The sequence below is a fragment of the Vidua macroura genome, chromosome 2, assembly GCF_024509145.1.
Source record: "Vidua macroura isolate BioBank_ID:100142 chromosome 2, ASM2450914v1, whole genome shotgun sequence".
Taxonomy (NCBI): domain Eukaryota; kingdom Metazoa; phylum Chordata; class Aves; order Passeriformes; family Viduidae; genus Vidua; species Vidua macroura.
In genome coordinates this window covers 99,692,137-99,932,204 of record NC_071572.1, presented here as the reverse complement: position 1 = coordinate 99,932,204, position 240,068 = coordinate 99,692,137, and the positions used below count along the sequence as shown (strand labels likewise).

The following is a 240,068-nucleotide window of genomic DNA, read 5'->3' as shown; positions in this document are numbered from 1 at the left end:
GGAGAGAAAGAAAGAACGAAGGAACGAGTAAGAAAGAACGACGGAGAGAAAGAACGAAGGAACGAAAAAAAAAGAACGAGGGGAGAGAAAGAAAGAACGAAGGAACGAGTAAGAAAGAACGACGAAAAGAAAGAAAGAACGAAGGAACGAAAAAAAAAGAATGACGGAGAGAAAGAAAGAACAAAGGAACGAAAAAAAAAGAACGACGGAGAGAAAGAAAGAACGAAGGAACGAGTAAGAAAGAACGACGAAGAGAAAGAACGAAGGAACGAAAAAAAAAGGAACGACGAAAAGAAAGAAAGAACGAAGGAACGAAAAAAAAAGAACGACAGAGAGAAAGAAAGAAGGAACGAAAAAAAAAAGAACGACGAAAAGAAAGAAAGAACGAAGGAACGAAAAAAAAAGAACGACGGAGAGAAAGAAAGAACGAAGGAACGAGTAAAAAAGAACGACGAAAAGAAAGAAAGAACGAAGGAACGAAAAAAAGAACGAGGGAGAGAAAGAAAGAACGAAGGAACGAGTAAAAAAGAACGACGAAAAGAAAGAAAGAACGAAGGAACGAAAAAAAAAGAACGACGAAAAGAAAGAAAGAACGAAGGAACGAAAAAAAAAGAACGACAGAGAGAAAGAAAGAACGAAGGAACGAAAAAAAAAGAACGACGAAAAGAAAGAAAGAACGAAGGAACGAAAAAAAAAGAACGAGGGAGAGAAAGAAAGAACGAAGGAACGAGTAAGAAAGAACGACGAAAAGAAAGAAAGAACGAAGGAACGAAAAAAAAAGAATGACGGAGAGAAAGAAAGAACGAAGGAACGAAAAAAAAAGAACGACGGAGAGAAAGAAAGAACGAAGGAACGAGTAAGAAAGAACGACGGAGAGAAAGAACGAAGGAACGAAAAAAAAAAGAACGACGAAAAGAAAGAAAGAACGAAGGAACGAAAAAAAAAGAACGACAGAGAGAAAGAAAGAAGGAACGAAAAAAAAAGAACGACGAAAAGAAAGAAAGAACGAAGGAACGAAAAAAAAAGAACGACGGAGAGAAAGAAAGAACGAAGGAACGAGTAAAAAAGAACGACGAAAAGAAAGAAAGAACGAAGGAACGAAAAAAAAGAACGAGGGAGAGAAAGAAAGAACGAAGGAACGAGTAAAAAAGAACGACGAAAAGAAAGAAAGAACGAGGAACGAAAAAAAAAGAACGACGAAAAGAAAGAAAGAACGAAGGAACGAAAAAAAAAGAACGACAGAGAGAAAGAAAGAACGAAGGAACGAAAAAAAAAGAACGACGGAGAGAAAGAAAGAACGAAGGAACGAAAAAAAAAGAACGAGGGAGAGAAAGAAAGAACGAAGGAACGAAAAAAAAAGAACGACGGAGAGAAAGAAAGAACGAAGGAACGAGTAAAAAAGAACGAGGGAGAGAAAGAAAGAACGAAGGAACGAAAAAAAAAGAACGACGGAGAGAAAGAAAGAACGAAGGAACGAGTAAAAAAGAACGACGAAAAGAAAGAACGAAGGAACGAAAAAAAAAGAACGACGGAGATAAAGAAAGAACGAAGGAACGAGTAAGAAAGAACGACGGAGAGAAAGAAAGAACGAAGGAACGAAAAAAAAAGAACGACGGAGAGAAAGAAAGAACGAAGGAACGAGTAAGAAAGAACGACGGAGAGAAAGAACGAAGGAACGAAAAAAAAAGAACGAGGGAGAGAAAGAAAGAACGAAGGAACGAGTAAGAAAGAACGACGAAAAGAAAGAAAGAACGAAGGAACGAAAAAAAAAGAACGACGGAGAGAAAGAAAGAACGAAGGAACGAGTAAGAAAGAACGACGGAAAGAAAGAAAGAACGAAGGAACGAAAAAAAAAAGAACGACAGAGAGAAAGAAAGAACGAAGGAACGAAAAAAAAAGAACGACGGAGAGAAAGAAAGAACGAAGGAACGAGTAAAAAAGAGCGAGGGAGAGAAAGAAAGAACGAAGGAACGAAAAAAAAAGAACGAGGGGGGGAGAGAAAGAAAGAACGAAGGAACGAGTAAAAAAGAACGACGAAAAGAAAGAAAGAACGAAGGAACGAAAAGAAAAGAACGACGAAGAGAAAGAAAGAACGAAGGAACGAGTAAAAAAGAACGACGAAAAGAAAGAAAGAACGAAGGAACGAAAAAAAAAGAACGAGGGAGAGAAAGAAAGAACGAAGGAACGAAAAAAAAAGAACGACGGAGAGAAAGAAAGAACGAAGGAACGAGTAAAAAAGAACGAGGGAGAGAAAGAAAGAACGAAGGAACGAAAAAAAAAAGAACGACGGAGAGAAAGAAAGAATGAAGGAACGAGTAAAAAAGAACGAGGGAGAGAAAGAAAGAACGAAGGAACGAAAAAAAAGAACGACGGAGAGAAAGAAAGAATGAAGGAACGAGTAAAAAAGAACGACGAAAAGAAAGAAAGAACGAAGGAACGAAAAAAAAAGAACGACGGAGAGAAAGAAAGAACGAAGGAACGAGTAAAAAAGAACAAGGGAGAGAAGAAGGAACGAAGGAACGAAAAAAAAAGAACGAGGGAGAGAAGAAAGAACGAAGGAACGAAAAAAAAACGACGGAGAGAAAGAAAGAACGAAGGAACGAGTAAAAAAGAAACAACGAAAAGAAAGAAAGAATGAAGGAACGAAAAAAAAAGAACGACGGAGAGAAAGAAAGAACGAAGGAACGAGTAAAAAAGAACGAGGGAGAGAAAGAAAGAACGAAGGAACGAAAAAAAAGAACGACGAAAAGAAAGAAAGAACGAAGGAACGAGTAAAAACGACGAAAAGAAGAAAGAACGAAGGAACGAAAAAAAAGAACGACGGAGAGAAAGAAAGAACGAAGGAACGAAAAAAAAAACGACGGAGAGAAAGAAAGAATGAAGGAACGAAAAAAAAGAACGACGGAGAGAAAGAAAGAACGAAGGAACGAAAAAAAAGAACGACGGAGAGAAAGAAAGAACGAAGGAACGAGTAAAAAAGAACGAGGGAGAGAAAGAAAGAACGAAGGAACGAAAAAGAAAGAACGACGAAAAGAAAGAAAGAACGAAGGAACGAGTAAAAAAGAACGACGAAAGAAAGAAAGAACGAAGGAACGAAAAAAAAAGAACGACGGAGAGAAAGAAAGAAAGAACGAAGGAACGAGTAAAAAAGAACAAGGGAGAGAAAGAAAGAACGAAGGAACGAAAGAAAAAGAACGACGGAGAGAAAGAAAGAACGAAGGAACGAGTAAAAAAGAACGACGGAGAGAAAGAAAGAACGAAGGAACGAGGTAAAAAAGAACAAGGGAGAGAAAGAAAGAACGAAGGAACGAAAAAAAAAGAACGACGGAGAGAAAGAAAGAACGAAGGAACGAAAAAAAAAACGACGGAGAGAAAGAAAGAACGAAGGAACGAGTAAAAAAGAACGACGAAAAGAAAGAAAGAATGAAGGAACGAAAAAAAAAGAACGACGGAGAGAAAGAAAGAACGAAGGAACGAAAAAAAAAACGACGGAGAGAAAGAAAGAACGAAGGAACGAGTAAAAAAGAACAACGAAAAGAAAGAAAGAATGAAGGAACGAAAAAAAAAGAACGACGGAGAGAAAGAAAGAACGAAGGAACGAAAAAAAAAGAACGACGGAGAGAAAGAAAGAACGAAGGAACGAAAAAAAAAGAACGACGAAAAGAAAGAAAGAACGAAGGAACGAGTAAAAAAGAACGACGAAAAGAAAGAAAGAACGAAGGAACGAGTAAAAAAGAACAAGGGAGGAGAGAAAGAAAGAACGAAGGAACGAAAAAAAAAGAACGACGGAGAGAAAGAAAGAACGAAGGAACGAAAAAAAAAGAACGACGGAGAGAAAGAAAGAACGAAGGAACGAAAGAAAAAGAACGACGGAGAGAAAGAAAGAACGAAGGAACGAGTAAAAAAGAACGAGGGAGAGAAAGAAAGAACGAAGGAACAAAAAAAAAGAACGACGAAAAGAAAGAAAGAACGAAGGAACGAAAAAAAAAGAACGACGGAGAGAAAGAAAGAACGAAGGAACGAGTAAAAAAGAACGACGAAAAGAAAGAAAGAACGAAGGAACGAAAAAAAAAGAACGACGAAAAGAAAGAAAGAACGAAGGAACGAGTAAAAAAGAACGACGAAAAGAAAGAAAGAACGAAGGAACGAGTAAAAAAGAACAAGGGAGAGAAAGAAAGAACGAAGGAACGAAAAAAAAAGAACGACGGAGAGAAAGAAAGAACGAAGGAACGAGTAAAAAAGAACGAGGGAGAGAAAGAAAGAACGAAGGAACGAAAAAAAAGAACGACGGAGAGAAAGAAAGAACGAAGGAACGAAAGAAAAAGAACGACGGAGAGAAAGAAAGAACGAAGGAACGAGTAAAAAAGAACGAGGGAGAGAAAGAAAGAACGAAGGAACGAAAAAAAAAGAACGACGAAAAGAAAGAAAGAACGAAAAAAAAAAGAACGACGGAGAGAAAGAAAGAACGAAGGAACGAGTAAAAAAGAACGACGAAAAGAAAGAAAGAATGAAGGAACGAAAAAAAAAGAATGACGGAGAGAAAGAAAGAACGAAGGAACGAGTAAAAAAGAACGAGGGAGAGAAAGAAAGAACGAAGGAACGAAAAAAAAAGAACGACGAAGAGAAAGAAAGAACGAAGGAACGAGTAAAAAAGAACAAGGGAGAGAAAGAAAGAACGAAGGAACGAAAAAAAAAGAACGACGGAGAGAAAGAAAGAACGAAGGAACGAAAGAAAAAGAACGAGGGAGAGAAAGAAAGAACGAAGGAACGAGTAAAAAAGAACGAGGGAGAGAAAGAAAGAACGAAGGAACGAGTAAAAAAGAACGAGGGAGAGAAAGAAAGAACGAAGGAACGAGTAAAAAAGAACGACGGAGAGAAAGAAAGAACGAAGGAACGAGTAAAAAAGAACGACGAAAAGAAAGAAAGAACGAAGGAACGAGTAAAAAAGAACGAGGGAGAGAAAGAAAGAACGAAGGAACGAAAAAAAAAGAACGACGGAGAGAAAGAAAGAACGAAGGAACAAGTAAAAAAGAACGACGAAAAGAAAGAAAGAACGAAGGAACGAAAAAAAAAGAACGACGGAGAGAAAGAAAGAAAGAAGGAACGAGTAAAAAAGAACGACGGAGAGAAAGAAAGAACGAAGGAACGAATAAAAAAGAACGACGAAAAGAAAGAAAGAACGAAGGAACAAAAAAAAAGAACGAGGGAGAGAAAGAAAGAACGAAGGAACGAAAAAAAAAGAACGACGGAGAGAAAGAAAGAACGAAGGAACGAAAAAAAAAGAACGACGGAGAGAAAGAAAGAACGAAGGAACGAGTAAAAAAGAACGACGAAAAGAAAGAAAGAACGAAGGAACGAGTAAAAAAGAACGAGGGAGAGAAAGAAAGAACGAAGGAACGAAAAAAAAAGAACGACGGAGAGAAAGAAAGAACGAAGGAACAAGTAAAAAAGAACGACGAAAAGAAAGAAAGAACGAAGGAACAAAAAAAAGAACGACGGAGAGAAAGAAAGAACGAAGGAACGAGTAAGAAAGAACGACGGAGAGAAAGAAAGAACGAAGGAACGAAAAAAAAAGAACGACAGAGAGAAAGAAAGAACGAAGGAACGAGTAAGAAAGAACGACGGAGAGAAAGAACGAAGGAACGAAAAAAAAAGAACGACGGAGAGAAAGAAAGAACGAAGGAACGAAAAAAAAAGAACGACGAAAAGAAAGAAAGAACGAAGGAACGAGTAAGAAAGAACGACGAAAAGAAAGAAAGAACGAAGGAACGAGTAAAAAAGAACGACGGAAAGAAAGAAAGAACGAAGGAACGAGTAAAAAAGAACGACGGAGAGAAAGAAAGAACGAAGGAACAAAAAAAAAAGAACGACGGAAAGAAAGAACGAAGGAACGAGTAAAAAAGAACGAGGGAGAGAAAGAAAGAACGAAGGAACGAAAAAAAAAGAACGACGGAGAGAAAGAAAGAACGAAGGAACGAAAAAAAAAGAACGACGGAGAGAAAGAAAGAACGAAGGAACGAGTAAAAAAGAACGAGGGAGAGAAAGAAAGAACGAAGGAACAAAAAAAAAAGAACGACGGAAAGAAAGAACGAAGGAACGAGTAAAAAAGAACGAGGGAGAGAAAGAAAGAACGAAGGAACAAAAAAAAAAGAACGACGGAAAGAAAGAACGAAGGAACGAGTAAAAAAGAACGAGGGAGAGAAAGAAAGAACGAAGGAACGAAAAAAAAAGAACGACGGAGAGAAAGAAAGAACGAAGGAACGAAAAAAAAAGAACGACGAAAAGAAAGAAAGAACGAAGGAACGAGTAAAAAAGAACGACGAAAAGAAAGAAAGAACGAAGGAACGAAAAAAAAAGAACGACGGAGAGAAAGAAAGAAAGAACGAAGGAACGAGTAAAAAAGAACAAGGGAGAGAAAGAAAGAACGAAGGAACGAAAGAAAAAGAACGACGGAGAGAAAGAAAGAACGAAGGAACGAGTAAAAAAGAACGACGGAGAGAAAGAAAGAACGAAGGAACGAGTAAAAAAGAACAAGGGAGAGAAAGAAAGAACGAAGGAACGAAAAAAAAAGAACGACGGAGAGAAAGAAAGAACGAAGGAACGAAAAAAAAAACGACGGAGAGAAAGAAAGAACGAAGGAACGAGTAAAAAAGAACGACGAAAAGAAAGAAAGAATGAAGGAACGAAAAAAAAAGAACGACAGAGAGAAAGAAAGAACGAAGGAACGAAAAAAAAAGAACGACGGAGAGAAAGAAAGAACGAAGGAACGAAAAAAAAAACGACGGAGAGAAAGAAAGAACGAAGGAACGAGTAAAAAAGAACGACGAAAAGAAAGAAAGAATGAAGGAACGAAAAAAAAAGAACGACGGAGAGAAAGAAAGAACGAAGGAACGAAAAAAAAAGAACGACGAAAAGAAAGAAAGAACGAAGGAACGAGTAAAAAAGAACGACGAAAAGAAAGAAAGAACGAAGGAACGAGTAAAAAAGAACAAGGGAGAGAAAGAAAGAACGAAGGAACGAAAAAAAAAGAACGACGGAGAGAAAGAAAGAACGAAGGAACGAAAAAAAAAGAACGACGAAAAGAAAGAAAGAACGAAGGAACGAGTAAAAAAGAACGACGAAAAGAAAGAAAGAACGAAGGAACGAGTAAAAAAGAACAAGGGAGAGAAAGAAAGAACGAAGGAACGAAAAAAAAAGAACGACGGAGAGAAAGAAAGAAAGAACGAAGGAACGAAAAAAAAAGAACGACGGAGAGAAAGAAAGAACGAAGGAACGAAAAAAAAAGAACGACGAAAAGAAAGAAAGAACGAAGGAACGAGTAAAAAAGAACGACGAAAAGAAAGAAAGAACGAAGGAACGAGTAAAAAAGAACAAGGGAGAGAAAGAAAGAACGAAGGAACGAAAAAAAAAGAACGACGGAGAGAAAGAAAGAACGAAGGAACGAAAAAAAAAGAACGACGGAGAGAAAGAAAGAACGAAGGAACGAAAGAAAAAGAACGACGGAGAGAAAGAAAGAACGAAGGAACGAGTAAAAAAGAACGAGGGAGAGAAAGAAAGAACGAAGGAACAAAAAAAAAGAACGACGAAAAGAAAGAAAGAACGAAGGAACGAAAAAAAAAGAACGACGGAGAGAAAGAAAGAACGAAGGAACGAGTAAAAAAGAACAAGGGAGAGAAAGAAAGAACGAAGGAACGAAAAAAAAAGAACAACGGAGAGAAAGAAAGAACGAAGGAACGAAAGAAAAAGAACGACGGAGAGAAAGAAAGAACGAAGGAACGAGTAAAAAAGAACGAGGGAGAGAAAGAAAGAACGAAGGAACGAAAAAAAAGAACGACGAAAAGAAAGAAAGAAGGAACGAAAAAAAAAGAACGACGGAGAGAAAGAAAGAACGAAGGAACGAGTAAAAAAGAACGACGAAAAGAAAGAAAGAACGAAGGAACGAAAAAAAAAGAACGACGAAAAGAAAGAAAGAACGAAGGAACGAGTAAAAAAGAACGACGAAAAGAAAGAAAGAACGAAGGAACGAGTAAAAAAGAACAAGGGAGAGAAAGAAAGAACGAAGGAACGAAAAAAAAAGAACGACGGAGAGAAAGAAAGAACGAAGGAACGAGTAAAAAAGAACGAGGGAGAGAAAGAAAGAACGAAGGAACGAAAAAAAAAGAACGACGGAGAGAAAGAAAGAACGAAGGAACGAAAGAAAAAGAACGACGGAGAGAAAGAAAGAACGAAGGAACGAGTAAAAAAGAACGAGGGAGAGAAAGAAAGAACGAAGGAACGAAAAAAAAAGAACGACGAAAAGAAAGAAAGAAGGAACGAAAAAAAAAGAACGACGGAGAGAAAGAAAGAACGAAGGAACGAGTAAAAAAGAACGACGAAAAGAAAGAAAGAATGAAGGAACGAAAAAAAAAGAACGACGGAGAGAAAGAAAGAACGAAGGAACGAGTAAAAAAGAACGAGGGAGAGAAAGAAAGAACGAAGGAACGAAAAAAAAAGAACGACGAAGAGAAAGAAAGAACGAAGGAACGAGTAAAAAAGAACAAGGGAGAGAAAGAAAGAACGAAGGAACGAAAAAAGAAGAACGACGGAGAGAAAGAAAGAACGAAGGAACGAAAGAAAAAGAACGACGGAGAGAAAGAAAGAACGAAGGAACGAGTAAAAAAGAACGAGGGAGAGAAAGAAAGAACGAAGGAACGAGTAAAAAAGAACGAGGGAGAGAAAGAAAGAACGAAGGAACGAGTAAAAAAGAACGACGGAGAGAAAGAAAGAACGAAGGAACGAGTAAAAAAGAACGACGAAAAGAAAGAAAGAACGAAGGAACGAGTAAAAAAGAACGAGGGAGAGAAAGAAAGAACGAAGGAACGAAAAAAAAAGAACGACGGAGAGAAAGAAAGAACGAAGGAACAAGTAAAAAAGAACGACGAAAAGAAAGAAAGAACGAAGGAACGAAAAAAAAAGAACGACGGAGAGAAAGAAAGAAAGAACGAAGGAACGAGTAAAAAAGAACGACGGAGAGAAAGAAAGAACGAAGGAACGAATAAAAAAGAACGACGAAAAGAAAGAAAGAACGAAGGAACAAAAAAAAAGAACGAGGGAGAGAAAGAAAGAACGAAGGAACGAAAAAAAAAGAACGACGGAGAGAAAGAAAGAACGAAGGAACGAAAAAAAAAGAACGACGGAGAGAAAGAAAGAACGAAGGAACGAGTAAAAAAGAACGACGAAAAGAAAGAAAGAACGAAGGAACGAGTAAAAAAGAACGAGGGAGAGAAAGAAAGAACGAAGGAACGAAAAAAAAAGAACGACGGAGAGAAAGAAAGAACGAAGGAACAAGTAAAAAAGAACGACGAAAAGAAAGAAAGAACGAAGGAACAAAAAAAAGAACGACGGAGAGAAAGAAAGAACGAAGGAACGAGTAAGAAAGAACGACGGAGAGAAAGAAAGAACGAAGGAACGAAAAAAAAAGAACGACGGAGAGAAAGAAAGAACGAAGGAACGAAAAAAAAAGAACGACGAAAAGAAAGAAAGAACGAAGGAACGAGTAAGAAAGAACGACGAAAAGAAAGAAAGAACGAAGGAACGAGTAAAAAAGAACGACGGAAAGAAAGAAAGAACGAAGGAACGAGTAAAAAAGAACGAGGGAGAGAAAGAAAGAACGAAGGAACAAAAAAAAAAGAACGACGGAAAGAAAGAACGAAGGAACGAGTAAAAAAGAACGAGGGAGAGAAAGAAAGAACGAAGGAACGAAAAAAAAAGAACGACGGAGAGAAAGAAAGAACGAAGGAACGAGTAAAAAAGAACGACGAAAAGAAAGAAAGAACGAAGGAACGAGTAAAAAAGAACGAGGGAGAGAAAGAAAGAACGAAGGAACGAAAAAAAAAGAACGACGGAGAGAAAGAAAGAACGAAGGAACAAGTAAAAAAGAACGACGAAAAGAAAGAAAGAACGAAGGAACGAAAAAAAAAGAACGACGGAGAGAAAGAAAGAAAGAACGAAGGAACGAGTAAAAAAGAACGACGGAGAGAAAGAAAGAACGAAGGAACGAATAAAAAAGAACGACGAAAAGAAAGAAAGAACGAAGGAACAAAAAAAAAGAACGAGGGAGAGAAAGAAAGAACGAAGGAACGAAAAAAAAAGAACGACGGAGAGAAAGAAAGAACGAAGGAACGAAAAAAAAAGAACGACGGAGAGAAAGAAAGAACGAAGGAACGAGTAAAAAAGAACGACGAAAAGAAAGAAAGAACGAAGGAACGAGTAAAAAAGAACGAGGGAGAGAAAGAAAGAACGAAGGAACGAAAAAAAAAGAACGACGGAGAGAAAGAAAGAACGAAGGAACAAGTAAAAAAGAACGACGAAAAGAAAGAAAGAACGAAGGAACAAAAAAAAGAACGACGGAGAGAAAGAAAGAACGAAGGAACGAGTAAGAAAGAACGACGGAGAGAAAGAAAGAACGAAGGAACGAAAAAAAAAGAACGACGGAGAGAAAGAAAGAACGAAGGAACGAAAAAAAAAGAACGACGAAAAGAAAGAAAGAACGAAGGAACGAGTAAGAAAGAACGACGAAAAGAAAGAAAGAACGAAGGAACGAGTAAAAAAGAACGACGGAAAGAAAGAAAGAACGAAGGAACGAGTAAAAAAGAACGAGGGAGAGAAAGAAAGAACGAAGGAACAAAAAAAAAAGAACGACGGAAAGAAAGAACGAAGGAACGAGTAAAAAAGAACGAGGGAGAGAAAGAAAGAACGAAGGAACGAAAAAAAAAGAACGACGGAGAGAAAGAAAGAACGAAGGAACGAAAAAAAAAGAACGACGGAGAGAAAGAAAGAACGAAGGAACGAGTAAAAAAGAACGAGGGAGAGAAAGAAAGAACGAAGGAACAAAAAAAAAAGAACGACGGAAAGAAAGAACGAAGGAACGAGTAAAAAAGAACGAGGGAGAGAAAGAAAGAACGAAGGAACGAAAAAAAAAGAACGACGGAGAGAAAGAAAGAACGAAGGAACGAGAAAGAAAGAAAGAAAGAAAGAAAGAAAGAAAGAAAGAAAGAAAGAAAGAAAGAAAGAAAGAAAGAAAGAAAGAAAGAAAGAAGAAGAAAGAAAGAAAGAAAGAAAGAAAGAAAGCCCACTGAACAAACCTTTCTGAACATTTTTAGGGGGAAAAGCCTTCAGATGTAGATAGTCCAAAAAAGCCCACAAGACACATATACAGCCATGTGCCAGTTTGTTTGCAGTCATAAGAATCCAGATGAAGTCAACTCAAAGTACATAAATCCATAAACTAACTTCAGAACACACTTCACTTCCTCAAGCACCTGCTGCTGCTCTAAGGGAGAAGAGCTAGGGAACACAGAGCAGCATCCTGGGAAAGATAAGAGGGGAATGTGCAGGATGCATTTTACCCCTCCTGTTTGCCTTTGTCATGTTAGTATTTAGTCACGAAATTTTATGGGATTTTTGTTCACCTTAGGACGCTCGCCTCCCTCACCACACACACTCAAGGAAGGTGCTCAGGTTATGAACAGCAAGTCAAATGCTGGTCTCTTCTTGTCGCAGAGCTCAGCCCCTGACTCACAATGCAGTGCTTAAGCCCTGCTTTGGCCACCAAGATATTTGTATGGATCCATCATTATCACATTCATTTGTTCACTCAAAGCCCCTTTGTGTCAAGGAAGCATTTTCCCATTTCAAAGGTGGAAGGAAAAGCCACAAGGGACATCTGCAAATCTCGAGTCCTCCCAGAGACCCAAAGTCAGATCTTTGAGCAGTTGGTATTAAATAGCAATTTTCGTGCACAATCTGAAAAAAAATCTCCCCTTGAACAAAGTTTTGGCTCTTAGCATGCTGGTTCTGAGCCACAGTTCAGCTATCTAGAAAATAAAGAGCAGGGAAAACTTGACTGAAAAACATTCACATGTTGCATCTATGGCAGAGGCAGGGCTAGGATACAGCTCTCCAAGGAAGCACTGGGGCTGTTGCTGCATCCTCCCTGTTTTGCCAAATGCACACCAGCCAACATTTCCCACAAAATGCAGTTTATAATCCCAACCTTATGGGTTTTCCAGAAAGTATTGCAGAGATTTTGTCTTCAAGGTTTTATATGAGAAATCCTAGAAAGTATGTGTAAATCATTCCCTGCTGACTTTCAGTGAATGCAAATATAGAGTTCCTTGGTAGAATTAAACTCCTAATGCACAGATAAAATGAAAATGGGGAAATACTTCTCCTAATATTTGGAGAATATGGGAATAACTTGGAATAATTCTACCTGGGTCACTCACAGAGCATTAGTCTCTACCACTGTTACATACACAGGTGGTTTTTGCATACCATCTGTATTTTTTTTTTCCTGTGGCAGAGAAATATAAACATCTTCTGTCTTTCAGTGGTTGCTGCTCAGTTCTCACCGTGAGATGATGTTCCCTGTTTAGAGATGGAACAGATCCTAATGTCCATCCTGAAGACACTTCAAAGGCCTCTCAGCACACAGACATTTGGCACCTCTGTATCCAGCATCTACCAGTGCTTGAGTTTAAAGAAACATGGCAAGTGATCACACTTCTGCAACAACCCAAAATTTTACTCTTGCCTTTGCAACTGCAGGAGAGTGGAGGTTTTGCCTGGACCTCGGTGTATTTTTAAGTTGTGCAGATATCCTGGGATTTGTGTGCTGTAGTAGATGGCTTCTTTGTTCATCCATTTGTGTGAATAATACATTAATGAAGGATACTTGAGGCTCCTTGTGCCATAATGAATGTCCATTATAGCTTGCTGATTGATTCTTGAACTTCAGCCTGACAACCCAACAAAACAGGATAAACACTGCAAAAACAAAATCAAAGCTGATCAGTTGGCTCTCCTCCACTGCCATCCTCCCCAAAAGAGTGCTGACATGTATTATTGCTGCAAGTCTCTCTCCAAGCCCAAATCCAAAGTTATTATGTAGACTTTGGAATGCTTTCAGTGATGCCCTATTATTCACAGAATCAACTACTGAATAGCATCCTCAAATGCCATTGTATGAAATTTGCATCCAAAAGCATCTAATTATTCAGTCCAACAGCCCACTCAAGCACATAGCAACTCCTCTCTTCAGTGTTTGCAACAAGAGAGACACAGGAGAGTTACTTTGAACTGTCAGCCTTGGATTTCCACAGCTGCTTTAAAGTCCTAATGTGAAATCAGGGAACTGTATAATGCATGGCCATGAGTTGTCTCCGTTTGGAATTTCCTCTCCAAGGATGCTTCTCAGACAACAATGAAAAAGGCAGAGCAGCTGCTGTTGCAAAAACTCATCTCCAGGCTGGATGAAGTAGGTGCTGATGTCCCTCACCCTCCCACAAAGGAATGAACACAAAGAAGCTGGGAGTTCTCAGTTCCTTCGATGAGCTACCTGCATCATGGGTCTTCCTCAAAAAAAAAAAAAAAAAAAGAAGAAGACCCACTTCCCAGTCATGTGATTTTTCTAACTACTCTACACTGATTGTGTTATTTGGCATGGCTGGTATCCAAAACTGCATGCTGCAAATCAAGTCATGCTACATGGCCAGTAAACCAAAATGGCATTCTGATTAATGGCTCAGTGAGCCCACACAGCGTGCTAAACTAAACTTAGGCTTATAATCCTTTCCAATTGCAATTGTGTTTTATGTCTCTGTTGTGAAGGTATGGTCATGCAAATCTTGATCTTCATGCAAACTTTGAAGGTCGAGCAGAGGATGCTGATAAGCCATCCTCACCACAGAAATGAGTCATTAACTACATTCGCCTTACAATGTTAAATTTTCTGCCTATGAAAATCAGACCAGGGTATGACTGCATGATGTAGCACTTATTCCCTATATTGCCCACAGCCAGGCTGCTGCTTTTCAGTCTAATATTCTTGCCACAGGATGTTCTTGGTGTTCTTTGCTTAGAGGGAGCTCAGTACCTTAGGAGGACTGGAATTGCCCTGTACATGGGAGCCTTGAGCAGCCAGCAAATGCCACAGGAGCTGTAAATGTGGGAGAGCATCCCAGCTCCTCCTTCTTCCTCACCCCACCAGGCACCTGTGCCAGAATCAGTGCTTCCAAGCAGCTGTCAGCAGCATCTTCTTCCTGTGGAAGTGTCCAGCTTACAGTCAGTCAAAGCAACAGCCCCTGCTCAGGCCCACAGCATCACCTGAGCCAAACCCTAGTTCAAGCAGTGCATCCTGTATCATATTTTGTGGCTTAACAGTCCTGTTCTACCCCTCTAGAACTGAGAGACATCAGGTTTTGGGTTAAATATCCTAATGGGTGTAGATGTTGAAAAAGGTCTGCTCTTGATAATACAGTAGATCTCCTGAAGGCAGCTTCTGTCTCCTGCTGTCACAAGTTTCCATCTCTTGAAATCCCTTTATAGTTGCAACATATAGTTGCAAAGTGCAGCCTTTGGAGCCAGCTTTTCCATGGGATAAATGGAGCTGTGAGTGGATCCTTTTTCAGTTATTGTTATCTGAAAGTTTTAGCAAAAATGAGAAAGGGGCAATATAGGTTCAAGTCTTTACAGGCTGAAGAGGATGTAGAAAACATGTCTCTTATTTCCTGAGCAAGAACTCAAATAATCTTTACTAATATAATCTTTTCTCACACTGTCTCTTCTAAAGAGCAGAAGAGAAGGTCCCGGTTTATGCACATCAAAGAGCAGGTATAAATGCCACAGTAGCAGGTAGAGAATTAATTCAGGAATAGCTTCAGTTCTTTCTCATTTCCCCACTCAGACTGATGAAGGATGCTAATCCCACTTTGAGGCACCCAGCTCTCCCTCCCTCAGTGGTTAGGTGCCACTCAGCCTTGTGAATTCCCCTTCTGGAGACATCAGATCTGTTCTGGGCACTGCAGCACTTGAATCTCACACCATGAAAGTCCGCTTTTCACACCTTTCTTCAGACAGCCACAGGAAGAGAGTTTTATTTTTGATGCTATAGATGCTCTAAAGTCTTCCAGCTTGAAGCATGCTGGCAAGGTCTACCAACCTTCATGCTAGAGAGACACCAGAATAGAATATAAAAATTCATGAAGTGGCTGAGAAATATAAAAGACTGCTTTAAAAGAAAATAAAGAAGCTAGTCTAGAAGAATACCCTGAGCTCTTCTGGGTAAGTAGGTTCTTGCTGTATTTTTTTTGAATAATGCCTATTTTAAACATTATTTCCAGCTATCAGGAAAATAATATTGTAAATGCTAAGACTTTGCCAAAGTCCTAGCGAAAGCGGAAAGCGTGGGGCAGGTGGCCAAAGGATGTAGAAGAGGGAGGAATCAACAATACATTTTGTATCAAGAATGACCTCTAATAAACACAGCAATTAAGCAAGAGAACTTCTAATATGCTTATATGAGCTGCCTTTCTCCCTTGTGCAGTGTCACAGCAATAGCTGCACATTTCCTGATGATTCCTTCCTTGTGCCTTCTTTCTTAATAATGCTGTCTCTGTGTCATGGTTTCAGCTTTCATTAATTTCCTTCCTTTCTCCAAGGGAAGTTACATTCCCACTGCCTCTTTTCAAAGCATGCATTAGGGTATTGTGCCCATAATTTCATTTTGCAGTAGTTCTTTTGGACTGTGATCCACAGTCCCCTTGGAATGGAAGAGCTCTTTGAACCATGTTATTTAGCTCTTGCTTGGCTGGACTTAAATGAAAAAAAACTGAAGGAGCACACAGTCTCTCAGTCCTAACCTCCTATCTCATGTAGTGCTTCATTGCATTATTCATAAATAACGACCTCCTGCAGTGTGGTCAGGAGCAGAGCTGTACAGATAATGCTGGGATGTGCCACGGTGGAACAATGAGGCCTCAGCACCAAAACCTTTAGAAAAACCTTTACGAGGTGAACTGTAACTTTGCTGATGGACAGCAAAACTGATGGTGGGGAGAATAGTAGGAGTGCAAGAAAACAAGAGGAAAGGTAATGAATTAAAATTAATTCTTTAAATATATAGAATTAATATATTAATTTAATCCTCCATGTTTGACTATTTCCTTCCAAGAAACCAGAGACGTGGGACTTCTCATTTCTTTTACTGATTGGGGATCTTCTATCACTTGAGCAAAAATTACATTGACTTTATATACAGAACCTGAGAAACCCTGTGTGCCATGTAACTCTAGCAGAGCAGAGTAGAAATCCTCCAGTAATACTAAAAGCATTAAAAATGGAGTTTTTACTGAATAAAACATGACCATGAATAATGTAGACTGCACAGTATTTCTTGTGTTATTAATTTGATGGTAAGTTTAATTAACTTAATGCTGCCCTAAATTTTAATTTTCCTTCTGCTGCAGAATCTCAAGCTGGAAATGCCAAAGGGCTTTACAGAACTTTTAGAGAAAACACTGAGTATTGGTGAGAGTGAAAAGAGGACAGCTGGAGTTGCTGGGGATGTAAGGCTTGGGCAACTGTGCAGGAAAGTGGAGCACAAACTTTGGTACCTGGGTCTTCCAAAATCACCAGTAATTAAATAAAATGCAAGGCTAATGTTGGGAAAGCAGGGGGACGCACACCACAGAATTTATTTCTTATACCAGCTGCAGCAAGCTGAGGTAGACGAAGAGGATGTGGAGTGCCTCTTGAGCCTATGCTTAAGAAGGGCTGCCAACTGAGATGCGTGTTTTTGGAGTCACATGACGATTAATGTTCCAAGGAAAATTTACATTTCTGAGCCCAGTTCGGTGCCCAACTCATCATGGACCCCATAGAAATGAGAGGTGTCAGCAGGCAGCATGGAGGGCCTTTTTTATAAGAAGAATCCCCAAAAGGAAGCATGTTCTAGCAGGAGGGACTATCATTAATGAAGTGGTCTCTTTCCAGTTGCTTGGATGTGAGTGTCCTACTGATGTAGCACTGAGCTCTTGGCAATGCTGTGATCTGACAGGTTTTATCCCCCAGAGGATTTACTCACAGGGCTGAAGTCATCCTCCTGTAGCTCGCACTGGTGTCTTTGGGTACGTACATCCAGGCACTAAAGGTCTGCTGTGGGGAAGGTTTTTCCACTTGTTCTCTAGGCACTGAGATACATCCCAGAAAGAAGCATTCAGAAAATTACTTTTTATCTATATGTTTGTTTGGTAGGGCTCCAGCTATGTCAGGCTAGAGTCAGTCTACCCTTATACGAAGGGCAAGAGCCTGCCTTAAATCCAAGGAGGTCCAAGGTGGTCCAAGAGCTGGCATTCAGAAGAGAAGGGACTGAGGTAAATGTAGAGTTACTCTGTGTACTCTATTCTAGCCACTAAATTTTATATGGCTCAGTAAATCTGAGTACACAAAATATATTTATGTGTCCTTCAAATCTTTCTCAGATTTTCTGTTGCAAGGAGAAACACAGCCTGCTGTATTGCAGACCTGCTTTCTAGAAAGCTTCCCCCATTTCTTCAAAGTTTTCATTGGTAAATGTCGTGGTTTGACATGGAAGTGAATTTTTTCCAGGAAGTTGGGTCAAACCAATCAGTGGTCAGGTTTGGATATTGGCACCTGGAGTGACCACTGAAAGTATGGACACGCCTCTGAGAACACAGGGGGTAAAAGCAAGAACTCGCAGGAGAACTCTCTCTTTTGGTTCCGGTCGTCAGAGAGTGCAGACCTCCCCTGCCCGGCCTCAGGCTGGGTGGGGGAGGGGAAGCCACGCGGCCTTGTCCAGGTAGGCCAAGGGGGGCTGAGGGTCTGGAACCGAGCCAGCTCCTGTGGATGGAAGGGTGGAGAGAAGCGGAGATGCCTTTGTTCCCCCCCCTACAGAGGGAAAGAGACAGAGAGCCTGGCGGCACCTGGAAATTTGCCGGCAGAGGAGAAGGAGAAGGGGGGAGGAATGCCCAGCGTGGGAGGCGGAACGCCGGACAGAGATATCAGCCCTCCAGGGAGTCTGAACTTTTAACCCTTTCCAGGAAATGAGGGCTTTTTTAAAAGTATTACTCCTCCTTGATTTGTAGTGGAAGAGAGATAGTCCGGGACCTGAGATGTTAGAAGAAGAAATATTTAGGTGGGAAGAGATGATGAAGTAGCTTTGGCTGGACTTTTCTTGTTAGCCATGGACTGAACCAAACTCTCCTGCAATAGAGACTGCATTTTAGGGGGATGCAGTGGTGACCCAAGGAGACCTGTTTCAGCTTCTAACAGCACAGGAATGGCGAGAAACGAAGAAAGCTGAAGAGGGAATGGTGATACCCTCTGTCTTCGGGAAGAAGATGAGTCCTGTTTTTGGACCCCTCGGCCCCAGGGGAAAATGGGGGGGACTGTAGTCCCAAGATGAGAAGCTGAACTGTTGTATCTTTGGGTCCGTGGCAAAGCATCCTTAAAGGAGCCCTATGAGCAGTCTGTCCATGCATGGTGGTGAGAGCACTGTGACATGGAATGGAGAGTGTCACACTGGCAGATTTTTTTCTTCCGGGCGGTGGCCATGTGTGACAGGGAAACACAGGGTGGCAGCTGTGTTTCCTGGGGGGTCTGTGGTACAAGAGAGACTTCTCTCTCCCTTGATAGTTTGAGTATAGATTACCTGAAGGGTGGTGATTTGATCAAGAATCCCGGGTGATGTTTCATGGCTGGGTGTTTTTGGAATTGGGAGGAGGAGGGGTGGTTTAAAAGGTCTTCATCCTGGATTTAGTTTATGTGTTTTCTGTATTAGTAGTAGTTTAATAAAGTTTTTTTTCCTTTGTTATTAAGCTTGGGCCTGCTCTGCTCTGTTCCTGATAACATCTCACAGCATTTATTTAGAAAAGGTGCATTTTCATGGGGACGCTGGCATTGCGCCAGTGTCCAACCATGACAGTAAATTAAGTAGCTGTGCTGCTGGCTGGCTGCCACACAGCTCTTTACATTCACAGTTACAAAACAGGATCCTCCTAAAAAGGAGCTGTCACTGACAGCCAAGAAATTGCTTTTGTCTAGAAAACAGTACATTTGGCTTTTTGAACAACCAACCCTTTTGCCCCGGTTTTCCAGGCCAGTGGAGCACAATTCCAGCATTCTCATGCACATCTGCCTTGCTAGGTTTTGATTCCCAGCCTTCATCCTTCCAGTATCACATCAAAAATTCTTGGTCCCCATCTTCAGCCAGTTGGAGTTCGGTCTCTCTCTTCCAGGTCCTCCCAGAACTGGAGTTTTACTGTGAGGGAGAAAAGCCACCACAGTTTTCTCCCTGTTCCTCTCTGTCATGGTACATATCCCTCTGAAACAGACATGGCCTGGTTACTACTTCCATGAGCAAGGGGATAATCAACATGCTTGCTCTCAGCCAGAAAATAGTGAAAAACCTCTCATATTAATTCCTCATATCGCATATGACTTATAGCTTGTACAGTAATAAGAAGTACAAGGTTAAGAGCTTAAAAACATTTCATTTTGCTATTTCCACTTTGCCTTTTCAGGGACAGAAGAACCTTTCAGCTCTCGGTGGATTAATGATTTGTTTGTGATATCATCAAGAACTTAAGAGATCTGCCACGGCAGTGTGAGCTGTTCCCATATGGACAAGGCATGACCTTACCCCATACTCAGAGATCCTTCAGGAGTGGGGGTGAAAGAGGGACCTGGGGAAGATTAAAATCCAAAGGGGATCTCACAAAGAACTTAAAGAAAGGTTTGAATACTAGTCTATTTAATCTGTTTTGGAATGTGAAGTGTGAGCTAGACAAACAAGCACAGCCAAGTACAGAGCAAGAAGGAGACATGATTTTGGAATAAATCAGCAAAATTTAGTTTTCTCCTGTTTTAAATGTATTTTTATAAACCCATGTGACAGATTTTTCTAGGTTAGGTCCATTAACTAGTTACTTTTATTTGCTTTAACTATAACCTGACTTGACTTTTAGGGAATTTCATTTTCCACCAGCAGAGGGATTGACAATTTGAGGGTGTTCCTGCAAAGCTCCTGAGGTCTCTCCCAGACATCCAAGGGCACCACATTACATCTCCACCTGGACAGATGATCTGCAGGGTTTATCCCTGCTCCAGGTATTTGGTGTTCCCTACTCCCAGTAAGTACCAGAGATGTCTCCAGTAAATGGAGTTCACAGTAAAACCAAAAAAAAAAGCAGAGGGCCTGCCTGTTAAAGATACTTAGCTGCCTGAATAAGCTGCAAGGCACGAGTGGTTGCTGAAATCTAAGAGAAGCACTAAGTCTAACGCTGACAGTCTCTCATATCATCAATACAGACAGGCTCCTCTTAAGCAGAGTTTGAGAACAGGGGCCTTTTGGAAAACCCCAAAATAGGGCTGCTGGTCCCCTTGATCAAGCTCAAATTTACCTGCTCCTGCTGCTGAAATTAGCTTTTTGTCTCTTGCTCGTCCCAGTACACAGAGCTATATGCTTACAGCTGCTCTGTGCATACAGCCCTCACATCTTGAAAGCAGACTTACAAAATCTGTAATGAATATGTTTTAACTCAACAACTTAAATTGACCCTTGTCATTTAGGGTCACTCTAGTATTAACTCCAATGTCAGCAGGTTCCTTCCAGAGGAGACCTACCCATAGCAATGCTTTGCTTTATGCATTTCAAGCCATTCTGTTTGCAGGGTTATAATAGCACTGGCTTACCCTAAAACTAATGACTGCTACTTCTTTTAAAATTTATAATTTTCATTTAGTTCCTTTTCCATGAAGCTGGTGGGTATTCCTTCTCCTCACCACTTCCACGGGAAGGTGAATAGCTCCCTCAAGTGCCCCATTCAGTCCCTCATCTGGAAAACTAGAGCTGACACTTCCTTGGGAATCCTTCTCTCTGTTCTGCAATTCAAACTGTTTCTTATACTGCATCAGACAGAATATGAATGAAAAACATAGCCCAGGAGAGCAATTACCATCCAAGCTGTGGCTTTCCTTCTCTCCTGTTTATATGCAATAAAAATGGGGGAAATGCTCATCCAAAAGCCTGGAATTTTGAAGAAGGAGAGCTGGCCCCAAAGTAGGCAAAAAACCTCAAAGCAAACCACTAAGGTAACATTTTTAAAAATTTTTTCACTGCAAGTAATTTTTCTGTATCTCATTTTGCAAGCTTTCATCTTGTGAAAGTGACATTGCAGACATCAGTGGTGTGCAAATCTCACACTTTAGGCTAAACATTCTTGGTTCAGTAGGAAATAAAAATAGATATGATAAATAAAAAATACTAAAAAAAAAAAAAAAAAAAAAAAAGGCTGTTTGTCTCATTGGGAAAGTATTCTTCATTTCAAGATGAATTTACCAGGATGCCAATTACTTTTTTACACAAAGATTCCTTTCACCGAACAACATTATCACTCCCAGATTTACTCCATTTGCTCAGCATGTGCATGTGAACGTCCCTATGGATCAGACTTGGTATAATACCAAGAAAAGGCAGTTGCTGATGAAAATCTGACTCTGGAATGTGATCAGAAGCTCAGTCTTGAATGCAGTCAGGATTTCAGTTTGGACAAGACAAAAAGTGCAACAGAGGCAAGTGTCAAAATTTCCTTCTGGCCTTAGTCAGTTGGAACACTCATATTTGCAAACATACTAAAAATTCATCTGAGCAGCATTGTGTTTTGAGTCACTCAGCATCATGTCATCTCAGCTCCTGCCTTGGGGTCAGTCTCTCTCTTCACAGCTGTCATGGTTTCACCTCAACGAAGCACCACACAGCTGCTCACTCACTCCCCCCATGTCAGGATGGGGAGAGAACTGGAAGAGTAAAACTGAGGAAACTCAGGGGTTGAGATCAAGGCAGTTTAATTGCTAAAGCAAGAGCCATGCATGCAAGCAAACCAAAACAAATTCACCCCATTCACCACTTCCCAAGGGCTGGCAGGTGTTCAGCCATCTTTAGGAAAGCAGGGCTCCATCATGTGCAGTGGTGGCTTTGGAAGACAAGCACCATGATTCCGAATGTCCTCCCTTCCATCTTCTTTCCCCAGCTTTATTTGCTGAGTATGACAGGATACCCCTGTGCTCAGCTGGGATCAACTGTCCAGACTGTGTCCCCTCCCAGCTCCTCGTGCACCCCCAGCCCTGCTGCCAGGCACGCCACTGGAACAAGGGAAAGCTGAGCCCAGCAGCTGCTCTGTCCAGAGGGCTACATGGACAGAGAGAACTGGGGGCAGAGGCAGAGCTCTCAGAAAGAGCCAGCTGCCCTCAGACATGGTCACAGGTTGCCACGCTGAAGAGCAAGGTGAGCTGGGAAAGCAGGAAAAAACTTCAGTAAAACATCTGGATAATACAACCTGGGTATGATGCAGTTAAAACCAAGGGTCATGCAGTTGTAGTTCCAGCCCTCTTCACCTCAATTTTTTCTGCATTATTTTCTTTTTACATCACAGTGGTTCTCTCTCCCTCTAAATTCTCTGTGATTAAGGAGTGTAGACTGGGTTTTTAAGAGCAGCAGTCTCAGGGGACTTGGAGGAATTTAATTTCTGCTGTCAAAGATGCTGAAAATTTGAGGGAGAAAATAAGCTTTCCTGCCTGCTAGACACAAAGAAGCAGAAGCATTTTTGAAGAAAGGGGGATATGTGTCAGGGGAGAAGCAAGATCTAATGTATATCTGCTCTGCTAAACCAAGTCAAGTTGAGGACCTCTCATTGCCTACCCTGATTACTTTTTAGATTGCTGCCTTTCTGTTTTGGACTGCTCTGACCAGCTTTCTCCAAGATGTATCTGCCCTGGAAGAAAGTAGCCCTAAGAAGAGTCAGTGCAAAACTATCCCTGACTTTAATAATGAGCATAGACATAAATATGGAGGCCAAGCTCCTCTTCAGCAATGCCCACTCTGGAAAACAAAGATAGTCTAGAATGAAATAAATGCAGTTTCATGAGGAGGTTGCTCAGAACCTCTCAGCCCTGAGCTACAGGCTTCATCTGGAGGATGGAGAGAAATCCCACAGCTAAGAACATTCCACACATCCCATAAAAAAGGAGGTAAGGGATGGTTGTCTTATCAGCACCAGCAAGGAAACAGCTCCTTACTGCAGTTAAACACAGAAAAACAGGGTTAAGGGAAATTTGGCAAGGTCTAACCCACCTCCCCTCTACTTGTTTCTACAGGTCTCTGCAAGAAAGACCCAGCAGTGTCCCACTCAAGCTGTCCACACCAGGAAAAGCTCTTCCCAGTAACTACTCACAACCTGAGAGGTTACACTGTAAGCTTGGTGCTCCTCATCCCATCTACCACAAACTTTGAGGACAGATTATTCCTTAACCCTCTTTTTAACAACCTTCATAAACGTTTTTTGCTCTCAGACACTTCTTCTCTACCATAAACAATTCCAGTGTTCTCTCTCTCCTCCCAGGTCAGGTTTGCCAGAACTTAGATCACTCATGTTAGCCTCCCCTTCACTCTTTCCCACTGAGCTACATCTTTTCAGGTAAGTTGGAAATGTTACTTCACTGAAGATACTGAGTAGAGCAATACTTCTCTTTATTCATCCCTTTAAAATGTATTCCTTTTCTACAATAATACACCACCTCAGCTGTCTAGCTCTCCTCCTCTTCTGAAGCTGCCATCTGTTCCCTGGTGTTTGTTACCACTGTTCAGTTTACCTCTCTAATTTCACCCTTTAAATTAATTTTGAATTTTGCTCTCATCTTCAAGTGCACATATGGCCCCTCCCAGCTTTATGCCATGTGAACATCTCTTCAAAAATGCAGCTAAAGTTAGACCCAGGACAGACCAGAGCATAACCTTGCTCCCTCTTCAGCAGGATGCCTTCTGTAAAGAGGATGCATCACAACTACTTGGAGCAGTTACCCACCAGCAAGGGAGGCCAGGTGGGATTTTGGGTGAGACAGTACTTTAGAACCGAAGGTGACTGACCTGGCTTTAGCTTTACCTTTAAAAAAGGACAAGGAAGTGGCTGATAAACAAACAGAGGGTGGCTGAGAGATGCCTTGACTTGTGAAGATGAATGTTAAAAATTGAAGAAAAGCCATCTGCAATGAAATGTGAAGAGAGCAGGAACAGCTAAAAGAAAGTGGCTGGGAAGAAGGCACTGTGTTCCTATTATTGTCTCCCATCACTCCATAGCATATGTATCTTCTGTTCCTCCTTTATTCTAGTTGAATTGGAAATAAATGAGCAGGAACTGTGTACTCCCAGCTGTGTGCTATTGTTAAGCAATACAGGGCCCTGATTCCAACTAGGACACCCAAGCAAGTTCATCACAAAGATACGAAAGAAATAAATATGTGATGGTGAGGTCAAGCATACAAGAAAGAAGAGAGAAAACACTCCTGACACCACACCATCTAGCACAAAACTCAAGTACACCCTGAGATGGACAGGTCATGTTCAAGTGTGGGTCAATTGCTATAAAAATAAGCAATTCAGATCTCAATGGCCCATTCTGTGCCAAGTCTTAGGTCAGGGGAGTTAAGTAATCATTTTCCCTTGAAACACAGCCTGTGACTTCAAAATGAATAGATAGCACCAGTGTCTAGCAGCTTAACCACTTACAAAAAGCTAGGTGGGAACCAGACATCTTTGTTTTGAACTGAGGATCACAGCAACAACTGTGTAACCTAACAATTAAAAAAAAAAAAAAAAAAAAAAAAAAAAAAAAAAAAAAAGGCAAACTAGGAATCTTTACTTTAAGTCACAGCTGTACATATTTAGGAGAAAGTCTTTTTTACCTTAAATGGGTTTTCACAACTAACCTATTCCAAGTGAGCTTTGAATAAACAGTCTTTCTGATGGGTAGGGAAACACATTTCAAGCAGGATCTTTCCACAGCTACACAAGCATCCACAGCCACTCAGGCCCCCTCCCCAGTGCGAGGGGAGGAAGAGCAGGGTGAAGAAAGGCAAAAGATTTCATGAGTCAACATAGAGACAGTTTAATAAGGCAGTCACTGCAAAGGCAGTCACTCACCACCTCCCACAAGCAGACTGATGCCCAGTCATGGAACAACAGTCAGCTTGGAAGACAAAACCTTGACAGACACGTGTGGGGGGAAAACAATCAATCAACAAAGCAACGCAAAGGACGCATAGGGGTAAGCTGCCAGAAAGCAGCAGGGAAGGACAAGTAAAGGAGAGTAGTGTGCTTTAAACACAGAACATGCAGCAGAGCTTCTCTAAATGCAAGGAACTAAGACCAGAAAACAACAATATGGGAGGGAGTTGGGGGTAGAGAGGTTTTTCCTGGTTTTCTTTTTTAAACTAGAATAGTATCAAGATGTCACAGCGTCTGACAGAGAGCTGTGCTGTAGTGGCATTAGTTTCCTTACAAGAACACCAAGAACAGGAGCTGCTTTAAATCCATTTTCTTTGAAAAGGGTTTGCTCCAAGTGATTTTGTTTCAAGGACCTAGTCTGATTAGAGGTCATGGCTGCAATTCTCTTGGAGGAAAAGAAATGTCAGGTGTCAGAGGTAATCATGTGTGGTCTGCAGACACTGCTCATGGGGTTGCTCCAATCTGCCACAGACCTGTCATGACAATGATAGGTTGAGGTCATGCCAGGGAACCAGAAGGGCAAAGGGTACATCAGTCTTGTAACAGTAATGAGGGCACCATTCAGTATCCCACAGTTGCATATTTCCCTAGATTTAGCTCCTTTTAATTTTTTTCTTATTTTTCTTGCTTCTATTGCAAGGACTCCACTGCAGCTCACTTACCTTTGGGATCATGGTAAATTAAAGGGAATATAAGGAAAACATTAAAAGCACACATGCTGTTTTCCTGAACAAGTTATATGATTAGTTCAGAGAAAAGGGGTAAGCAGCTAGTAAATACTGAAAATTGCTGCTGAAGTTTGCCAGCCAGGAAACAGCTTTAGGCCTTCCATGATCAGCCAACTTTGCAAGGACCATGAATGCTGCCCACCTGCCCAGCCATAGTGGGTAGACCCAACCAAACCAAGCAATCAGGTCACACCCCACATCTGGTGTGACTCCTTTTAGTGGAAAGATTTGATGTTGCCTAGTTCATGAAAGGTCGGTCAAAAGTGTAGAAAAAGAAGAGGAGAGCTCTCTTACTGCTAACTCATGGCGCTGAGGACCCCCAAATCTGGCTTTCTCTTTCACTTATGATGTTATTTTCCAATGACCTCCATTCTCACTACAGCCTGAACTTCCCAAGAGCTGAGCACACTCAAAGCTACCAACACCTCTGCCAACCCACACCTGCTGCAAGCAGCACTTAACTGGGTAACAAAGTTAGTAGGAGCAGAGATACAGCATGCAAACAGATAAACTGCTGACAAATTCATATGTATTGATCTCAGCACGTATATACATACACATGCATAGACATATGCCTGTATGTGCACACAGACACACACAGTTATGAAAGTATTGGCATGTTCTCACTCAGAATCTGGGTGAAGTATAAAAAAACAGTACAAATACAAACAGTAGTTTCACGTTATTTGCAGTGAAGTCTTTTACTCAGGCTGTACCCACTCAGATCCCTTCTCACTTCCCTCGAATGCTGCAAAAACTGGCCATCATTGCAAAGAAAAGGATAGACTGGTGAAGATTTCAATCAGCAGCAGCAGAAGCTACAGCAGGACAGAAACTGCAGGCAAACAGGAACCCACAGTGGTTTTGAACTTGGTTGCAGATAGAGACCAAACAAGATCAGTTAAGTCCAGAGCATGATACAAGTCCAGAAGCAAGTGACAGCAAGGGGAAGAAAAAAAAAAAAAAACACAACCACAAAAAAACCAAACAAAACCAAACAAACAAACAAACAAAAAAAAAAAAAAAAAAAAAAAAAAAAAAGAAATCCCCCCCCCCAAAAAAACCCACGAAAAAACCCAAACAAACAAACAAAACCACCAAACAAACAAAAAATACAATGCTGTGAATTTCCCTTAAGGAAACTGAATTATCAGAAATGTTGGAAAGTTGAGCACACAGTGCCTTAGGCTCTCTTCCTGCACTCTGAATTTCTATTTTCCTAGAGCCAAGGAGCCAATTACTGCCTATGAAACCAAAGACACCATCCTGAAATAACCTGCCCTGCAGACACATAAGACCACAACTCTTTATCAGGTCAAAATTATCCCTATTGTGTTGCATCCCGGAGTTTGGGTTTAGATTAGGGTTTTTAATTTATGTTAAAATAAGTCAAGTTCTGTAATCCCGCGTTTCCCCCGCGTTGTTCCCCCCCGCGGTTTCTGGCCCCATGTTGCCTGCTGCCGGCTCTTACCCCTGTGCCGCTCCTGTAACCACCCTGCCGTCCGGCCCCGGGAAACCCCGTGCTGGCCACACGATCCCGCTCAGCCCGCGGCTCGGCGCCCGCCCCTGCGGGGCTCTCTGGTTGGTCGCTGTTGCTGGCGTCACCGCCACGGCAGCCGCCCCTATTGGCCGGCAGGCCGTGGATCCTCTCACCCCGCCCCTCCATAAAGCCCTATCCCGCCGGCAGTCAGGCGCCATTTTCTCCCATGCGAGTGCCGGGAGCGGTCGCGTCTTTCCATCGAACCGCGCCACGTGACCAATAAACCGTTCCTGCCAAGCACGGAGTAAATGGACAAATTCCTTCCTCTTTGCCGGGTCCCTAGCGCACAGTAACAGCGGCTGGCCAGCCCACGCACCCGAGACGCGGAGCCGTGTCCGGGAACCCGCGGCAGCAAACCCCGGCAGCACGTGGAAGCTACGCCACAGCCGGGCTCCCAAGAGCCGCGTGCAGCTGGGGAGAGCAAAAACCCACGCCGCACTATTGCTGTGTATCTATTACTTGCACACTTGCTCTGTCTCTTAGACAGCTGTAAAGTTTCTTCGATTTTAACACATGAAATTTGGAGTCAGGTAGAAACAAATAAACCAAAAAACCGTTTGTCAGAAATTAATTCTCAGTAAGTTATGTCCTTTAGATTTTATTCTTGTGAGTAAAATTTTCTACTGGCCTCATATCAGCCACCACAACTGAGCAACTTTACTCCTCTGTGCTCTGTTCCTTATGGTAAAAAACACAATTGCCTCAGGATTTCCTGCTCATGAAAGTAAGTTGCTCAGTTGTAAATGGAAGAGGGGAAAAAAGTCACAAACCAAGCAATAGAACTATGTGCATGAGCCCTTCGCTATGTACTTGCACTTTAACACATGAAGTAAATTTTTCACTACATTTTAAGAATTGCTTAATTATGACATACCATATCTTACAAAACTAATTATTCCAATTGTCTTTTTAAAATGTAATTTGGTTTGCAGGGTGTTTCAGCTATTCACCTGAAGTGAAAATAAGTGTGCCTGATGTGCTAAAGCTCACCTGCAGAAGAGAAACTTCAGGGTGCAGCCACTGCCAATTTTGAGTGATTTTTGCCTCATTTGTGTCTACCTCCAACAACACTCCAAACTAGGAGAGTGTATTTGTGAGGCATCATTGTCACTTATCCAGATTGAACACCTTTCTGAGGCATCCACTACTATGTCAGCATTTCATCTGACCCTTGAAGACAAGCCCTGTGATGCAGAACAGCAGTAACTGAATTGCAGTGATATTTACAGTTCATATTAAGTTTTGCAGTCAGTATGCCCCAAAGCTGCCAATGTCTATCCAGGCAGGCTGGAACAGCCAGGCTTCAAAGTAAATCTAGTGATGAACTCATCCTTTCTCAGGTGTTCAGTACTGCCAGGCAGCTTGCTGGGAAGATGAGAACAGTTGATGTCTCCTCCTCCTCCCCCTTGGCCCCAGCCTCTGTTCACTAGGGAGATCAAGCTGCACCTTTTCTTTTTCCTGCCTGCCCTCACAAGATGAAAACTGTATGGCACATCTTTCTCCAAACACCAGCCAGTACAGACATTTTCTTGCGCTGCAGCTTCCCTCAGCTGAGGTACAGCAGTTGAAGGCACCACCTGCAGCGACAGCCTCTGTTAGGCAAAGAGGTTCATCGGGCAGACTGAAATCAGGATTTAGAAGCAAGCCTTGGTAGACTGAGGCACAGGTTCCTCACTACAAAATAGCAGCAATTCACTACCTTCTGCCTGCAGCCCCACACAGCTCAAAGGTGAGCTGCTCCTTCATGCGCATCTTACACTGACTTTCTCCTTTGTTTGTATCAGCTTAACGTTTGAATTTAAGTATTTGTTTTTCAATAGCATAATCTTAGCTTGCAATTAAGCCTTCATTAAATCCAGGGCTACACTTTCATCTGCACATGGTAAGAAAGCCAGCTAGCTACTTGAAGTTTAGCAGTTTCACTTCCATGAAATCAGATTTCATGCTTGCTACAGATTTTCTCCTTGCTAAAGGGAGGTTTTTTCAACACAGCTTTATTCCTGACTCTTCCAGAGCTTCATTTTTTATACTTTTCTTCCCAGCTGTTCAACACTGGAATCTAGCATAAGAATTGTTTTAACCAAATTTGACTACATTTCCCAACCATCTCCATACTACCACTACTTAAAATCCTATTGTCCTATTTTTCCATGAAGGTAAATTATTTCACCAAAGTATCACAGTAGAAAGTGGATTAATACATTAAATAGAAATTGGTGGAGTAGACAACACATTAAAAAAAATTATACTTAAAGTTTTATAGGAGGCAATTTAACACTTACTATTTCAGAAGTAAGTTTGACCCTTAACTTACACCAGAGCTGTCTTCAAGCACATTGGCCATAAAAGTGCCCCGAGTTCAACACTTGGGGTTGCTGTGGAACATGAGACCAGCTAATTTCTGAGTTTCAAAACTGGCAGTGGTTACATTACTCTTAGAAAAAGACATTTGCTTTCATGGTATTTCAAAAAAACAGTTACAAAAGTCTGCACTGGTAACTGTATCAAAAAACAGCAAATAATCTAATATAAAATACCGTCATTAAATTTCCTGTTCCTCTGAAGCTCTAATTTTTAAGATGTTTACACATTTTTCATGTTTTGATTATGTTGTTAGGAATTTTGCTTCTGGCTGTACAGACTAATTTTAACAAGCCTCCATTCCTACACACCTTTTGTTTATTAACATTGCAATACAGTATGGGTAAGGAGGTTGTCTATAAGGCTTTAAACAGATTCTGATACATCAGCTTTGGGCCTTTAAATTATCAACTACACACCAAATGAACTAACATTCCTTGGTTGCAACATGCTTTGATTTAGACAAAACAGTCTGAAGAATGTTTAAAACTTACACATAATGAAAGGCCCCATAGCACTCCTATACCTTAATTAAAGCAATCTCCATACACTTACTTCAAGATACTACAAATCAGTCAATCTCTAAATCTGTTTATTCACCATGTGAAATAAAAAAGAATGTTTCCAGACCCATCATTGGAAAGAGCCATGCCTGACACCTATTGCTGTCCTAGTCACAGTCCTTCTGTATTATTGATGACACATTTCCCATGTCTGCCATCCTGTCTGTAACATCATCTGCAGCCTCTTACCACCAATTCCAAAGGGAAAATTGCACTTTTTCCAATTAGGAAGTATTTGGACTACAAATATCCCACACCTATTCCACATCCATTGTTAAAGGAATGCTATGGGCTTTAGAAACACCCTAATTGCAAAATACTGCTTTGACAAGTCTGCTACTTGTAAATACATTACTGACAATGTCAGTATTTTACATTCCTCTCAAATATAGACATGACTTGGCCTTTCCTCCCTCTCCCCTACTCAACTACACTTAACAATTCAAACAGGGTATAAGCAAATTCTGGAATAACAGCAGGATCTAGTTTTGCCTCCATTCCACTACAGATTTATGTGAAAAGATAATTTCCATTTAACCTTAGCAGTTCACAAAGATTTCAAAGTAAATAGAAAAAAAAGGCTAGAAGAAAAAAAGGCTAGAAGAAAACACACATGCTAAAAATTATTTTCTCTAAATTATCCATTGCAGCTTATGAAATGCATTATTTGCACCTTCATGCAATGCTTAACAGATGTATTCAAACTACAGTTTGAATTGCAGTCATCTCTGCAATTCAATTCAAGGCAACTGAATAAAAGGAATTCCAAGCACATCCACAAGCCAAATTTTGCATGCTGGATCAACAACACACAATATTCAGTGAGAGAACAGCTAGGATCACAAATAATCCAGTTTAAATTTGGAGAGACTTTAACTGCTGCTGATTTTCTTTACTACTGCCAAAAGATTACTGAAATACACCATGCTAGTATAAAGTTTTTTCATTTAATACCCCACTTCTTCATAACAACACGATTGATTTTCCCACATTTCATGTAATCCTTTTAAGTCCTTAGCTCATAACTGTATGATTTCCCATTCTGAATTCCCACCACAGAGGTAGCTTCATTATTTCCAGATAAAACGACACTGTCATTAGCCAAGAAAATAACATTTCAAACAAAGAAGCCTACAAAATACAAACAAAAAATAAGTGCTCATTTGGAAACTAAACAGTAAATGGATTGTCATCCAAGTTCCAAGTTCAGTGTAATGTGAAAGTAAAGTGACAAAAATTAATGGTTATTCATTAGTAGAAGCAGTATTTCCCTAAGAAGCAACAATTTCCTGCATATTTATTTGTGCAGAGATGAGTTTATATTTTAGCAAGATATTACATGCATGATATCTGTCCAAGTTTTTCAACATGAATTCATGTGGTTGTAATCACACAGTGCACTTCAGAGAGGAAAACAATTAACAAATGTGGCACTACAACTTTATTCCCAAAAAGGTTTCAGTTTTCTGTCTTAAATGAGGGCTTAATCCCTGGCTATATGCAATTAATCAAAATGGCAACATATAAAAGAAAGACAGTTAAAGTTTTGGGAGAAATTTTATTAATGTACAATTTTATTAGCGATGTACAATAGACATTTTAATTCTCTATTTATCCTGTCTCCTTGAAGCTTGGTAAATGCTTGTTTGTATATAAAACTACACAATGCTTTTTCATGAGGACCAGAAACTGTGAAAATATAAGTGCTACAGTATATTTTGTAGTGATTTAACACGTTGTCCAGAAGAGTTACCAGCCACTTCAATGAAGGACTTCTAAAAATATTTCTGATCAGTTCAAATGCATCTGTTCATAAATAATGATTGGTTTGCTCATGTCCATTATACTGCTAAGTACAAATGTCTCCAACATAAAATACCGTTTCAATACATTTTTCCACATGAACAACTAGATAATTCAGTCATATTTACTTTTAAACAAGGCTAATACAAATTTACAAGTAAAGTAACTTCAAAATTTATTCAGAATAATTATTTTTTCAACCAGAAGCTTTACTTTGGACAACGCAGAAGTATATTGCAAGTGACATTCTGCAGCAGAAGCTGGAGGCTTGAGAATAACAACTAAGAAAGACTAAATATCAGCAATACACACTTTTACAAGAATTCTGACCATTCTGACTGTTAACATTAAAGATCAGATGCTTCAGTTTGTGCGCCTGTCAATCAAAACCTCCACACAAAAAAAAAAAATTAAAAATTTCCCACAGAACACAGTATTTCAGAGAACAAGTTAGACACTGGCATGACACTTCCCAAATCAAATTGGCAACTGAAATTTAACATCCACATGAGCTTGTTTTGCTAAGCTTACTATTTCAGACAGCTTCACCACCTGAAAAACAGAGAACAAAAACTTAATTTCAAAGCAATCAGAACTTGACTGAACTGGATCAATCTTTTTAAACAAAATAATACCAGGGAATCATCAGTAAGGTATCAGAGGGGATTACTATTTAGCTCAGTACTTCTTAATCACTTTTAAATGAAAGATAATCAAGTCTTCTAGAAAACATCTCATGGAGTTAAACAAGTCTGCTTCTCATTTATAACAAAGTATATTGATAAAATGCTAAGTTTTAAATTTTATGTGCCACCTTGTTATTTTGAGGGGTGTTGAGATGGCAACTCACAAGACATTCTATATATCTAGAAGCTATTTCTCCTCTGAGTTTTTTTTGCAAGCACTTCTGGATCTTATTTTGATACCTTAAGGAGCCTCATCTTCTCCTGCATAATGACTCTAAATTTCTCTGAATTATTTCCTGCTTAGAATGAAATGTTATAACAGAGTAAGTGGTTCTTTGGGAAAAAAAAAATCCGTAAATTTCCCCATGACACAAAATCCACCAGGTATCTTCTAACTTTTTTGCTATACATTTCTAGTACAATTTTCTTTTCCACAAACAAAACAAAGCAACACACACAAATCAGTGCCTCTGAACAGTGCATTTGAATATCTAGTTATCTTACGAGGCCACATCATGATCAACTATAGTTTCAATCATGCACACTGAAATACAGTGGTTGATAAAAAAACAGCATTACATCGTATTTTTCAGCCACCTCAATTAAGGTATTTTCTCTCAATTAATAAAGCTAATGTCTTAACCATTCCCCCACCAAGGGGAGTGGCTGACCTGATAATTGATCTGGTTTTGGTTTGTGGGGTTTAATAGCTTCTGACTGCATCATTGTTTCCCAGACAAATTATGCACTTACTAACTCGTAAAATATTTGATTCAGGCACTGGTAGTAACTGGCACTGGGATTTATCCTAAGCTACCTGTAGCTGATTGAATGGAGTTTCAACTTTTCAATACTCTGCAACAGATGCTATGTTCTGAAAAGAATATTCATAACCAGCTATCTTACCATTTTTGCAGCTTCATCCAAGTCATCACACGCAAGGATTTTGAGCCCACTAGCTGTTATTAAAGCTTTAGCATCATCAACTCGTGTACCTTCAGAAACAGATAAAATGCCACTCTTATTGAACAGGAGAACGCTACTAGTCTCATATTTCTAGGAAGCCTGTTCCTAAAGTTAGTGAATAAATCTAGACAACGACATTAGCAGTTAAAAAGCAGGAAGTCTCTTTTATTAACTTTCCAATCCTCACCATCTAAATTCAAGCTTTGCCTTATTTCTCCATTGACTTCAACTCACAGGCAGCTTGCTATACAGTATATAAGCTCAATGACACCTGTCAATTAGAGAGAAATATATTAAAATATATGTGAAGCACACTCACCTTGCAACCGTACCACAATAGGAACTTTGAGCTCCAAATCCTTTACTGCCGTAACAATGCCTTGTGCTATAACATCACATCTCATAATGCCACCAAAAATATTCACCAGAATAGCCAGTACCTACAGAATCAATGACAATATTCACATTGAAAATGGCCAGAGACACATCAGATGAAAGTAGCATACAGCCTTCACTCTAAGGGTAATTCAAGCTCTTTAATTGTATCAAGGGACTCTGCAAAAGACAGACCACTTCTGTTCTACAGAACATCAGCAACCAAAGTACAGTTCTGCAGAGCCACATACAAGAGAGCAGTTACTTCAGAAAACTGCATTTGTCAACTATTTATCTTTCCATTGCTAACAGTACTCCATCAGAGGTACCCCCACACCAGTAACTCCACATACTGAAAACAGGAAATTTTAAAAATTCATACACAAGACCCTGCTTACAGAGTTTACCGAAAAGCCAGCATGCTTAGAGATAAGCTATTTGAAATACATTTTATTCAGGAGGATTAAGCCAACAGTTAAGGGAACAGAAAGGAAGTGGCAGTGGTAGAAAGGAAGGGTAAAAAGAACCATGGTCAAAGATGAAAGATGAAACAAAGCAGGAATCAAAATGGGTAGATAGCCTTAGACAACAGAACAAACTTGACAAGACAAAACATTCCTGTGCGACTGGTTCATGAACAGTAACTTGGTTCCCATGATGTTGCACTTAGACTAGCTCGTCTGTGCAGCATTGTTCTTCCTCCTCCTCCTAATGGACAACTTAGACTGGCACCTCAGAAGGCTGTTCCAAACAAGCCCTGAACTGAACCCTGAGCGCAGTCTGTGACACCAGTGGGCTGCACTGCTCTTTGATTTTCAGCAACAGGAATCTCAGCTATAGTAATTGTTTTTTAATAAAATAGTGAGCAACTGAAAGAAAGCAGAAAGGAAAAGCTGTCTTAAGAAGTCTGTTTGGACACCCTCTGTCCACACATCAGCAGAGAATTTGCATTGCAAAAACTTTTCTCAAATCAGCAACCCTCAGATTCTTCCTTGTTTCTTCTCTTCTCTCTGTAATTCGGGCGCTCTGTGACTCTGTCCCTCATTGCTCCCTCAATTTGCTGGAAAAATGTGAAGAAAGAACAAGGCTTATGAGGATGTGCTGATGGAGCTGGGGTGTTTAGCCTGGAGAAAAAGAAGGCTCAGGGGGGACCTTACCACTCTCTACAATTGCCTGAAAGGATGTAGCAAGGTGGGGTTCTCCCTCCTCCCAAGTAACAAGCATTAAGATAAGAGGAAATGGCTTCAAGTTGCACCAGGGGAGTTTTAGATTGGATATTGGGAAAAATTTCTTCACCACAAGGGTTGTTAATCATTGGCACAGGCTGGCAAGGAAGTGGCTGAGTCACAAACCCTGAAGGTCTTTAAGACTTGTAGATGGGGTGCTTAGAGACATGGTTGAAGTGCAGGACTGGGCAATGTTAGATTTATGGTTGGACTCAATTTAAATGTCTTTTCCAATCTAAATGATTAAATGATTCTGTAACACTCCTGGAGCATGTTACAGACCCTGCATTTAATAATAAGTCTTTCCAACAAGAAAGAGACTAAGCTCCTCTGGAATATCACTCACTATTTGTTTCTGGACCTTTCCAAAGATGAGGAAGTGGTACATAAAATTGTCGTGCAAAAGTAGCAGCATATCATTAGCAGGTCTCGCAAGTCATTCCCACCTTTTAAAGCTACCCCTTTTAAAATAGTTTTCTTTATTTTTAAAAAGCCCCAAACTGCCAAGTTCCCCTTGGGATAAGCATCTCTATGTAGACCATCAATCCAGCCTTCACATTATTTTTGTAGAAAAGCTCTTCCTCCAGTTTCAACCAATGTATTATTTTAATAATATTGAAGCACTTCTGATAAATTTTTAATAGGATAAACATTAAAGCCCTTCCAAGCCCCTTACACAGTTATTTTATCTTACATTACATATAACCAGTACCTTAGAAACTTGTTTGTGCACAGCACAGCAAATATTCATCTCTACGCAAAACACAGACCCAGCTGTAAAACTCATCCAAAAGAAAAACAAAACTGGAAAGCCAACTGAATACCACTTCCTGTTTAAATAGCAGACAGTGGGAGTTTCTGACCCCAAGATTTCTGGAAATATTAAAATACAGCTGTAACTTCAACCAGCAGACACAAAACTGTCTACTCAGTACACAGCCAAAACCCCTATTATTTAAAAAGGTAAAAAAAAAATCCATATATTATTAGGCCTCCTTCATCTGCACCAAGATGAAGCTAAGGTTTCCATCTCCTTTCTTTCTAGTTCTGTGCTTATAAAAACATGTTTTCTGGAGAACATGCACTAAGCATTGTCTTCCAAATCACAGCCTGTCTTACCACTGTGTAGGACCTTGATATGCCAACTCTTCCCTCACCTTTTTATCAGAGGTAATAAGCTTAAAGGCTTCTGTCACTTGCTGCGCTGTAGCACCACCACCAACATCAAGGAAGTTTGCTGGAGTTCCGCCGTGAAGTTTAATTATATCCATTGTGGCCATAGCTAAACCAGCACCATTGACTATATGAGAATAAAGATAACATTTAGGAATTCCGTTTATAAATCCATTAGGTCATTTAAAATTCATTAAATAGTACATACCTAAGCAGCCTATGTTTCCATCCAACCCTATATAGTTGAGATCTGCTTTTGCTGCATCCTTGTCTCTTTGGTCTTCCTGTGTCCAATCCTGCATATCAAAGATCTTCTTCTGACGATAGGCTGAATTGCTATCAAAGTTTATCTTTGCATCCATACACATCACTGAAAGGGAAAAAAAACCCACCATTACTTACCATCATTTAATATTATAGTAACAATTCAAATGTTACATGAATGTGTTAAAGTATGTTAAGTCAAAAATGGCAGCTAGGTCATGCAGGCCAAACACAAAGTTTTGCTAAAAAGACACATATACCACTGTCAATAAATACAAGATTCTCTCCAGTTTCCCCATATAATCAGTTATGCACAAAAAGGGAAGATAACTATTTCTTGAGACACTCTAAACCCAAAAAGCTTACAACAAGCTGTTTGATAAATCTGAACAAATTATGTTTTCTCTGATCACACTGCAGCCTGGAAAAGAATGGGGGGGAATGCACCACAAGTAATTAACATAAAACTAATCCTTAAAGAAGGTCTCTGATTTGAGTTTTTTTTAATCCGTCTTAGTTTTTGCTTTTAGAATAAACATATATAATGTGTGCATGACAGTAAGCACACAGAAACATGATGAAAAAGTGCCTGAGTTGGAAAATAAAATGTTAGGAAAAAATACACAGAAGTAAATTTACTTAAGATTTAGCAAGCAGAAAATCTACAGTATTCTTTACATCAGAACTAACATCGTATCATTGTATCATCCTATCAACTTCATTTCTATCCCTCAGTGAAAATAATATAAAAATAACAAGGCACAAGAAACAGACAGAAAAGACTGCTCTATATTGATCACTTAAGTATTATTAAAAAAAAAAACACACCAAACCCCCCCCCCAGTGACAGTAATAATGAACACTTTGATGAAAGAGGTACATTCATATTTAAATTTCAAACTGTTGTATCTGAGTTCAAGCACAAATATTCTCTACAGGCTTATTTTTTTGTAGAGTGGAATTGGCTGTGATTGAACATTAAATAACTATTCTGCAATTGGATATGCTAAAAACCTCATAAACATCAAGATATTACTTAAACCCCTACAGTCTTTCCATAGATCACACTCCATCAGCTATTCTAATGCCTGAGTCATAAAGGCAGGAGATTTCTTGTAGTTGCTACTATTCTGGTTACCATCACAGTACCAATTTTGGATACATGCGGTGGCTCAAGTTGCAATTTATGAATTTTGAAAGACCTGATTTCCAGGACTGCCTTATCCTGGGTAGCTGTGCTCTTTATTAAAAAATCAAAAATTACAAAAGGAAATTACTTACACTTAAGATCACACTTAGCAATTAAGAGCAGATTCCTACTATATTTAGATTCTCAAATTTATCTGCTTTATTAAATTTTTTTCAACATACCATGTTAATACTAACTCCTCTTGCTGTATACAGCTGAAGTTTTAGCAATGTGAAGCAACCTAGATTTACAAAAATGTCAAGGTGTTACAAGAAGAGTACGAATAAGAAGCATTACCAACTCCTGATGCATCTTCCACCATAGGATTTATTTCTATCATGGTAGCATCATATTTTAGAAAGAGATTATATAATTTGATCATATTTTCAGCTGCTTCATCCACCAGATTAGGAGGAAATCCCATTTTCTGGGCAAGCTGAAAGTAAAAGAATGGTTATTGTTAATTCATGTTAGGATGTCTCAGTTTAGCTACTATTTCAATGTCATTTGGATTTGTAGATGCAGAACCTGCCCTGTCTACTGGGGAAAAAAGAACAAACTCACTCTTTGGTTTGAACAGATTGTTTTCAATATAGAACACTGTACTTACCCTAAAAAAGAGCTAATAAAAATTTATCATGCTATTCCTTTGCACAGCTGTATAAAAGCTAGATAAAGTACTGCCATGCAGTTGGATTTACACTGATTCACCTGAAAATACTTAAATATCTAGTTCAAATTTGTTTCAAATAAGGATTTAAGACAACTGAGCAGGTTGAATACACACACCCTTTATTAAAATTAGAAGCAACTTTCCCATCCTCACTAATGTGTACTTTCCCACATTAACAATTACCCTAACAGCTTGTTCCTTTTTTATGCCTTCTACTATATCGATGGGTTCCTTAATTATCGCCTCAGGATTCTCTGCAGCAACATCTTCAATATTAACACCACCATGAGAACTGCCTATCAGCACAGGACCCTAGAACAAAAAGGGAAAAAAAAAAGCATAAGTAATTTGATACCACACAATTGAAACTTAACTCTTCCCATAAGATACCTCACAGCAATAAAACCTTTTTCATTGAAAAAATTAGTGTAGCTATTCAATACCTCCCTATAAAACCTTTTAACAATACTTTCCAAATGTTAAAGTGTATGTCAGGTCCACTTTCTTTTAACAAGGAAAAATTTCCTCTGTAAAGCAGCAGCAAAACAATGAACACCAACATATTATGTTTAAATTTTGATAGAAAGGTTCAACTTCATAATCACATACATTTTATCTTTTAGGTGTCATCAGAGAAAGCGTAACTACGTTCTCACCTCCACCTTCTTCACTCACTCCTACACAGAGATCAAATATCAGGCACTCATTCGTTCATTCTGCCATGCTCCAACCCCAAGGACATATGGAGGTGTACAGAACTTAGTGATAAATTACTGCAAACCATACCTGTTCAGTAGGATCACAATGTCCAGTAACTAAAGCCTTCACTGAAAGTAAGTCATAGCAAAACAAAACAGCACTCAATTATTCATTAACAAAAGAAATTAAGAAACCAGAATTGACAGCATTTGCAGCTGAGTTTATTTTTAAAAAAGCCAAATCTCAACAAAAACATGAAGGACTCACTACCATGGAACCTAAAAATCTCTCCTCCAGTTCACAGTAAAGACATACTTGGATCCCTTCAACCAACCTTCCCTTATCATCACCCATGCATGGATTATGGCCATGGGTGTACTAAGGCAGCATTTCCTATCAGCAGAACTGAAAGATTAAACAGCCTTAAAACTGCTGACAATTAATTATAGAAAATGTGACCCTGGTTCACAGAACGTGCTTAATAACTACACCACTCCCCTCCCATTACCATCCTTCCAAATGGAAATACACAGCTTGCAAATTATCCTGCATCTAATAGCAATGTTCAACTCAATGAACATTTTTGGATATTCTTATCTTGAACTGTCAGTAAGCTACAAACTGATCATAAAATAACTCATCGTTCCATAGAATTGACCAATGTGAACAGTTTTGCTTAAAACACAAACCCCTGTTGGCGAATAATATCCAAGTCATAAAGTTCCCGTTTCAGCTGACTATTTTAATCATTTTTCCCCTCCTTAAAGGAAGATGTTGGCAACAACATCAGGAATAAACAGTGTGTGCTATTCAACCTTCACACTTCCTTCTTTTGAAAGGCATTTCCTCATCCTAAGCATCCTATACAAGTTATAGTAATTACAAGCACATCTAAAAACATGACTTATAAAGTCACAGTAAAAACAAAGCACATCCCTATCAAAAGGCAACAACCCACACAGTATGATCAATATATGCTAGTAAGATTTATACAAGAGCAAGAACAAGCCATGAAAATAAGTTTCCTTTCTTCATCTAATTTGCTACAATCAGTTACAGTAAATTTTATTTCCATAAGCATCGCTGCTTATTGCTTACACAATTTTAAGTCTGAAATGTGTTCATTTACAGCATTTTTCCGCCACCTTGTGGTGCATACAGAAACATTTGAATCTCCCTTTCTCTATTCCAGCACACATCACAATGGAGGCGCCCTAGTCACATAATTCAACACAACTGATACTTTCCTATCAAAAATAACACTACGGAGGAAGAAAATGGAACAAATATTTAATTCCTAATACGGCAATCAAAAAGAAAAAAAAATAAAGAGTAAGACTAGTTTTCTCATTCCTCCACAGAAAATTATTTCATCCATACTTAAATATCCCCTAATCACCAAAACCAGTGCCTCTGCAAACTCTTAAGCATCTGAACAGACAAAACTCAGTATTTCTCAACTTCAGCAAACAAAGTTCTAAGATCTGTTCTAAATCCTGGCTTCATTCAAGTTACTTGCCAATTCATGTTCTGTGCTCCAAACAGAACACTTGTCTGTCAGAAGACACTGACACATTTCAGCAACCACATTTGAATTGTAGCCTAAAAAACTACATACCCACACATACAGTCCATATATGCAGAAAAGACTGGCTTTCATTTTCCTGAAAGATATGAAGACAGACCTCTAGGCCCAAATCTTCTTACCAATTTCCTGGAAAGCATTAGTTTAAGAAACACTCTCACAATCAAGGGACACACCAGTGCACCTCTGGGAACCTTCACACACTGGAGAAAAAGGATGTTGGATTTACGCAGGACCATTTGCTCTTCCACAACACTGTCACTTATCTTGTTTCTGACAGTCAAAAATGGGGTGTAAATGCACATGCACACATATAGCTGTGTTTTTAAACTAAATTGTATAATCTGTTATGCAAATGCAAATTAAAACCAAAATGAAAATTACCCCATTATTCTACCCATCTCCCCTTTGGCCATGTGACTCTGAACTTCAGCTGGGGCTACCAATACTCATTTATTATTCTGTAAATTCAAACTGTAGCATTACATATTGACCACATTTAAAAACAAAGTAAATCATATAATCAGATACACTGGAAAACAAAATTTAGCTTGTATACATCTGATTTTCAAAAACAAGTGAACAGTAAACAGTTTTGCTGATTTTTTTAAATTCAGTTGTAACGAGTTAATTAGCTTACTTCTATTTCTAATATTACTCACTTGAAAAGACCTTTCCATTGTTATTGCAAAATAGTATTCTCTCCTGGGATATCTGCGTTCACAGATAAATACTTGATTGCATATCCTGCCCTTCTCTCCTGTTTGCTTGGTAAACAGCTTCTTTCCAATCATTTGGGAGGAGACAGCTTTTGCTTCTTCTGGACTAGAATAAAAGAAGCACAGAATGTGACAAAGAAACTGCTGTAAAAACAGAAGTAGCATTTAAAAAGTCTTATCTAATTTTTGTTATTTTAAGGTTAATAATTAAAACCCTGGTTTTAAAGAAAGCAGTAGGTTCAATCCATAATGTGAAACGTTGACATTTTTCCACTTGGTTGGATAATTTAGAAAGAACTTACGAAAAAACTATTTTCACTCCTCCTTTGAGGCCACCTTCAAATGTTCCTTTTCCTCTACCACCAGCTAAGACCTGTGCTTTTACCACAATATCCTTTGAACCTAGAACAAAAGAAAACCCAAAAAAATTGTCATCAATGACTATAAAACAAATTGCTTCAGTTAAAATAACAAAGGTTGCTTTAATTCTATCCCACTTTCTCCACGCCCACCATTCAAAACACACCCATGTGAATCAAAGACTATATTGCAATTCATACAAATAGTTCCAAAAATCTCAAATAATCCACAATTTTCAGCTTTAGGCTGTTCTGTGAACTTTGGTGAGTTAGTATCCAGAAATGCTGGTGTTCTGATCATCTTTAATATGTGTTGGAGTCACATATGATTAATCACCCAGTAAGAAATTCTTGGCACCTCACAGATTATTAACAAGATGAAACTGAGTATCTGACACACCGTATGCAAGGTTTTCCTCAAACAACTACAAATACCCTGTACCTGTAAGCCATTACCCTCCCAGCAATGATACGTAACTATACCATTTACCCAAGTCAGCTTGCCAGGTCTGCTCTGGCTTCCATCCAGCACAGCACTAAGGCATAAGCTTGAGTACTTTGCAAAAGTCAGAGGCCTAAACAAACCCACTATTCTTCCAAGGGTAGGCAAAGTAAGCCCTTTAGTTGGCTTTAACTGTTTAAAAATAGTTTACAAAATATTCTTCTAGGTAGGGGAAACTGGGTATTTGAGTTTAAAAAGTAAAGCGTGAGAATATAACAAAAGTCAACTGGGATACTCTGAACTGTCACTGAGACAAAAAACAAAGAAAAATAGTTCATCAAGTCATTTAAGGTGATAAAAGAAAAAAACTGAAGTTCTGAGTTATTACTCAAGTTTGCTTACACAGAGTACAGACAGCAGCTAGACTGCAAGATGTTAAGAACTCCCCCATTGACATTTGTTCAGCACATCCCATTTTTTCTCATGCCACCATCAGCTGAGCCAATCTTTCCAAGCCAAAAAGAACTTGCTGTTCCTTTGGCTGTCAAAAGAGAACCATGGAAATGCTTAAGAAAAATTTTGCAGTACTCAAGCAAAACTAGCCACTACTTAAACTGAGGAAGGTTATGACAGGCACAAAAGTTGTGTTGGTTCCTATTCTCTCCCAGGTCCTGTTTGGACTGGTGAAACGGAACTCAAACTGTATCACAAGCTAGGGTGGCTATAAGCAGAAGACTCAAGTCACCCCTCCCAATTAGCTATCTGTTGATATTACTTCTTGAATGTCTACCTAACAAGAGATCTCTCCATTCACACATTATTTTAAAGCTCTCATGCAAAATAGGCATGAAGGTTATAAACACACAAGTATGTATTTACTTACAAAGTAAGTATATTACAAGTATATTATACAAGTATGATTTACTACAAATCAAGTATGATTTACTACAAGTTTGTGATTCTAATATTTAATTCAGTTCCTGAAGATAACTATTTTTTACAGGCAACCAAGTTAACATACTCTATAGAAGTCACACATGACAACTTTTATGCAATTACTTTAAGTACAAAGCCTTTTTTCCATTTCCTACACTAAGTCCATAAATAAAAAGCTGCAACTACAGAGAAGTTTTCAGAAAAGCCATGAAGTTCACCCACAGGCACCTTCTTTGTAAATTATCCCTCCTAGCAACAAACACCAGAATCTGAACAAGTCAAATGAGATCCCAACTAAAGTTCTGGTAAGATCTCAGCTGGAACATATCTAGCTCTGGGCATAAAAGTAAATTGGTAACTAAGATGATCACTGAAATTAAGCGATTCCCTTACAAGAAATGAGCTTAGCACATCCTTAAATCTATCAAAGGAGAAGAAAGCAAGAACATGATTATGGTCTTCAGCCTTACCTGTGACAGACAGAGCAAGAACACATGACTACATGTACATCATTCATTCTGGTTTCTGCTCTAAACCAGCCAAAAATAAAGGCCACCTACCAAGGAAGTCAGCGTTTAAAAAGTGCAAGAAAAAAAGACCCTTCTTTACACAAAATATAAGGAAGCTTGCCAAGAGATATGAAGGAATAATGGAAGAGTCAAAAGGAACTGGGCAGAGGTATTGTCTCTGATATTCTTCAGACAAAAATATGAATGCTGAGGGGAAATGAGGAGTAATGGACTGCAGAAAATAGGGAGGCTAAGAATTGCCCTAAATAGGGCAATATTCTTTTGTTCTTAGGCAGAGTAGTGGGCTACATGCACCACTACCCTGATCCTGGAAGATATTTCTTAAAAATGTTGTTACCATGATGCATTATAATATTTTGTCAACATATAGACATCCAAAAGAGTGTGAGAAAAACAACTTCTATTTTTTCACAATCAGTTTTGGCCGTAACATCACTGTGCTAATCCTTATGCAACAACTGAGTCATTAAATGAGCAGATTACTAATGCTCTGTAAATTCTAGCACTGCAAACTAGCTGCTTGATTGCATAAACAAGTTCAAGGTTCATTTGAGCAGTTATGTTTACAAGCAATTAAACAAACTTAAGATAGTACATCCCAAGAAAACCATAACCCATCATGCAGAAAAGTCCACTGTTTAATAAACATTTTATCCCACAGCTCCTATTGAAAATTACTTTAAAACAAGAGGAAGTGTTTGGTCACACACCTCATCTGCAGTGCTCCAGCAGCAGCACTGTCACACAGTCTGACACAACAAAGAACTGCTGATACACAGTAACCCAAGGAAAAAAATCTGGAAACCAGCAGCTACCATAGTTTTCTACTCAGTATCAACAGTTGTGCCCTTGTTTTTTGCTTAGGTGGCTTTGAAATACTGCTAGGCTTGTGTTTCAATGAAAAATAGCAGTTTCTGCCCTGGAGCAGATAACCCAGCAAACACATGCCAGCAAACACACCACCAGAGAATTCCCATCCTGCCTCCAGCCCTCAGCTTTTCACTCCAGCCTCACTTCTTGTGCCAGTAGAAGCACTTGTGCTATCATGCCTTGAAGCATATCAGTGATTCCCTGAGGGCAAAAGCTCATCCAGCAGACAGACAGTGCTTCTGCAGGCTTGTGCACCATGTGACAGGAACACACACAGGAACTTCAGTGAGCAGGACTTCAGCTTTCAGCAGCAGTAACAAATTGTAAAGCCTCAACACAGGGCACTGGAACACCAGTACAACTCATGCGGGCAAGCAAGCTAAAGGCCAATGCACAAATCTCTAAAGAAGCATTTGGTAAGCATCACATTTCCATGTTAATGGCAGTCAGCTCTAAAGCACATATAAGTACAATAGCCTGAAAAAACTAGGAAATTAGAAAATTAAGAGCAGATACCAATGAGAAGAGGCATCTGAAATCAGTACACTGACTTAGCATTAATCTGTTCAAGACAAGGAAAATCTATACATTTACTAACACTACAGTTATCACCTTCAACAATCATTTATAAACTAGACAGAGAAAGAGTTACACAGTCAGCATACAAAACCATCTTCACTTCTATCAATACTGATGTCTATATTTTAGAAGGAGTAATTTCTGTTTCTGTAATTTAAGCTTTCAAACTGGGAGAAAGATCAATGCATGCAGGCAAGCAGAAAGACATCCATGTAAAATACAATCTCCAAATAAGCTTATTAAGAGGCAAGAAGGGTCATTGTTCCACTGTATCTCTGAAGTTTCCCGTGCAAGTGGAAAGTCCAATGATTACAGCAGACAGGCCTGATTAAAATGTTCTGCTTTACAAGTTTTCATTTTGACTTTTGTCAAATCACATTAATTGCCACTTCTCTGCTCAATACTATCTGCAGCAGAGGTACTGCTTTCCACGTATTACCTTCAGAACAACCATGCAAGCCTAATCTATTCTGACAAGACAGACAACAATAAAGGGCAGTGACAGGTTAGCAACTCAAGTGTCAATCAACTGCAAACTTATCCGGGGAAAGACAGAGACCTGTAACTTTTGCTTCAGTTTGTGTTTCAAAGTTCTTGCACCAGAAAAAGTAACCCTCCATTTATAACACAAGCTAATTTTTTCTTGCTGCACAGATACAAAAAAATTAAGTTTAAACAATACAGGTGTATTTACTGGCATTAGGAAAATATAGATTTGTAACTAACAACAGGAGTGTCAATATAAATAATATTCTGACCCTAATTCTGTCAACAAAGCAGAGAATCACTTCAGAGCACACTGCATTTCATTAGTAAGTACAGCTATTGGGAATTTTAACTTCAAAATCACATTTTTTTCAGCATTTGAAACTTTTGAGTGCTAGAAGACTCATTGCAGGCAAATCAAAAGTATAACTATTGAAATAATTATGTGCCAGGAATCATCATACTTTCACTGAAAGGACCATACCAGTCAGGAGACTGAACAAGATGTTTTGCTATTACAAAATATCTTCTACAGAAATACTTCCTGACATTAATCAACTGCATCAAGTTCATTATAAGCTCACAAGACAGGTTTGGTTTCGTCAACAGCTTAAGTCAAGCAATTAAAATACAGAGGTCAGAATTTGAATGTGCTGGTTATACAAGTCTATTTTAATTAACGAATTAACATCAACAATATGTTTTGATATTTTAACTTCAAAGGAGTGAAGTGCTACAGAAGAAAGCAAAGGCTGAAGCACAATGTAAGATTCAGATGCCAAAAAAATAACATTTGCCAGAATGTAAGTAAATGTTTGGTTTCTAAACTACTACTGCTGTTTATCTAGAGATTTTGACCAAGTAAATAGGAACATAATTGCATTACTTTCTTAACACCTGGGGGATTTCTGCTTAAGTTTGCCACCTTAGATCATCATCTATATCCTAGAGCAATTGAATAAACACTGTGGAGTTTCAGACAACCTGAGAGACAGCAGGAACACAGACAGATAATTGACCAACAAGGAAAACTGATAATAGCAAACAAAAAAAATACCATAAATGAAAGTATGACAAACATGAGTTTTCACTCTGACACAGACTAGAAAACCCCAAAAACTTAACTCAGACAGCCAAGGTGGGTGTGGCACACACTAAGGAGAAAACCATCCCAGCTTTTTTTGCCATCGTGCCTGGAATACGTTTTTTGAAGAGCTAATAAAGGAAAAGCTAGGAAAAGCACTTTACCTAGAAAATAATTGCACATACTGTACTAAGCTTTGAGTTCTGACTAAATCAAGCCTGGGATCAAACTTATATTTTTAAATCTACCTAGGTTCACATATTACTTTTTGAAACTTTTTTAACAGATACAAGTTGTATGTTTAAGCAACAGACAGAAAAGTAACACTGAAAAGTACTTAAAAGATGTTAGTAACATTGAAAAAACTCTAGAAGGTCTGAAAAAAATCATATATTAATCACACAACTGTCAGCAGGAATACAGCCAAACCAATTACTGGAGCTATTCTGTAGAAAGCATACCAAAACAGAACATTCTTTATGAACCACACAGACATGGAGCTGCACTGGATCTCTTAAACCGCAACAGCAAAAGTAGCAGACTCAATTCCAGGACCTTTCAGTCTCCTTTCAAGAACTCTGATGTAGAAAGGTGAAATGTTTTACACTCATCCTCTCCACACCTCCTATTTTATACAGCTTTATATTTCACTAAAATTTGACAGTCTGCCATGCACATAAAACTGTGGGATTCATTACCTGAAAACCCAACAAAACCACCAGCACACAAAAGTGGCTTGAAGATATTAATGTCTTAAAAAGTCTTACTTCTCAAATCATCATGACTCAAAATATATGCTATTAAAAAACCCCAGGCAAGCACACAATATGTCACTGCCTTTCACTCAACTGTTACCAGAGGAAGGGATTAGGAAGCATCAAAACTTGAGATACAACAATACATTGCACCTATGGAAGTGTCTCTTAACAAACAGCAATGTTTACTTCAAATAGTGCGTTCTGCTGAGCTACCTGCTATCACACTGATCAAGCATCTGTTCACTAAACAGTCTCTAGGTTCATTAGTCATGTTCTTGATAACACACACATATCAGCTCCTTAATCAAAACTGGTCACAGCGCTAGCTGGAATGCACACATGGCGAAAGCAAACCGTAACTTCAAGGTAATCAAGCCATGCTGCAGTCTCTTACCAAAGCTTTGGAACAGAACTTAATCAGCTCATTTGTTTTTCAAAATTTAAGCGAGATGATTAGGTAACACTGATTTAGCTACAGCCACAGCTAACCTATGATAATCTCTGTTAATGAGAAGTTTGCATTTGCTATACGTTGGGATAAAAATTTACCCATTTCTAAGTTAAGTATTTGCAAAAGGGAAGAAATCCAATGCCAAACTCAACCTTTAGTCAGAAATCTGCTCTGTGTAAATTTACCAGGAACATGTGGATTGGCACTAGGGAAACAGAGCAAAGAGTATTACCAACTGTCTTTGTAATGGTCTAGACACACATTTGATTAAACAGCTTAGCATATAAAAAGAAAAAAATAGGTTCCTATCTCCTGGCAACTACTTCAACACAACAAAAATCAACAATGCATGAGCGGGCCAAAAAAGTGAATTTTTTCATTCTGATAGATATTGCTTTGGTTTGTGTTTTGTTGATTTTTTTTTTAAAGTACTAAATTAAAGCTAGCAGCTAAATGCCTACAAAAACAAAGAAATCCAAAACATTGGAGCAAAGAATAGTATTTCACCACTCAGAATGAGTTCTGGACTTGCTTGAGCAATGCCTCAAAACCTCAAGCTCCTTCAGTGCATGTTCTTTCGGGAAGTTTTCCCTTCCTCATCTCAAGTACTAAAGAAAGCACAGCATTGACTACATACCAACTCCAACGAAGTATTTGGCTGACAACCAGAAGCCCAGAATTCCTTTACTAAAGGATGCCAACTCACACACTTCACAACTTCATTCTTTTAATCCCCAAGAAATTGCCCAGAGTCCCACAGCCCAGATAAGAGGCATACCTATGATGTCACAGGGATGACACAGAGCTATAAACCAGCAGCCAGACATACCCACACTGCTGGAGGAGCCCTCTCTGAGCAAGAACAAAACAAAGGAACCCTGACCTACGATTTTCTGGCCTGTTGATTAAAGAGCCACAGATAAAGGTTCTCTCATTTTCCTCCAGCAATACCTGCGCAGACATTAAAGTAGAGAAAAGGGGTATGCCTGATTTGGGAAGTTTTGATCATGCTATAAACTCACCCTTAACAGAAGGTAAAGTTCTGAAGTTTAAACCATTCTCAGAAGTATTTTAGCAACTTCCTTTCATATTAATGAAATTATTCTAATTTTGTATCACTTACTCTCTAATGGAAACAAGATAAAGAAGGTATCAGACAACACCTGAATTTCTAGGACATTCTTTTCTACATTACAAAGCAGCATAACTGGCTCCAGAAGAAAAATTACCATTTTTTTCAGATCTTATTTCTCACACTAAATGTCTATATGAAACTGAAACGAATCCAACAAAACCTATAACCTCAGGAATCACTATGAATGTATCCCTTTGGAGGTAGATAGAGATTTGAGCATTTGCATAGGAGAAAGGAATATGTCTACCTATGTCCTTCACTAAAACTTTGTGACAAGCCTAATGTTTTTCCAGGGAGGAAAAAAAAAATCCCAGACTTAAAACTAAGAAAACCCCCCAAACAAACCAATCAACCAACCAAAAAATCCCCACCTTCTAATGCCTGACAGAATAGAAGCTGACTTCCATATCAAATCCAAATTGAGTAACATTTTACTAGGACAGATCGTAAGTAACGTGGCAAATTATTGGCAAAATCAAGTCCAAAATTAAAGCTTAATTCCAAATTAAGTATTTAAGCACCTGGCAAATGAGATTGGATACTTCTTCATCAGCAAGCCAGAAATTTAGCATACAACTACAAGCCATCAAAGTCCTCCCCTCCTGTATGAAGTAGGTGCATTCTGCCAGAAAAGCACACTCACAAAGGAATAGGATTTTACTCTTCTCTTGTAGCTTAAAGAGAAGTATGGTTTGTATCTTCTGTTCTAAATGAGATCTTGTCACCACCACTGAAACTCTTCATACAAGACTTCCTCTAACCTTGCTGAAAGTAGAAAGAAATCCAGGATTTTCACAAAGTAGAGTCTATTACTCTCCAAGAAGTTTAACTCGTTATATTAGTCTAAGCTAATAGAATTTATACCTGACCTATTCCCTCTTAACGAGAAAGCTGCTTCACAGGGAAGGCTCTTTTAAAAAAAAGGTCATTCAGAACTCCAACAACATCTCACCAAGAAAGACAGAAAAAGTAGGTACACCTTGTATCAATCCCATGCCTATTAGTATATGTTCTCTTTAATATTATACCTATTTCTTTTGCTATTTTGTAAGCTTCATCTGGCGTATTGGCAACCACTCCATGTGGAACAGAAATGCCAGCCTCCTTCAACAGTCCCATGCTCAGGTATTCATGGAGTGATAGCCTCCTCTGTTGCTGTTGTTGCACTTGAAACCCATGATTGTTGAGTATTCCTGGACTTCCAGCAAGCACCTGAAGGAAAAGAATAAAAAGAAAAAAAAAGAAAACAAAAAGAAGAATGTGACTGTTGTGAAAGACCACCCTCTTTGTTTAGGTTAAAAAACCAGTCTACATATTAAACAAGTATACTTTAGTGTTCCAGTGCAAACACCCGAATATTTAATCCTACTCTTCCACATTAGTCATTCATATCAGGGCTGGTATTTGATTTTGTGAGGTTTTATTGGGCAGGGGGAAAGAGGTGGTGAAACTACTAGCACTGACAAGTTGACAAGCACTGTAACATAAAAATCAACAACAAATGCAAAAAACCATTTGCTGCATTTTTTGTATTTCACTATATGCAAATAAGACCTTAATTTTATACACAAAGCAAGAAACCTACTGAATTCAGCTAATCTATGAACATGGATGATCACCAAAAGATTCAAGGTAAAAAGATTACAAACAAAACTTACTTCCATACAAAACTTACATACAAAACTTACATACAAAACAAACTTTTGCTTTTATTTTTATTTTTTTAGTATGTACCACTGGCAAAAGCACTGTCAAAATCAGCCTGAACTAGGACGTTTCTAACAAGCTAGATTTTTAAGGCTTCATTTCACTTCAAATAAAGGAAACAAGCAGACGACACAGGAGCTTTACTGCAGCATTTCGAGCTAGCCAATCGCCAGGGCCTATGTAGCCTCCAAAGGATTCCTTCTCCAAGCAGGACGTCCTCTCCTTGGCACGACCCCAAGGGAGAGGCGCTGAGGAGGCTGCGTGAAACTCGAGAGGGGCACTCACGGCGACCTTCCCCAGTCCGGGGCAGAAGGAGAAAGTGGCAGCGAGCGTCACACACCGTGTCACACACCGCAGCCTCCCGAACTCCTTCGCGTCACCGCTTCCCAGGGGTGCTACAGCCAAAAACAAGCCCACACCCCCGAATGGCATCCACAGGAACCAAGAGCAGAGGCTGGCGAGGAGCGAGCTGGAAGAAGAGTTTAACTGGCACAGCCCGACCCCTCCCAGGAGCAAGGTGACGGCGGAGATGGAAACACGGGGATATCCAAGCAAGATAGGGGACGGGGGCGCTGAAAAGGAAGTGAAAAGGAACCACGCAAGGAAGACATGCCACAAGCAAGAACTGCGGGGCCGCACACCAAAGGTGAGCACCGGGCTGCCATCCACAGGGCAGGGCAGGGCAGGGCAGGACGGCGGCGGGAGTGCGCCGAGACGGACGCTGCTCTCGCCGCCGCTCTGCAGGGAGCGACCGCGACCCCAGCCGGCCCGGCCCCGCTTTAGCCCCGGCCCAGCCCACCCCCGCTCCCGAGCGGCCGCTACCTTCCCCGCGGTGGACCCCAGCGAGGCACGGAGGCCGCTGCCCCTCAGCCCGGCCGCCACCCGGCTGCAGATCATGGAGGCCGCCATGGCCGAGCCCCTTCGCCCTCGGGTGCCCCCGGCAGCGCGCACGCGCCGCTCGCGGGCCGGGGCGGGGCCAGGAAGCGCCTCGCGCGGCTCCGCCCCCGCAGTGACGCCCGCCCGGCGCCGGGGCGGAGCGGCTCTGAGCGGCGCGGCCCGGCCGCTGGGGCTTTCCACCGTTTGCGTTTTAGTAAAGGTTCGTTTTGCTTCGCAAGGATGCTAAAGGGGTTGTAATCCACCCACAACCTTCCGACCACGTCGGCCTCGGTTGGCACCACCTTTGTTAAATGTGAGGGAAGAGGCGCAGCTCCCTTAGGCCGCGCCCAGGCTCCTTCCCGGTTCAGCTTCCCGATGGAAGGACTTCCAGTCCTCTTGAGGATTGCTTTTTTTGGTTTCGTATTTCAGGGTGTTTCCGTGCAGCAACGTAAACACAACCATTCTTGCTTAAGACAAGGGGCAATGGTTTTAAAGTGAAAGACGGCAGGTTTAGATTAGATGTAAGGAAAAAATTCTCTGTTGTATGAGTGGGAGGCATTGGAACAGGATTTTCAGAGAAGCTGTGCATGCCCCATCCCTGAAAATGTTCCAGGCCAGGCTGGATGGGGCTTTAGCAACCTGGTCTAGTGGAAGGTGTCCCTGCCCATGGCAAGTGGGTTGGAATTAGATAATGTTTAAGGTCCTTTCCAACTCAAACCATTCCGTGGTTCTATGACTGAACTGAGGACTAGTATTTCTAGATATTTTGCAGCCCCTTCCCCATGCCACCACCCCCATTTCTGCCTCGCACAGCTCCACACTGAGCCTCCCCCTCTGCAATTCAGTGTCTGGACTTTTACTTCGGTGGTCTTGACTCAGGTCACTAAAGAACTGAAGCAGGGTACAGGTGTCCCTGCAGAAACTAGTGACCAGACCTTGTGATTCACCAGGAGGTGTGCTCTCTACAAGGAGGCAAAGCTTTTTCCTTTAAAACAAAATGGTAATTAGGAAATTAGCATTGGCCTGGGAAACTGGAACACGAATGTCCTCTACCAATAATAAGGAAAAATGCAGTTACTTCCATACATTGTGAACACCAAAGCAAAATCTGATGCGAAAGAAAGCTATGTCAGAGCTGTGATTCTTCTTGAGTTTTGTAACTTGAATTACCCAATAAATAACTGGATGAGTTTCCTCTTTTTGTTATGAAACTGAAAATGCATTATCGTAACTTCTCCTTGGGCGAGTATTGCAAAAGATGGAGTCACTCTGGTTTAGTTATTTTGCTCCTGGTCCTCCACTGACCTGGTGTTATTGTCACCTGTTAGCACTGCGGTGAGCTCTGCAGAGTGCTTAGCTCTGCACCTCTGTGTGCAGACACACAGCGTAGGAGTATGTGTCACTGAACCTGTAAGCAGCTGCAAAATGTTGGTAGACCATCCAAGATTTCCCACCACAGCTGATAAAATATTTCTTCCAGATAAGGGGAAGGGAAGAAAAAGCACTTGAACTCTGTGTTCTTTCTGCCCTCTGTACACACAGTGGCTCTTCACTAGTCACAGAACCTGCTGCAGTTCCGTACTGCACAGGACAGTACATGGATGCCATTTCCACATACAAACAAATCTCCTAACTCCAGGAGACTCCCCAAAATGACCTCTGCCCTGGAAAGAATTTGCAACAATGTTTACAAGGTGATGTAATGGATCTTGGCAAAACTTTAACCTTAAAAGCCCAAAGCTACTGTTCAGACCTAAGTACTGGCTGCAGGTCAGGAAACCAGACTTATATCCTGACTCAGTTGCTTGCTACTGAAAGGAAATTGGACAACTGTCTCTGGGCTTATAATTAATTCTTGCCTTAGCAAATGGCTGTAAGACATTCAGATTACAACTACTACTGTATCTTCTTCTCACTAGGAGTGACTTATCCTTCCAGTTTCAAAATGAAGACAGTTTTCACCTTATACATCAAAAGGAGAAACATCACATGGCTGACAATACTGAAGGACTTCTAGAAAGACTGAGGCGGCTGCCACCACTATCTAGAGTCTGATACACAGCTGTATGAGGAATTTTAATTATCTGAATGTTTTATATTGTCTGGTTTCCTCTTGGCTGTGAAAACTCGTCCAACTGGGGTGGACTGTAAACATGCCTGGATTTCTGTCTGATCACCAGTGCCACCGCCTGGCTCTGACTGTCATCACAAGGTGGTTGTAAGCCCAACTTAAAATCTTAAAAACAATAGTTCTTGGAAATGACACATTCACCTCTTCTTTATTTGGTTAGACACACAAGAAAAGATAGCACTCTTGGCTGCAACCAGACAAATTCCTAGTGAGTCCAACATAAACTCAGGTTTGGATGGGCTCAGCCTCATTCAGTATCTGACCTGCAACTGAAGAAACTGCACAAGGAATGCACTGTAGGATTCCAGCAGATATCCAGAGGTTTTGCTAAATCTCCAGAAATAGATTCCATCCTATTCAAAGTTTAAAATTATGAGATTTCTTGCTGAAGTCAGAGTAAGATTTTTAACACAGGATCAAGGCCCTCTCTGAAAAGCTGTATTTAAAACCCTAAAGAAGCAGGGGAAAGGTACATTACAAATGAGATAGAAGGAGTAAAGAAGTTTTAACGGACAAGCAGGGCAAATAAAACATCCTGTTTGAGGCCAGATACAGCATCCAGGAAGGCTCAGGCATTATAAATAGACATGAATTTGCTTTATTATAAATTTATCACATCCACGCAGTGACAATGGTACAATCTGATTTATTTCCCAGACCTTGTAAGCTCTGGTTGATACTTTGTAGTTGAAAAACATCAGGAGAGAGGGTCTTGCCAAGAACATCAGAGTCAGAAAGTGAAAGCCCCTGCCAAGGCCAAGAGGGTAGGAAATTTCCAAGATGAAATTTATCAGGGGCTTAAAAAGCATCCCAGTACCTGTGGAGAAAAACACCCTGAGCTTTCCAGAACACTTTTAGTTGAAGACAGAAAGGAAGAGCCCACTTGGTATGGTAGATGAGTAAACAGGTTTAGCTGATGAATCAGCCATGGTCAGAGCAAAAAAACTGACTTTGAAGCAGAGTGAGAATAGTCCTTCAGTGGTGTCTACGCTCCCTTACACGTGGTGAATTCTCTCTGCATTGCTTGTCTGCAGGAGTACTATCATGGTTCTCTCTGGACAAACTGCAGGTTGCTAAGGAGACCCTCAGGCATAGCTAACAACATAAAACTGTTCACTGCACCCATTTGCAATATTAACAGGTTATTCCATATCTTCTCCCAGTCATACAGAAAAGTCAATCCAGGGTCCTTCCCTGAAGGTGCTCCAGTGTGTCTCCTGCAAGGATTCTGACATCTGTCCCAGCAAACAGGCATTTGGTGTGTGCACTCTCAGGTCTAGATAGATGCAGTTTTCTACAGAATACAGTATGAACATTAATCATTAATGTACCATCTCTTCCCAGCCAGTGAAGGCTGGTAGGTGAAAGGTTCAATGAAAGCAAAGGGATTTGCTTTGCAAAAAATTATCTTTCACATAGCTAAGTTGTGGAGCACCTTGCCACAGATGCTGCAAATGATGAAAATTTACTTGGGCTCAAGAGGAGTCTTGGTAGGTTAAGAAAGAGAAACAAGAAGAGGGTTAGTAAATACACAGAAGCCACCTCTGCCTTGAGAAGTCACCGAGCCACAGATGGCTGTAGAATAGTAGTCAAAAACCCTGTCATGATTTCTTGCCTACTGTATTCCAGACATCCATTCTGGACCTCCAGGTACTATCCTAGGTGGATAAGGAATAGACACTTTACAGTCTTCTGATTCAGAGTCCCCTGGGATTGAGTACACACAGAAGTTTTATCGAAGCTGAAGCACAATCCACCTTCACCCACCTATGGGTTGCCCAAGGTTACTTGAAGTGTTAATGACAAAGCTACAAATAAAACAGAATTGTCTCAGCACATTCACTCATTCCAATGACTCAGTCCTGTCTGTACACAGCAAATAAATAATTAACAAGCATTGAAAACAGCACACCTGTAGTACAGTTCTAATTTGTCCTATTGCTCTTGCACACACCATTATTCTATCCATATGTATATATGATCAGAGGTTATTTACATTTTAACATAAAAACTATGTATTACACTTTGTGTAATTTCCACTAATAATGCTTATGAAGCTATAATATTACAGCAAACAGTGATTTATGGTAAAAGACAGCCATTTCATGGAAACATGTGGTGTCATAAAAATAATTCTGCTAAAATAAAAGTGAGGAAACAGTTAACAATGTTACATTTTCAGTATCAGGTTTCAGAATAACAACCAGCTGCTTGAATGCAAGAGAAGAAATATCTCTCAAGTTCAAGTTTAAGCCAGGTTGCTGGCAGGACTTTGGCATCATGCACTGCTGTCACATTCCACCCAGCTTCTGAATGCCAGCTTTGCAATGTAAAATATTTAAATACAATCCTTCCATCTTCCAATTCATACTTCTGCTAAGAAAATTTATAGAAAATTCCATATCCAGGGAGCCATGTGTATGAAATTCTCAGAAAGATGGATGTTTTCTGCTTGTGTAGCTGCTTTTCAATAAGCTGTTGTACACTGTGTGCTCTTCTAACCTGCTTTCCCTATGTGTGCTCTTCTTAGGGAACAGCTGTGTAGTCATTTTAATCTGACATAAATTTGGCCTGTCTCTAACATGGTTAGTCCCACCATTCTTGTTCCCAGCTACTCTGATTCACTGCCTCCCTCACTTATGTACCTGAGCTGTAAATTGTATCAGGGATCACATCCTACTAAAAACATAATCTCTCTCCCAGTTTGCTGAGTCAGGTTTGGCTTTGTGCTGTGTTTAATCTGATCGAACTCTGTCCTGTCCCCTCCCTGTGCCACCCACAGCATGCTAGAAAACACATTAATTAAAAAAAAAAAAAAAATTATCCAGATCAGCTCAGACATACAGTTCATTCAATAACACTTCCATCAATAAAAGCGTTAGCAGAAGGAACGAGGAAATGGGCCTGAAAAATATCTACCTTTTTTCAGTAGCTGCTGGATACATGCTGGTTTAACTACACTGTTTTGGTTCACAGAAGTACTTTCTCAGGTGAAATATTAATAAACTAGTTTACAAGGATATATAGATCATAATCTTGCAAGTTTTTCAACATACTGCTGTGGCAGAGGATTTTGCTACTTTCTCATTCTTGGTTTATTTCCATATTTTTCTTCAGTGGATGTCTGTTCACCATCAGATTCAGAAAACCAGCCTAGATTTACTTCATGTTCTGCAATACCTGGCTGCATAGGTATGCCCTAAATAAATCCTAGAATGAAACCAATTAGAATAGATTCAGTCAACAAAATGCTTCTTTTCATACAGTATTCTTTATATTAATGATCACAAATGTAAAGTGAGAAAAAAATGAAACAAATCTAAACATCTGTATACAATGAGATTTCAAAACCTTGACAAAAAATTAGCCATTTTAAAGTTTTGTAAAAGGGTAATACTTCACATCTTTGTTGTGATCAAGAGGATGGTAGAGAGGAAGGGAAAATCCTAGTGTACTGACAAAGAAAAATATATTGTTTATAAAAACATACTTTTTACACTCTACATAATAATCTTCATATAATATTTTCATTGAATGGTATACAACTAATATAATAAACAAGCATAATGACCATATGGACCTTTTTTTTTTTTTTTTGCATTTAAAAATAAATCAGTAGAATGACAATGGGTCACCCTCAAAACTCATTACTAAATGCTATTTGGTAAAAGGTACAGGAAAATGGTGTACATAGAAAGTAGAATGTTTTCATAGTTCAGGTAAAAAACTTTGTGGTGTTTTAATGTATTGGACCAAAATGAGCTTCATGGGTGAGGAGGAATCTTTGATACGGCTTTTGTAAGATCATTGTCTTAAAATGTAAATACAGAAGTGATATAACTGATATGTCTGGTGTTTCATCTGTAGAATAGGATACTCCTAATAGATAATTCATGGATTAGGATACTTAGGATACTCAGCTGTACTAGGGATACAGATACGAATGAATGAGCTTGGTTTACAAAAAGTCTAGTTAGCTTGGCAATTTGCCCAGGATTATTTATTATTGTTATTATTGCTGTTATTTACCAATGTCAGTAATTCAGGGTGTGGGCTGACATCACAGTTAAGCAGCACAGCCAAATACTGCCAAAGGGCAGCCTTGCTTCTAGCACGCCCAGTCATTTGCTCCTGACATGCCCTTCATGCCAATGCTGGGACACATCTCATGCTGTATTGAGCCACTTCGGGCAGTTAAACTCCAGAAAACTGGTCCCTAAAAATGTGATTAAGCTTCAGCCAGTTTGGCCCTGTGACTTTCATATGTAAATAAAAACATCTGTACTTAGGTATTTTAAAACCTTACCAAAAAAATCCCCAAAACCAAGCAAACAAAAACCCAAAACCAATTTGAAAGGTCTGCAAATAAAAACCTTCTTTCTTTGTTGTGATCAATAGGCTGAAGAAAGGGAAAATCTGACGAACTTTAGAGTTTTTTATAAAGAAAATGAAAGCTTGTATCTCGTATTCTACATATCTCTGTAATTTATAAAAATGTGAGAATGAAGGTAAATATTTGCCAACAGAAACTTTTATTTCTACTTTATCAGTCAGGAACTGTTATTCCGCCTGTGGAGCTCTGCTCAGCTAAGTTTGTTGCTTCCTTTTTAAATAATTCCAACGTGACACTTCAGAATCAGAATCTTCACAGACCAGAAACAGTGGGCTAACCAAAGAAGGGCCACTTTTCAAATTCTGGACAAATCTGCAGTCAGAGACCGACTGCCTCCCTGACCTTCAAAAACCGAGTCGTATCTTGCTTGTTTTCAGCTGCCCCTCATTTGCAGACAGGCCTTTTCTGTTCGCGGTGACCTCACAAGTCCGTGCGCGTTCAGAGGCAATGATCCCCATGCAAACAGCAGGACAGGGCACCTCTCCCTCTCGAGCCGGCCTTGGAACCTCGCCACCAGCGACGTCACCACCACGCGCATCTCGCGAGCTACGGACACACCCCCCGGCCAAGGGCCCCCCAAAACGCGGGATCCCAAACCCCGATTGGCGGATCCGCCCCAGCCTGCCCCCGGCGGGACCGAGCCTCGCCGAGCCCCCGGGGCTTGCCATGGGCGAGGAGGCGGCTCAGCCCCGGCGGCCCGGGGTCGGCGTGGGGGTGGTGGTCACCAGCGCCGCGCACCCCGACTGCGTCCTGCTGGGCAAGCGGAAAGGCGCGCTGGGCGCCGGCACCTACCAGCTCCCCGGAGGGCACCTGGAGTTCGGGTAGGAGCCCCGCGCCCTCCCTTCTCGCCCTACCCTTCTCCTTTGCACCGCCGTGCCCTGAGGCGGCCCTGCCTTCCCTTGCCTTGCCCGCCCGCAGGGAGAGCCTGGCGGAGTGCGCGGCGCGGGAGACGCTGGAGGAGGCGGCGCTGCGGCTGCACCATGTGCGGTTCGCGTCAGCCGTGAACGCGGTGTGCGCGTCCCAGCGCTACCACTATGTCACCGTGCTCATGAAGGGCGAGGCCGAGCCGGGCGCCGAGCCGCGCAACCGGGAGCCCGACAAGAACGAGGGTAAGTAATCCTCTAGTTCCAAGCGCCGTGCCGCGGGCAGGGACACCTCCCACTAGATCAGGTGGCTCCGAGCTCCATCCCGCCTGGCCTTCAACACTCCCAGGGATGGGGCATTCTCTGGGAAACAAAAAAAGCTGCTCAGGCAAAATGACTCTATATGCAACAGAGAACCTGACTTTGTATTGGTAGTTTCTATATGATCCATCTAGACTTACAGAGGAGGGACCCCCGAGCAGCATTAAATCCTATTCCTGGCCCTGCACGGGGCAACCCCAGCAATCCCACCTTGTGCCTGAAAAGGTTGTCCAAACACTTCTTGAGCTCTATCAGGCTGCACTATGGAGGCTATTCCAGTGCCCCAGCACCTTTTCCTAACATCCAGTCTAAACCTTTCCTGCCACAGCTTCATTTTGTTTCCTTGGGTCGTGTCTTAACTCTGTACTCAGATTTTTTTTTTTTTTTTTTTCTCCTACAGGCTGGGAATGGGTCAAATGGGATGAATTTCCTCCAGCAGATCAACTGTTCTGGGCCTTACGCTGTTTAAGAGAGCAAGGTTACAATCCCTTTACAGAAGAGCTGGATCATCTAAAGGGGTACACGGGAAGTCACCAATTAGAGTAAAAACAAATTGTATGTTATGTAACAAACTAAAGGACAGACCCGCTTTTTTGGTGTAGAAGAAAAAAAGATATGAAGTGCTAACCCTGCCCATGTGAAAATATTATCTTTCCCAAAGAACATAGCAACTGTTTCAGTGTTTTTCCCATGTTTCACACGACAGTTGTCTCTCATTCCAGACCCATTTCTAGGTTTAGTAGTTAACAATTAACGTTTGCTTTTACAGAAAATTCAGTGTTTTATCTAGTTAATCTTTATATTGATGAACAGCCATTTGGAAATCAGCACTAGCCAGGGAAGCTTACTCACTTAAAAGCAGTTGCAGCAAAACTTACTCATTTAAACCTGCCTTCCTGTAATTACTGGACCAATTTTAAAACTTAGCCTTGTCTCTTAGCTTCAGTTATGAAGCTACTGTCATGAACAAAAATTGCATTTAATAGACAATGCCTTTTTTCCCTGCAGACAGCAGTATATACTTGAAAATCAAAGGAGTATTAAAAATTTGAAAAGATTACCATGACTTATTGCAGAGAATGAAAATTCCCTGACCCTTCTTGCCAGTTGCTTTCATAACAGTTCTGTTTAGAGCCTCAGTTACATTGAATTTATCTGCAGCAATGTCTCAGATCTCTGCAATTGATCTGAATTTGTAACTGAACTCTCGGAATGGAGAGGTGCCTACTCTACTAGGCTGACACAAATCTCATTTATAGGTGCAGCTCCATGGCAAAAATCATACTTTGTGGCTAAAAAGAGCTGTCAGTATTAAACAGCACAGATGAGTGTAATTCTGTATGACTGGCTACTGAGATTTGGTAAAATAGTGAATTTTCAGTTTGACTGATTAAATGACTGAGTTGTTAGTGAATGAAATTACAGTACATACAATACCAAGGAGTTCATATATTTTTTTTTTTTTAGAATCTGTAACTAATTTTGATTAATTGTCACCATCCAGCTGTGGTCACTAAGATATCAGCAGTTAATTGTAGGATATAATTTTTAAATAAATCACTAATTGGCTCATTTTTCTCTTGTCAGGGTTCTTTTATAGCACATCTCCTGTCTATTTCCTTTAGATATACTCATTGTACAAAAATGTTGTAAGATAGCTTTAATTTCTCTGGAATAAAAAAGAGGCACAATACTGAGATTAAAATTACCTGAAATTATGAATTGACTTCTCAGTTTTTAAAAGAAATCAGCTTGAAGCTGATTCCTTACTTGGTACATAATTTTTTTTTAAATGGAGATGGCTCTTCTTGCTGAGAAACAGACAGAGTGATGAGGCATAAAGATGCTACTGCCCCTGGCAATCCTCCTGCTTAGAGTTTGAAGTATTAATTATGTGCAACTTCCCTTAGGACAGACACCCATTCTCTGAAGTGAAGAAAGAAGTAACATTACACAGCAGTTTTGAAATGGGAAATTTCACAAAAAATTCCTTTGCTACTGTACCTTTGTAAAAAGCTTATTTTTCTATTCAAAAGTGGAGATTTGCTTCCTGCAAGCAACCTTATGTACACCGAAAATTATTCCATTCTGTCAACAAAGAAGCTGTAGGAAGAGTTGACAGATGTCCTGCCCATCTGTCCCAAAGACTAATGAAGAAAAAAAAATCGAATTATTTAGTACAATTTTAAAGTTTAGAAAACATCTAGGTCCTGATGAGAGAACAGAGACCACTGTAAAATGGTCTGTCATTCAATAAATACTTTCTTGGCATATTTTGTTAATGGTTATGAACATTCTATTTTTTGTAAATACACAAGTAGACACTGAAATGAGGACACAAACAGTATCTCCATATGTCAGCATTTCTGTATCTTTTCAAAATGGATCGATTAAAAGACTACAGTGCATTACTGCAACCAGCTGTCAGCAATCCCCAACTCAAATAACTTTGTAGCCATCACACATTTATATTCCCCACCCCTGCAGAAAATGTGGTTCTCAGTCAATTTTAGCTGCCAAGACTCAGTCCTTTCAACTAAGTCTTTACTTTGATTTTTGGTACTTTTGCTAAATAGGAAAATAGTACACATCTAAGCCACTGAATAACAGAACACTCAGTTACCATATCATGGTTTACTAAACTGTTTGTAACTGACAGAATTCACCTAAGATGGCATTATAATTAGCACTGAGAAGCATACTCCTGAACTGTGCATAGTTTGGAGCACTGATGCAAGGAAACTGATTAGGATGCATCTAATACCCAGTGTTTGATTTTATGCTAAGTGAACAGTGGGCAGAGCTGTTCCCTTACCTATTTCTTAGATGTAATACATTGGTCCCATTTAATCCTGTAACAGAGGAACTAACAAGGCAGAAAAATAAGTGGTCATTGCTTCAGTTCTCTCATATCTGAAAAGAATCACCCACCTCCACAATATTTCAGTTGGTGAATTATATAGATCACACATGCTTTAAGACAAAAACTAATGTGAGCTAGAAAAGGGGTAGGCAAGGTTAACTAGAATGACTGATACAGGGCACATGTATTTGGATTAATGTGAATTAAACAGGAAAGACATTGGAGATAAGCACCCAAGAGGAAAACATAATATTGAATAAAGGTTACAAAATGTATGTATATGAATAACTTTAAGTTGTGAAAGAGGTGACAGTTTAATAACTCTGAAAATACTTGTAAAAGGAATAGCTGAGACAAAACCAAATTCCCCATTTCTCTGAAAACAAAACCCACTGCCCTATATTATGTGATTGAATATGACTGAAGTCCTTTCTACATCCTTATGGGATTTGTACAGATTGGTCACAGGTGGCAGCATTACCAGCAGCAATGTTTGAAAGATTACTTGAGCAAAGGAGGAATTACCTGATTCATCAGGTACTTCCTGTGAGGAATCTACAAAATGGAAAAGGGAAGAGAATTGTGATCTATGCTGCAGTAAGCTGTGCTGCAGGACAGAAACCTGTAACTGCCAGGAGCAACAGTTCACATGAGTTTTGAAATTCTATCAGAGGGTTACATAAGAGAAAAGCAGCTGTCATGACTCCTTAAGCAAAACAGAACAAGGAAAGGAAAGCCAAGGGAATTGCCTTTGGAAAGACAAAATAATAACATTGCAGCTGATTCAGGAAATGTAATTGCAAAAGTAAACAAATCAGCAGGTTCAAAGAACTCAAAAAATTAAAGATGACAAGAACAAAAAAAAAAAATTCTTGAGCACTTTGATCTGAAAGGAGCTAAACCTGCAGCATGCCCCAAAGTGTGTCACCTCCAGGGTCCCAGGACACTTAACCAAGTATTTGGGGCAGCCTTGTGGGTGGGCACTCGCTGCTTCAGGGTCGGCCCAGCTTTGTGTGTACCTGGAAGGGCTCACCTGAATAGGAAGGACAGGCTTTCCACTTCTGACTCCTCAGCTGCTTCTAATGCTGACTGGGCACTTTGCATAGGGGAAAATGGAGTACAAACTTCTGAAACTCAGTCAGAATTCAACCACATACTGGGATAAAATGTGCTGAGTATTGAAGTTACATGGCAACTCGTCTAAGATTCCAGTTTGGAAAATTGACGTTAGATCAAAGCAGAGTTTATTTATGACAAATCTTCATTATATATTACAATAATTACAAACTCTTTTATTACACCTTATTGCCATATTTTTGTTCTTGATACACAGATGATCAAGGACAGATTTAGGCAGTAACAAAAAAAGGATACATTACAAACTTTGTGTTTAATTTCTGTGGCATAGAAAAGGCTATCATCAAAAGAGTAAAGTTACTAACAAACATACAAGGGGATTCCCCTTACACATTTTTTCCCAGGAACTTATGTCATCTAATGTATAGTAAATACATATATATAAATATATATTTACACATCTCTTGCAAACATACATTTACACAATCACTGAAAATCTGACATCTCTCCCCCAGCAGACAGCTTCCAGACATTTCTCCCAGCTCCCAGAACATCTAACAGGAAAAAAACAAGTCTACAGTCCATGGTTTTAAATTAGTCACCCTATATCTGAGCCAGCTGTTATCTTCTCCCTACACAGGGCTGCTGGTGTAACAAAAGGATATTGCAGTTTGTGACAAACAGCATCTAACCTACCTTCACCACAGGAAAGGTCTACTAGGGATACTGTGCCCCTAGTCTGAGTCACTGCTGCTGCTTGAGGAGTCTGTTGACATAACTTCTACATCATCTTCATTCTCTTTATTGTGTCCTGGAGGCTCCAGCATGAAGTCATTACTATGATTAGGAGGTAGCATGTTCATTGACATATCACTTGACTGCCAAGGATACTGAGGAGCAAGCACATCTAGAAAAAAAAGAGGCATAATCAAGAAAACTTTCAGTTTTGTATATTGACAAATTCAACAAGACAGCTCAACCAGAACTTCAATTTAAAATCAAAACAAATCTTGAAATCCTTTTCTAAATTTTGGACAAATTAAACCCTCCAGTAACAGCTGGAAAAATCTCATGATGGAGCAATTCTATAATCCTAAAAGTCTGCTCTGCCAGAGAGGCCCGTTTATGTAGGTGGCTCTTGATAACTCATATACTCAATACAGAGCTTTTCAACTTCAAAGCACAGTTTGAACTGATTTAGCACTCACAACTACTGGGAGTAATGAAAATTATCACGGTCTGTCAGTATGCAAAAATAGATTAAAATATTAGATTAAAAAAAAATCAGGCAGACCATAAAAATTCAGAGAAAAAGGCTTTATCCAAATATGCCTGAAAAGCCTTTATCTGAACGAGCTAGAATGGAAGCTAGTGTTTTACATTTTGTGGCCATGCTTCAATGCTAGAACCAGTCTGCTATTAAACCAGGCTGAATGTGTGTGCTAAGCAGCCTCAAGGTTTGGAGGTTACCAAGCAGTCCAGAAACTGGTCTGCACATTCACTAAGGACTCTCTGCAGGAGTCTCCAAAAGGACTACATCTCATAATTAGCATTCTCAGGACATGCCTCCACACACCAACAGATTCAGCATCCCTACACAAAATGCTCAGGCAGCTTCAGCTTTCTTGTAAATCACTGTTTCCCTCTTACCTTGACAGTCTAGCTATGTGAGTGTTTCACCTGACAGAGGAGCCCAAGATTCAATTAAGAATTTTACTGGAGGAGTTTAAATCCCACATTTTCCAGCTTCTCAAAGAAAATTCCTAAAATTCCTGAAAATTCCTTTCAGTTCTTATAGAGACAGCACTCAAAAGTAAATGGATCAAGTCTGCATCCTCTAAGGCAGAGGAGCCAGCCAGAACGGGCTCTACCAAAACTTACACAAATAAATGCTGAAATTCCATTAGGGAGTCACAACCTTAACATCTCCTCTGACCATATTTCAAAAGAACAAAAAAGGTACGTGGGCCAATCCCCAGCATTTCCCTGGTGAGTTGCTATGGACAGATGTCAGGGTCCTACTCCCATTCAGCTCACTGACCCATTTTATCCAAGCCCAGAAGTTTACAAAGTGAGATGATGCAGAATTTCAAGTCACTTCCTAAGAGGTGACAACAGGGTTAGACAGATGATCAGAAACACAAAATCCAAATTTACTATTTCTGCAGTGGAGTCACAAGAGGGGTTTTTTAACAAATTCAGCATGATTTTTGAAAGCAAGCTTTCCATAATACCTGATAGTGGCTTAACAGATATGTAAGAAACGTTACAGATCTCCTATGAAGCCAAACTACGACTTTTTCCACCATTTAGTCTAACTATGGTAGATCAATGCTGCACATGCACAGAGCAACTGAACTCTTGATCCAATTACTGTAATTTACTGCTAAATTCAATTTTTGCATGAAGGAATGAATCTCACTGAAGTCAATGGAAGTGCCCATTTCACAAAGCAATTAAGGGATTAAAGCTTGATTCCTACACTCAGTGTACTATCTCAGCAGCTGTCCCCTGCCATGTCTTTTAAATCCAAAACTTCTAAGCATAGACTCAAAGAAAGGTAGGGAATAACAATAAACCACCTTTCTTCCAAATACAGCTTTCTCAATTCCATGCTTTGCCATCACCACTAAGCAAAAGCTGCTCACAAAGTGCTTCTTTCTAATATGTCTAGAAATCACTTAATTATTTATTTAAAATACAAGAAGGTAACTGAGTTTTGTTTATATTGACTTAGCTGTAGTGTCTGCAGTTTAGCAAGAAATGAAAAAAAAAAATGCAATTTCTAATTCCCTTTCTTTACTAGGTCTTCACTGCTAGGGAACAACATTAACCACAATTTTCATTGCTTTGCCTCTGATTTGCCTTTGCTAAGGGAAATGTATAGCTGCTGTGAATCTATAAGCAGTAAAGAAAAACAAAACAAAACTGAGTTTCACTTACCTGGCAGTCTGCCTGCTGCAAGCGCATCCCCTGGTAAGTGTCCATTGACTCCATTGGTGGATGGGTTGTTCATCTGACCCAAGAGACCACTTCTCATTTCCAGATCTGTAGGATATGGCCTACGTGGGTCCCCTTTAAGAAAAAAAAAGAAAAAGAATGCTTTGAAATATTTACCAATTGTCTTGCAGACATTAGCTTTAGCTTCAGAGCCTAGTTTAATGACCAAAAAACCTCATACTCCGGTTGCTTGGATGAGCAGTGAGCATCACACCTGTTTTATTAAAATCCAAGTCTGTCTTTCACTTAAGACTTTCTTTGCTCATTCAAACTTGGCAGAAAAAGCACATTAAAAAAACCCCAAACAACCCAAAGCAACTCAAACAAAAAAACCCCATCATGTTTAAAAGATACTTTTGCTCACCCTGCTATTTCACAGCTAAACAGCAAGGACAGAAATTGGATCAAACACGTTTTCATTTTGAACAAAGAGGGTAGTATCCAAAATTGAAACATGTCATAGTAGAAGTTCTGCTTCTGGCTCCACTGTTTACTAACATTCTCTGAAAGAATATTGTAAGGTGCAAGAGGGAACACAACCAAATACATAGAAAAGCCTTTAGCATTAGCCTTTGACTTATAATCAGGGTAAACATTCAGGGGAAAAAAGCAAACAAAGGAGAACAGAGGAGGCCAATCTGTTAATGAAAGCAGACAGTTTCATAACCTTTTGGAGATGTAAGTGAAGTCCACAGGATTTTCGATATCCATTTTAGATAAAACTAAATATTTAGAATTAAATATTAGATGTAACAGATGAAAACAATGTCATTCTAATAAATGCTGGTGGTTATTGCTGTATAAAAACATTGTAAGACCAGATATTAACCATGATTTATTATTTTTTAAAAATCTACTGTCATAAACACAATAGTTACCTGGTACCCATGTCAGAGGGGCACAAACAGCATTGCTAGCACTGATCCTATGGGCATATTTAATTATTTCTTCAGAGGAAATGGCACCTGGAAGAACGGAAAAAAATGTTGCTGCATTCTTAAGAGATTGTGCATTTAATTATTTCAGAATATTGGCCACCAGTATTTAAAAGACTGGGAATGCGATTTTGCCAAACATTAAAAGCCTGGTTCAAATGCAATGACTGTTTAGAATATTCTCCAACTATGCAAAGATGAGCTTCGCAGTGAACTGAATTTACACACACAAGTACAAAACACCTTCAATATCAATGGTTCTCCAACCTCGTGAAAAACACAAACAATCTCTTAAACAAGTGTTCTTGACAAGCACAAAAAAAAAATTCTGAAACTTCAGCTCCTGCTTTAATATAGAATTTTCTGTAGCAAAGAAAGTTTTTTTGTTCATTCCCACAAGTAGCTACAGACTGTACCCAGAAGAGTCCCTCCAAATATGTGCCTGTATTAGATTAATAGGAACTTTATTAAATTCCTTGATTTTCTAGATGAAAGGGACATAACAAAATTATAAAAGACACTGTAGAAACAAAACAACACAACACAACCTAAAGAAGATGCCTTCTCCCTCTCCCCTGCCCTCCCCCCCACCCCCAAAAAAAAAGTTAGTTCAGTTCGGTAAGTGCCACAGAATGGCAGGAATTGCTACAATTAAAATCTAGTATCACCAGTTAGTCAGTCTTTCAAAATACAGTGCATATACACACAAACATTCTCTTCCTTTCCTTAGCAAACTTCCTGAGGCAATTTAGTAAGGCACTTAGGTAATCAGATATATTATTATCAGTCCAAGAAGACTGCTAAGACACTTTCATATTAAAATATGTTTTAAAATATGTTTGCCACAAAAAAAAAAAAAAATCAATGCTGTCTTTATTCTGAGAAAATGGTTACACTTTCACAATGAAATGGAAATTTGTTTACACAAAAAGCATCTGAAATCTGTGATAGTAAACTTAAAAGAAATAAAAAAATGCCCAATTTGAGCTCACTAACAACTTTCTTTAGAATTGAATTTATGTAATATGTACAATGATGGATACTCACCTTTTCGTGCTTTTTCAATTGATTTCAGTTTTTCCTTTGCTTGATAAACAGCTGTTGCCTAGTTGTAAAAAATAAAAACCCACAAAGCAAACCAAACCTTCAATACATCTTTAATTTATAAACGTCTACATAAAGTCAGCTTTTGTGAATAAATCCTTCCATTTAATAGCATTTTAAAAGAGAAACTTCCACGAACATTTTCAAAATACACAGAAATAAAGTAGACTTAGAAGCAAATTAACATTATAAAAAAAAAAAACTTAATACCATGATAACTAAACAGTGTTTGACTACTGAGAAAAAACCCAAACCACTAAGCTCTTATGAAGTTTTAAGTATGTAAATCTTCTCAAACTAACATAACACCATTTTGCCCAGAACCACCTTTTCTACGAGATGCTCAAAAGCAAACACATCATTATGAACTTACCAGTATGTGCTCTGCTTCTTTAAGCTGTTTCTGCAGCTGCTGAATATCATTATCCCGCTTTTCTACTACTTTTTCTAAAAGCTGCATTTCATGATGGATTTTTCCCTGATCAACTGCCAACTTCATTAGCTCTTGAAACTCTCCGTCTCTCTGAATCAGCAGTTCCAGGATCTATTGAACAACAGTTTTGTAGAACTTTTAATTTGGCTAGAGTAACAACACACCCTCAGTCATGCTACAAAGAAGAGCAAATGGCATCCATAGGAGTATTTTTGTTTGAATGAAAAATGAAACAAAATTTCTTCCTGTTTGCAGAAACAGCCTATGAAGCACATAAAAAAATGAATAAACAACAGGAGAACCAATAATGCCTTTGTAGCAGGGCCAAATCCCCATCATGACCATTAACACGAATATAGGCAAGGACAAAGGGAGAAAGTAAGGACAAACAAAAGAATGGAAAAAAATTAGAAGTAAAGCATTATGCTTATCCAAAGAAACACAATTTAGAAAGGCAGCTTACCTGGCTCTCTTCTCCTGGTTGTGGAAGCTTTTGGTTTCTTGAAATTGCCAACATTTCAATTAGTTCCCTGAAAGGAGAACTCCGTTTGCACAGTTTTCTAAGGCATTCGCACATCAAGTCATCCCAAAATTACCAGAGTACTGGTATCATTACGAAAGTATTCATGGACCTGAGTATTTTATATTTTATAGTACAGTGTGGGCAGGGACTTTTCAACCAAGAAAGCACATTCTTTTCTTTGTTATTTGAGTTCATGAAGCCCTCATGAACTCAAGAAATGTGCTAAGTTCCTGTTAAACCATAAAAGACATAAACAGAAGCTGAGAGAAGAAACAGCATAACGGAGTGCACTCAGATCCTTCTTCTACTAGCTTTGTTTGTTGCAAGAGGGTCTTCACTGTTTTACTTCTCTACTTTTCTCCATTTTCTTTGCTTGGTCCAGTGTAAGCAGCTTAGTGGGGTGTGTGAGTAATATAGCAGTGGGGCCAGAAATGTCAAAAAAAAATCCCCAGTACAGGTCTGATCTTGGTCTATGTCTCTTGGTCACTCCTGAACACTACTATGATTTTAAACAATTAGAGAATAAAGAAAATTGTCACTGTTACTAAAACTTTATTCTACCTGACCAACACTGAGCAGTAGCAAATAAAATCCATTTTAAGTAGGTCAGCTACCACCATCAAAGATGATGTCATGGAATGCTGTAATTCTACCCTGTGTCAGCCAGATAATGCACAGATGTAGATTCCAAACTATAGAAAGGCTACAGATTAGACATGTGGCTTAATTTTTGCCCCTACCACCAAACCAGTATTGTGACTGAGAAAGGCCTAGCCCCAGGGTGCTGCAACACTTTGCTGATCAACAGGAAGATTCACTAAATTCTGCTGAGCATTGCTCTGGCTTCATTGTGGTAGAATGCTAGTTCCAGGATCAAAAAAAAAAAAAAAAAATTTAGATAAAGAACAAGTTTGTTTTCTTTTTTCCATAAACACATGCTCTTCAGCAATTCTTATGTCACAATAAAATCTGTGACACAGGATAAAACTTAACCAGACACAAGGAGAGCAACTCACCAATAGCTTATCCTACTCTTGGTAATCACTGAGTGAGCAAGCCCCATGGATAGTACAGGTTATTCCCTCTGAAAATGCTTTCCTAAACTCCTGCTCTCCCTGAGGTGTGGAAAATAATTAGGAACTATCTGAACTTCACTGCCAGCTGCGCCACCACGACATGGTCGACAGCTTGGATGGGGATTACCAGCCCGGACTAAAGACCCTGGAGTAAGTATCTGAGCGTTTCTATCACTCTGAAGACAAGCTCTGCAGCCTACGTGGAGTGAATGTGGCACTGACGAGAACAGCTGATGTCATGCAACACCATCTACGTATTTCTGACTTAAGCATATTTTTAGTGATTAATAAAATGCCTAAAATCGGCGTGTGAGCGCACACTTCACAGGAAACAGAGGTGTCAACCAAGTGAGAAAGGCAAGTGGGAGAAAAAGGAAGCTACTCCTTCTCTCTGCAAACGACCGATGCTTTCCCAGTGGGATGAGCGCCGGGAAGCGTTGCGCAGGGCCGGGCCGAACGCCGGCGCGGCACCAGCCTGAGGACGGCGAGAGAGCAGGAAAACGCGTACCCGAGCCGGGTCGGACCAGCGCTCCAGTCGCGCCGGGCCCCTCCCATCCCAACCTCAGGGGCTGCCGCTCCGCCCGCCGCCCCCGGCGCCCCCGCCGCCGGCTCCGCGCACGGACCGCGCCGGGAGCCCTCACCCCGCCCCCGGTGCCCCGCCGCCACCCGGGGCCGACGGGGGGCCGAGCGCGGTACCTGGCCAAGAGCTCGAGATCCTCCAGCGCCGCCAGGAGCCGGTCCCGGGTGCTGCTCCGCTCCCCGCCTCCCCCGCCCGCCGCCGCCCCGGCGCCGGCCCCGGCCCCGGCTCCTGCCACCGCCGCCGCCATCGCGATCCGGGCGCGGACCCGAGCGGGACCCGCCCCCGGGAGGCGCGGGCAGGCGCGCGGCAGCGCCCCCGGCGGCGGAGCGGCGAGCAGCAGCCGCGAGGCGGCGCGCGCATGCGCGGGGCGGAGGCGCCCGGGGCGGGGAGGCAGCGGGGACTGGCGGGGCTCGTCCCCGCGGACCGGCGGTGTGAGGGGAAAGGAGGTCACGTCTGCCTCGTGGGGGCCAGATGCGCCTCTGTCTTAAGGCCAGGTCGCTGCGCGAGGATCTGCGCTTGTTGCTCTTTGAATCATAGGCTCATTTAGGTTGGAAAAGACCTCTGAGATCATGGAGTCTGAACAGCATCGTGTCAACTAGACCACGGCACTAAGGGCTGTGGCAAGCACATTTCTCTCTCTCTCTGGATTTTTCACTGAGATGCACAGAGAGAAATGAAAGAGAAAACAATTTCTGTTTCTGCTCCTTGTTTTCCTCTTGTGGAATGTGTTTGGAGAATTGTTTACCTAGAGCGAATGCTTGGTTGGATCATGGTGGATTGTTTGGCCCTGACAGCCAGTCAGATCCACCTGTGTCTGGACTCTCACGAGAGGGTCACGAGTTGTGAGTTAGATATGATAGTTAGAGAAAGTAGCATGTAGTTTTTAGTATCCTCTTTTATATAGTCTATTAATGTATTATAGCATAATTATAATAAAGAAATCATTCAGCCTTCTGAACTGGAGTTAGACATCATCACTTTTCCCATTGGGTTCACCGACAGACATCGACAACAAAGGGCCACATCCCGTCTTTCCTTAAGCACCTTCAGGGATGGTGACTCCACCACCTCCCTGGGCAGTCCAGGCATTCCAGTGCTTAATCACCCTTTCTGTGTAGAAAATCTTCCTAACGTTCAACTTAAACCTTGCCTGGTGCATCTGAAGACTGTGACCTCTCGTTCTCCTGTTGCTAGTTGTTGGGGAGGAGAGGTCTGCCCCCTGCCCCCACCTGGCTACAACCATTCCAACTAGAATGTGTTTGTGGAGTCCCCGGGCCCCCACAAAGAGCCTCCAGATGACACTGATATGTGCTAAAGATACAGAAAACAGGCTGCAGGTGAAGTGTGTGCAACTGTATTACATCTTCAGGGGGTTTAACTCAATTTTTGAGAGTCTTGGTGTCCAAAAATCCCTCAGGTGCCTTTGATCAGATGGAGGATGAAATCACAGAATCACAGAAAGGGTCAGGTTGGGACCACAGAGGGTCTCTGGTCCAACCTCCCTGCTCAAGCAGGGTTGTCTTAGAGCACACGGCACAGGATTGCATCCAGAGGGTTCTTGCTATCTCCAGTGAGGGAGACTCCACAACCACTCTAGGCAATCTGTTCCAGTGCATGGTCGCCCACACAGTAAAGTTCTTCCTCATGTTCAGGTGGAGCTTCCTGGGCATCAGTTTCTGCCCATTGCCTCTTGTCCTATTGCTTGACACCACTGAGAACCACCAGGCTCCATCCTGACACGTCTCCTTTAGACATTCATATATCTGGTGTTTTACTGACAACTGAAGAAGGTTAAGTGCATGATACTGAAAGCGTATCAAAAACCTGAGCTTTAAGTCAGACCAAGACCAGGGTTTTACCTGGGCTGGCTGTCCCCTACATGACTAGAGGCATCACTGTCCTCCTGACACTGCCCGTGCACACCTGCGTGTCCATGAAGGCAGCTTGGTGTCCATCGTGGACCTCTACACACAATGGTCAGGGCAGGTAATAGGCTCAAATCCTGCCCCCAGCCCTGCCAGCAGATGAGTTAGAATTAAAAAGTACTGCTGTGCTGTGGGGGTTTTTTAATGCTGCTCTATATGGGCTGGTGAAACCGGCCGCTCCTTCTGGGTGGAGTCACAGTGTAGCCAGTGGAATTTTTTTGTATTCATGAAAGATTCAGTAATGTGGAAAGACCCTGCGAGGCCAGGGTGGAGGGAAGATAAGGGAGTACAGAGTAAGAGCTAATTTGGGGCTAGGGTTTATTAACTAGGGCAAGCACTGCCATAGAACAACAGGGAGCCCCAGACCCCGTGTCCTTCTGCTGTCAGCAGGCAGCTGCCAGTAAACATCGATTTTCTTCTCCCCTGATTAGAGAAAGGCCTACAGGAACAATAATATCTCTGACTGCTCTGGTACTTACTCTGATTATCTGTTACCTTCTGCAATAAGTGTGTTCCCAAGAAATTTACATTTATTTAAAGAAGAAAAAAAAGGCAAGAAACTCATTAGTCAGTAATTCTTTGGATTGTGATTTAAATAAGCAATTCAACATTATGAGATTTTTGATAAAGCAATGAGATTTGGCAACTCTGAGAAAAAGACTTTGCCAACAGGAGTTATTTAAAATTCCTTTGCAATGCCCAACAACCCTCAACATTCTGATTGTAAATAGTTTGGGAATTCTGTTTAAACTGCATAGCAAATAAAATCTCATCAAATAGTTCTGCCTTTTAAATAACTTTTGCTTGCTTTTTTTTCCCTCCTCTATTTCCTTGCTTTTGTTCAGGGAAAGATGTAATCAGTGATGGTGTCTGGTTGTGCATCCAGTTCACTGATTTGTTAGTGTCTGTATGGGTGCATAAATAGAAAGAAATAGTGACATCAAAAACAAAGCAGTCCTTCCACTAAATCATACTCATTTTGACATCTGAATTATTTAGACTTGAAGTACTTGTGCTATATTTCAGGGCAATAATGCTGGTTTCACTTGAGCTAAAAGCTTGCAGCATTAATAGGACGCCCAGAGTTGACAGATGTGAATATTGGTTATAGGTGATCTCTGTAGCCTGATCTTTCATTCTCCTTGTGCCCGGGAGCTTGGTCCCTTCCTTCCTCTTCACAGCAGTACTACTCCCACCCAACCAGCCCAATACCACCCATCTTTCCCTGGAGCAGCCACCCTTCTCTCCCCACTTCTCAAATTTCTGTCCCTCTTCCAAGCAACATGGGCAGCTGTCTGCTTTCTACAGCCCAGTGCTTTCCTTCTCCTTGCCCTGGTGATGCAGCCATGGCTGGGGAATGCAGAGGAATAGGCAGAGACTTAATTGTGCTCGTGCCTCTGTGTGAGAGGACAGGGTGAGACCAGAGGCATCAGGGAATGCCTGCCTGTGCCAAGACACAGAAAGTCATTCAGACCATGTCAGAGGGGTCATCTCCTTCAGAACAAAGGGAAAGGCTGGGTGAAATGGGCTCATGCCCCAAACTTGTCCCATGGGCTCGATTACTTGATTACTTAAAGACTGAGTGAATACTTTGCTGAATAAACTTCTGAAACATTTGCCTATAAAAACAACAGAGCCTCTGTTCCCCCAGTGTTGGTTCCTCTGTTACCTCAGTTCTTCAGTGCTTTTTGCCTACTTTCCCCTGGGTAAACTTTTTTCATAGTTGTGTTGGTTTTGAGCCAGACCTGCTTCTTTAAAGATCATGCCCATCCTGAATAACTAAACATTGTTCCCGAATTTTTTCAGTAGTCTGAGAACATTTTAGTTTGTGTAGCCATACATGGATATTTCCACAGTGAGTTTATTAGACATTTCAGAGCTCTTTCATTTCAAATTGTCTATTCAATGACATACTGAATATATTGTTAAGAACATGCTATCATAAGCAAAAATAGCTTATTTTATCTTGTTCAGTTGAGTCTTTTCTCTTCCAGAATGGGCCTTGAAGTGATGATCTGCAGAGCAAACTGATTCCTCTAGACAGGTCTAGGAGCAGCTGATCTGATCTAATAGTTCACCAAGGGCAAGAAGCTGAGATGTTGCTAACTTCTCATGTCCCAACTGCAGATTTTCACCCACCCTTAGCTCCTCCTTGGTGTTTGCCATATGGTCCATGAGCCACTTCAACTCAATAACCAGACTGAAGAATATTTAATTTGGGAGAGGGTGTTCATTTCCTTCTGTTTTAGATAGTGAACTCTAACCTCATCATATGGAACCATGCCTTCAGAGTGTGGCTTTAGTTACAACTAATTTCATGGGACTGTGGGCTAGTGCTGAAAAGTGAGATCTTCCCCTTCTTTTATTCATAATTCAGTACAATTCAGACCTAGGATTCCTCTAGTGCAAAGCATTTTCTTCCAACATAATACTTTGATTCCTTAACTTCAGGTATTCCTACTTTTTTTTTTTTTTTCCATGAACTAGAGGATCACTTTAGAACGTGGAAGCTGAGCTGTAGAGAATCTCGCCTAAGAAGCCCAAAGCAGGTGTGTGCTTCAGTTAAAATCTGTGTTTTTTCTGGGCTACAGTGCTTTTCAGCTGTCTTCTAATTTATACATTCCAGACACTAGACATCAGGTGTTCAGTTGGCAACAGCTGGGTTTACCACACCTTAAAATAATAAGGAATAATACTGACTACAGAAGATACATAACTCCTGAAGGCTCTCAGGACCATGTGTAATAAAGCATTGTAATCACTACAAATAAAAAGGCAGGAGGATAAGCAAGGAGAGCAAAACGGGAAAAGGACAGAACAATTACTCCTTTCCACTTCCTCTAAATAATGTAAAAATAAAATCCTTTCTTTCAAGTATCAACTAAAATAGAAATCAAACATCTTGAGCACTGTTTGGAAGGATTTCACAGCTGTACTTTGGTCTGGGAAGATGAGAATAATCGTCCCTCATTTATTAAGATGTCTTTACACCATTAATATTTTGAAATGTGTCTGATAAATCATCCATTTCTTATTGCTATTTAAAAAGAAATCTATGTTTCCCTGCTCACTGATGTTGGATAGTGATTTTAGACCAATTAGATAAGACAGGATATGAAAATGTGGCTTTGATTTTTAGTAATTTTTCTAAAATTACTGGTGTAATTTTAGAATAGGTTATAGATAAGATAAAAATAGATAATACTATGAGCTAAAACTTATTTTTGGGGGGAAGGAGTGCGAAACACTAGTACATATGGCCAAAACCAGAGTTTGGTATGCCATTCCAGACTGTTTCAGCACAGAATTAGCTCTGCTTTGAGCTATATTAAACTTGAGTTACACTGATTTCTTCTGGTGTAAATTTGGGCACAGAGCCCTCAAGACAGGAAGTCACCCAGGCAGAAAGCAGTCCTTGCTTTCAGTCTGCTGGAGGGCTTGTAGGGACCAGTGTTGCCTGTGAAGTAGGAGGTGTTGAGTGGGAAAGAGAACCAGAATTGGTCCTGGATAGTGAGGGGAGGGAAAATAAAGAAAGAAAGAAAAAATAATGTCCTTTGAAAAGGAAAAGTTTGTTTGACAGCTTGGCCACTAGAGATATTTACAATCCTGCCAAGTCTTCCCGGGAATAAAGGAAAATTTTGAGGCAATTAAATATGAGATTTTTTTCCTCACCAAGCTAAAAGTTAATGCTGACTACTTCATTAAATAAAACATCCAATTAGAAATAATGAGACTCCTGGGATATCCCCCCAACACGTAGTAATTTTGAGCCTTCATTAAGTTAAACTTGTTTATTTGAAAAAAAAAAAATCTCATTTTCCTGGTGGCTCCTGCTGTAAACTGTTTACCAAAAACTACTGGGACACCCACACAAGCTTCTGTAGAAGCCAGGCTGAAATTTAGAGTTGTTTACTTCCCTTCACAAAAAATCCAAGGGCAATGATGACAGCTGCAGTCCCTGCTCTCCCACATGCTGAATTCCAGCTAGGCTGATAGGAGTTGTAACTTACTTAGAATGAATCTCTTCCCACATCTCCTTCATCCTTTTATTGTGCCTGCTAAAGATAAAGCTGCCATCTCTTCCTATTTAGACTAGGTCACCTGTCTTTTAACTGGGTGAGTTCATCTTCTAATCTCCAAGATGCTACTCGGATTTTCACCTGCTTAATGCAACTTCCAGACAGGGTTTCAAATACCTGCAGCTGACATCAGCATCAGGTTCTGTCCTGAGATTCAGAAAGAGCAGAACACCCACCAGAAACAGAGGTACCTGGCTTAAATTAGTTGTGAGGACTGAGTTGTAGGGTAAAGATAAAATGGAAGATTTATTTAGAAACCTACATGAGCAAAAAGTCAAAAAAGTGGTTTCTCTCCTAGCAGTTGGAGATGGGCAGAGGTAAAACTCCTTATGAAAGAAAAGTCTTTGGACAACCGAGGAAAGTTTTTACTGGCAGCTGAGAAAACAAACAGTATGGTGCACTATTCCAAAAGCAATTACAGAATTACTTATGCTCAGCAGCCAAATAAGATCCCACGGGACATTCTGAAATCTAACAAACTACTAACAGTGCTTGTTCCATGTGAATTGAGGGGAGAGTTCATAGCTATTAAGCCTGGGAAAGAATACAATCAGTAGTGGTCTGTCCTTTGTGAAACAGGCCTTGCATGGATCTCTGCTTCAGGGCTCTGCCACTTATTTGGATATTAGCATATCATGCAGAAAGAAACTCTGATGTCATTTAAGTGCTGGCAGAGTTACTGTGTCTGTAGAAGAGTTGTTCAAGGGTTAGTGGTAGGCCAAGTGAAGAGTTGTTTCTGTAGCTTTGATCATCCACAAACATAGGTACTGAAAGCCCATTGAAAAGACATTCCTCAGTACTGACTCATGTGGATGCTTTCAGGTAGACAACAGAGCTCTTTAGAGAGTGCCTTATCTGCTTCCAAAAAGGATGAAGCCACTCAACAGCATTGTCATTGAAGAATCAGGGACTATGTCTCAAAGGCCAGGGTTCCTGGGGCTCTGAGCCACCTGATCCAGTTGGTGTCCCTGCCCATGGCAGGGGGTTGGTCTCTAAGGTCCTCACCAACCCAAACCATTCTGATTTCTAAGATGATTTCTATGTTAAATTCACACCAAACTCCCCTCCAGTGGAAAAATCCTAACTACAGTTCATGTTCACTCATATCACATCTCCTTTTTAGCTCAAACTGCAACATAGTACTGACACAAGATCGTCAAAAGCCATACAGTCTTACCATGCCACCTTATGCTAGATAGGTGGCAGTCAATGAAAGTAATCTGACAAGAGTTCATGACTAAGATAAATGTATCCCTGATATCCAAGGTATTTTGAAATTAATCTGGGTTTTTTTACCTGTTTAATATAAACTTCTTGTGCTAGAACTTGTTTCTTGTGCCTTGTAAAAGTACAGAACCTTGCTCAGCTCCACACTGCCTGTCAAAATTTCATGTTATGCAAATGACAATGCCAGCATTGGCACTGCTTCGTTAAAAGCTGCTTTGTAGGCATGAACTTGAGCACATAAGGCATATATGCTAAAAGCACATAAGAATACAGAACATTAAAAGCAACCAGTACAATCTGTCACATCTTTACAGACCTCAAAAAGTGTCATGACAGGAGAATAATTTATATGCTTTCATTTCTCTTAACCTCACCAAATTCCTTTCATAACGTCTGCCTTGCCCTGCCCCCATCCCAGGAAGAGCTGCGTAGTCACTACAGTAGGAGGGAATGTGGCCAGGCTGGGATTGCATGCATTTCTTGTCCCCAGGTGCTTCATAAATGACACTTAGGTTATCTGGTAATAAAAATGGCAATGAACAGAATGCCATAGGAGTGAGTTATAAGCATTTGCAGGTAGTGTGGCAAGGAGTTCACCTCAGGGAACCATCTTAGTCAGTCACTCTCTTCTTCCCCCACTGTATCCCTTGTGCTTTTAATTCTCACTTGTCTCTGATTTTATTCTGGTTACTCAGGGCCTGAGTCATACACCTTGAAATAACAGTCACCCTCATTCCCAAATTCAAGGCTCAAAGACACATGAACAATTATGGTACTTCAAGAAATTAAGGTCCAATTTTGCTAAGGGTTGACCTTGTGAAGTGCTGAGGGTTCTTTCCCTCAGTTCAATATCATGGCTCTCCCTGTGTTTAACTTTGGGCTTTGGGCTCGTTGCTTGCAATTAAGAACGTATTTAAGCTGTTTGGTACATTATGGCCTGAGTATACAATACCTGGCAGATTCCTCTGTCTTGCAGGACAGAGTACCTGAGAACACATTTGTGCTAGGACTGCTCAAATACATTTCTTCTAGATGCTCATAACTCTGCCAAGTCCTTCTGCCTTCCAAGATGTGACATTTTGTTCTTTAAAACACAGTGTAGTTCTACTGTTCTTTGCGTATCTTCACAAGAATGGAAGTGCATTCAGCATGGATGCAGGCGGGACATTTACAGAATTGTAGGCAGTTTTATGCACTATTTGGGTTGCGCCTGATACAACCATTCCACTGGCACCGTACGGTGTCCTTCTGCAGTCACCCAACAGCTCCAGCTCCCTACCCGGGCAGTGTAGGTGACAAGTTAGTGCTGGAGATGGCACTGTGCTGTGCTTTTCCTCTCAGCACTAGCTGCACCTTTCTGTTACATGCCAGCAAAATCAAGCAATCTCACAGGGTAAACACCAGAACAGAGGAGTGCCTCTGCAGTAGTCCCAAGTCCAAACATATATCTGGTATGTCAGGGTGAGCCTTGGGTGTGCACCAGTCTATCCTTTTGCCTCACCCACTTCTTTGCACCTTTGATTCATGGGAAATACACTCAGGCCAAAAGACAACCATGACACATTCCTCCAGACCCCCAAGCAAAGAACATAATGTTAGTATTCCAGACAGGCGTTCTGCATGTAGTTACATGTCTTGTGTTGGTTTAGGGACCATAAGCCTTCTTTCTCTCTTAACTCACAGTACCTGTCTTTATATATTGCATAAATATATATAATACAAGTTTGAAAATTTATTTTTCAGGAAACATATTTCATAAACAGGCTTGCTTTTGTCTCTGTGAAAAGGCTATCCTATCTCTATGGAATTTCTACTTCTCTCAGGCTATCAGATGCATGCAAAATTGTCCCTTGCTTATGAGAGACCCACACAAAGCTCCTGGCTTGTGAATTCACATGTGCCATTGGTTCTGTCGTCTTCCTAGACAAACAGTTGCCTCTCTCTTCTCTCACCAAGACAGACAATCCAGGTACTAAGGTGTAGTCTCAAAACAAAAGGCCATGCCAGACTGCAGAGATAAAATCCTAAATCCATAATCCTCCCTTCTCACCAAGCTCCTCTTCTTCATCTGAACAGAGGTGCCGAGAAAAAAAATTACAAATTAAATAGTGCCTAATGCTACAGAACTTTATGAACAAGAGGAGGACTCAACACAGATTTTTAAGATGGTTTATGCAAGGAAATTATATTGAAATTCTATTCAGACACAAGCAGTTAGAAAAGGTTTCAGGGTTTGATAAATTCTGCCATTAAAACTTAGAAATCTTAAACCTTAAATTTCTTGCAGAGACTGTAGTTTTCCCCTTTTTTTACTATGATTGTAGTGTCTCTTTGTTGCAGTCCTTATTACAACTGTTTGCTGTTAATCTCATATGCCTGATTACCTCAAGGTTTGTTTTTATGGAAAAAAAAAAAAAAAGCTGTGGTTTGTTTCAATGTCTGAACACCAGCAGTAGGTTAGCTGGAGGAGCCATGCAGTGTCCCTAGTTTCAGACTGACCTCCAGCAATCCTACTTCCTGCTGGAACAACATCATGTGTTCACTTCCAAACACCTGATTTTCCAGAAATAACCGTATGTAGGAAGGGAATCTAACTTTCAATCACACCCCATTTCCTCTATCTTTTGGAGAGATGACAAGTTTCCATTAAGAGAAGGAGAATTGAAACAAGTCCTTTCCAATTTGAAATTTCACACATGTAGAAGAATATGCTAACCAAAGTTTTCTGAAAATAAAATGGAAAGTGATGCGGAAGCTGAAGTAACTGCACGTGCTGTATTCAAAGCCAGACTGTGAATGGATTTCTTGAAATATCAAATTTTAACTGCAGAAAAGCTGTCAGAATGCATCACATATGAACATAGAAAGACATTACAGTCTGTAGACAGATGAATATGTGTGATGAGAAAAACAACCCAACTGGCATGTAGAGAAATGCTTGAAGCTTCCTTTGTTATGACTACAGTAAAAATACACATCCATTTTCCTAGAATAACAAAGCATTCATTCTCTCTCCTGCTTGGAGCTGTTGGCCATTTGCAGCATATTATTAGCAACTGTACAAAAGTCTTGTGCTTTAAAAAATCAAAGAATTTAGTAAGTAAGGAGAATTAATACCTTGCCTATAGCCTTGCCCCTAGAATTATATGGTTTGCATTAAGGAGTCAGTCAGATTAAAAAACTGTAATCTATGCTGAAAGCAAGGACTGGTACCCAAGACCTCCATTTCTCAGGGGAGCACCTCTATAATTAAGGTACAGAGTTGGGCATCCTATTATTGCTTGTGCTTTTCCTGGCTTTGCGATTCTTCATTGGGTTTTTTGGTTTTTTGGTTTTTTTGGTTTGTTTTTTGTTTGGTTTTTTTTTGGTTTTTTTTTTTTGTTTTTTTGGTTGGTTAGTTGGGTTTGTTTGTTTGTTTGTTTGTTTTGTTTCTTTTTTTTTTGTGTTTTTTTTTTTTTGTTTTGTTTTTGTTTTTGTTTTTTTTTTGGGGTCTAGAAATCTCTGCTCTAGGTGGGGATGGTCATGCACCTCTTAGCCTCTGGCTAAGAGGTACATGACCAAAGCCTCTTAGGCTCTGTCTTAAGAAGGTCTTCTTTTGGTAAGGGAACTGCAGGTTTGAACAGTGTCCCTCTGAGGAAAACCCTCCTTTTTTCTTTGACTGGGTTATTGGGTCTGACTGAGATAGAGTTCATTTTTTCCTTAGCAGCCCTCACAGTGCTGTGCTTTGCACTGGTAGCTGGCCAGGTATTAGCCACAGTAGCCATACCACACCAGGGTTTTGTCTGAGTTGTGCTCTTCCTCTAAAATTCCTTCCCCCATCAAGGGTCTGGGAGTGGGAAACAACCTGGGAGGGGACACAACCAGGCCAGCTGACCCAAATGTACCAAAGGGATATTCCACACCATATGGCAGCAACTCAGATAAAAAAGTTAAGGGAGAGAGGAAGAAGTGGATCCATTTGTTATTCTAGAATGTTTACCTTCCAGAAAAACCACTGTGTGCTGAGGCAAAAACTTTCACCTGTTTGGTTTTCCTTTTCTTTAGCAAATTCCCTTATCTCAACCTATGAGATGTTTTCCATCCTTTTCTCTCATCTGTCTCACTAGGAAGGGGAGTGATAGAGCAGTTTCCTGGACACCTGCCACCCAGCCAAGATCTAAACACTACTTCATTATATTTCCTATCTATTCCTTTACCTTCATATCTTGATGTCTCATGTGATTTCCTTTCTTTTTCCTTTTTTTCATGAAAGCAAATGAAATCTTAAGGTTTCAGTGAAAATCATGTAATGAAGTTTCCACTCATTTCAATGCACTTCCATTCTTTCAATTCCTTTTAATTAGTTTTGCTTCCCTTTTTCCCATTCCTTTTCATTAGTTTAACTTCATTTCAGAATTTTTGGATTTTTCAATTTCATTTTATGTCATTATACTTCCTTCCCTGTCCTTCCATTACAATTCCTTCCTTGATTTCTCATTTAATTTCCTTTCATGAAATGAAAAATTTCATTTCATGCAAGGAAATAAAATCTTGAAATCAGAGAAGAAAGTGAAACAAACTAACTAGAAAGGGTATATGATGAAATCAAAAGTAAGTATAAAAAAGAAGAAACTGAGTGAATATAATGGATGGGTTAGAAATGAAATGAGGGGCAGTGAAAAGGACAGAACCTAGCCAAAATTATACACATTGAACTCTTGAAATCAGAGAACAAAGTGAAATGAAGAGACTGGAGAAGAAATTGATGTAATGCTAAAAAAAAAAAAAATTCTGAGTGGAAGTGAAAACTTTCAAAGGGAAGAAGATGACATTAACTGCAATGAAATGGTCCCAAACTTGATTGAAAACACGAAGTTGTATTTCCCTTCATGAATGAATGAAGAATTTAATTTCATGAAGGGACATGAAATTATGAAATCAGAGAATGAAGTGAAATGGAAATACAGGGAAGGAAATATAACAACATTAAGTGAAATTGGAAAACCAGAAAATCCTGAAATGAAGTGAAACCAATGAAAAGCACTGGAAAGGCAGGGAGTGCATCAAAATGAGTGAAAACTTTATAACATGGTTTTCAATGAAATCTTGAGATATCATTTCATGAAAGGAAATGAAAAATCAAGGAATGAATGGAAATTAAAAGACAGGAAAGGTAATATAACGACTTGAAATTAAATTGGAAAACATGAAAATTCTAAATGGAAATGAAATCTTGATATTTCTTTGACAATCATTTCTTGAAGTTTCAGCTCAATGTGATTGTCTTCCTTTCTCTACAAGCCCTTTGGTTGTTTTGACTTCAGAATTTTCCATGTTTGACATTCCATTTAATGTCATTTGTATTGGTTTTGCACGGCACAGTTTGGTATTGAGGGGCCACATTGGTGGCTTTTGTGAGAAGCTGCTAGAAGCTCTAACCATGTCCTGCAGAGGCAATCCCTGCTGGCTCCAAAGATGGACTGGTGTTCAAGTCTGGGCCAGTTAGAAATGGGGGTAACACCTCTGTGATAACATATTTAAGAAGAAATCTAAACAAAGGTTTAAAGCACAGTTTTAGTTGTGACTAGAGAAGAGTGGAGTAAGAATACATGAGAGGACAACTATGCAGACAGTGAACTAACGTCAGTGAAGGAGGGGCAGGAGGTGCTCCAGGTGCCATTCAAGATTCCCCTGCAGCCCCTGGTGCAGCCCATGGTGAGGCAGCTGTGTCCCTGTAGCCCTTGGATGATCCATGTGAGGATGCAGAGATCCACCTGCAGCCTGAGGAGGAGCCCACACTGGAGGCTGTGGTCCAGTGGGAGAACTGGTGGAGAGAGACACCCAGCTCCCATGCTGCAGCAGCCTGCCCTTGGAGGACTGCACCCCCTGGAAGAGTGACCCACGCCACAGCAGTCTGAGGGGGACTGGTGCCTGTGGGAAGGACGCACATTGCAGCAGGTCACAGGGAGCTGCTGCTCATGAGATGGAGTCATGCCAGAGAAGTTCACGGAGAACTGTCTCCTCTGGGAGAGACCCCACAATGCAGCAGGGACACAACTCCTCTCCCTGAGAAGTGACAGAAAAACCACAGGTGATGAACTGACCAAACCCCCATTCCCTATCTTCCTGCACAGTTGGAGGGACTGGGGCAGCTAAGGTGTTTTTTTAAGAGCTTATTTCACCTCTCATTATCCTGCTCTGATTTTATTATTAACAAATTTACCTTATGTCTCTAAGTCAAGCCTGTTTTGCCCTTGACGGTGTTCGATGAATGACTTCTCATTGTCCTTATTTCAACTCATGAACCCTTGGTTAAATTTTCTCCCCTCTATCCAGCTGCAGAGGGCAGTAAGTGAGCAGCATCCAACCAGTGTCAGCCCACAAAAACTGGATATTTAAGCTATTGCCTATTTTCCCTTGGAGACTACTTTTCAGCAGGACACATTTTCCCAGGGCAGAGCTAGTTACCTAAAACTAGAAACAAATGAAAGGCAGGAGAGATCAAAAAATGTTCCAATCTTACAGAGAATTCTAAATATGAGAAGAAGAATCTCAGCTCCTAACTGCCTTGTCTTTCCCTCTAGCTGGTTTCAAAAGTTGCTGCTCTCCCACATTCAAAGGGGTTTTTTGGTAGACAAAGGACACATCACTACCTGACTTCCTCAGTTCCTGGAAGGGGAGAGAGATGCCTAAATCACTCTCATGAACTAAAGTCTTTGAGATGAAATATTCCATCTTTAGTCCCTTGTGAATCTTTCCCTTTTGTTCTTAGTGCCTAAGTTTGAAAACTCACCTACCATGCATGTTAAAAAACTAACAGGCTGTTAAAAACGCAAAGTAGCTTTCTTCCTTTCTTTACACCATCAGCGAAATGTTTGTACCCCATCCCTTTAATGAGATGGACTTGTACCGTGGTCTGATTCAGAAAACAGATTCCCAAGGGAAAAACTTTCAGGACCGGTTAGATTTTAGTTAAGTCAGCTCCCTGAGCATAGTTTGTCTTCTGGTTCCACTGGCATCAATGCTATGGAAAACATAATACCAAAACATGCAGGAAAAGAAGAAATGTGTGAGTAAGGAGGGAGGGGAATCAGGCAGCAGTAGCCCAAATTTAGAGCAGATTCTGCTGTGCTGGAATCATACTCCAAAGTACAGTTTGGCCTGTTATCTGCCCAGTGGGTTGCCATCATCCATACCTCCTGTAAAATAAATCTGTTTGAAATGCACACTGAGTCCCAAAATAAATTAGATATCACTCACTGTAGGGTTTTGGAATTTAAAAAAAAAAAAAAAAAAGGAAAAAGGACTTGGCAATGAGCAAGGCCCAAAGGTGGGGGGGTTCATGTGATGCTGAATGCAATTAAACAGTTTTCTGTTGCTGCTGGAAGGGGGCTGCTATTCTTTTTTTGTCCTGTATTTCCTCCCACACAGGCACATGCCATTAACACTTGCCTTGCACCAATGCCAGCGTTCATCCAGCACTTAGTTTTAAGAGTGGGTCAGTTTATCTCACTATTTGCATCAGAAAACAAAGCCAGCAAAAAAGTGAGTGATCTCCTGAGCTTAGGAGCTGAGTCAGCTTTCTTGGTCACCTGGCACGTTCGGCTGAGTTCCACACCCAGCAATTCCATGGAAGGTGCAGAGGTGCAGGAGGCTCTGATGGGAGCAGAAGGGTGAGGGGAAAGATGGGAATAGGATCACAGCCTGTTGGCAACATCAAGCTGTTAGGTTGGTCCAGTTTCCTGCCAAATTGCAGCCCAGCTCTTCTTGGGCTCTGCTATCCAAAACATATTATCAAATACATGCAACTCCTATGTCAGAGCCTTGCCAGACTTTTACTGCTATGCACTCTGGGCCAGCTGAGTTTGCAGATCCTTGTGGATTCAAGAACCAGCCTTCTCCTTAGCTCTTGCTGGCACCTTAGGCAAGTTGTGGAACAGTGCTGCAATGTGCTTCCCCTCCAGGAAATTCTTCTTACTAAGGGAGCAATCTAATTATGTGCTTGAAACTTCTGGAGAACTATCACCAGCCCCTGGAGAGGAGCAGCAGGAATCCAAATGCTAGGCAACAATAGTAGGAAATGCTGCGATGAAGCCTGCATTCAGCAGGGAAGAGTGTCACTTAAATGACAAAATACCTACTTGAGAACTTCCTTTCTTTGAGCAGCAGTCTAGTGATTCCTCTGCTAAGAGGACTTGACATTTTGTTCACTGTCAGGTCACAGGTTTTACAGGCAGCTGTCATAAGAGGGCCAGCCTCTTTGTGCTGGGATTTATAAACCAAGAGATTCACAGATCTGTTTTATAGGTCACAGCTCTGGCCTTTTCCTGTTCCCCAAACCAAAGTGATTTCAGCTGGCCAATAGTCAAGCAGAGGGGAGAAGTCTTTTGCCCCTCAGGAGCAGCAGCAGGATACAAGTTTGAGTAATTAAAATCTACAAAGTCATACACATTCTTTTGAGAGGAAAACAACTAACTCTCTCCCTGAACCCCAGACACCCAATTAACAGTATCCACTCAGAGCAGCTGAGACCCACTGGGAGTTTGTGGAAGCTGTGGTGGAGACATAGGAACCTTTCCTCTCCTCCCACACATGAGCTTTCCAACATCCTTCACAGCGAAGTCGATTTGCTTCAGTGAAAATTCCTCTGTGCATACACCGAGTTCCTACCAGCAGCATCTGTTCTTGAGCTATCGTGGAGTACGTAACGGAGCCATAGGAACTTGAGACTCCAGATTATTCCTCACAGAATCATTCAATTTATGCTGCCAAGATCTTGAAAGAGGATGTGTGCACTTTCTGATGGAATTTGGAAACTGCAGGTATTTCAGTAACATGGCCAGGGATTTCTGAAGAGGACATGTCTTGAATTTCTTGGCAAGGGTGAAAGAAGCAGGTCTGAGTCACCAGTGGTGCAGCAGAGCTTCCATATTTTCATTTGTGAGGGTGGTTTTATTTTCTTCTTCCCACACTTATGCTGCAGTGTGCATGGTCTTTTACACCCTGTTTCAGGATCTAGATGTGCAAAGGAAGATGATTTGTTGTGGCTGCATTCAATGCCTGGTGTGAAGCCTGCTTTCTGAGAACACACTTGCCTTAGGCTTGCATGAGTCTTCAGATATGCTTAGCATTAAAATGTGGTTATCTTGGTTTCTAGCCCAGCTGAACTTTGACAATTAAGAAAGACGTGCAGCAAAATCAGACTTCTGTGTTTATTTCTTTTTAGCTTCTATGGAAATTATGATGATGCAGTCTTGCTCTGAGCATATGTGTGCTCTTGTGTGTCTGTCTGTCCTCTCTCTGCAAACATCTTCAGGCCACTCTGAGCCCCGCTTTATTCAGAGACGGCAGTTTCAAACACACTGGGTCCATAGATCTATCAGGAAAACAGCTGAAGATAGCAGAGGGAAAGCCTGCTGCCTTATATGGAAGAAAAGTATACCATCAACCCAAGCCATCTTAGGTAAAAGGAATAGACACAGGAGAGCAATATTATATATCCCAACCTCATACAGAGTTTTAATCAGAGGTCACACCATTATCTAGATGGTGGAAGATCCACCATAGATGAAAATGAGTTGGAAACCAAGTTTCAATTGCTGCATGGCATATGGAAATACTTGATTACTTAGGTGAGTAAAAAATAAATACTAATTTTGTCTTCCACTCTTTCCTGCTCTGTTGCTTTGCTTCTTTTGCTGCAGGCCTGTAATCTAGAACCAGATCCTGTGTGACCAGGAAGTGGAGTTTGATAATTATGCATACAAGGTTTATTTTAAGAGAGTGTTCATGAAGCTTATAAATTTGACAAGGAATATTTTACTTCCCATCATCTTGTAGATCTCATCTTTTATCCTACCTTGGTTAGGTCTGAGCAAGTCTCTGCATGTTTGGTATGTCCTTCGCCGAAACTATAAAATATATTATCAACATATTATTTCCTATAGGTGAATCCAAAGGCTCTGTTGGAGAAAAACACAATAAAACTCTGCTAGCTTTGAAATTTTGGTAGGATTCTAGCTACTTTCAACTATTCTTACATCTCCTATCTTGTGGTGAGGGCCTTACCTTCCCCAAATGAAATAATTTACAATACCAATTTTCTGAATCAGGACATAGTGAAGAACTAACAGAAGTATGATATAGATTTCAATTGCTAAAAGAAATAAGCTGAATGTTGTAAACTGTGTTCACAGTGGGTTTTGTGTCTCGACCACAGTGTGTCAAACCCTGAAGTATGCAAGTAACTCTGGGCATATAAATAGCCACCAGATCTTCAGAGTTCTGTGGCTCTACAGAATAAATGCAGAGACTGCTGTTGTAATAACTCCTAATCATATTGTAGTTTTACATCAATGGTACAACATATTAGATCTATGCCTTCATCAGTATGAGTTATTCTGTTGATTTCAGCACATTTATTCATGTTAGTAGCCAAATGCACTGCTCTCCCTGTATTGGTGAAGGAGATAGTAAATGTCCCTTGGAACTAGAATTTGAGCATCCAGACTGTTAAGCTGGAAGAGGGATCCCAGCAAGAGCTCCTGTGAGAAGGCTCTCCTGACACTTGTGCTAGGATGTGCAGCCCATCCCCAGACAGCCCCTGGATGCTGTGTGGCAATCAGTCACGGACCATTTGCAGTGTGCAGTTTGGATGCAGCCACCCTGTTTGGGGAGATAAGAGAGTTTAACAGAATGGGTAGGCACAGTGGCCCTCAGTGGGATCATAAGCATATTTAATTTGTTAGCATAGCCTTAGCATCCTTTAATTGATAAAATGGATACAGCTAATGTAAATTAGTGAGTATAGAAAGAAGCTCTTTTAAAGCCTGGCTATTTGCTACCCTTGCTTATCCATTTTGTTCTTTGAAAGATGATTTTAACATCAGCCCCTTCTTCACCTTTGAGGCCCAGCTGTCAGCATTTCCCATTTCTGCAGCTCACCCTTAAATTAAGGTAGACTCCTTATGCTCCCCTAAGCAGCAGTGGTGTCAGCAAGTACTACAGAAGCAATGCAGAGCCAGAAAGAGTGTTCTGAACTCATCTTTGGCAGATTCAAAAGCCTGTCATCCTTCAGTGCAAGAACAAGCCTCTGTAAGTGAGGATTATCTCAGAATGCATTTTACATTAAAATTCAAACACTGTCATAGGAGGAATATGCTTTTCTTCTTTTCTTTATTCTTTTTTCTGAAAGGAAAACATTCTAGTGTGTATTTTGATTGCCGTTCATTCTGCTTCTGATAAAAATCTCTGGAGAAAGACTCAAAATAACAAAATACTGTTTAAATGGGGCAAAACTTGATTAATTAAGAAATCAAAATATGCTTTTTATTAGTCAAGGATGTATTAATCAACAGTTTGAAACATGTTAAAACCTGCTGTTTAGTCCTCAATTATTTTTCACTACCTTTCCTGTACCTTTCACCTATTGTCAAAGCCTAGAGGTCCAGTCCTGACTGAGGACTAGGGTCCTCATTGAGCTCACACATGGAACATTATACTTAATGGGTTTATCTTCCTTCCAAAATGTTTGCTCAACTATGGTTATTACTTAAATGATGCAAAACTGTGACTATATATTTAGGATTATCCTGGACAGATGGTCTTGAATCAGTTCACTGTGTTTTGTTGTTTTAATAAATTACATTTTTTAATTAACTAAAATGTCACACAGAAGTTTCCCTATCAATTTTCCATAGGTTTCCTTAGCCTTTTTAATTGTAACAGCAGCCATTTCACATTCAGACATTCAGAATATATATATTAACAGCACTTTTCATTAATAATTTTGAAGCCACATGCAAATCAAGTGCTAAAAGACAATTATTCTCCTGGTGCACTTATCTGATTATGAAAAAAAGCTGACTTTGTCAGCATTCCTTGCTTTGCTGTAAAATATTATTACTGTTTTATAGTGGAAGGCAGTAAGAAACACAGTTTAATTTTTGAAATCTGATATCAGGCAACTTGTACCATCCATGTGTGTCTAAAATTCTGGGACCAGATACATCAGTTCCCAAAATGTATCCTGGCCACATTTTAAATACATATGAGGATAAGGTTCAGACGCACGATTTTCTCCCCCTTTCTGCATCCTGTTTGTCACTGGAAGAAAATTCACATGTATGGAGAAAGAAGGCTCTACAGTGTGCTCCAGTTGGTCTTCATCTGAACAGGCACAGGATCACAACAGCAGTGAGGACAGGGTTGGGGAAGGACAGAGGAGATACACACTCTGAAACCCTGCACACTGCCTCTTATGAGTGACAGTAAGTGAAAAACTTACTGTAAGTGATCCAGAGTGAAAAACTTCCATTAGCACAGGGGTGTAGATAAAGGAATTTGCTGGCAAGTATGGGACTAGAGAATTTTTCTATTTTTATTCAGGGTTATGGTCTTACTCCAGCAGCATTCTTTCCCTCATTACTCTTTGCTGCTACAGAACCACTCTGGATACTATGGTATTACATATTTATATTTTAGTTGCAAAATAATACTCTATGCAATTTCAACTTTCATTTCTAGAAAGCACCCTGTGATATTCCATGTCAGAAACCAACAAATTTCCTTCCTATGATCAGTTCATCTGTAACCTCTCTCTACAGCCACATTTTCACTGTACCTGATACTCACCTATAGATGATGGTTTTTTCAGACTATTTTCATTATTAATCTTCCTTTCTGAGGATTCTCTGCAGCAGACTGGCATTTTTCTGGGATGTTTCAAGGGAAGCTAATTTACATAAGGAAATTGCTTCAAGGTGATCTATCTTCAACAGTCAAAAAATCTGCATACTCTCTATTTGCTTTGTAGACATATTTTCTACTTTAACACATCACCTCTGGTTCACAAGCATCTCACCTCCATGACCAATCTTTGCCTTTTTCCTTGTGAGTGGGAAATAAATTTGTGATTGCCAAATGTGGCATCCAAGAAAATTGGGAGGGAAAAGCCTGTGCAAACTTAACAGCTGGAAGCTAAAGGAGACTGCCATGGGCCAAGGCTGGCTTACAGCTCTGAAGGAAAAAGTGCTAAGGGACAAAACCAGGTTCCTTCTTTGCCTGGAGATACTGCAAAAGGGCTGCTCAGAATGTCCTTCCTTCCTGAATAAGGTCAGTCTTTTATTAAGTAGAAAACCTGTTTATTATCTGCCATGTCCCAGGCTGGACATGTAAATTACTTCATTTACCACAGAGGCACTCAGCATCAAGTCAAGGGGCACCATGCAAAACTTGAAGTGGACTGAACAAAAGCAGTTCCAGCAAGGAATTTACTGACACATACCACTGAGAAATCCTACTTTGTTGACTGACACTCAGATCCAGAGCTACATATGTGCCTGGTCACAAGACAAGCAAAACATTGCATTTCTGCAAAAGTCCATTTCTCTCTTCTCATCCAGTCTTGATCTCAGGCAGAGATTTAGAAAACAGGATTGCATCAAAGTGGGGAGTAGCATGTGCTTGAAATGCTGCCACATTTCCACCCAGCCTATGGCACAGCTCTCATTACACAGTAGATGTGGCTTTTCTTCTTTCTCTTTCCTCTCTCTTCTCTCTATTCAATGATTTTTTTGATCATTTGGACAGATTAGGCCAACAAACTGCCAGTTCAAGTGTTCTACACAGCCATGTCAAACGTATGCACTGAATCCACTAATGCCATAGTTCAGTTAAAGATCTCCAAACTTCCTGCCCCCCACATCTCTCTCACAGGAAGGCTTTCTCCATAAACATCAGTAAGCTTGTCATTATACACTGTCCCTCAAATATTTCATTGCATCCCTCAAAACTATCCTTTTTGGAGAAGAGCTGACAACAGTGAGGAGCTGCCATGCAGGTCTGTTGGGATGCCTGAGTTGTTGTCCTGTCTTGTCTGTTTCAGTCTGTTGTCTTTGATTTTAAACTTAAATGCTTGGTTCCGAGAGGTGGAGACCTTGTGTCCTGTATCTGTACAACACAGAGCACTACGGTGTCCTGTGTCCATTGTTTCAGGTTTCTAAAAATGGATGCACTGATTGATCCTAATTGCTCTTCTCCATTTCTAATGGTTTATCATATTTTGTGTAATCCTACTCTTCCTGCCTGAGTACAAAATTATACTCAGAGCAGCAAAATCTTCAAGGATGAAGAACAAAAAACTATTTCATTCACTTCTCATTAATTTTTGGGAATAGAGTGTGTTTCCTCAAGGGCTCCTAGAGAGGACTTTGGTGCCCTAGGTCTCTGAGAGTGCTATACCCACATTGTAACAGGCCACTCAAACTTACCACTCCCAAGGATTTCTGCTGCTTCACCCCAAAATGGGCAGCCTCTGTCTGTAGCACATACTGGCAGTAGAAGTCCCAGCCAGGTCTGCCTTTCCTGTACCTGTTCCCAAACACAAGATAGACAGCTTGAGATGATACTGACAGCATAGGCTTGCTCCAGTGCTGGTGCTTCCTGAGGCAGACAGGAACCTGTCAGATGAAGTCAGTTACAACCACAGTGTTAAAAAAAGTTCCTGTACTGCTGTTTGGTAGCAGCTCTGTGGTGGAGAGAAAGCTGTCTGAAGCTGTGCAGTTCTGGATGTGTTTTAGTAAGAATGCAAGTATATACCCAAACTGAAAGTGTCAGATTAGAAAAATATGCAAACTGTTATGTAACAATAATGCAAAAGAATCTTGGAAAGATACTAATGTCTCTGTGTTTCCAGAGAGAAAAATGGGACGTACATGGGGTATGGGTGGACAGGCCATATGTGCAGGGTCACAGTTTTGTGGAGAAATGAGAAATTGCTCCCTGTACACTATCTCTTCAACATCTGTTCATTCTGTTGTTGCATGAAAGCATTCCCAAAGTGCTGGACAGACTGAACACAACTTGCCATTGCTCATTAAAAAATTGCTGTCCAGGCCATGAGGATGTGCTGCTCTAGCAGAGCATATCCTCAGTCACCCTGCTCCAAAGTGACACATGGCTCCCCGGAGGAGATGGACAGCCAGGAGGCAAGTATACGTTTGTGGTGGCTGTAGAAGTGTCAAAGGTTAAAGTTCCCACATGAGAGCCTGCCTGGCAACTCTTTCCAGCCCAGTGGCTGAAGAGTCCTTTGAGGACAGCAGGTTCCTGTCTCCAGTCTCCTTAAGGCAATGTGGGGGAATTTATGCAAAGGGACTCCAGAGGAACTGATTCCTGAACACCCAGCTTAACTTGAATCCTCATTTGTCTTGCCTCACTCTGTGAATCTTTTTTCCTTTTAAAGTCACCTTTCATACTGTATACAAAACACCCCTCTGTACACCACCTCCTGTTTCAGGGTTCCCTCAAGGCACCATGTGGTCAATATTTTACTACTCAGTGGCTCAGTGTCCCTCTTCACCTGCTCCCTACTGAAAATATACTGTAAACACTCCCACCTTGAGACATGCACACCAGTTTACCCCAATTTTTCTGCCAGGATCTCCATTCTTTTCACATGCCAAACGCTCTCTGCCCATATAATTTTTCCCTGCTGCCAACCCTCCTACCCAGTGCAAGGATTTTGTCTTCCTCTCCTTTGTCCCACTCTTAGGCTAGTTGACCCCAATTTCCATATGCTAAGGACTTTATGCCCTTTCTATCTGTGCTAAGGACTTGATGCTGTTTTTGCTTTACAATTCAGGCTCCCCCCACTCCCTTCCCTCCCTAGTTCCATGGCTGGGTTCACACTCATTCCCTCACTACTACTATGAGATTTTGTTTCTGAGAGAGAAATTATTCAAAGTGTGGATGTGTCCCAGCTGTGTGGACAGAACAAAGAAGGAGGATGGATGGGCACTGTTATCTAGGAAGGTATTAATGGATTTTTGGTTCACTATACATCTAGAAAAATGCCTGGGACTGTAATTAGGATAAACATAAGGAAAAGGTCTTCTGTCCTCTTAATTTTTTGTTCCTCCTTCATTATTAAAGATTTACTAAAAGCAAGAGAGTTCTGCCCACTTGTGCCAGGAACACACCTTGAAACTTGAGAAACAAGTGGAAACTGTGTTCAGCAGCTGTTGCTTTAGAGAAGACACGCGTACCTCACTGACTTGAGTGTAGTGCTCACAACTCAGCCTGTGACTTGTACAGAACAGAGGAGACAACACAGTCTAGCAAATATGATAATGTGACTTATTCAAAGATGTTTTCACGCTGAAAGACATCTCTTTAGGTCTCCTAAATGAAAACAAGCTCCCATACATACTGAGAAAAGAAAGATATACCAAAACATGCCTACACAATTTTTTTCTAAACTACTTATCACCTTCTTCTTAATTTGGGTTTAAAACTAGCATGAAAATTGTCTTAATCTCCACACTCCCAGTCTCATTAAACTGTCTATTCCTCTTGCTCTTTTTTCTCTGAATATTTATTTTTGGCTTGTCTGTCATTCCTGGTTCATATTTAGTTGTGTTTGTTCTTGTTTTTCAAAATGAGACCTGTTTCTATTGTCTTTACTCAGGCAGTTATTTACTGAAAGCAAATGGCAATCTTACTGGGGGAAAGGCAATGGAAATGACCCATGGCTTTCATATTAGGATTGTTATGGCTTCTATGACAAGCTGCATGATGGTAGTGATATTCACCAATATACAAGTAGTCTCAGATTTCACCACAAATGACTGGTTAAATATTATGTTTCCATTAATAATCTATGTAAAGAATCTATTGCTCATAAAATATACTACTTTTAACCTATTTTTAAATGCTTTTTATTCAGAAGAGTCAGTATTATTTAGGAACATGATTTTTGTGCTATGCATCATTGAAGACTGAAGGAAAACTAACTGATTTGCTGGCAAGATACATATGTTTTTATAGATTTTACATATTTTTGTGTAAAAACTTGGACTGATGATGTCTTCTTTCAATCATTTGAGTGGTGCAATTTCTGCAATAAACTATTCTTCATTGTTGCTTCCAGAAATGGCCAGATGTTTCTTGGTATATACATTTTATTAATCCTAAAAGGGGATTGTAAACTCCTTTTTAGCAGAGTGAAGATGGATGATTTACCTCTAAGGCAGTCAAGACTCATAATTGCGCATCTTCAGTTAATGGGAATACTGCTCTTGACTTCAGTAACTACAGAACAAAGTCATACTCAGGAACACAGATTTTTTTGAGGTGTCTAAGTCTCGCCAGAGGAGATAGTTGACAATTCTTCGATTGAGACTACAGTTTTCTCTTTGAGTTTTGATTTTTCCTTACAAATTACTATTAAATTTATATTTCCCATACAATTTACCTCCCCAGGGCAGAGCCACCCTGCACAAATAGGAAGTCACCTCACCACACCTTGTTCTTCCCTGTGCTGGTGCCATCAGTGCTGTGTTATGGCAGGTAGAGGAGATTTTCTTGTAAAACTAAGAAATATCTCTTTCATTTCTTTCAGTTCTCATCCTTGTAATCATATCATTACAAATCAGCCTCAAAAATATAAAGGAAACTTCATTTGTTAGCTCTATAGTTTTAAATAATCCTGAAGAGAAAAGTGTAGGACAGAGTTTGCATGTTATTTTTTTTTCTCTATAATAAGGCAAACATTGAGGCTTTCTGGGGAGATAACATATTTTCTCAAATCCATTCAGGATTTGAGAAGGTGGTCCCTTATGAAATTTTCCTGAAGGAAATTTTAAAACAGTTTTAAATTATTGACAGATATCTCTCTTTGGCTCAGGGACAATACTTAACAAGCAGTATGCTGCAGCCTACTCCAAATCTTGCTGTCATTATAACCCATGGTTTTATATTTTTTTCCCTTCCCTTCCCTTCCCTTCCCTTCCCTTCCCTTCCCTTCCCTTCCCTTCCCTTCCCTTCCCTTCCCTTCCCTTCCCTTCCCTTCCCTTCCCTTCCCTTCCCTTCCCTTCCCTTCCCTTCCCTTCCCTTCCCTTCCCTTCCCTTCCCTTCCCTTCCCTTCCCTTCCCTTCCCTTCCCTTCCCTTCCCTTCCCTTCCCTTCCCTTCCCTTCCCTTCCCTTCCCTTCCCTTCCCTTCCCTTCCCTCCCCTCCCCTCCCCTCCCCTCCCCTCCCCTCCCCTCCCCAGTTTGGGCTGCATGATGTGAATGAGTTAGTAGTCTGGGGATGTATGCTTACTGCTTTGCTTTACTAGAATTAGAGTATCATAAAGGAAACCTCCCTCATGCTGAGCACTCCTGGTGAAATCTTTCCTTGGTCATATTAAGCCAAGTGACCTTATTGAACTTGGAGTTGATTTAAAAAGATATATAAAATGGGGTGGGGTATTTTACAAGTTTGTAAACTGAGTAGAAAGGTAATGTCCAAACATCTTAAAAACTTATTTCAAATGCAGAAGTAAAGACACCTCTGATTACTGCCGTGGGACAAGTGGTGGACCCCATCCTCTGTTAACAGTATTCTCCTGCAGCTTCTCATAATTCATGTTGCTGGTCCTGTCTTGCCAGAAGAAACAAAAACAAAACCCCCAAACTGCTGTACAGAGATCCCAGCATCAGGGCCATTTTTGCACACACACACACATGCCCCCAGCATCTTCATTGCCAGACTGAGGATGTCAGTTGTAATAAGAATGAGGTTTTGTATTACATCCAAAGTGAAGTGACTGCGGCTCTTGCCTGCCAGGAGGCCTTCCACTGCTCCTTCCCCTTCCTCCCCCGCTAGCCACCTCTGGCTGCTTCCCTGGAGACAGCTCCAGGGATGGTGTAGCTGAGCAATGAGAGGTTCAGAGCTGATCCTGTGAGAGCTCATCCACCAATACTAATAATAAATTAGTAATAAAAAATACTAATTAAAAAAACAACATTTTGCTCTTGGATCCAGTTTATCTCTGACCACACCAGGGCCTAACTCATAGGAAGCAACCGGGCTATCACTATAGCAGACAGATGAAGTAATCCAAAATTTGGTGTAACATGAAACTTCTCCTAAAGATACCAGGTGATGTTTTAAGCAGGCATATATGGGTGCAGCCTTTGACTCTTGCTATTTGGGAAGGTTTGTCTGAGATGTGGCAGAGCAGCCAGCAGAGAAATTAACCCTCCCACACAAGCCATGGTTTACTGTTCTCTGAGCAGCATCAAGAGCCAACCACATCAAAACCTGTTTAAACAGGACAGAGTCGTTCATGCTTTGCAATGTGCAACTTATATGCAGCTTTGCAGAAGTTTATCCCAAAAACCACCAGTTGCAAGGTAGAATTAGTCTTACATCATCAGGCTGGAAAAGTCAGTTCTTCCCCTCTTTGCAGAATGCCGACAAACACAGAAGAGATTTGGAAATCATCAAGGCCAACAAAAGCTGGAGGGAACAAAAAAACCCAACCCAAACCACAAATCAACAACAAAACCCCAAAACCAATTAAAAAAAAGGCCTTGGCTAATAGAAATTTTGACAAAATTGATAAACAAGAATTTTGTTCCAACCCACACCACTGACATCCCACCCCTCTGCTTACTTCAAATGAATAGCAAGGATGCTATCAGAATGGTTTGTACTACAGGAGTGCCTAAGGTGAGTTAGCTGCTGTCAAAAAGCACTGTGTGCATGCTCATACTTCCACAGGGTCTATGGAAAGACAACTACAGGTCCAGAAAAGCCAGGGGAATGTAGTGATACACAGCAAATGCAGAGAAAGGGATGAAAGCAAGAGTGCAAAGCAATGATAGGATCAGGTCAGGTCAATGACTAGTCAGGTGAGCAGCCTATCACTTCACCTCAGCAGGGCTGTCATTTCACCTGCACATCCGTGCACAGGAGGCTGTATCCTGAGTCCTGGGACTGAGGAGGAACAGTAGCAGTAGGGTCTCACTGTGTGTGAGTCCACCGAGCAGACTTGAGGCTTCGTGTGTAGCTTCATGTTCTCTCCTGTAAAGCCACTGTTTGCCCAAGGGAGAGCAATGCTACATTGCATTAAATGCAAGCATGTGAGGTCCTGGTGATCTGGCTGGGAAGTATGAGACAAGGGCAACTTTACAAATCTGTGGTGACCCACCTGCCACAGATGTGGCTCTTCTGTTGGGCTGTGAACACATAGTTTTAGCAGTGCTGTGGGCTTTGATGGAAAGGGCAGCTCCTTACTTGTATGGGTGAGCCAAGGTCAAAGAAAGGTTTGCACCAGTAGTGAAGTGTAGAACCTGCCACAAGAACTAACAGCCAATACGGACAGGGCCACGTGCCAGCCAGGGAAGGCCTGGCAGGCCAAGTGAGGAAGTTTGCGTTTGATGCAGCAGAAAAGAAGACAAAAAGACAGGTACAAAAAAATCCCCAAGGCCTAAATAGAAATTTGAGACTATGACATTGTCTTCTAGGATATACTGTAATGGACCAAGCTGGATTTGTCTTGAATTTCCTAAAGCTGTTGTCCTAGGGTAAATTAGTGATGTGCATCCAACAGTTCTGGAAGTCTTGGGTGCTAATGGACAAAGCAGAAAGGAGCAATAGGATCAGCTCAATAAAGCCTAAAAGACAAAAGATATTTGCAGCATGTATTTAATGTATTAAAAAGGGGGGAAATAGCATTTGCTGGGCTGGTAAGGAGAAGGAAGCAGCTGCTAGAATACTAGAGGACAAGGGCTTGCACACAATTTTAATTTCTGTGAACGGAAATGAGAGAAGGAAAAGAGCTTAAGGGAAAAGAGAGTGAAGCCCTCAAAGTTATTCTATGACCTTAGCTTCCCTGAGAATTTTTTCTTTCTGTATCTGATTTAGATTATAATGTCCCTAGGGCAGCAGTGGTCTTTGAATCTTCTTCAGTACTGGCCAAATCATGATGCTTAATGAACAAATAAAGTGTTGATAAATGCATATAAAGGTTTCTTATCTGCAGTCTGGCATTTAATAGATGACACCAGTTAAGCCTGACAGGATCAGCTTCAAGGGAAGAGCATGAGAGCCCTTCCACTTGCCTTCAAACAAGGGAGGTTCTGGTTCATGTTGCAAACAATTCTTTGAAATTAAGAGGTTGCAATTGGGTACGGTACACAAGGGACATTTCTGCATATTGCATATGGCAATTTCACACCAGACAAACTGCAGACGCAGTCAGGCAAGCTGCTGCATCTTGGTGGACCCCAGGGCTCCACGTGGGTGCAGAAGCTGGCCATGCAAAGCAGCTTGCTGGATTAAGGCATAATTCATTGCTGTGGTACAGCTTACTCACTCTAAAGGGCTTTATTCACAGCAGGGATGATTGAGGTGCCGGGAGGCACAAGCCTAGTTGAAATAGATTTGTCAGGCTTATTTCATGCTTTGTTGTGGTGGCTGCATTTAGATAGATTGTGAAAATTATGTTATTTCTAAGGTTCAGATTAGAGTATTGCCTAGAGATTAATAAAAATTGGAGATTCAGTTGTAAATGTCAGGTCCAAAATTCTGTGAAAACACCAACAGTCTGCAATCCCAATCATCTGCAAGCTAAAGAATGGCAAAGATTTATGCAGTATTTGGTTTGCCAACTTCAGCAGTCTCTGGCATATTTAGAAGAATATAGAGGCTGAGAAACAGACTTGCTCATGTGGCTTTTGGTATGTTCTCTTTCTTATCATATTCTGTTTAAAATAGTAAGTGCCATCTTTTCCTTTCTGCTTTAGCCTTCAGGAATTTAGGTTGTTCTTTTTGTTTTGAGTTGTTAAAGAAAAGGTAGACTTGTGGGTGGTAGCAGATTTACTTTGTGACAAAGCTAAAAAAATGCTGCCATGGCCATATTCCCCCATCTAACAAAAACAAACAATCTGGAAAAGAATTCCCATATCAACACATTAAGAAATGAAAAAAAACCCCTAATTTTGCAGGTAAAAATGGCATTCCCATTTTGTCACAGGAATTATACAAATAAAACTAGTAGTCTTACCTGTGTTCTAATGTATCTAGGATTAAGTACAAGTCCTGGTGAATTGATTCAGGGATTGCACAAAAGGGACACTGTGACAGCATGTTTGTTGTGGGCCATTTGGGTAAGTATCTGGCAGATGAGACTTCTCTCAGATGAAGCTGAGGGGGCTGTGCAGAGAAGATGGGGAGGTGGAAGGGAGAATAAGGCAGAGAGGAAGAGCCAGCCATGGTGTGAAAAGCCTTGAAACAGTGCAAATGGATTTGAACTTCTGGCTAAGAAAGAAAACTGAATAAATGTCTGTCACAGGACCAACTTCTGCTTGTCTCCTCCCTCCCCCAAGAAATGAGAATGATATGCGTACTTAGACAGAGATAGATAAATGGATATATATAGAGAGAGACATAAAATTGGGAAGAGTGGTTGAGGGAAAAGTAAGACACACCACATCACAATGTTATGCAGTTAACAAGAAACAAGAAGTAGCAGAAACAATTAAAAAATACCATGACATGATATGGAACTTTCCACTTTCAGTTGCATTTAAAAGCTTTATAAAAGAAACTTTAAATTAAACAACTACATTATCTTCACCTCAAAACAGTGTCCTTTGTTGGCAGACAATATCAATATTTAACACCACCCCCTACGCCCCAATTTTACATGTTTGAACCTACAGATGTCTAGTACAGGCATTAGAAATTAATAACCCTGGTGTGAGAGATAGCAAGTAGGCTGATTTTGAATTGTAGATGGGTAAGCAGAGGTACCGCTTGAAGCATTGTGACATTTTACGAGGGACATCAGAAAGAGAAAGCAGCTTCCAGTCCTGATAGATGTAATAGCCATTTTCCACTCAGGGTAAACAAGGAATCAATGACTTGCCCCCTTTTTAGTGTCAGCTGAAACAATGGAAAGCATGTGCCCAAGGACACAGCCAGATGTAAACACTGTCATCTGTTCCTGGGAGAGGTCCCGATATCCCAAACGTGAATGAGGCAGGGGAAGGAAATAAAGACTTGTATGTGAAAGAAAAGGGGCAGAAACATGAGAGAGAATGAGAAAGTCATCTGGATATAAACCTACATATCTGAGAAAAAACAACACTGTAGTTTTGAGAGCTGTGATGGGCTGATTTACTACTAGATGTATGCAGAAGTGGGGAGACCTTCATTTCCACTACTTCCCCTTTCCTCCTCATTTCTTAGTCTCGCAGGCCCACTGTTCATGCTGGTGCTGGTCCTTACATCTCTCTGAACTGACATAACTGACCAACCCAGCAGAAAACTAATGCAGAAACACGTAGGTATGCATGGGTCATACAGCTAGCACAGGCACTGGGTGGAACTGCTGGTGAAAGGAGGGATGTATGAAGAGTGACATGAGGTGAATGATGAAGGACAAAAGGAGGAAGAGTTGAGGCAAGATTTCCATTTGGAGGAATGGAGCCATCCTACAGCTCAGCTGCCTGTGAAACCACAGCCTGAAAGCACATAGAAGTGCAGTCAGGAAGTAAATTGGGAGGTTATCCTCATGCTTTATCCTTACTTTGTTCTCTAATAGAAATAATCCTAATATCCAAAATTCTCACTAACAAAAAGGTCAGAATTGGCAACACATAAAGGTGCTTCTCTAATCCAGCTGCAGTCAGCCGCCATGGTTTGTAAACATGATTCAAGAGGCAGACAGAGTATATTTGATCTGGAAAGATAAGAGTGTATGCTGCCTGGGGAAAGAGTTAGATGTACTTTGACACAGATAATAAGATGCCATGCCTTAGCCTTGACTGTCTTTTGCATACCCATCTCCCTGTGAGAAATATCTGAAGATGTCATTAAGGAGAACAAAGCAAAGCAAAACTCTGAACTACAGCTTTTGCATGCTAAATATTGTCCTGAATACACAGTGCGCCTGCACAGATTCCTTTTGAAATGGGAGCAGAGGTGTCACCTGGTGCTTTTCTCAATCTGGGAGTGAGAAAATAAAGTCCCACTTGTAAGAAAAAAAAATTTTAAATCCATAGTAGTAGCCTGGGAAACTGTTGCTTATGATAGGTTTATTAAAGTACTTTATCGTTTTCATGAAGAATGCTCAAATACTTTTAATGAAAGTTCCTACTAAAGTAAAACCTCCAGGGTCATACCAAATATGGTCAGAAATTGCCCAGGGAAATCTCTGTATTTTGTCTTCCTTAGAGTCCATGACATTTTCTACTTCAGTGAAGTATCTCCAAATAATTCAGTCAACCTCTGTTGAATTTTAAGGTAGTTAGATTGAATGTTTGAAATATCTGGGCAATTTAGAGACTTGGGTGCAAGGTGTGCCATCAGGTGTTTTATCTTGAGAGCATATAAAATTACTGTATTTGCTTTGTGAATTTTATATCTTCATTAGAAAAAAAAATCCATAAATAATCTGTAGATCTTTAAATACTTTAGGGTGACAGGATGAAGCAGGTTAAGTTAGCTTTTCTGTTAATTATTTTAGGTGAACAATTTTAAAGGATGCTGATTATGAGGTTCAAAGCATAAGGACAATTCAGTCCTGGTGCCACCTAATGCTCTAGGGAGAAAGACCAGATTTTGACTAAGTCAGCAGCAGAGCACTCGCTGAATTGAAGGACTGCATTTTGCTTGCCTGGTGTCTCACAGAGAGTGACAGAAGCACTACACTGCCAAGCTCTAGCCAGGAAATCAACTCTACCCAGATGAGTCACCAAAATTAACTTCTTGGAGCAGACTACAATCGTATCCCCAGTGCAAATTCGAATATATGCATCGCAGAGTTTTACTGGAGAGCACCCTACTGGGGTGGTGTGCTGAGTTCACTGAGTTCTTACCCCACTGCACCGGAGAGGAAGGGGGAAAGTCACAGCTCCACTTTCTCCAGTGCTCCTCGCATCCTTCTCCAAGGGTTTAACCATCTCGTGGATTTCACCTCCACGCTGCCTATATAGCATTTTGGGGATTTTCTTCACGAACATAAGGCCCAAACATTTTCTTTTCGCAAAACACCCCAAATTAAAATGGAAGCAGGGAAATGCTGGCACTGCACGGGCTGAGCCGAACCGCTTGTGCCAGCCGTGCCCCCCGGGAAGCGCAGCGCCAGCAGCGCCTCAGCCCGGGGCTCCTCCATGCGCAGGAGCCAAGCCCCGTGCTGGGGCAGACGGGCCCCCGCGGGTTTCTGCGCCGAGATCAGTGCGACACCGCCCGGGGCACGGCCAGGCACCGACTGAGCGGCTGCCCCTCGGCTACCGAGCCCAGAGCTGCGACCCGCCAGCCCGCAGCCCCTCGCCCGCCCGCACCGGGCCAGGCAGTGGGCGGAGGGCGAGGCCCTGCTGCCACCACCTCCCTCTTTCCGCCCGCCCTGTCAGGCACCGCCTCCGCCTCCTCCTCTCCTCCTCCTCCTCTCCTCCTCTTCATCCTCAGCCGCCTGACAAGGGGACGGGGGCGGCAGCCGCGGCGAGGCAGCAGCGGGGGGGTGGCAAGGTAGGGGACAGCCCGCGAAGCTCCGCCGGTGCGGGCTGCTTTTCGTCCTCGTTCTCCTGCGTGCGGGGCGCTGAGGACCGGCCATGGTGAAGGTGTCGTTCAACTCTGCGTTGGCGCAGAAGGAGGCGGCAAAGAAGGAGGAGGAGAACAGCCAGGTGCTGATCCTGCCGCCGGACGCCAAGGTGAGGGCGGCGGTGGGACCGACCCTCCGGGGCCCCCGGCGCCGGGCGCTCCTCTCCGCTCCGCCGCGCTCGGCAGGGCTGCCCGGGGAGGGCAGCGCGGCGGGGACGCTGCCGTGCTTTGTACGCCCCTTGCCCGCGGCGATGGCCCCCGGGCGGGTCGGGGGGAGGCTGCGCGGCGGTGCGCCCCGCCGCCCCATCGGCTCACGCTTCTAAAATGGCTGACAGGGCGAGCTTCTCGGCTCCGCTTCTCCCGACTCCGGGGATCTCTGTGGTGGCTCCGTTTTTCTGTTTGTTTCGTTGGAGGTTTTTGTTGGGGTTTTGTTCTGGAGGCTTTTTTTTTGTTAGCCCGTACAGCGCGTAGACCGCGGCCACCTCGGCTTTCGGGGCCGGCTGCGCGCCCGCTCCCGCAGCCCCCTGGCTGTGTTGGGCCGGCGGTGGGAGCTGGGTTGTGAGGAGAGGGCGGGTCGTGCCCGCTGTTCCCCCCGCTGCCATCCCCTCCGGCCGCCCGGCGGGGCCCGGCCGGCTGCTGGCGAGCTCCCGGAGCCCGGATGCTCCAGGGCAAGGGAGCGCTTGGAGGGTGAAGTTGGGGGTTCGGCCGCGCTTATGCCGCAGCGTGTTCGCAGAGCCTGGTGGTTGTGTGGTGCGGAGAACTTCGCCTCGGAACTTAAATAAAGGAACAAAGAACTGCCTCCCCCCGCCCCAAAACAGCACCCAAACTCCGGGCGCTGCTGTCGCCTCCCCTCTGCTAAAAGCAACGAAGAAAAAAACACCAGCGGCTTTTAAAGTTTCTGAAGTGCAAAACTGCCTAGAGTATAAAGGGTTTTAGTTGCAATTTTTATGCTCCCGTAATCAAAACCAGTTTTTAATTCGGAGTAGGGTAATTTGCTCTAAGCTCTTTCAAAAGGGAATGAAAACTTGAAAAATGGCCAGCTGCACATAAACAGTGTCTTGCTGTTTTCATTTGCTTTTACAGTCTCTTGTGCATCAGGCCTCTGAGTTAACAGATTGGCTCTTCAAAAGCGATAGCGTTTATTAATTTCCTAAATCTTTGTGGTGAATTTCTGCCTAGGAAGACAGTGTCTGTTCAGTTTGTAGCATGAAGTTCTGCCCTGGTGCAGCTTTTGCTGTGATTTTGATGGGGCCAGGTTCTTCACCTGCAGAATCCACTGTCATTTCACGGCCGATGGGAACCAGAAGGGTGCTTCTAGTGACATCTCCCTGATACAGCAAGTGGTTAAATTTCACACTTCCACTGAGCATACTGCACTTTCAGATAAAACTCTGACCAGAGTATTTAAGTCTCTAGAACAGTGTGCCACAACAGATGAGACAGTACTGTTGCTCTGATTGCCTGCAATTATACGAAATCCATTAGGTGCTCGTGTTCCTGGAGGAGTGCTATTCTCCAGGAAGTAGTGGCTTCCCTGAGCCCAGATTAAGCTGTAGAATTCCTTCCTGACCCCAGGTTTGGTGGTCAGTTTGACACCAAGCACATAAGCAAGACACAAGCTACATGTTCCAGAAAATGGGTTTTTCTTATTACCTTGGAATCCAGACCTGCCCTGGATGATGTTTGTTTCCAGATAGCCTACCAAATTTGGCTTGTTTTTCTGCTGCTAAACAAACAAAATACATCTGGCTAATTGTACACTGGGGAACAAATCCTCCCGACCCCATCCAGATACTGACGGAAGCATGTCATTTGACTATGATTTCCTTAATGTGGAGCTGTAAATTCTAGCAGCTGAGGATTACATACAAAATCTGCCTTAACTTTGGTTTCCTTGCCTAGAAATGAGACTTGTAAATATTTATTAACCAGGTCAAAAGGCGGTCTGATCTCACAGTAGCTACTTAAAAGTTCTTGCACTGCTGTCAGGGGATGAACACGCCTGAACGAAGCTTGAAACACTCCTAAAATAGCTTGCTAGGAGGGGATGCTCAGTACAGATGAAAATTCCAAAAACAAATGAGCGCTCTTGAGGGATGAGTCTTTGACATTCTCCTTGACACATTTCTATCTTTTGCCTGCAGAACTGCAAACCTGCACCTAACAGTGTGCAAAATTCTCGAGTAAGCTTTTTTTGAGCTTTTGTATTTTAAAGCATCAATAAAAGCAGATCTGGTACAGTAGCATTGTCTGTAGTTTTTGTAGAGCAGGCTGTGCAATCCATGCAGGATTAACAGTAGTGAAACAAACAGTGCCATGTAGCTCTAGAGATACTGTGATTCTTCAAGTCCGCGAGCTTATTCTCAGATCTTTGGGTGGGGGGGCTGGGTGGAAAGGAACTGAGGGCCGTTGTAAAACTTGATACCTTTGAGGTAAGTGCAAGATCCACTCTTTGAACTTTGCCTTCTCGAATACAAGTGCATTAGAAACAGATCTTCCCCCACCCTTCCATAGCTTCAATTGCCTATGCAGCTCTTTGGAGGAAAGGGAAGAAAATAAACCACATCTGACAAATGCATTATTCATATCACGTTGCTGCTGGAAAGCCCTTCACTTCAAGTGAGGTTTGGAGGCAGTGTGGGAATGTATATTGGAAAAAAGAATTCTGGTAGACTGAAAAAGGTCACATCTCCAAAACAGCATATATGGGACATTTGTTTTCCCTTCTCCTACATTGTTTCTGTAGGAAAATAATTAGATCTGGATCACAAGTGTAAACATGAAAAATATTGCAACATTTTATGAGGCTTTCTTTTATGAACAAAGTCCTGGAAGGCATTCTGGACTTAAGTGAAGGGAAGACCCTAAGAAGCGGCTCAACAGAATTGCACTATCACAATTTTATTACCAAGAACTTAAAAATATTTGAGCTACAGATATTAGTAAACTAGTTGACATTAATGAATAAAGCCGAATACTCTGAAATGTCAAGAAAATAAAAATTCATGGAATGAGCTTTTGGGCTAATTCTTTGACAGTCTCATTCTGCTGCTTTTCCCAGCACAGTGCCTTGAAGATTGCCACTCTGCCATTGCAGGATTACTCTCAAATACATAATCTTCCAAGGATTTAGCAAAGAGAATTTGCAGCTAAAATATGCCGATGATACAGCATAGAAATACTCTAATCTTGCAAAACATTGCCCAGTAACCTCTGATGCAGATACTAATCGGAAATTAATCAGGGAAGGTAAGACAGGAAGAGGCAAGAAGAGTAGGGGATGTGTCACGGAAACAATGTCTTAAAAAAAAGGTTTTGCAGAAGGCAGTGGTCTTAGGCTTTGGAATATGTTACTTAAAAAGGAGTTGAAAAATCTAGAGTGCTAATCCCGTCTCTGCATAAATCATTGCTCGGTATTATGACATGTAGTGAAAGTGTCTCCATAATTACTGTAGGCAACCATTACAACTCTGTAATGTTGTAATGTTTTTGTTGTTGGGATGGTACTTCTATGCTGTAATTCTTGGCCAAAATACAGAATACTCCTGGTGAAGGGTCTTGGTCCACATTTCATTTTCCATTTTGCTCATTGTCTTTACAATAGGGTGTTTTATGACCCAGTTTCCCAACAAACAAACAATGTGTGGTCTTTTAACATTTCTCCCTACAATAGATCTTTGGAGAGCCAAAGATGGTTCTGAGCATAGCTGAAGTCTTCAGACATTTTATAAAGGCCATTCAGTATATTAAGCCTTCCCAAAAATCTTCATGCCCTCAGTGACTCAGGATGTTGCTCCCTTCTGCGAGGTTCAGTGGCAACCCTTTAAAAAACTATTTTTTTCTTTTTGGGTTGCTCAACATGGTGCATCTTTACCACATCCAGCTTTGTGCACAGAGGCTGTGGATTCACACATATGTATGGTGGCTGACCATTGGATAACTGCATGTGCAGAGAGTTCAATGTAGAAGTGTAAATGTTAAGAATTTTAAAAGCAGCAGCTTTCTGGATTTATTCCTTATAAGAACATTATTACTCTGACCTTTAAAATTAGCCTTCTTTAGCTTAATCTTGCCTAAAGCATACTAAAATTGACATTTTTTTAACACAGAGTGAAGGGATCCACCTAGAAAATACTGTTCAGCAACAACTAGTGAGCACTATTTTGCGGTGTAGAAAAACCCTCAGATTTTGTGTAATTGGTGTTAAATATTTCTGAAATAAAGGCATTCACTTTACAGTTTTTTACATATCTATATACATATATATGTATACAAAAGCTACTGTATCCACTAAAAAAATAGTAATTCGTTTATTATTTTGCTGTCAGGAAAGCAGGTTTTCACACTTTATGGAATGTCCCTGTAGCTGTGTGATTTAGGATTGTTTTGTTTGGTTTTCAGTTCTTTTTTTCTTTCAGGAGTTCCCATATTCCCTTTATAGGCTTTCTCCAGCCAAATTTCTATAGGCCTTACACCAGATGCCATTGGGGAAAGAGCAGTCTTTATATTTTCCTCTATTTTCTGTGATGCAACTAGGTCATTCAACCAACCAGCTTCTGCTATCTGTCAGAGCATTGTGGAGATTAAGACATGATTATTTAAAGAGGACCAGAAGTAAAAAATCCTAACAGAGTAAATTCTCTCCCCCTTCTCCCAGATGTTGCTAAAATTTTAATGAAAATGCACCAAACCATAGATGAAAACCCTCCAGTTTCAGGCACAAAAAGTAGCCAGGGCTTGTTCTGTTATTTTATTGAATATTTATTGAATATTTATTGACTGAATGGGTACCCAAAAACATAAATTAGGGTAAAATGGGTTTTATTGAACAAAATTTGTGTTGTTAATGAGGGACTTCTCCTAAGAAAAGTCCCTCATTAACAACACAAATTTTCTCCTAATAAAGAAGCCTTCTGGCTGATACCTTCCCCTCATTTTTTTTACATTATGAATTTGTGCTACTGGTTAAGTAGTGCAGCTTCCTGAACATAAGGTAACTGTGGCCTTGAGACTTTTGGCTCCTAAAGCTATTCCTTAAAGGCTGCCAGCAATTGGGACAATACTAAAAAACCAAGATCTCTAAAAGTTTGTGGTGCTCCTTTGACAATCTCTTGCTATTTTTAAGTGAGTTCAGGGATTTGGAATTACAAAATCCAAAATGTGATCTGGAGGAGCTTGTGTCATCCCAACAATGGGCACGAACCTGTGGGACAGAGGAGTTCTGTCAGTGCTCCATATCTCACTTCCTTTTCTGTCTCTCATAACCTCCTGACCTGAATAACAAATACAAAGTTTTAGTTGAGAAACACAACCATTTCCCAGAAGAATTACATTTAATGTTTCAAACAGGATGTGTTCTGCCAGACCTTTGTGATAACTGCTTCATCAGTTGTTTGTATCATTCGTGTTTTTGGCTGACTGAGCAAGAGTTGATGGCTGTACCATAGAGCTCGTGTGAACTCAGTGCAGGGATGACTAGAGAGACAACGTGAATACTTTCTACAGTTCTAAATAGTTTCTCTTCAGTTTCCCAAACTTTTACTTGGCTGAAACCCCTTGCCTGAAAAATGTGTTTGGAGAACTTTTTTTCCCCTTAATATCATCATATGGAAAGGTCTCTAATTAGGTGATGCTTTATTTAGTGCAGCATCTAGAAAAACTATCCTGCACTGTAATGTATCTTTACAGTAAATGCCAGAAGTACTTCTCTTACATTCACTCCAGTCTTTCTGTGTTGCAATACTCTTTTTGATAAGCCTCAAGAAACTAGTTTAGATATTAACGTTGCATAGCAGTATGAAGAATACCACTTAAACAGAGGCTGTTGAAATGAAAGTTCTGTTCAGTGGAAAAGATCAAGTTAAATTAGTTAATTTCTGAAGATGTGGATGAAAATGAAAAGCTGAGCTCTCCTGTGAAAATCATTTGAAAGAAAATTTTCTTGGAATCAGCAGTATTTTCAAGGGAAATGATTTCGACTCATTCCCTTATAATGAATATTTAATCCAACATGTGAACATCAAGGAAAGTTTAATTTCAAAATGTAATGTGTATATATGTTTTTCTTCTGTTAAGTATTTTAATGAAATGTTTGAAGTTGCAAATGTAACCTAACAGTTGTGTTTTTATAGATTATTTTCTATTTTCAGATTTATTTTCTTTGTTATTTGTGTAGGTTTTTTCCTTTTTTTTTTTTCTTATCAGCATTTTAGTAAATGTTGATGCTAATAGCCTTTGGGATGGGGGGCATGTAAGAATGGTTAGCATACTTACCTCCAGTAATGTTTTCAGGTAACTGTTCTGCAGTTGTGGTTTTGGAATATTTGTCAGCTTTATATATATTTTCTAGCCAGTAGCTACAGGCATCAGATAGCTCTTCATAAAAAGAAAATAGTCCTCTCTGTGACCCTCAGAAAATACCTTCAAATACAAATAATGCATTTTTAAGTCCTAGTAATTTTAAATATTCTTTATTCTGCACTTCCAAAAACATTATGACATTTAAAAAATGTAACTACAGCTGGGATAAGTAATTATGTGTTTTGTTACTTATTGCACAGATTCCTTTTTCTTCTCCTTATTTTTTTTCTTCCCTTCCTTCTCTTGTACTGTGATTGACAAAGGTTAGCATTATCTGCTTTTAGTCTCCTGATCTGTATGAATAATACAGCATTCATTTTCTTACTATTTATGTACTGCTTTTTATCCTCAGTGGAAATTACTTTGAATCTACAGATGAAAAGCATGCTAATTTATAAAATTCGGATATCTGTCCTAATTTTACAGATGTGGTAAACCAAAGGAATGAGATAATTAATAAGATTGAGCACTGCAATGAAGTCAGAAATGGTTTTGTGGCAGACATCATGTGATCTAGGTAGGGTTTGGGCCACAACGGGCATACAGAAAAGCACTAGGTCCTTCCTGAGTGATCCATGTGTCATCTACAAGCAAGGGTCCTCTGTGCAACAGCTGTACAAAATTCATCATGACAAAATGCCAAAGTCATATTTGTCCAACAGTTATTATAGAGATCTTGAAAGAAAAAAAAATTAGTATCTTGTTTGTCCTTTCCATGTAGTGTCAGTGTGTGTGTGTGTACACAAATATTTTTCTAAAGTTGATATATTATTAAGTATGCAATACATATAATTTCATATATATATACACACACAAAAATAAAACCCACAGGCATTTTAAGAGTAGAGTTCCTTGAATGCAAGTCTTTGGTTAATTTGCGGTTGTCTTTGTCCTAGTCTTCAGCAAACTCCTGCTTTGATGGCAGCTTTCTGCTCTTTTGTGGGTAGAATGAGATGGTGAATGACTGTGAAAAAAGAGCAGGCTGGGGAGATCATAACTGGGAGGGGTCAGTGATCTCTGGGGTGGATCTCATATAGTTGCTGAATCACTAAGGCCTGCTTATTTATTTATTTATTTATTTTAAAAGATAAAGCCTACACAAAAATAGAAAACCCTTGCCCTTACACATTTGAAAATGCAGCAGCTTTTGCAAGGTTGTGAGGCCAAACACAACTCGGAGGCTGCTGCACAATGCAGTGAGTTGTCTTGCCTAAGATTGGCAGTTTTGGGAAGCTCTTGGTGAGGTGTTTGAACGCTGTCCAGGTCTGTGATCCTGCAGGGTGTGATGCTGCGGGGTGCTGGGCACTAGAGTGTGTGCTCCACTTCAGACTTGGAATAGTCTACCTGCAGTGAAGCCCTTCAGATTGTTACAACAGTTTTGTCTAGAAAGAGGGCATAATTAAACATCAGCCTTCCAAGGTCAGCTCTCCTGTGCTGATACTCATAACTGCTACAATTAAATGCTATTCTGTATTTGCATATAGAATAGTTTCCACTCGGAGAACTGTGCTTGCTGTTCAGGTACTATTGCATTCTAATTCACTAATACATGTATTAGCAGAGTATGTGCTTGAGGACAGGGCTGCCATTTACAAGAGCCTCAACAGACTACAGTAATGGGCTGAATAAAATCTCATGAGTTTCAGAAATAGCAAACGTCAAGTCCTGTACCTGGAGGAGACTCATCCCAGCCATCAGGATACACAGGCTGGGAAGTTGCTCTGCTTGAAAAAGACCCAGGGCTTTTGATGGACAGTCAGCTGGACACTAGTCACTGACATCACTGAAGGCTGAGAGATGTCTGATCCAAAAAAAGACAGCAACAAACTGGTGTGAGTCCAGCAGGGGCCACCGCAATAGCCAGAGGCTGGAGGTTACACCCTGTGAGGAGCGGCCGAGGGAGTGGGGCTTGTTCAACCCAGAGATGAAACTGCCGCAGGGAGGACTTCACAGCAGCCTCCCAGTGCCTGGGGAGGTGACTGAAAAGACAGTGGTCATAAATTTAAAAAAGAGAGCTTCTGACTGATAGAAGCAAAATATTTTTCAGTCTTGAGGAGAACTGAATGCTGCTGAGGAAATTGCCCCGAGAAGCTTTGAAGTGTCAGTCTTAGCGGTTTTCAAACCTTGACTGGTCAAGAGCCCTGAGCAACCTAGACAGGCTTCAGAGTTTGCCCTCCTTTGAAGCAGGACTACAGACCTCACAAGTGGGTTTTGTGATGCTGGATTCTACTTCTGAGAGAAACTGAGACACAGCCTTTGTAACTTGCTTGAGATGACATACCATCTGTGGCTGAACTGGGAATAGAGTTATTAAATTCCGAGGCTCAGTGGTGCATATGTGCATGCTAATGAGATCTCTTGGGTGAAAGAGTCAACGCCACTTGGGAAAATAGCCTTGAGAGAAATCTAGGTTAAATTCACATAGCGTTCCATCATATTGATGTCTGAGAATCAGGCAGTCATAGGAAAAAATAAATTTCAGATATAAGTGAGCAGGGTAAGGTAGAAACAGGGATTGAAACAATCAAGGTCAAAGAGATAATTTAGTATTGATCCATTTAAAGTGGAATAGGAACCTTCTAAGTTCCTGTTTTCAAACACTGATCTCATTCAGGATAAAGATGAAAGAAATACTTCATTAAAGTTATAGATTGATTTTGTGTAGTTTTTGTGAGTATAGTAGAATGTAAGTCAGTTGTAGGTCAAAAAGTGCAGGTGGCTAAAGGTTTTATTTTGGCAATGTTTAAAAACTAAGCATTTTTCAAAATTGGACAGTTTAATGAAATGCCATGTTTGGTATGCTGTAACTTTAAAGAGTGTGGTGATTTTGTTTCCTGAGAGCAAAGTGCATTCTGAAGAATGTCCCATATGACTTCTTAGGCTTGAGGGATTTTGTTTAAAAAATTAATCCCTCTTTCCAGATACCTGTGCAGGCTTTCAACCTGCATGTTTTGGTCTATCACTTGCAAACTTGCACCAGAACACGTCTCTTTCCTTTAATTATATGAGAAAACTAAGTTTGGAATGCAGAACAAATTTCCGTCATTCCAGTTTATGAAAATATGTAGACAAATTCAGCAATATTAATATATTTTCTAAATCTGATTTCCACCCTGAGCATCCAGACATTTAGAGGCAAGACATTTTCCAAATGTTGTAGGCTTTGTTGAAGTTTTCATGGCAGGGAGTGGGGAGAAGGGAGAAGAATGATAAAACTCCAAAGTGAAGTAAAGGATGTGTGGAGCGTTATTACTTGTCTAGCACAGACCCACACAGACCCAACACTCCTGGAAGTCTGATTTTTTTTTTTTTTTTTTCTTAAATGAAGCAAGTGGTTAGAGTTATTTGTTAGTCTTCATCCTCTATAGTATTAGTGTTACTTAAAAACTGCAGATGTGTATCACAGAATGTCTGTGATACATTGCAGGTCATCTGGGCCAACTTCCCTGCTCTAGCAGGACCACCTGCAGCTGGTTGCTTGGGACCACCTCCAGTCAGCTTCTGAGTATCTCCAAGGATAAAAGGCTCCACAGTCTCCTTGGGCAAGCTATGCCAGTGTTTGGGGTCATGAAGTAAAAGAAGTGTTTGTCATGTTCAGTAGGAGTATAAGATGATATTAAGGTCCTGTAGTGTTAATATATCTGTACAGAAGAAGACTCAGGAGGGCAGTACTTGCCCTGACAGTTTGCAATGAAAATGCAGGCCAAGAGCCACAGGAGTGCCGTGCTGGTTGATGTGGCAGACCAAAGTGCTGTGGCCGTAGCCCAGCTCCTCTTCACCAGAGGGTGGCGATGACTGGTTTATCTTAGGGCAACGGTGAAGGGAGGAAATGGAGATAAGATGTGCCCAGTTACTCTGCCTGTGGCAGATACTGGAGAGCTCTGCTTTGGGTGGGGAAAGATACAGGGGGCATAGACATAGGATAAGTGCCCAGAGAAGGAAGCTGGTAGGACTTGAAACTGGACAGAGAAGAGGAACAATCTGGGAAACACCGCTTGAAGAAAACAGTCAAATACAGTGTGTGGTTAGTTGTACATTTGCTGTAGACAGCCTGAGATGAGGATAGTCAAAAGTGCAGGTGAATCACCTGAAAAGAAGTCTTTGCGTGGTCTAAAAATACAACTTCCAGGCCATTTAAGTACCCTGTCACTTTCTAGTCCATGTAAGACCAGAGCTAACAATGATTCATCTTAATGCTAGTCCAAAATTTAACCAAAACAGCAATTTGAATAGTTACAGGCTTTTTCCTTCTTTACCCATTTCTTTACCAGAGAGTAAAAGTAAAGAGTCTTTACCAGCTCTTTAATTGTTGACTGCCATCAGGTTTTGCAGTCTCTTATCTCAGAAATGAAGGCAGTGTTTAGGTAAATCAGGATTACTCATGTTGGTTAGGAGTTGCTGGATTACTCTTCAAGACATGTTTCTTTTGCTCTCCCTCTATCACATAGCTGTGGATGAACTGCTGATTCCTGTCCTTAACATTCACTTTACAGTTGTAATTTTCCTTTACTTCCTGCAGAAAATTTGAACTCATCATGTTCCAACATGTTTCTGAGTTTTATTTCTTGCTCCCCTACTCTTGCCTGTTTTCCAATTTTTGTTCTCTTTTCACCTCTGTCTCTCCCAATACATGCAGCTACAGCTACCTTCCTACCCACCAGCTCTCATTACCCTTCTAAGATGACCTTGAGCTGGCTGCTTATACTGATGTTTTTATTCTGTTATAGTTACGATGTTTGAACAATGAAATGAGTCATTTGACAGACACTGTATGTTTTAATAAGACTCCCCCATTATTTCGTCAAAGATAATATTCAACCAATTAAAACAACCTTGGACTTTGAACTTGTAAAGCTCCTGGAATTCAGTTTCTTCTTACTTCTGAATTTCCCAGTGCTGTCTAAAAGATTTTGTATATACTATTTCAAAGACCATATACAGATGCAAGAAATAGAAGAAGAGGCTAATAGTACCAACTGCCTAATGGATAATTCTAATTGATTTATCTCCTTGGTTATTCAGGCTACGTGACTACAGTGAACAGCAGCACAACTAAGGTCGTGTTTTCATGTTGTTCCTTAGGCAGAGAGCCTTTGGTCCGATTGACAAGTCTCTGTCCATCGTGACAGAAGAACTGGCAGAACAGGCAGTGTTGGCACTTGCAATGTTCAGGTATCAACTGCATATAAACAGCCATAGCTTGTTTCCTGGACAAGCAAGAAATCTCTGAAGCATCTATTGTATATAGAGTGGTTTTTCCCAGCTAGCAAGTTAAAAGATGATTGTACTTAAATTTTAAATTTAATTTTATTAGTAAGCATAGAATTGCTGTTTTAGAGGCAGATCAGTATGATCGCCTTCCAGATTTGTAGCATCTGCCAAGTGAGGAGTCTTGCAAAAGCCTGCCTTAATTTCCCATCTGCAGCAAGTAATAAATAGAATACCAGGCTTGGAGCAGTCTTCAGGCAGGAATACCATTGAAGGAATGCAGAGCTCTTTCTAAATTAAGTTCATTTTAAATTGACTTTCTTTTGTGAGGATTTTCTACAGATGTCATATTTACAAGTCAGAGCAGGAGAGCCTGACCAACAGAATTCAGTTTATACAGCTATTGGTCAGTATTTTATTTAAAGACTTTTTAGCTTTTCTCATTAAAAAACACTTCTAGGGAGTCATCATTAACTTCCCTTCTTCCCGCTCCACAAATTAAAGCTGCAGTTGGTCAATATTTGCCTTCAGGAAACCCACTGTGTTCTGTCCGTCCATGTGAGCTAAGTGGCGCACAGAGGACCTTGGAGGAAAAACTGTTCTGAACAGCTTACAGCCAGTTCTACCCACATAAACTGTAAGCTTTTATATATGTGTTTGTGTATATGTAATAATGTTATTCTCACATGCATAATTATGGATGTTTTGTGTATTATGCTGCAGACATTTTTAGTAATGTTTGTAATACTCAGTAATGCTCTGCATCTGGTTTCTCTGTGGATCAAAGACTCTTCATTCCAAAAGACATTTCCCCCTCCCATAATTATTTTTATTGCTATCTTATCTATTTTTAAATTTGGGACATTATCTTTTGCATAGCTGTCCAGCAGTCATACAGTATTCTGGACTTCTCACAGAATGTTGTCCGTCATATCTGGTTTAGATAGATGTGTCCTTAAATTCTGCAAAGGAGCAAGGTCTGATAATCTTCTCACTCATTTTAATATGAACTAGACATATGCCTTGTAAGTTTACAGACTGCTTTACTTTTATAATGTTAAAGCAATTATATTCCACTATGTACAAAAACCCACAAGGGGAAAATCTAAGTAATTATCAAGTCTAATTATATACATTTGTGGCTCAGCATTGGAGCTTCTTAGAATACATTTGTGATATTACCCCAAACATGAATTTGGCCATTCTAAAATACAGAATTTATTAAAGAAAAAAAAAAAAGGGTAGCATTAAAATTGAACTGAAAAGAGCAAGAGAATATATGGCCACTAGCCATTAATAACTGATACTGTTTGCAAGTTTATGGGGTTATTAACTTTTTCTTTTTTTAATTTACTGCAGAACAGTAAATGCTAATTGTCATTAAAATGTTCTTGTGCACATCTCTCTGTAGTTGAGAATGTTCTGATAGTTTGTGGTATCATGTGCCCATCTGACAAGTGTTTCATGGTTTTAGTAAGGAGGCAGAGAGCAGTTTTACGTTCACTGCAGTGGTCACCAATGAAGGGACCTGTTCTGAAAACTTATCACTTCCTTCTGAGAAGACCCTAGATTTGAATCTTGCTAGTCTCAGATAATAGAGAATTTAATACTTGTTTTCTGTCTGAGAGGAAATTGTTACTGCAGAGCTTGATGCTATTCGGGTTGGGAAGTCCTGAACCATTTAATTTCAGCACTGTAGGATTTAGTGTACAAGAGGCAGAGAGATGCTTGTGTTTCATGTCTTATCCATGGGAAATAGGCTAATCAAATGTTTTCCAATTAGAACAATCAAGGGAAACAAGCCAGTTTGGGGCCTGCATCCAGTTCCTCTTAAGGCATTTTGCATAGATGAATTTTGTGGCATCACCTTAAGGCTGAGGATTCACAAGAGAGTTGAAAGTACATGGGGCAGGGATGAAGCAGAAGAGAGGAAAGAAAGGGACCAGGACAGTAATTATTTATTACTGCTCACAGAAGTAGAGAGGCGTATTTTTAGAGGTCAGTGTTCACCTCAAGTACATGATGCTTTCTTTTGTGAGATACCTCTGGCAGTGGAAAGCTGGCCTAGAGAAAAATTAGTCATTGAGGCTGCAGTCTCATGTTGTGCTCTGGCTTCAGAAGTCAACGCTGCTGCCGGGGAACAAAGTGCAGCTGTAACCATATGGGGAGAAGCGCTAATTCAGCACTGTCCCTCTTAGTGGGGATCTGCTTTCACTTAATGGGTTTTTTTTCAGAACATGAGTCACCTGGAAGGAGGTTGAGCATCCATTGCACTTCCTTCTTTTGCAGTGCAGAGGGTCAGATTTTTATAGCAAGGGACAAATTATTCTTTTGGGTCAATACAGCCCAAACGAAGCTGTTATGGCAACAATACAAAAGCTTAGAGAGCTTAGCCATGGGTCAGCTACATATATAATTTGGCTTCAGTAAATTATTTATAATATTTTAATTTAAGCTGGTTTTAAACTGTGTGACAATGTACTTAGTTTTCAGGCTAGGAAGTCAATTCTTTGTTCTCTTTCAGTAGCATAAAATCTTTTCAGTGTTGTCAATTTCAGGTTCTACCTGTGCTAAGGTGCTGTGCTTTCTTTCATTCTCCTAAGCAGGAGCCTAAACTGGGCTTGAACTCATGCTCTGAATTTAATGGGCTGTTTTTGGTAGGCTGGGGACAAATGAATGATAGGCACAAAATAGCTTAATGTGCCGCCACAAGGGACACCTTCAGAAATAATAATGATAGCCTTTAGCTGGTGGTAAAGGATAAAAGAGTTGTATTAATCCCATAGTTTACATCTGTCATCTCATATATCAAAGCAAAATTATTTAAGGTGGAATACTGATAAACTTGTCCTTCAGGTTCCGCCTAACATCGTTAAAGAGTAAAAGTTACTTTCTTTTTTTCTGATTATTTTGGTGGCTTGTGGAAAATTGAGCTGACATTAACCCCCATTTCCAGGTAGGTGTTCATACTCTGCCTTCCTCACCATTTCCCAGGTGCATGTTTTCTTAGTCTTTTTGGACTTAAAAAATAATGAAAACAATGGAAGAGGCATTTATTCCATTAATGGAGAATTCTGGTTGAAGTTAAAAAGGTGTGGGGGATGAAAACAGGTCTAGGAAAGAATAAAGATACTCTTTATGCTCTTTACTATTGTGTTCCAAAGGCAGTTTACTATCCCTTTTTTTGGCATTAACTTAGCAAGGTTTAAGTGACAACTATTACAAAAAGTTTCAATCAGATGTCCTGTATGCTTTGAAATACCTAGGGAAATAGTCACCTAATGATACAGGGCAACATAAAAATAAAAATCCTTGGTTTACCTGGTTTAGATTTATAATTGAGATGATTTATAGAAGAATCCACAGTGACTCTCAATGGGACCTGAGAGTTAATTAGATTAGCATGGGTATTATGTCCTATTCTCAGTCTTTGCAAAGAGCCAGGTTAAAAATCAGGCAGCTAGTAATCCTGTAATTTTTTACACTGAATTTCTTAAATAATTGGTACTCTATAAAAGTGTTAAAAAGTTGTTTCTTGTCTTTACATTGTGTCTTTTCAGTCCACAGCGAATGTTATTTTGCTGATTTCACTTTGCCTTGTGATGTATCCCAGAAATGCTGGTTTGAAGGGGCCTCTGGAAGTCATCTGCTGCAGCCTCCCTTTAGAAACAGGATGGTTGCCAAAGCAAGATTAGCCGTGGCTTTCTCTAGTTGAGTCTTGAAAACCTCCAAAGATGGAGATTTCACAATCTGATTTACTATGGTATTTAGCAAGGTAAAGTAAATTAAAATGTGTGAAATATCTTCAGTTTGACTCTAAATAGTTCTGAATCAGATTTTGGCAGCCGTTGCCTGGGAAAGAAGCTACATTGCCACTTCTGTATGAAAGGTAATTGCAGTGTACTGTAAAAGGTGGGTTTCACATCACTTAATTTTAGCTGCATATGAATTAGGTACCTACTTTGTTAACCAAGGAATTTCCCTCTGTAATCAGTGAAAAGAAGTAAGTCTCTCCAAAATGCTACTTACCCTTCTCTGGGATAGCTGAGTCATCCCCAGGAAGTGGCACTTTCTCCCACCATTTACAGAGAGGGTCCTCTTTCCATTTGGTGTCAGACTTGCTTCAGCCAGATAAGGGGAATTCCTTCCTAACTGGGCCTAGGCACTGGGTACTGTACCCATACCTTTGCTCAAGTGAGGTATCATCTTAATTAGCAAATGCAGCAAAAAGACCCAACGCATCAGACAGAACATTGGCCAACTATGGCTGTCAAAGCCTTCTCAAGTGCTTCTGTCCTGCTCTTCCTCAGTTTTCTTGTTTGGTGTTTTTTTGTTCATTCAGTTGTAATGATTTTGCCCTGGTCGTCATTCTACGTTACTGTTTTGTGGTTTCAAAAGGGATAATGAATTTCTTTGTATTTATTTGAATTGAGATGTTTTCCCAGGATTATCTTGGCTTGGAACAGGGTAGTTCAAAGCTGGATTTTTAAAGTTTATTATTATTATTATTATTATTGTCTTTATTACTTTGTGTATGAGTTAACGCAAACGCTTGGGGGAGGAAAGAGCATTGTAATGTGGCTCATAGAGGAAAGATTTTGCAAGCAGCAGTTTATTGCTTAGGATGCCTGTGGGGACAGCATGGTTATGCAAACTAGTGCCCTAAAGGGGAAACATCCTGTCATTCCTTCAGTATTACAGAACAGCAGATAGAGCAGAAAGCTTCCTTAACAACAACTTACAAAGCATCTTTATATCGTTTTCATTCCCACCCTCGCTATTCTGCCAGCCAAGTTGTGGTAAAGACTGTTTTGTTCTGATGGAACAACATGGGAAAGGATATATTTTGCTGCTGTTACTGCCTTTGATCTTTTGTTGTTTCTTGGGTTCACTTATATTGCATATACTAAGGTAAAACAGAATCTGACCTTTTTGAGTTGACTTCCTCGATCTGCTGTTGCCTGAGAATGCATATTTTTCTGTCTGCAACCTGGGAAGTGATTCTGTGCATTATTAGGTATCTCAGGAGATTTTGTTGTATTTTTCTCTCTAGTTGGCTGATTTAGTCAGTGATGATGGCACTAAAAGTACAAGTTTTACTAAACCTCAATTTAAATAGACGTGTTTTAAATTTTACCAAATAAGGTAGTTTTCTAAACACTTGTGCTAAAGTGCATACAGCCTTTTCTGGTGGATGCAGTGTTTGTATTTGCTGAGCCTGAATTATCTGCTCTCTTACCTGCCTTGGGAACAGTGTGTTGAAGGTCCCTCTCTGATACCTTGCAGGACCCTGAGGATGCTGTGCCTGTTGGACAGAGGAGGGCCTGGTGCTGGTGCATGTGCTTTGGATTGGCCTTTATGCTGGCTGGTGTGTTCCTGGGTGGTGCCTATCTGTACAAATATTTTGCATTCCAGGTAAGTCACATACTCATTATGAGAGGGCTGTTTTTCTCTGTGGGAAGAGGAGCAACAGACTGTTCTTTTTGTGTTACATTTAGAAGAGGAGGAACAGACTAAACCAAAAGAAGTAAACTATTTTTTTCTTTCCAAAACTTCATGTTTTCCAAAGGCCAGAGTGTTGCCTTCTCTGAAGTTAGCTATCAGCAGAGGAAAGCAGGAGTGAAGCTGGCAAATAAAGGAGAGCAACAGTTTTGAAAACCTCACTTTGCAGAGAAAAGATTGTATCTAAATAGGACTTGGGTTTAGGAGCCCCAGTGGTGTCCCAGATTTTTATCTACTCTCTTTTCTCTTTTGCAATGCCAAGTACTGGAGGTGGATTAACCCCTTGAAAGCCTCCTTGTTTGATCCCAGGTTTCCTAACACATGAGGTACTGCTAATGTACAGGAAAGGAGCTGCATGTGAAAGCACCGTGGCGACTCTCCCCTTCCCTAGCCTCCACATGGCTAAGAAATATGGGCCCTGCAGGGGACTTGAGAAAAGCACAGTCAGTGTGGTTTTAACATGCCCTGTCAAGTCTAATCCACACTGACAAGATTAGACCTCTAACAAAATGTATTTTCAGTCTTTTAACAAATAGCACTGCTGCAAGAGGAGCTCTGTGAAGGCAGCAGTGCCTGGGAAATGGAGCATTTACCTGAAACATGGGAGATCTGAGTTAAATACTGTCTGTCTTGGGGGGAGTTGTCACTGGGCAGTGTTGGATGTGCTGTTGCCCAAGTGGTGGGAGCACATCCTCCCTGCTTCAGAAACTGCTGGGGTTGCAAGATCACAGAGCCAGAAAGGGAGAGGGTAAGCAAAACATGAATCTCTCTAGCCCACTGGTTTGACCACCTAATTACAATATAAAAAAATCATGTTCTTGTCCCTGATAGCAGGACTGTTACTTTTCCCCCATTTTTGTAGCTGCTAATGTGGAAATCCAAGTGATTAAACTTGAGAAATTCTAGCTGAACTTGCAGTTTGTAGTCTATTTGGCTATCACATTAACCAAATTTACAGGGGATAAGTAATGTTGCCAACCATGCTGCTTAAACAGCACAGCTTATCCTGGTGGGTGGATTAACGAGCTGAGGAGCTGAAGGCCATTTCTAATGCACATTTCACCCGTGCTTAGCATTGGATGCTCCACCTTTCACCTGCCAGTGAGATGAAACTGGAAGTGCCATTTAGTTCAAACATGTGCTGCATGTTTATGAGTCAGATCTGCGTTAAAAGAAACATTCAGGAATTGAGCTGACATTGCACTGAAGACACGTTTTCAGCGTAAAATTTTGATGGCATGTGCATATGCAGAGTTCTATATTTCTAAAACTATTTGGTGTGTAAATTTGGTACATGACTTTCTCTGACTCAGAACTGTATTTTGCACTTCACTTAGGTAGCCTGCCACGTTACTGTGGCAGAAGGACACAAATCAGTTATTTCAATTTCTCTTTTTACCTTTTTGGTCCTGTTGTAGACAGCAGCTAGCTCCTGCTTTGGTGTATGAATCAAATTAAAGGCAAAAAAATTCATTTAGTCTGACAAGTTTTTCTTCAGAGAATATTACTTTTAAACTTCTCCATTACTGATCTTTTTGTTGCTGGGTTGTTTACTATTTTTAGCAGGGTGGTGTGTATTTCTGTGGAATAAAGTACATTGAAGATGGCTTAAGTTTACCTGAGGCTGGGGCAGAGGCTCAGACTGCTCGCTACCACACAATTGAGCAAAATATTCAGATCCTGGAGGAGGAAGATGTTGAGTTTATCAGTGTGCCAGTCCCTGAATTTGCTGATAGCGATCCTGCTGATATCGTCCACGACTTCCACCGGGTAAGAAATATGTCTGAAGAAGTTGAAACCATTTAAAACTTGAAAAATGTTCCCTCTCAGTCATCCTGATAAATATGCTCATTTGTTATGGTGGGGGAAAGCAGAGGGGTGGAGGAGGCAGCAGAAATGTTTTGATCAGCAGCAGGCTGCAAGCAGTTATTAACTGGGCATAAAGTACAGCACAATGTAGTCATCATCAGGTAGTGTGCAAACCACCATTTGCAAATACAATTCTGTTTTTGGAAAGGGAAAAATCTTGGCTCTATTTGCTGTCCTTAGTATGAGAAACGAAAGAGAATATTGTTCTTGATCTGCTGAATCAACTGAGCCAGAATTTGACCAACTGCTGTGATGCCAAGAGAAATTTGGAAAGGGCTGAGGTAGCTTTGACATCAGCTTGTAGGGGCTGATTGCATCTGACGTCACTGGGTGTGTTCAAGCACTCCTAGAGGTGCTCTCCTAGCATAGCTCAAACCTCCAAAGCAGCAGCAGAAGGAGAAGGACCATGGAAGAGAGCTCATTTTCCAGATAACCACAGGAAGCCAAAGTTTAATTTCTTTGTGCACCACAGGCTACTACGATTCCTAGAGGCACTGAACTAGGGTTTCAAAGCTATCTTCTTTTTTTTTGGAGATATAAACTTGATTGATAGGAATCATGATAATAAAATTCTGTTAAGGCACTTGACAGGCCTACGGCTCTCAGTGTTAAGAGCAGCTGTAAAACAATTAGAAGCCTTCCTTTTCTGTATCAGCATGGTTGGAGCTGTCTGATGGCAGTGAAATGTTGTACAGCTGGTTTTCAGGAAGCTAAATCTCTGAACATTTGAAGACTTCGCTGAACAGCTTTTTTTAAGCTAAGCTGAAAAAGAATAGGGAAGTGTCCTATTTTTTATGCAAACTTAGGAGTTTAAAGTGCTATCTGTCAAATATTCATTGCCAGATTTGGAGGAAAACATTGCTTGCTCAAACTATGTAATTCAAATAATATTTCAGAATATATTTAGGGACCTTCTGTTAAGAGTTAGAATAAAGACTCTAAAGAGGGAAAACTGGAAAATGAAAAAAAGAAAGCAGCATCTAAGAAGCACGTAAGAACAATATAATATTAAAAATTTACTTTTTGATTTAATAAGTTAAAGGCTTTGCTCTAAAGGTCAGTGCAAGGGTCATTTGCCATAGATACAGCACTTGCTCCATTTAATGAGATTAGCTGCACTGATGATTGCTGTCCTGGCATTATTTCATCTGTTGGGCCCCTGGTGCTCAGTATTTTATATACAATACACAGCCTCAGAGCTTTCAGCAGCTAGACGTAACATCTTCTTTAGCAAGAACAGGTGCAGTAAAACACAGCTCAGTGAACAGGGTTACAGGATTCATCAGGGTAATTCCCTGAGCTTTTTATCAACTAATGGCAAATTCTGCCATTCAGGTACTGTATAAAGATAATAATTCTGCTATGAATAATCATTAACCTTGCAAGTCAGTCGTATTTTTGGAACCTAAAATTACTTTTGTTGTATTATCTGTAGCAATTTTATTTTCCTTCTGTGTTTTGTTCTTAGAGCAGCATTTCCTCTTTTAAACTACAACAAAATATAAAAGCATGAAGATTAGAGCCCTGTTTTTTCACAATGAAGGCACTAGGCATAAATGAATGCTGTACTTGTTTCCATAACAGCTCAGGTACACCTTTGTAGTTTCCTTGCTTGGTGCATTTGAGCTCCTCATTGCCTGCTGCCTTGCCCAAATCCCTGTTGAAAATATAAACTCTCATCAAGTCTGCCCTTTACTTGTGCTTTTACTTGCCCTAAGGTTGGAGTTTGTTGGACAGACTTTACAGTGAACAAAAGAATAATTTGAAGAACAGCACAAGGCAATAGCAGTTCAGCAACGTCTGTTTGTCAGTTTTCTGATCTTCTTGTTGTTTTAATGAAAATAAATGTTTTCTCAACAGAGACTCACTGCCTATCTTGACCTTAGCCTGGATAAGTGCTATGTGATTCCTCTGAACACTTCAGTTGTTATGCCACCAAAAAATTTCCTGGAGCTGCTCATCAATATTAAGGTATGATTAAATCACAAGTAATTTGTTCTTAAGACAGGAACAAGTAGAAGTTTGGGTTTTTTCCCTTCTGCAGAACTCTGACATTCACAAAAGGCACATGATTGCTAGAGGTCTTTGCAAAGAGAAAAAAAGTCTGTAACCTACTTAGACAATGATCTACAATCATGAAGGATTCATTAATTCAGAGGAAGGCAAAAAAATCTGATTTTCTTCAGTGCTATAGATTTGGCTGACAAAATCATGTAAATGTGGTGTAGCTGGACTCTTTGATAGTAGTCTGTGTTTTTTAATTTATAATCCCTTGTGACTGAAGTTTCCATAAAGCATGGACTAAGACTTGTTAGCTGAGAGGCATGGAGTAGATAAGAGCGGGAAATGCTTTTAACAGGGGCATTGTTTAGAGTCTAGGGCTGGCCCCCGCTTCGATCCAGTGGCTTGTGGGTGATGCACATGAGATGTGTTGGATCTGCTGTGCACTTTACATAATGTATGCTTTCAGTTGCAGATTTAAATAGTATTTACCTTGGGTTCTGGCCTTCTGGTTTCTTCACAGAACAGCAAAATAGTCAGTAGGGAAGAGAGCTGATGAAATGTGTCTAAGATTTGGGGAGAATGTTTAAATATTTTACCTAGCTTTTGTAACTTCAGAACAGTTACAACATCTCTCAGTTTGCATTTTTCAAAAAAGGCTTTGGAATTAGTACTCCAGGAAACATTTTAGTCATTTCTGAGTGGTTTGTATGTATAAATAAATATCATATGAAAAGTTACTACAAGTAAGTCCTTTGCTGCTTTTTTGCTTCCTATTTTGAGACTGGCTATTTAACCACATTTTCATTTCCTGTACATAAGAATAATGTGGTGTCTGTAAAACTCAGTGACCCCATTTTTTTTTTTTGTCTGTGCTGTTTTCTTTCCATTTTTAGATCACACAAATTCCACCATTAAAATCTGTTAATTTCCTAGTTAGTCTTTAGTACTGAATCAAATGTGCTTGGTTTACAAGTAAGAGGATAACCAGGCATCACGCATTTAACTGAAAATCTGTGCAGAAGCAAACAGTTTTGATCATTGTCCCCAACAGTGGGTGCCCTAATTTTAAGAGACATCTGCTTAATTCTCATTGTATTAACAAAAAGCTGTGGGCATTTGATGTCACAGAAAATCAGGCTAAAGGTTTGTAACTGGAATTTGGAAAACTATGCTGCAGATACATAAAGAGAGTAAATACTGTCCTGCAGTCATACTGGTTGCACCAGCAAAAAAAATGTATGAAATAAATGTGTTAGTTTCACTAAAATGAGCTCTAAATACATGCAGAGGGTATTTTATGTACATGGAGGAACATGGGCTGTTCTGATATTTAAGAAACACTATAATTTTAGCCTAAAGTTCAACATTTCTGCATATTGATACAGTTGGCTCCAGTGTGCAGACATGAAAGGCCTCCTTTGTTTCTTTGGGAAACAAAACTGAAACCTAGATATATTTGTTCATCCACCTCATTCCCACTGCTGGGCCAACTGGCTAATTTTAACTGTAGACAGTGCACAGGATGTCTCAAAAATGATATTTGGGGCTATGCCGTATCCCAGTGCTGGGTAATTGCTCCTGCAGCAACTGGGCAGAGGAGATTCCTGCACTGAGTTTCTTCTCCTCCTGTCCTACCCAGGGAGGACTGAGAAGGCTGGGTCCAGGATGGGCTGGGAGGTCCCGTGGTTTGGAGGGCACGAGCCCAGAAGTGTCCTTGCAGGCTGCCCCCCACCCCTTGCAGGCTGAGGACCCCCAGTGCAGTCCTCAGCACTGCTGCCATCCTACCAGTGCCCTGCACTGCTGGTGTGCTCTGGCACTCCCTCAGGGCTCCTTCCTGAGATTCGAGAGACCAGGAGTTAAGATGCAGTAATTTGCAGGGATTTAATTACAAAATAATGAATGGAATAATTTGGGAGAGTGATGTTTGCTACGCTGTTACTTACAGGAAAAAAGTTGCTGTTGTTTTCCTCATAGTATATATTGAAGAAAATATTCATAGTTTATTCATTAATGCAAAATTTAAAGTGAATTTTATGCAGACCTTTCTTTCTTTACTGGGAATAATAGCATTTAATCAGCTTCTCAACATGTCACTGGAACTGAAAAGATGATCTTGTTTCAGAAATGTCAAGTTGTTTATTGTCGCTAAAAAATACAGGGGTCTTTCACAACAGAATCTGAATTTGTTTTCACAATAACTGATCATTTTAAAAGCAAGGAACACCTTCACGTTGCTATAGATTAGAACCACTCTTAGCAAGATTTCTTAATATTTTTAAAAATAGATGATTATTTAATAGTGGTGGTATTAGAAAACTGGCTGGCAGTCTGTGTATCTTCAGCCATGTACAGTGAGGTGTGCACAGAGCCAGATTCCTCCATCATTTCATCTGTGACAGAATAATACTGGAGGGACTTGGGAAGCCTTTGCAGGGAGAGAGACATTGTGGCTCTCCCATTTTTCAGTGTATTGCATTGAAACACCTGATGTCCCACTTTGATTTGCAATAGCTTTCCACATAAACAGCTGTGTGAGTTGCCATAATAACTTGCAGGGATAGATGGTCTTGTCTTGGCTTTGGTTTGAGAGCAGTGACCCATGCTGTGAATAAGTTCAAGGCTTCCCAACCCCATGGACTGCAGCTGGACTATACTGCAGCTGATCTGCTTCATCGGCCAGAGTATCTCTGTGTGGATCATGGTTCTGCCAACTCCTGCTTGGGTGTTGTTCCCACTGAGGTCTGGTGGGCTGTTACTAATTAAGTGAAAACTTTGGATGATCATTTCAGAACTGGCCTGTGACAGTGGGTACCCCTAGGAAAAAAAAAAAAAAAAAACAAAACCTGCTGGAGGCTGATGTTACTGTAGCAGGACAGCAGTGGGTGTTTGCAGCAATGGAAGTTCTGTGACCTTTTTGCATGTAATTGTTACGTGTTTCTGTACTGTAGTAAAGTTTGCACATTTAGAATAAAAGTCAGTGGATAACACGTATTTTGAAATAATTCAAATATACGTTGAAGAAAAACACTGCAAAGTGTTTCTTGTGTACTCAGATCATGAAGAGATGGCTTTTGACAGAGCTGTTACGTTTTTGTTCAACAGGCTGGAACATACTTGCCTCAGTCCTATTTGATTCATGAGCAGATGATTGTTACTGATCGCATTGAAAATGTGGATCAGCTGGGATTCTTTATTTACCGCCTCTGCCGCGGCAAGGAAACCTACAAACTACAGCGCAAGGAAGCCATGAAAGGTAAACGCTCCTCCCGCAGTCTGGTGTGTTGGTGTGTTCAAAGAAGACTCTAATTAAAGCAAGGCTTGCTTATTGCACTGACCCGCTCTGTGGGCCTCAGTGTGTCTGCTATTTTCTTGTGTAGGTGTGGAAATAAGTCGTGTCATGGTGCAAAAGTGCTCGAGGTCCTCATGACCTAGGAGTGCCAAAATGTCTCGTGTGTGTGCATGGGTGTGTTTGTGGAGCTCAGGCTGTCATTGATGCTCTTCTTCAGTCTTGAACCCTAAACCACCCACCCTGAACCAAAGAAAAGTCTTTGATATAGGAGAAGCTTTAGCCTTATAGTCCAAGTACAGAATTGCGGGTTCTTTTTGTCATTAAAGCCATCTATACATTGTTACGTGTCTTCCTATTTGTGTCAGTGAAATGTCAATAAGAGCTTGTCTTCATAGGAAAATTATAGTGCATGCTACTTTTTTATGGAAAAATGGCTGAAAAACATTATTTGGAAGAGTCTTGAAGAACTATTAAATACTGCCTTAAAATTTGCATTTAGATGTTACTTGGATTTGCTTTTTAGTGGTTTTGGTTTTTTTGCTTTTTGGTTGTTTGATTTCTTGCTGTTGTGTAATCTGCATGTGGTGTGCAAGTGCACACCAAAGCATTTTAATTGCTTCTGTCATGTTGTGAGACCTGACTGCTTGGGAAAACAAAGAGAAGAAATACAATTTATAAAACCAGTTTAGATTGATGTTTGAAAATGAAAAGGTTTTAATAGCAAAATCCAATTAAAAAATTAGTATGTTTATCCTGTAGTAATAAATGTCCCTACAAGCATTTTTACAGATGCACAGAGAGGGAGATTGGGAACTGATCTGAGTTAAAAACTAGCCAGTGGAGGGTTTCGGCAGCTTGGTTTTCACTAAACCAGTACTGGAATTTGGTTCACCACACTTTCAGGATCATTCCCTGCTAATTGTTTTTCTACGTCTCAGTGTGTGCCTGTGTGTGTTTTGTTGGAGGGGAGGATTGGAGAGGGGTAGTTCTGATTTCTGGTGACATCTTATCATAGCAAATGTAAAACTTCTGTCTCTGATGTACCTCAGCCCTTCTTCTCTTGACACTCTGTTCTTTACCAATACAACAGGAATTCAGAAGCGTGAAGCCATCAACTGCCGAAAGATTCGACACTTTGAGAACAAGTTTGCTATGGAAACACTCATCTGTGAACAGTAATGAGGAATAGTACTGTTACAGGAGATTTAAAAAGTACAGTATGACCCCACCCTTTGTATTGTGTGCAGTGATTCTTTTTAAAAATCTTCTTTTATGTAAGTAGTGGACAGGGCTTTCTTGCTGAACACACCTTCCATACTTCTCATCTCATGATACATGTAAAATCAATATGTTTTAGTTTTCTCCTTATTTTCAGGTGTGGTGTTCTTCTTATATTTGAATAGGAACTGTATAAAGACTTAGTTGCTAGTGCATCTCATGTGAATCTCAAATACTAGGAAGAAGAAGAAATCTTCGAAATATCCACCAGTTTTTAAATAAGCAAAATTGAAAAAAATTATTAATGTACAAATGGACTGCAAGAGCTACTTCTAACTGTAATATTACCTGCTATATAGTTTGTTACAGCATATAGACAAACCTGTATTTGACTCTCCTAACCAAGTGCAATTTGTTTTGTTCTTAAAATATTGTCATATTTACCTTTTTGAGATTGATTTCTGACTTGATGTTTTAAAATGGCAAGTGTTTGCTGTAACAATCTTTTAGAAAATTAAGAAGTAACTTATGTTACTAACTTGTATATAATCCATGTATGTGCAATGGAAAATAAACCTTATAAACCTGTTTGTCTAAAAGTCTTGTGTTTTCTTCTGGATTCCAGTTTACTACTGTATTATTTTCAAGAAGAGGGGACTGCAGTTAAAATGGATACATTTTACTTGAAGTGCTGTTTCTAAAGATAGAATAGATAGTTGAGAAATTAAATACAAACAGAGAAACATGCTTCTCTGTCCCTTTTCAATTAAAGGCAAAACTGTGCTGCTTGCTGAAATTCTAAAGGGGTATTTCCACAACACATATAATCAGAGTGGGGATCCAAAGCTGATCTAACATGTTATTAATGTCTGAAATCCCTGTCCTGCATGTTTGTCAAGCGATGGGCATCATCCAGCGTATGCCGTGAGTCAGACTGACCCAGCTGAGAGCCAGGAGTGTTCACTACCTGCAGGACTTTGCCGTTCCCTTTGTTCCCCATCATGGTGTTCCTGCCAGCCTGTGCCACTGAGCTGTGCCAGGTAACCTGGGGCTTGCTCAAATATCACCAATACTAATCTGTATCGTGCCATTTACACTTAAAACTGCTATTCTTAAGGCAAGATTGATTTTCTTTTTTTCTAATACAATTTGGATCCTTGTAATGCCAGCTTTTCTAGGGGAGAGTGCAGAGTAAGATGTGTAGGATGAGTAAGATGTACTTGCTGTTTTGAAGCTGTTTGCCAGAAAAAATACAGGACAGAAAAAAAGGAGTAACATTAAAAAAACAAGGCTGAAAAATCTCCCCCTAGATGCACTTGAGAGCTTCCATGACATGGGAACTGACTTGTCTCCTGGCCAAATTTTGAGCATTAATTAATCAGAAAAGTAGGAATGTTTATAGAATTATTACATATTTGAAAAAAAAAAAAAAAACCTAAAACACTGTTTAATCTATTTTTAAATAATATACAACATAGGTGTCCGAATAATTTGTCTTAAGTTAATTCAGTCATGAGACTTTGTACTAATCTTATTTTTCATCTTTTAAAGGATCTTTTCTTAATACAGTGGGAGGATGCTTTACTGTTTTTGGAGCTATTATACAATTGTAAACATGCTATGATCCAGCTTCCTGCTATTGTGAATGTTTAGACTGAGATAAAATAATTTGTTTTAAAGGAAGTTGCCTAAATACACAGTACTTTTTTTTTTATTCATCTGCATGTGGTTTAATTTACTTATTGGTCCTGGTGTAAGTGCATTATATGTAAAACAAAAAGTACAACTGCTGTATTCTACAGCTGGACTTCTAAAATCCATTTTTGATGGTGCATGGCAATCATGAACATCAAATAAGGCCTCATGCATACAGGCTAGATATTAATGTATAAATCATATTTACACTGCTGCTCAGTATATGTGCAAGCAAGCTGGAAAACCTGCTGGGAAAACTTTAGCTACAGACATTCAGGATGTTGCAATTGTATGCTTGCAACAAAGGTCAAGTATATGTCAGCACAAGGTTGGTGGTGCATTCTTTGGAGCCCTGTATGATGCAAGATTTACGTTGAAGTTCTTTTAAGGATGTTTCCTACCTTTTTAGGAGCGTTCTGTTCCTATTTTCACTAAGTTAAACATTAAACTTGTTAATCTGTAAGCAAGCTTTGTCTTAACTTGTTTTCAAAATAAAACTGAGTAGCCAAACTTGGTGATCTGTGGTGTGCTCTTTAATGGAGACACCAGCAAATGAGGCTGCTGAAGGGGTGGTGGAGCAGGGGGAGAAACAGATTTGTTCTTACAGATGGGAGGTTTCTATGATCATGCTGTACGCCCATCCATAATAGCTTTTGAGCCTGTTGGAAGGAAATTTAGTTCAATCAGCAGTGTGAAAATAAGTGTGGGGAAGGAGGGAGAAACTTGTGTGCACTGAGGAAAAGCTCACAGCATGTGCTCGTGTCTTATTTAATGCCAGGCAGTTTGTGTTCAAGGACAACCTAAAACACCTGGAGTGCAGCAAGTTAGAACTTCTGCCCTCTTAGACCAAGTTGATGAAGCATGGGACACAAATCCATGGAAAGAAATAGATCTTGGAGATGCTTGGGCTTTTTTCCTTTTTAAATAATAAAAGTATAATAAATATAAGTATAATAATAGTTAAGAGTCTAATAAACAAAGGTGGCTGGCTGTGCTGCACTGAAGAGACCACATTTCCAGCCCAGCGAATTCCAGAAAAGGGTTAATGTAAAAATGACCTCATTGGACAATTATCTTTGGAAATAGTTTTAGAACTTCTCATAAAAACAAAATCAATCCTAATGCCAAGACATACTTTATTACTGAAGCAGCAAACTCAGTATCCTGTGCCACCATGTTTAGTTGGCGGAGGGGGCTGTGTTGCTCCCTCATGGGTCCCAAAGAGTCTCTATGCTCAGCTGGTCTTTGCATGAATAAAGTTGTTGTGACCAATCAATGTGATCGACGTAATCTGGGTTTGCAAAGCACAATAAAAGCTCCAAGGCCTCTCTCCTCCAGCTAAAGTGTTGCAGCTTTAGTAAGGAGGCACAGGGCAAGTCTTGGCATGAAGAAAATCCTTTGGGCCTGCAAGACTCAAAATGCAAGAGTTTGGTTACCTGATGGCTGTCAAGGTGCTTACACGTGTTTGTTCATATGGGTTGGGTGGGAGTATGCAGATGTGACACATCAGTGTTAGCAAAAGCTTGTGGTTTGGAGACATCAGCAGAGCTACAGTCTCACTGACATTGCTTGTTCCAGTGGTAGGAGGAGATGTTATTGCTCCGGAGGAAGCAACATAGAAGAACCTATAGCACTGTTGTCACACCAGGAGTTTTTCTGGAATGCTATACACAAATGTTTTCACCTAATTAGGGTATTTGACTTCCATGGATTAGTAAAGAATGACTTTCTCTTAGGCCCAGTCGTAGCAAAAGGAAATAAACAAGATCACGGGTTGGTTTAGTTCAGAGAAAAGCCTATGCTCACTCACTACAGGCTACGGTTGCTAATTTTCAATTGGTTTTCACGTTGTTGGTTAAGATTAATTTGATTCCTAAGAACTACTTCCAGGAGAGTGCGTTCTGCTTCTTGTGGGCTTAGGAAGTGAAGGCATGGGAAACATCCTTGCTGGGGAGATGGCCAGCAGCAGGACTTGTTGTCTGTGCCAGAACACACTTTCTCATGTGGTGAGAGGAAGCAGAACTTGGGACTGTGAAGGACGGGAAGGGAGGGATTGCAGGGTCCTTAATATGGCTGTGTAATTGCAACAAGAGGGCTGTGGTTTGCTTGCTGATCTTTATTTCATTAGCAGTTGGCAGTATCAGCTGAAATGAACTGCCCTACAGAGGGGATGCAGGATGCTCTCCCTGCACCCTCTCGGGGCACAGTGTACCCAGGGTTTGAAGTGCTTTGCCTGCCAAGGACACAGGGTGGTACCTGTGTGACAAAGCACAGGGTGTGATGCAGCTGTGCATGCAAGGGCGTGATTTATACTGATATCCAGGAACCTTTGTAAGCAAGGAAAGCCATACCATGATCATTTTTGTCTGATGTAATTGCGCTGTCACTAGGGCTTAATCTGATAAATTTCATCAGTCAGTGATTTTATTTTTCAGTACCCTGGTTCTCAGCACTAGTGCAAATCTGTTAAAACAGGCACAGCTCTGACAGCCATTCTCACAGAGAACAAGAAATGTAGAAGGTCTGTATAAGTAGTTATGATTCTTCTATAATCAAATACAACTGAGTAAAAAGAGAAAATAGTGACACTCAAGTCTAAAAGCTTGATCAATGCAAAACCTCTCGGATGTCCAAGAAAAATAACTGGAAATATCTGTGAAGGGTTGAGGTTTTGCACATAGACATCATTTACATGTAGCCATTTCCCCATCCAGTAACAGTGGTGTCCTTTCAGATCCCACTGGCAGTTTGGTCAAATGCTTTATTAACAGAGATTCCTGCCTAAACTTAACACTGCACTCCTGAGAGTCCAGCAGTGCCCTGTGTAGTGCTCTGAGAAGAGCAAGCCATCGATGTGTGTAACTGTGGAGTGAAAAATATTCTTTTTATTAATAATGCCAATGTATAGAGAGAGGCTTTGAATTTTTACAAGTGGCAACATCTGACAGATATCTTTCATCTTAAAAAGAAACGGGTAGATGTTTGTTATGGTCCCTATGGATTTTACATCACTGCAGAAATATTAACTTACAGAAGTGGTTTTTATTCTTCATATCTCAGGCCGTGTATTTGTGTAGGAAACAATGGCATAGAGGTCAGGCTCACCACCACCAAGAGGCACAACCAGTTAGTTTCACCCCATCTCCCCATTAAATCCTTTCCAGCTTCAAAGGCAGAGCTGATGCCAACGCAGTCACAGCGTTACCAGGGGAGGTGATGCTGGGGAGTGCAAAGGGCCTCTTCAAGCCATGGCCTGAGTGTCCCTGAGGCTCTCCTGCAGCACGACTGTCACTTGGGTCTGCCTGCTGCACCAGGTGCTTCTCCAGCAGGGCTCTTCTTAAGGCCTGGGGCCTGTAGGGCAGCAGCTGGTAAAAAGCTGGCGTGGAGATCTGTCACCTCCTTGATCCTGTTAGTACTTGTGCTGGGGCTTGGGAAGGACAGCTGGGCTCCAGGTGACACTGATGGCAGAGGGCTGGGGGCTGCTACACAGTGCAAGGAATGTGAATGCACAGAAAAGGCTGGCCAGGAAAGGCTCTGTCCCCTCCCTGGTTAATTCTGCCTGTCACATGCAGGAAAATGGGTGTGATAAATGCAGACATCTTTATAATCCTTGGGTTTTATGGCCTACGGGCTTTATTCAAGCAGAAATTCTGCCAATATTTAGTATTTGGACTAATATCCAGAAGCTCTCAATTTAGTGGGGTTTTAAATGCATGCGTTTTGGTCATAAAACTTCAGAAAACTGATTTTGCTAAAATTGAAATAATGGCTTTAATTCTGACTAGCAATTACCATGAAACTACAGCAATACTTTTAAGTGAAAAAATTAGGATAATAAAATTACCTAAGGTTGTGTTTTGTTACCTAACAAAATTACCTAAGGCTGGAAATAATGGGTCAGGACTGCCTGAGTGGACAATACTTCACATATGTCCGTGACCTATACTCTAAAAGCAGTTGTAGTAAGATGTTCAGAATGAAGGTTTTGTCAGGTCAGATGCAAAAATCATTATTAATATTTTATTTGACATTGCAGTGTTTCCTTTGCTTCTTTTGTCTTTCCCCAGTAGGAGCTGATTTTTTTCTTTCCTTTGTAATTTTACTGAAAAGTCTTCATTTAGTCTTCATTTACTGAAAAGGCTTCATTTAGAAGATGTTTTAGAATACAGGATTAAAACATTCAAATCAGTAAATCTTAAAAGGAGAAAGGGAAAGAGGTCCAGCAACTTAAATATGGTTTTACACAAGGATGTGCCTTTCTTTGGAAGTACATACATGCTAACTCTTCTTACTGCAGTTTAGATGTAGTTACTATACCCAAGGCTTTGGGATGGATTATTAAAGGTTATTTTTGCTTGATTCATCTGCTGCTCCCTTTGCCTCCTTCCAGCTGGAAATTGAAGCATTCTGAGATTATATTTTGGTTTCAACTGTTTATGGAGGGGAGCCCTCAGAGCCTTGCTTGATGAAAAAGTACATAAAATTTGACTTGAGAAGGTGCTTGGTGCACTAACAATTTAAAAAAAAATAGTATTTACACTGAGGCTGGTTTGTGAACTTTTTAAAAGGAGTGATGCACAGAGGGCCATGAGACAAATTCTTTGCCTGCCATCTGGACGATGCAGGGCCTGGCTGTAACAGCATGTTAAAGCAGCTGCGGGGGAAGCGACCCAGGAGGGTGTGTTTGTTTCCTTCTTGCTGACAGCTGCCATGGTCTCCACTGGCTGTGACCAAGTTTTCTGAGATGCTTTGCTCTCATTTTAAATTCTTTTGTGCTCTTAAAGCTAGTTGTGAGGAGAAGGCAATGGACACAGCTGTGGTTTAGGGGTTCAGCTTACTTTTTCAAGGTGATCTGTCTACTTGTCTGTGGTTCAATGGTTGATGACAGACAGTCCTACCTCAAAATGTCCACAGCATCTGGTACCATCTGAATACAAAAAGTATTTAAATGTGCTTAGCAGCAGGGTAAAGCTACTGCCACAGTTTTACTAGAATCATAATCAGGAATATCCAAATCCCACTACAGTCTACAAGTCAAATGTTTAATTTGGAGTTTATGTACTTTGATTTGTTCTGTATTCAGTTTTCTGTAATTGGTTTAATTCTAATTATAAAGCACAAAGTCAGACACTGTTCTCCTGTTCTAAGTTAAGAACCATAAAGGACAAGCCTGAACAAATTACTAGAATGTATGAATGTAAAAATACTAGGGAATTTTAATTGTATAACATATTAATGTTCATGCTGATTTTTGTTTGGGTTTTTCTTAAATCCAGAGTTTTGACAACAGTCTCACTAAAAGTAGTTGCTTTACAGGTGAATGACAGATATGTGCAGGTAGTAAGAATCCTTACATTCAAATATTTTTCCTTTTCTAAGAAGTTGTCATCATGTAAGTCTGAAAATAAACGTGCTTGTTTGCAGCAGAGATTGGCCTTCTAAATGTGAGTATACAACTGCAGACAACAAAGCAGATTTCTACGATCTTTGAATCAGAGCACTGGCAATTTGAATCTCAATGACTTAAAATCCAGGAGATGCCCACAGCCTGAACTTCTTACATTAAATGGAATTTTACTGCAGTGTTAGAAATAACATTTCAGTTAGGACTGGGATGAATGTCACATTGAGAGGTCACTGAATCACTGAATCATTTAGGTTGGAGAAGACCTCTGAGATCATCAAGGCCAACCTTTGACTGGTCACCCACCACCTTGTCAATGAGACCGTGGCACCAAATGCCATCATGTCTAGTTGTTTCTTGAACACCTCCTGGGATGGTGACTTCACTGCTGCCCACAGGACAGCGCATTTCAATGTTTAACAACCCCTTCTACGATTAAATTCCTCTTGATGTCCAACCTAAACCTCCCTTGGTGCAGTCTGAGGCCACGTCCTCTTGTCCTGTCACTTGTTACCTGTGAGAAGATACCAACCCTCACCTCACTACAGGCTTTGCTCAGGCAGTTGCAGAGAGAAGTAAGGTCTCCCAAGCCTCCTTTTTCCAGGTTAAACACCCCCAGCTCCCTCAGCCACTCCTCACAGGACTTGTGCTCCGGACCCTTCCCCAGCTACCCTGTCCTTCTCTGGACTTTCTTCTCGTGAGGAGCTGGACACAGTTGAGTTATAGCTCCACCAGTGCTGAGTACAAGGGGACAATCCTTGCCCAGATCCTGCTGGCCACACTATTGCTGATACAGGCCAGGATGCCATTGGCCTTCTTGGCCACCTGGGCACACTGTGGCTCACGTTCAGCTGCTGTTGACCAGCACCCCCAGGTCCTTTTCCCCTGGGCCACCTTCCAGCCACTCTGTCACCAGCCTGCAGCGCTGCCACGGGCTGTTGTGGCCAAAGTGCAGGACCCGGCACTTGGTCTGGGCGAACCAACAGATCCTAAAGGAGCTGCAATTCTTGCTCCGCTCTGCACCTGTACAGTTATTCTTATACACATTGCCTGCGTTCCTTCCCACCTCATGGAAAAGATGTATCGGCTGTACTCGCTGAGACCTGAAGTGTCAGGCACGGCGGGGCCTCCGTCCCTGTCGCGGCCGCGGGGCCCGGGCGGCTCTGCGAGGCCGGGCCGCGCCGCCTCTGCCGCCCGGTCCCGCCCCGTGTCCGGGGCCGCGGGCGGGGCGGGGGCGCGGCCGCCGGCGCGGAAGTGACGGAAGTGGCGGTGACGCCGTTTTCCCGCGGTTCGGGCGGCGGGCGGGGGCCGGCAGCCGGCGGCCCCTGGTCAGTGCCGCCCGCTGCGGGCGCTCCCGGCAGCCGCTCCCGCCATGCCGCCCAAGCCCTCGCGCAGGGCGGGCGCCGCCAGGACGCAGCGCCCCAGCCCCGACGGCGGCTCCGCGCCGCCCGCCGCCCCCCGGTAAGCGGCCGGGCCGGGAGCGGGCTGGAGGCGGGCGGGCCGCCCCGGGGCTCTCAGCGCCCCGGGGTGTGGGGCGGTGTCACCGCGGCGGCTCTGGCAGCGGGTGGTTTGGGTTCCGCGGTCGCCCCGCGGTCCCGTGTCCCCGCTGGCGATGTGCGATGCTTTTCCTAGGGTCGAGGTCGGCGAAGCGGACTTCGTCGTGCTCTGTGACGCGCTGAAGGTGTCGGAGAGCGTGAGGGAGAAAGCGTGGAAGACGTACGAGAGCTTGTCGGCAGCGGATGGAGCTCTAGTGAGTAGCTGCTGCTCTTGGCGCCGCTGGGCAGCAGAGTCTGTCCTGTGCCCCAGCTCAGGTCCTGAGCCGTAACTTCGCTGCAGCCGCGGCCGAGCGTCCCACAACCAAAGCTCACGTACTGTGACTTAGCTTTTTCCAAGTTAAGGTAGACTGAAGTGGGGTGTTGCCATGTTCACGTCTGTGTAAACTATCTTCTATAGATTGCCCTTTTTTTTTTTTTAATATTTTGTGATAAAGGTACGTGTTTAGGAGTCCTTTTAGGTTACTAACAAATGGCAGTAGAAAACAGCACCATGCGATCAGCTAATTCTTCAAACTACAAGTTATTTCAAATATGTCTTAGTCAGCTTTATACAGGTAGTCTTACTGTCTGTTTCTGTGTATTTTTTTCCCCTCTGCATCCTTTATGAGGCTGCAGAAAAGGGTATGGAGATGACTATTGCAGAGACAGGAATGTTTCCTTTTTTGTTGCATAATGTTAACCTGTCCTTATCACTGAGGCATTTCCGTTCAAATTAGTCATTGGGCATGTGTAAACAGATTAATAAAGTGTTAGGGCCTTTCTTGATTTTTGCTTTTCCTTCTCCTCAGTATGACTGCTGTGTCAACAAGCTGGCTCAGAGGACAGCTATAATACAGCTAAATCATGGCAGAAGCTTTGTTGTAGAGTCCTGATGCAGTTTCATAATACCTAGCTGGGGTATTATTCCCACTCTGTGGACTTGCATTGATGTACATGTTCTGACTTCTGCTTACCCTTCTGCAACTTAAGCTGACCTGTCACAGCTATGCTGTCACTACTGATAGTTTGTAAGCTGTGTTTTTTAAACTGCAGTGTGGATATACCAGGTCTTGATGCATTCACATCGTGGACTTAAAATAGCATGGAAGAGAGACTGTGCACAGCTCTTTCAGTAACAGATACAATTTCTGGTCGTGGATGTTCATGGGAAGCATTTACCTAAAATCATAGTAGAGTTCCCCTATAAGAATGAAAACAGTAGTCAGTTCCCTTGACTGAAAAAAAACAAGGCAGGTTGCATTATAATCCTGCAAATTTCATTTACAGGTAAAATTTTGTTTTCACTGATCATTACTCAGCAGTGGCCAGATTAGATACATGGTGTTGGAAACATTTCAGCATCTGGAGATGGCTTCCTTTACCTATTCAGAACCAGACCTTCATTATGATATATAACTAATATGTGTTGTCTTGCAATTAAAATTGATTGTTGAGAGCCTTTCAGTGTCCAGGGAAAAAATAAATCTACATTATATTTCAGTCCAAGGCCTTTCAAACTTAGAGTTCTTTCTGCCGGGTGTTGAAATGATTAAGCTGTCAAGTGTGTGCCTCCATGGGGACCTGGAAGGCTCTGGAGTTGCTACTTCTAGCTGAGAGCAGGCTTCATCTGACTCTGAAGTCAAGCAAAGTAACAGCCTGGCTAATTGCTGCTTCTTTGCCAAGTCAAGCTGTTATAGTAAGCCTAGCTTCTCAGGATGACTCTCTAGTTCAAGTTGCAGGGATTCAGGAGGAGGCTGCTCTTTTCTTCCCTCAGGTAAAAGTATTATGTTGGAGGGGCTGTCCCAGGGTTTGTCCTGCAAGCACCAGCGGCATGTGTGAGCTTCAGTAGTAACCTGTTCAATTCTGAACCGGAGCAGAAGCTGTGTAGCAGCTTTCTGTTCTCAAGCAAAAAGTTAAACAGCAGGCCACCAGTTGAGACAAATACTTACCAGAACACTTCTGCTTAGCAATGTAGTTGGTTTGACTTGAGAAAGCTTAAATCATAAGGCTGCTGATGGAAGTAGAGGTAGCATCTAAGAATCCTCCTCTCAAACCATTTACAAAGTACAAAGACCTGAAACCTTGCCTTTCTTGCCTCACTGGCCTTGTTTTATTGTCGTTGATACTAGAATTGTGCCTGCCAAATCTCTGAGGACATGAAGGGCATTTGCAGTGGTAACTAGGAAGCAGCGTGGCCCAGACTGTAGGTACCGTGGTAACTGGCAGATACTCAGGGAGCAGATGTGGGTTAGGATGCAGTCTGAACGTCTGCCATATCCTTGCTCGGTGAACATTAGTGACTTGAAAGGAAAACATCTTGTAGTACTGTCCTTTTTGAGTCGCTTAGCGTGCATGTGCAGAGACTCTGCAAACCAGGTACATGTGGCTTAAAAGTATAAAGCAATTATTTTTGGCAGGCATTTACACAAAAAATGGCTAGACTGTTGTGACCTAGCCTAAATGTGCCTGTGCTTCAGTGAGACATTTCACTGGCCAGGCAGGCATCAGCCAGGAGGAGAGAACCTGTTATCTGCTACTCCCTGGAATGAATGCCAATGCCCATTGGAGCCACTGCTTTTTTTCCTTCAGGATGTCTCAACTTTCCACTCTGATATTTTTTTCTTTTGAGCATTTGAGCTACTAGTGATGCTACTTTGAAATTTCAGCTTTCTTATTTTGCACTTCCTTTCCATGCACTGTAGCTTTCCTTTCAGTGCTCTCCAGTTATCTGTTTCCACAGCATGTGAGTCAAGGATATACAGGTGCACCCTATTGCAGCTGGGCTGTGAGTCCTTTAAACAGCTGAACCTCTTTGAGAGGTGTGGAGGAGGGGCAAGGTGACAAGAGAGAGATGGTAACACAACTTTTCTGGAAAACGTGGCTGACCTCTAGTAGTAAAAGCCAGGTCTGCAGAGGGGGTTAACAGCACTACAGCTGTCTGTTAAATATGGTGGTGTTTTCCTTCATAGTAGGAGAACATTAAAGCTTCACTCTGTGACAGCTGAGTTTAATGATATTCTTCTACAATAAAATGGTAACTCAAAATCCCCAAGAACCCCAAATGCTGAATCAGCACTCTTGCTGTGTGGGATGAAGGAAGGTGTCTGATGTGTAATCAGAAAGATGTTTCTTTTTAATATCTTTTCATATCTGCTGAACTCCCACACAAGCTTATTGTGAACATAGAAGTGTTTACCTAAATGGGAGATTTTCATTGGTGTCATACAAATACTTCTGTTCTTTCTATAATTTATTTTCTTTAATAAACCGACCTACCTAGATGAACAGAATCTTAGAGTTGTAGTTTTTACAGTCTTAGTTTCAAAACTTTTACACACTGATTGTTGGCTTAACATTGGCTCTGATCCTTGCTTCTCTTGTACTCTTAATTTTTTGTAACTCTCCTGAAATCTGTATTATGAACCAATAGTACTTGTAAATTCTAGATGGAATGAATAGATTTAGTGGAATTACTAATGTACTTTGGTGAGCAGCCTGTGATTGTTGGTGTAAAGGATATTAGAAGTAGTCAAGGAAGCCATACTAATACTGCTATGAAGAAGCTCAGGGTGTTTGTTATGTTCTGCTACTCTTTGTTTTGGTAGGTAACAACACAGTGAGAATCTGAAGTAGAATATGGGGTGATATAAGCAGGAAAGAGAAGCTTGAGCAAATTGTGGCTGAATATATTGGAAAGAACCCATGTGAGGAACAGATGATATGGTGACTAAATTGGAACCAAACTTCTCCAAAGAAAATTGAAGTGCTTTAAGAAATTGATAGAATTTGAGTCTGCCATGGACCTTAAGGCATAGTGGTCTGGTATGCTTCGAGCTCATCGGCTTAGTTGGCTGTAATATGTGGTGTGTGGGTAGGAGCTCCATTTTTTGCTGGCTTTTCATAGCACTGTTTGGGAAATGTGGCTTACTGTTCTCCTGCTGCAGCTCAGCTGCTCAGAGTCAGGAATTCCTGAGCCATTTTTATCAAGTATTTGTCTAACCTGCTATTAAAAAATTGTCGTGGTGAAAGATCTGCGGTCTGCATAGTTAGGTTTTCCTAATTAAGCCCCATTTATTTTTCCCCCAAGTACTGTACTAACTTGTTTTTGTTATAATTCAAGCCAGTGGTGTAAAATTCTGTACCAGCCAATTCTGTACCCCATGAGAGATGTATTACTGCTGCCTTTTCCTTCAGAAATTCTCTAGCATATGAAGACATCCTAGGCGTTTTTTCTTGTCTCTAATTACTTTTCTTTTATCCTGAAATTCTCCCCAACTGGTGACTTACACTGGTATGCAGATGGCTGCAGAGCACTTGATTTGTGCAGGAGTTGAACTGCTTTCTTAGTGAAGAAAATGTACACGGTAAACTGTAGCTTAACTTGAGGAATGAAATAAAGACTACTTAAATATGGAAGGTTGGTCTGCATAGACCAAAGAGTTCATGTTCAGCAGGTCGAGTGTCCCCAGTCCATAAAATTTCACATTTAAATTGAATAAATTCCTTTTGGTTGGGGTTTCTTACTAAAAAGAGAATATTTTAATTGGTAAGCCACCTCATCCTCATGTTAAAAGACAGAGAGGCCTCTTGCTTTTAGCAAAAGCATGAAACACATATGAGCTAACAAAGTATTTTCTGTCTAGACTTTGTCTTTAATTTATAGAACTGCAGCTGAACTGAACCTGAATCCATTGAAGCTTTGGATGGATGAGCAAAATACAGATATTGTAGGATCCTCTGTTATTAAAAAAAGAAGAGCTACTGAAAGTCCCAAAACAAACAAATCATCTCCATGGCCTCTTGCTGATGATATTTGGTATCTTAGCAGCAGATGCACTGCTTGTATGTTCCCTTGGACTTTAAAAGCTCAGGCAACTGGTATAGAGTTTCTTTTTTTACTCATCTTCTGCCTATCCTGGGGAGAGATTGATGACCTCTCCAGTCTTGCTGCATGTAAAAGTGTAATGGGAACTTTGCATATCAGATGAACTATTTTTACTAGTTCAGTACTTTCCATTGACTTGATTACTTTCAGCTAGTATTATATTTGAATTTGATCTCCTCTGTTGTGAGCTAATAATAATCTTCCATCCCAATGTTCAATAGAAAATTTAAGACTGGTATTGCTGAAAAATGGAGGATCTGTCTTTACACAGAACTTCTTATATGTAGACAGGGCTTATAATGGTCACAGATATTTTTTTTTTTTCCACTGAGATATTTTTCCTGCAGGTTTTTATTCTGAATAGTTTTCTATTGTGAGAGTTTCTTGAGTCTACTCTCCAGTCACCTTTACCTACTGTAGTCATAAACATGTAAAGTCAGAATGGTTTGGGTTGGAAGGACCCTTTAGAGGTGATCTCATTCCAACCCCCCTGCCATGGGCAGGGACCTTCCACTAGACCAGATTGCTCAGTGCTCCATCCAACTTGGCCTTGAACCCTTCCAGGGATGGGGGATCCAGAGCTTCTCTGGTCAGCCTGTTTTGGTGTGTCATCAGTCTCACAGTAAATAATTTCTTCCTAATCCTGATCTAAACCTGCTCTCATTCAGTTTGAAGCCATTCCCCCTTGTCTTATCACTACATGCACTTGTAAAAAGTCCCTCTCCATCTCTCTTATAGCTCCCTTGAGGTACTGGAACATGCTGTAAGATCTTCTTCTCCAGGCTGAACAACCCCAACTCTCTTCAGCCCCCTGATCATCTCTGTAACCACCTTTAGACTATCTCTAACAAATGTCTGTGTTCTTGTGCCATCAAGCTAGTTCTCTATATTGATTCGAATGTAGTAACTGAGATTTTATGTTAGGAAGCCAAGCTCTATATCTTCCTCTTCAAAAATCAGGTGCTTGATATTTACAGTGAGACATCCTATATCCCATTTGATTCAAGTATCCATCTGTGTTTGCATATTTCTCATGTACATTTCCCTTGACCTTTTTTTACACATCATTTGAAGTTTATTTCTGGGTCACTTTTGTAGGCTGTCATCAAAATTGTTATCAGTGTTGGCAGAAGAGTAAGCATCTCTAACTGCATACTAGAGCTGAGACTTCCTGTGACCATCTCCTCCTTGAGACTCTTTAGCACTGGAGAACCTCTGGAGGCAGAGAACAGAAGTTATTCCTGTTACTGCCTTTAACACCTTTCAGCTGCATTTGTAAAGAAGAGAAGCATGAATCCCATTTTACAATAATTAAGTGTTGGATGAGCATTTTAAGCTAATGACTCTTCCCAGGTTGTTTTCACTGGATTTAAATAAACTAGTCATCTTGTAAAAATCAGATTGAATAAAAGTAGTGGTAAGTCCAGAATGAAAAATATTTTGAAAATTTTTGTAGGAGTTTTAGATCTTTTCCTTCAGAAAACTATATTGATTCAGCAGAACTGACCTACCTTGCCCAAAGTTATAGCATAGCTTCCTTGGAATCCTAAATAAAAGATGATAAAAAGAGAAAGAAATCTATGTGGACTGCTAGATGTTAAATAATCTTGGGGCTAGTAACTGGTAGGTAGGCTTTGCTTCATGATGACTTGAATTAAGATCATTGCAAGTCATCTTACTGAAACTGAAGGACAGCCAAGGGCAGATGTGGAGCTGTTGTCCTGCCCATTTTCTGTAGTGATACTGTATCAACAAAGATCTTGAGTCAGACTGGTGAAGAAGAAAACACGCAGAAATTAATTTCTGGCTATGAATTTGTCTTCATTTCATTCCCATGCATTCAAGTCCCTGTGAGATGAATCATCTGCTTTGGCTGTAAACAAAGCAAAATAGTTGGAAGAAGTCATTCTGCTGTTTTATTTGTTCAACTTTAACTCATTTGTATAGGAAAGAAGAGAACTTGGGGAGGGAAGGGGTGTGAAGAGGAGAGTTCTTATGAGTGTGACTTACCAGGAAGACATCTCCTTATCTCTTCTCCCCTTCCTCTGCCCCATGATGTTTATATTTGTCTGGTTTCAGCAGGAATGAAGCTGATTTTGTTCCCAGTAACTGGTATAGTGCTGTGTTTTGGATTTAGCATGAGAATGTTGGCAATGCTGGTGTTCAGTTCTTGCTAAGTAGTACTTGCCCTAAATCAAGGACTTTTCAGGTTCCCATGCTCTGCCAATGGGCATGCACACAAAGATCTGGAGGGAGCATGACCAGGACTGGTGTCCTGAGCTGGCCAAAGGGGTATTCCATACCAAAGAACATCATGCCCACTATATAAATTGCATTGGAGTTGTGCTGGGAGGTGCTGATTGCTGCTCAGGGATGGGCTGGGCATCATTCGGTGTGTGGTGAGCAAATGTCTTGAGCATCACTTGTTTCTGTTGGGTTTTATGCCTCTCTCTTTTATTTCCATTGCAGTTACTATTAGTGTTGTTGTTATTATTGCTGCATTTTATTTTGTTCCAGCTATTAAGCTGTTCTTTTCTCAAGCTGTGATGGTTGGTTTCTGACACTCCTCACCACTGCGGGGACTAGAAGTGAGCAAGCAGCTGTGTAGTACTTAGTTGCTAGCTGGGGTTAAACCACAACAATATTTATGGGTTAAAATCACTGGAATTTTCATGCATGGCTATGGCAGATACCTTATTTTCTGAGAAAACTGCAGTTCACCTGTGTCTTTGGTTGTTTTAACCAGCAGCAGCTGGTGGGGTAGTCCCAGTCTGGTGTTCTTTCATGTTTTCATCTCCTTCCTCTCTCAACTATGTTGTAAGGCAGGCATGCTCAGGTGCTGCTTGCTCACCTTTTCTTTGCTATTGGAAAAAACAACCCAACCCATAATCTATATATCTTGGGTTGTGTGTAATTTTTCTTGTTAGGCCAGCAGTCATCCAACATCTTGTGTTGGGGAGAAGGTGTCCAAAGCGTCCTGTACCACCAACAGCGGGTGTGGGAGTAGTCCTGATACTGGAGTTTGGCTGTTTGTAATGGTTTGAATCTCATGGATTGCTAGGCTGCCTCTGAGACTGCTTTCTTGTTTAATGGTAGAAACAAATGATTTGTTACCTCCAACCATACTGGGCAAGGAGTTTAAAGGTCATTCTTGCAAAACCAGACCTCTTTCCTATCAAATAAAGCATTGCTGTGGCCTTCTAGCATTCATCCTGCCAGAGTTGAGCTAGGCTGCCCAGGAAAGCTAGGCTTGTTTGGATAGGCAACAAACCAGGAACAATTTAATCGCTTGGTAGCACTCAGTCCTCCTGCCCTATGAGATGTTGTGTTTACAGGACAACATCATGGCCTGAGTTTGCAGGAGCATGGAGTGAAAGGAACTTATTAAAAAACAAGGTCAGCTGACTCCAGGGGAAGGGGTATGCTCAGGGTGAGTAGTCTTCCTTCTTGGTAGTTCACTAGCTAGCATTAACCTTCATAATTTTTTATATCCCTTTGTGTATCAACAAATGCATCTCAGTCTGTTAACAGCTTATTTCAAAATAATTGTCTCTTGTGCAAGGAGTCATGATTTGTAGAAACACTCAAATAGAAATGCAGGAAGAAAATAGTGACTTAAATAATTGTCAGTTGTCACATTGTTGAGGGTGGCTGGTTAGTTTTGTATTGAAGCCTGTTCTATAACTATTAACAATTGCACAAGCCAGTCAAAGTTTTTCTTCTTTGGAGAAAGCCCCCAGCCACTCTTCCCTGATGTATAAATACTGTTCCCAAGAAAGACACAGAACAACTATCACCAAAACAAAATCTTGGCAGTAATAGTGAAATTGTATCATTTATGGGCAGAGTGGGTTATTGGTCATGGTTACACTGCTGAATAAGCAAGGACATGAGTGGATGCTGAAAGTGCAGAGGGTTTCAGAGCAGGTTTGGAAGACCACTTAAGATGGAGTGAGTTAGGTCTGGTGCTGTCTTACTGCCTTTGGGGAACATCTTCTAGAGTGAACAGGCCCCTGCAACTCACATTGGTGTTGTCTAGGTGGCAGCTAGGTGGAGTGATCAGGGAAAGGATAAAAACATAGGCCAGGGAGTAGGTTAAAGCTAAGGAGTGCAGAAGGGCAGGAATGCAGTGTTTCTATTCACTTGCTCCTGGTGCTCCATTTCACCTCTGTCCTCCAACAGATGTCATGTCCAACCTAGAGCTGTGGAAAATGTGTTCAGATCCTGCACCTTTGCTGTGGGCCTGGGTGCTTTTGCAGTTTTATTTACAAGGATGCTGGATGTCTGAAAAGCATTTTACAAGTTTGCTGTTTCTGCAGTTTTGGCCTACACCCATGCCTAATTTTGTCTTCAAGATAGCTTTGTTTCCAAAACTTGGGATATACCTGCTTAAGTGTTTTTTGTCCATAATTCTACAAGTTCTTCAGGGATTTTCCACTGAGTTGCTGTTTTGGTGGAAGGGTATTGGAATCTTAAGTGATGCCTGTCTGGCTTCGAGTGAGTGGCTTGTGCACCATCATCAGGAGTTCTACTCCATGTGTCTGTCATTGTGGGTTGGCTTCTTTTGATGAAGGATGATTGGTTATAACTTTCACCTTCTAAATAGCAGAAAGCAGACTTTAAATGTAGATATATGGTAGGAAAATGGCTGGAAGTGCTTGTTACTATCACATTTTACTAAGCAGAGATGGGTTTGTGGTTTAGCAAACCACAGTGATTAGTGGTTGACACAGCTGTACTCATTTATGAGTATTGCCTGTCATTGTAAAGATTTCAATTATATTTTTTATGACTTGGCTTCTTATTCCTTTACTTTCAGTGTTTTGTTATGATCAAATATGGTAATTTAGGAAAAAAAAAATCGTGACTTCTACTTTGCACAAACATTCCATGGAACCAAAACTTGTATTTCGAAGTTTGCTGAATTGTATGGGTAAAATTGATCTTGTATTGTAGGAATAAGAGTTGAAATGTTCAGTCTTTTACCTGTATTGTGAAACTTGGAATGGTTTTCTGCTGTAAAATAATTGGCTGTCAAATGTTTGTTTGAGGATGTTTTGTTTAACCATTTCTAAACATGTTTGGACAAATTATTGCCTTCCATGCATTACCCATTTCTGTTGATTAATAAAAACTTTCTTCTCTTTTTTCAAAAAGGCTTGTAACACAAAGAAAAAGGAAACATGGGGTGTATGTATCTTTATTGTAGCAATTGATCTGGATGAAGTGACATTTACTTTCACTGAGCTTTTGAAAAGTATAAACATAAGGTAAGTGAGTTTAAGTGTGTGACTTTAGATTTCAACAATTAACTTGTCAAAATTTTTATAAATTGAATGTTTTTAAAGCATAGTGAATCTTTGTGCATATCAGACTAGTTGATTTTACAATGAAGGTTACTTAAGGAAATTATGAATATATTGGTAAACTAGAAGTCTTGCTGTCATATTTTAGTTGAGGGAGCAGTGATACTTGTTTGATTCATCTGGTTGGCTTTGGTTGTATCACTCACCTCATTCTTGTTCTTGCTCTCCCTGAAGTTTCATCAGTTTAGGTTGGTGCAAATTGCACTTAAAATATTTCTTTCTTTCTTTCTTTCTGTCTTTACCTCTATGATGATTTTCTATAAAACCTTTTTCCCAGCATTAGGCTTAGGCTAAATCAAGAAGTGGGGAAAAGAAGTGTTGCTCTTCAAACAGTTTACTAGCATGCTGCCCTTTCTCAAACATTTTAATGCCAGGCTAAACTTTGTACTTTCATACACTCTTTTTGCCGAGGGTGTGTTACTGTTATATTGTATATTAATTAAGTTCATAATACAGAAATTAAGATTATAGTATCTGCTTTTAAGGTAAATTTAGGTGGGAACAGCAACCTTGTGTTGCATTCATCTAAGGAAAGAATTCCAGTACCATCTTCCCCTGTGTGTGGAAAGCGTGTGCAGGAGCAGAGCCTCTCGTTGCTCTAGGACAGGAGGCTAAGTCCTGGCAATAACTTCAGGCTTGGGCCAGAATATCCTTTTCCTTGAAGTCATCTGTTATGGTCAGACTTCTCCATGCCCTCTTCTACCTTCCATCATCTCTCAGAGCAGGGTCAGGTGCAATGTTTTGACTTAATCTCTTCAGTGTTGGCTGCCTTGGAACCGCGTGAAAGCCAATTGCATTTGTGCAGCGTGTTTCACCCAGTTCCACAGACAAACTTGTGCTGAAAAGTGAGAGACTTTTTCCCTTAGGTTTTCAAAGAGTAAGCTATTACTCTGCTGGTTGTGATGCAGTACTCAGTTGCTTGTTAGCCCTGGTCTTTTTCTCACCTATAAGGTCAAATTGGCAGAGATTTCTTCTAGTCATCCTCTAGAGCTTTCAGATATATTGGAAAGATCTTTTATTCCATGATAAGCATTCTTAAATGAGCTTCTGACTGGTTTTGTATCTTATATCTTTAATCTGACAAAGATCAAAAAATCTCTTGGAATATTATATTCTGATAAAGGATCAAAATATATTTGATACAGTTGAAATATTGAAAATATTTGATAGCTTCCTTCTCTTTAATTTTTAGGAATCTGCTCATTTTAGTTATGAACGTAACAAAAGGCTTCCTTGGTGGCCATAATATTACATAGATGGGTAGGGAGAAATTTGATCTCTTGTGTAATAATATTTCCAAAGGGTGGAGATGTTGTGTTGAAAGACTTGAAATTCTATATAATTCAAGGCGTCCATCTCAGTTTTCATTCCTAGGTCTTTCTTTAGCATGGATGGAGCCAAGGTTCACGTTCTTGGTAGGAGTGTTTTTAAAGTAGAGCAGGAGAGCTGAGACATGTGTGTTGGATATTTGTGGTATTACCAGTAGAGCAAGAACAAAGGTGTGTCTAGTTAGCAAATTCTGACTTCCAGACATAATATCTGTGCTAGGCAAGAAAATTTTTCTTCTATAGTAGAGCCTGTATCATAAGATACCTCTGAACAGTATTGCTACTCTCTGGAAAATGTGAAGGTGGGGCTCAAACAAGTAACATTTCCCAAGGCAAGAGTTCAGTCACTGGTAACAGTAGTAAGAACGTGCTGGAGTCTAGTGAAGAAATGGGTTTTCATGGAGATGTGTTTTTATTTTCTCTTTTAAAAGAGCTGTTTCAGAATACCTGTTTTCAAAAATTATGATAATGTGTCATCTTTTTTTTCCCCCCCTTTTTTCAGTGTATGCACATTTTTTCAGTTTCTGAAAGAGGTGGATGTTAACATGGATACTGTAAGCACTAAAGTTGATAGCACTGTATCAAGGCTGAAAAAGAAATACGATGTATTATTTGCACTATACCACAAGTTTGAAAGGTAGTGTATGCTTTTTCATTTTGAAATTGATTTCTTTGTCTGTCAACATTTAAGTATTTGAATTTTTCAAATTGTATGTTATAGGAGCTCATTTATGCTGTGTGGGCTAATATTTGCAGAACAGTGAAATTGAGCTGTTTACATGCATTAAATAAACACCTCTTACTTTTTACTCCGTAAGTATAACAATGCTATGTTAAACAACCTCCTTGTTACAGTACAAACAGTAGTAAGAGTAGCATGACAAGTGATAGCTACTCACTTCAGGCTTTTTACAGATATAAAGAGGCTTGGTTTACTATCTAAATAATTTTTTTACTTAACATTTTGCCTTCTGAATCACAAAAGACTCAAATAGCTCTTAAATAACCTTTGAAAGTGGTAGATCACCCTTCGATAGTTTATAGAATGAAGGCATATATATCCTAGTTTGTTTTTGAGTAAACTGAATTTTTTTCTTGAAGTGGTATGTACCTAGAGTAATAGGGAAACAACTTTATGCCACAAGGCTTGCAGTGACACTGCAAGAAAATACACTGCAAGAAAATACACTGAAGAAATACAAAATATATTTAAATGCCCTTTTATAGTGTGTTTTGCGCAGCTGTAGCACACTTGGCTGTGTTGTACAAAACACTGAGTAACAATATATCTACAAATCTTGTCTTTCTGGAAGAAAGCAATTTTATTATACCAAGCTAAAATTGTTTTGCTGTCTATGCTTTGACATAAATATGCAAACAACAACATTATTTCAGGCTTGGCAGGGCTGTAGTTGATCTGTTGTTAACTGTTGAGTCAACTGGTTTTTTTTTAAAGTTAGAAAAATGTTTTGTGAACTGGTATCTTTTTTAACTATGTTGAAGTCAAAGATATTGCATAGTTTGCTTGCAAAAGCACATTCAAAAATAAGAATTTATTTTGATTTTCTAGGACGTGTGGCCTTATTTATCTGGAACAACCTAGTAGTGAGTAAGTTTGATTTTCCTAAATCATGTTTGTCAAGATGAGATGTAAAACATGATGGCATGTTATTTTTTAACCTTCCAGAACTGGCCTAAGTTGTAGTATGCTGTGTATTTAGATTTAGTGTGGATTTTGAATTTCAATGAGATGATGGGACATGCAGAAATTATATATATGTCACATATATCTCTATATATATCTCTGTATGTATATATATACGTTATGCATATTATATAAGTATATTCTTATAAAAATAGTGTGTATATATGTGTATGTATATATAAGTAGATATGTGTCATATTGTATTTATATTTTTTATATATATATAACATATATATTTTTTTATATATCTGTCCCTCATCCATGACATATTGCCACCCAATGGCATATGTCTTGGCATGGTGGAATGGACGTTGGGATGGAGAGTGAGCTTCCTAATCACAGCAACAAACGAGTGTACTAAAAGATGCCTTAACAACTCCCCAGAGAGCTGGAGTTGATGCTGTGGCTGGAGAGTAGGGTGTTAGTCAAAGACACAAGACAAGACAGCCCAGAGCAGTTGAATTGTCCACACTCAGTTTCTTTCCTGAGGATGATACAGATATTTCCTGATTCTTGAATTGCTTTACAGGGACTTAAGGTTTTCAAATGTGTAGTCATAATTACAGAGGGATTGGAATGAGATTTTTAGTAAACTTAACTCCATGGGAAATATTGCATGTTGTTAAATAGTTCCATAGATGGAAGCATGTTTTCAAACATTGTAGTTTAAATTATTACAGAGCTATCGATGCGAAGTATTTTTATTTCCCTGCAGGATTTCTGCTGAACTCAGTTCTGTATTAGTCCTAAAAAATTACTGGATTACTTTTTTGCTGGCAAAAGGTGAGTTGTGGTTAAAGCACAGTAATTTCAATGAATATTTTTGTTTACATGTCCAACATGAGTCTAGTATACTTATCACAAATAAGTATTGTACAGACCCAGAATGTTTTGATTGTCTGGCTTTTGTAACTGCTTAATAATATTTCTTTATGTACAGTTTGGCTGTTCTTCTCACTGATACACTTTCTGTATATAAACATATACTTAAGTTTTCTAAAATTTCTATGATTTTTTTTTTTTCTTTAAAGCTTGCTGTTCTGTATTTAAGTCTATTCTGAGGTGCTTTGTAGTCTGCCAGCATTTTAATAATGGATAATTACCTTAAAAACTGGCATATTTAAAAAAATAAGCTTATATATATAATAAATAATATTTAATAAAACAAATTTAATGATAAGGTATTATAGTAAGTCTCTGAAAGCATGTCTTTTGAATGCTACAAATCTTTCTTGAAAAGTTGTAAGTTACAATTAATGCTGAGTGATGAAATGTTTATAGTAGTCCATAGAGTTCCTGTCTCATTGTACTCCTACTAAAAGGAATGAATCGTGTATCTCAAGTGCTGCTTACTGCAGGTGTGTGTTATCAGTGAAGTGTCTGCATCTCTGCTTTCTAAATCAGACTTGGATCACCTCAGTTTTTTGGAGCTTTGTCACTAGAATTCTCCAAGCATAAGCATAAAGCAAAACCCACAAAATTTTTTTTAGCCTGCCTTTTCTTGAGAACAAAGAAAGCTGAAATTTACTAGAAAATAGCTGGAGCTTCAGAAGAGCCTGAGTGATGCTTGCTACTTCTGATAGAAAATAAATACAAAAATTGCATGTGTAAGTAGAGCACAGGTAGATCTGTAGCTGTTCAAAATCACTGTCGAGTTCCTGAATTTTTTGTGGCAATGCACGCTATCTTGGGATGGCCCTGTAGATCTTCTCTGGCATATAAGTCATAATTTGGGAAAAACTGGAATAATGCAGGTCTAAAAGTGCTCTTCATGCTATTACTTGTGTGACTTTTAAGTAATTTCATAAAAATTTGACAGGCTGAGCCTACAGTGTGATATCATGTTTTAAATTTCTCTTCACTGTATACTAGCAGCTTCTGCTTTCTGAATATTTAGCAGCTTTCAAAAAGCTTGCATGAGACCACAAAAAAAGAAAGCAGGGAGGAATTACACCGAAGTAAGAGGTTATTCTTTTACAGTAAAAATAAAAATCAGGGCTGAGCACTGGGGGCAGGATTTTGTACACAGTAATTTTGTTTGTGTGTATGCTATCTCTAAAACCACAAACGGAAGCGCCATGAGTTATAAAATCAATAGCCTTTAAAAAGCACTGGCATCCTGGGTGATGCTTACTGAATTCTAGAGGTAGTGTTCTACTATATGAACTTCCAAATCTTTGTTTTGCAAAATTACTTCTAGAATTAAGTCAACCATTCTCAAAAAGGTTTTCTTTACGCTTTTAAATATTTGCAGGTAAAGTGTTGCAAGTGGAAGATGACCTGGTGATTTCTTTCCAGTTGTTGCTGTGCGTCTTAGATTATTTTATCAAACTGTCACCTCCTGCTATGCTCAAGGAACCATACAGTAAGATTTTTTTGGGGTTTTTCATTGAAGTAGAAAGTAAATTTATTATATTTCTATTAGCCATGCTAACATTCATAATTAACATAATTAAACTTCTTAAGCTTATCGAAATGCGTTTTTTTTCTGTTTTAGTTAAATTTACACGATAGTGAACTTGAATTCAATTACCTGAATGTGGCAGTGTATTTAATACAATTTTTGCTATGTTGTTAAGGGACTTGTTAAAGCAGCAAGTCTAATTTGGTAAAAGAATTCAGGTTCTGGATAGATTATAACTGAGAACTATTATTTAGGTTTGTCTTGAGTTACAAAAGGGAAATGTGGTGGTATGACTCTTTATTGATGTTTAACAGTATGACAACATCAGAAATGTACAAGTTACTGGACTGTACAGATATTTAAAACACATATAAACTGGATAGCAGCTCAAAAGAGTAGAGGTAAAATGTAGACAGCTTTGCTTTTATTACATCCTGTTTGCTATTGCAAGTGTCACTATTTTAAGTAAAAATATAATGAGTCTTCTCTATAAAAACTTCTATTCAGCAGTAAGCTTTTACCCATTAAGTTTTTTTATATCTAAAACCTGGAAAACCTCACTAAAAAGTTAGAGAAAGTAAATATTTATAAAAACTTTCAAAGATAGAATTCTATTTGAGTTAACTATTTTCTTCAGCAAGCTATGGAATTAATATACTGAAATATTTGGAGCCACAGGATGTGACTCAGTTTTTTAGTAATTAGTTTATCCTCTGGTGGGTTAAGATGCAACCCTAGTATATTTTGCCTAAATCTATTTGTTTATTTCTTTCTTTGGCAACTAAACAGCCACCTAGGTTGTAATGTTGTACAATAGATAAGGTATTCACTACTATATTCTTTAAATTCTGTGTTTTGGAGATATTTATCTGACCTAGTGATTATGTGTTGCAGGTAAGAAAAAGTAACCTTGGTCTTATTCTAATGTGAATAAAGGATGGACTTAGGACAAACAGATCCCTGCTTTCCTCCAGTACTATTTTGAATTTAAATTTGTCATTCCTAGTAGGACAGACATATTTGCTGCTGATTATTTCAGATGTTATAAAGCAGCTCCTTTTCAAAAACCACTGAATTGAAACTACCTGGTTTTGAATTCTGTGTTCACACTGATTTACTTTTTCGTAGTGAAACCATGCAGTTCATTTTTAGAAACAGTTTGGTTCTGTGCATCATATCTTGAAAAAGAATTCTGCCACTTGAGAATAATTTGCAGATATGAATGTCAATGTCCTAAGTGCAAAACACTGAGTTTCTAATGTGAAGCTGTGTATGAACTGTCAAACAGCTCTGCATTCTTTGAGAAAATAAGACTATGTATTGTTCAAACCCTTGTGACCAAGAGGCTTCATGTTGTGATAAATTATGTCAAGCTTTAGGATCTGACTAAGACTGAGGGGATTATGATGCAACCACCTCTGCAGTGTACTTTGTCAGTTTCTTGGAACAGTTGTCAAATGCAAATGGAGTTACAGGTGACAACAGCATGCTGATTAGAGTGTCAGGTTTAAACCAACAATATTTAATCATATTAATGTATGTTATTAATATAATTCACATATTTAAGCCATCTATTTTGAGTTTAACAAAATGAAATATTTTTATCTCACAGTATTAAGGTTTTTTGATACTTTCTTCTTGGAGGACTTGTTTGTTACTGCTTGTGTGTCTGGGGCTATTTGGGGAAAGGAGGAATTCCCTCCAGGACCATATTCCAGGTTCCCACCATCACTTAAGTCCTGCATTGATTTATTGTCCTTCAGCTTCTTGTTTTATACTTCTTTAAAAATAGAAAAAACAGCTATTCATCTGTGAAAAGATAAGGCTTTCCTAGCTTTGCAAAACAGATTCTCAGTTAAAGCTATTTGCAGAGAGTGCTGTTACATTCTGTGTAGAGTACCTTCTTAAAAACAAAATGTCCAAATACAGATACAGGAATTTAAAAATTAATTTTCTTTTTGTATAGATTTTCTCTAATGAAGGTTTCATACCTAGCTGAATGGATGAAAAAGAAAATATATTTAAGGGGAAGACCTGAAAAAGTATATAGGAAGTAGAATCTTGTAGGTTTAATAAGTTAAATTTCTTCTTTCTTAATATAGCCCTAACCTTGTGATGGTTCTGAATATCTTTCCAGAATCTTCTGTGTCTGCAGTGACTGTAAATGGTTCAGCTCGCACTCCTCGAAGAGGTCAGAACAGGAGTTCACGTACTGCAAAGCAGCTTGATACCGACACAAAAATTATCGAAATCCTTTGTAAAGAGCATGATTGTAATTTAGATGAGGTAATGCCTGCACTTGAAAGTCTGATAGATCTTGCTGCTAGACTCCATCTGGAATATGTATTTATTTAAATGTTCTTTTAAAAAAATGTCCTTATTTATGCCAGCTTAACTATTCTGTCAAGTAGCTACCTTCAGTAGTGAAGGTATTTTATCATTTTACCTAGTTTCTCTAGTCACTAGTTTAAAAAACAAATAAAAACCACTCAAAACAAGCCCTTTGGTATGGCTGATAATTTTGCCAGTGTAACTGTTTTATGAAGAATACAATATGAAGTTACAGGCTGATCACAGCATGTAACATATGGATGCAGGGCTGCTCTGATGGAGTTTCACAGCTGCATCCCATGATGAGAAAACGTATGCAAAAAGCACATTGCTTCTGTGGGAGATCTTAAAGGACCCCATTCACCTTTCTCTCTGCTGTTAAATCTATTTCTGTGTAAAAAGGACCGATTTTTGAATATCCAAGTGGATGATGGAAGCAGAAATGTGAGAGGGCTGGAAAGAGTGCCATTCTTTTCTAGTTTAATCACTTAGCATTCCAGCAAAGGATTGTATTTGCATGCTTACCTATCTGGGTTACACTGGGTTTTGGATGTATAGCAAGTTTTGTTATTGCTTTATTGAAAACAAACCACAGTGCATTACAGAACCATCTCAGTTTCTTGATTTAAAGATGCAAAAGCAGTGCATGCATGGCTGACTCCCTACCTTGCTAATGTTACATTTTTTTCCTTTTTTTTTTTTTTAGGTCAAAAATGTGTATTTCACAAGCTTCATTCCTTTCCTGAATTCTGCTGGTATTTTAGCTTCAAATGGACTACCAGAGGTAAGTGGAGGAATTTAAGACATTGTGGTGGGCAGACCCTGGCTGGGTGCCAGGAACCCAGCAAAGCCACTCTTTTAATTCCTCTCTGCAGCAGAATGGGGAGAGAAAATATAACAAAAGGTTCATGCGTTTAGATTGCTCACCAAATACCATCACTGGCAAAACAGACACAGCTTAGGGATGTTAGCTGAATTTAGTGCCAACAAAATCAGAGCAGGATAATAAGAAGTAAAATAAATGTTAAAAAACTTTCCCCCCACCCCTGCCTCCTTCCCAAGCTCAACCTGCTCCCTGTCAGCAGTGCCAGGAGATGGAGAGTCAGTTTATCACATGCTCCTGCCACTGCATAGGGAGTGGAGTCCTTCCCCTGCTCCACTGGGGGGTTCTTCCTGCAGGAGAACATCCTCCATGAATTTCTCCAACATGAGTCCATTCCACAGGCAACAATTCTTCACAATACTTACTCCAGTGTGGGTCCCCCTAAGGGGTCACAAGTCCTACCAGGAAACCTGCTCCAGGGTGAGCTCCCTCTCCATGGGTCTGCAAGTCCCTGCCAGGACCCTGCTCCAGCATGGGCCTCCCATGGAGTCACAGCCTCCTCTCAGGCTGTGGGTGGATCTCTGCATCCCATGGACCTCCCTGGGCTGCAGGGACACATCCTGCATCACCATGGTCTGCACCAGGGGCTGCAGGGAAATCCCAGCTCTGGCATCTGGAGCACCTTCTGACCCTCCTTCTCCTCGGTGAAGGTGTCTGCAGAGTTGCTCCTTTCACACACTTTCACACCTCTTTTTTCAGACAGCAGTTGTTTCTGAGTAATAACTTTTTTCCTTTCATAAATATGTTATCACAGAGGCACTACTAGAATTCCTGATTGGCCCAGCCTTGACCGATAGAAAGGGTCTCTTCTGGAGCCATCAGGATTGGCTCTGCTGGACATGGGCAAAGCTTCTAGCAGCTTCTCACGAAGCCACCCCTGTAGCCCTGCAGCTACCAAAACCTTCCCATGCAAACCCAATACAGATAGTTCAACAACTGTGTTTTACTTCATGCCAAATTGATTAAGATGCCCTTTACCCATTGGTGGAGTTCTAATAGGTTCTTCTAAAATCTTGTAGCAAAATGAAATGTTTTTTAGGAATGTGGGCTAGCAGGGATTCCAGAATTCATAAAGTATATTTAGCTTATACTTTTGAATTTAATAAATTAATCACCTGAGGCTAAGCCAGACTTTGCTCAAAGCAAAAAGCTTTTGCTCCAAGCGTAAGAGTTGCATATCCATAACCTCAGTAAGACCATTCATCTAAAATACAACTATTACAATATTAGGTCTCTGAAGTCACTCTATAAATGCTTAAAGTCTTAAATTACACACCTTAATTTAAATATAAATGAGACATGTTATTGTAGTGTTGTTGGAAAGATATCCAGAAGATTAGTCTCAGTTTCGCAACTTGGCAGAGCGTGGATTGCTGTGTCTGTGCAGAATTACTTTCATCTTCCTGAGCTGTTGTCTGGATGCAGCAGACTCTAGCTCTATGCAATTGCATCCAGAGTGCATTTTAATAGGTGACTTCTTGCAGTGTGTTTACATTCATCACTATTAAAAGTGTAAGTTTAGCTGTGTGTCACCAATAGATGTGGTGACCTGAAAATAAGCAGCTCTGAAGCTGATCAGAGCAATGAGTCTGCAGGGCTCAATCAAATGTATCTTCTGTTCAGTGTCATAGTGCGTTGGGTGGGGAACAAAGTACAGGATTCACTGGAGATCTTAATCTCTTCCTAAATTAATTTCATGGTATCGGTAGCCTGTTTAGACTTTTTAATTTATGTGTGTATGTATAGCTGGGAAACCCTATATGAACTTCCAGGCAAAGGTCATTATATCTCTTATTCTCAAATCAGAGGGTTTTCATCCAAGGCTGCTCAACTTCAGCACAATATCAAAATTATTAGCATAAGACTTGCTGGTGAAACTTTTGCAAAAGGATGCATTTGAAGAAAAATTGAGTCGCATGATCTTTGCTCCTTAACCTTGAGTGCCAGAGCTGTATTTCAGAGGTAGTTGGTTCATACATGTAATCAGCTAACCAATAATCATGGATGAGATCATCAGTACAATAGCTAGTAATGTGGTACATTTAAATTGACTTTCATAAAAAAACCACCAAGCTTTTGAAAAATATTTATGTTCCTTCCAAAGCAAGAAAAGCTTTTGAGGCTTAATGTTGGTATTTTGTTTGTCTTTCCCACGTGTTTGCTGGTCAGACTTTATGCACTGATAAATAGATTGATACAGAACTCTTATTTTTGACTGAAGGTTTCTTCCAAGTTAGCCCAGTACAGCCATCTTGTCTATGACCTGATGTTTTTTTTAGAAATTTATGAAATACTGAAATATTTTAGATGAAAAGAACGCATAAGTCATTAAGAAGATGACAAAAAATGAAAATATAATTAAGTTTTTAAATAAAAAGAATAGTGATAATGAGAATTGAAATATAATCTTTGATTTAATAGACCTAGTCTCAAAGTTTTAATTGTGACATCAATTTGAAGCAGATCCATTTGGCAAAGGTAAAGAAGAGGGTAAGGAGCAAAGCTGTATATGAGGTATTTGCAGCTTTCTCTCTCTTGAGACTGAGGGGGGACTAATTTGGGTTCATATGCATTGTTGCCTGTTTTTCTAGGAGGAATTTGCCAGAGCACAGCATCATTTATAAGTTTAAGGGCTCAGGGAGCAGATATTGAGGTGGCTGCATACTTCTGCGCAAGCACAGCAGCAGATTTGGAGGGCCAAATAAAAAAATTGCAGACTTGCAGTTAATGTTAGTCACTGAAAGTAAAAATAGAAGTAATTAAAAATATTCAGAAAAATCCAATAAACTTCTCTATGCAAAGTGAATTCATATCAGTCTGGGATTTAGTCAATTAAGAAACTTTTACCTACAGTGTGGCTATGAAGTAACAAATCTATTTTTGTAGCAATAGGCGTGTCTCTTAAGAGCTATTCTAGTGCAAATATATTAATATAAAATGAGGAAACTCCTACTGAGAAAAAGATGGCTTGAGTTTAGGCCTTGTTGTGCAAACCAGCAAAGACAGGGACCGAGCCAATTGCCCAACAGCTGTTATAAGAACAAGGAACAAGCATTTTACATTTCCTCCTCTTAGAGACACACCTTTTTCTGGAAGGAAAGATTTAAAAATGTGGGAATGTTAGTTTGCTTTGCAGGTCTGTTTCCTAATCTAGCTACTTTTACAGTGTCAAGACCTACATTTCATCAAAAAAATTCTTATGATCTTGGATTGTTTTCTCTTATAAACAAGAGAATTACAAGAGTAATTTTCCTCTGGGTATGTTTCAGCTGTTGTATAAGAAGTAACTTTGTGAGCTCCAAGGTCATTCTTTTAGCATTTCAGCATTGCAGTCATGAAGTAGGAATAACTTATGTTATTCAGTAGATTGTCAAACTTGTTCCTGTAAAATAAATTTGGTGTTTTTTCAATGTCTTTTTGAGGTTGAAGTTATCTTGAAACAGTATGACGAGCTCTATGTCAAGAACAAAGATATAGACGCGAGACTATTTCTGAATCATGATGAGACTCTGCAGCCTGATGTCAGAGCATGGTAATATTTCCACTTACTGCTTTCATTCCATACCAGAGAATGTGAACTTGTGTTGCTCTCTGCCCCCTTGTGTTATAAATGGAGATCTCTCTATCCTGTTGATCTGCTAGCTTTGTAGCTCAGCTAAGGTATTTCTGGCATCACCAGACTTGCTTTACATCATCACTTAAATAATTAGGGAGCATATGACTGTGACTGCCTAAAATGATTTGGAAGCTCTGCTCTAACTCTTCCTCTGTGCAAGGCCCTTTTCATCCAGGGAAAGCTGAGGAATCATCAGGAGGAGGCATGTCATGCTAGCTTGCCAGAGGTGGTGTTATGGCTTTGAGCCAGCTGGCACTGAATGGTTTTGGATGGTGGCTGCCCCATCCTGGGAACGTTCAAGGTTAGGCTGGACAGGGCTCTGAGGACCTCCATTTAGTTGAAGATGTCCCTGGTCATTGAAGGTGGATGGCCTTCAAAGGTCCCTTCCAACCCAAACCATTCTATGATTGTTTGATTTAATTTTTTTTTCCAGTCTTACACTTACATGCTAGTGATCTCTGACAGCTGAACATCTCTATAATTTAATGTGAGCTCACCACTTGAGTCTGAATTTATCTATGCTATGAAAATATACTAATTTAGAACGGGATTAAAATGCAACTAATACCATCTCTACATATAAATTAAGCTGTTTGTAAATAGAATTCTAGAAAAGAAAAAAGCTTGGAAGGAAACTTTAGAGCTTGTTTAGTCCAACATTCTGCTCAAAGCAGATCTACTTGGGAATTTAAACAACTGGAGTAATTGAACATCTAGATCTCCTAAAAATCTGTTACACGTTTTTCTTTTCAGATTAATAAGTCTTTATAGAAAATATTGTCTTTTGAATTGTATTAGTCTTTCATAAGTTTGTTTTCCATTTCTGTAGCTCACAGCTGGAGAGGACACCACTAAAAAACAATCCAGATGAGGAAATCAATATTATACTTCCACAGACTCCTGTTCGGTATGAGTTTTTCTCTTGAATGTGTTACTTTTTTCAATATCACAGCTAAAAATATTAATCTTTAGTGCTTTTTTAATTTTTAAGGAGCTGTGGCCTTTGTTTTGTTGTTTTTTTCCCATAAACTATACTGTAGTTCTGATCATTGATACTTTTTATTTATAGTAGATATAAAGCCCTCTAACAGTGGCAAAGATGCTTCCTTAACGTTCTTGACATTAGGAAAGTCCAGGAGTATGAAGTTTCTGCATTGCTAAAAATTCAAAATGTGCTAAACCAGCTTTGATCTTGAGAGAAAGTCTAGTGATGTTTAGATACTCTCCATCCACACTTGGACTTTGCTCTGATTTTTCCAAAACTGATGCTATTTAAGGCAGTTCATGTGAAGGCCTATTCACCAGCACTGATTTTGGGCTGTTGTAACTATTTTTCATGAAGCCACAGAAGTATCAGTAGATGGCAGCAGAGGTTTCATCACTAGCTTCGAGTGGAAAGTGTATCCTTATCTCTCCCTGTACAGTATATGCTGAAAGTGCCATGCATATTCCTTTGAATTACCTTATAGTGTTGTATTTCTGAACCTAGGCTCATAGCATCTGCTTTAAAGCCCCCTGAAACTGGAGAGAATCTAATAATTTTTATCAGTGGATTTGCATCTGGTCATTTATGTAGAAACTATTATATAAAAAGGGTGTAAGTGCTAGTTATGAGCATAATGAGAATGCGTTGTATGTTTTCATTTTATGTTTTTCCAGTGTTCTTATGCTTTTCCTTATCACTAGGAGACTTTTGGCAGAAGTGATTTTTACCAATACTTTGTAAAAAGTAGATTAAAGAAAAATGCATTATGTTACAATGATTGAACACATTTTTGTTGGGTTTGCACTTACTTGACTGGGGATATGAGCCAAATTGAGGTTAAATGATAGAGAAATTTGAAACAGACAAACTGTAGTGGGCTGGCCAAACGCCAGTGTACCCGCCAGAATTATTTACTCATTTTCTGCTGTGAAATAAGGATTAGGAGGAGAGCAAAGCAGGCTTAAAACTCTAAAGGTTATACGGAAAACTTTATTAACACAACTGAAAAAAAAGAAATCAGAATAAGCCTTCATAAACCTTCAGAACACTTCTCCTTCCGCTGACTCTTGGAACTTTCAGTCAATTTACTGCCTCTAAAATAGTATTTTTTTTTTCAGTTCACTTAGGGGGAGGAGTCTCTCTTGTCATGCCATGGAGACTTTTCCACAAGAAACAGTTCTCTTGTGGTTTTAATTTTCACAACTAGCAGCCGCCCGGAAAATCTGCAATGGTGAAGTCCCTCCCATGGTTTGGTAGTCTTCCCACAACTATCACCATGGGGCATTTCTGCTTGTTGGGGGACAATTTTAAGGATGAGCTGTTCTAGTATAGAAACAAAAAGGTTTTTTATCTCTGGGAACAGAGGTTTTCTTCTTCTGTCGTGGGGCAAGGTTTCTCATCTTTTTCATCTCTCTCATTTCAAGCTTCCCATTGGAGCACAGCTACTTCAACATTTGCTTGCTTCAACATGGGTGCTTATGGCTGTGGTTAGAATGCTACATGCCCCCAATGCATTCCATGAGTTACAGGAAAAAGAAAAGTCTGATGTATCAATTATATCTTCACCATAGCCTTACAAGAGAATTTCAGCCAAGACTAAGGCATCTCCTCATTCTCCTCCCATCTGGGATTTGACTCCTTCTTCACTGACCTTGGTGTCTGCATGTTGCTTTCTCTACGTGTCTTCACCCTTTCCTTTTTCTGTCACTTGAGAGAGGATTGATGCCTGCAAGTTTCATCTGTGCACTAAGAGAGTTATTATCTCACCTGGTCCTGTGGATGGTGATGTGCTCTCTGCCGGGTGGTGGCTGCTCTGGCTGCAGGGCAGTTTTCTGGCCCCTGCCACGGTCAATTCCAGCTGCGGGGCTGCCGGGCGCCTGTGTTCTCTTTTCTGCAGTGCCAGCAGGAAGGCTCAGCAGCTCACGACTGGAGCAGGGCCTGGTTCGGCTCCACGCGAAGCCGAGCAGAGCCAGCCTGGCCCTCCGGCCGCGGCTGGAACTCGGCAGCAGCAGAGCAGGGCCTGGCTGGGGTCTGGCCCAGCTGGGGGTCCGGTCACCTGTTCAAAGGCCAGAAGCAAGAGAGCTTTTCCTGGGGCTTGTTCGTCTTTAAATGCGATTTCACACAGGCGTATTCAGCTCTCTTAAGTGGTTTAATGGAGTGTCAGTATTCAAAACTAGCCAGCTGATTGGTTCTGTCAGGTCCAAAGGAAGCTGCCAATGTCCTTACAGGGAATCATTTCCATAACTCCTGGATTTTTTTTTTTTTCCTTAACTACAAACTAAACTACATTAAACCAGGACACACACAAAATTCTACTTAAAACCAAAAACAGCAATGAAAAATTCAGGAAGTAACAATACCATAGAAGAATCAAACTATTTCTTAGGTGTTAAGCCATTCTTTTGGTTATTAAAATTATCACAGTCCATGTGTAAGTAATTACATAAATTGCATTCTTAGAATTCATAGTTGTTACCACATTGCAGTAGATTCTCCTGAACAGTTTGTTTGATAACTGGAGTGAGAACTGGAATCATAATTTTTTGGTGTGTGGATTTGCTGTTCATTTTCTGGAAACTGTCAAGACAACCTTAATGCTTATTGTGCATTTCACTGTGTTTTTCTAGAGCAGCAATGAATAACATTCAGCAGTTGATTATGATTTTAAACTCAGCGACTGATAAACCATCAGATACTCTCATGAAGTATTTCAATGTAAGTGACTACAAAGATTTGTGTAGGATTCTTGGAATTATCACTCAAGCAAAGTATACACCTGTAGATCCGATGCACATGTTTTTGAAAAAGTACATTTTTATTGGGTTGGTTTAAGTGTAATCAGTCATTTTAGAAAGCATTTATCTCTAACTGTTGTGTACTGGAACCTTTGAAGTGCTAAAATACTTCAGTTACTGAGCAACATATTAAAATTATTTTAGGTGTGTATTAAATGGAAAAGCAAGGGGATGTAGAAGGGAAACAAAAAAGAGAAAAAAATGTACTGCACTCTTTTAAATACTCCATTTTTATTTATGCTGATAACCTTATTGAAAGGTGTTACAAAGGGAAGCAGGACTTTTAATCATTTAAATGATTGAAATGTTTTTGAAGTAAAATGTCTTTTCTTTGTCTTTGCTTCCCCTAATTTGTTTCCTGTACTTTTTTAGAATTGCACGGTGAACCCTAAGGATAGTATCCTGAAAAGGGTGGAAAGTTTTGACCACATCTTCAAAAAGAAATTTGCTGAAGCAGTTGGACAGGGATGGGCTGAAATTGGCTCACAGGTAGGTATTTGGGTTGAATATCACTCACTTGAGCTCTGTTAGTTAGCACTAGCTGGTGTGAGACCTGACTTACTGACTGTGCTCATTCAGTGTAGATCGGTAAAGGTAAAAACTAACAGTATGCTTTTCAAATTGAGGAAGTACTGTAAAGATAACATGTAAGCATTCTCTTAATATGTGAGGAGCTATAGGAATTGGGTGGAAGTATGTTGGAAGTACTTTACTGAAGAACAGAATTTTTTTTTGGTCAAAGTACATTAATTGAAACGTATATTTGCATTCATTAGGCTAACTAGGCCTAAAACTGCCAAAGGTGACTCACTTCCTTATAAAGTCAGGAGAGCAGCTGTGCTTTCTACAAGGATTTTGGAAAATAAACCCAACCAAGTTTGTACTCGACAGTCTCCTTCCTGTCTGTCAGCCCTGCTTTTTTATCCTGTTAGCTGTGAATCAGTGTGAACACAATTCATGTTGTTACACTTGGTTAAATCTTCACGTGATTGGGGCAGTCACACGCCTTAGTAGCCCTTGAGGCCTCTCCAGTGTTACTGGCCATTGGAACTGGGATCAGTAACTTGTTTTTAGCAGCATTCAACTAGAATGTTCTGGATTGTTAAAACACAAGAGTCTGCCTGTTGTATTCTGTCAAAACTTCTTGTAATGTTCCTGAATTTCTCATTCTAACAGAGGTACAAGCTTGGAGTGCGTCTCTATTACAGAGTAATGGAGTCCATGCTGAAGTCGGTAAGTTTAGTGCTGGTATCTCAGTACTGGCAGTACCTCTGGAATTACTAAGAATATTCACAAGTTTGGTCTGATTTATTTATTTCAGGAGGAAGAGCGCCTCTCAGTGCAGAATTTCAGGTACTTGCCCCTAACTCGTTATTGAAGTCTGCTATTTGAAGTCTTGGGTCAAGTACTAATAACTTCCTTTCTCTTCAGCAAACTTCTGAATGATAACATCTTCCACACATCTCTCCTGGCATGTGCTGTTGAGGTTGTCATGGCTACATATGGCAGTAAGTTAAATCTAAAGTTCTTAATTGCATTGTTACTTACTGGTAGTTACTACTATCTATTCTAATATAAATAGCAAAAAAACCCACCCAAAACTATAACAAAAAATAACTCATTGAAATGTCTGAGCTAGCAATGATTGAATAAATACAAAAAGGAAAAAACATCAAAAGTGGAAGACTATAGAATATGTGATAATTTTAGTCTGTTTTCCCTTCAGGAAATGCTTCACAAAGTGACAGTACCAGTGCTGAAACAGACTTGTCTTTCCCATGGATTCTCAATGTATTTGATTTAAAAGCTTTTGACTTCTACAAGGTGATTGAAAGCTTTATTAAAGCAGAACCCAGCCTAACAAGGGAAATGATAAAGCATCTAGAGCGCTGTGAACATCGAATTATGGAGTCTCTCGCTTGGCAATCTGTAAGTAACGCTTTAAAGTAGAATTTGCCCTTGTGTAATGTACTTGCCTAGAAAAAAAGACGTCACACCCAGCTCTATAGAATAAGTTCTGGTCTTGTTGAGATTTGGTTCTAGAAAAATAAATTAAAAGAGCAAAACAAGATTAGTTTTGGAATGTCTCCTGGTTTTAGAAAAAGGGAGCATATCAGAAGAAGTAGTCAACATAGGTCTGCTGATTTACGTGATTGTAAGCCAGCATCATTTTACTAGTCTGGCACAAATCATAAGGACAATAACCTTAATTGTGTTTTGATACCAAAGTCAGCAATAAATTCAATGTTTTTATTTGAAAGTTAATTTTTATCCAGCTGCTATTCCTTCTTGGAATAGGGCCTCAGTTCTGGGCATCTGATATGTTTGCTAATAGTACTTAAAATACTGTTTTGCATTGTCCTTTGCATTTTAGTCACTTTGGTATTTTTGGATGCCATTAAAATAAAATGCTGGAAGGTTGGATTATTTTTTTTTAGGCTGTATTTCAGTAGATCAAACATTTGTTTCTTTTCATTGTTTGTTACTTATAAACCAGAAATAGGCTATTTATGCCACAAAGCAGGAGACTATAGAGGCTGGTAATTTTGACCAGAGAGACATAAAGCACCCATTTTAGAACCGATCCCATATCTTTTAGTTGTGGAGAGGAAGGGGGTATTTTGAGAGGCAGATACTATTTTAGGAAACTTGCAAACATGCAAAAGGTGTTTGGGAATTATAACCTTAAGAGGACAAAAGACAGAGGTACAGATACCTGGGTTTGACTCTCTACAAGCAAGAAGTGGCTCCTGCTACCTTCTACAAACCAGCTTGAAGCCAGCTTGCTGATCAGCAGTATACCATATCCACCAGTTTTTACCCAACAACTCAAACAAGGAAGGCAGGATAATCTAATTTAGACCTGGGCTTTTAGACTGGAAAATCGAGAGAGTTGTGTTTTCAGAAATTATGGGCGTTGCAGGCTTTTGTGAAACAAATGATGATGTCATCAACAAGCATTGGATTATTCCAGTTTTTTTTGAGTGCTCTGCTTGAATGTATTTTAACGTTTTGACTCTCTCTTCTTGAGTTTTTAGAGAGGCATGTTTGGTACTATTTTGGGGTGGCTGATTTGAGTGTTAATAGCCTGGAATATTTCAGTTGGAAGGGGCCTACAAAGATCACCTAGTGCCAGAGAAGGATGTGGAGTGAAGCCCAGTAGAGGGGATGAAAAGAAATGTGCATGACATGTATCCAGGGGCCCTGCTGATTCACTGACCTCCATATCACCTGGTCTGGGTCTCCCCAGGCTCCAGACAGTGAGTGTCTCCTGTTGCTGGAGGCTTGGCGCCAGAGGGCACAGCAGGTTTCCCTTAAAAGCTGAGGGCAGCTGTGGCAGCCAGGACAGGCACCCCAAGATTCTGTGCTGGCCTTCATTGCCTCCTCTGGCTGCCCATGAGGGGAGGAAGGGGGCTGTGAGCTGTAAATGACAGAGTGCTCAGGAGAGGAGGAGGAGGAGGAGGAGTGAAACATTTTCTGTGCCAAAATGGCTTGCTAAGTCTTTGGGTCACTGCAGCAAGGGACCTGAAGCCCCACATAGAAATGTAAAGCCTAGAGTCCTCTAGTGCAGAAAATCTACCCCTTCCTCACATCTGAATGTTGGCTGGTTTTGCTGAGAAGTTTAACTTATTAGAAACAGGAGAAAATACTTACACAGCTGACTCAGGATGCTGTTGAGGTATCCCAGAAAGGCTTAGCTGGTGAACAAAACAATGGTTTACTGTATTCTTCTGCAATTCCTTATCTGGGTATTGCCTCCATGCAATGGTGTACAAGGTTTGCAAGTGTCTGCTTAATTAGCAATTCTCTCAAGAATGGGCAGGCAATTAGTTCATAACAGTAAATACCTCTGAACCTCCAAACACTTGATAAAGGAGTAGAGAAAAACCAGATGCCTTCTTCTTGCTCCTAAAGAATGTCTCACCAGAAGTGGTTTCTTTGGGTTAATTGTAAACAGTCCAAGAAAGATGGAATCTTGAGAAAGTTCAAGTGTCCTCATATGGTTAGAGAGTGGTTTTGTTTTATGGTTTTTTTTTTAATTAGGTGTTTTTTTTCCCCTCCCAAAAAAGTGTTAAAATGAAGAAGAAAAGCATAGAATGAGTAAAACTTATGCAAAAAAACACCCAAAAAAACCATCTAGCTTAGTAAATAAGAATATAAACTTCTGAGAAACATTTATTTACAAATATTTGCTTAATGCAACTTTGATTGCCCCACTTACTTGCTATCTGTTATATTTTTGTTTAGTTCTTGTGTCCTCCACCCTCCCAGGTAGTGTGTTTCATTACAAGGCTTATCTGCTTCAGTCGTTGCTCATTCTCCTGACTCTTTTAAAAAGCAGGACCTTGATGAGAGATTTAAAAGGATTGAGCAATTTAATACCAAATAGCTTGAATTTATTGCAGTTTTACTTGTCACAGAGCTTTTGTGAGGAAGAATGCCTTGTATAATTTCTCTGAAGAAAGAGTCTCAAATGCATCTGACCTTTACCTGGCTTGGGAAGCTACATCAAATGAATGTAAAAGATTCTGGTTTTTACTGTTTTCTGAAGCTAATATATTACTCCTTAGCTAGTCATTGTGAATATGTTTATGGCTTTTGCATAGCTAGCTGATTTAGTCATCTGTGCTTTAGGAAGGAAATGAAACTTTTCTAGGTCATCCTTTCTTTTAACAACAAAAAGCATAGCTAGACAAAATAACGGGTAGAAAGCAGTTGAAGGTTCTTCTCAATAATTCTTGATTTCAAAAAGGAGCAAGTACATACTGACTAAATAATGTGAAAAGTACTTATTTTTTCTTAAATCTTTATTGAACCCTGAGAGAAGTCCCATTTAACCACTCAAATATTTACCAATGAGGTTATGATGCTTCTAGATGAAGATAATGTGGAGATCAGCTTAGAATATATCAATAATGCTGCATAATTTTTATTTGCAAAATAGAAATACACTGTACAATATTCTTTACTTTGAATTTGTGCTCACAGTATTTTGAGCACTATTTTGATTTCGTAACTTTAAAGGGAACTGAAATTACTTTAGACTCAAAGATGCTGAATAGCCTTTGCTTTATTTTTATCCTACTTATAGAAATATGATTTAAATCCTTCCACAGGTAAAATCTGTTTCCTATGAAAGGGATGGCTTGTTACCTGCCAGCCTGGGAGTTTATGCTCATCCTTTTCCATAATTCTATCAATTTGACCTCCCTTGTGGCCACCCAAAAAAGTAATTGTTTTGAATATCTCAAATGAAGGTTACGTGAACAAATTTCAGAATACCTGAATTTCCCTTACAGAAAGCCCTGTCAAGCACCATGTCACATCTTTGACTGAAGTATTGTTGCTGTTTGCTGCAGTTTGTTAGGAATAAACAAGGAAGAACAGGTTTTCAGGCAATCAAATCAAACAAAAAGTCTCTGAGTTTTCCATCTATTTTGAGTGAAATACCTGTGGGGTGTTTTTGGTTTTGCCATTCAAGGAAGTAGATGCCTGTGGAGTATATTTGTTGTATCTGAAATGCAATTCAGCTGTATTTCCCTGCCTCTAGCTTCCATTCTGCTCACATGCTCTGAATGGGGACGCACAAGCAAGGTACTGTGCTTTTCATGCTGCTGCTTAAAGAATGTTCTCCTTGCAGATGCCCTTTACATGTACAGCGTTGGGGTAGTGAAAGGGTCTTGTTCTTCTGCACTGGAGCTGCAGGCCAACTGCAGCCTTGTCTGAAGGTAAAGCAAGTTAGAGACAGAAGCACTCCACTCTTTCCTGGTTAGCCCTACAGAGCATAGTGTTCTGTTAACTTGTTAGCTCATCCACGTGAGCACTAGGAGTATTCTAAGTGGTATTTATCTTAGGACTGGAGTTTGTAAAGGTTATGTGGTAGCTCTTGCTCTTAACAGGGATGCGGGTCAGCTGCATTACCACCTGCAAACCTCCAACAGCTCAGAACAGAGTGTGAGGGTTCATTGTGGCAGGCTAAAGGGAATTAGATTCCCAGCCTGCTTTGGTCTGATAACTTCAGCTGTAGTTTTCGTGTTTGTTTTTGTGTGAATAACAAACAGATGTGAAACTGAAGCAGCGAAGCACTGCAGCTTTTGACACTGCAGCCTTCTTTGGTTGTACTGCTTTATAATATATGCTGTCCTAATTAGTGTTTTAATTTTTATAAGGAGGGAGGAACACCAGTATTGATATATGCTGTGATTTGGAGTTGTAGTATATTTTAGAGTTTTTATGTCTGATGCAAGAAAAACATGGCTTCCTGAAGTTACTTCTCTTAATGGTTAAAATATGAGTAGAAGTAGACAAGTGTGCTTTGCTTTGTTTATAATGTCTTTCATGTGGCATTGCCTAAACTGTGCTCCATAATGTTTCTCCTTTTTTAGCTTCTTCTTTTCTGTGGTTTCTATTGTCAATTCAACATTTGCAGTGAAATCTACAGTATTGTTTTATCACGTAGTGTTGATTTAATATAACTCGATGTTTGCAATAAGTATTTGTCAACTAACTATGTAGTCTGCGTTATTACTTAAATACCTCATCCCACACCAAAGACTTCTGTTGGTTTTAAATTACGCAGCTCACTGCAGCAGAGTGCCTTCGTGCTCAAAACCATGTATTCCCAAAGAATATGTTATTGCATTAATATGACAAACTCGCTGAGCTGGAATAACAGCAGACCTACTTTGATCATTCATTAAAGAAAAAAATATTAAATAATATGTTTAAGATTTGCATAAAAAGCATTAGGCAAATCCAGGACAGGGTAAAGCTGTGAGCAGTTAGAGGTCAGCAAGTGCTCCCTAGTACTTTGGAATAGTACAGGCTTAGCTATGTGACCTCCTGGTCTTTGATTGTACAAGGACACAGTTATTGTGGAGTTCACTGTTCTTGAGGGCTTAGTGCCTGTTTCCTTGGCTGTACAATTTCAAATTAGGTTTCTGTGCTCCTTGTAAGGAGGAATTGAGCATCTAGAAAGGGGAGTTAATATATTTTCTTGTGTGTTGAATCTTTCTCAGTAGGGATTTCTGTTAGGTGTGTCTGAAGTCCTACAGCTTCTCTGAAGGTAGGTGTCTACATGCAGTTTAAAATCCTCTTTGGTTTTGACATCTTAAGTGATTCCTTTTAAATCAGGAAATAGGAATGGTCACACTGTTAACATTTGATACATTAGGGTACTGGATAAGTGGTTTACTGTTGTGTTAAAAGAATGAATCTAAAATCTTTTTGATAGGCAGCCAAGTAAGGCCAGGCAGCAAGGGCTGGGTATTTGGGGCTGAGTTTGTACTACTGGCCTCAAAAGGGCCAATAGTTCGGGCTTAAGTATTGCCCCACAGTCATCAGGGGTGTTTCCTTGGTAACGTGTTCCCTGGCCTGTTCTGGCATTTGTCAGCTCTCCTTCGGACAATGCCTAGGCAAGAGTTGGGGCATGATGCCGCTCAGGGACTATTTTCAGCTGCTGGATGGATTAGCAGTGCAGAATGTGTAGTTATGTGGGTGCAAGCTGTGCTTTGCCACTTGCCCATGAGGCCTCAGGACAGGCTGTGGCTCGTTGTGTTGCCACCCCCAGATGTAGTCGCGAGTTCAACCACGAGTGACTCCAGCACTGACAGATGAGTCACGCGTTCCTGCGCTGTCTTCCCTCTGGGCTGTGGGACTCGTGCCCATTTCTGCACAGCAGCTGCCTTCTCTTGGGAAAACTAGTTTATGTCAGGTATACTCCTTCCATGCCTGCTAAATTTTGCCTTTCCTCAGATACAGGAATACTGAATTTATCAATGAGGGACAGCCTTAGGCACAAAAAAAGCACCGAGTATGTCCAGAAGAACAACATCTGCAAGCATGCTCGCTGGCAGGATGCAATCTACCAAGGGAGCTTCACCGGTGTAAAGACAGGAATTGCAGGCATCAGATTGCTCATGCAGACATCACTCATGTCTTGTGGGTTTCTGGATTTTAGGCACCTGGTATCTTGTCTCAGCTTGGAAGTTGCAATGGGCAATGATTTGTAATATGGAATTTTCTAGGGCTTTTCCTGCAGGGGACAAAACATGCTCACCATGGCTCACCAAAGGATGGCTTGTCATGTGCTCACCATGCTCCTTTTAACGAAGTTACATTAGGAGTATGCAGCTTTAACCTTCAGAAAGGAACTGAGAACATATTTGAGGTTTTCTGTCTGTACATACTAAATATATTTCTGCTTGCATCATGAATGTGTTCCAGAAGCATGTGGGATGAGAGAGGTCACGACCACCACTGCTCGTCAGCGTGATAGTGCTAAAGCTCATACTGATTCTTCTGCATGTGCTCTAAATTTTTTTAAGGTTGTGACATTTCAGTTGTCACAACTGTGGCTGGAAAACCTTCTACGATTTTGCCTTTATCATAACAGGGCACATTTTTAAGAGTCTGTAAGATGATTGCTTTTTGGGTATTTATATTTGGGTGTACCACATAGTGTAATAAAAATATATGAATATATTTATGGTTATATGCTTTTTTATTTTGCCTCTATATATACACACACTCTTTAATAAATGCTTGCCTTTCTAGTACTCCTGAAGAGTTTCCTTTAATGAAAACCATGCTGTGCTTTTTGAGGGTTGAAACTTTTATCTGCCTTAACAGCTGAAGGCAAATTGAAAAACCAGGAAGAATAGTGAATTACAGTCTTCACTGTCTTTCCCATCACTTTGAAAATCTTCCCTGCCACTCCTGTTTATCGTGAGGATGACTCAAGCTGTTATTCATGCTTGGGTGTTACCATTTGAGCAAGTCCTCCAGGCTACTGGAAGAGAAGCCAGAACATTTAAAGCTGAGGTCCTGTGTTTCCTGCTTTTGTCTGTGTTGACAGTGTGTTCACTTCTTGGTAGGCACTCACAAAGTGCATAAAGCACTCACTAGGACTGGGGGATTTTGGTTATGTTAGCAGTGTTAACAGGTTTATCTGTTGTAAGTATACCAAGTCAGCCCAGCCCTTAAGATGCTCTTGCTTCAAGTACAAACATGACCAAAGGGATTACCTAAGACATGGCAACTATGCAGAGTTTTTATTCTGTGACATCTCGATGCCATTCTTGATTAAGAATGTTAAGTTTTTTCCTACTGCTTTAAGATGTAGAGTTTCTCTAATTAAGAGAATATGAGTCCTAATTCCATAACTTAGATATTTAGGTTTTCTCTGCACTTGAGACTGATCTGTACTTCCAGGAAGCAGTTCATTCTATTTATTTTAAACAGGTATTTTACAAAGGGATTATTCACTTTCCACTGTCATTTGTCTCAATGACAAACCTAAACTAGATTTGTCTGTTATAGACAAATCTGTTATAGTTTTGTCTGTTAAGGTTAGTAGAAGCAAATCATGTGCTTAATTCTACTTTTCTTAACTGTGTTTCCCCCTTCCTTAAAGCATGAAAGGGAGATTAGCAAGAGGTGGTTGTGTAATTATGCCTTGGTTTGCTTTAGGTGGCTGATTGTGCTGTATGTTGCCTGTAGTTGTGTTTTACGTGGAGGTCATGTACCCAGGCTGTGTCAGGATCGCTCTGATTATAGATTTACAGCTGTGACAGGGAGCTGGGACTTACAGGCTGTGCTCAGTGGAGCTACCAGCTTTCTGGTGCACCATAACGATATCTTGTCTGTACACCAGTCCTAAGTACAGATTTAGTCACAGAAATAAGTCTGCATTAACATGATAGATTTTTCTTTAGTCTGTTTTTCTTTAAGGTTGGCTGATTATAAGTAACAAGGAATAGTGAAATAGTTTTCTAGGAATTCTTGCTTCTCAAGTTGTCGGGGTTTTAAAAAATTAATTTTAATACTGTTCAATGTTTTGGTGGTCATATTCCAGCTGTAGGAATTTGATTTTAGCTCTACTATGTTTTTAGGTAGTTTGAACTTCAGCTTTTCATCCTGCAACACTACTATATCTGCATAAATATGTTGTAGGAATGTTTAAAGGTTGCCCATGAGGGAAAAATGTATTAGAATTCAGGGAGGTGTCTTGGCAGTTCTTCAGTTTTGTAAAATCTTGCTGAATTGTGGCAAATTTAATGTAACTGTCTCCTTAAATACAAAAGTAAATAAAGCTTGGGTTAAGTTCTGTGACTTGCTCCTTCCTTGGATGGGACTATGCTCTCCAACTTTGTGGTTTTAGGAATCTCTGTAATGAAACTGGTAGAATTAATAAAACAAAGTTTTGTTTTGGTTTTGGGGGTTTTGCTGTTGTTGTTGATTGGTTGATTTTGTTTTTGTTTTGGTCTGGCTTATTCTATCTGAGCCAAAGTCCTGAATAATTGTCACAACCTTTTATTACTCTTTCTTTCCTTACTGCTGTGTCATTTGACTCACTCTTGCTGAGGAAAACTTTTCTGAGGAAAGTAAAATTAGTTTATGTTAAGAAGCAAAGTGGGTGCCAAACAAACATTCTTATGTGGAGGTTTGGGGTTTTTTTCCCAGCTGTATGCTCAATTTTCAAGCTCTTAAGGTGATACTAGTACCATGCCAAACTGTCAAATTCGGTATTATTGGAAGATATTTTTGTTTCCTTTCTTGCTGCACTTTCTTTAAGTTATTGCATGCATAAAAGCATGGGGTTTGAGTTGCTTTTTTGTAGTCCAAATAAGTGTTTTTGTGGCTGCTTTTATACTGTATAAATATATAGCACTTCAGTTATGTGTTTGTTACAGTAACTTTCCAGTAATAAAAAGCCCTTGTGGGGGATGTGGATGCCCCTGTTCACAGGTGCTGAGCGGGCATAGTGTCCAGCACCCTCCAGAAAGGTAATCCCTCTAGGTTTGGTGGAAGCCTTTCCTTTGGCTTGGGTTTGCCTGTCAGAATGGGGTAGGTGCAGGCTGGTAAGTGCCTGTGGTACAGCTGAGTTTGGAGCCTCTGCAGCTGCATCCCTGGTGTTCTGCTGAGCCCCTGAGCAGAGGCTGGAGGCTCACCCAGGTAGACTCTGCCTGGTCTGAACTTGGCTCGGGCACGTCCCTGGGCTGCCAGCACCGTGCTTTCCCTTTGGGAGTCATGCTGCCCACACCAGGGCCCGTGCTTGGCACGCTCTCTGCATGCCTGTTGCACCTTCCAGCAGCTGGGAGGAACTCAGAGATCTTATCTGGACAGCAGTCAGCACTGATTTCCCACCCCCCCCCTCCATTTGCTACCAGGGGGAGCGTGTGAAGTACAATAACATGCAGTATATATGGTAAAATTTCTTTCACATGTAAGAAGTGTGAAATAACCTAAGTAGACCAGCAGTTTTCAGATTTGATTTCATTAGTGAAACATATTTTTTGTTAGGTTGAAAAGGTAGATATTTTGGTACTTCCTTCACTGTTGATATTCTCTTTTTTGTCCATGTTTTATTATGTACTTAATAAACTTTTCCAATCGACTTCCTTTCATAAAGCAGCAGGATTTGCAGAATTCATCTGAAAAGCAGAGTTAACCTAGCTACAGTTGTTTTCATGCGAGGTAAAGTTAATATTATTCCCAAGGTGGTTGCATTAATTTTGGGTGCCTCCTGTTGCTAGCATGGTTATTTAAGAATTTTGTTCTTTAAGACAGGAACTCACTGTTTAAAAAAGATAGAGTTAGGGGAAATATTAAAACTATGTGTGTGCAAAAATGTTCTTTTTATCTCATCATAAAAGAACTTCTTTCCTAGTGGCCTTCCTTTGTCGTTGCTTGTGGTTTGATCCTCAGGTTTAAACTACAAAAAATTTACCCCTTCCTATTGCTGGACAGCTTTTAGTTCTGATAGAACTAGAGTGGGCAGACTGCTTCTTAAGTAGAAAAAAAAAAGAATTATTTAAAATCTGAATTCTCAGCTCTGGAATTTTTAGTTTTCCAGCAATGTGGTAGGTTTTAGAAAAGACCAGAAAATGTGTGAAGGGTTCTTTTTTTTTATTTTAATTTTGTGGTAAGTTCAGTTTTCTTATGGGAAGAGCTGGGCTTGCTTTTAGAAGCAGCTGTATGACAGGAACTGGATGGGGATGAGGTGATAAATATGAAAGGCTTCAGTATCAAACCAAAATTGTGAAAACGAAATTCCTCCATGCAGCTTCTTGCAGAAGTGTCAGACTGTGCAAGCTTGGCATTCTGAATTTGGCTCATCTTAAATGAGCCCTATTGAGTATGTTCTGTAAATGTGTTAATGCAGTGATAGTTGTGTTTATACAATATTTTCAATATTCTGGTAATTGGATAACAAATGCAGCCCAGGCATTACTGTCTTCTAGATTTAGAATAATTCTGATTTATATTTTGCCTTAGCTTTTGAAATGTATCATCTTTCATTTTGTTAGTGGTGCTCAAATGCCAGAAACCCTGAGGTCTAAATGATGGTAGTCTAGCAAAATAGGGAACCTGTCAGGATTCACAGGCCTGCCTAGATGCAAGAACTTTGTAATATTACATTTACTTCTGGAAAAGTATGAACAAATTGCTTATCATTGATAAAACTCTTAGAAAATAACTTGAAAGAATAAATAAGACTAGTGGATACTGTGCTCAGATGGGATTTTCAAAATTACCAGTCTCAAATTTTAGGGCTCTCTAATTTTAGCTGAGTTCTTTGTGTAATTCTAGAAATCTCACCTTTGGTTATGATGGTGCTTGAAATTGCAAGTGAAAGTCTTTCTCACTTGCAAGAGATGATGGAAGACTGTCAGATCAGGAGTGATACGGAAAGATGGAATGACAATCTAGGGCTCCATGCCTCTTTTCAAAGAAATGAGAGGGGCACTAGTGAAACGAGTAGATTTGAAACAAAGGATGTTTGGGTTTCTTAGTTTTGTTGCCCCTATACACACACACAATGGGAACTTTTTACTGCTGTGAACATTAAAAACTTTATATACATTTACAGGAAGACAGAACAAGCTCACAGAAGAAAAATTTCTGCTGAACACACAAATATATCTGACCCAGATAGTGCCGAGATATGATTGATGAAGTGGGACAGCACTAGAGAAAGCCTTGTGTGCTTCTTCTAGTGTTATCTTGTTCCCCAGGCATCCAGCCTTGTCTGCCATTGGAGTCAGGATTGTAGATTAGCTGTATGTTTGGGGTCTGATCAGCTATTCTTATATTTTACCTGGTCTCAAGAGCTCTTCTTCAATTTTTGCATTTCTGTGACTGAGGTTACTTCCTTAAGAAACAAAAGCTTGGAGGTTGATTTCATTTACAGATTCCTTCCTTACCTGCCTGAAGCATTTTCTATAGGGTTCTTTTTACACACTTTTAGATGAAAAATATAAAGACATATTTGACTTGGTGGTATTGGTATTTCATCAAATGTGAAATACTTGTATACTGAGGTAAAAAAAAATTGGCTGGCATTCTGTTCCTGTGAAAGCCAGAATTAAAACTTTAAGCTGAATACAGAAAGTATAAAATTAGACATATTTTGATTTTGAAGTACCATTTGTTGAGGTAAGTCTAAGGTGTTTCATAGCAAATTTTTTTCCTTGTCTTTTAAATCTGCTGGTTAATTAACTAGTTATCAGTATCTAGCTGCCTTTAGATCAAAAATATGCTCAGAATCAATTAAATTTGCCCTGCTTTTATTTTTATAGGAAATGTACATTTTCTGCATTCTGTAGATGAAGAAACCACACTACAAAGAACAATTTTTAAAGTTTTGATTCTAAAACTGAACTGCTAGCTCTCCCTGGCTAGGCATATGAGTAAAAATAATGCACTTTTAGGAAGTACCGGTTGCAACACATTCTGATCCTCAGGAGCTCTGACAATGTAAGCCTTTTTTTATTTGAAATGTCTTGGCATGACTTAGGAATGTAACTTCTTATCTAGATTTTACATTTAAATTTTGTCATAAGACCTTACCAGAGACAGAAGAGTTGGTGTCAAAGTCAAGAGCAGAGAGAGGGAGTGCATCTGTTGAGGAATGTACCAGTGAAAGCATTGCTCCATCCACAGCTCTCCAGGATAATCTTGTTGCAGAACCAGAAAAGGTGGATAAAACCTCATCCAGTCCTGAATAGCTGGTACCCTGTCTTTATATCACCTTGTTGTGGGAGGTACAGTTTTACTTCTCCTCTTCTGAATCAGATCAGGAATTTTTCAAGTAATGGTCTGTTTTTCAGCATTATAGATGATGCATTTTGACTGTGTTGGGTTTTTTTGTTAGTATATTTGTTGTGTTGTTTTTTTTTTTTTATTTTTGTTTTTTTTATTTCCTGTGAAAAAGTGAAAATGTTTAATAATAAAAAATACAAAGTTGCTGGCCTGGAGAGTGAGTGCAAAGCTCTCTGTCTCTCTACTGTCTCTGCTTCTGCAGACTACTTGAGGTAATATGCCAAGGAAACTTTGGTTTAAAGGGGAATATTCATATATGTGGCTTTGTCTGCTTGTTCTGCTTTTAAGTCAGTGATGGGTTTTTATTTTTCCCCTGCAGTTTTTTAATCTCAGTAAGAGTAGGTTCTGTTTATCAGGGTGAGGCTCTGGAGTGCTCACTGCTGTAAGGCAGAGGGGTATTGCTGAACAAGTTGTCACTCAATTGAGTAACAGCTATGACAAGCTCAGGGGAGTAGAACCCTGGAAACATAGCCCAGCAGGGACATTAGGGGCTTTTGTCTCACACTTCTTGGAGGGAGTCTAATATTAAACACACCCCTTAGAGAGAGAGAGAGAGGCATTGAGACTTTAGAGATGCATATCTGATTTTGGACTTTGGATTTGTCAGTGGCATATGGAAAACAGAATTTCTACTCATGCCAAGAGTTTCGTGCATTTTTTTGAAGTTGGAAATGGGTCAGAAGAGTTTAGGATTCCCAACAAAGATAATTGCTTATTTCAGATGTCATGCAGACATTTATAGCTATGCTATCTTTGTAGCTTAAGCCCATACTATATGAAGTTTACTTTCATAAATTATGTGGATAAAGATTGAAAATGCTGTTAAATTTAAAATTCAATCAACACTAGCTCATAGCAGTCATTGAATAACTCAGTTTCCCAGTAGTAGGAGGCAATGTATGGTTGATTTATACCAGTTAAACAGAAGCTTTGCATAGGGAAATAAATTCATTCAGATAACAAGTTATCATATAATTTGATGGCTCAATATGCATTTTTTCCCTACATTGATTCGCTCTTCTGTATACAGCCCTGGTGTAAAAATGTCTCAGTGCTGTATGTGTGTTGCAGCTGACTGCCCTAAATCTTAAGTGCAAATTTGTTTAGACTCAGTTCTTATTCTTGACCCTGTTGTTTTTGGGGAGGAAAGAACAACACTTATTTTACCTTTTAAATTTTATTTTATTTTACAGTGATGTTAAATTAATTCTGAGGAAAATGTACACAGTGTTCTAGTAGCTGGGAAACATATATATAGCAGGATGTTTTAAAGCAGCTTTGTCTATGTATTCCGGTTTGTAACAGTAATATATGTGGATTCCTCCTTTTACATGGTGCTGACTTTTCCAAGTGTCTTGATTAATTTTGCCAGCACGTAGCCCCAAGTACTTTATTCTTATACTTTTTAAACTTTGAAAGGAAATAGCATTTGAAGTTTTAAATCTTCATGTTACAATGATTTCTAGGATGCAAAAATTGAGAGGAAGTTGAACTCCAAAATTACAGCATCTTGAATTTCTTTATGGGACACCAAATGGTCTCCTGGAAGAAATAATCAACTTGATGCACATGTTTATTTCTAGTTAGAAAAGGTCTTGTTTTACTAAGAAACTATACTTTGAGATAAAATTAACTTATTCAGAGGATATTTTCTTCAAAAGTCATGCTGAGTTTAAGAACTCCTCACAAAAGAGTTTAATAAAGTGGTACTGTACCTAAAGCATTAACTTCAGTCATCACAAGTTACTTTGTTTTAATCACACAGGCTTCTGAGACAGCGGTGAGAAGAAAAACCAGTTTGTCTGCGACATTTCCAAATGCTCTAAACTACCAGGAGACATAATTGCTTTATGGGGGCCAGCCTTGTGGAGAGAGCATTTATTTTTATCAGATAAACCTGGAAGAAACAAAGTTATCGTAACCCACTGATTGAAGCCTCCTGTGAACATAATGGTCCCTAAGAAGGAAGGTGCACGGGGAAAAAGACAGTAGGGGATGAGTAAGAGAAGCAAGAGGAAACTGGGGAAGACACAGTATAGCTGAAGTGATATGAGAATGTGGGGCAATTTTCCTGCAGTGTGGAGCAGGTAGCTTCACCTCAGTAACTTGGAAGCTGATATCATTATTAAATTGAGCAACTGTTTTAAGTTCAGGAAGGAAAACAACCTACTTTTTCATTTGTGTTTGACTTGAGAAACAGTCCTTGGACTTTGGTTAACCTCTAAACTCAAAAGTTCATTTCTAACATACAATCTGTCAGAACAGACCTTTGACACAGATTTTTAAAATACTTTTTCAGTGTGCTGCTATGCTTAACACTATTACAGCCTTGTAATAAATTTTTCAGATGTGAAGGAAGCACAGCCTTTACATATAAGAATATATGTCCACAACTGAAGAAATATGCAGGCTTCTAATTCCAGTTTAGTCCCAATAGTCTTTTAATATAGTTTATATTGTAGAGTCACCGTCAAATATTTTCATTTTTATGGTCTGAAGGCTATGTTGAATGAAGCTTTCTGAAACTGGCCTTTCAGAGAATCTGACATCCCGTGGTCTGGTGGACCGGTTCTTTTTTATGGAATTTTGAATGGTATCTGATGTGAAGTAATAGACAATGGGGTCAAAACAGCAGTTTGAAACAGCGATGCACAGAGTTATGGGGTACATAGTCCTGACTGCAGTCACCACTGAGCAATTGACCCAGGTCTGTGTTCTCATAAGGGAGTAAAGTATTAAGGTAATGTTATAAGGCACAAAGCAGAAGCAGAATATCACCAAATGGACAAAAATCATTTTGAGTACCTTTTTCTTGCTTACTTTATTCCGGCTTAATGTAAGCGGTTTATTCAAGGTCCGTAGGACCATAGTGGAGCAGGTCACGTTCAGGATGAGCGGGATAAAAAACCCAACAGTTTCAATGAAGATAACAATCCGGGATAGGTAGGTTTTCCACGTGTCCTCTGAAAAGTTTTCAAAGCACGTCCTTTGTTCCGTATTGTTCCGGCGGTTTGTGGACTGGAAAAAGCTTGCTGGTGTGCTGCCTGCTAGCACAGTTATCCATACTGCAGCACAAACAATCTTTGCATTCCTTTTGGTCCGGAGAGTCTTGGATCGGAAGGGGTGTACTATAGCTAAAAAGCGATCCACGCTGATGCAAGTCAGAAACAAAATGCTCCCATACATATTTGTGTAAAAGAGGGTGACAGAAATCTTGCAGAGAATGTCTCCAAATGGCCAGTTTCTGGTTACAAAGTAATAAATCCTGAAGGGTAATGTAAACACAAAAAGCAGATCTGATATGGCCAAATTAAGCATGTAAGTTGTAGTCTCGTTTTGCACTTTTAAAGTACAAGTGAAAATGTAGATCGCTACACAGTTTGCTATGAGGCCAAGAACAAACACCATGCTAAAGATACACCCATACAAAGTATATTTAAAGGAGTCCTCACTGGAACAATTAGAGCTTACCATTATAATGGTTTGTTAAGAATTCCTGTGATTTGGCGTCTTCTCTGGTATTTTTATTGCAACTTTTTTGAAATTCCAGAAGAACTTGCAGGTCAGATGTATTTGAACAGTGTGCTTTGGCAAGTTTGTTACGCTGTGAAGCTTCAGGGAAGGAAGGTGAACTCTGTGGCAGGGGAGTACATCTCCAGCAGAAATCACCAGGAAATGTCTCTTCTCTGCCGAGTGCTATTTGTAATCACATAGCCAGTCTGCAAAAGTCAAAAACGCATCATTTGTGGCAGATGAGGTCGCCCCAAAGCTTGCTTAGTTCCATTTCCCGCCTCGATTCAATGAAGCCATTGTAGGACTTTTCTGCCTTACTCTTGGCTGCAGATTGTGACAGCAAAGCCTTGTCCATCCGACTTTACTGGGAGAGTGTGCTTTAGGAAACTATTTCCTGGACGCTGCAAAGTGTCGGCACTTGCGTTTCCCCCTCTCCCTTCTTTCTATACAACAAGTTTGTCGGCTCGCTGGCTGGCCCCATGGGGCGGGAAGCAGAAGCAGAGGGAGCTGCCTGCCAGGGCAGAAACCAAATTCCAGAGCGTGTTCGTTCCTGCAGCCCGCAGCCCTCGGCAGCTCTTGCCAGCCCAGCTCCTTCTGGAGAGCAGAGCAGAGCGCCCAGGCAATTTGTAGCATGACATCACAGGAAGAAGAGGCTGGGCGTGGAAGAATGGTTTCAGTTTGGTTTGTTTGCCTTCCCCTGCCTCTGCTGTACCTTGCAGATGTAGCTTGTAGAGTGCTGCAGCTGCTTCTTAACTCTTTCCATGCTCCCTGAGAGGTCCTTTGTCAATGTTGCTGGGGTCTGGAAACCTTTCTCTTTAGTTATGATGAGATTTTGCAGTGTCTAAACTCTCATGCCCTTAAGTTCCTGTTTTTCTTTGGCAATAGTAGTAATTGTGGGATTTTATATAGGATTGAACTAATGTTGTGCCTTTTGTTAATAGCTTTGCTTGTAATAGAGAACACGTTAATCACCAGAAATCAGCTGAGTGGTTCTGTCTAAATTCCCCCAATACACCAGTACAAACCTCAAGAGGGACAAAGTAATAGGTAATTAAATAATTGCACCAAATAATTACTGAAAAAGAGAGAGTTGCTCTTGGATATTCACAGGACTGAGATGTGTTGCAGTGGGAAGAGAGATTTTTTTAAAACTTGTTCCATATTAGAAGGCACACCCCAAGCTTTATTTCTAATCAGGTGGTTCTTTTTTTAAAAAAAAGTACTCCAGTGGTTTTTTGAAATGTTGCGATACAGAAAGCATTTTCTTGACTATGTAAGCAGAATCAATACAACAAAATGCATATAGTGCACTGTGCAATTGGTTCTGGTAATTTCAAGGGGGACAGTTACCACATATGCACAAAATACTCCCATTAGTCACTAATAATTGAAACAAAAACATGTTGTAACTAATTGCATTGTTAAGTAAATATTAAAAAAAAAGCAACTCTTACTGCCTTTAGGGGCAGATATGAGATAAACCTCAGTTTAGACAGACTCATTTATTAAGCAACAACTTGGATAGACTCACTTCTGGCATCAAACCCAGTCTAAATCTTAGAATAACAACTCTCTTCATATCTGGCTGGGTGGCATGGTTCTTTTGAACTGTATTTTAATCAGTTGCACCTAAGCAAGGCTCTGGGCAAAACCTTTCTAGTCTGCTGTGAAGAAGAGCAAATAATAGTGCTTCACAGGATTTTGGCACAGTTTCTTAGTGTAAGGTATGTCAGATGAAATTCAGAAACATGTAAAAGTGGGTCTTGCTTATTTTATTTCAAGTTTTCTTTATAGTCTTCTGTGAAACACTTTCACCTTGATTTTGAGGTGAAATCAAGCAGTTTAACTTCAATAGGCTATAACCACAAGAAACCTTTTTCACTATTGAAATCCATGCTTAAATGTAAAGCATGGTGCATCTTGGACTTCTAAGTTAAATCGGAATGAAAATGTGAGCTTGGCAGATTGTCTCATGTCCAACTTAACATGTACCTTAGCATAAAGGTTTTCCTGGCTTTTCTCACAAAAGCAGTCATCACACACTACATTTTGTTTCTGTTCCTGGCAACCTTGCATGGTAAAAGGGTTTTCCTGCACATGTTCTGCATCAGGTTGCAGGAGATCTGCTCTCAGTTTTACTGCTCCAACTTTGTTTGCACATGAAGACTCTGTGGGGCAGGCTCAGTTACTGGAATGAAAATCCCTGCAGTACAGAAATTTGGTGTCACAGGTCAAAGCCTCAAGCAATAATTCATGTTTAGGAAGAGAAACTAATGGCAGTGAGCGTGTATCTCACTGATTAGAACTTGATTTGGTGTTTTGACAAAGGTATGGGTGCACAGAGGCAGGGTGGGATGTCTGGTCCATTTTACCAGTGTAAAAGTGCTTTAAAGCAGTGGTGAAGGTGCATCCTCAGCCTTTGCTCTCTATCTGTCAGAGTTCCTGCCTTGCTGCAGCTCCTTATTGTTGCTCCTGTTACGAGCATGGATACTACTCAGAGCCTATTTTAGGGTTTTATGTGTATGGTTGTGTTGTCATTAGGGCTCTGTTGCCCCTGAACCCTTCTGGTGCAGTACAGAACATGCACTTTGCGCTAATTGATGGCCTAAGTGATATTTGTGTATGTCCAGAAACTGCATTCAGCTGCAGGTTTCTCCACCTGCAGATGAAAATGTGAAACCCCTGAATTGACAGGTTTTTCCTTCCCTTCATTTTTCAGCAAGGAGAGTTACAACTGAGCAGGCAGTCTGAGTCGTTGTAGTGTAAAAGTGTGAATGACAGAGGTGAATTGTATATCCACTTTCTTCATTTTGATGTAGCTGATTGTTACCAGGCAGTGTTCTAATTTCTGTGAACTTGTCCAAGCTGAAGAACCTGTGTTAATGTACTGGGAGCAGTTGGGAGTCAGGAGTGGCTTCCCTTCTGGCCAGGCTCCAGCATGAGCCGGGGGAAGCCTCGTTTTGCACTCTCCTTGTGTTGGATCATGTTTTAATATGTTGGGCTTTGTGCCTACAGGTCCAGAAAAGACTTTAGTAGCCCCCAACACCTTAAATTCTAAGAAGTTTAACAGTTATGGAAGAAGAATAGACAGGGTAATGGCCCTGCTTATAGTCCCTCACCACAGGCCATTTTCCTTTAGGATGGGAAGGAGGGGGAAGGCAGGAGGAAGCAGCTGCAGGGCGGGCCTTGTACACTGAGGGGGTTTTTGTCTCCAAAGGAAATAATGCTATTGCTGCAGGGAAATGCATATGTGAGTCTGTCTGCCTTTCTGCATCAGAGATGGGAATGAGTTAGGACCTGTCATTTGTTGCTAGTGCTATATGAGCAAAGCCTGCATTTCCATCAACAGGCTTCCTGTGGCTCTTGAAAAAGCACCAAAGGCAGAGTAAGAATGGGCTCCTTAAAGCCAGGAGCTGATGAGATGTTTGAAATCATCTCTCACTTCAGCAGCGAGCAAGTTTTTTGCACAGCTTCAGGCGGTTACCACATAATTCTGCTTCTCTGAGTTTAGATACCTGTTTAGGCGATTTTGGATTTGTGTGGCAAACCTGCTCCACCACAGGGGTTCAGAAGGAAAAGTGCTTATAACCTTAGCAGTTCTAGAGTGGCTAGAGTGGCTGTAGGACACTGTTCTTTCTTCCCCAAGATGCCACAGATTTGATTATTTGCTGTCATTTAGGACACAGGGGGCAGGATCCCTTAAATTCAGAAGTCCAAGTCGAGTGGCAAAAAACCATTTCACTGAAATAAAAAAAGTATTTGAAGGCTTTCCAAGCTTTTGGAGTTGTGCTGACCAGTGTTGTATGTTCCTTTGGTGGTACCCTCACCTTCAGAGCTGGAATTAAACCAAAGTTGTGGTCCAAGGTGAAATGCATTTGAACTTATCTAATGTACTGCAATCTGTCTGTGCTGATGCTAATACTGAAAGTTCTTTAGAGGGGAGAAAAGCAACTTCAACATTAATAGCATTGTAATAAATTCTTACAGTGTTTCCAAGGCCAGAATATGCACTGTTAAATGGGGGTTGTTGGGTCTGTGTAAGACCATTATACAGTAACTACTCTTACTGCTTTTAGAGGCACACCTGTATCATGGTACAGGCATTTGTTCTTACTTGGGTTAAACAGTCTTATGCAGAAGAACTTGTGCTGTCTGGTGCAGGGAAGACAAGCCTTGGCAGGATAATATTTTCTTTGACCTACGTATTGTTATTTATCTAGTTATTTTAATGGATTTTAGCTTTTTTTATGGGTTTTTTTTTTTTTTTTTGGTCTGTTTACTGGAGTTTCTCTTTGAACATGTGTATGTACTGGAAGGAATTTGTTATGGTTGAGAAGTAGGGCTGAGAGCCAGGAAATCTTTTTGGCTATGCCACAGATTTTCTGTTCCAATCCTGGCAAAGTTTTCTATCACTTGGTCCTCAAGCTTACCTCCATATAAGAGCTCGTTCACTTCCACACTGCAGTGTGAGGCTGTCTTGATAGCTGAATATAGTCGGAGCCCTTGGATGGAGAATCCTCTATTAAATATCATCTTGATCTCATTATATGAGATAATTACAGTGGCTACTGAATGTGACAAAAATATAGACAGATTAAAATTCTGTGTTTTTAGATTAGATTCCAGCCAAGCAAAAGGATCCATTAAGAGACTTCATTTGTTTCCCCTCCATAAATCTCTGGAAAAATAGGTTTAGAGGAAGCAGGGCTGGGTATTTTGACCTTCTCAGCTGTCTTTTGGGGCTGCCTGCTCAGCCGCCCTGAAGTCACTCGAAGACTGCTTCTGAGAAGTGGCTCACTGCCTTCTTAAAATGCAGCAGTCTCCACCTATGCAGATAGAGTGAAGCTGTTTTGGCACTGAAAATTTCCCTTTTTTGTGTTGATGTGGCAGGCAAGTCGTCAAATGAGCATTATAAAACTTAGGATAAACAGAGTATTTTTATCTAGCCAGCCTAATCCCTTGCAACTGTTGCAGAGGCAGTTAAAGGCTCCTCCATGTCAGGAAACTTGTTAGCTTAATGCATATGAAATCACACATACAAATTACAAGTAAAAGTTGGTTGTGTAATTGCTTAAAAAGGGAAAAGGAAGCTCAGAATAAACTTCCAGACTTCTTCCTTCTTGTGCATTTGAAATGCTTCTCTTTCCTCTTTGAAATTGTTTCAATTTCCTTTACAAGAGGCACAACTGCTCCTCTCTTGCTTGTGGATAGAGGAAACAATTTCTCTCCTTTGGTAGGAGTTTTTAGGCTGCTAGAGTACTTTTTTTCCCCCCTATGCTTTTGGGTTGATGGTGTAAGTCTAGCTGATTTCATGGTAGGCTAGTAGAGGTTAGATAACATGAAATCTTTTTGAGCTTTAATCTGTGGATTGATTGGTTTAAAAGGTATGGACTAAACAGCAAAGGAAAAGATCATGAAGATTAAAAGTGGATGATGAAAAGTGGATGTTGATGTTCTTCAGAAGGAAGGAAAATGGAAAAAAGACTATAAACAATCTTAACAGCATGATTTTCAGTGGATAGGAATCTCTAAAATGTCAGGTAGGAAGAGAAATGCCTTAACTAGAACAAAATACCTGAGTTCCTAAATTCTTTTGCATTTTTTTCTAACTTAAAAATGTGTTTATTCAGTTACTCTGCAAATGTGATTGAAATAACATCAATACTTGAAATTTCTGTCTACTGTAGATGCAGGAAATAAGTTAAATGCCTTTCCCAAACACTTTGGCAAGTTCTGGCTCTACTCATTCTTATACTTTCTAAGTCCCAGGATTAAGAATTCAAAGTTTGAGTTGGCAGAAATATGCCAGATGTTCCATGGCTAAATTTTTTTACTTAAAATACTTTTCAAGTGCAGAACAAGACTGTTTTAAGAAAACCTAAAATAAATTTTAAAATCACTTGCTATAGTAAGCAAATATTAGAAATGATAGGAAAGAAGAAGCCTCATGAATTAATTTGGAAACTCTTCCAAGCATAGGGGGTGAAATGGCCAGGGTAACAGAACTTGTAGAAGAACATCTGTAGTTTGTGCAGTTCTAAAGCAATTGCTTACTATTTTTTATATCTTTAGTGTAAGGTTTTGCCCAACATATGTGCTCTGGGCAGGATTAAGGTAGTCTGGTTCTGTGTCAGGATTACTGGTGTTACTGCATTGGTTCTTGAGGATATGTTTTATTTTCATGTTAAATTACTTGCAAATACTGCATCCAGTGTTTACAGCCTCTTTCAGTTTTGGCCAAATGGAGGTCTCTGACTTTATATACAGAGGATTTTAACTTCCATTTGTCAGAGGCAGCAGGAAGGCCACAGTCACATTCCTGTACTGCTTTTTTTGAAGTACAACATTATGAAGTTACTGAAAGAGTTTGCCATAGTTGTTCAGTAAGAATCTGTGTGAGTTCGTATTGTTAAAAAAAACAAAAACCCCATGGTATTAATTTGGTTTCCTTCACAAAACTGGAATGTAAGAAGTTAAGGGGGGGGAAGAAAAGTTTCATAAGAATTATTCAAGCTGGTAAGCTAATTAGTTTAGATAAATACAGACATGAAAATGCTTGTCAGGGGAAAACTGCTGCCAAAAAGCGGAACTTGTGCTTGATTAATGTGAAGAACTATTACTTTCTAAATGTGTAAGTCAGCAAATAACCTTTTTAAATTCTGCATGATAAGATCACTTAAATGATTATTTAGCATATCATTAGTACTGGTAAACAGCAATTACAAATACTTCAGCTGACTTTCCCTTACAACTGCTCTTTCCTTCCAGCCCATATCCTGAAATACTGAACTTAGGTTTTGTTTTGTTTACAAATGACCAAGAGTTTCTCACAATAAAAATGCAGAGCTTTGATAGAAAAGCACGTTGTTATTGAAGGATTTCACATTTTTCATTTGTGTTTTCTAGCAGGATATTTGTAATTTAATGAGATTGGGGAAACATGTTTTGATCATTTAGTAATTGAATGCACCTTATCACCTAAGTCAGTTTTACTGCTTTATTGATATCTACTCTTCATGTATTGCCTAATGTCATTGATTTATTGCTTTAGGGAGAGTCTCATAAGTTCTTTCTATGTACATGGTGCAGTTTTTAATTATACACCAAGGTCATATAATTAAAAGGAGCAAGCATTGTACAAAGGAAGGAGAGAGCAGAGTGCATCAAATTTTCTTGATTTTAAATCCACTCCCTACTCAGGAGAATCTGAGCACCAAAAAAACAGAGGGGCATCAAAAGTCTTGACAGTCTTTCAAATCCTTTCTTTAGAATTGTTGGCATTTTAAAAGGAGGCTTGGCTTCCTCATTATTTTTACGCAGGCCCAAGACCCACATCTCTGTGCCTTGGCAAGATTTGGCTTTTTAGTCCCCAGCTGGGTGTGTGCTTCTCAACGTGGCTTTTGTAGAGCCTCTCTGAGGCAACTGGTTGCCCTCATGGGTCTTGCACAAAGCCTCCAACCCAAGTTCTGGCTTCAGGTTCCACAGTGGGTGGGCAGAGGGGCTGCAGGTGGGATGCTGAGCATGGGTCCTTCACTGCATAGATGTATAGCACAAAGGTTTCCTGTGGGGAGGGAGCTTTCTGCATTGGTGCTACTCAAATGTGGAAGGGGGGTAGGATGTGGTTTGTGGTGTTTTGGAAAAAACCCAACCAAACGTGATCTTTATCTTTTTATAGCTGTAGATTTTAAACCCTGAAGAAGATAAATGTTGTTTTCCTGCATCCCGTTGAATGCATCCAAATAGAAATGCACTGGGCTTTAAACACCCTGCTGGAGCAGGGAGGTTGGACCAGATGCCCTACTATTTTCCCTTCCAACCTTAACCATTCTGTGGTTCTCTAATATCCCACGTGATTTTGCTCTAAATATCCAAGGAGGAAATGTTGCTCCTTCAAGTGTGTTTTTCCAGAGCCTGAGCTGGCCATCACTGATCACTATTCATAAAAGATTCTTGTGTGGCCATGAGAAAAGGCACTGAATAGCACATCTTACATTTGATAAGAGATGCTCTTACATTTGATAATAGTAGTTAGAATTGTTTCTCTTCTTCAGATCTATGCAGAACTAATGCTGGCCTAGTAATTCTGCTGACATAGTAATTTTTGCATTGTTTCTCCTATGGTTATACAAATTTGTATACAAGTTGTATACATAACTACAAGTTTGTAATTATGGAAGCCAACTAATGCTGTAGATCAGTGAAATTACCCTTGAGATGAGTGGTGGGTAGTGAAGAAATAAGCAGAAAACAGCTGGGGTGGTAAGGAGATCAGCACTTTTTCTTTTTTTTTTTTTTTTTTTTTTTTTTTTTTTTTTTTTTTTGGGTTTTTTTTGTTTTTTTTTTTTTTTTTTTTTTTTTTTTTGTTTTTTTTTTGTTTTTTTTTGTTTTGTTGTTGTTTTTCTTTTTTTTTTTTTAATTTTAGTAGAAAGCTCTGTAGTATCTTTTATCCCTTTAAACAAGGACATGTAATGACAGGACAAGGAGAATGGCTTTAAACTGAAAGAGGTTGGATCAAGATTAGCTATTAGTTGGAAATTCTTTACTGTGAGGGTGATGAGGCACTGGCACAGGTTGCTCAGAGAAGCCATGGATGCCCCATCCCTGGAAGTGTTCAAGGTCAGGCTGGATGTGGCTCTGAGAAACCTGGTCTAATGGAAGGTGTCCCTGCCCATGGCAGAGAGTTGGACAGATGCGTACAATTACTAAAAAGTGAGTATGAAACAGGTGTAACAGGAAAAAAAATGCTTTCCAAGGTTTTGTTTCAGCTCCGATAAGTTATTGAAAAATTTGGGGTGTTTCTAGTGATTTTTATACTATTTTGTATCACACTGTCAAAATTTAACTTTTTTTTTTTTCAGTTTGGGAAGAATGCTTTGTTTTGTTTTTTAATGAACTCTAAATAATAGCCCAAGACCTTTTTTAACATTCTCTTGTTAATTTGATTTCCAATGCATTCATCCTTACCTCTGTTGTGCTGTTATTTTGACTGATTGTTAAATAACTAACTGCTTTTAAGGCAGAAATGCTTAATTGGAAATATCTTCTTAAATTCTGCCAACTGAGCACTCAGAAGCTCTGCATATGCTTCTGCTTCAAAAGCCAAGCACAGCAGGGTGGCTGCCAGGTCTTGTCTGCCTTGAGCTCATACCAGGGTATAGACTACTGAGCTTGAGATATCTCATCATGATAGTCATAAAAGTATTGGCTTACATTGAGATCAAAACTCTTCTCAGAGGGTGGATTTCTGCCTGAAATGTTGTGACATGGATAGTTTTGTTACAGCTTCAGGTTTTTCTTCTTTGTCATGTCTAATTTTCTTTATATTGAAATGTTTTCCAGAATTGGTTGATAAATCCATGACATAAAATGGTTTTCATGCTCATGTTGTCATGTTTTCTTACAAAAGATGGCATATTTCTTTTGGAATTCCAATTTGTGCCATTTTTCTCTTCTAGATTATGTGAAGTACAATGCAAGATATTTATAGTCCTTTTTTTCTTTTAAGTATCACAAGCAGTCTGCTCTTAATGGTTTGCAGAAATGTAACAACCCCTACCTAGTACTAACTTTTCTGGGGAATTGCTCTTTCTGTGCATGCAGCTTGGTCACATCCTCTGCAGATTATCTGTTATATCTTCTTTTGTTCAACCCGTAACTGGTTGACTCCTTGGTTACATTGCTAAAAGATATTCTCCTGCTTTTGCAAAAACTGCTGTCTACAAAGTTTCCTGGCACTCTTACTGCTCTTAGGTTGATAAGAGAATTGTTTATGGTACATTGTACCTAAATTTCTTCAGCTAATGAGAAATTGGAAAGAACACTAAACTTGAAACTGAATCATAGGCTTTAACCGAAAGTCTCAGAGGCACTTCACTGTCATGTTTCCACTTGTACTTGTGAAAATGTTTCCCAGAACCACTCTTAATTGTTGTTCTGGGGACTGGGACTGTGTAAATGAAACGGATAGAAAATGTGATGCAATACTATGACAATTTGATTGTTACAGTAGTAATTATGTAAATAAGTTGTCTTTACTAAGATAGTAATTTTGTGACCCAGAAGTTCCTCTGAAGAAAGTAAGTGCTTGAGTTGCTCCCCAGTGTAAGAATTTTTCCTGCATAGAAATAACTACAGAACTGTTATTTCTAGTACTGTGTGATGTTAGTTTACATAATGGTCCCTAAAAGCAACTCTCTTCTGCTTCCTGTGCTGTAAATCTTTACAGCCTGTTGATTTTGCAAAGCTTAAAGCTGTTGGAAAAATTTTCAACCTCAAGATGTTTTTGTTGATATATATTGTCAATATATATATCAATATAATATGTTGTTGATATATATATTATATATTGTCTATATATTGTTGATATATTTTGTTGATATATATTGTCATATCCAACAGTCAAGTGGTTCACATCAGGTGGATTTTGGTTTATTGTACACAATTTCCTGTGCAGATAGTGGCAGGAAACTGGTATTGATTCAGTTGTCTTTGAGACCTTTGTCTCTTGCCTAAGAATCTTGAGATATGTCCAAGAATTAGTCATACTGAAGCCTGGCTGCCCTGGGAGCTGGATAATAAACTTACTAATTACTTCAGATACAGATTGTTTCTGCAGCAGCACTGCCAGTGCAGAACACAGATCCCTCTGGAAGATGCTCATGCTCTGGAAGATGTTTTTGGGAAAAAAAAGTGTGGCAAGTGAGCCTAAAATTACATTTTCTTGGGTAACGTTCAGCAAAAAAAAGCAAGGGTTGCTGTATTTTGTTGTGCTTTGTATACCTGCACGTGCACTTGTGTGAGTTGAGCAGCAAAACTGCTGAAGGAAGTGGTGCAAAAGCTGCAAACCATGTAGTAGCAGCCTGCCCAGGGTCATCCTGAGCAGTGTAAACAAAACAGTTGTATATAGTTCTGCTTGTAGACTGTCTTTCAAAATTCCTTTCAAAGTGATTTTTAAAATGTTAGTCTCACAGGCTTGGCAAACCGGAGCAGTCCTAATGACCAGGGTTTCTTTTTTCCCTTCAGTATTCAGCTGGTGATTGGTTGCAGAGCCACAAATCAGTAACTGGGTCAGAAGTTCCCTATTTGCCAAGCATTATCACTGGTTTGTGTAATACTTCTGAACATAACCAGTAGTTTTAGTCACTATGTTGACAGAAGGTCTATCATCTTTATGGTTAAAAAGTGTTTTCACATAATTCCTTCTGCATTGCTAGGAAGGGTATTTTCATGATGCTCTTGTAGAGTGAGGTAGGTCCCATGAACTTTTGCTAAGAGATGCTCTAAATCATAGAGAATTGGTTAATTGGTGTTCATTTGGTGAAGAGTCATTTCAGGAGTGGAGGGGCTGAAAAGTATGGTATTGTTTATTCTGAAATAATGTCTGACTTCTAACAAGATTTGCCAGGTCTTTCCAGAGACTTCTGAGGAAGAGTAGATTATTGCAAAGCTGTGAGGAGAATGGATTTGCAGGGTCATTTAAAGCAACAAAGTGTAAGATGTATATTCAGACTGTTGCAGCCTGGCTTTCCTTCTCTGGACAGATTGGAACTCCTTTATCACTAGATAAAAGGAGATCCTCACAAAGCTGGATGACTCTTAAATGCTCAAGATGAGTGGGATAGGAATAGGACTTGTATTAAACATACACACACTGTAAGGAGTTAAAAGCAGATCTGCCAGTATTCTTAAATGAATTAAACTATTAACACTGTAGTTTTTAATGTTTTTCCTTATAAATTTTGTAAAAACAAGCCCCAGTATGAACATAATTTATATAACACAACTCTTGTGTGAAATTAGGACACAATCCTTAATTTTGTTAATTTTTTTCATAATCAATACTATTTCAATTTAGACTGTGAAGTCTACTTTGTTTTAGCAGGTCTGAATTATTTCAGAATTCTGGTAACTAATTGTCACGTGTGGCTTCTGAAAACACGGTTGCAAGCAAAAGGCAACTTTCTGGGCATGCAGTTCTCCCTTGGGAAAGAGGGTTGGAAATAGCTTGTGCTGATCCAGTCCTTCCACTTCCATTCCAAAGTTGTAAGTTCTAAATTGGCCCTGTTTTGCCTTGCAAAATCACTGCCATCTTTTATGACATTATGTGTTGTATTGACTGGTTTAATAATTTGAAAACAAGCAAAAGAAAAAAAGAAAGCCCGAGGCAAAAAGAACCCCAGTACCCGAGGGATCTTGGCATTGAGATATATACATAGTTAAGTGCTAAACACTGCATTAAACTTTAATGTGAACAGAAAATTAAAACCTGAAAATATATTAGGAAATTATTGCCAAGAACAAAAACATAATGCATATAGAAAACAAGGACAAAAGCAGATTTTTTTATTAGTGGACTACTAATAGCACTGTTTAGAGTAAAACTACTCAGGACTTTCCCTCTGTGGTCAGTGGACCACACCCAAACCCTAGGGTGGCTCTTCCCCATCTATAAGGATTAAGGGTCTTTTTAATCTTTTCATGGAAACCAAAGTCCAGTTAAACGTGTAGTTGGGATAGAGCCAGTACAAAGACTGGGAAGCAGGGAAGCACCTGTGTATCCTGTAGTTTAACTGTAGCCAAATAAAGAGTAGCAAATAAGAAAGTACTGCTTGTGTTTTCCATAAAAGGAGCTTTCAGATGGGGAAAAATCACTGCAGATGCTTGTGATAGAGGTGTTGCTGCAGGGAAGCATCCTGCAAAGCCACTCTTAACAAAATCCCACTTAATTCACAGAGTTTAGCCTTGGAGAATTAGTTAGCTCTGGGTATTTTGAGAGGGAACTGAGTCAAATTTCAGCCTTATTCTTCATTCTGGTGCCAGTGGCCTTTTGACCCTGATAAATTTTAAGTCTTCATTTCTTGCTTTCTCACTTTTTGTACTAATAAAATGGGGTTTCTGTAGCCATCACAGGGAACTCTCCTATGAAAATAAACATTTTGTTTAATTAGTGAAATTTATTCTATGGCTGCATCTAGTAACATTAATCACTTACTGAGCATTAAATTAAAGTAAAAATTGCAATCTCCATTCATGTTAAAGGAATGCATTGGAGGTGACCAGTTCACCTTAAGTGCTGCTTAAAAGCTTTAAAAAGCAATATGAAGTTCGTAAAAGATAGCATGAATAACATCGCTTTAGAAATGAGTTCCTGATAAACATTCCTGTCCGATTAAGCTGAACCCGAGGGTTAAAGTTCTTTTGTGATTATTGCTTAGAGGACTGGTAATTGCCTGGTAAATTATGTTGTATTTCTCTCATTTGAGTGTTGAATACCAAATTGCGGGACTGAAGCTGAAGTTTGCCCTGATAAGCTTGGAAACGCCCTGCAAGCTGCAGAATGCACTTTGAATTCACGGAATGGAAGCGTTTTTAGTGTTTAAGTATAAAGAAAGGAGACACAGCTGTAATTAAACCCATCAGTTCTACAGCGTGGGGGTAGTTGCACTTGAGAAACCCCCTCTCTTTGTGTTTCTGCATTGTGGCACACGCAGGTTGTTTGTGAAGCATCAGTCTTGTCAGTGCAGCACCTACTTCTCCGACTATGTGGCCATGCACTTGGAAAGGTACCTGTGAGAGTGGTATGGGTCCCTGGGGAAAGAGCAGAGGGGGCTGCACCTAGAATCTGAGAGGAAGGTGGAAATGGTGATCAGCAAAATACCCACTTTAAATGTCACCAGGTCTGAAAGCTAGAGAACCTCTTTCTGCTCGTGCAGTGCAGGGCTGACAAGTGTGTGCAGCCAGCAGAGGTGACAAGGCTGTGGTTTGCCCAGGGACATACACTGAGTGCAGCTTTCTCACACCCTGCCATTGCTGGTGCTGGTAGCTCTGCTCTGCTGGGATTGCCCTGCTGGGTTGCAGCACCCTCTTTGTCTTGCCACCTTTTTAACCACAGCATCAATTAGTATTTATGGGAACCAAAAGAGCTGTATTGGACTCACTGCATCTTGTTGTTTGGACTCTATGGGTAGATGTTTCTACACAAAAATATCCTCTTCCTGAAGGTAGCCCAGCTAAATGATGGAAAACTGCAGTCAGTTCTGTACATTCCTGTCAGATAAAATTCCACACACTGATCAGGTTATGCAACATGTTGTTGTCAATAAATGCACAGGATCTTGTACTTTGTGTTCTGCTCTGCTCCCAGCCTTCATGGTGTGGCTGCCCTGTCTGTTCTTACTGCTTGTTCTGGCTCTGTGATTCTCTGCAGAGCAGACTTAAATCTGGGTTTGCTTTCTCTGTTAGCTTTCTGATGGTTTAGTTGACTTATGTGGTGGTTGACTGATTGTTGAGGCTGGCAGGTAGAAGAGGAGTAGAAATGATGTAGAAATAGGCAGATCCCTTCTGTATGTAGCAAACTGCTGTGTCCCCATACCTTATCTAATGGAATCACACTCGGAATAATGTGAGCAAAATTGGAGCAAGAGTGAGAGAGGACCTGGAACTGCTAGCCTCAAGTGCTAACTCAAGAATAGTAAATTTTGCTTCTCTTTCTAGACCTCTCATTCCCTTTTATCAACCCCTTTTTCTCCTTCATTAAAAATAATACTTTTCCAGTCATTAATCATTAAAATGTGATGTGAATGAAACAGGGTTCACTCTTAAGTCAAGACACCTCAGCAATGATTGCTCTGGGAAAAAAAATTTGGATTCATCAGACCAAAGTGAAGTGCTGGTGAGAATAATAAAAAAGGAAGAGGCCAAGTGGCCAGAAGAAAGAGAAATGGAGGTCATGTGCCTGTGTTTCCAGCAAGGGCAGCACTGAGAGACACAAGTGAGACGTGTGTGCACTCCTAAATGGAGAAAGGAAATGAAGGGAAAAATGATGCAAACCAGCCCAAGAGCTGAACTGGTTGAGAAATGGAGAAACAACTATGTGGCTATGAATCAGTAACTATGTTTTTTTCTGCTGTGGATGAAACAGCTCCAGTATTGCCAAAATCATAGTTTAAAAATTGCAGTGTGAAACATTGTAAGTCTTGTCACTCTCATCTACTTACTCTGAATTTCTATTTAATGCAGTTTAAAAAAAGGTGTTATTTTTTTTAGGAATAAGTCTAAATAAGGAATGTCTTAATGCTAGTTTTAATTCTAGTAAATGTAGTCTAGTTTTACTAGGCTATTTCTTACTGCCTTAGCCAGGTGATGCTGCATGCTTTACATGCGTGCTGTGCTCCTGTTCACAGCTATAGATTTGTCATCTGTGCCAGTGCATTTTAATATTAAAAATGTGCATGTGGAAGATCAAACATACCAGGAACCATCAAACAGTGCATTGTGTACAGAGCAATGAGCTGACAGATGTTACTGCTGTCTTTTGGGAAGATCATTTGAGGAAAATGCTGCATGTCTGGTTTTGCTCACTTAACCCTGAGTTTTATGGACACTGCTTCCCCCACCTCTCACTCTCAAGAAGACACATATTTGCTACTCAAATGTTCCTCTGTTCCGTCAGGAGTTCTGATGCTGCACTGGTGAGAGGCAGTGTTGTAATCAAGGATGAGTCTCCTGTTTAAAGAAAATAAAACAAACAGAGGCCATCAGCCCTCTGCTTTCTGATTTATTTATAAATATGGTGTCAAAATATTTTCCCATGTAGTCTTGCTGTCTCAGCATAATTCTACTCTGTGTGACACGCAAGCAGGCTGAGATTTTGTTTCTGCAGGACTGCTGTTTATTACTAACATCAGCAGAAGGGCTGATGTGGTTTCAGCCAGAACCTCCTCCATTCCACTTACATTCTCTCTGCTCCTGCTCTCTCACCTCCTACCTCGAGCTCTTCATTTCAGATGTATTGCAGAGGACTTGGTTAAAGCCTCAAAGCAAAATTAGGGTTTGCTTTGGGCCATGAGGGCAGAGACTTAATGTATCCAGAGTCACTAACTCTTTCCAGACATGCCTCTGGAACTTGATACTGCGGAGACTAAATAGTGCCCAGTGCAGTTAAGTGACTGTGGTTTAAATTATCAAATGTAAAATATTGGGTGGATGTTGTAGCAAAACTGTATTGGCAGTAGGTACAGCAGTAACTTTCAGTCACCAATGGGCTGAGGTTTCCTTCAGCTATTTTTGGTAGGGTTTTTTGGGTGTTGGTTGGTTGGTTTGGTTTTGGATTTGTTGGGCTGGTTGGGAGGATTTTTTGTTTGTATTGTTCTGTGTTTTTTGAAATGTGACCTTTTGTGTGTTTTCTTGTATTGATTACTCCTCTTTTCAGAAGTGGCTTTAATAGGAAGTAGTAAGGGACTCTAGAATACAGCTAATACAACTGTCTCAAATCCACAGTTAACCTGTATCTAATGGACTACTGTTGAAACAGAAAAAAAGCATTTGATGTATTTAATAAAGTTAAATGGTTAAAATTCATCTTACAAGTATGAGTGTTCTGAAGTACTTCAAAGCTTTAATCTTCTGTTGAGGTTCATATTTTGGTGGTTGGTTTTAGAGAAGGAACAAAATTTATTGAGAGTTGTTGTCTGTTCTTAGTGTGATGCAGGATTCCTGTCATTTTTCCAGGGGTCGCCTCTGTTTGATCTTATCAAGCAGTCGAAAGAACGAGAAGGCCAAACTGATCAGCCTGAACCCACTTCTACTCCCAATATGCCTTTCCAGCATAACCACACTGCTGCAGACCTGTAAGTGAATGCCTGAGGTCTAGGGAAATGTGAAGTTGATATTACCCTTAATATTCAAATCCAGCTGTATTCTGTTTTCCTACTTCTTAGGCTTGGTACTTAAGTTTTGTTAAACCATTGTATTTGCAGATATTTATTATACATTGAAAGTTAAATCAAATGTTGAAATATTTTCCCCAGCCCTATCAAATATGTAATTGTAAACTGTTACATATACTTGCCTAGGAATAAACAAGTCCTTGTATCAGGTGTTGGGGACAACAGGTCACAATAGCAATTTATTTCTTCTAATGGGGAAAAGGGAAGAGTTCTTGCAAGTATTATTCATATAGAATTGAATAATGAAATTTCTTCATCCTGTGATGTTAAATTCTTAATGTATGTTGAACCTCCAGCTATCTCTCTCCTGTGAAATCTCCTAAGAAGAAGGCATCTGGACCTCCTCTAAGTGCTACTTCCCCTCCAGATGCTCAACCTGCTGTGACCCCCCAAACACCGAAACCGCAGAAATCTACCTCCCTCTCTCTGTTCTACAAGAAAGGTTTGTTCCTTCTGCATGTGCTGATATTGCAGAGTTATCTCTTGCTCTTTATCCTTTTGGGTTTTAGCGCTCAGCATTTCTGAAAAGTTTGGTGTGGAATCTGTAGTGAACACCAGGCAAACCTCTGGAAGAAAGGGCAAAATGGTGCCAGCAGGTGGTTCCTGTGTGCACTCTGTGAGTTAGAAGTGAAAACTTCCCTATCCTGGCTGTAAGAATGTCCATATGGGCTCAGATGGAGGGCTCTTCTGTTGTAGCATCCTTTTTCCAGCAGTGACCATAAAGAGATATGTCATGTGAAGTGGACAATTGGGCAGATGTGGCTGGTGCTTTCGCAGGCTTGATCTTTATCTCACCTGGGGGGTTTTCTGAACCTTTTGTGCTGTATCTGCTTAGTAACTCTCAGCAGATTCATGTTCCATGTGCTTGTTTGAATTGACATAGACATATCTGTGCAGTGTTGTTTGGTGTGGCCTTCCATGTTTTCCACTGTCTCTATGAATGCCTTTTCCATTTATTTTGAGCCTGCCTTCCACTACCTTCACTTGATGTCTGGTAGTTTTTTTTTTCTTGGAGACAGTGAACAGTACAATGCTGTCCCTCCTTCACTGCATTCCTTTCATTTTGTATACTCCTGTTACAACAATTTCAGTTTATTTTTCTTTGTTTCTGAAGTGTATCTACTGGCCTATCGTCGACTCCATACACTGTTCCTTCACCTTCTCTCCGAACATCCTGACCTGGAGCCCTTGATCTGGACCCTCTTCCAGCACACACTGCAAAATGAGTATGAACTAATGAGAGACAGGCACCTGGACCAGGTAACATGGACAGAAAAGTTTTAAAAAGTTAAAAAGACTCTCCTGAACAAAATGTTCTTTGTACATTCTTAGCCATTCGAAATTGTACTCTGAGGTTTTTATTAATGTATTGATCACTGAAAGGAGGCCTTAGTTTAGACTGAAGTCTGTCATCTCAGCTTTTTAAGCACTGACAATTACTTGATATGGCACCTTCAAATACCATTTTGACCTTTTTTCAAAGTAGTGAAGACAGACCACAGTTTCTAATAATTTGCATAAAAAGACAGTGATTTTCTTTGTGAAGACAACATGTGTGGCTGATAATTTTTTTTGTTATTCTGTCCTAAAATTGCAGCATATGATAGGAGTTTGAGAAGTTACTATCAGCTCCAATTAGTAATTTGTCACATAGAAATGGAGGTAGCATTCTGTTAACTTAAGTTCTAGAAGTCCTTTCTAAGTTGAGTTGTCTGCTTGTTTATAGAGCACAGCCAGTAAAAGAAAGTTATTTCTTAACTTGAAATGAAGAAGCTGAATTCATTTTCAGTTGTCTTGTTTCTTTAATAGATCATGATGTGTTCCATGTATGGCATATGCAAAGTAAAGAATGTAGATCTTCGATTTAAAATGATAGTTTCAGCATACAAGGAGCTTTGCAACACAAATCAAGAGGTATGGAAGTTCTTAAATGTTATTCCTCCATAAAAATCTTAAAATCTAATTATTTTCCCCTGAAATAAAAATAAACTACACTTGAACATACAAAAGAAAACTTCTGCTTCACTGCATCTCCATTTTGTGGAGGAGAAAACTGACTCTAATACTAAATATCTCTTAAACATCCTGCATAAATAGTTTAGTAACTCTCCCCAGAAAACAAATTTCATTCCATCTTTTGAAAAATATGTAATAGTGGTTTATGACTGTATTTGGAGTCTAGATGAAAAATTTATATCTAGACCTAGTAAGATTTTCAAAAGAAACACAAGTTTCTTCATGAGTTGTCTAACTTCCTTGGCGCATTAAGGGAAGAGAAGCAGATTACTTTCTACAGAAGCTTTCAACAGAAACACGGTTTGATAGCAAATAGAGATGTATGGCTATATATCCAACAGCTGTGTATATATTAAAGTTACAGGCTTAATTCTAACATGAAGAATTTCCTTCCTTCACAAAAGCTTCAATGTACTGAAATTTTTGCACAGCACAGTAATGAGATCAATAGAAAAACCCTCACCAGTTAATGGAACTGTAGCATCCTCTCAGTAGCAGAATTTCTCATAGTGTATCTGTGGATCTTGGCTAACCTCCAGGCTTCTGTCTCCAAGCCTATAGAACTATTTTATCCCCATCAGGTCAGTAATGAGTTTTTTAGCCTTCCAAGGCATGCACAGTAGTCTAGACTTTTTGACACATGTGCACATGTGTGTGAAAGCAAATCGTTCTTAAATTTGGAAAATGTTAGAACTGTGTTCACACCAAGGGGCTGTGCCAGTTAATGAAGTAGGTGCTTGTACTGGTGTTCAAGCACATTTGGAAAAATCCCTAACAGTTTAGAGAAGTTAAAATGGCTTACATACAACTCCTGTGCCATCCTAGCTCTTAATCTAACACAGACTTCGAGTGACTTTATGAGTTTGTCAAATGTAAAATTTTCATTCCTTTTATTTTTTTAATCCGTGTATGATTTTCTCACTCTATGCAGACTTTCAAACGTGTTCTTATCCGAGAAGAACAATATGACTCCATCATAGTCTTCTACAACTTAGTGTTTATGCAGAAGCTGAAAACAAACATTTTGCAGTATGCTTCCAGCAGGGTAAGCCATTAGCTCTGTTCATTATTCAACACGCTAGAAATATATAGGCAGTAAAACCTTATGATTATTTTATTATTTTTATAGCCTCCCACTCTGTCACCTATCCCACACATTCCTCGCAGTCCTTACCAGTTTTCCAACTCTCCTCGGCGTGTCCCTGCTGGCAATAACATCTACATCTCACCTCTGAAGAGCCCATACAAATTCTCTGATGGGTTTCAGTCACCCACAAAGATGACTCCAAGGTCTAGGTACGTTGTTGACAAGCATTTTATATACTAAATTTAAGGTATTAGGGAGATTTTAGTGGAAGCAAATTGGAAAACTGCAGTTTAGGTTGTCAGTAGTCTGTGGCCATAATATAATTTCTTGTGAATAGCTTTTTTCATGTATTTGGAATCTGTATTCATCATTCACCATGTTTCTGTTGTGCTCAAGGAGGTTTTTTGTTGGTTTTTTCTCTTTTTTTTTCTTACCCCCCACCAAAGAGGAGTTTCCTGGCCTGGTTGCTTAAATGTTGTTGGCTTTGACCCTGCATCACACTCCTGAAAAACACAGATGAGCTTTGTCAGCTTCTTTAAAGGGAAAATACTTTTTTTGCAACAAAATGTTTGTTTAGCTGGCTGAACAGAACATTTCAAACTGTTGGTTACTGGTTCTTAGCAGATGAGGATGACAGTAAATGTACCAGTTTCCAGTGGCTTTTCAGACTAGGATCAAGTGAGTCCCACTGTACACAAAAGTTTAAATGTTACTGTGTATTTTAGGTTGAAGTCCTGCATGATTTTGATTAGCAGACACCTAAAGTTAGAGATGAGAGGATGATTGTCTGGGTACCCAGCACAGAAGGGTCTTCTTGCTGATACAGGACAGACTTTGGGGGCCTCTGAGTCTTTCAAGCCACAATTTCATTTCTGTCTGTGTGATTCGGTTCATTTGGTGATTGAGCATTCACTGGCTCCACACAGTAAAGCACAGTTTGGATTTGCACTGTTAATGCAGGGAGAGAGAGAGGAAGAGACCTTGTTAATGCCTTGTGCTAACCTGTGCAAATTAGTTGATGTTTCTGTAATTGTTAAGTGTAGCTTAAACTTCTCTTCTTCATTTGGCAGAATTTTGGTGTCCATTGGAGAATCATTTGGGGTGAGTTTTAACATCTTTTATGTCTGGTCTTAAATGCATGTAACTTTTTGAGGAATGGGATAGCCTGCTCACATCTCTAGAGCAGGCCAGTGAGTGTACCTGATTTAATATAGTAATTATAGGGAAGTTCTGTAAACTCCTTTCAAATATCCAGACTTCACCTTCAAAATATGTTGCATTTTATTTTAGTTGCTTTGGCACAAGGTAAGGGTTCCTAAAACTCCAGAGTTTTAGAACTCCTATTTTTTTGTGGATAATCTGGAAAGTTGGAGTGTTTTCAGGATTCATTGGCAATTCTTTCCCTATTTTCTTGTCACTTCAGACTTCTGAAAAGTTTCAAAAAATAAACCAGATGTTGTGCAACAGTGAATGCCAGCTGAAGCGCAGTGCAGAAGTAGGAGCTGCTGCCCCAAAGCCACTGAAGAGGCTGCGCTTCGATATAGAGGGGACAGACGAGGCAGATGGAAGGTGAGAGATTGTCCTGGGCTTTTCAGAGATCCTGCATATGTTGAGTTCTCAGGGCCTTCATCCTAACTTCTTCCTGATAGCCTATCTTGTGTTAATTTGTGAGCTTTAGCAGCTGTATCAAATGAGAGATGGAAGCATGAAGCTCCTCAGTTACATGATTTGATGTCAAAAAGCAACTCGCTTGATTTAAAGCTTAGGTTATGAAGGTAAATAGTTATTTTTATTAACTTAACCTTATGCTTTCTTTCTGTAGCAAACACCTACCCCAGGAGTCCAAGTTCCAACAAAAGCTTGCAGAAATGAGTGAGTATTACTTTTCTTATAATCTGCAGAGCACTGAGAGCTTGGGCCCACTCAGATGCAAACATTGTTCAACACCGATGTGATCTGGGTAGTTTGCTTACCTTTTGTAATTCCTGCATATAATTTTGAAATTGCAGATTACAAAATGGAAATGTATGTACACAGGAAAACCGTATGTAGGTTTTTTGTTGCTTTGCTTTTATAGGGAAATGTCTGAGACTGCTTTTCTTCTGCTGTGGGTCAGCGTTTCTTTCAGATCTTATGGCATCACTTTTCTGTTTTGAAATGAAATTCAAATCTGGCTCATGAAAAGCAAAATGGCCCCAGCCCCACATCTGAGTTGTATTTTCCACTTGTGAGAAAGGAGCACACTTGGTCTGGCCAGGCATTCTCACTCTCTGAGAATCTGAGCTCTGCAGCTGAGCAGATTTGGCCATTAAAAACTCTTACATTGCTCATCAAGATAGGTGTGAGTTTGGATCCAGGCACCTCTATTTTAAGGTATGGAAAATGTTTCAGTGTTGACTTACGGCAGGGGTTAAGAAGGAGAGCTCTGTCTCCCGTCCAGTGGTGTTGGTGTGTGCCACTGAGGGGAAAAGGCATTCCTGGGCAGGCTGTCTCTGGGCTGTGGGCACTGCTCAGCCCGCAGCCTCTGCCTGGCTAGAAGGTGAGATTCCTGATGTGACACTGACCATCTGCCCACCTGGAGGGTGGAAATGGACACAATGAGGAGACAATGAGAACTGGAGTGAACAGGTGGAAGGAATTTTATAAGATCTGTAAGATTGAGCAAGAATGGCTGAAACAGTGCAAAATTAGGTGTCCATCCTATGCGGGGTGCAGTTCATTTACAATAGAAAAATGTACTTCTATTCCTTCTGTCATTAAAAACTTTTCCAATAATCAGTCCAAAGTAATTATGAAGAAAATACTTCATTCTTTTTCTTTGTTGGGTTTTCCTTGTAGCATCTACTCGAACAAGAATGCAAAAGCAGAAGCTGAACGATGGAAACGATACCTCAGCCAGTGAAGAAAAGTGAGATTCTTCTCAGGACCAGGGCCTGCACCGCCGGCCCTCTTAAGATTGTTTTTGTTTTACAGCCTTCATTAATAGAGTTGCTTTTTAGTTGCTTTTTATTCCAAACTGCTAGTTGAAAGCATTTCTACTTTTTAAATTGTTAAATGCTTTCCATGATACTTTGCCTTATGATGTAGCATATATACAATGTAAGCCACTGAATTTAATTTATATATTTTTTGAGGATTTTTAAAAAGTCTTGGAAAGTGTCTGCATTTCCTGTTGCAGCATTACTGAGTTAAGCCAGTTCAGTCTCATTGGATTGAGTTTTTTATGTCTGAAGATGAAATGTTAGTTAGAATGATTTGAAATGCACTAATTTTGTTTCTTAGATTTGATTTTTAGATTTTCATTACTTGCAAATTTGGAAAATGGTGGGCCAATTACTGCAAAGATTTCTGTCTCTGTTCATAATTAACACATCAAATTCCCATTAAATTCAACTGGGCAGCAGCTGGGGGCCTTGCAGAGAAGGGGCCTCGCCTCAGGAGTACCGGAATTCAAAGTGAACTCAATTCATAGCCTTACTACTGAAACCAACACTTGCCATTTTGTTGTTTTGCTTCCCAGTTCTCACCCCAGTGTCATTTTGGAGGGCAGTTACACTGTCCCTCAGTTTGAATTTCATGGAGTATGAATCCCAAGGAGATTCGTCTCAGAATCCCACAATGAATCTTCCCAGAAGATGAAGCTTCTTCCCATATGCAGAGTAATTGACATGCCCTTTCTTATCTTGGGAAATCTCAAGTATTAAAAGAAAAAACAACCCCCCCCACCCCGCAAAAAAAAAAAAAAACCAAACCAAAACAAAAAAAAACCAAAAAAAACCCACCCCAAAAAACAACAAACCTAAACCATACCTGGTATACACAAGATTTCAAAATTCTAAAAATTCTAATGATGCAGAATTTTCTTGATTTCTTCAAATTTTCACCTAATTGTAGCCAAGCCAAACAGCTTGAGGAACAGCTGGAACCTGAGTGTCTCCAGTTGGGTTCCAGGTAAGAGCAGCCTGGTCTCTAAAAGCACAGGGCATCCCCCATTGGCTTTGCTGCAGCATCTGCAAAAACCTGAACCTGGTGAACCCACGTTGGGAAAATCCATCTGCCTTTACTGAAAAGGCAGTTAATTGGGCAACTTGTGAATGGTTGCAACTAGCAAAAAAATGCAAACAAAACCATCCAATACTTTTTTCATATTTTGTATATGTAAGTTACTGATTCAGACACTGGAACTTTTCTTGCAACAAGAAAGTTTTGTTAAAATAGCCAATTAACAAAAGCACATGTTTTATTTCCAGTGGATTAAAATACAAGCAAATAAATTGTCCTGCTTTTAAATTACCCATTTTAATGAATATTAGCTTTTGCAGCTTCTTAAATTAAGAACAGGTACAGTAAAAAGCATGCTATTCATGACACAAATGTTTTAAACCAATGTCTTCCAGAGAACTTATTTACAGATTGTTTAGCTGATCCTAGAGTACTTAGAGTAGGAAGTTTTTTAAAGATCCATTCTTGTAATTCAAAGCTAACCCTAGAACTACTAAAAATTCTATGAGCAGCAAAAACTATAAATTAATTTTAAAATAATATTGAGGGGTTTTTTAGACTCAATATGGCTTCAACTTCCTTACTGAAAAATGTACAGAACTTTCCAGAGTATGTTATGTTTATTTTCTCACTTTTTGCAGTTTTATAGAAAGGATATATGTTAACATTGGGTGCACTGACTGTAAGCTCTGTTACAGCAGTCCTTTGGCTAGAGGGATGATACAGAGTCCAGTATCTAAATAGATTCATTCTTTACTATGACAATGGATTTTTTTTTTCTTGTTCAAACAGACTGAAGGCTTTACATCAAATGTACAATATTATTTTATACAACTAATCAGTTTCTCGCCTTTCAAGATAAATAAAATAGCTTTTAAAGGATTTATAGTCAGTGATTTTCTTATATGAGGTGATTTCCTATGGTACCTATCCAAATAAATACGTATTGAAACTAATGGATTTTTATTAGATATGGAAATCTTACTGTGTTTGACAGCACTTTTCTTAGAGTGAGACCTTGCTGTACTAAAAATGGCCTGGAATATTGAAACTGTTCCAGGAAAAAAGAAAATTTGGAATCACAGCAGAAGCTGAGCACAAAATGTGATGGCCATTTTAGGTGCTTAACACCAAGCATCAATTTCTGTAGAAAGCTGAAGCCCTGGGTCTAAGGTGCGGTCAGGTAAATTGTATCCTTTAAAGGCCTGCTTCTGTCCATTGGTGCTTAAGGGAATGGAATCTATCTGCTTGGCTCTGTAGCCATCTGAAGGTGGGTGAGCTGACTCCCAGCCTCTTCATTTGATGTTTTATGCCTTAATCTCTTCCTGCTGTCCACTGTTTCCAAATGCTGTTTGTTCTTAAAAGTCATAGGAGCTTGTTTCTTCTTCCCTGCCTTTGGACTTGCAAGTGGAGGATTTTGTGCTGAGGAGTGCTCATGCAGAGGGGCTGTACTAAACAGCAGGTTCCTCACAGGTTCCTCACAGAACAGCCACAGGGAATGTGTAAGTGCACATTTTCAGGCACAGGAGTGGCTGCAGGAAGACACCTGTGTCAAATGTGGAGCAGCTGGAGAAGATCATGGCTGTGTGATACCAGTGCACAGTACAAGCTGAAATATTTTAAAATGTAACAAGCTTGTCATAATATGCATTTGCTTAAGAAACAATGATTGGTGCTCTGATGACCATTTTATTAATCACAGTTTATTAAGTCACCAGGGCATTGATTTCTTTTAAAGGTGGAAATACACTTGAAGAACTTCTCCAGCTTACAAATGTGTTATCTGGTGATAGTGATTTCCAAAGAATACAAATAGCCTTCAAGGTACCTCTGTGAAATATTACCTGGTTTACTTTTCTTTCCCCCACACACAGTCAATTCAGTCTACAAGCATCAAACTTTCTTCATTTTTACTGAAAAGAAAGGCAAAAAAAGTCCCACTCAAACTGTTTTAAATATTATGGCATTTTTATTAATGGTCTATTAAACCAGGTACGCTTATATAGAAACAAAAAAATAACTTATGTAAAATCAGGCTGTAAATTTTCTGTAAACTTTCTACATCATTGAGTAGTGGCCAATGAATCCTGCCTCTCTGGGGCAAATAAATGCTTTGTTTTACAAGGAAAGCCCATGGAAAGTATTGGGATGATAGAAAAACAGCAGTTTACATAGTTACCAAGCATTGTAACAGAACTCTACAGAGGTGGGTACTAGATGACAAGGCAGTGCTGGCTTTTAGCTTCAGTAACTTAGGATCCTACCCATGTAATTTGTTTTTCTTTCCAGACTCCTTTCTGGCAAGTGGAACATTGCTCTTTATTTAAACCCCAGACACAGTTTCTGCTTGACCAAGTTTTCACTTTTTTATAAATACCTTTTTTATGTGGTATCCTAAAACAGAACAATACTTTATTAAGTATTTAACCTGCAAGATACACAAACACAAGGTTGTTGCAGTCTATCTCACCACAGTAAAACAAATCCCTAACAACTTCTGAATTGTCCCATGGTGGGTTTCAAGCTCATATTTACATCCATGCACCCACATTTAACCACCTAAGCCAGTAAGGGTGTTTTGTTTTTATTTTTTTAACACATGCAACAAAAAATTAAAAAGTAAATAAATAAATGTGTCTATGAAGGTAACACTATCACATCCAGGTCAGATGATACAGAATAAAAGCCAAGCTGACACATTGGACCTTTAGAATCACTCTCATTCAGTCCAGAGATGTTTTTTCTCAAAATTACAGGCTTTGTCAATTATTCTGAAATTGCAAGTAGGCTTTAATTTGTATGGTTGGTTGGAAATAATAACCACAAAGGAAGTAAATTGGAAAAAAAGTAACACTTGGTTCTATTAAGCCAAAAATCTCTTGTTCTGAGCAGCATGCCATTTCACCTGCAATCTCTGTTCATCTACTTTGTTCTGAACTTGAGCTAATGGAGGAGTGTGGTGTCCCTCTCCTGTGGTATCACTCCATACAGCAGTGTCCCCAGAGAGCCAGAGAAGTTTCTGATCAGATGTTGAGTCAAAAACCCCCCATCATGTCACATTTGTAGTTTTTTGTTTGATTCTTCTGAGTAAAACAACAGAAACATGTGGAGAGACCTTTCATAATACACACCATAGGAAAGCTGGAGTGACCACTGCCAAGCCAGTAGCAGGGGTGGAGGTGCCCAGCTGGTTCCATTTCTCAGTGAGACTGGATGTGTGCCAGTGTGATGCCATTGGGGTGGGTGGGACAAGGGCTGGTGGCAGCTGCTGCCCCAAGGCTGGGACGTGGTCATACACCCTCGTTCCGTGCGCTGCTACCCTGAAGGAAGTGCGGGCAGGTGAATCTGGCATCTCAGACTTACCCAGGGATATGCAGCCTTGGCTTACATGGAATCCCTTGTGTCCACACTGGTATGATCAGTGCTGGGATACAGCACACAGGGTTGGCAGTAAAATTGTGCCCTACCATGACACTTACTTCACTGTCTGCAGTAACCTCTCTCTGTGTGCTGGTGTCAAGTGCTTTTCAACATAAACTTAACAAAACCCATCTCCTCCCACAGCAAAGTTGTGTTTTTGATGAATCTGCATTATGTATTAGAAAGGTTTTGACCACTTGTTTGAATACAAAATACTGACACAGCTGCTAAGAACAGACTTAATGCTGCTGGAGGAAGTCGTACTCATCACTGAGGGGGTGGCAGAATGTGCTTGTTAGCAGTAGATAATCCAGTATATTTCTAGTGAGGGTCTGAGGCAAATGGCTCAAACACAAGTAAATATTTACCACAGCATTTTCTAAAGTACTTGCTCATCACCCTCTTCATAAGTAAATTCTGCTACCTGTGTGCTTCACCTTCCCACTCACACACACAGGGCCTGGGGTGAAGGGGATACTACTCACTACTACTCTTCCTCTTTTTCCTCCTACTCTTCCTCAAAGAACAGGATTGTTTGAGAAATGACTCTCCACCATAGTAAAGAACAGCTATTTCCACCTTAGGCATGAAGATGTGATAATTTAAGGGAATTAAGTTCTTATAAACCACATTTGTGGATTAGAACAGGCCATCAAAGGATGCTGCGGCACAGCAGGGACCTGCAGGAAGGTTGCATGACTACTGACATAATTATATTTGTGTACTGAGCCTGGTCATCCTGGTCATTTTTGTCTTCCCCATTTGTAAAATACTGCAAAAGGCACTTGAAGTCACTTCACTCAGTCAAAATCTTAAATTCTCGGGGTTAATTCACAGTTACCTGTTAGAAAATTCAAGTAAAGGCTCCATAAGCTCCACATGTTCTGTAATGGGGCAAACCTGCCTTTGTGCAGCACTGGTGGGTTTTTCACCTTAATTCACTTCAGCCAGTTACAAATGAAGCATCTACTCTGCCTTAGCAACCGGTGATCAGTGCTGGGAGAGAGGCATGGCCAGAGGGCATCTCCTCTCTCCTGAACAGCTCTGAAAGGAAAGTGGAGTGGTCACCTCTCAGCTCTGACCACAGGAGAATGTGAAATGCCATATTTGGAGAAGATACCTGTATCACCATTTGGAATATAGTGTCAGTTCACTCTTAAATTTTAATTAATTTGAAGTTCAAAAATCACCTATTTCTCCATTTTTCTGAAGTTGATCTGTCTGAGGAAAAATAGTAAAACAGGAATAAATAAGCCTCAAGCAGAACTTCCTTTTCTTGAAAGCTTGTTTAGGTTTGTAACTAGGTGGTTTTCTTAGTAGTTAAACTCACAGCCTGACAATTCACATCCAGACAAACTTGGTGAGTGCTTCCATTGGGGTGCCGGGGACATACCTGGTGTAATGGAAAGGGAGATCCTTTTAATTCTGGCTAAACAATGAGAAAAGTGCTGGGAACTCAAAACTGTAATATCCTGCTGAAGCTTCTCATAAATTAACTCCAAATAAATACCAAGTGAGACATACCCTCCTACAAATCAGAAAGCCTCTCATCCTAAAGAAGTTATAGTATTTTACCATATGTCCAGAAAAACAAGTTTGTATCTTCACTGGACTGCTGTGGTGTGGTTTTTGCTTTAAGTATGTGTTTGCCCACTATTCTCCTCCCTAATCTCCTCCCCAATCTCCCCAAGCCCTTCCCTAACTTCCTCCCTCCCAAGTTCTCAATCCTCCCTATCCTTACCCCTTTTTCCAGAGTGTTCCTTGTCTACCTTGTAGTATTTGATACCCCATTTGTTACTTTGTATTATCCCCCTCCCCTGCTCTCCCTGATAGGTTTATAGAATGTTAGTCCTACCCTAGATTCCTCCCCTGCCATGCCCTCATTGCTTGGTTGCCCTCTACCACTCCCCCTATAAAAACCTCTGCAGACCCCTTGGGCTTTGTCTTGGGGTCCCAGGTCAAGGACCTAATAAATCCATCCAGTTTTACCCCGTGTCGTCGTTATCTGTTCCTGCACCGGACCAAGCCATAACTGGGACTAGCAGAGCTCACGGGGGGAAGGTCGCGCCCCGCTGTCGCTGCCCAGCACGATACGACAGCGCACTGCGACACTGGACCTTAAAAAGGAGCCCACTACAGCATATTAACTGACTTTTGAGACAAAAATACTCTATGAAAGTTTTAGCTGCAAACAGGTCACTGTCCCATAACATCCAAACACAGTTTAAAAAAACATTAAAAATTAGACTAGATAATGACAAGCTTGGTTTACTTGACTTTGAGTAGGAAGGGGTAGTTATTACATTAGATTTTTGTGTTAAATTCTGGCTTTTGGCAATGAACAGTCACCACACACCCACACTGCAGCCATCCTTAGAACAAAACCTACATGTTAGTGGACTTCTACACACTCCCTAAGGTGATGGGCACCGAGACTGTCCTTCCAAACCACTGCACATTCTGACCATGGAGGAGTTCTCCAAAGGAAAAGTACTTCCAGAAGGGAAGAGGATGTGCTCTTCAGCTTGGTAGTAGTCAGATCTCAATTTCGGAATGCTCCCACTCTGCTGGCTCTGCTAATGAAGTTTTTTAGGAGGTCATGGTCCATGTCTGCAAAGCCTTGAGTTTGTGTAACAGCAGTCAAATGGTTTATGCAAAATCTGAAGCAAAATTCTTCCAAGTCCTGGGAACAAATTTGAGTAATTTGTAATATGAATGACTGATAAAATTTTAACATTATTACTTTGTTTTAAATCTGTCATTTAATTAGCAGAGAATATACCAGATTGTGTCCATTATCAATACCTTTTCTGATCCTTTTGATGAGATCACAAATGATAGGATGACATTTTTTCATACAAACTATTCAATAAACCCACTTTGAGAAAACAGGAGTAGCCCCCTAAATCAACTCTAGAACTCCATCACATTTACTAGAATTTACTACACATTCATTAAAAAAGTTACCAACAGGTGAAACCATCAAATTGCCCCAAAGAGAACTACTAGAGCATCAATAACTCATTTCTTGTCCTCCCTGCACTGCATTCAGTAGTGCTCCTGTGAAAAACAGCAGGTCTGCTAGTGATGCTGGAAATAAAAGCAAAATATGATGAAAAAGGGGATGATGCTTGCTGAACACAAACTGCATGTTAGGACACACGTGTCTTTCATGGCAAACCTAGGAAATGAATCCCTCTGTCTTGTGGGATTCCCAGATAGCACAAAAGGTTCTGTCTTGACCTGGTCTCACTGTAAGAGGATGTTCAGCAGAGGATGGGTACAAGCCATCAAGCCAAACAACCAGGATTGCACACAGCAAATTCTTCCCACTCAAACTCACAACAGTGGCAATCCTTCTCTCCGAGCACTGGCTCAGTCTCCTTTACTTGGCTCCTATGCAACAACTTGCTGTGAAGAAAAATTTATTACCTTCTGCAGCCAGAGCTGGAGCCAGCAGCAAGGAAGTCAGAATTGATCCATAAACTATAAAAATCTTCAAGGGTTACAGTAAAAAGAGTAACCCATGCCAATTTGATTCTGTGTTAACTGTACAAACATTGCAGCTTGGGATTAATAGTAGAAAGATACTCAGCAGACTAGCTGTGCATTTCTTTTTAAATTTTTTTCCTTAGATTCCATGTTTCAAGATATAACTAAAGCGTAAATTGAAGCACAAGATATCCTTAAAGAAGAAATATGGTATACCAAGTATCCCTCATCAAAAACTACTGGGAAAGTAAAGCAGAAAAGGATTGACAACAGAAGCAGCAAAAAAAATCAAAGGAAATAAAAAACATAAACAATCAAAGACAGTGACACCTTAAGTTCCAGCAGACTTCTGAAATGGTACTGTCAGAACCTGAGCTGCTTTACAGTCAATGTGTGAACTTTTATGCTAGCTAAAACTATCAGCAGCTAATTTTTCTGGTGCTGGTATGAAGAGGACCATAGATTATAGAGAATCCCAGTCATTCATTTTGCAGTTTCAAGAAATACTGTCTTTTTAATTCTGTTTTATAGAAGATTATTAGTCTAAACTTTGCTACAGTGTGTATGAGAAATACACTTTAAAATAACTTTTAGCAGAAACTCTATTTTCTGAGGATAGGAAAAATATTTTCATACATCTTGAATTCTAACAGCTGTATACAGTAGTCAAGTCAGTCTTCATTTAATTTGCAATGTGAATGGCATGTCACACACCACTGTAATCTTTCAGTGTTTACATTTAATGACAAAACAATGGAATTCATCTTTTCAAACTTCCAAAATATGAGGCCCATTTCATAATCCTCCTTTTGGCAGTTTTCTACTGAAGTCCTGACACAGTGCACATGGTTCTGAAACCAGGAGTTACTGTATTAATGTAGTACATCAGAAGATCCTGGTTTATTCCACGATTCCTTAGACAGAGGTTATCCCCATGTCTTTGATAAAGAAATCCTTGCTGCACTTCCACTCCTTTCTGCGCTGTGGGTGTAGAGAGGAGGGCAACAATACAGTCCTGAGTTTGGCACATGCTGCAGCCAGGCCAAGTCAAACAATTCATCAACTGACAACTGTGTTAAAGTGTTACATGTTTTGAAAGAACAAAACACTGAATCATAGAAGGAAGAGGAGGATAACATGTATTTAGTTATCCAGCCAATCCCTTTTATTGTGTCTCAGGCCTTACGAACTCTGCTACTTTGTTCAGGCTAGTTTTACTACTTCACAACACACCTAAACATATCTTTAACTACTTCACCAGATACAGACCAACCAAAAATACTTCTGCTTTGAATGTTCAAAAATTTTGGAAAGCTTGTAAGAGGAGAAACTAAAGAAAAAAATTTTAATGAAAAATCTGCTGTTAAGAGAACAAAACCATTGGGTCATGCCTTCCTGTAGAGTTTTCCCTGCTATGCTGGGCTTGTAGCAGCACAGCACACTGAAAGCACAAGTCCTTTTTGACCCAGCCCTCCATGCCCCCTGTTTCTGATACCTGGGTTACAAATGCCTTGTAACTGGCAGCTGGCACTCTTACTCTCTACTGATCTCTTGTCATCCTCCTCTTTCAATGCACAGAACTCACTGACTTCCAGCCTCCTCTTTGCAACTCCTACACAAATTCATCTCCTGCAGTTTGCTGTCTCCATACAGCACTGACTACTGCAACATTTTTAATTCAGTGTTTGTTTCAGTCTCTTCTACTTGCCTCCCGTACCTGAAAGGTATTTATAACAATGTTCACTACATCTGAAATACATAAGCATATTTTTTGAATAATAAAACCCCCACACAGTTATTCTCACAATCATCACAGCATTAAGAAGATGAGAAAGGGAAAATACCTTTGAAAGTACTTGTTTGCCAAAAAAAAGCATAGATAACAGGTTGAGTGCTAGTGACTCATTCCAGAGCCAAGGGCAGACCAGATGACAGAATATGGGGGAACTATTAACAATACATGACATGTATGTCAGCATAACTCATTGTAAACAGTACTGCAAAAGTGGATTTTCTAAATAAAAGTGTAAATATGCAGGGACTTTACACAGGGAACTGCTCCCACTGCCTGTAAAATCAGCACCAGAATGACTGTACCAGACACCAGCAGACAAAATTATCAGGTGGAGAACTGAGGAAGTGAAAGGGCAAAATCCAAAGGCAGAGATGTAAATGGCAGTGAGAAATCTGCATGCCATGCCCTGCAATGCCACATGACAAGGAAAGAAGCAGATTAAGAACCCTGACAGGCGCAAGCCAAAAGGGCAGGAAGAAAACACTAAACTGGGCGTTTTAAAATTTTTATTTAACAACTTAAAACGGGGAAAAAAAACCACTTGTTAAGCCAGAAAGGGAAATTACAGTAATCATGCCTCATCAGTTAAATACAGTCATGTTTACATTAGGCAGCTTCATTTCTCAGAAAACAACTGCCTACCTGAAGAGAAATTCTTACCTGAGCTTCGTACTTGACAGTGGCAGAAAGGAGAGCAATGGCATTCTCTTCAGAAATGCCTTGTTTGATCGTTTGCTGGCAAAGCTTTTTCAGTCTGTTTTCTCTATACAGCGTTGCCAAATCTAGCAGCCCTGTGAAAATTTATACAGTTTTAACTATTCTGGTGGAAAATATATTCATGTCTTTTCAAATTAATCAATCACGCTTTTGTTTTAGGCTGAATTAATCAAAGACTTGCTCTGGCTTTTTTTCCATAGATGATGTGTGCATTTTTTAAGATCCCCTACAGATCTATCAAAAAAGGAACCATTTTATTATTATGCAAGTCTTGTTCTCTTGTTCTCATTCTGGACATCAATCACTGACTTACAGCCTCTTAAATTCATGCAGGGAAGAGCTTCCTTTTCATTCAAGATCAAAAATTGCTACAGCTACTCAAACAAGTAAACTTTCAGGATGGCATTAGTGCCTCCCTAAATAAAAGGAAGTTCTTAATAAGAGCAGCAATGAGTTCTTTCTGAAAACTTTTCACCTTTGATCTCATTGCTTGCCCACCACTCATTCTCCTTGGGCATGTTTCCTGCTACAGCATCCTTTCTTCCTGACACCTGCCAAACTCAAGATTAAAGTGCTAATGAAACTAAAACCAACAAGCCCTGCTTTCCTTACTCTGTAATGACACATTGATTGAACTTTTCAAAAACAACAATCTGGAGTAATTTCCATTTATGGCAAATACCTATTGCATCTTCAGGAGGGAGCCTAATGTTGTCTGTATACAGGTATTCCAGGAAGGCTCGGTAAACAGGATAAGAAAATTCACTCATTTCTATAATTTCATCATCATTATTGAGTATGGAGCGAAAATGTTCACACCTACAAAACATGAACAAAGATTGTACACTGCAAAGAGTTAAGCTTGAAAGATGAGCTGCAGCAAGAAGTTGGTAAAAAAAAAAAAGTTCTACAAACTAAATACAAAAGCAGAACCTCTAGCTACATGATTTCTTGCTTTGAACATGTTCATTTCTTTAAGCCTCATAAGCCTGATATATATAATTCAGAATTTTATTCCTGTTGTTAATATTTTATGGCAGGCTCCATTTTTACTTACAATATCTACAAGGATTATCCATCTGGTTTTGATGCCATTTTCTTAAATACATTATACATTAACAATCGATTTTACTACCTGTCTCGTAGCACAAAGTTTACAATCAACTTAGACATTTCTGAGATTTGACCCTGATTTCCCCAGCATTTCCTAATGAAGAGGGAATTTATTAATAATTTCAGATATCATTTATTCCAGTGTCTGAGTCCACACACAATTTAGCATTCATCACGACATTCAAGGATTAAATTATTGAAAGTGAAGACACACTCACTCAGATCTTTCATCATCTTTTCCTTACAAGTCTGAACACTTTTGTGACAGATACAAACAAGGACAAAGCACTGCCTTTGGTAGCTGTAATCTGCAACTTCCAGTTCACAGTAATTTACAATGCACTGTAACTTACTGTTCCCTAAAAAGCATCCTAACATGAGCATTGTTTTCAAAATTTTTGTTGATAAAAATGAACATCTCCACTTCTAATAACTTTTCCTACAGCCACAGTTTAATCATACTTCTTTGTACTACACTAATTTGTAACTCTCCCACATCTGAATTTTCCCTTCTTTTACTCCAACTTTCCTGTAAAAAGTAAGATGGCTTCCTTTTAATGTCTTTGAGACAAAACTACAACTTAAAGACAGTATCACTTAAATCCAAATGAAAAATAATTATTTAACTAACGACTTAAATTCTTCACATTTTACTTGTTAATGAAAGAATTTTATCTTAGTATTTGGGGGATTTTAATAAAAGAATGAAACCTCTTGTCAAATTCATAAAGAAATAAAGTCATTATCTAGCTTCTGCCACATGTTTTACCACATTCTGGCATTGGGAGAGGCAGACAAAACCTCATTGTTTTGCTTCCCAGAGCCCCATGTTAAGTAGTGGTGACCATGCTATCCATCCAGCATGGATCAGACCTTGGGAATGGTCTGTGCTCCAATGGCACCGCACAAAAGTCAGAGAGAAGGCGGCACACACTGATCCCTGAAAAATTAATAAGTAAATGAAAATAAAAATTGGTTAGCACATATCCTCCAGTCTGCAAAGTATCTTGGAGTGACTCCTCCTTTGGAGTGTCTCTCTCCCTGGCACTATCCCTGAGCAGACACAGCCCAGACCCCCAGCTCTGGCTGGCTGAATGCAGAGCTGGTAAATCCCACCCGCGCACTGGGACGTCTCTGCTCCTGCAGGCAGCGCTGGCCTTGGGCTGCTCTCACAGAGCCGGGTGTTCCCTGACATTCCTCCACCACTGCCAGCCAGTAACCACCAACAATGGGATCCAGTTCAAGAACAGGAATGAAACAAGATGGAAAGAAGTCCTCATGAGCAGTAAACAAATGACAAAACAAAAAAAATAGGAACTTTTACCAGCACTGCTTTCATGATAATGCTCCAAGCCAAATGTTGCAAAACACATTTTTAAATACTTTGATCCAGTTGCAGCATGAGATTAAAGAAAATATTAATTTTACAGTCTGTGCCTGATGCTTTATTATTCCTTCACAGTATTTTGGTAACACCATATATGTAAATCCATTTTAGAATTAGATGTATTTCCTTCACAGAATGCCATGTAATGTGAGGAAAGTAGAGCAAGAAAAAGGAAATAAGCGAAAGCTACATATAGTCTGATTATCAGGAAAATGAACTTCAGGAACATTTTGGGCATACACAAGATTTGATGCAGTATCTGATGGAGAACACATGGCATTCCAAATTAAGAGGGTGGACTATAGGCATGAGTGTAATGTACAAGCAATGAAACCAGTAAAGGGAAGACAAAAGTAATACAGGTAATCAGAGTAGTAAGAGGAGAGCAGAAAAAAGCCCCAACAAAACAAGGACAGGCAGGGAATTTTGATTTTACACAGTAATATACAAGAAATCACTAACAGTACTCAGGAGCAAAAGTAGGAAGATCAAAGTGGTGATAAACTGAGTGAGATAGCCAAGCATTTTGAGAAAAAAAATAGCAAAGAGAAAAAAATATGATAACAATGAGGAGGATGAAGCAGAAGCAGTTGGCAAGGCAGAAGTGATCTTAAGCAGCGTCTCTAGAATATCACAGGAGAAACCACATTAGCAGTAACAAATTAATCTCTCTGCATGTTAATAATAATAAGATCATTCTGTAGATCTGCTTACGTAAAACCATAAAGTGGTCTTAACTTGCAAAAAAGTTGTAAAAACAGAAAAAAAAACCACCTTAAAAGTCAAACTCGCTGATAAGAATGTTTAAAACATGTAGAACAGGAAATCTGTCATAAAAGGGGAAAAAAGATCATCTGGTTAGCACCTACAGTTAGCACCTTCAGTTGCTGGAACAACTGAAGGGTCCTGTGGAAGGAGTGCCAAGAATAAACACAACCTCCTCAAATAATTCTGGTGGAGGAAGTCAAGCATATAAAGGAGGAAAAAAGTGATTCTTACTACTGAGAAGACAGCAGAAGGAAGTGGGCAGAAAAAGGCTATTGGAAATCAAGGTCAAGGCCATTTAGGAGCACAAAGGAGGATAAATGTCAGATGGAGGGCAGTGATGGAAAGGCAGGTAGTAGAGCAACATGTTTGATAATTACAAAGAGAGTAACAGGGAAGAACAGCAGATGAGTCCCTGACTCGGGGAAAAGGGAATTTGTAAGAATAAGTCAAGAAATTTTTTGCAGTGATGACTCAGCACAGTGGACTACACTACACAGTTTAGTTTATACAATTTATACTGTTTGTTTCTTACCTAATTTTAAGAAGAACTTTATGAACATGAATGTGTTTTCCATCCACTAGGAACTTCAGGTCTGCAGTTTCAGGGTTGTCAAATTCCTTCTCTAGTGACTGGGCTACTGTTAGATGGTCATCAGGCTCTAGAATAAATAGGGGACTTTATACAAAGTAATAAGCAATACAAATATTTCCCACTACAACATTCTGGGTATCTGTCAGCAATTAACACTCTTAATAAATACATCTCCTTAAAGCTAGTAAAACCCTCCAGCAGCCCATGTGTTCTGTCTGGGCCAGAAAAGCCAAGAAAGGACAGCTTTCTTTAGTCCTTTCTAGTTTCCTGCTGCAAGCAAATATCTCTATTAAAAAACCTGTGAATTCCACTCCTCTAACTCACCTATAGAAGGCCAGAAAAAAAAAGTTAAGTCTCAGAAGTTTACTGCTCCATATGATAGAAAATGCTATCAACCATTAGTGAGTAAATTATATCACATTAAAACTGTTAGTTATTATAAGAATCTAAAAAGCTCATTTAAAAAATCATAATAAAATTTTCTGAAATGCTTCCATAAGGAGACATTATATTACAGCAAAAAATGAATCTATTACAGAAACAACATATTGGTTGGCAGTGAAACCGTCCAGAGCAATGTCCCTAAAAGTAAATACCAACACTTTCAGGTTTATTCTAAAAGAACAGCTTTCCCTGGACTTAATGGTGTTAGAAGCACAGTGTGTCAAGGTCTGCATATTCATGTTTGTGTCAGATGTCTGTATATCCCACAGTGCACATGATATTTGCATTATAAAGTTACTAAACAGCTTTGAAAAGTCACCCATTATCTGCATACAGAATTTTTACCTCCTGAACTCATCCAAATCTCCATCACAAAGTCTCAGAGAACTGTCTCCTTTAATACTACTAAAAAAAATCAACAACCCACTCTACCCCCAAATCTCATTCTTAACTGTGACAACATTTTGTCTTATCATCATATAAATACCCATCAGGGGTTTACACAGATCTTGTGGGTCAGTAATTAGCTGTTCTCTACAGAAAATCACATAAATGCTAGGTCCTGTAACCTATCAAGCTAGAAATTAGAATAGTATTCTGCTGGAAATGGAAAGACCATCTCCACAAGCTCTAAAAAAGCTTAACACACACATACACTTTGATACTGTTACACTTTGTTTAGCACAGTCATTTTGCACTTCATTTAGAGAATGTCAGGTATACACAATTTGGGTAGGTACAGGTAAAATGGATGGGGGAAAGAAATCCAATACAGTGATGATAAAAAAAAATATTTCTGAAACAATGATACTGTAAAATACTTTGTTAGTTCTTATTTTGTACAATGTGTGGTTTATTTATTCAGACCTCTGCTAGTTAAACAAGTAAGGATTTTAGCAACTAATGCAAAGGTGAAACTCTTCTTCAAAGTTAACTGGCAACCCAGATGTCCACCAAGACACATCTCTAGTTGACTTCTACAGCCATCAGAGGAAAACTGAACATAGTGGGATTCAGCTTTGAAACTCTTAGAGGGAAACCAGATGCTTCCATTTGTTACAGCAGTGAAAGGGGAACCTGAGGAAGGAAATTAAGAGGCTGTTCCCACTGACAAGGCACAAAGCCAAGAAAACTCCTTAGCAGCCAGTACTAAGAATTGTATTAGAAATGTTAGAACTGCCACAAACATGGAGAGAATGGGAATGCCTGGCTGTGGAAGCACCAGAATAAAAAGGGCAGAGAAGGACTGTAAGCATGGCAGATGTCCATGGCATATAGGTCAGCAGATGTAAGATCCCAGGACACAACTGCCTGAGGATTCTCACCACGCAAACATCAGATGACAAACAGCAGTGAGTCAGTCCTGAGAGCTTGCCAGGGAGGGACAGGATGAAGAGGCCAGGCACCCTCAGCTCCTGGAGTGTGTAAAAAGGCACAACTGACACCAGCACAGAGTCACCTAACTAAGAACAACTCAGGAGACATGACAAGGGTCTGACAGCCAGCACTCATTTTCCTGTGTCATCACAAGGAACCCTGCTCAGACCTCCTGAATAGGGCCAGGATGCCGGAGAGACTACTTGGCACATATGAAAAAGTAGTTTTGAAAGTGCACCTGAAATTTGTTTTGTTTAAAAGTAAAGTAACCTTTTCCTCCTGTAAGGCTTCACCTTGTGCTTTGGTACAACATTGCTACAGTGTTGTAGCTCTATTTCCAGAGGGACCCAGAAGTCGAGGTCAAAAAATCCCAAACCTCCCAAAAAACCACACAATAAACAAATACACACCCCCCCCCCCCGCCAAGAACAACAACAAACAAAACCCCAAAACCCACAACAAGTCAAAACAAACACACAAAAAAAACCCCACTACAAAAATTTAAAAAAACCCAAGAAACCAAACAAAAAATCCAACAACACTCCAGCAACTTCATTAGAAACCATTATGGGATTAAATTGTGGCTAAAGAATGAGCTCTCTGGTAGCCAATGCTGTATAGTTAACTCTTTCTAGTCAAGGCCAGCAAGACAGATCTTAATGCTAATCAAACATCTGAGATCCAGCAACTCATCTCTTCAGAAGACAGGTCACAATCACTTGTGATGAGACTGAGTCCTTGTGGCCAATTCAGAACATGGGAATTTGGATAACTCAATTCTTAGTAGTCTACTTAAGGGCATGAAAGAAAGCTTCAGAGCTCCTCAACTCAAATCTCCAAATTCAAACTCAGATTTTCCACCCAGAGCCACTGGACAGAAGTTACACATACAGAAGTTACACAAAAAACCCCTCCCCAAACCTAAGGCACTTCTCCATAGAAATGAGTCACATCAATAAACCAGACAATTATTTAGCCCTGCCCTCAGGCTTTAGCAATTTTTTTTTTTACCATTCCATATTACCACTTACACATGCATAGCATGTCATTATGACTACACTTCCCAGTGTAAATTTTTGTGAGGAACTATGTTTAGGCTTCAAATACAGGCAACTGTTTTATGAGGTAACAGTTCCACTTAGAAGGTGTCAGAATAAAAACCACTGGAGCTCACCTACGGAGAGCAGGCGCCACATGACAGCAGGGGTGGCGAAGCAGGCGAACACATCGTCAGTGCAGGCAAAGTGGGTGAGGTGGGGGAAGGTGACGGACTGCCCCCGGCACTGGCCCCACATGTACACCTGGCCACTCTGCGTCTTGGCCGCCGACGTGTGCGCAGAGTGGCAGGCGGCGATCTCCACAACCCTGAATTTACGAGCAAACAAAAGGAGAAAAGCAAGTCACTTTTAAGAGCAGAATGCAGTGAATAAGCTCACTGCCTCCTGTCTTTCTCTAGTGCAAGACATACTTTTAAGCATGCATGTAAGCAAGAATGCTTTCTGGTCATACATAGCAAAAGTAAAAGGGCTGGCAGTGCTTCTGCAAACAGCGTGCACTCCACGTTTCTCTTTGGAAAAGCATCTTGGGAGAGAGCAGCCAGAGCTGCAGCAGAGCCCTGTATCTGCTGCAGCACGTTCTCTGCTGACCTCTCAGCTCTCTCAAGCAAAGCTATGATGAGTTCCAAGTCACCACCAGCCCTTGGTAGTGTTGGGCAGTCAGGTGAGTAGCTGTATTAAGATGTAGAGAACAAATACTTGGAAGCGATGAAGAAGGAAATAAGGAGGCATTAAAAAAAATTAAAATTGCATTTTGGCTTATAATTGAAAGACAATGAAAGTCTTTTTTTCTGTTTGCTTATTTGTAACAGTTATAACCAACAAGTTAAACATACTTCTTCTTACTCATATAATTGTTATTACTTATGTTTAAATGACTTTCATTTTGAAAACTAAAATTTAGAACCAAACAGGACTTAAAGCTGTTTCTAAGTGTCCTTTAGCTAGGCTATGTCTCTAATCCCAAGACTGATTAGGACTTCAGAACTCCCACTGTGTACAGCATTACACAATCCACTGTTTTACAGTCTGAACTACTGCTTGTTTACTTGTGTTCTCAGCTGCCTGGGGATAATGGCAGGGAAAGAACTTGTTTAAAGCTGTATGCATAAGTCTTGCAGGCTTTAGTGAGGCAATATTTTCACTGACACCAAGAATTCATATTCTGACCAACAAAAGCCAAAGGCATCATGCAACATTAAAACTTGTATTAAATTCTTATTGTAACATTTTAAAAGTGTCTGGGAAAAAAAAAAATCAGTAACATTTGAAGCAAAACCACAAGTACACACATAGAAATAGCAATGTTCAAGATCAGGCCATGTCTCATCACCACAGCAGAGATTACACTTCCTCACAATGATGTACTCAGACACAGTGTTAAGAGGGACATCTCACTTTCCTTCTTATTCACAACAGGAGCCCAAAATCAAGATTTCTGATCACGTACATACATGGCTTTACAACAGCAACAGAAACAACTGCCCCAGTGTCCCTCAAGGACCTAGAGGAAAATATTTAACTTGCAAAAATCAAAGCTTTATTTTTAGGCAACAATACCAAGAAAGAACTCCTCCCTTTCTCTCCTGGATTATGAGCCAGATTTAATAGCAGATATAACACAAATTGCAGATGTCCACCCTTCAGTTTTTCTGAGTACACTTCTTGTCAAAAGTAGCATATTAAAATACAATTTATATTCACAGACAATAAAGTCTTTATTGTTGATTTCAAGCAATGAAGCTATACTATTGAAGGGAAACTGCAATTAAGGCCTGTAAAGTACAGTGTGAGCCGAAGCAGAAAATAGCATATTCAGGCTCAGAATGTTCAGTTTCTCTTTCACAGTGATGGTTATGGGACAGATTCAAGCACTTTCAGTGAAAATTCTGTTCACATTTAGCAGATGAACCATTGCAAAAATTATAGGCTCCTTCTCCCCCAAAAAAACAGATTAAAAATACCATAATTTTATGTAGTTCTTCTGTGAGTATGTCAACCAATGTCTGATTGCAAGACTGTAAGTATTACCTGTCCTCATCCACAATAACTGTTGTAGGGTAAGACTGGTTACTTTTATTCCCAGTACCTAACTGGCCATATGAATTGGCTCCCCAGGCATATATCTGACCTTCATCTGTTAGCACTAATGTATGTGCATAGCCACAGGCAACCTGTAAGGAATAATAAAAAAAATAAATCTCAATTTATGTGATAGTAAGTTAATACAGATAGATGCTTATGCTATAGGTTACTGCCATTGATTCTATACTCATGTAAAAATTAAAAATACAGGTAAGTTTATTAAAAATGGAAGGAAGGTAGATGAGCTTGACTTTGAGGAAAAACATTTACCAATGAGAAACTCTGACAGATAATTTCAAGAGCAGAGCAAAAAGAATAGCTAGAAACTGAGAAAGAAGGAAATCTATATCACAAATTTGAACAATATGCAGAAAAGTGAAGATTATCTGTCTTGCATTGACCTTGCTCCATGGACAACTGCTCCAATATGAGTAGCTTCACCACTGGAAAAACAGCTAAGGTCTCCCTGTCTGATCTCATCCCTGAGAAACAGCCACACAAAACTGCCCCCTCCCTGTGCCAGCTCTTGTGCTCAGAGGACCCTCTGCTGAGGTAAGAGCCCATCCCTGGAAGTGTTCAAGGCCAGGTTTGTTGGGGCTCTGAGGAACCCCGTCTAGTGGAACGTGTCCCTGCCCATGGCAGGGGATGGAACTGGATGGTTTTTAGGGTCCCTTTCAACCCAGGCCATTCTGTCATTCCCTAAACTTACATCACTGGAAGAAAACTCTCACAGTACAGTCCAAGAACCACACAAGATAAGCAACAAGAGCAAACAGCCAGGAAAGAGAGGGAAGAGACAAAACTCTCCATTCTGATGGCAGCACACAACTGTATCAACTCACAACTTCTCATGGAAACCCCCTTGGTCCTGCTGAACTGCCTCCTCACATCAGATTGTTCAAAAAATCCACTTCACATATGCAGCACATGCCCCACATACAGACAGATACACAGTGGCAACACTAACAGCAGCAGTCTTGCTCTGCAGGGGTTTGTGTAACTTAGTAGAAATAGACATCTACCAAAACCAATTTACATTGTTCATAACTAGCTCACCTATCTTTACATGATCTGCAAAGATACACCACAAACACATATACTCCACTGACATCCATGAAGCATGTGATGAACTTTAAGTGAATTAATCCATAAGTTATTTACTGAATGGAGATCTACAACATGGTATTAATCAATATCAAGTAAATGAAGTGGATGGAAATAGAATCTAAGCCAAAGTTGCTGGTGCATTCACCCTCTAAACAGAAGAATAAATAGAGGGGAACATAATACTCACTTTATTAAGTTACTATCCAACAGTAGTTGCTACCAGCAAAGCTACTGTCTACATCCTAGGCACTGAATATAAAATGATGTCATTAAATGAGTTTCTTTTAAAAGATTTAAAAAATCCATAGCTTTCCTGAATAAATGCAATAAATAGGATCCAAAGTTCAAAATGCTCTTGCAAATTCTCACTAGTTACAAAATCGATGTCTTCTAACAGCTTGTATCATTTTCCTGTCAGTATCCTCTATTTCACATGAATCAATAAAAAACTTTCAGTATCAGTCTGCAGTCACTGTAAATATTTCTTATTAGCCAAAAGAAGTTATCAGTTTGCTAGTTACACTGGTGGCAGCCCTGCTATTTGGTAAAGTGCAATAACCTCCAAAGGGCAAGACTAACTGTGGAATCATACCAAATGTTAGCCAAACGCAGTGGAGGCAACTTATTCAGACTCCAAACACCAGTAAGTCACTGTGGCTGGAGTGCAGTTCTAAAACAAAATTCAGTCCACAAGACAGACAAAATGCTGAACTGCAGCATTTTTCCAGAAAAAAGGCAGACGTTAATGAAAAATGGAATATCTTCGAAAGACTCTGTTATTTACTAAAATAACAGCAATATTTTAAAATTAACTTTCACAGAAAAAAAGAAGAAAACAAAACAAACCTTTTTAATGGTCTAGCCCTCTAAATAAAATCCTGACCTCACTGAAGTCAATGGTAAAATTTCCACCGAACTCCACAGGGTGACAGTTTCTCCTCTGTTGGGAGAGTTCCACTTTAGGACACATGTGTTTTATTCTGATGCCACTTTAAACAAAGGGCTATCTCCTTCAAAGGCAGCAAATGCTGCCTATAGGACTCTTGCAGAGGTTCCTGGAGGGTTTGAGGAGGAGCAGCACAGACGTACCCGCTGCACACGAACGCCCTGCAGGGCTGCGATCCGGCACGGCGTGGGCTGGTTGCTGCTGCTGCCCAGCCCCAGTTGGCCATTCCCATTGTACCCCCAGACATAGACCTTGAAACAGAGACAGGGACTTTTAGCTGTTTGCTATTTTTCACTTTTTTTTTTTTGTTTTAGGTAAACACAAACATATTCACACATATACCTACCTATATAAACACATATATATATATACACATGTTTTTCTTTAAAATGCCAGTTACATACTCATCTAGAATTCTTAACTTCCACATTCATGCCCTGGTCCGACGATTATGTAGGACTACAACATTTTAATAGGAAGAACAGAAAATCAGTGACTCATATGGCTGCTTGCCAGCACAGAATAAATCCAGCACAATACTTCCCTTCTTCAAAGAGCTGATTTCTCATTCCAAAATCTTCTAACAGAAAACACACTAGGACAATTATAAAATGGAAACTGTGCACAACAGTTTGAGTAGGCAGCTTTATGCCAAACATAAGAAAAAGGGAAAATACTGATCTCTGATAATTTCAGTGACATTATATTTTACTAAGTAGCTACTATAATAGCTACTTAGTTCTAAACTCATCATCAGCTCATATGAACAAAATCTAGAACTCTACAATCTCCTTGTATCTTTGCAAAGAGGATAAAAAAGTATGAGAGAGATTTAAGAGGTACTCCAATACAAAAATATATGCAATGTACTTTTGTTTTCTCTTAAGATGTGTGAATATGAGCATTGAAAATTAAAATATCATTCAGTGGTTATTCTCACATTCACTGATTACACATCTCACATAGAATACTTCAGATTCTAGTATAGACAATAATTTATTTGTCTATGAATGCTAAAGACAGCAGTGGTATAATAACAAAGGTTGTTATGGGCAGTATAAGCAGCTAGACTCAAGGGAGTTTGGAAAGGTAAACTTCCTTTCTGAATAATAGCTCATTACTACCAGGTTTGAAATTATCTACATGAAGTAAAATTCAGTAAAATTCAGTCCAAATATTCACTTGAAATTTCTTACCTCTCCATTTTCCACCACAGCCATAGAGCACATCTGTCCACAAGCTATATTAACGACTATTTTATTTTGTAGGCAGCTGGTAACTCTTTGAGGAATTGGTTGATTTGCTGTTGAACCAGATCCAACCTGGCCCGAGTTATTATAACCCCATGTGTATACCTATTGCAAAAGAATTGTCATCAAAGATGGCTTTATAATATACAGTTCAAATTACATATTCAAGAGAGGAAAAAGCTGTATGAATAAAAAAAATTCATTTTTTATGTGAAAGTGGCTGTATTGTTTTATAGACCTAGGAAGACACATAGGTTTACAAGTGAACTGTTTCTAACAAAAATATGCCAACCTAAGAATTTATATAGTCCATTCTTTTATGATCCTCTATTCAAAGGTAAGAGGAAACATGATGGCTGCAGTTAACGCTGGAAGAATGCATTGCTACTTTTCCAGAACTCAAACTAGAGTATCTAAGTGGCACAAGGGCACCTCAAGGCGAATTCCAGGAAACTTTTTACTTTGGCAGGTAAAATTCCTTACAGTGAATGTGATTTACATTAACATTCAGCTTTAATGCCACTAAGCATTTAAAGTAGAGTATAGCATAGGAAGGAATTGGCTGCATAATTTATTATTACAAGCAGATGTAGCACAAAATCAGTGTTCTGTACATACTTCAAAACAGCTACACCCTCAGAAGTTTCAATTTTTATGAAACATTTGTATCACATCAGCATTGTAAGGACTGCAGGAAGCAAGGTCTAATGCTAGAGGTGCAGAGTGTTTTCCTGTTTCTCACATTTTGAGAGAATTTCATTGTGAGTTTCATTATGAGAAAACAGACACTGGTTCCCACTCTTACTCACCTCTCCATCAGAGGTTAACACCATGGAGTGGTGAGAGCCACAGGCAACTTCAATGACTTTCTTGTTCACCAAGTTAGTAGAGACTTGACAGGGAATGAAGCCATGATTTGTTGTACCATTGCCCAGCTGACTGTAAGCGTTATGACCCCATGCATACACTTCTCCTTCTACAAGAAAAATGTAAAGAGCTGGTTGAAAAATCTCTACTTTTCCAATGAGTACACAACATAAAATTACACACTAAAAAGTCAAATTCAGTAACAATATGCATACTTAAATGTATAAATGCATATATGACCTATGGGGCTGTTCAGCTCATGGATGTACCAATGCTACCAGGCTCACATAGTGTTGACCACAAATCCAAACTGACAGTATCACCATAATCATAGCAAAGGAAAACATACTGCTGCAAGAAAGGGATGGTGTAATACAGAAGAGAAAAGGATGAAATGACAGTCAGAGTCCTCACTTCAATTTCTTTGTTACTGACAATGAATCAGAATTTCTTGTCTATGCCCTGGCACTGTTTCCCACTTTGGAAAATTCAAAATATAAGCTTTCATTCCCTTACAATATGCATATTCCCTAAGGAGGATTCCCTCAGAACTACAAAGGCAAAATATGCTACACTAAACCAATACTTCTCTATAATAACTGGTTAAATCTAATTACTTTATCCTATCAAAAGTGAACAACCTCTTCCCCAGCTCACCAACATGTGAATACAAATTTCAGTAAACATGTGAAACATACAGCAAAGTGGCAATGACAATAATTAACACAAGAATTGTGTAACATATAACAGCCCTCTAAAAGGTAAGTTAAAAAAGGCTGTGCTGAAGAAAAGCTATTAATGCAAATGGAGTTATGAGTAAAAATCAAAGAGCAGTTCTTGAACTGTTCCTTGGCAGTACTTCATCATCAGGTTAAGGAGTATGAATGTGTCAGTGGGATCTGCCAGTAACAAAGCTCAGAGGAATACAGATGCTTACATAAAAAAGCATGCAGAACAGTCTACCACGAAGACTGGAGAAAATCATGGAACACAACTGAATGTAAAAGAACACATTTACAACATAATTCCCCTCACCTACTTTTGGTCATAATCTAGAACACTGAGAAACATTTCCTCTCATTAATGGAGACAGGTAAGTGTGAATATCATCAATTAGGCTCTAACAGAACCTCACTGGGAACACAATATTAATTTTTCCTCAAGAGTAACATACTTAATTATGAACATAAAAGCCACCACCACAATGTGGATAAAAGAGTGTCAGTGCAGGAAGCATGAAGGCTGGAAGGCAACATAATAGGTCTTTAAAGCACATCCAAAAGTATGCACTGGAGGGAAAAGATGCATTTTAGCTGAACGACAGCGTTGGCACAAGAACATAGGGGCATAATGTAGCTACTAATGCATTTAAAGAGCAATCAGAAGTTTCAAACTTCACTGAGAAGTGAAAGAAAAAAACCTTCCAAAAGTAGTAACAAGATCAAAGTAGGGCTTGAAAAACTCTTGAAAATAACAAGCTGGCTGACACGTCATATTTGCCAATTAAAATACTTTTGATTTAACAGCCCAGAATACTCAGCTCTCTCTCTTATGTTACCAGCCCAGACCTTTCACACCTGCTGGATGAATTTAAGTGGACTCTCTAAAAAAGCAATATTCAGATCATACTTTACCTTCTGTAGCAAGAACAACATGAGGGCCACTTCCATAACTCAGGCAGGCTATCTTTTTTCCACACAGTGAATCTAACCTCCTTGGTACTATAGTGCTCTGCATATCTCCTGTTCCCAAACAGCCATTGCAGTTCATGCCAAGCACAAAAACCTGTTACAAAAGAATCACAGACTCATAACTTAGGTTGCAATGGAGAGCCTCCTCCAAAGGTCAACTAGTCCCCACTAGTGCTCAACAGAGATCTAAACAGATCAGTTGACTCAAGGCCATGTCCAAAAGATTCTTGAACATGTCCAAGGAAAACAAATCTCACAACTGCTTTAGGGATTTAACCCCTCTTTTGGCAATTTTTCCTAGTACTGGATCAGAACATGCCATCTTACAGTTTGTGCCCACTACCTCTCATCCTGTCACTATGCACTTGCAACAAATGCCTAACTCCACCTTCTCTTTCTTCTCTGATTGTGGTAAGAAGCCTTTAATTTAAACCAAAAATGTTTCAGTAGCAAGCAAAACAATCAGACATTTTTGCATGCAACTTTCTCTAGGTGTACTATTATACTACTGGCCTTCAGAATAACTTCATACATAACTGATTAAACAGGTCACGTTCATGCACATTCTTGGACAATTACCTCATCATTTTCAGTTGCATACAACACTTCATTACCAGCACTGCCAAATACACAGGCTTGACGAATTAATTTGATCTCTTCTGGGGAGCAGAGAGAAAAAATCGGCCATTTCCCAACATCCAGCATCTTCAGGGCTGACAAAAGTGTTGCCTCCAAGGCCTGGTATTATAAAAAAAGCTATCAAATACCTGCACAGAAAAATATATGCCTTTGCATAGTAAAAAATAGATAAACACCACCATCTCCTTTTTTACCCACAAACCAGTATTTTAATTCTACAACAATACTTGAAAGGAAGACATTAAATAAACACATAAAATATATCATGATATAGAAATAAAGGATCTATATTAATGGAGAAAAGTACCATGTAGGAGGTTAAATGGTAAGGTTATATTTTCACTATATTCATACAACATAAGTGCTGTCTTACAGAATTCAATGTACATTGAACTCTGCAAGACAGCATTCCAATATAAAGTGTAAAGTATATATTCAGAATTTGAAATCTGTGTATTTTCCCTTGGTGCTAAAATTGCTGTTAAAAAAAGAAACCATAAAAGAACTCTGTCCAAGAATACACTTATCTTTGAGAAATATATATATTTGTTTTCATATATGCCCTCCAAATTATACAAAGATGTGAATAAATTCTAGTTTGGAGTCTGAAGCATGTTATATCAGCCATAAGAATACTCACTTTTCAATTAGTATCACTGACTATGACAAAATATATGTAACATTAGAAAATCAAAACCAACACCCTAAATTAGTCCTAAATTAAATTCTTTAGACAAATACCAGCTAATCACACATGTCTTTATTATATACTTCACAGGAGGGGAAAGAAGGATTGGCCATCTTCACAGGAAAAAAAGTTGCAGTTCTGATCACACCAGTTCTTTCCCCATCTCCTTGCAGCAAATAACTGACCAATTTCAGCCAAATTTGCAAGTGAAAGGGAAGTAGGATTCTGCTGACACAATCAGCTTGGCAGGCAGCTGGACAAACAGACACTATGTTATGAAATAAGTCAGTGAGCAAGTAGGTCCAAGCTAATCCTACCCTGTGACACATAGCAGGGTTATCAGGGATGAAGGACCAGAATCCATATGGAATCAGTCTTCGGTCATCTGCTGCTTGCAGAATAATTTCTTTTATGTCAACAGGTCACCATTTATTCAACACAGAATTTTAGGCCCTCCTAAGATATGATAATAAATACTGAAAGCATCACACACTATTCTTCCAACTGCATCAGCAAAACTGCATCCCACTTTTGCTCAAGACTGAAGAAGTCTGAAATTCAAAAGGACAGTCAGGGCATCCTTCAATGTTACAGACTCTTTTATTGGAATAACATATTGGTTTCTTTATAATGTGGGCTCTAAATTCCAAGTGCTCAGTGGGTCAGAACCCATTCAGCTTATATAGAAAAGTTTTTTCTGTAACCTTGTTCTACAAAGCAATCATGTTCTCCCCTCAAAATTAACAGGTTTAAAAAACCTCCAAACTGTAGCATTTCTTAACACTAAAATAATAACACTGAAAGTAAAAATCCCTAATTACTCCTATAAAAAGCACCCAAGGAAATACTTATTATACTTATGTTCAAAAAAAAAAAAAAAAAAGAAAGAACCAAAACTTTATCAGACAAAAAAAAAAAAATAAAAAATCCATAATCTAAATCCTGTCTCTGAAATTATTAGTTACACTCAACTCAGTAAAAGATACTCTTCAATTTTTCAAGACTTTCTCCCCTCACACAGTTCCACATTATATTTTGTTTCAAAAATATGAAAACCAGCTTCAACTCTTAGCCTACCAACATTTATAACCCATAAGTTATCAGTTCCCTCATTATATTGCACGAAGTCATAAAAGGCAGACTTAGACATGAATTTCAGGTGTTATATGAATATATTGTTCTTCTAATATTTTGTGGATGACTTAAGCAAGATTTCTTCTGCTAGTATAATTTCTTCTAACCATAGTTTTTGTTTTCTGTCTACCTTGAAAAGTACTTGCATGTACTGAGCTACTGCCAAATGGAGACTTTCAAGCAGAGCAGTACAGAATTCCCAATACAAATCAACACTCTGACCTTGGCACTGACTCCGTGAGGAGGAGGTTCATCCTCCATATGGATTTGTGCTTCTGTCCCCCTGCAGAGAGAGAGACATAGTTAAAATCATCATATCATATTGCTGCAACAATAATTTCTGAAACTATGCACACTTAATATTAAGCCAGTACTATCTTCTTCTGTGGGGTGAGAAAACAAGAAATGCAAAGCTCTCTCAGTTTTGCTTTTATATACAACTGTACAATGATCAGTTAAGCAGACTCTGCTCTTCTGTATTCTTACCTAAAATATTAATTCTTGGACAAAACATTTTTTTAAAACAGTAGGAAAATTAATCAGATTGTGACTGGAAAGAAGGATGTTTTATGAGCACCATACTGCAATATCTTTTCATTGCAGTAGAAATAAATTGAGAACCTTCCTGACATAATGCTTTAAGACATTTCTTTCAGCAAAGAAAAAGCACACTGCTCAGAGAATTCAATTTCTGGCTTAAGCCTTCAAATTTCCTTATTCCAGTTCCATTCTGAAACCAATGTTAGAAAATCATTTGTGTCTTTTCAGGTTTGCTGAGAACTGCTAAAAACTCATTCTGCTTCAGAAAATATTGTCAGCCCTGTAAATTACCTGTATAATTTCTATGAAGTACATTATCAATAGAAACAGATCTTCAGACTAGATATTTCTTTACAAATATGCACAACTCTACTATCCTAAAATTATTTCCTAACAAAGCCATGCAACACTTGTTTTCAGTAAAACTATAAAAATGAGAGAAGCAGCTCTCGTTTTTATGCAAGAGCCTCTTTCACTGAACAGTACAAGCCTCTCTCACTGAACAGTGATGAAAGCTGTACACATCATTTTCTTTGCAGTACATTGGTTCAGACATAGCTAAAAATCTGTTTACTTCTCCCATAAAATCACATGTCTATAAAATTCTGACAGGCAGAATAGCATCCAACAAACAAGTTATCATTTTACTGAGTTAATTTTCAGACTAATACCACATTAAAATTAGTATTAGATGTAACTGCATGAAGCTACCTAACTTACTACTAAAGACGTCTCATATGTAAGACTTCATGCCATAAGACCTAATCCAATTACACAAAATAAATGAAATGAGTATGACTTAAGTATGATAAATGTTAATAATTCAACATGTAATCTACTGAATAAACAAACAAAAAATATTTTCTTGAAGCAAATAAAAACCTGAACTGTTCTGGCTCAACCATACTAAAAAATATGCACAACTGTTAAGCTTAAGCTTTAATAAAACCCACAAATCTACACACACAGTGTATTTTATACAGCTAGTTTGACACATTACATGAAGAATTCAGCTCATATTTGAAAGTCCACGGTGACTTTGAGCTTAAGGCTCAAACACACAACCAAACTGAAACAACTGGAAGCCCCTTCAACTAGAACAGACTGAAGAGCTGCCTCAGTCACCTACACATCAGCACCTCCAGGTATTTTAGATGACCTTGGGGATCCCTGACACCAAACGGTGCTGGCAGATACGATACAGGACCCACGGGATATCCACACATCCATGCCAAGCTGGAGCAGCAGCCAAGAACTAAAAGGCACCAGGCAGTTCTGCCTGTGCAGCTGAGCAGAGCCCTGAATAAGCACACAGAGCCTTCTACCAAGCTTTATATCTTCATGGAAATGGGGGAACTTGCTGAGCTCTTGCAGTTAAGCAATTGCTTATTTTCTTCAACATACTTGTTCAAACAACAAGAATGCAACCAGTTGATTTTTTGTGCATGACCTCTATTTAAAGTAAAAACAACTCCCCTAGTCAAGGCCTTTGCCTGTACTACTGAACTGTTCTGAAACATTTAATTTCAAGTATGCCAGTAGTCCTGCTGTGAAACTGATGATCAAGGCTATCCGATATTTTGCAGCACCAATTTCCAGCACTCCCTAGCAATGGTGACATGTAATCCACTTCTTGACCATCTTGGCCTACACTCAGATCTGAAGGGAATAATTACTGACTGAATTTTCTAGCTCAAACAAATGCAGAATTCCATATTGCCTTCCTCAAGCCATTTGATACGAAACTGATACCCATGATTCTTCAGGTTCCAGTATTTCATTTCAATTGCAGCTGTTCAGACAAAAGCATAGTTTCACTTAAAAGCAGTTAATTTGTTAGTATAAAGATACATAAGGATCTAACCACCTCAGTCAGTTAATAAAAAATGCTCCACTTCATTACTTTTCAGACTCCCAACAGCTTTCCCTTGACTCTTCAATAAGAAAGAGCAGTTCCATGCCCTCCCAACTCAAAAGTTAGAATATGTTTTATCTTATATATAACTATCAGAAAATTACCCTGCAACTCCATTTTCAGTTTGCTCTGCAAACATAGACACCTTATTTCTGAGCAACCCCACAGGAGTACACAGGGTGTCTCAAATTATGCCAGTTTATTCTTTTATTCAAATTCATGTCTTCAAATAAAAGTACATACTGAGTGCCACATATCTCTATCTGCAAAGTTGTTCTTTCTAAAAACCTGTCCTTGACTTAAGAGTATATATCCACTTGGGGATCCCAAAAATAAAGTCAGTAAAAAATTAAGCCTGTTTAAGAACCATTCCTATCCATATGCCTTTAAAATATTAGCAATGGTTCATATTTGCCTACTTGCACAAATTTTCCTCCAGAAAAATAACCATTGTGAAAGCAGCCAAGCAAAGAATAAACAGTATTTTCATCAAAAATGAAAAGACAAAAACCTGTATATTTGAGTAAATTAGGTACAGGAGAAAAACATATCTTAGCTATTTCAGACAAGTTACTGGGATTGTTTGTCTACGAAATCTTATAATACGTGCACAACTGCTAAAACCCATTACTTTAAAATAGCTAGCCACTTCATTTAAAAAGAATGCAATACTTATTTTAGAAAGTAAAAAGGTAAGCCAGAAATATTTCTCGTGCCTGAAACCTTTTTATAATTTTCACTATCTATATATATTTTCCAAAAAAAAAAAATCTGAAGTGCAAATCTAAAGGAGAAGACATCATTATTGTAAACATCCATTTCTTGAGGACGTGCACAGCCTTTTGATGCAAAAGCATTTATATTAAACTTCCACAAATCTCGTATCTGGAATCCAAGTACAATTAATAATCTGGACAGCACATTCTGGCAGACTGAGTTTATGTCTTGGAAATCAGAAGCTTTGACCCTCATTCTGGTCCAGCCATGACAGATCTTTGGGCAAGACACACGTGTTTCTGCAGTACACATAAGATTGAGTTAAGGAACATAAATACTAAATTTGGTAGCCAAGCTTCATTAGCAGTCCAAGACCATTTAACTCTACATATTTAAACAGGTTCACTGACTCACCTGAATGTAAACATTCTTGTAGATTCTCTCTCTAGGAACTTGGCAAGCAAACAAAAATTTTCAGAACTCCACTTAGTATTTCCACACACTTAACTTGAGCATTTATGAACCTCATCTGCTGATTCAAAGGTCTGTCTGCAGCTCCTTCCCCAAGGACTCTAACCACAGGCTTAGGTAAGATTACAAAGAAAAAGTCACAGAGAAAAGGGACTTGATAAGACTTTTAGAAAAGGAACCTAATCTTCTCTGATATTCCTGATTTCTCAGCAGTTTCCTAGCAGAGTAGTCATTACATGATGCTAACTTGTCCAAGCAATTTTGCAGGAGAGATCAGATCAGCAATATTGCCTACATGGACTCCAATTGAACAGGTCACATTCCTTTCTAGGAAGACTATTTCCAAAATTATCTTCTTCATGTACAGTGAAATACCAGTACTACACCCAGTGCTGACAATAAAGTGAACAGAACTCAGCTTGTCATTCATTCTTCCACTGATGTGGCATTTTCCATTACCAAGAAATTGCAGACCTTAACAGTGAGTGTTTGTTTGAAAAACTTCTAACTCCAACTGAAGTATAATCTTCTCTCCTTCCTTTCCTGCTTCATGACACCACACTGTGAATTGTTTGCTCCTGACACAAGTCCCACTGTGTGCATACCCATTACTCAAGCAAATCAACACACAGTTTAGAGGCTAGATCTAAGAAACTCATTATTGGCTCCATCTCTAGAGGCAAAACTTCAGCCAAAAGCATCTTGTCAGACACCATCTGTCTTTTGGCATGACATCCAGTTCCACCTTTGGCTCCAGGGACCTCCAGCATGACCCCACTAAAGTTTCCAGAGGTTCACATGCAGAATATGTATATTCTAAGTGGTGGTAAAACAAGTGCTCATATTAAGTTTTTTCATTTTTCTCATACTTATTCCAGTTGCTTTTCCCCCTTTAGAAATGTCTATCACCATCACTGATGCGGAACGGTGGAGAAATGTCTATCACCATCACTGATGTGGAATGGTGGATTGCCAACCAGCCAGCAACAAGAGAGGAAGCAACTGGAAAAAATCATCATCACTTACCAGAAAGAATATATTTAAAGCAGAAATAAAAAATAATCCAAACTTCCTTTCTCATTCTACAAACTCTAGAGTCAATCTGGAAAAAATAATTACACACCTTTGGCTATCTATCTACTTGACTTTAAAAAAGATTTGAAGAAAGAGGCTGGTAACTACTAACAAAGAGAAGCTATGTAACAAACAAATAAAAGACAGAAATACAAAGACATGAAAACAGTAATGCTTATGAAAAAAAAACAAGCCTCCAAGTAGACTTACTGAAATGTCAAAGTCAACAGCTAAAAAAGCCTGATAAGAAAATGTCAATCAAAATACATTTTCACTTAGAAGTATTTATGTCAGGATCCATCCCCATATGGGCCACCAATTGTTGGCATCAGTGCTTGGGACCAATCGATGGTGCCAAGCATGGGAACTGACTGTCACTGTTAGTTTGTTATCTTACTCTAAGACCTTCATGCCTTCGCTCTGTGAATTCTCATGGGCAACTCCTCACAGCACTGACTCCTATTCTCTTTCTTCCACACGGCCGGCTGACTTCTACGTGTCCCTGTCACAACCACCTAAACCTTCCTGTCCCTAGTAGTACATAGTAACCCTTACTGTCCCTAACATGAACACCTGACCCTTTCTGTCCCTTACAGACATACTAACCCTTACTGTCCCTTGCACAACCCTTACTCCTCACAGCAGCACAGCCAACTGACTCCAACTCAGCCAGCTGACCCACTCTTTTACAACACCCATCCTTCCCGGCCCCTCCTTACTGGACACAGCTGTGACCTATTAAAGGCAAGGCTGTTCCTACTCTTTGGTAATTAGTCCAGCTGCAACTCCTCAGGGGCAAGATTGCCTTCAGCACTATCTCTATTCTCCTACAATCGATCCTCACACATATTTACACTTCCTTGTGTAATATTGTATATTAACTTGGCCTTGAATACCTCCAGGGATGGGGCATCCACAGCTCTCTGGGCAACCTGTTCCAATACCTCACCAACCACAGTGAAGATTTTTTCCTAACATCTAAACTAAATACACTCCCTTTCAATCTGAACCTGTTCCCCCTTGTCCTCTCACTACATTCTCTTGTAAACAGTCTTGCCCCATTTTTCCTGTGAGTTCCCTTCATGTACTGGAAAGCACATCGGTTCATCAGCCCAAATAGTTTCTGATGGTGCACAAGCATCACTCCCTACAGACCTTACCCCATTCGTAACCTGAGTAAAACCTCTTTGCTGACTGTGCCTGACACTAGCAATTTCACTTGCCCAAAGAAACACCATGAAATCCTCCCATCTCCCACACAATAAACAAACGGTGATTGGTTTCCAAAGTATCCCTTCTTTCCTTAAAGCCATAACCGGGCCGCCAAGCTGAGCTCGCCTGTAGTGCCGCCGCCACCATCACAACTCTGCGCACCTGCGGGCAGCGCGCACCGGCACCACACAGACGTGACTCCTGACGGAAGCGGAGCACACGCAGACAGACTCACAGACTCACAGACACACAGACACACACACACCCCGCCATCCACGTTATCGGCCATTTACAGACAGGGTGCCTGAGAATCGAGGCCCCGGGGAGCGCAGCCCCAGCCCGGCCCAGCACACGCAGCGCGGGCGGCCGCGCCCGGCCCCGCTCCCCACCGCCGGCCAGCCCAGGGAGGGGAAGCACAGGGAAGGGGGGGGAGCCAAGCCCCTTCCCACCCCGTGCTCCCCCGCTTACCTTCCTCTCCGAGGAGGTGGCGGCTCCTCCCCCCGCCCCGGCGAGCCAAGGGAAGATGCGGTCGCGCTCAGGCTCCTCCTCACCGCCGAGCCCGCAGGGAGAGGGGAAGGGGAGGGAAGCGGCTGGCACCTCCCAGGATCCACCCACTGCAGCAGGCGCCTGGAGAGCGGCGGCCGCTGTTCTCGGAGCCCGCGGGATAGGGTCCTGCGGCACAGGGGCAGTGCTGGCTGCCGGGGAGAGCTGCGGGAAAGGCTGGAGCTCTCCCAGGGCTGCTTTGGGAAGAATCATGCCCGGAGCGAGCTCGGTGTCGCGGGAGACGCCACCCCTTCCCGCCTCCGAATCACAGAATCGATTAGCTTGGAAAAGACCTCTGAGGTCCCGAGCCCAACCTGTGACAGCTACACCGGGGCACTGAGTGCCACATCCAGTCTTTCCTTAAACACCTCCAGGGACGGTGATTCCGTTCCAGGCTGTTGCCTGGGCCAAAATACACGTGTCAACCACACACTGGGAGACACATGGTCAAAGGGGAGTGTCAAACATTGCTATGCTGTTCCAACCTGCAATAATTTAATTTTTTTTTTCCCAAAGTAAGTGAGGAGATATTAAGTATTCTGTATCTCCTATGGCTTATGTTTAAAATTAAGCACCCCCAAAGAGGATACACTTGATAAGTTTTCCTAAAAGCAGCAACCTGGCTGTTATGCCTGGTTGTGTCTCTTACCTTGAGTGTGACAACTGCCTGCTATTTTGCTGTGAGAAATACTCAGGGACCCTTGCTGCCATACCCAATGATATTGTTACATTATTGCTATGGAAACCTTATTCAGAAGAAGAAAGTTTGCTCTGGAGCAAAGGAACTCCCATCAAAAATTAAATTCCTTTATGACCTAGGGAAGGTCTCAGTTTTTCTTGTGGGAATGACAGCTTCATAAGGATGTTTTGACATTTTAAAGATTGATGTATTCAGATGCGAGCCTTTGGCTGTCCAAAAATGAGGTTTGTCTAAGTACCTAAAGTTGCAAAAACCCCGTCCTTCGAGTTACCAAAGGAGCAGAGGTTCCATACGTGTGTGCTCTCCATACTTGCTCTGTTGCATGGCAGTCTCAGTCTATGGGCTACACGTGCCCTTCATCCCATTCTTCACCTATATCATACATGCAGTGCCTGCAGCTCTGTGCCAGCTACCAGTGCTCTTCCCTGATGTGCTCCCAGTGCACGGAATCAAAGAATCACAGAATGGTTTGGGCTGGAAGGTGAAGCTATTAATATTCGGATTAGCAGTAAAGCAAAGAGTAATTGTCCCCTAGAACAATTGTGTGTATCAATTCTACAGTGCATATTTTAAACCAATATTGGGTATTTTTCTAGGAGTTATGCTTGATTTGACTCACAGAAGTGCTGTGTATTGTGTTAGGCTGAAGGTCGCACTTAGAAGCAGTGGAACAGGTGGTGTATTTGATCCTCGGAAACAAAATGCAGTTTGATATGGTGATGTCCCTAAATCTACAAGCAATAGATGTGGACCTACAAGCTGAGAAACTGCATTCTGAAACATTTAGCTAAAGGATTGAGTTCAGTGAACAACAGCTGAATAACAGAGGATGTAGAAGGGAAAAAGACTAATTTCATTCATGAATGTGCCAAGACAGGAATCAACAGTAATTGAAAGGTAATTTGCATCCAGTAATTAGTATTTTAGACCAGTTATTAGGATGCTGTATATGATGCT

The 240,068-nt window shown here is 40.0% G+C and overlaps 7 protein-coding genes and 1 long non-coding RNA gene across 16 annotated transcripts; 4 read left to right on the top strand and 4 right to left on the bottom strand.

Moving 5' to 3' along the window:
• Positions 1-31,628: 31,628 nt before the first annotated feature.
• SUCLA2 (succinate-CoA ligase ADP-forming subunit beta) lies at positions 31,629-51,741 on the bottom strand. The gene is made up of 11 exons (XM_054002134.1): positions 51,608-51,741; positions 50,107-50,290; positions 41,751-41,850; positions 41,392-41,554; positions 38,629-38,757; positions 38,070-38,208; positions 36,528-36,689; positions 36,304-36,446; positions 33,865-33,985; positions 33,486-33,574; positions 31,629-32,445 (listed from the first exon to the last, which is right to left on the bottom strand). Exons 1-11 carry the CDS (start codon positions 51,692-51,694, stop codon positions 32,371-32,373), a joined length of 1,392 nt encoding a protein of 463 aa, XP_053858109.1. The 5' UTR covers positions 51,695-51,741; the 3' UTR covers positions 31,629-32,370.
• A 63-nt stretch (positions 51,742-51,804) lies between these two features.
• LOC128821198 (uncharacterized) lies at positions 51,805-56,594 on the top strand. Its single transcript, XR_008441036.1, has 2 exons — positions 51,805-51,881; positions 53,581-56,594. It is a non-coding gene; the product is annotated as an uncharacterized LOC128821198 (long non-coding RNA).
• Positions 56,595-58,787: 2,193 nt separating this feature from the next.
• On the top strand, positions 58,788-60,943 carry NUDT15 (nudix hydrolase 15). Its single transcript, XM_054002158.1, has 3 exons — positions 58,788-59,006; positions 59,104-59,294; positions 59,770-60,943. The coding sequence occupies exons 1-3, from the start codon at positions 58,852-58,854 to the stop codon at positions 59,913-59,915; spliced, it is 492 nt and encodes a 163-aa protein (XP_053858133.1). The 5' UTR covers positions 58,788-58,851; the 3' UTR covers positions 59,916-60,943.
• Positions 60,944-63,459: 2,516 nt separating this feature from the next.
• On the bottom strand, positions 63,460-71,201 carry MED4 (mediator complex subunit 4). Its single transcript, XM_054002147.1, has 7 exons — positions 71,077-71,201; positions 69,245-69,311; positions 68,722-68,892; positions 68,292-68,349; positions 67,188-67,274; positions 66,253-66,384; positions 63,460-64,216 (listed from the first exon to the last, which is right to left on the bottom strand). The coding sequence occupies exons 2-7, from the start codon at positions 69,296-69,298 to the stop codon at positions 64,044-64,046; spliced, it is 675 nt and encodes a 224-aa protein (XP_053858122.1). The 5' UTR covers positions 69,299-69,311; positions 71,077-71,201; the 3' UTR covers positions 63,460-64,043.
• Positions 71,202-103,448: 32,247 nt separating this feature from the next.
• On the top strand, positions 103,449-129,588 carry ITM2B (integral membrane protein 2B). 2 transcript variants are annotated; one of them, XM_053971336.1, is made up of 6 exons: positions 103,449-103,649; positions 120,394-120,522; positions 122,176-122,379; positions 124,339-124,449; positions 127,585-127,735; positions 128,862-129,588. In XM_053971336.1, the coding sequence occupies exons 1-6, from the start codon at positions 103,551-103,553 to the stop codon at positions 128,948-128,950; spliced, it is 783 nt and encodes a 260-aa protein (XP_053827311.1). In that variant the 5' UTR covers positions 103,449-103,550; the 3' UTR covers positions 128,951-129,588. The 2 variants fall into 2 exon arrangements, with proteins under 2 accessions (XP_053827311.1, XP_053827310.1); XM_053971335.1 differs by having other exon boundaries at positions 122,173-122,379.
• A 7,872-nt stretch (positions 129,589-137,460) lies between these two features.
• Positions 137,461-207,522, top strand: RB1 (RB transcriptional corepressor 1). Of its 6 annotated transcripts, XM_054001411.1 has the most exons (27): positions 137,461-137,549; positions 137,721-137,838; positions 147,666-147,778; positions 149,705-149,839; positions 150,773-150,811; positions 151,623-151,690; positions 153,162-153,272; positions 155,449-155,597; positions 156,349-156,426; positions 159,948-160,057; positions 160,971-161,048; positions 163,754-163,841; positions 164,294-164,410; positions 165,098-165,154; positions 165,243-165,274; positions 165,353-165,429; positions 165,648-165,850; positions 198,050-198,168; positions 198,564-198,709; positions 199,382-199,527; positions 200,077-200,181; positions 201,215-201,328; positions 201,413-201,579; positions 202,441-202,471; positions 202,794-202,939; positions 203,193-203,242; positions 204,209-207,522. In XM_054001411.1, exons 1-27 carry the CDS (start codon positions 137,461-137,463, stop codon positions 204,280-204,282), a joined length of 2,760 nt encoding a protein of 919 aa, XP_053857386.1. In that variant the 3' UTR covers positions 204,283-207,522. The 6 variants fall into 6 exon arrangements, with proteins under 6 accessions (XP_053857386.1, XP_053857406.1, XP_053857415.1 ...); XM_054001431.1 differs by lacking the exons at positions 137,461-137,549; positions 198,050-198,168; positions 198,564-198,709; ... (6 more) ...; positions 203,193-203,242; positions 204,209-207,522 and adding an exon at positions 177,505-177,719 and having other exon boundaries at positions 137,701-137,838; XM_054001440.1 differs by lacking the exons at positions 137,461-137,549; positions 198,050-198,168; positions 198,564-198,709; ... (6 more) ...; positions 203,193-203,242; positions 204,209-207,522 and adding an exon at positions 171,677-172,376 and having other exon boundaries at positions 137,701-137,838.
• Positions 179,764-182,117, bottom strand: LPAR6 (lysophosphatidic acid receptor 6). Its single transcript, XM_054001486.1, has 2 exons — positions 181,859-182,117; positions 179,764-181,746 (listed from the first exon to the last, which is right to left on the bottom strand). Exon 2 carries the CDS (start codon positions 181,499-181,501, stop codon positions 180,479-180,481), a length of 1,023 nt encoding a protein of 340 aa, XP_053857461.1. The 5' UTR covers positions 181,502-181,746; positions 181,859-182,117; the 3' UTR covers positions 179,764-180,478.
• A 3,522-nt stretch (positions 207,523-211,044) lies between the features above and the next one.
• Positions 211,045-235,686, bottom strand: RCBTB2 (RCC1 and BTB domain containing protein 2). 3 transcript variants are annotated; one of them, XM_054001469.1, is made up of 13 exons: positions 235,526-235,686; positions 232,162-232,222; positions 230,058-230,216; positions 229,422-229,572; positions 227,730-227,896; positions 226,867-227,025; positions 225,814-225,921; positions 223,564-223,706; positions 221,652-221,842; positions 218,597-218,723; positions 215,479-215,615; positions 214,740-214,870; positions 211,045-211,475 (listed from the first exon to the last, which is right to left on the bottom strand). In XM_054001469.1, exons 1-13 carry the CDS (start codon positions 235,537-235,539, stop codon positions 211,335-211,337), a joined length of 1,689 nt encoding a protein of 562 aa, XP_053857444.1. In that variant the 5' UTR covers positions 235,540-235,686; the 3' UTR covers positions 211,045-211,334. The 3 variants fall into 3 exon arrangements, with proteins under 3 accessions (XP_053857444.1, XP_053857436.1, XP_053857447.1); XM_054001461.1 differs by lacking the exon at positions 235,526-235,686 and adding an exon at positions 233,639-233,656; XM_054001472.1 differs by lacking the exons at positions 232,162-232,222; positions 235,526-235,686 and adding an exon at positions 232,070-232,087.
• Positions 235,687-240,068: the final 4,382 nt, after the last annotated feature.

What these genes read in the sequence shown, in the direction of transcription:
- SUCLA2 (XM_054002134.1), bottom strand. Translation starts at nt 51,694, where the DNA reads ATGGCGGCCTCCATGATCTGCAGCCGGGTGGCGGCCGGGCTGAGGGGC. An exon ending in TGGGGTCCACCGCGGGGAAG is followed by an intron (nt 50,291 to 51,607) that starts GTAGCGGCCGCT and finishes CTTTTCCTTCAG; the next exon opens with GTGCTTGCTGGAAGTCCAGG. An exon ending in CAAAATAGCAAAAGAAATAG is followed by an intron (nt 41,851 to 50,106) that starts GTATAATATTAA and finishes CTTTTGTTCTAG; the next exon opens with GTTCAAAGGATATTGTGGTA.
- NUDT15 (XM_054002158.1), top strand. Translation starts at nt 58,852, where the DNA reads ATGGGCGAGGAGGCGGCTCAGCCCCGGCGGCCCGGGGTCGGCGTGGGG. An exon ending in GGAGGGCACCTGGAGTTCGG is followed by an intron (nt 59,007 to 59,103) that starts GTAGGAGCCCCG and finishes GCCCGCCCGCAG; the next exon opens with GGAGAGCCTGGCGGAGTGCG. An exon ending in GGAGCCCGACAAGAACGAGG is followed by an intron (nt 59,295 to 59,769) that starts GTAAGTAATCCT and finishes TTTCTCCTACAG; the next exon opens with GCTGGGAATGGGTCAAATGG.
- MED4 (XM_054002147.1), bottom strand. Translation starts at nt 69,298, where the DNA reads ATGTTGGCAATTTCAAGAAACCAAAAGCTTCCACAACCAGGAGAAGAG. An exon ending in AATTGAAAAAGCACGAAAAG is followed by an intron (nt 67,275 to 68,291) that starts GTGAGTATCCAT and finishes CCGTTCTTCCAG; the next exon opens with GTGCCATTTCCTCTGAAGAA. An exon ending in CCCTCTGACATGGGTACCAG is followed by an intron (nt 66,385 to 67,187) that starts GTAACTATTGTG and finishes TTTTTCTTAAAG; the next exon opens with GGGACCCACGTAGGCCATAT.
- ITM2B (XM_053971335.1), top strand. Translation starts at nt 103,551, where the DNA reads ATGGTGAAGGTGTCGTTCAACTCTGCGTTGGCGCAGAAGGAGGCGGCA. An exon ending in ACAAATATTTTGCATTCCAG is followed by an intron (nt 120,523 to 122,172) that starts GTAAGTCACATA and finishes TACTATTTTTAG; the next exon opens with CAGGGTGGTGTGTATTTCTG. An exon ending in GCGCAAGGAAGCCATGAAAG is followed by an intron (nt 127,736 to 128,861) that starts GTAAACGCTCCT and finishes CCAATACAACAG; the next exon opens with GAATTCAGAAGCGTGAAGCC.
- RB1 (XM_054001411.1), top strand. Translation starts at nt 137,461, where the DNA reads ATGCCGCCCAAGCCCTCGCGCAGGGCGGGCGCCGCCAGGACGCAGCGC. An exon ending in AACCACACTGCTGCAGACCT is followed by an intron (nt 198,169 to 198,563) that starts GTAAGTGAATGC and finishes TTGAACCTCCAG; the next exon opens with CTATCTCTCTCCTGTGAAAT. An exon ending in CCATTGGAGAATCATTTGGG is followed by an intron (nt 202,472 to 202,793) that starts GTGAGTTTTAAC and finishes TTGTCACTTCAG; the next exon opens with ACTTCTGAAAAGTTTCAAAA.
- LPAR6 (XM_054001486.1), bottom strand. Translation starts at nt 181,501, where the DNA reads ATGGTAAGCTCTAATTGTTCCAGTGAGGACTCCTTTAAATATACTTTG.
- RCBTB2 (XM_054001469.1), bottom strand. An exon ending in CTCACGGAGTCAGTGCCAAG is followed by an intron (nt 230,217 to 232,161) that starts GTCAGAGTGTTG and finishes TTATAATACCAG; the next exon opens with GCCTTGGAGGCAACACTTTT. An exon ending in GTTATTGTGGATGAGGACAG is followed by an intron (nt 221,843 to 223,563) that starts GTAATACTTACA and finishes TCGTAAATTCAG; the next exon opens with GGTTGTGGAGATCGCCGCCT.